Source organism: Prionailurus bengalensis, chromosome D2 (assembly GCF_016509475.1).
Source record: "Prionailurus bengalensis isolate Pbe53 chromosome D2, Fcat_Pben_1.1_paternal_pri, whole genome shotgun sequence".
Lineage (NCBI taxonomy): Eukaryota > Metazoa > Chordata > Mammalia > Carnivora > Felidae > Prionailurus > Prionailurus bengalensis.
This window is the reverse complement of record NC_057351.1, coordinates 85,521,930-85,806,706: the sequence shown is the minus strand read 5'-3', so window position 1 is coordinate 85,806,706 and position 284,777 is coordinate 85,521,930. Positions and strand designations below refer to the sequence as shown.

The following is a 284,777-nucleotide window of genomic DNA, read 5'->3' as shown; positions in this document are numbered from 1 at the left end:
GCCGCATCGACGGTGAGCTTTCTTCACCAAGCGTAGGTGACACGGATTCCTAAGCGCGGGTCAGGCCGGTACGAGACGCATGTGACGAGACACCCGGGGGCATCCTCGTTGGCGGGAGAGCGCGGAAGGCTCTGGTCACAGTGTTCACGGAGGAGAGGAAGGTAGGCGTCGGGGTTTTGGGGAGCACAGACACGGACTGCTGCGCTGGAATGTGTTTCAGCCCGTCCTGGGCACAGATGATGTGGCCCCCTCGGGGGAGCAGATCCCTCAAAGCAGCGACCAGGACGGTCGATGGCGTGAGGTTCTATTTACCAGCTTGAAGAGCCACGCGGAGCCACAGATAGAGAAACCGATGCCTCGTCGGTCAAGCCTGCAAAGGCTCCCGGCTCATTCAGGGTGCCTGGGCTAATCAGCCGTCAGGAGCGGCCGGCGCAGCTCGGGAACAGGCCTGCCCGCCCCCCAGCGTCGCCTGGCCCCCCTCCACGTGCTCCTTACTGGGTCCCGCGTGCACGCTGCCCCTACTTGGGGAGGAAGCAGCGTGGCTGCAGCCACAGAGGCCGGGCCGGCAGAGGGGCCGAGGGCTCCCCCAGGACAGCGGGGCGGGAATCTCTTCCTCCGCGGTCACAGCACCGGCAGGGAAGGGCCATTCCGTGGGCAGAGGGAAGCCTCCGGAGCCGTTTCGGTAAAATCTATCTGAAGGCACAGAGCCTCTTCTCCGTGAATGAGAGTATGAAAAATTCTGTCACCAGAAAAAAGTGGCTTAATTAAAGTATCGCACAGCTATTTTCAGAGGCTCGAGAAACGAGGACATGCCGTGTCCACCGATAGTGATAAACAGTCCAGTTTAGACGTTCAGGGTCCTAAAGGCGTTTAGACGAAAGGCCGTCATTCCAGGCTCTTGTTGTGAAAGTAAGTTCCGGTCTGGCCTTTCTGAGTCCATGAAACTTACTCCTGACAGGTGGTCGGGGCGTCTCCTGCCGTGGTGGCAGGAGTGACCCCAGACGTCTGGCTGCTGGGGCTGTGTTCCCCCCACAGCATGGCCGCCGGGCTCTGGGGTGCACACCCCTCAGGGAAGACAGCCCTGGCTTCAGGGACCACGGTCCAGGAGGGAGACAGGCACAAGTCCTGTCATTGCACAACTGACTATGAAGGTTTCCGTGTTATATATAAGCGTCACAAGACGAGAAGTTTCAAAAGAAGTGTCGAAAGACGGGAAGCTAGGCTTGGGGTGACAGGGGTCAGGAAGTCTCTGTGAAGTGGTATCTGGGGTGAGGGCCCTCGGACGAGCAGGGGATGGTAGAAAGGATGTTCTGATGGGGGAGCAGAAAGGCTGCCAGAGCAGCACATGCAAAGGGCCTGTGGCAGGAAGGCAGGTGGGGTAGAGCCTAAAGAACAAACCACAGCAGGTGTGAGAGGAGACTGGGGTGGGGTCTTTCCAGACAATTACAACATGATGACAAGAGCTCTCTGCCTAGGTTTTTGAATAAATAAATAGTGTTTAAAGTCAGGCCATTGATAGAAATGTGGAAGTCAACTATAGTTTTAGAAGTAATTTCATTTTGCCATTCATTTATGGTAATCTTGGTTAAGGGTTTAATCAAAATGTAGAAGAATTCAATTATTTTTTGTAAAAAAACCCTGCATTTTGGGCTGCTCAAGGGGATAGAAAATCTCATTTAAAATATCCAACTTTAATAATATAAAATAAGAGTATTCCAATAATTATAAAAATCATATTTAGCAACTGGTTTAGAGTATTTTTAAATTTTATTGTGATGAGACATTTTCTGCATTTATTATGCGTTGGGGAGAGGCTTGTCAGAGGCTACAAAAAAGACACTTGTTTTCACCTCCAGGCTCTCGGAAGGGCCCGGATTTTCCAGACCGAGGCTCATTGGAAGAAACCAGTCTGTGAGACGGTCACCTTTTCAGAGACGGGCCTCCCTGCGTGTGTGTGGGAGGGGGGGGGGTGCTCTCCAGGACGGGAGGTGAGCGGAGTCTGATGTCCAGAGAGCTCCACACAGAAGAGAAAATCTCTCTCAATCTTTAGCACCGCGTGAATAAAATGGTCAAGAAAGCATAAGGTTTAAAATTGGCATTTCTTTGCACTTAACGGTTTTAGAGATTTGGGTTCTAAACCTCATCTAAAGGGGACGACCTCAGCCCGGGACCGAGAAAGCCCCCTGGCATTTCCCAGACACTGGTGCCCACACTCGAGTGACAGCGGCTGCGAGGCCTGTGGGGGGGCCGACCCCCACATCGTCAAGGCTGGTGAGTCGGTGCCATCACCTCGGCACACACGGGCCGCAGGGCCTCCCGGGCGGCAGGAAGATTTCCCGAAGGACAGAGGCCTGGGCCCTGGCCACACAACGGCGTCACCCGGGAAGCTTGGAAAGACCCGAGTCTGGGCACATTCGGAACAACCGGGTCAGAACTCGGGGGAGGGACCCAGGTGTCAGCATTCGGGGATCGTGCAGCTCACGCTGAACCGGCTCACGGAGGCGATGCTGGAGCTGAGGTCCGAAGGGGGACAAGGCGGTGGATGTGGGTGGTGCAGAGCATTCGGGGGGATCACAGCCCTGTCCCCGGGGTCCCGCTCCCTAATCTCCTTTCAGACCCTTCTTCCTTCCTCGAAAGTGGTTCCCACAGTCGGGAAGTGAGATCTGCTTGCGGGAAGCTGACGACGGGGAGGGGGTGCTCTCGCCAACAGCACCCGTGGGGAGGAGGGGCAGGCTGGGAGGCAAGGCGAGCTGTGGCCCCTCTGAAGGGTCCCAGCCCGCGGCTCGGGGCTGAGCCGATGCACGGACCAGGCGTCCCCTGTGGAGAAGCAGGACGGTGGGCCAAGCGGCTCTGATGTTCCCGCGAGGGACGAGGCTGGGAGCCCCGGCCAGACTCCCGGGGGCTGGGGCAGCCGTATCTTTGTCCTGAAAGGTGGGGGTTGGGGAGGTGTGTTAGGGCGTCATCCCCCCCCCCCCCCGACTGGGCAGGGCACCTGTGTGCTTCTGACAGACAGAAATTCAGACTCGGGAAAGATTCGATACGACACCCCAGCATCGACAGCGTAAGAGCCACATTTCCCCGGAGCCTCAGACACGAAAATGCTGAATTACAATCACCACACTTAAAGACTCCGTGGCATATTCTCAGTTTATCACTTGGCATCTTGGAATACAAATTTTTATTTTTAACAATGACTATTTAAAATTTAATATTGTTGGGGCGCCTGGGTGGCGCAGTCGGTTGAGCGTCCGACTTCAGCCAGGTCACGATCTCGCGGTCCGTGAGTTCGAGCCCCGCGTCGGGCTCTGGGCTGATGGCTCGGAGCCTGGAGCCTGTTTCCGATTCTGTGTCTCCCTCTCTCTCTGCCCCTCCCCCGTTCATGCTCTGTCTCTCTCTGTCCCAAAAATAAATAAACATTGAAAAAAAAATTAAAAAAAAAAAAGATTCTTTAAAAAAATAAAATAAAATAAAATAAAATTTAATATTGTAAAGATGTCAACTCTCCCTTAATCACTCTCAAATGCGATTCCCGTCAAAATCGTCCAGCACTTCCTTTTGCTTTTTCAAGAAACGCACCAACTGATCCTAAAACGCGTGGAAAGTTAGGAAGAGAGAAGTCACTCTTCGGGACATCAGAAAGCGCCTTCCAGCCGTCCCTGGGATGAAAGCTACAACTCGCGCAGGACAAACGAACCAAACAACAACGCGGATGCCCCAGTGGGAGGCGGACGTCGAAAACACGGAGGTAGCTCGGTGCTCGGCAGAGTCTCAGACCTGATTTCCGTTCGAGGGGAAGCAGAAATAAAGCCTGGACCCCATGTCCCACTCGCCGCGTGGACTGCGCGTGTTGTCCGTGGACAGAACGGTACGTGTAGGGACGAGAAACGGCGCCAGAAGGAGGTAAAAGGCAAAAGGCTCTTTTACGTCCCGTGGCTCGAGGGCAGCCTCCGGGAGGCCGAGTGCCTCCTCGAGCCACGAAGGAGACTCAGGCGTCCTGCTGCGGCACCTGGGTCTCTGGGAGGCGGGAGGGCGGGTGGGACACCGTGTTTCCTACAGAGAAACAGAGGAGAGCGGAGGAAGAGGCCACCTGCTGGACCGCGGCAGGAGAGGGGCCCTTGAGGCACCGCTCTGGGCGTGGGCAGGGGACCAAGGGGACCGAGGGGACGCTTGAGCAGGGAGCAGCCTCAGGGCAGGGCGGGGCTCCCCCTCCACAAAGCTGGAAACCAAAAGCCGTCTCAGAAAGCCCCTAAGAACCGTGGGAGCTCCGGTCACGGTCATGAGCCGAAAGCTAGACTTCCTGACCCACAGAGGGGCCTGCTGCGGAGAAGACACGGGTGGCCTGTAGGAACCTGGGGGCTTCGGGTGGGCCAGCCGAGACCCAGCGTTAGGGGCACAGCTCCGGGCTGGGACCAGGTGACCTCTGGAAGGAGTAACGTCATGAGACGCTACGACATTTTATGGACATTCATGTCTCCTGCTCCAGAAGACGGTGTCTCCAGAAGATGGTGTCACCGGACTCAGACCCAGGGGGGGAAAGGAAACCCCAGAACAGGTTGTTACTGACGCAGACCCTGAGGCTGGGGGCAAGGACCTCGCGGTGACCATGTGACTGTGTTAAAGATAGTAGATGCAAATGTGGTGAATTCATGAAAAAACGGAGGCTGTTACAAGGATCGGACGTTCATGAAATTGAATCGATTGGAGATTCTGGAATCAAGGAGCTACGCACAGGCAGGAGGCCCTGACCACAGATTTCCAGCGGCCGCAGAAGGTGCCGGCAGACCCCGCCCCCAAACAGAAGCACCGTGAGGGAGGGTGCGTGGAATCGGGGTCTCAAAAGAAACATTAGGCATGCTGGAAAGTTCCCAAATACCAGCAGCAGGAACCCCCAAGGGAGAATGTGGAATAAAAGGAAAGAAGCGAAATTCAGTGAGAAATCAACAAGAACTTTCTGGAACAGGGTGCATTGCTGGTGGGTGGGGACGGGGGTGGGTGGGTGGCACCTGCAGGGCCGAGGGGCTTGGGCATGGAGGGTTTCTCAGAGGAGCAGCCCCAGGGATGTGTCGCAGGCCTGTGAGGGCGGGGGGCACATCCTGAGCCCACAGGGTTGCCCGTGCTCCTGTAACAGGACACCGCAGACGGGTTAACCAATGTTTATTTCACACAGCCCTGGAGGCTGTAAGACAGTGATGGGGCCTTGGGGTCTGGCCTTGGGGACGTCCCCTTCCGAGCACACTGACTGCTGTCCCCTTCTGTGCTCACGTGGTGGAGAGACATCTCTGCTCTCCTCATCCCCTTATGAGGGCACTGATTCTGTCCACGGGGGCTCCCCCCTCACGACTTAATCCAAAAGCCATCACTGGGGATTTAGGGTTCATCGTGTAAATCTGGGGACAGGGAGACACAAACGCCCCATCCACAGCAACCTAATTAAAAATAGGCAGAACGGACGCTTCTCAGGAACAAGATATTTGAATGATTGATCAACACATCGAAAGATCCACACCATGAGTCCTCAGGGGAATGAGAAGGAGAACCACAGAGAGCACTTTCCGGTCAACGTCGACATGAACCCCAAACTGCTCAAGCGTCTACTAAAAACAAAACCACAGGGAGCTGCCGCTATCCATCCACCGGAAAGGCTAACGAATTCTTCTCACGACAATCCAAGTAGAGCGAGATCGTGGGACAACCGGAAACCCGCACCTGTAGGCTGGGGCCCCAGACCCTGCAACCGGCTGGATGGCTGGGCGATTTCTTACAGGGTCAGGCACCCTTGCCACCTGGCCCCGAATCCCTGTCCTCGGCACTAACCCAGGGGAAGGGACACCTGAAGGTCGAAGACAGGCTTGTTCATGTTTGTCCGTATCTGCTTCACTCACGACCTTAACGTGTTTCAGTGAGAGGCTTGAATACACAAGTTGCTTGGATCACATTCAGCAACAGACATGAATAAAATGCCGGTTCACATGACCACGCACACAAACCACAAAACCGTGATTCTCGCGAGACCCGGGACAGAACATACCTCATGCCCCCGCGTGCGTTTATTCGGAATTCTGGAAGAGTGAAACCAACCCACAGAGATGGGGATGGGCCAGTGGCTGCCTGAGCACGGGGGCGGGGAGCCTGGCCAGAAGGGACATCAGGGCCTATCTAAGATGATGGAAATGTATATAGTTGTCAAAACTCATCAAACTGGTCCGTTAAAATAAGTGCATTTCATAATACGCAAATGGTCCTTCTGTAAATTCGATTTACGGCCATGTCGTATTGATTTATGGCCACGCTACGAAATGGTTAAAATTACCACAGTGGATAATGCTGGGTGTTTGCGGAAACCCAGAGTGACTGGAGCCCTTACGGACACCCTCTAGAGTGTTCGCTGCGGCCTTACTGGCCGCAACTCAAACCCGGAGCAGCCCAGCTGCCCATCGACGGCGGGGAGGGTCACAGCAGAATCCCGTACGGCAGTTACTGACGGGCAGTTGAACAGCAGCTACACCTGACGACGCGGGTAAATATCGCAAACCTAGTTCTGGCCGTAAGCGGACAAACTCAAACGTGCGCCCCGTGTGACTCTAGTGACGCACACAGTGGGGACCCGGCGCAGCCACCGGGGAGGACGGGGGCCCCGGGTGCAGGCGTGGGTGACCGCGTGTGGGGAGGGCTTCTGTGAAGGCCTCTGTTTCCTCATCTGGCTGCAGCCACCCCGGCACTGCCCTGTGAAGGCTCGTCCCATGTTATCCTCGTGGTCTGGGTCGTGTTCTAAAAGCTTCACATGCTTAATAAAGGTTTTACTTGACACCGGGTGTCAAAAACGAGGAAAAATATAAATGTCTCAGGAGAAGGGTGGACGAACTATTTGGCTGGAATCAAGGAACACAGGGGGGCTGACTGTATATCAGCCAGCGGGCGGTGGTGAGTGCTGGGGGTCGAGCGAGGGCGACGGCAGGCTCCCGGATGTGGCGGGACCCTTGGGCCCGGCCCCCTCGCCCCGGATGGACACGTAACGGATCCATCGGTGGCATTTGCTAGACACTTGGCAGATGTGCTTGGTGTGTGCTCTCGTGTGTGTGCAACCGGTTCATGAGCGACCCTGGGAACGTCACGCTCTCGGACAGCACGGCTGGCCGCAGGGGCGACACCCACCCAACGGTCCTGCATTGGCACGGGAAGCGTTTTACTGATCTGTTTCTAATAAACTGAACACATTCAGCAAAAGGAATGAATGGACACAGCATCATCATCGGAAATCAATAGCTCCCCTTCACGTCAATGAGAGAGTGAGCTGGAAAGACAGAGCCTGCGGGCAGTCGGGATAAGTCTAAACGGCCCGCACTCAGCAGCAGCGCAGGGAGACCGCGGGCGGGAGTGGACACACACCCCCGAGAGGCGAGGCGAGGCGAGGCGGCTGCCCCGGCCGCCCGGACGCACCTGTGTCCGAGACAGCGATGCCCCTAACTTGGCTCTTCTGGCTCTGCGGTCTCCTGAGTTATTTTTAGAATGTGCTCTCAAAGCTTGGTCTGTGCTTTGGGAAGGGATGATTTATTTGTCAGAAAAATAATTCGAAAGTAGACAGCCCATGAAGAAAGCAGATGTCAATCGGGCACGTCACCTTTTTCTCCAGAAGCACGCGCCGATTCAAACCCAGCGAGGCTGAATGGGGTTCAGTACCAACGCATCGAGCTCTCAACGTGTGGGACAAAACCGGCTGGGAGGACTGGCCCACCCCTGCTGTCTTGGCAGAGGGAGAGCTCTGGAGGGGGCGGCGCGCGCACGTCCGTTATTTCTGTACGTCAAGCTGAGGTGTGCGGGCAAAAGAGTGAAGACCGAGGGAGGCGCGTTTGGACTCCACGGGCTCTGCCTCATGCTTAGACTTTGTTCCCAGCAATTACACAGCGACTTACAAAAGAGAAGACAGGGAACCACCTTCACTGGTTCCAGGAATGTCACATCAGCAACCTGGAGATCCTGCGGCAATTTGTAAACGAAGGACTCGGGGCACAGAGAAGTGCGGCCTCTCGGCGGAGCCGGGCCGTGGATTTGGACGCCAGGAAACCTGAATCCCAAATTTCAGACTCCACATCGCTGCGTCTATTCCGTGCTATTTTGTTTTGTTTTTAAGGACTTTTGGTTGTTATGTTTCAAATATCACAATGACCCACCCAGCCAAGCAGAAGACCTGATTCATGCCCGTAATTAGGCATTTTGCTTTTTTCAGAGTTGCTGGAAGCCCGGTGGTGGGCTAAGCACCCCGCCCTCCCCTCCCATCTCACACCGAGGACGGACTCCAGACACGCCCACCCCACATGCAAGCGTGGCCCCCACACTCGGGGTCTCCCCACACACCCTCCCCCGCCGCACAGGGACAAAGTGCTCTCCACACCCCTTTCTAAGGGACATCATCCTAACACACAGCTACTCGCCCAGGTGGGGGGTGGAGGGACACTATTTGGAGAGGAGGCAGCTTCCTTTGAAACAATTATGTTTCTGATAATGAAGAAGTAAAGTGTTTCAGACGTTTAATTTTTTTTTAATTTTTTTTTAACTTTTATTTGTTTTTGAGACAGAGAGAGCATGAACAGGGGAGGGTCAGAGAAAGAGGGAGACACAGAATCCAAAGCAGGCTCCAGGCTCCCAGCTGTCCGCACAGAGCCCGATGCGGGGCTCGAACTCACGGACCGTGAGATCATGACCCGAGCCGAAGTCAGACGCTTACCGGACTGAGCCACCCAGGCGCCCCACGGAGTAAAATGTTTCAGACGTTTAAAATCCTTGCATGGCACTAACTTTCACACAGCACTTGCTTTGCGAACCAGAAGGGAAAAAAAAAATAGCGGGGGCAGAAATGATGATTTAATTTACATGTCAGAAAAGCAGCCAAGACAACATAGAACAGCTTGAGAATGCAGTCCTGCCACGATTTAAAAATTCATCTCAACTTTGTAAAGAAAATATTTCTCCTCCCACCTCTGCAGAGCACAGAAGGAGAAGCCCCGGGAAGCCTGCTGGCTGGGTCACAGTGGTGACAGTCACCATGAGGTGCCCATCTCCCCTGGAAAGAGCAGGTGCGGTGCAGGTGGGCGCTGTCCAGGCACCTTGCCCGGAGGACGGGACGGGCTCAGAGCCGTGCTCCGTGGTTGAGTGTCCTGAGCTGCAGGACGCTCTGCCTCGTCAACCAGCAGGACAGAAGAATGACCACGACGTTGGGCTTCAGAGACCAGGTTCTGGTCCCCAGGCTCAGGGTCTAGAACGGTGAGATCTGACAACACCGACTGTCACCACATGACCCTGCAGTGAATTCTCGGGAGCAGAGCCACGTCTGATTTGCCTTCCTGTCTCCCAGTGTGGCATGGCACTTGGAACTTAATAGGTGCTCAACAGATTAGTCTCTTCACTAAATGGATCCGGTAATGATGCTGATCGCAGCAGAGGGAAGCGTTCACGCGCAAGGCTTCGGATACCCCTGTGTCCCAGGCACCGTGTTAGGACTCGTGGGTCCTCACAGCAGATGACGAGTCCGGGGTTCCTAGTGGCCACGAAAGCTGGTGTGGGTTTCACTCCCAGGTGGAGGCAGAGCCGTGGCAGGAAGTAGGATCTGCTCGTCCCGTGGACTCGAAGTCTCTCGTCACTCGGGTGTCCGGTGCCCGTAAGGGAACAGCTGGATGTGAGAGACTGCACGCTGCTTTCCGTGATCCACGCGGCTTCGAGACAGAGAGGGAGGGAGCTGTGGACAGATGGACACGGTGCACGAAACAGAAGTTTGGGTGTATTTTTCTCCCTTACAGACGCCCTCGGTGCCCTGTGCACGCCTTGTGCACGAATGCAAAGTACAGCTGGGCAGCGGGGGCAGCCCCTCGAAGACGCGTGCCCTGCCCCAACAGAGTCCCAGTGTCGTGAGGGCAGCTGGCCCTAGGGAAGCACGCAGCACGGCGTGACACGTGCCTGTTATTTCCAGAAGCATCGAGGAGGATTGGCCACCCGCGCTGGGGTGTTCAGGCAGACATCAGCAGCAAGGTGCATCCGACCTGGATCCCGCAGGAGGAGCCAGACCCGTGGACGGTGCCTCAAGGACTGGGCTTTTGCGGAGAGAGACACGGGGTACAGAGCACGCGGTGGGAGAGGACCAGTGGGCGGGCGAGTGCGGCGAAGGCGCCCGTGGGCCATGTTGGCGGTGACGAGGGGCTGTGATGACCCGCGTCGGGTGTCGGCGGTGGAGGTCAGTCTAGCCAGAAGCCGTGTGGATGATACACACGCAAAGGGAAGGTGCTCCAGAGCGGGGAAGCCTGGGAGAACGGAGTCGTCGCCTGTCGCTCGGACTCCGAGGCAGGAGGAGGGGTTGGACGGAAGACAGGTGGGTGGACGGGGCAGATTCAGGGCCGAGAACGGGTGGGCGGCGAGAGGCACGTGTGCCCCGAAGATGGCAGAAAATGTCTGGAGTGGGCGTTTGAGAGGCTGGGGCATCCCTGTCCGATAGCAATTCGGCAGAGGCAGGTGTTTAGGAAAACGATAGTGAGCTTTGGGCTTTATCCCGAGGTGCCTGCTGTGCAGGTGGGACTCGGCAGAGCCTGGAGTCTGGGAGCTGGAGGGCAGGATGCTGGATGCTCTGTGGGGGTTCAGCGGCAGGGGGCTGAGGTCCCTCAGGGCGGGTGCATCAAGAGAGGGCAGGGGGCAGAGGAATTTGAGAAGGACCAAAGGGTAGAGGTCAGGCTGTGAGAGACCGTGTGGGGTGTCCCGTGCGGGGTGTCCCAGAGAAGGGTCTGGGTCCCGGGCCCCAAGAGAGGAGAAGGTCAAGGAGGCGGCTCCGAGAGGCAGAAGTGGAGGCAGAGGGAGCGGCGACGGCCATCGCCCGTCATCGTGCTGGGGACGAAGCTCGGGCCGGGACCCGTCAGACGGTGCTCCGCCACGTCCTCCCGTCCGGAGTCCCAGTCCTGGTGCTCGATAGAGGGTGTTGAATGAACGAGTTCAGGAATGGCTCCCTCTTGCACGTAAGATCGAGAAGCCGTCAATGCGCCTAAAATGATGCCGGTTACAGATCTGCACCCGTTGAGTCCTCAGGTGGAATGAGACTCGTTGGTTCACTGGGCGAAAGATGAACTGAGAGCAACTGTTGCCGCTAAAGCTCTCAAGATCACTGCCCCGGGGCATTTACGACGTGGGAGGAGCTAGCAATGCCGAGGGTCCCCTGCCCGAGGGCGCCCCACCAGCGAGCATCGAGGGGCCAGCTGAGCCGGAGTCCCCGCCCCTTTAGCGTCGCTGCCATCGTTGCCTTCCAGGTCCCAAGGGTGCTCCCCGCGGATGGCACCCCCCCTCCATCCACAAAGACGCTGGGCTCCCCCCCTGGGAAGTAGGGACTCGGCAACAACCGCGGCCCGAGATCCCAAGTGCATGGCTCCAGGTATAGCACCGCCTCCCGGTGGACTCCCGGGTTGCCGGATGTCTCCATCGGGAGCGGAGGCGGCGCCGAGGAACACCTGTGCTCCTCCCTCCACCTGCAGGAGGCTCGAGGCGACCTTGTGAGAAAGAAGCCGCTGATCTCCGAAGTCTCCCCCGATGTGTGATTGCTACCTGGCGACAGGACCCTCCTCCGGGTGTCCCTTTCTCGCCCACAGGAACTCCTCTGATCTGTCCATGAGTCACGTCTTGTTCAAACGTTACTGCACAGATAACATCACGAGGGAAGGAGCCACAATGTCTTCCGCATAAAGTCATGTTTTTCCCCCCCTTCGAGTGCTGGCCAGCCTTACGTTTTGGAAGAGATGTCCCCTCCTGTCCCCAGAGCTGAGTCCTGGCCTGGTCTCCCTGGGCACCGTGCACCGTTCGGGTGGTCCCGCACCAGGAGTGGGATGGGGTCCTTGGCCCGGCAGGCTGGGTCACCCCGAAAGTGCTGAGTCCCCTTCAGCCTCACGGGCAGCCGCGGGTCGCCACGCGAGGCTCTCCGATGACCCTCTGCGCTCACCCTTCGGGGGTCTGCACGTCTCCTGACGCCGGTGGGCTTTCCTGCACTTCAGCAGTTCCGGCCCTTTCCTCCTTCCCGACTAGCGGAAGGGGCACCTTCCCGTGACCGCTCAGGGTGAGGCAGGCCACACGGCCGGCGGGGACAGGATCACCGTGCGTCACCACCAGGCCAAGTTTTTCATCATCGACGCGAGACCCTCCAGCAGACAGAGGAAGCCGAGCGCCCAGATCATGTAGCCTCTGGGTCTGGCCTTTGTGTCTGGTTCCTGAGTCACCACCCGAAGGGGCGTTACCCTAAAGCATTCCCAGGAGCGCAGCAGATCTCACGCGAGCAGGAAATTCAACTTTGTTTGCCAAGGCCGAGGTGTGGAGATGTTGGTGACTGTGCGACCTCACCCGCGCTGACAGATACACCCGCCTCGAGCGCGAGTATCTCCCTCTTCTGAGCGCCACCCGAGCGTGGTCCCCGCACCCAGTAATCGTTCCCTCCCCCCCCCGACCCCCTGCACCACGCGGGGCTTCTGCCGGCTCCTGGGGCGCCTGCTGTCGCTCGAACACAGCTCTCATTAGGCTCTTTGTCACGCTCTGTTCCAGCTGCCCCTTTGCACGTGTGCCTCCCGTCTGCAGCACGAGCTCCTTAGGGACAAGCATGTGACTGTCTCATTGATGGCTATAGCCCCAGTGTGTGTTCAGGAATGTTTGTCCAACGAATGAATGAACGAAAGCTTTGCAAAGGGAAGAAGGACAGTATTAATGGAAATGACCGCTTGCTCATTTATCGTTCATGTGAATTAGGGATATTTTATGTTGGGTTTGCTTTAAATGGGACACGTGTTATACCGCTGCCAGAATTCAATTTTAATTAAGCAGATACTTCAGCCGAAGTTGTTCTTGGTTTAATCTTTTAACGTCTCACGTTGCTCGTGAACGCTTCTGCGTGTTACCTTCCCTTCCGCAGCCCGACTTTCACAAACAGACCTCTGTGTTTGCCTCGCCGTGTAGGCGACTCGGATGTGGGTGCTGGGGGTGCTGGGGGTGGCTCAGAGCGCCTTTCTCCGGAGCCGTCCACCTGCAACCCTTCTCCGCTAGAACACTTATGCACACATGCCTGTGCACACGCGTGCATACACACATGCACAGAAACATGCACACGCGTATACACACGTGCGAACGTGCACACGTGTGCACGCTCATATGGACACCCATGCACGTGCAGCCCCACAGACACATGTGTGCACACACACAGAGACACGTACACACGCACGGAGCCACACGTGCACACACGTACACACGTGCGCACCTTCAGACTCTGAAGACTGCCCGGCAGGGGCAGGCTGTCCCGCCCCGGGTGCCTGAGCAGTGGGAGCGCCACGGGGGCAGGGCGAGACTCGTGGCAGCGCGGCCCGAAAGCTTGTCCACAGTGCCTTCAAGGGAGCCATGGATCACCAGGAACTTTTCACGGGGGCACGGTGGCACTCCTGTCTCCGTGCTGCGTGGACAAGGACAAGTTCCCCAAACCATCGCTCGACCAGAGGGGCGTGATCTGCTCTGGGGGATTTCGCCAAGTTCTCAATCCTCCTCACCTTCAAAAGGAAGCCCCTGCTGGCCTGCAGACCGTGTGAAGAGACACGTGACAGACAGCTGACGGGGAGAGGGACGGGGGTCCCCTGAGCTGAGGTCTCCGCCGGCCGCCATGCAGCCCGCGAGCAGAGTTAATTCAGAGACAGGTACAAATTGGGTGGGGGCCTATTTGGGTGACTCACGTAGCCCTCCTTTTGAAATCAAGGGCTGGCACCTGCCATTTTGTTTCCTTGAGATGTTCCAACGGGGACTGACTCAAACACGTCTATTATGAGTCATCGGGTCAGAAGCTCCGCGGGAGGCACCACGGGGAGGGAAGAGAGCCCTCGCGTGTGGAGCCTCCTCGCAACTCACCCGGGTGTCTACCAGGCGTAGGCTCTGCGTTGAGGCAGGCGCTCCTGGCCTTGGCGGGGGGCCACGCACACCCCTGGCAGGGCCCCCCGCGGAGGTGAGCGCCACGAGGCCGGCTCGTGAGGGGTTCCCTTCCCACGGGTGACACTGGCCCCCTCCTCTCCCACGGCCACAAATGCTCGATGACAAGGGAGGGAAACCGCACGCACGAGGGGCCCCGGGCAGCGAACTACATTGTCCTCCCGGCTCTCCACCCGTCATCCCTCGTTGACGTCCGCGGCCTCCATCACTTCATGCTGTGGACGCCACGCGATGGGCCGGCCGGAGAGCCCGTGGGCCCCAGAAGTGCACGGCGGGCTCTAGAAACCAGGGGAGATAGCGGCGCCCTCTCCCTCTCGGGGCAAACAGGAGATCCCTCGGCACCGGGGCCACGCGGGATGGTGAGCCAGGAAATCAGCAGAATATTTCTTGTTAATGTGGGAGATGAAAACAGTTTTGCTGAGCAGACATATTTCTCCACTGGAAATCTGCAGTAATTGATTTTTAAAGCTCCCGTAGAAAATGCTATCTTTCCCGTTCGTTTCTTTGTTGTTAAAATACTGCTGTGTGCGAACACATTTCTGATCCCATCCCCTTCTATCTCCATGCAATAACTAATAATTTTGTCAGATTCTCTTGCCAGGATGCACCCTCATATTTCTGCACCTAAACCTTCATTTGCAAGCGGCGGGCCCCCCGAGCAGAGCTGGAGGGAGAAAGTCGGAGACCGTCTCTGCGAAATGACGGGGAAGCCATGGGAACGGCTGACTGATTTTTCTGGGGCCTGACAAATAATTAGCAGAGGAAGGCTCTGCTTACCCAGTAGCTCTTACAAAATAAAATATGTTACATCTTCTGAGCGTGTCAAAGGCTCTTGGGAGCCCAAATCTGGAATGATGTGGTTGGTCTCAAAGCGTCGGGCTTGTGGTTATAATGAGCTATGCGTGTGATGCATGGTCACTGCGGGCGTCCCCTTGCCGGGGCGTGAGCATCTCTAGGAGAGTGCACGCGACAGTGGGGTGAGGGCGCGTCATCTGTGGTCATCGTCATCCGTTCTGGTCCTAGCGTCCAGCTGAGGGCGAGGGAAGTGCCTGGGGTAACTGAGGCCCGTGGGGTCCGTGGTGGGGGCCCTGCATCCCTCACACAGAGCTCCAACTGGGATGAAAATCAGTGACGGTCCGGGTGCAAACTACCAATTTTGTGAGCACAGAAATGAAACCCAGAGAGTAGCATGTTGGCTGGTGGGAGACGTTAGCCATGCGTTACAGCTGAACTCGCCCGTTGATAGAAGCATCCCTACTGAAGGCCCATACACCTGTGTCGTGTTAACTCATTCTTGGTGTAGTGTTTTAATGACACCAGGTAGTTGGAACACCAGCAGGATTTGTGGGGTGGGCTTCTAGACGTGGGGGGCTGCTGGGCCGGTCCTCCTGGGACCCTCGTGCCCTGGGGCACCTCCTCTGGGGAAGTCTATCAAATTCCCACTCACCACAGCCATGGCGTCAGGCACTCGGGACCACTCTCCCTCCCCAGCCAGCCGTTTCGAGGGGAGGCCACAGCACCGTGGAGCGACAGGGCTGGACGGCGGTCCCAGGAGCACTGAAGGGGGTGCGTCGTGTGGAAGCCGGAGTTCAGGGTGGAAACGAAGATTGAGGATAGGGTCTGTGTCCCTGTGGCATGGTGTCCCCCCCACCCCCGCAGAGCCGACCGTGACGGAGGTGGGAACGGGCACGTCGGAGCGTCGGTGGCATCTTGCTGGAGACGGCGTCCCATGTTGGCCGCGGATCCTCAACTGATGCTGACACGCTCCCAAGGGAGGGCTTCTTTCCCTGACACTGAGCTATAAGCTGCCGTGGACGGAGATAAACCAATTTGGAAGGAGGGCTATTATCCCGCCACGTGGCCGAGGGGAGAAGAGGGGCTCTCGGCTCACGCGGGGAAAAGCCTCAGTGAACGGGAAGCTACTGCATCTGGCACGGCTTCAAAGCATTTTCAGCTTCTGGTTTAATAAGGTGACATTGAAAATAACCTCACATTTCTTTTTAGACTCGGAAAAAGAAAAACCTCTTCAGATATTCTCTACCATAAAAATAAGTCCAAATGTTAGGTGAAGAGGTTCTAAATTATAAACTGGATGCTTCGTGGGCTTCCCTGCGACCCCAGGCCCCACACCTCGGTCACCGTCCCCATGCCAGGGCAGTGCACGTGGTCATTACCTTCTCCCAAGCATGGAGAGGCGAGCAGGGGAGACAGTCCTGAGCGCTGGAGATTGCTTTCGTCTCTGTATCATTGAGTGGAGAGACGGCAAAAAGGAGCAGCGGGTCCAAACTTCCGGGGTGCCCCAGAATGGGGCTGCCCAGACTTCAGGGGTGCCCAGGATGGGGCTGCCCAGACTTCAGGGGTGCCCCGGAATAGAGCGGTCCAGACTTCAGGGGTGCCCCGGATGGGGCTGCCCAGACTTCAGGGGTGCCCCAGAATAGAGCGGTCCAGACTTCAGGGGTGCCCCGGATGGGGCTGCCCAGACTTCAGGGGTGCCCCAGAATAGAGCGGTCCAGACTTCAGGGGTGCCCTGGATGGGGCTGCCCAGACTTCAGGGGTGCCCTGGATGGGGTTGCCCAGACTTCAGGGGTGCCCCGGATGGGGTTGCCCAGACTTCAGGTGTGCCCAGGATGGGGCTGCCCAGACTTCAGGGGTGCCCCAGAATAGAGTGGTCCAGACTTCAGGGGTGCCCCGCATGGGGCTGCCCAGACTTCAGGGATGCCCCAGATGGGGTTGCCCAGACTTCACGGGTGCCCCGGAATAGAGCAGTCCAGACTTCAGGGGTGCCCCGGATGGGGCTGCCCAGACTTCAGGGGTGCCCCAGAATGGGGTTGCATAGCGAGAACTGGCCCAGACTGAGAGAGGGCAGGCACCTGGGGAGGTGACATTGCCCTGAGCCTGGTCCCAGGATCTCTCTCCTCCCCCCCTTGCCCTTCCTTCTGCCTCCGTTGTGTGCCCGATGGGGGTCTCTTCTCTTCCAGCTCTGACCGGAGAGATCCCAGAACCCCCTGCCTGCTTGAGGCTCTGCAGTCAGGGCTCCCATGTGATCGAACAGCACCCCTGCTCCGGGACAAGCCTGGCACATGGTGGGGAGAGTTTTCAACCTTTGTTCCTAAGAAAACAGGAGGTATGTCTGTTCTCAGATGGAGCCCTGACAGCTTTGAGGAGGGTGATCCAGTCTTACCTGTAACCTGGCCAGGCTGTAGTGCTATTGAGTGAACCAGACAGCAGTCTGGGTGTGGTGTTAGGGACGACACACAGTTGGTCCCCCTCCATGATGTGGGTGGGCCTCATCCAATCAGGCGAGGGCCTTAAGCGCAAAAACTCAGGTGTCTCAGAGCAGGAATCCTGCCTCAAGACTGCAGCCCTGGATCCCGCCCGAGCCTCCAGCCTGCCCTATGGATTAGGACCTGACACTACAGCCTTCTAATTCCCTACACCCCTCTCTCCACAGAAGGATAGACAGATGGTCAATACAGGTACAGGTCAGGTGTAGGTATACACACACACACACAAGCACACACTTCTGGTGGTGTTTCTCTAGAACACCCTCCCTGATGACGCACTTCGGCATAACAAAGCACGTAAGCACAAATTAGCCTTCTCTTAATTTGTCTTGGCCCATATTCAGGGAAAACTTTACCGTCCATCTGCCCGGATGTCACACGGAGTGAACCTAACTGGGGACTGGGCACAAAGGGAGCCTGAGACCTCTGTCACCTGCCCCACAACGGGCCACATAACTCGGCCACTTCCTTATGTGGGAGAATTATTTTAAGTGAAATTGTTAATTTGGAAAGCCAAATTATAAATAAAAAGTTTGGGGGCGCCTGGGTGGCTCAGTCGATTTAGTGACCGACTTCGGCTCAGGTCACGATCTCGCGATTCATGAGTTCAAGCCCCACGTCGGGCTCTGTGCTCACAGCTCAGAGCCCGGAGCCTGCTTTGGATTCTGTGTCTCCCTCTCTCTCTGCCCCTCCCCTCCACTCACTCTCTCTCTCTCAAAAATAAATAAACATTAAAATTAAAAAAAATAAAAATAAAAAAATAGATTGTTTGAATGTCGTTGAGTCCAATTCGCTCACTACTTAATTTATTTCCCAGAAGCTGCCTCTGGGGGATTTTATTGAGATGGGACTCAAATCATTTAATTTTTTTCCCAGGCTATTTTTGCAGTTGAAAATTCAAATTTCACAATAAAGTAAACATTTATTTAATTTTTATCGGTGGCCCCACAACTAATTTACTTACAGATTTTCTTTTTTCAGAGAGAAGAAAAAAACCCTTTCTCCTGTGAGCAGCTGCCCAGGTCAGGGATCCCGCATCGAGTAAGTTCCAGAAATTTAAGACTAAGTATGTAGTGCCTTGATGCATCCTGCTTCTTTTAAAAATTTTTTACTGTTTATTTATTTTTGAGAGAGACAGAGACAGAGAAAGACAGAGTGTGAGCAGCGGAGGGGCAGGGAGTGAGGGAGACACAGAATCCGAAGCAGGCTCCAGGCTCCGAACCTTCAGCACAGAGCCCGACATGGGGCTCGAACTCACAAACCACGAGATCATGATCTGATCTGAAGTCAAATCCTTAATAGACTGAGCCTCTCAGGTGCCCCTTGATGCATCCTGTTTCTGACAAAACAGCCAAAGAGTCAGGAAAGACAAAACAGCAACTAGAATCATTGAATTCTTGTGCTATTTGTCACACGAGATTATTTGTTATTATTATTATTATCATTATTCTATTCAGGAGTGGATCCATGCCAATAAGGCCAGTGAAACACGGTTTATGGGGCTTTGCTCTGGTCGCTTTGGGACTCTGTCCCACGTCCCCACGTCAGGCCCTCCGGCGCCCCCAGGCCGCTCCCTGGAGCCCAGCACCGTGCTCCCCACGGCCTCCAGGTCCCGATGCAGGGAGCCTACGGGGTCCAACGCCAGCTGGACTGCAAGTCCCAAGCACAACCTGTCCCCAGGGGATCTTCCTCAAGGCACAGGGAAGTGGCCTGGAACCAGACTGTCCTCTTCTGCCACCGAACTTTCCCTCTGCTCAGCGAGGAGGACCCCATGGGTCTGGATAAGCCTGCCCCTCTGGGTGCAGCTTGTACGGGAATGACTTTTGACGGTCCTCGGTCGAGTGCTCTCACAGAGCACCACCTAGATGTGCCTCCCTCCCTGCTCCGTGGATCCTGAGCACGGCTGAGCCCAGACCCGCGGTATTGACTTCATGTGTTTTTTTTATTTATTTATTTATTTTTTAATGTTTTTATTTATTTTTGAAGGAGAGAGAGAGAGACAGCATGAGCGGGGGAGGGGCAGAGAGAGAGGGAGAGAATCCCAAGCAAGCTCTGCACTGTCAGCACAGAGCCCAACCTGGGGCTCGAACCCACGAACCATGAGATCATGACCTGAACCGAAACCAAGAGTCGGGTGCTTAGCCGACTGAGCCCCTCCCCCTCCGGGGCCCCAGGGGTTATGTGTGTAAAGGAGTGAGCACAGTGCCCCGCACAACTGAGCACAGATGGGTGCTTGCCCTGAGTGCTTGAGACCCATCATCACAGCACAGGTTCCGATTAGATTTGTTCTGTGCAGCAGCTTTTTAAGTCTTTGCAAATTAGAGTGAAATGTTCCGCGGCTCAGGTCTCAGGCGGCGGTCTGAACCCCAGGTAGAGCTGGGAGCCCCGTCGCAGGCTGTGATAAACTATCCGCCTGCCTGCCTCCCCCAGGTGACCCAAAAAAGCCACAGGGCTCCGCGTGGCCCACTCTCAATAACCACACAAACAGGAGCGAAATAGGTCAAAGTAACAACAGAAAGAAATCCTCATGTTTAGGAAGCTCCCCTCCCAGGAAGCCAGGAGGGTGGTGCTGAGATCACATTCGGGCTCCTCACGTGCTGAGGACCCGGTGGCCTCTGTCCCCCTGCCTCGCACCTGCAAACACCCCGTGTGCCCACCTGTGACCCCGTTCTCGTCCGCGTGTGGGTCCTCGGCTGCTCTCATCGGGCTCTGAGAGGAGAAACAAGTTTCGATTAGGAAGGGCCTCGAATGTAGGCCAATTTCGGTCTGGGGGGCTCCCCACCGAGGGATCGGGCTGGCTGCTCCCCCTCCCGGAGATCCCGCTCCCCCGCCAGATGAAGGCTGATGGAGCCTCTCCCCACCTCGCCTCTGCGAGCACCGGGCCTTCCTGACAGCAGGTGCATGGGCTCCCGCGTGCTCCCCTGTGATGCACAGGGGTGTCAGAGGGTCACCGGCCAGGGGAAGGCCGCCCCCACGCCCCACAGCCCCCAGGCGCACCCCCGTCCCGCCCGGAGTTCGGTCTCCAGCTTCAGGGACTAGGTACGTCCTCGGAGACCACGAGGTGCTACCAGGAGATCATTCCCTTCCTGCAAGGACAAGGACGCGTTGGCTCTTCAAGATTTATGGGCAATAAAATCCCTCACGCACACACAGAGATGCTCGGCACGGCCACGTGACGTGTCCGGCAGCGGAGACGCGGTTCTGCTTCCCGCTACCTTTGCACCTCGGGGCGGACTGTCTGCGCTGACGCTGAGGGATGTAAACGCATCATCATCCAGCGGAGCGCGCCCGCTGGAGGGCAAGCAGGGGGCCCCGGAGGGAAACGGGCTTCACGCAACGATGGCCCGAGTCCGGGGATAGATGGTGACCAAACAGCAGGCCTCCGGAGGGCCATTGATCCCCGGGGGGTGAAGACTGAGCACAAAGTCCCCCTCGGACGTGACCTGCGTAACTTACCCTGGAATTTAGACTGACCCCCCCCCCTCCCCCGCACGGCTACCGCCGAATGAGGGTCCGCGTGTGCGGCTGCGCGGGCGCCACCTGGCGGACGCGGCAGGGCATGGGGGGAGGCGTGCCAGGGGCGGGGGGGCTGCACGGCGGCGCGTGCACTGCCCCCCTCCACCGTGGCAGCGAGGGACACTTGAGGGGGACGCGGGGACTCAGCGCGCTCACCCTCAGTCGTGACGTAGTGGCGGCCACGCAGGTTCAAGGGCAGTCCCGAACGCCGGGGTGGGGCCTAGTGAACACGCCGGTGGGTGGATCTGATGCAGGAGGCCTGGACACTCGGTGAGAGAGGCGTGAACGAAGGACGGACCCCCGTCTACGTGCTGCCTCCTCTAACGAGTCAGGCTGGAGGGGGCTGAGGTCAAGAACTGGGGGTGGGGGTGGGGGGTGGTGGCTGCCACCAGCTGGAGGGGACAGGGAGGCCAGCATGAAGGCGGTTCGTGGGTGGCTGTGTCATGGGGGCAGGGGGTGGGGATCTGACAGGCACTGGCTTTGGGAAACCCCACTCCCCGCAAAGGCCCCTGTGGGAGCCGTGCGGACAGATCGCTGGTCGGGCCGTGGAGGGGGGTTTGGGATTTTGCTGAGGGTCAGCTGCAGAGCCCTGTGAGGGGAGGGTCCCGGGCTGCAGCAGGTGCCCAGGACAAGCCGCGCAGTGAGCCGGATGGTAGCAGGCCCCCGCGGAGGTGTGCTCAGTCTGGAGTCACAGCTAAGGCCAGTGAGGGCAGCGACCAGGTGGCTCGCCCCCTGCAGGTTGGCCAGACGGGTTCTGCTTCCAACTGCTGCTTGCTTTTCCTGCAAACTCCAGGGCCTTGGGGAGCGGAGGCTGCCACACGAGAGCCTGCCGGGCCCTTCGTGGTGTCCTGCAGTGACCGGTCCGATCTGACATTAACGTGACGACCCCTCATCATTTACCGAGACCTGGTGGGGCTTTGCCAGTGTCCTCGCTGGAAGCACTCCCTCGGGAGGAGGCTGGCGGGGGGGCGGGGGGGGGCCTGCCTGGACCACGGTGCCTCCCTGTGACCATCGTGTGAGCATCTCCCTGGAGATGAGCCGGCCCCGTGTGTGCACAGCGCACGGCCAGGGTCGCACCCCCCGCCAGTGGGGGGCCCTGGGGAAGCATCCCGCAGGGGCACGCTCAGTGATTTCCTAAAGCCCCCGCTGGAAGACAAGCCGAGGGCTTGGTCTCCTCTCTGCCCCAGCAGCCTGGCGTCGCGGGCGCTGGGGCACCCCCCAAAGTCCGGCTGCTGCTTTTAAATCCTGCCCTGTCCCTTTCCGAGCCTCGTGAGCCAGGTCAGGCTAGTCGGTGCTTCTGTCCAGTGTCTCCATGTGCCAAGTAAGCGGCCGCCCCGCCATCTCCAAGTGCTGCTGGAGGTTTACATGCGCGTGTGCACGTCCGGGCGGAGAGTGATGCCTGGCTCAGTAAACACGCACAATTATCTCCAAACAGTTTTACCGCCAGCCCCTGAGAATTGAACCGCAGATTCCCTGTGTGATATGGTTTTCTCTCGGTGGAATGGGACAATTATTTTTGGTGAAGCCTCACCCCCCCGGCGGTGCGAAAGTTCTCACTGGCCTGTCTGCACATTAACTAGCTTGCTTGTTCTCCTGCGGGGTCCCTTAGACCCGGGGAAGGGGGCACTGTTTCTGTGCAGGCGGGCGGCACCGCTCCTGTCCCCACCTGGAACTGGGGACGACAGAGGTGGTTGATCTTCACACCAGCTTCCTGTGGCAACTCCCAGTCCGTGCCCCTGTGGGATCCACAGATTCCGCACGATGCCTGGGAGGAAGGATTTCCACTAGCAAATCTCAGGACCGCAGGAAACCCATCAAGCAATAAAATGCCCTGTGTCCTCAGGGTCCGGCGTCTGAGGCAGACTTCATGCTCCAGATCCCTCGGTGGTGACCTGACGTCAGGGACAATGGGTGTCAGACCTCGGGTGCCTCAGAACACCCTGAAGGGACGCAGCCTGGAGTGTTGGAGCCGGTGGTCTGGGGCGTGACCTGAGAATCTGCATTTCTATCAAACCCCCGGGTGAAGCTGGTGCTGCCTTGCCAGGAGCGCACTTGGAGAACCACCGTCCCAGATTGCTGTCCTTCTGGAAAAGCAGGATGTTCGCTGGAGGAGGACAGAGAGGGAGGAACAGGGGTGGAGGAACGAGGTTCGCCCGGGCCCTGGGGTGTGGGCCCCCCAGCTCTGCAGACACTGATGTTTTGAAGACGCTGTGCTCGGGGCGCCTGGGTGGCGCAGTCGGTTGGGCGTCCGACTTCAGCCAGGTCACGATCTCGCGGTCCGTGAGTTCGAGCCCCGCGTCGGGCTCTGGGCTGATGGCTCAGAGCCTGGAGCCTGCTTCCGATTCTGTGTCTCCCTCGCTCTCTGCCCCTCCCCCGTTCATGCTCTGTCTCTCTCTGTCCCAAAAATAAATAAACGTTGAAGACGCTGTGCTCGCCTGCTGCTGGCAACTCCTCCTGGCGCCCCTGGGCTAGAGTTGCAGGAAGATCGCACTACATACCGAGCCAGCCCCCCGGGTTCAGCCCCTGCCCGTTTGATCCCGCGCGTTCCCCACGTTTCAGTGAGCTCTGCAGGGTGGTCTTGTGTCCGTGCTTGAAGAACCTAGGCCACGCCCACCACTGGGCCCTGTGACGTTATGTATTTACCAACAGTTCAACACACGGCTGTGGTTAAGTGGAAAAGTCGAACTGTTCAGCAAATGGTTATGAACTGATTGTATTTATTTCGGTGCCTGTTGCCACGTGTGACACCAAGCTGTTGGCATCACCCCAGGGGGTGTTGATGGGCCCGGCGCCCCCGCCATCCGCCCCAGGCTCCCTTTAACACAAGAAACTCCCGCTTTGTGCGCAGGCTTTTGTCACCTCCTCCAGATGCTCCTGGAGCCCTGGTGACGCTCCCTCAGGAGCCCCGGGGTCCGACTGGCTGAGTTTGGGAAGAACCAGCATCCTGCAGGGCTGAGTGGGGGACAGCAGGTGTCCCGTGGGGCTGAGGGGGGAGAGCAGGCCTCCCCCAGGACGATGCTCTGAGCAAGTTGCTCCCTGGGAACATCTCTGGACCCCACCTTGTTTTAAACAATAACAAAGCAAAACCACAGAGACAACCCCAAATTTAGGCCACACGTTCCCCCTGTGTGCCTTGAGGACACTGTGATTTTGAAAGTCAGGACATGTCAGTGATAAGTTTATGTGCTACGTGCCAAAACCATATATGCACGTTTCTGTGTAGACACACATGTGAGTAGGTGTGCAAAATCTCTATTTCTCAAGATGATCCTAAAGAGCAGGACTCGGAACTGCCGTCTGGGAGGTGGGGTCCAAGAAGGCCCCAGATCTCGCATAAGGAACCCAAGACCACGTAACTGGCCTCGAAAGGGCAGAATTGAAAGCGAGCCGCTGTTGAATCTCAAGGGATCGTCTGCCCGTGATGAAAGAGGTCACGCCCCGGGTGACGACGCTGGGGAAAGCCGGGTGAGCGTCCGGGGTGGGGGTCAAGTTTGCGAACAAACGCAGGGGCCTCCTCACAGAGACCCGCCGGCTCTGCCTCTGCCTTCCGGTCAGAACAAGGTGTGCCCGTGCGGCCCGGGAGGAGGGTCCCGCCCAGGCTTCTGTCTCACCGCGTGGAGTCAGCCTCAGCCGCGGCGGGGGCATCGAAGGCTTGGCTTCCCCATCCAGACCCCTTTCCTCAGTCATGGACCATCCATCCCATTCCACGTCCTGTCTTCTTATCCTCTCCCTAACCCTGCCCCCAAGGGTCAGCCCCGCCCACGGCCCCTGCAGGTGATAACTGAGGTGGGGTGACGTCGTGCCAAGGCCGGGCCCTTGTTGGGGCCCATGGACGGGCCCACAGAGGCCAAGGGGCAGCTAGTCTGGGCCACGGAAGCGTTTGGTGCCCCTGAGACCCTGCTGCAGAGGCGGACCCCCTCTCCCAAGCGCAGACCGAGCTCACTTTGTCAGGGGGAAGGGCACCGACAGGGCGAAGCCCCCGTGCGCTGGCCAGAAAGGAATCCCGCTGTGGAAGATTCCCAACCCTGTGACGACTCACGGTCCCCCCACGCTAATCCCCGGCCTCCGCCAGGGACGTGCTGCGTAAGGGGCTGTGAGCAAACACGGCACGGGCAGAAGCCTGGACGGCCCTTGCTGGGCTGGGCTTTTCGTCTGTCCTTCTGCCTTTGTACCACGTTCCCACCGCATGCTGGGGGAGGGGACGCACCGAAGAAAGCCATCGTAGGCCTGTGGAAGCCACCCCACCTCCAGACGAGTGAGCGAGTCCAGCTGAAACCGAAAGACCCGCCAGAGACCCATGACTCACGAGCCGGATAAACGTTTGTGTTTCGGGCCATTGCGCGTGGGCCTCATTTGTCACGCAGCGGACGCTGTGCTGAAGCGTCACCGGTGCACCTGCCCTATCTGAGCTGAGAGCTGCAAACACAGGCCCGGGGGCCGCTCCCGCTGAGGCCAGGGTGCTCCCCGAGGCCAGAAGAGCTGCACGAGAGACTTGCCCGTGGGCGCCGTGGAGCCATCGACCCCGCCAACCCCTGCCTTAGACAGAGCTCGTCGCAGGAAGGGACAGAAAGCCGCCTGCCAGCCCTTTCTGCCTCGCGCTCCCCTGGGTGCTTGGGGAACTACTGTTCTCCTGTTTTGTGGCTTGAATGATCACCCTACATACTTCACGGGGAAAGAGTAAGCAAAGGAGTGGACGTGTTCCCTTTTCAGAAATGAGAGTGGCACCTTCCTGGGAGCAAACTGTACGTCCGGGGGAAGAATGAGTCATAGTCATGAATCTCAGAGAGCCAAAGCCTGATTTTTCTTTCTGAAATGGACTGTCTCGTCTCACCATAAATGCAGCTGCCTGACGACATGCTTTTACAACACAGGGATGTAATAATCAATACTAAAAAGATAAAATGATGCATTTGGACAGGGATGAACCGAAGGAGAAGAGCATTGGTGGAATTAAATTAAACAAAAATCCGAAACAGAAGCGGACACTGACTTCCCATTATTTGAACTAAAGAAAAATTCATTTCTGTAAACATTTTTTAAAAAGGTTTCATCCAAGTTATTTCGGGATCTCAATTACTCTTGAAAATGAGACAAGCTGGCAATTTAAAACATCTTTCTTTTAACTATTCAGTGCCAGAGGAAAACATAAAAATGACTTTATTTTAATGAGTAAAATTTACATATACTATTGACCTTGCGTGAAACCTCGCATTATGGGACATATACCGCACAGCGTATCGACTGAAGTGCATTTTTCCTTTCAGACGGTTGACATTTAAATGTACTTCTTAGAATCAAGGAAAAAAAAATCACATTAATCTGGCTTTTCCATGATCCAAAGAAAGGATGGACATTTTTCATTGGCGAGGGGGGCACGCAGCCAGCGTTCCCATAGCACCGGAGCCCAGGGGGCGGGCGCCTCAGCAAGTGAGGCAGGGGAGGGGGGCCCCCCACGGAGACCCGACGGATTCCTCCGGAGACGTGTGCCCTCGTTCCCTCCAACGCTTTTGGGCGTGCCCGTGAACAAGGTCCGTCGGCCCGCGGCTGCACTGGGTTGCCTCAAAGACACGGCTTCTGCAAGGAGGAAGGCTGGCAGTGGGGGGACCTCTCACTTGTGTCCCCAAGCCTCGCCCTGACCCACGGACCGCGGCTTTGCGCAGAAGGCGGCGGAGTCTGACCGGCAGGCTGCCTGCTCCGGCCGGGCCCGCCAAACAGCCATGTCAGCTTTCCAACCACACTCTTCATCAGAGGACGCGTTTTGTCCTTATCTCTGCCTCTGTCCTCGCCAAAGGCCGGGTTCCTTGTTTTGCCTCACATTTGCCACTCAAGAACACTGGCCAGTTTCCTCAGCTCCTCCTCGGACGAAGAACCAAGTGTCCCTGCTACTGTCCGTTCCTCACACCCGTGAACACGGAGGCAGGGGCCTCAGCATCATCAGAGCACGAATCGTTCGTTCGTTCATTCATTCATTCATTCATGCAGGTGAGGGCTTGCTGTACGTGGACAGCTGGGAAAGAATTCCTGTCCCCAACAAAATCCTATAAAAGGACACAGTCGTGCAATCGAGACATAGGATGAGCTCTGGGAGTAGAGCAGGCTGTGGGATTAGACCTGTCACAGAGGTAATAAGATGCTTTTCATAGGCGAAGATAATTGATTCAAGCCTTGAAGTATGAGGAGGGGAAAAAACGGTGGGCCACTTTCTTGGCGGAGTTTGCATCAGGAGGAGACATTCGTACCACGGAATAAGGAGCAGGGAACGTGAGCCGATCATTCACAACAGAAGGCATACGCGTGGACATTAGTTAATGAGCGTGTTTTTAAAAACGATTCAACCTCAGTAGGAATCCAATATATATAAATTGAAACCCCAAGAAAGGGTTAGTTGTTGCCTGCCAGGCTTGAACGATTTCAAAAACGATTAATGCTCTGTAACGACACGAGATGGACGGACTACACTCCCACACCAGCGACTTCACAATGTGTATCAGGAATGTTAAAAGGGCCCCTACCTTTTGGCCTTCTGTAATGTGAAGACAAAGATTTATACTCAGAGACAGTCATACGGTATTGTGCAGATTAGCAAGACTGGGAGGTCCTAAATATTCATCACGGGGACGTGGGACACTCACATACAGACTATTCTGTGGCTGTTTAAAATCACGTTTGTCAGAAATGTTTTGCAACATGGAAAAATAAAGACAGTGTAAGTAAAATTTGTCACAAAATTGCATAACGAATGCTATCATAGCATATAAAAGGCAAGAACATATAAATAAAACCTCGTAAAAGAGAGTGTGTAAAAAAACCCTCAGGGCTATAGTTTTTAAAGCTGAAATATATAATGGTTAGAGACAATAATTATTTTATTTTTTTACACAAAAATAATTTTAAACAAAAAGTATTTAAATAAAGCTAGAATGTGGGAAAGAAAAGTGTAAGATAATGTTATGTGATTCTCATTCCACCTCCGTTTATGACAAATTAGTTTATAAAAACTAACTTATCTTTACTCCATCAATTAGAAAACTGGACAAAATATATAAATATGATTTTGGAGTCTTTCGTTAACTGGCGACTCAGGAGCGTAGTCCCTGAGATCCTATGATCACTTCACCTTTCTCCCTGGAGGTATTTCCCAGACGGTGGCACAAGGAGTGGAGGCCTGTGTGCATGACATACATATAGATGGTGTATGACAGTCTTTCTGAGTTGAGGACAAAAGTCAGAGTTCAGCAAGGCTGATGTGTCTGGAATTTGCAGAGCAGGTCACTGGACAGGAAGAAGCTATGTAACGAAGGGGCTCCACGAATTTTCATAGGCCTCCCGTTGGCCAGTCCTATGAAAATTTGGCTGAATGTTAAGCTGCACATGCACGATCCGGAAATCTATATAAAAAGTGAGAACAACTGAAAGAAAACTGCCTGTGGATGTAAAGCGAGCGATTCCCGTGGCTCACAGGAGCTGGAAGATGTTTGTGTTCTGACTGGCCAAACAAAGGAAGGTGGTCTTGTTTAACGCCAGATCATCTGTCAGAGACATGAGGGAAAACAACAATAAAGACAGGGATGTATTGTGGAGTTCGCAGCACATACTGGAGTCCAGTGAGTGCAGGTAACATACGGCGGTGGGGGGGGGGGGGGAAGCGAAAAATGAAGTATATGGTTGTAAGTTTATGGGACTAAATGTGAAGTTGTGTATTTGTTGAAGGCTGACTGTGATATTTTAATGATGCTCAGTCTCTATAGCCTCTACTAAAAAGACAAACAAGACGATTTAGCTAATAAGCCTGTGGGAAAGAGAAAATGTATACTAAAATTTCTCAATTAATCTAAACAATTAGTAAAAAAGAGGAAAAGCAGGGGAACAAGCTGAAGAAGAACAAATGGGACAAACAGAAAGAAAATGGCAAAATTATGCACTTAAGCCCAACCCTGTCAATAGTTGCACTAAATGTAAATGGTCTAAATTACAATAAAAAAGCAGATGATCACACTGGGTAACAATACAACACAAACCTATGCAGTCTTCAGAAAATGTGCTTTAGATATATAAAAAAAAAAGAAACGCTTGGAAATGGAAAGATGATGAAATATGCCATTAATGATATTATTGATAAAATATTAATGATAAATATTAATGATAAATATTAATATTAATGATAATGTAAATATTAATGATAAAAGGGCTGCAGGTGCTTTATTGTTGCTACACAAAACATGTTTGAGAGAGATTATCGTAAGAGGTAAATAGCAAACTTCTGCAACAAGAAATGGATCCATTCGTCAAGAAGGCATAACGTCCTAAATGTGTGTGTGTGTGCCCAGAATGAGACTTCCAATACTTAAAGACCAAAGCTCAGGATTCAAAAGTAAAGAATAGAAATCAACAATTATAGACTTGGTATGGAAACAGTGGACTCGAACAGTGCCATCAGTCGCCCTGATCTAGTGCTCACTGAATACGCCACCCAACAGCAAGACACATGTTCTTTTCAAGTACACAGGAAACTTCACCAAGATAGATAATACGTTTCCTTGAAACAAATCCACATAAATTTACAAGAATTGAAATCACATAAGCTACCTTCTGTGAACCAGTTGCAATTAAATTAGAAATAAGGAAGAAAAATATCTGGGAAATCTCTAAATATTTGAAAATTAAGCAAAAATGTTTTGAATCCAGTGATACAAAGCACAATGTATCAAAGCTTACGGTATAGAGATAAAGCTGATGTAGAAAGGAATTTAGAGCTTGGAAAACTATGTCAGAAAAGAAGAAAGTTTTAAAATTAATCATGTAAACTTGGACATGAAGAAGCAAGCAGAAAAAGGAACAATATAAACTCAAGAATGTAGAAGAAAGGGAACAATAAATATGAGAAGAACTCAATGAAGTAAAAAAGTGAACAAAAAACAGTGGAAATAAATGTAAAGTGATATTTGAAAAATCAATAAAATCCATGAGTCTCTAGCTAGACTTATTTTTAAAAACAGAAAAAATACAATCTACTAATATCATCAGTAAAAGAGGTGATATCACTATAGATCCTACAGAAATTAATAGGACAATAGGATAGTAGCATGAGCGACTATATTCCAATTAATATAAAAATATAAACAAAGTTGGAAAATTCCTTGAGAAACAGTAATGTAACACAAATGACACAAAAATAAATATCTCTTATCTAGTAGCATAATTGAATTTATGCTGAAAACTCATTCACAAAAGGAACTGCAGACCCAGATGGCTTTCATGGTGAATCTTATCCAAATGTTTAGGAAAGATGTAATGCTAACGTTACGTAAGATCCCTCACAATATAGAGGAGGGGGAACTCTTCCCAGCTCATTTATGAAAAGAAAATTACAAGAAAAGGAAGCTACAGACCAATTTTCCTCATGAATATAGATGTAAAAATCCTTAGCTGAGTATTAGCAATTCAAATCAAGCAATATATAAAAGAATAATATATTATTATCAAGTGGTGATTATTCTCAGAATGCAAGAGTGATTTCGCATTAAAAAATCAACCAATGTCGCTTACCATATTAAAAGAGTAAAAAATAAATGCCCTCAATATATGTGGAAAATGCATTTGATGGAACCCAACATCCATCCCTGAGGAATGATATCAGCAAACTATGAATAGAAGGGCATTTCCGCACCCTGCTTAAGGGTATCTAAAATAAACTATTGACCTTGTATTCTTTGCCCTTGCAAAATTCATGTATAACTTCCCTGATTTTGTTCTCTTCTGACATTGTTTTGGCTCTGCTGGTTATTTTTAATTTTCATAATGGTCATACTATCTGATTTCAAGACTTACGATAAAGCTACCTTAATGGAGAACATGTGCGATTTGCTTTCAGCGTAGATTGATAGGTCAAATTAACAGAATATGATGTCAAAGTAAGTCAGTGGGGCCCGTCTTTTTAGAAGCCACTTCCATAATGGCTAGGACCTCTGAAAATCCATAAAAGTGATGAAAACAATGTAAAGAATTACCAACATCTATTTTTAATACTAACACCTATAAATTAACCATAGGCTTTCCACAATCCGAGGAGCATTTCTTCCAGAAAAATGCCTGAATCTTGGAATCATATCCAAAACAATAACTGACTCATACAAGCCAATAACACGATAAACATTCTGAGAGAAAATAGGACAAGTATTTGGACAGGCGCTTCAACAAAGAAGGTCTTACGTTATACACATTGAATTACACACTTTAAGTCAGCACATTTTATTCTACATAAATTAAACCTCGGTGGAATTAATTTAAAATTTTAATATTATAAGCTTGGCAAAATATTTGAGGACAGCTTGATAAAGCAATATATAAAAGTGACCAATAAGCATATGAAAAGATGTTCAGTATCATCAGGAATCATCAAAAGGCCCATTAAAGCCCCAGTGAGACAGGCTCACAGGTGCAGTAGCAAGGAGAAAATCTTAAACACATTTAGGTGAATATGAAAAAAAAAAACTGGAACCCTTCTGCATTTCTGGGGAGATTAAATGTGGTACAACCACTTCGGAAAATTGTTTGGCAATTGATTATAAAGTTAAACACACACTGTCACATAAGCCAGAAATTCCATTCATATATTTACCGAAAGGAAATAAAAACATATGTCCGCATAATGACTGTATGCAAATGTCTATAGTAGTGTTGCTCATGACGCCCTAAGTTAGAAACAACCAAAAACCCCATCAGCAGACGAACTGATAAGCAGGTCTGGGTATACTTAGACACGGAACGCTACTTATTAATAAACAGGAGTGTGCAGCTCGTCCTCACAAAAACACACGTGAGTCCCACAGACATCACGCTGAGCCCAAGAAATGACATAAATTGGTGAAAATTGCAAAAATGCTTTTATGTGAAATTCTGGGGCAGACAAAACTAATTAACAGGACGCAAAGCAGGTCAGGGGTTGCCCGGAGCCTGTGGTGGGGGATGGCTTGTGGGACGATATTCACAGGGCACTGTTTGAGGGTCGTGGACATGTCCTACATCTTGATTGTGGAGGTGGTTACATCGGTGTTTATATTTGTCAAGCCATTGGAAATGGATGCATTTTATTGCATACATATAACATACATCCCAGGAAAGATAATTTAAGAAGTAACAAAACAAAACAAAAAAACCCCAAAAACAAAACTTATAAAAGGCAAAAATCTAAATGATTAGTGTTTCCCTATAGCAAATTCACATATCCAAAAATAACAGGAGAAATACCGTGCATTTCTCCAAATTCTAGGAGAACCTGCCAGTCTTGAGAATGATGCGTGCCCTATGGGGTAAATGCCTGGCGGCCTCTGGGAACCTTTGTGAAGAAATCGCAGCACACTATGTGTGTGACTGGAAAGGGGGCGATGTGGGGACGGCTGACCAGCCAAAACACCTGGTGCCTGAGCCTGTGCAGGTGGCTTCTCTCTCCTGGCCCCCCAGCCCCAAGCTGGCTGTTCGCTCGGTGCATGTGCGTGACCAGGGAATGCTTTCATTCCGTGTGCAAGATAAAAATGATACCCCGGCTACGAGTTGCGCGGATTTAATGTGGATGCCTGCAACGTGCCAGGCACAGAGGGCTCGAGGTCAGAGAGTAATGACCATGGGAGTCAGGGTGCCCACAGGCACTTAACCACTCAGTGTGGGATGCAGCATCTCCCAAAAGGGCATTCTCGTATCTCGTGTCATCGAAAATGTCGGTGAGGTTGTCCCCAAGTCTGCTCTGAAAGCACCGACACAGCTTACTTGGAAGTCTGAACTTTTCTCAAAGCGTAAATTCTCATGAGAGATTCTCCGTGGTTGAGATTGCTGGTTGTCACCTAACAGCCTTTTTCCTTCCTACAGAGTGATAGACTTTCTCAGCTGAGACACCTGCATCTCATGAATCTAAACATTGCACTTCCCGGAATCTCTGGCAGACAGGTGTGGCCACAGGACGAAAGACAGGTCAGGGGGCCCTCAGGCACGTGGCAGTCTTTGGAAACCTTCTTAAACATCAGCTGGCACGCCCCTATTGGCGTTTCTTCTCCCTCCACCTGCGACCGTCTGGAACACGCCAGTAAGGCTCAGAGTCGTCTGGGAGCAGACCCTTTGTCCTGGGTGGCTGTCCCCAGCACTTCTACGTGCGAGAGAGAAAACCCGAAACATTAGTGCTTAAACAAGATACACACACAAAGCAAACGTATTTACTTGTGCTACTTTTTAGCTGGACCTGATTTCAATGATGGGTAAAAAGCACATACAATTTTATTTCTGAGGATAAGCTTACCTACGGGGCATTTATATCAGGTGCACTTACAGAGAAATCCATCTATCCTATGTGCAAATGGAGGAGAGCAGAGGAGAAAAGAAAGGGAAGCCTGAGTCACCAGATGTGAAATGGGATGGGGGACGGGGTTCTCTGTTTACCCGATGTTCAGGGAATATGTAACATGTCCACAGGGCTTCCCTGACCGTGAAGACCCAGCCCACGTGCTCCTGAAAGCGGGGTGCAAGGACCTTTACAGAGACTGAATATTTAGCGCGGCTTTGCCTGTGTCATTACAACACAGTAAGGTAAACGTTAGGGGGCCTGTCCTATTTCCCAGAGCAGGCTGAGTGGCAGGTGTAAAATGCCTTGCTTTCTGTCACTCAGAAAGTGGTTGAACGGGGATTCGAACTCCAGTAGCCAGACTCCAATGCCCATGTTTCCCAAAAAGTGCAGTGCCTCTGGAGCTCGGCAGCTCACGGAGGACGGGAGACGATGACACAGCTGGGAGCCGACAAGGATGCAGAAAGGAACAGGCCAGCAGCAAAAGACGTGGATAAGTGGGACCTCATCAAGACTGGTAACATGTGCATCAGGGTGAAGAGGGCACCCACAGACTAGGAGACAAGACCTTAAAACCATGTATCCGATAAGGGGCGCATATCCAGAATATATAAAGAACTTCTACGTTCAACAACAAAAAATCAACAACCTGATTAAAAAATGGGTAGAGCGCTTGAATAGACAGTTTTCTCGGGGCATAAAAAATGGCCCGTAAGCTCATGAAAAGATGCTGAACTTCCTGAATCATTAGGGAAATTCAAGTTAAAACCACAAGGAGATACATTACCACGTGCACTACTATTTAAAAAGAAAAAGAAAGTAAAAAGTGTCAGAGTTTATGAAGAAAAATTGGAGCCCTGGGCACTATTGGTGGGCATGCAAAATGGGGCAGCTTCTGTGGGAACCATTAGGGTGGTTCTTCACAAAACTAGAAATGAAATTACTGTATCGTCCAACGATTCTATTTCTGGGTGTGCCCCCGAAAGCATTGAAAGCAAGGTCTTTGAAGGTATTTGTACACCCATGGTCACAGCAGGATTATTCACAATTAGCCAAAAAGCAGCAACAATGGAAATGCCACCAGGGATGAACGGATGAACAAAATGTGGTCTATCCAAACAACGGAACGTTATTCAGCCGAAAAGAGGCCAGAAACCCTGACACCCGCTACAACACCGATGATCCCCGGGGACACGACGCTCAGTGAAATAAGCCAGGCACCAAAGGGCAAATGCTGTATGACGTCCCTCGAGTTGTCCCTCGAGAGACAGAGAATAGATGGTGGGGACTGCGGCTGGGAGACAGAAACAACGGGGGGCTAGTGTTTAATGGGCCAATCGACCACGTTCTGGAGATGGATGGTGGGGACACCTGTATCACAACGACACTTGTCACGCAGTGCCACCGAACTGTGTACTTCCCAGTGTGTGGAGGAGAACTGTTATGTGTTGTGTATTTTTCCAGCGTTTTCAAATTTCAAATTTAAATAAAAAAGAAAACAGACACTAGGTAAATGGAGGCATCAGGACCGGGCATCTTCCTCGTGGAGAGATTCACAAATCCGAGAACACCTGAGGACTGACGTCACGTGCTGTGGGAGTTTTGGAACCCAAACGCGCTTTGCCAAGGTGGAGAGGGTCACTGAGGGGACAGAAGTAACTAACACTGCTATGGAAGATAGGCACACATAACATTTTTCCCCGTCTTTGCATCCCACCATCCGCCCCCATAAAATATTCTAAATAACTTCTAGCGATCCGCGCGCCAACTGTCCTCCGATGCCGAGGCTTCACACGGCAACCCCTTCTTGGCAATTTGTGAAAAAGGATGAAATAGTGTGTGGGTTGATGGTAATTAACGCATCAGGAAAATCTGTCCTTGGCATGGAATACGGTTCTCTCCCCATCAACGGAACGAGTGTAGGCTTGCTCGATGCCGGCGGGGTAGCCGGGTGAGGGGCCTTCCGTCCCCTGAACCGCCACGCCCGGCACCGGGAGCAGTCCTGGGGCACTTCTTGGTCTTAGAATCGCCTGCCCGGGCTCTCTCTACTGTCATTGCTGCTCCCACGCCAGCTCTCGTCTGCTGGGAAGGATTTCGCGCAGGGACTGACAGATGACGACACCAACAGCACCCTTTCTTTATTTGTTGAAAATATTTTTTTTTACATATTTGCATCTTCGTGTTTGTTTTTATGCAATCATATTTGGGGGGGGTGAGGGTGTGCATTTAACAAGCTGATTGCATCACCAGCCATGGACTACAGCCGTGTGTGACAGCATAAACCTTTCTTCCTTCCTTCCCTCCTTCCTTCCCTCCTTCCTTCCCTCCTTCCCTCCTTCCTTCCCTCCTTCCTTCCCTCCTTCCCCCCTTCCTTCCTTCCTTCCTTCCTTCCTTCCTTCATTTCTTGCTTGCTTGCTTGCTTTCTTCTTTTCCTTCCTTCCCTCCTGTTTCTTTCTTTTTTTTCTTTCTTTCTTGCTTTCTTCTTTCTTGTCCTTCCTTCCTTCTTTTTTCCTTCCTTCCTTTCTTTCTCTCTCTCTTTCCTTTCTTTTCTTTCTTCTTTCTTTCTTTCTTTCTTTCTTTCTTTCTTTCTTTTTCCCATCCATCCATTACTATGTCACACACTGATGCCTGCTGTATGCCAGGCACTGCACTGGGTCCTGAATAAATCCGAGGCCTACAGTTTTGGGAGGAATGGCCCACGTGGATGTTTCATGGCCACCAGTGCCAATGCTATGTGAATGTGGAAAAGGCAGTGACCACCTGGGCTGGAAGTGCCAGGTCCCCACAAAAGTGACCTGGAGGTGGACACTGGAGAGACAGTAGCATGTGCATAGATGGATGAGAACACTCTAGGAGAGGACAGCAAAGGCCAAAACCAGAGCAAACTTTCTTGCATGCTGGGAGTGGCCAGTGCCCAGGCCAGCTGGATGGAGAAGTCGCCCCTAACATGTCCCTGGTGACCCTGCCCAGGCCCCATCCTGCTCCCCCTGCAATGGGCAATGCTGTACTTCTTTTCCTCCACTGCCTTCTCACCCTTGAGGCTGGACACCTGCCCCCCACCCCACCCCGGGAGACTCATCCTCTGTGGCCTCGATGTGGCCCCTGTCCTTCCTCAGCCGGTCCCATTGGCTGGCAGTGTTTGCTGGTGAAGAGTCTTGTCCCATGGAGGAGGCTTCGGAGGGAACAGAGGACGAAACTCCAGCCCCACAAAACTAAGTGGTTTGAAACCCACGTGAAACCCTGCTTGTTTAGAACCCATTCTTCTCCGTGACTTCCAAGGCGGGTTTGCACGTGTGACCGCGCGGTGTGCTCGTCCTTAGCGGGAATTTCACCTCCTAAGGAGTCTGTGCTTGGTCTTAGGAGGGGCCCGGGACCACACCCCATCCACATCAGGGTGACTTGGCCCTGACACAGCCTCACCGCACAGCAAGGGCCTCTGGGCCTCAGCCTCTGCTGAGGTTTCTTCTGTGTCTTTTATTCATGGGCTCTTCGTGAAGCGGGCTCCCAGGGGACATCCACAACAGCGTGAGTGATGTTATTTAAAAGCATCTTGCCACTTGATGGTAAAAGTGGAATTATTCTTGTGGTGCAACCCATCAATCTCGAGATACGGCTTTTTAGCACTTCTTCCTACGGAAGGTCCAGTTTGAATGGAATAGCAGGAGGGGCATCTCTGGTGGCTGGTTGCTGCGTTGCTTCGTGTTCCTCCTTAAGGAATATGAGCAAGGAATTCTCCCTTTCGGGTGTCATTCGGAGGGATTGATGCCGTGGTAGGAGCTCAGCCCGGCGTTCCCCGAGAGCGGAGACACTCTGTGGCATCCACTAAAGTCACTCCTGCACAAAGTGGAGGTGTAAGAGGACCGAAGCCAGACCCTCCTTCGGGGCATGATGCTTTCGTCAGCCGTGGGGAGGGGGTCTTCACCAGGGAGCTTGAACCATCTTGGTCAAAATGAATTGGAAAAGAGGGACGCCCACTGGAGTAGCGCAGGCGTCTGTCTTTGTGCAAAGTCATGCCCACCTTTTCACTGAACTAGCGGTGGGGAGATTTAGGGCCCTGTTTCCCAGCCTCTGCGTGGATCCTGGTCAAGCACAGGACACAGAGACAGAACCCCAGGAGTGAGGAAGCCATCTTTTAAGGAGAAGACTCCCAAAGTGGTCCACATTGCTGTCAGTCACGTGAGTGCTGGGTGGGTGTGTGGGTGCGCATAATAACCACCGGCCTTTACTCCAGGGTGGCTCTGCTTTGGCTGTCTTCACAGTGGGTCTCTTGACGTGGCTTCAACGTTTGCTTTTTTTTTTTTTTTTTTTTTTTTTGCTATTTTCTGACTCAATGGCATTGGGTCTCAATGTTGAGGGGGTTCCTTGTAAGGGACATTTGCCAATGTTTGCAGACGTTCTTTCATCATCGTGACTCAGAGCACTGTTACTGGAACCCATGGCGAAGGGCTAGAGACACTGCCAAAGGTCTGGTAACAGCAGGACAGCCCCCACCACACAGGGCGACCCGGCCCGAAGGACTTCTTCATGCCCCAGACAGCGTCGCTGGGGACACATTGCCCACGAAGAGTGCACACTTCCGTGGTTTTTAGTGCAACTATCCCTTCAGTAAATTTCAGAACATTCTCATCACCTTAAAAAGACCCTCCCCCAAAATTTAGCTATCATTTATTTCCCTATCCTGCCTCCTCTCCAACCTTAAGAAACTACCTGTTTAGACAAATATCACATGACTTCACTCATATCTGGAATATAAAATACAAAACAGAGGAACACAGGGAAGGGAAGCAAAAATAATATAAAAACAGGGAGGGGGACAAAACAGAAGAGATTCTTTTTTTAATTTTTTTTTAACATTTATTCATTTTAGAGAGACAGAGTATGAGAAGGGGAGGGCAGAGAGAGAGAGGGAGACACAGAATCCGAAGCGGGCTCCGGGCTCTGAGCTGTCAGCACAGAGCCCGACGCGGGGCTTGAACCCACGAACCGTGAGATCATGACCTGAGCCAAAGTCCGACGCTTAACCTACCAAGCCACCCAGGCGCCCCCATGAGAGACTCTTTTTTGTTTTAATTTTTTTAAATGTTTATTTATTTTTGAGAGAGAGAGAGAGAGAGAGAGAGAGAGAGAGATTGAGTCAGAGCATAAGCAGCAGAGGGGCAGAGAGAGAGAGAGGGAGACACAGAATCCAAAGCAGGCTCCAGGCTCCAAGTTGTCGGCACAGAGCCTGATGTAGGGCTTGAACTCATGAGCTGTGAAATCATGACCTGAGCCGAAGTCAGACACTTAATTGACTGAGCCACCCAGGTGCCCCATAGAGACTCTTAAATACAGAGAACAAACTGAGGGTTGCTGGAGGGGAGGTGGGTGGGGGGATGGGCTAGATGGGTGATGGTCATGAAGAGCACTTGTTGGGATGAGCACTGGGTGTTACATGTAGGGGATGAATCACTGGGTTCTACTCCTGAAATCATTATTGCTCTATATCCTAACGAACTTGGATGTAAATTAAAAAAAAAAGAAAAAAAGAAATACAACAAATATGGAGTCAAGGATTAAAAAAAAAGAAACTACCAATCTATTTTCTGTTTCTACGTGTTTGCCTATTCTGGACACGTCATAAGAACTGAATCGTATAATGCGTGATCTCTCGTGTCTGACTTCTTTCACTCGGCATCACGGTTTCACGGCCCACCTGTGTTGGAGCACGTCCGCGCTTTCTCCCTGCTGATCGCTAACATTCCGTTGTAGGGACCTACCACGCTTCCTGTGCACATTGTCAGCTGCTGCGCATTCGGGTTGGTTTTTCCTGCCTAACTAACTTTTGACAGAGAAGTAAAAACAATTCCAGAGAGGAAAGAGGGCCTCTCAGCAAGTGCTTCCAACTGGAATCTACAGGCAAAACAAACAAATAAAAACAAAACAACCTAATTCTCATGCGTTGTTCAAAAATTAATTCAAAATGAATTGTGGGCTTAATGTAAAACACAAACCATGAAGCGTTTAGGAAGGACTAAAAGAACACAGGAGGTAACGTCGATATCTAGGGCCAGCCAAAGAGTTTCTAGACTTGATACCAAAACTATGACTCATAAAACAGAAAAAAATGAAAAAAAGACAGACATAAAAATTAAAATATTTTGCTCTGCAAAAGACCTTGCTAATGAGATGACAAGAACTGTAAACACTGCAAGAAGGTGTTTGCAAATCAGCGGTCCAACAAAGGATTATCTCAAATATATAAAGAATACTCAAAACTCAATGTTAAAAAACAATCCCACTAGAAAATGGCCCCAGGTATCGAGAGGATTTGACCAAAGAGGATATACAGATGGCAAAAACGCAGGAAGAGAGGTTCGATGTTACCACCAATTAGGGAAAAGCAAATTAAACCCACCAACTCCACATCTGTCAGAATGGCTGCTGAGTTTTTCTAAGCGACAACACCAAGTGCTGGTGAGGATGAGGAGAAACTTGATTTTTCATACGGGAACATGAAATGGTAAAGCCATTCCGGGAAACAATTTGACAGTTTCTTTGAACACCAAACTGTCAAATGACCCAGAAATGGCATTTCTCAGAGACATGCAAATGTGTTTCCACAAGAACCTGTGCATGAATGTTTACAGATGCTTTGTTCATCATAGCCCAAAACGCAAACCAATCCAGACGGCCATGAAATACCTCTGAACAAACAGCTAAAGGGAATGCAGTGTCAACGCATATGACAAGCTGGGTAAGTCCTCAGAGCATTACTCGGAATGACAACACCACCCCAGAGCTTACGTGCCCTGTGACTCTCTGCTCGCACCGCAATCCCGAAGGAACCCACTTGGAATTCTGGAGAATAGATTAGCGTCCACCTGGAGGTAAGGAGATGGCGGGAAGGGCGTGGGGGTGGGCTTGGCTGGAAGGGCAGTGTGTGGGTCCTGGGGACGATGACAGTGCTCTGTTTCCTGACCGTGTCCACGCCGGTACCCTGGTTGTGACATCGTACCCCAGTTCTGCAAGATGTTACCAAACTGGCCAAAGGTTCACAGAATGTCTCTGTATGATTTCCTACAACTGCCTGCGAATCAGCAACGAGCTCAAACGAAAAGTTTAATTTGTAAAGGCGTAAAACAAGTATTTCTTGCTTAGGAGTCCTTTATCTGTGTTTTTTTAAATTTTTTTTTAATGTTTATTTATTTTTGAGACAGAGAGAGACAGAGCATGAATGGGGGAGGGGCAGAGACAGAGGGAGACACAGAATCGGAAACAGGCTCCAGGCTCTGAGCCATCAGCCCAGAGCCCGACACGGGGCTCGAACTCAGGGACCGCGAGATCGTGACCTGGCTGAAGTCGGACGCTCAACCGACTGAGCCACCCAGGCGCCCCTGTTTTGATGAGATAAATGTACAGAGAGTAAAGCACACGTATCTCGAGGTAACGATTGATGAATTCTGATAAATGTTTGCACCCACGTAACCCCATCCACGGAAGATCCACAACATGTCCGTCCTCCAAGACAATTTCTTTCGGTCCCTTTCAGGTCAATCCCCACCCGCACCACAACCTGCATTCTAATTTCCATCACTGCAGATCAGTTTTTGCCTGTTCTTGGATTTTGCAAAAAAAATGGAACTAAGTACGTATTCTCTTACGTCTGGCTTCTTTCAGTCAACATAATGTTTTCAATGCTGATCAATGTTGCAGTTTTCAGGAACTTTCATTACTTTATTGCCGAGTAATAATTCAGTGTCTGAATGTGCCAAAATCCGTTGTCCGCTGTTGATGGACATTTGGGAGGTCTCCGGTCTGGGGCTGTCATGACTAAATCTGCTCAGACATTTTGTACAAGTCTTACTGCTGGCATGTTTATCGTATTTCAGAATGAAATTGTAGGTCACACGACCAAGGTTAACATTGAAAGAAACTGGCCAACAGAATTCCACGCTGTCGGGACCATCGGCATTCTCTGCAGTGCGTGAGTTCTGGTTACACCACAGCCTCAGAATATTTGCAATGCTCAGTTTTGTTCGTTTGTTAGTTAATTTTAGTCATCCTGGGGGTATGTGCAGTGCATCTCCCATGGGTTTTAATTTGCATTTTCCCGGTAATTAATGATGTTTTGTGACTTTTCAGAGCTTGGTGACATTCATGGGCATCAGCCATGAATTTTATAAAATGTCCCATCAACTTTTCTTATTGAACTGCTATTAATGCATAGAAGTTCTCTGTGTAGGCTGGATATTCTTTATATTTTCTGGATCTTTTGTCAGATATATGTGCTATGAATTTTGTTTCTCCCAGTGTGTGGGTTGTTTTTAAAAATTCTCCTAATTGTTGGGGGGGGCACCTGGGTGGCTCAGTCGGTTGAGCATCTGACTTCAGCTCAGGTCATGATCTCACAGTCCGTGAGTTTCGAGCCCCGCGTCGGGCTCTGTGCTGACAGCTTGGACCCTGGAGCCTGCTTCAGATTCTTTGTCTCCCCTCTCTCTCTGCTCCTCCCCTGTTCAACTCTGTCTCTCTCTGTCTCAAAAATAAATAAACATTAAATTTTTTTTTTTAATTCTGCTAATGGTCTCTTTTGAAGAACAAAAGTTCAAATTTTGTTTTGTTGCGTTTCATACTTTTATCCAGGAATTCCACGCCATTTGTTGAAAAGACCTTTGAGTAGTTTTCCTTATTGAATGGCTCATTACGTCTGGCTATTCTTTTTTTTTTATGTTTATTTATTTTGAGAGGGGGGAGGGGCAGGGAGAGAGGGAGAGAGAGAATCCCAAGCAGGCCCAGCACTGTCAGCACAGAGCCGGATGCGGGGCTCAAACTCACAACCCATGAGATCATGACCTGAGCCGAAATCAAGAGTTGGATGCATAACAGACTGAGCCACTCAGGTGCCTCACATCTGGTTATTCTTGACCCTGTGCTTGTAGATGTATTTGAGGATTCGTATCTCAAGTTCTATTAAGAAACAGCTTTTGATTATCCTGATTGCATTAAAATGATACATCAAGTTGGGAAGGACTGACAGCTTTAAAATATGAGTCTTCGTATCTGTATATATGTTTTATTCACTTTTTAAGACTTTTCTCAATATCTCAACAATGTTACACGATTTTATCCATAAAGAAGCTACACATTTTCTGGTAGATTACTCTCAGGAACCTCATCATTTTTATTACTATTTTAAATATTACATATTTTTAAGTTTTATGTTCCACTTGCATGTATTATGGAAATGCAAATAATTTCTTTATATATTGGTTTTTAAAAGCTTGCCAAACTCTATTTTTATTCTTTTAGTATTCGCTCTAGAAATTCTAACATGCATATTTAATTTAACAAGGTTAAAATTCAGCGTCTTTATTTCTCTCCAGATTTATGTGCTATTTTTTTTGGTCCAGTATGTTATTCCTAACTTAATTTTTTCCTCCACCAAGGATTGTCAGGTGGGTGCAGGTGCATATTTTATGCACATGTCTACCGCTTTCTCTACTCACTGTTCTTGCTGGCATCTCTGACCTTCCTCCTGGGACCCTGCTTTCTCTACCCAGAGCCTCTCTGGAACTCCCGATAGCGAGGGTCCATTGGAGTAAATGCTCTCAGTCTTTGTCGGTTTGCACAAAGCTTTATTTTGCCCTTGCCGGTGTCTTCCACAGATGTTGGGCCCCGTGTTCCGTATTTACCGAAAAGGCGGACGTTGTTATCTTATGTTCATTTCTTATGCACCTTGCTGATTTCCATACTCTCCTGGCTGTTCTACCAGTTGCTAAGAGAGATGCGTTAGACTTCCCCAGGATGATTACTAAGTTGTCTATTTAAAAAATCTGCTAATACTTATTTTATGTATTCTGAGTTTCCGTTGCTAGGTACGTACACATTTGGAAATGTTCTGTCTTGTTACTCATTATTTGCTGCACATTTTGATCATAGTTCTTGTCTCCAAGTATTCGTTGATATCAGTGTGCCTACACCAGCTTTCTTTCTTTCTGCTTGGACGCAGCACTGCCCCTCGTGATTGTGGGGCCTTGGGCAAATACTTCACGTGGGGTTTTGTCTATGCGAGTACCTTGATTCTAAAATGTCTTAGAAAATCCGTGGGACCCATTCGAGGTATTCGGGTTTATCCGAGAAGATTTACAACAGCGGATAGACCAGAAGGCCCGCGTGTTGGTTTATTCTCCGACAGGCGCCCGTGAAGATCCTTGGTCATTTCGAGACAGCATGTCTTCCTGGTCGGGTCCAGGAGCGCTCCCTGCATGTTATTCATTGCCAGAAGCATCATGCCCGGCCATCTCGTAACTCCGGACTTGGGAAGAAGGGCGGCAGAGCTGTTGTGACTCGCGGAGCGCGGCTGCTTCGAGTGCGTGGCTGGTGCCGTGTGCACATTCCCTCCCACCTGGGCCGCTGCGTGAACTGTAGCTGCATCCTTACTCCGGAAGCTGTCCGTCGGTCCTGCTACCCCACCCCCGATCAGGGCTTGTCCTGGGGCCTCCTCGGTGATGGCCACACGCGTAGAAAATGTGTCTGGATCCGTCGCACCTCCAGAAGCAGGGACCTGTGATTCCTGTAAGCTCTGGAAAGTGATCATTATCTCTCAAAGATTGCCTCCCCCCTTCTTTCCTTCGGTCACTTTCCAGAACTCTTACTAAACACACACGAGCCCTTTTCCCGTATCCTCTGAACCTCCCGGCCCGCGCTCACGCCCCCAGGCTCCTCCTCTCTCAGGCCATTTCTCTGCTTTTTAATCCACATGCCAAGGACACTGAGCTCTTCTCTATGAGGGTCATTAAATCACTTTACAAATTCACCTAGTTGTTTTTCATAATCTCGTTCTTTAGCTGCAACTTTAGGAAATTACTTTTTAAAAAAAAATTTTTTTTAATGTGTATTTATTTTTGAGAGACAGAGAGAGAGACAGAGCGTGAGCAGGGGAGGGGAGAGAGAGAGGGAGACACAGAATCCGCAGCAGGCTCCAGGCTCCGAGCTGTCAGCACAGAGCCCGACGCGGGGCTCGAACCCACGAACCTGAGCCGAAGTCAGACGCTTAGCCGACTGAGCCACCTGGGTGCCCCAGGACATTACTTTAAACTATTTTAAAAACAGTTTCTACAGAGTGAGCTAAAATATTTCGATTTTATTTAAATGTGTCAAGGACACAGATTTTATATCCCAGGCCCAGTAATTCTGACATTTTCGTCTTGGGGTCTGATCCTTCCGTTTTAATTTATTCTCTTCGAGCCTGAGTGCGGATGACTTCTTTCCCGGGGGGTTCCCGGCCAGACAGGTGCCTTTGATCTCCTTCTGAGGCTTACCTCCAGGGCCTGGATCTAACTGTTTCCTTCCAGAGGTTGTTACTCCTCACTGCCAGGTGCCTGGGGCCTCCTTCCTTCACGGGCCACTTCAAATGGTTTTCTGTGCGGGGGCGGTGTGAATTCTGACTCCACGTGAGGACAGTCTGTGGTTATGAATTTCCAGAGGACACGTTTCCTTTGACAGCCGGCGGCAGGTGCACAGTGGGCAGGCTCCTGTCTCGCCTCGCGGGACGCTCTTCCTGGCTCACACGGTGGCCGTCACAACTCCTGGGTTCCCAGCACGACGTGGGGCAGCTGCCATCCCCAGTGCGGTCTCCGTAGCGACAGTACAAAGGGGCGCAGGCGTCCCCATGGGCAGCGAATGCCACGCGGTCAGATGACAGCCGCTGCCTTGTCACGGCTCCGTTTTGGGTTTGCTTGTCATTTTTGGCCCCTGACCCTTTCCTTCACTTGTTTGTTTTTAACCAATTCAGCCTTGGATTTTTCAAGAGTTTCATTCATACTTTCTTTCCACGTTTCATACTAGAAACTCTGTTCACGATGTAGAGTTTGTAAGAGCCTCGTTCAGCAAGTGCGTATACCCGCCGGCCGACTGTGCTTTGGTTCCGAGAACGTGATGCGTACAAGCTGAGAGTCTAGAGATCTGGCTGCAGAAGGAAGGGACAGTGCCCTGTCCCCCGCCCACCCCGCAGTGAGGGCCCCACACAGGCTGTTCCGTGCGGACAGTGAGCAGGGAGCCAGTGATGAGGAGGACAGTGTCTCCATCCATCGCAGGAAGAAGGACAAGGGGCGACAGGTGGCCCCTGGGCAGAGCCTGTAGGCGGGGGGCGTGGCTGTGCCAAAGTGCTCATCGGTGGCCGGCAAATGGAACCCCGACAGAGAAGGGAGGACTGTCCTTGGAGCCTGTGGGGGTGGAGGGGCGGGAAGGAAAGGCTCTCCGCTGTCCCAAAGAATCAGGAGCGGGGGACTTGCACAGTTAGGGGGGTGCAGGGCCACACTGGAGTTCAGACCGGCTCACTGACCCGGCACGTCCCCGGCAGGAGGTCGAGGGACAGGAGGTGAGCTAAGCAGGACACCAGGTGTGGTGTTGGCACTCAGGCGGCTCACGGTTTTATTAGGAAAAGGAGGAAAAGCCACGTGGCGTCACTGTGCTGTGGGCCCCGCCCTCGCCCGCCCCGTCTGTCAGATCGGAACGTTTGCTCGGGCGGCACAGGGCTGAGGTCGGACAGGAACCTTTGACCTCGGGCCCTCGCGGCCCGGTGCTGCTGGTGCAGTGGGCTGGCACTTGGGTGGACGCTTAACTTCTGCAAATCCAAGCAGTCGCCCTGGTCAGAGAGAGAGCAAGCAGGGGCAGAGGCGGAGGGAGGGGAGCTCCTCGAAAGAAACGCCTGGGGCCCGGGGGCTGCCCCACTGAGGCTCTGGCCGCTCCGGCGGGGCTGGGACGTTCATGCGTCACAGCCCTCTCCTTCCCCAAGCCAGTCTGTCCATCTGGCATGGGTCCTCACCTTGCTGACGGTAGAAAGAGCAACGGCCGTGGAACCAGGACCCTGGCCCCGGCTCGGCTGCCGGAGGGGCCTCATGTGCCCCCCGGGGCGGCCGCGGGGCTTGGTGGGATGTGGGGTTCGTGGAACTCTGCCATCTGTGGGTGGGCCCGGGAGCCCAGTGTGCGTGGCCTCCTGCCCCCCAAAACCCCCAGTGCCAAGGCTGCAGCAGCATCTAGAAGCGTTCTGCATCCCAGCCTGGGCTTGGCTCTGGAATGCGCGGACCGTGTCTGGTCCCGTGAACAGAGCTCTCCCCTCGAAACGAAGGGCTGAGGGGCCCAGTACGCGTCGCTCTTTTCTCCCTTTCAGGGATCTTTTATTTTATTGTTATTATTTTGCTTTTTTCTCTGACTGCGGTGGAAGGTGTCCCTTCCGAGGCCCCAGAGGCGTGTTGGGGCAGGCCCTTCCCGCACCTGGCCCAGGGTGCGGGGCGTCCCGAGTCCGGGGGCTCGGGGTGGGTGAATCTCTCAGCCAGCTTTGCTGCTGGGAGTCCAGAGAGGCTCTGGACAGAGTCCCTCTGACAATACCGGCCCCCACCCCCACCCCCCTGGGCTCCCGGCAGGTCTTGTTTATTGTGGAATGGAGTTTAGGGGGTTTTCTGTATGCATGCTGTTAAGGTCTGAATGTCTGTCCCCGCCCCTCCCAAATTCATGTGCTGAAATCCTACCCCGCAGTGTGGTGGTATTCGGGGATCAGGCATTCGGGAGGGCTTTGGTTTGCTGAGGTCACGAGCCCCTGAGGGGCTTGGTGTCCTTGTAAGAGTTCCAGGAGAACTCGCTTCCTTCTGCTGTCTGCCATGTGAGGTCACAGCTGTCTGTGAGCCAGGAAGCAGGACGTCCCGGCACCAGACCTGCCTCCCGCAGCCTTGAGGAGAGAGTTTTCCTGCACAAGCCCCCGTCCGCGGTATTCTGGGACGGACGAAGATGTGGATGTTTTCTCCCTGAGCCACCGTGGTCCAGGCATCGTTCCGGGCAGTGGGGACACGGCGTCGCCAAAGGAGCTGAGGAGCCGTGCCTGTGCCGTTGCACAGAGAACAACAGTGAAACCCGGGGACTTTGTCAACTCCCGGCAAACATCCCCGTGAGCATTTGCTCGCTGTGCCTCCATGGGAGCCTTGCCAAGTTGTGCGACCTGCTTCTGGCTTCTGTCTGGGGAACCTGAGTCTGGGCAGGTGGCAGAACTTGTCCCAAGTCACAGGGCCCCCCAGACACACGCCCAAACACTGCTGGAGACTGCTGACTCCATCCAAACCAGTCTCCCACGTGGACACCTGAGGTCCAGCTCTGTCAGGGCCTTGGCCAGGGGGACACTGGGAGCCACAGGATCTTTATGACCTGCTGAGGGGACTTGAAGGGGGGAGCCATGGGCCGCCTGCCCCCAGCCCCTTGTGGATGTCTCACGTGAAGGCTGGCACGGTGGCAGCCCCAGGAGCTCACGGGGCAGCTTTTTAGCAGCACGGTGGCCCTGCTGTCCCTCCACCAGCACCCCTGTGAAAACTTCACTCTCGGGGCCCGGGACTTTCATGTTTGTGCCTCTACTTTACCACTTAGCTCTTTAAATACTCCAAACTTCTGCCCTGTCCAACTCTGAACGTGGAAGAAGGTCAGAAGTCGGGTGCCCCAGAGATTAGTCCCAAAGCAAGTATATTTCAATATATTTATTAATGAGTTGGAGGAGTCAGAGAAAAGGTTAAGTGGCAGAATTTGCTGAATGCAGAGAATTACTTAAGTTAATGGTTCAGGGAAGAAAAAACAGACGATCTTCTACGAACTTCTATTTTTTTTTCTTGCCCTAAGAATATTTTATCAAGGTGAAAAATATTAAGACAATCAATGGTGCAGAGAGCACGTTTAGTCGTATCCTCGATTTTTTTTCGGTTGAAATGTGATTTATTATCGAGAAGGGAGAATTTGGATTTGGAGGATTATGGTCGCTGAGTTCAGACCTGCCATTTCTCGGGAGTGGGAGGTGCTGGATAAAACCAAACATTTGTGCAGAGAGGCTGCGGGGTCCGGATGCTTCCGAAGAGAAGGGAAGAGTGGAATCAGGCACAGAGGCTGAGGACGGACAGACACCTCAGCCTGACCTAACGACACCCACTTCCGCCCTTAGGTTTTGTGCCCGGAGCTCGGCGTGCACCTTGACCGCGGGCTGGACCCCCACGTTCACAGTCAGGGCACAGAGAAGCCTGCGTGACGGCCAGCATGGTGGCCCCTGCATCCGGGCTGCTTGGACGCTGCTGGGGGGAGCGAGGGCTGTGGATCTTCAGAATTCCGGTCAGCTCGGGCCCGTGTTGGCAGACAGGTGCTGAGCCACCAGGAGCGGTGCAGACCATCCGCTCCCCGGGAATCTTGTCCCGTGCCTCTAAAGAAATGTGCTCTGGGTTATGCTGTGAATCCAGATCCTGTGCTGGGGGTTTGTGCCCATCAACTGATGAATGGATAAAGAAGATGGGTTTATAGACACAATGGACTACTACTTGGCAATGAGAAAGAATGAAATATGGCTTTTTGTAGCAACGTGGATGCAACTGGAGAGTGTTATGCTAAGTGGGATAAGTCAGGCAGAGAAAGACAGATACCATATGTTTTCACTCCTATGTGGATCCTGAGAAACTTGACAGAAGACCATTGGTGGGGGGGGGGGGAAGTTACAGAGGGAGGGAGGCAAACCATGTGAGACTATTAAAAACTGAGAACGAACTGAGGGTTGATGGGGGGCCGGAGGGAGGGGAAAGGGGGTGATGGGCTTTGAGGAGGGCAGCTGTTGGGATGAGCCCTGGGTGTTGGGTGGAAACCAATTCGACAATAAATTTCATACTAAAAAAAATAATTTGAGCCTGGCTGGAATCTGCAAAGTGAGCCCCGTGTACAGAAGCTGATTAGCCTGCAAAGAGGAACGACACACCTTTGGTGCGTAATCGCCAAAGCCTCTCACCTGCTTGGAGGTGGCGTGGCAGGCTTCCCCTTGACCTCCCGTGACCTCGTCCTACTGGTTATGCCCCGAAACAGTCAGATTGTGTGAAAAACGCACTCGACACTCTACGTTCTTCCCAGTTCAGACCAGACCGCTTCTCCTCCTGAGTTATTTCCAATCAGCAGAAATGTTCCAACAGGTTTTCGAATTGTGGCCCCTCTTACAAGTCAGCATGTGGCAAGGCCACAGGGCAATTAAGCGGAGTGGTGGTCAAATGTGCCTCTCCACAGGGACGTGGATGCTGGGAGTCCCCACCCCCTTCTCCGACCTAGTTAAGAAATCTGGGGAAAGAGCACTTCATGCCGGGCAGATCGGAACCGGGTTAACACGGAGGCTTCGTCTGGCATGAGGTCAACGTGTTTTGACAGAACAAAATAAAAGCATACCTACGTGTAAATGTTTGCGTCGGAATGGGAAATTTGGGTCTGCTTAGCATGCACCACGGCGCTCTCTCGTTGTCTGGTCGGGCTTCGTAGTGAGAGTGCAAACCATTTCGAGTCTCCAAAACCCACAAATCATGCCGCCAGATGTGTGCCAACAACGAGGCAGATGAATCGTCTGGCTGGTGCGAATTCATTGCACTGTGTGTCTCCTCCCTCCTCATCGTAAGGGCCGGGTAACCCAGGCTCTGAGACTGTAGACCCCCAGCCCCCCGCCCAGCAGCTGGGCCTGCCGGGCAGTGGTGGGACAGTAAAAGGCACAGGGAGGGGCCGGGAGCTGCGAGGGCATTAAGACAGACCCCCCCCCCCAGCACTGCCGGAGCCTGTCTTGGGGGTGCCCCCCGTCCCCCTGTCCCTGCCCTCCCTGCCTTCTCAGGTCATCCTTGTCTGAAGAGCAGAAAGCAAGGAATGAGTGTACTCAGAGGAGCACGTAGGACCTCCTGTGCCCCCTGCCCAGGGCCTTCTGCCTTTTACGAGCGAGTGTTTGGCGCTGTCACTTCATGAGGCACAGCTGTCTCTCTCTGTCATTCTCTGGAGCCCAGCACCCAGGCTGCCCTGCTGTGGATCTCAGGAAGCCGCCCCTCTGGGTGGACACACCTGGCACGTGGCTTGGCAGATGGCCTGGCTGGGTCCCAGCCCCTCTCCTTGGAAACAACCCGCAAAGCCCCGGCTGTGTCACTGTCTGTTGGCTGGGACTCGGTCAGGTAACAGATCTGTCTCCTGGTCCGGCGGGGGCTCAGTGGAGCTTCCCGCACAGACCTTCCGTTCGCTGGGTGCTGGGGGACAGAAAAGAGAAACGCATTTGGTCTCTGCCATCCCTGGACTTTCAGCTGAGCTGACCCAAGAGGTGCACGTGGTGACCCAAGAGGTGCCATGAGCCAATATCAGTGTGGACCTGGGGACGTGCCTCCGGGCAGGGTGGAGGCTGGGGGCACGGGGAGAGGAGCATGGTTCCCAAGTTGTCCTGAGAATCCAGGGAGAAACCGCCTAGGGCTCTGGTTTCACAGCGGCGTCGCTCTGTTCCACACGCCTCTACACCGTCCATTATTTGGAACACTTTACATGTGTCATGGGTGAATGGATAGATGGACGGATAGACAGGTAGATAGGTAGATTAGATAGGTAGGTAGGTAGGTAGATAGATAGACAGATTAGATAGATAGACACATAGATACATAGATACATAGACAGATTAGATAGATAGATAGATAGATAGATAGACACATAGACAGATACATAGACAGATACATAGATACATAGATTAGATAGATGACAGACAGATTAGATAGATAGATTAGATAGACAGATTAGATAGATAGATAGACACATAGACAGATACATAAATACATAGACAGATTAGATAGATGACAGATAGATAGACAGACAGATAGACAGAGTTTTGTAACTACAAAATGAAACACAGGCAGAGTTGTGTCGGCTACCAAATTCCCATTAGGGCACCTTAACTCCAAATCATCCGCTATTGATAAGTGGGCTCTTCTGAGAATTTTTAATAATGTGGAGGAATGCTCACGCTATGAAGTTGGGTGAAAAATAAGATTTAAATTATATACAGCACAAGGTGAATCAAAACTATTTTGTTAGAAAATGCAACTCAGTATGAAATGCGATATTATAGGATGCATTCCATGTGATGTATACCCAAGACACGTCATCAGCTGGGGTGAGCCCGCCCCCGTCCCTGCCCCCAGGGACGCCGACAGCTGTCACCCTCAGCTCCCGGGCTGACCCAAGCCCCGCACCCCGTCCACGACTTTGCCCCCGAACTCCCGAGTGCGTTTCCAGTTGTGACACGGTGCATCTTCCCCGATTTCCCACCGGGGCTTCTGAGTCGTCCTGCTTGGGGCCGCCTTCTCCTCGCTGCTGGTCACCCCCGAAGTCCTCACCTCCAGGAGAGATGCTCAGCTGCACAGGCTCCCACGTCCACCAGCGCTTTCCCCGGAAGCTTCTTCTTCTGACCCGGCACTGAGTCAGGCACCACGTTGTCAGCTGTTGCCCCTGCTGTGGCGGCCTCCCTGGCTCTTGTCCAGCACCTCATCATGCCACAGTTGGTGAGTGTTCGGCAGGGGAGGAAGAGGTGGCATCTGTGTTTGCTTTGTGACCACGCTCCGGCCGTGTGGGCGGGTGGGCGGGGCGCTGCAGGGGGGACGCCTCCCGCTCCACCTTCCTCCCCTTCTCCGGGGGCTTGTTTTAACTCTGAAGGTCTGGAAGGGAGCATCTGTATCTTTCCCATTCTTCAGATTCTATTACTTTTTATTTAGGAAAACAGAACCAAATAACTTGGAATAAAAAGAAAAGCCTTTTAGAGCCTGCAAAATCTTATTTCATTGATCTCTCCCTAACCCCCAACATTATTTTTTCCTGAAAGGTGAGAAACAATCCAGAACTCGTTAGCATATGTCAATAACTGACATGTTTTCTCATGGTGTGGATCTCCTCTTCCCTGTCGGTCTCAGCTAGAAATTTCTGCTGGTTTTCCCTGAATCCCACAGGTGGACTTAGGGCTGTTTTTATTGGTTAGGAGACCTTGACACTAGTTGTGTATAAAAGTCTTTATAAAGAAAATGTCTCACTGAGACAACCGACCTGAATTTGTGGGGTGCCAGCCATGTGCCCCGCCCAGGGCGACCCCCCCCCCACCCCAGGGGCACTGCTTACCAGTAGTACAGTATCTACCTGGCACAGAGCCTCCACCTGCGGATGGGCGGGTCCTTGATTTCTGGTCCTCAAGGAGAACAGGGCTTCCTGCTGGAAGAGAGTCCTTTAAATCCCGCTGGGATTAGAGTGTCTATGAGGAGAGCTTCTACTATCTCGGAGGGTTTAGGGTTGTTCCCGGGCTGAGTGGGGTGTAGGGGGGAGACCCTGGGATGAGGCTGAGTGGGACAAGACCCAGAAGTGGGAGATAAGCCCGTCTCCCGGGTCCCCCATCATGTCCGTTAACGCATTAGTGGAAACCACTCTGCATCTGTGCTGTCGCCAGAATGGAGCACGGTACAGGAAAGAATTCAAAGCGTTGTAATAACCGGGTACAGTTAAGCCCATGGCAGGAAACGACAAAAGAGTTTGGACTACTCTGAGCTTATGTGAGTGAACAGTTACTTGGGACTTTCTAGCTGTCATTCAGAGCCAAGTGGTTGCCCAAGGCACCTGCACTCAGGGCACTGGAATCCCCCGGGAGGGAATAAATGTCAGCAGGTGACAAAAGCTGCCTTCAGTAGAACCGCTCCAAGGACAGTGCTGTGTAGGAGTGGGGCGAGAGTCCTCCCCAAGTGCTTGCCGAAGCGCCTGGGATGCTGGCTCGACCCTGCCTTCCCAGGGGCAGGGGGTCAGTGCGCGTAGCCCTGTGTTCACGCAGAAGCAAACGAGCTGGACATTGCCACGAGTGGTCCCCGGTCTCCAGCCCCCCGGTGAGGAAGAAGGGACGAAGACTCCTGTTCAAGCAGGACCCTTAAGAGGTCCACGTTAGCCTGCCTAAAGACGCCCGCCCCGAAAAGCCTAGTCTGGCTGTGGCCGTCAAGATCACGTGTGTATGCACAGACAAATAGATGCACATGAATTAAGGGCTTAAGCTGAATAGTAACAGACTCTAATCTGCAGAGCTTTCTGATTTTAGGTGAGAAAAAACCCAAAATCTTGCCAGTACTTTTGCATCAAAGAGAAAGCTAAACTTGCTAATTGAAAGCTGGTTTGCATGGAGGGAAGTAGGGGGATGCCAGCTATGTAAATTAGCATATGCCCGCATCTACCAGAAATCATGCCAGGCCAGGAGGAAATTAGGCAAATTAGGACGAGCACACAAGGCCAGAAGCAAGTTGAAGGCGCCCTGGTGGTCTACCTTCCCTGGGGGGCATGTGGCCACCAGTTCAGAGGTGATGAGATAATGCGGTCCGAGGGGGTCTCAACTGTGTCGGTGGGTGTGGGTGGGTGGGTGGGCGCATGCTGTCCCTCTAGGTCAGGGTGAGCTTTCCAGACAAGCTCTTGGATGCGTGCATCCCAAGCCCGCCCCCCTTTCCGCTTTAGGCGGCCCGAAGCCCCTTCATCAAATGCTGCACAGAAGCCCGGGCTCTGCTCGCTGCTGGTGGGCTTTGCTGGCTTAGCGACCTAAGCAATTTATCAGCACACGAGTCGCCCAGGGCTGGGCTAGGTGTCCCAGCCGCTGTTTGGGGCCAGGAGCACACGGAGGTGATGCTGATGGCGCTCCCAGGGACCAGGGTCTGCAGCAGGAGGTGGGCCCGAGCGGCTGCGACGCGCCGCCTGGCGGTGACTGCGTGTGACCGGCGCTGGACCTGCCGGCTGTGCTGGCTCAGGCTGTGCTCCGGGCTGAGCGAGGGTCCTGGGAGGAGGGACCCGTCCTCAGCCCCCAGGCAGCTCAGGGTGCTCGGCAGAAGCCGCCTGCGGTGGGTGAAGGCACAGTCCTGTGCCTGGGGGAATCCAGGACCAGTTCACGGTCCGACCGCGGGGCCAACCTGTGCAAAGGCCCGGAGGCGACCTGCCTGCTGCGTCGCAAGGGAGCTAGTGGGGCGTGGGGCACAGGCCGCCGGGGCAGAGGACCTGCTGGGGACTCAGGGAGATGTTGGGAAGATTCTCCCGAGAGATAAATCTACTCGCCCCCAGTGGCGATGGATGCCTGCGGGGCGTCGGGTCCGCGGCCGGCACCCCCTCGGGGCCCTGAGACCCGAGACGCCGGCCCCGCTTAATCCGGGCAGAGGGCGGCTGGCGCGGTGCCTGCTCGCGCCCCCAGCCCCGCCCGGCTCCACCGCCGCCGCCTTGGCCTCCGCTGGCCGCCGCGCGTGGATTCCGCTCCCGGGCCCGGCCGAGCTCGGGGCCCCTCCGTGCGCACCGTCCGCGCCACTCGGCGGCCTCCAGCGCCGCACGGGAGCCGGGGGCGCGATCCGCGGGACCCGGGTCCGCGCGCCCGCGCCACCCCCCACACCCCGCCCCGCCGCCTCCGCCCGCGCCGCCGCTGGGGGTCCAGGGGCGCGGGCGGCCGCAGCCTCGAGTAGGGGCGGGGGACTGGGGGGAGGGGGCGCACGGGCCCGGCCGGGGCCCCGGGGGCGGCGGCGGCGGCGGCGGCGAGGGCGGCCGCGCTCGGAGGGGGCGGGCGGCGGGCGGGAGGAGGGGCTCCCCGCGCGGGGCAGGGGCGGAGCGAGCGGCCGCGCCGCGGAACCAAGTGAGTTGGCTCCGGAGCCCGCGCCGCCGCCGGCCCGCACCTCGGGCGCCCGCCGCCCCCGCCGCCCCCGCCGCCGCCGCCCGCGCGGGGATGCAGGATGCTGGTGGGCGCCAGGCTCCCGCGGCGGCGGCGGCAGCAGCAGCAGCAGCAGCAGCAGCCCCGGCGGCGGCAGCCTCTCCTCTGGCCGATGAACGCAGACCCGCCGCCGCCGCCGCCGCCGCCCTGGGTATGGATGGTGCCCGGCGCGGCCGGGCTGCTTCGGCTGGGCGCCGGGGTCGCGCCCCCGCCCGTGCTGCTGGCCGCGGCGCAGCCCCCCGCCGCCCCGCTGCTCCCGGGGCCGCCCGGCTGGCCGGCCCCCGGCGAGCCCCTGCTGCCGCCGCTGCTGCCGCTGCCCTCTGCGCCAGACCACGCCGCCGCCGCCGCGCTCCACTACCCCTTGCTGCACGGGCAGGTAACGTGTCCGCAGCCCCCGGCCCCGGCCCCGGCCCCGGGGTCGCCGGCTGGGCCCCACCCCCGCCCCACCTCGCCCCCCCAACCCCCGCCCCACCTCGCCCCCCCCACCCCTGGGCGCGGCCCGCGTCTGCGTCTGGCCCCGGGGGGCGGCCCCTGGCCCAGCGGCCCGCGCGCCCTTTCCCCGCCCCCGGTGGTCCTCGGCTTCCCGAGCCATCAGGGCGCAGCCCGGCAGCCATGCCTCGGCGACAAAGTTCATGCTTCGACGGCCCGCGCTGCCTCCCGGCAGGTCCTGCGGCCGGTGGCGCCGGGCTGCGTGGGCCGCGCGCTCCGGACCCCGCACCCCAAGGCCAAGTTGGGACCGCCCTGGCCGCAACTTTCGCCCGGGCCGGGGTCGCTGTCCAGAGCGCGGTGCGGAAGTCTCCGCCGCTGCGGCCGCGAGCCGGGGCTGACTTATCGCAGAGAAGTTAATACTTTTACAGTCTCTGCCAGACTTGAAAAGCAGGCTGGGAATCAATAGCTATTTCTGATTCTGATCTGGGTGGGTTTTTTTTTTTTTTTTTTTTTTTTTGAAAATAGACTCAGGACAATGCTTGAGAGAATTCAAACCAATGGAAGCCGGCAAGGAAATCCTGCCTTTAATATTGGGAAATATTACGGGCGATTTCCCCTCCCACCTTGGTCAGCCTGAGTCCACCAGATTAGCTAATGCCGTAATGCACTTTAGAAGAGTTTGGGGTCGAAAGCCTGGAATTAAAAAGAAAAAGTGACTGTGCCTTTGATTAATGGTGCAACGGAGCAAGGCAGCCTGCTTTTGGCAAGACCCATTGTTTGCTATCTAACTATGCAGATGCATTTAAATCAGGGAATAACATGTATTTTATTCCAAAGATTGCCTTCATTAGCATATTCAAATGAGTGGTGTGTTAGAATACATCATTTAATTAATTTAATTCCAATATTATCTTGTGGGCTTTTCTAAAAGATATTATTAAACTCCTCCTAATTTGCTCTTTAGACTTAATGATACATCACATATGCGGTGCTGGATATCACATTTTGATGTGTGATGCAGTTCATATTGGGTTTTATTGAATAAAACGTTGGTAGCTTTTTCCATGTTTTGAAGGGGTTGTTATATCAGAGTGCTACCACTAGAGGTGTATAATGTCAAGGAACTACGGTTTTTTTTTCCTGTATAGAACACTGCATTTGTGTGTGTGTGTGTGTGTGTGTGTGTGTGTGTGTGTGTGTAAATTTAAAAAGAAAAATCCAAAACTCTTATCTTCTAAATATTTTCGTGCTACATGTTTTCTGTTAAATAACAGTATTCAGAACCAGAAGAATATTTTCCCATAACAGGAAAATTAAAAAACGCTTTTATGATCTTAAAACAAATAGATATCGAAACGTTCCATACCATTGAGCAGTGATCTTCCTGGTTCTCGACTGATGAAGATTCAGTTATTTGGATTAGGGAGACCGTCTCCTAAATTGTCTGCCCCCTTTCAGTGTTTGCTGTTTTATTCTGTGCACTGGGATCTTCGGTTATGTGATAACCTCACTTACCTTTTCTTTGGCTTGGAATGTATTTGCATTTGTGAACCTTGGGAAACTTTGAATCTTAACCCCTTAGCTGATTTTATTTTGAAAATATTAGTTGTGTTGGCTTTTTAAATGATAAACATAATTAATACAACACGTTGTGTTGAACAGATTATCATAAAATACAACTCCCTGCTTGCTTATGAAAAGAATTCAAGAATTGTAAGAGGAATGCCCAGCATTTCGTCTTTCCACTGTGGTTTCTCATTATCTCAAGGCGGAAACCCACTTCTTACCACATTCTTACGGTTTTGTGCTTGGAGATTCTTTCTCGGTATGGAAGAATGCAATGTTGGTGATGCGTTGTGATGATTCAAATAGGAAAACTTTTAAATTTTTAAAATTTTGTGAACATTTACAGTTTTCCTCCACTGTTGAAGGAGGGAATCTCTCTCCTAATCAAATGCATACATTTTAAAATTCTTTTTCAAAAGCTTTTCCCCCGGTATCTTGTGGTATGACCTAGCTGATCTATTTAGGCTAATGAGCACTCCCTTCTCTTCTCTTGGCTTTCAGTGGCTGTTTGGTGGCCATTCTCCGTCCATAGGACTGACCCCTTCTTCCACTGTGGAGCTGCTGCCCATTTTCCCACATGTCTGCCCGGCCGCTCTTCCTCCTCCTGTTGGGAAAAGTTGGATAGACAAAAGGATACCTAATTGTAAGGTAAAATGCAAGCAGTTTAATTAGATAAGGGGACCTTTAACTATTAATTTGTTGGGTCTCACCACAACAGCAGAAAACACTGTGCATTTTCTGATTGTAATCTGTAGGTCTAGAGAGAAACCTTTTTCAGAGTAAAATCAGTCTGTTCGAAAGCACCAGCAGAGGTGGGGGGGGGGTTCCTTTTGTTTTAACTTAAAAATGTGGATTCCATAGAACAATATGAGATTTCTACTTCCAATCAGAATCTACTTCTAAAAGTTTTCAGTTTTTGAATCTATAACCGTTGATCGGAATCTAGCCTGAAACATTATATAATTTAAGTATGAATTCTGAAAGCGGGGTTTTCTTGCCGTTATTGCTTTGAGTGTCCACCTTTCTGATGCTTCATCTTGGCTTTTGAATCCAAACCTAATGGCCACACTTTGTTTGCTCGGAAAACTGAATGCAACTAATATGGTGGCTTGCTCTACGGCAGACTGTTGACCTCAGTGGGCTGATTCTTCAATCTGTAAGCTGGCTGCTAGGTTGAAGTGACCAAGCCAATAGTTGAAGACCAGCCCAGAAGACTTTATCCAGAAGGTGACTGGTATCAGAGCAGACTGGTATCTTTAAATTTTAGCATGATGCTTTTGCAGAGCGCCCACTTACAGAATCTCCAATATTTGATCAAGGTTAGGGAAGAGAAATATTTTATAGCAGTGTTTAGCTTTTATCATGTGTCTTGTCTTAAATGTTATGCTTGCTTTATTTTTGGACAGATCTTTTTTAACAATTCCTTTGCTCTGGACTCAACATGGATATATCCTGAGGAATCAAGGTTGTTCCACGGGCACGAGAAGCCTCACTTGTTGGCGAATCAAGTGGCGATGTCTCTGTCCAGACCAGCTCCTGCCTCCAGGCCTCTTCCCACACTGGTGCTGGCGCCTCAGCCGATACCAGGTTGGTGCCCGGTGCCCTATGTACACACACACACACACACATATGTGTGTGTGTGTGTGTGTGTGTGTGTGTGTGTGTGTATATATATAGTTTATACATATACACATATATATGTATATATATATACATACATATATATTTTTATACAGCAAATATATATACATATATATATTTGCTTTAGTCGTGTTAATTTTAGGTATGAAAACCATATTTGTCGTTTTAAACAAATGGTTACTTCAAGTTATAGAGTTTTTCACGAGCATGATTCCTTTTTATGAAGAAACTGAGTGTTAGGTATCCCATTTACTGCGTTTTTAGACTATGGAATCTGTTTTTAAGATGAAGATTTGGTAGAGGGGATTTATTTGCACAGAATCATATATTTCTGGCGCTCAAATTTTAGAACAGGACCACATCTTCTGCCGAGAGCTCTTGGTAGGAGCGCTAATCGAACCCGTTGAACACGTGTGGCCATGCAGACTCAGGTGCGTGTGGCACGCTCCTTGATCTAGGGGCAGGGGCACATGCAGGATGTTTATGAATTTTGCCTGCACGTTGGGGGTGATAGTGGGACTGGCCTGTAAAAATATACCGTTTGGAAGATGGATTTTGTTCTATCTTTGGAGTCTGGTGGCCTGAAAGAACATTTGTCCTGGAACAGACTTCCATGAAACAATTTCTGGATGAAGGATTGTATAATAACCCTATATAGCAACAGGGGAATAAAATCATCTTATGAATTTTTAAATTGATTTTTAAAATCACCTTAACGTAGATCATATTATAAAAGCAAATGTTGTCCATGCCAAGATTATCTTGCAACGCCTTCCATTATGGAATATTTTATGACTTCAGAATTACATTATCTCCCTGTAATTTCCTACCTACCAAGCTTTTCTCAATATGTGTCTCTAAAATTTAGTAATAAGGACATGTTCCTGTGGATAACGCAGTGCTGGTTTAGGAGACGTATTTATTTTCTTGTCTCTTTGCCTATCTTATGTATTCTAATTTGCTATAGATCTTGTTTAGTAATAAGTCAGGAAGAACAACTCAACTATTAGTGTTTTTCACAGGCTTTAATGATTCTTGACTGAATCTTCCCTTCTGTCCTTGTAATTATGCATTACTGAGTTATTAAAATCTGAATGAGTATCATACATACATTTATAAACACTTTACGCTGAGATGATCCTGTTTCCTATTTAATTTAATGACCATAAAAGATGATCAGATAGCATGTCGTCGTATATCAAGATTCTGTGACTTTAACTGGCTTGAGTGCTATCCTTGAATATCAGAGAGACGTTTTTCAGTAGACCTAGTCCTCTTAGGAGCCCCCTACTATGAATGTGTGAAACATCTAGTTGACGAAGCTTATGGCTACTTTTCTTTCCTATGGAGATCGTTTATCGTTTGGGAAACAGATCACACTTTCTTCCAAGCATATTTGTGTTAGTTTTACCTTTGCCTTCTGGCTAATCTATCTTAAAGAACAAAAGAGAGGAATATTTCTTACTAACTTGGTGGATAATAGAATGACCATTCTGACTTGGTCTACCGTGTGTCAAATCTCTGCTTTCATTTTTCCCCGTTTTTTTTTTCTTTTTACTTATAAACCATAATAATATAGCACTTACCGTTTTGCTGTCTTCTGGGGAAATATTTGTCTGCCTTCATAGATAATTTTATAACAGTTAAATGCATGTGTTTTGAGAGGGGAGTTTCTGAACTCTGTGAAAAACTTGATGTTTTGATACATTTCAGAATTGTTAGGGATCACTATTCTGGAAAGTATGTGTTAAATGTCTTGTGTTCCAAAGAGCACATTTAGGGGTTTGTTTATGTGTTACTAACTGCGTAACAGAGGAACTGGGAAGGGGTGCCAGTAACTGGGCGAGGCGGGGGAGGTCAGCTCCGGGTCAACTGAAAAAATGCATCGTGCCAGGAGCACCCTAGTTAATAAGAAAATAAAACTTTATGAAACCCTTTCCATGTCCAGTTGTGGATGTATCATTAAAAGTAATTATTAAAATTGCTATGAAATTTTATATCTTGTTATAAATGGATACATTTAAATATTATATTAATTTGTTATTATATAGTTACACGTTTCAGATATAAAACTATATGTTGTATATTAGTGTATCATCTATAAATATGTTATATAATTGATATTTTAAATTGATCGGTCTTGTTGCGAATCGTTGTATTCATAAGTAAATGGCCTTCCATCACAGATCCATTTTATCGATGTCTTTTCAATTAATCAAAGAGGCACTGTTAGAACTCCAAAAGAACCAGAAGAATGAGTCAGCCCCCCTCGTTTTGAACAGGGCTGCCGAGGGAAGCTCATTTTTCTTTCTTGGATGCATAGCAATTTCTGCATAATGGTTGGTTTCGAAGTAGTGATTTGTGCGCTGTGTTGTGCTGTGTGTGGGGCACGATCAGAGCAGACCGTGAGCTCATGTGAGGTGACTCTAGAATGCGGCTGTTTGAGTAAGCATGTTGTTTGCCGAACTGAATTAGAGGTTGAAACAGGTGGGGATGTTGGTCTGGGTAGGTGATCCCTGAGACTCATATTAATATCGCCCCCCCCCCCAGATATACTGTTGGTTAGGAATTGGGGTGCCTGGGGGGCTCAGTCAGTCTTAGCTCAGGTCATGATCTCACGGTTCGTGGGTTCAAGCCCCACATCTGGCTCTGTGCTGACAGCTGGGGGCCTGGAGCCTGCTGCGGACTCTGTGTCTCCCTCTCTCTTCCCCTCCCCGACTCGCATTCTGTCTCTGTCTCTCTCTCTCTCTCTCTCTCTCTCAAAAATAAACAAACATTAAAAAAAATTTTTTAGGGGCGCCTGGGTGGCGCAGTCGGTTAAGCGTCCGACTTCAGCCAGGTCACGATCTCACGGTCCGTGAGTTCGAGCCCCGCGTCGGGCTCTGGGCTGATGGCTCGGAGCCTGGAGCCTGCTTCCGATTCTGTGTCTCCCTCTCTCTCTGCCCCTCCCCCGTTCATGCTCTGTCTCTCTCTGTCCCCAAAATAAATAAATGTTGAAAAAAAAAATTAAAAAAAAAATTTTTTTTTAAAAGAATTAACTGCACAACAACAGGGTCTCATGTAATATTAGCACAACTTTGGATTTGGGTAAGTCTTCAGAAGTCTAGTAAATATTATAAAGGACTTAACTTTATTTTGATACATCCCGGTCTCCCTCATGTTGACCAGAATAGTGATGGTCCGCCATCATATGCAGGTCTGAAAAAAAGCCCACTGACCAGTTTTAATCGTGGAAGCGGATAGTTAATATCCTATTCCCGCCTTCTTTCATCAGGTAGGCTGTCACTGTGCACCCCTCCCCCCCCCCCCCCCCCCCCCCCGCAGGGGTGACGCCTGAGCCAGGGCCGTGCCAGGCGCCACGAGGGAGATCATGCTCCAGCGGGGCTTAGGCAAGTTGGCAGATAAAGTTACACCACACGGATCATGTATGCTGGCTGCAGGCCTTCGAGGAGATCTTAGGAGGGGGACTGTCAGGAAAGACCCCCAGGAGGGTGACGCCACCGGAAACACACGAGCAAGACGTACGTGGCAGAACTTTAACGGGGCAGGAAGAGGGGGATGGGATTCCAAAGAAGCGGAGTGGAATGTTCCAAGACGCAAACACATGGGAAATGTTGCATCCGGTCATTATAAGCAGCTGGGTGTGGCGACACCACAGAGGCAGGTAGGGGGGAAGGGATGGGCGGTAAGTGGGCTTGGATCTGGGATCAGCAGACGGGCCCCGTCATCCCTCCGGTTCTGTTGTGAGGAAGCCGCCGCTCTTCACAGAGTGCTGCGGAATTTTCCATCCTTCCTTGGCTGAGGACCCGTGGTCCCTTCAGCACAGTGAAGCAGAACAGACACAGAGAAGACAGGGAGTTTTCTCATTGAAAAGTAAATCCCAGCGTTTAAAAATATGCAAAGTTACAGCTGTACTAGAAACTTAAGTCTCTGATGAATAATTTAGCGGCTTTTTAAGGAATTATCCCTAATTAAAGTGTGAATGGGTTGCACTGAGAAACGAGCCAGGACTCACTCATTCCCAGACGTCAGAAAGTGATTCAGGGCAGGACTGCTGGGGAGGAGAGGCGGCTTGCCACCAGCATGGCCTCCCTCCCTTGGGAAAATCCCCCAACAACGCCTGGTCAGAGATGACCAGGGAGAGAGGGAGAGAAAATGGAAGCTGAAGTGCGGAACTCTGCTTCACGAAAGGCTTATTTACTCACCAGAGGAGGAAGAGAAACAAACCTAGGAAAAGGTTCTTGCACAGGAACGTGTAAATATGTTGGGTAAATCAACTTTTGGTTTACCTCAGTAGGAAAAAAAAAAGTTTTATGAAAAAAGCAGCGAACAATGAGATCGAAAGGGAGCTGGTCAAGGTGCAAAGTCGTGGGGAAGATAGTTTGAAGAGATGAGGAGATAATACAGGGAAATTTTGAACTCTGGCCATTAAAATCAATAAAGAGAAGAACCAATTCTGGACGTAATGACAGATGACAGCACAGGAAAAGTCTCGAGCGTATGTATCTGGGACGACAAAAAAGATGAGAATAGCTAGAGAGAGTGATGTGTAAAATAGAAAGCAAACGGCACGTCTATTTTTATTTGACCTCCATAGGAAACGGAGTGCGGCTCAAGTATTACCCGTGGCCAGGCCGGATATCTTTCTCGCTATTTCCTGGTAAATTTTATGCATGGTAGGGGCACCACTTAACACAGGGGACAGCTTCACATCATCCTACAGTATTAGATGCGATTGGTTGTTGGGGAAGCTTTAGAGAATCATGAGCAAAAAGTTCGTGATTGAAGAAACGTATGTCCAACGGGAAAGTCATATGCGTAAGCAGGGAAAAGACGTTCTCGAGTAAGCCACGATGAGCTTTGTCGCAGCAAGTTTTCACCTCAAGTTCGACTTTGTCGGAAGTGAATCCTGCCTCTGTCCTACCTGGACAACTATTCCACGGCACGGCTCCCTCTTTCCTGTCAGTGTTGCCTCGTCGTTTGTTTTAAGCTCAGGTTAATCATTTGAAGGCACAGCCTCTGCCTTTGCCTTTCAGAGATGTAGCTCGGCATATTTAGAGTTGATTTCCTGTTTTTATATTTCTTCTGCCATATTATTATATCCTGTTTCTAATGGTATTTTGTGATTCCTTTTTTAAAATAATTTTTTTAAGTTTTTGTTTTAATTTTAGTTAGTTAGCATACGGTGTTAACTGATGTTAGTTTCAGGGGTACAATGTAGTGGTCCAGCATTTCCGTACATCACCCGGTGCTCATCAGGACAAGTGCACTCCTTAATCCCCATCAGCCACTTCGCCCGTCTTCCTACCCTCTTCCTCTCTGGTAGCCATCAGTTTGTTCTCTGTAATTCCTTTCTTTCACTCTCTTTTTACTCTCTTGCTGTGCTATTTGTGTTTTGACTTTGTTCACATGTGTTTTATATGGTGATTCGGAATGTGTCAATACTGACCCTCTCTTCTCAAGCAATTACCAGTAAGGTTTTGAAAGGCAGACTTGATCCTCTGTTTCCTCTGATTTCCAAACCATGACAGCACTATCTACTTCAGAATTCTTCCATAGCATATGAGAAGTTTGGGAAAATTTTGTCATAAAGACGTATAGTCTCTCTTTAATATCTTCTACTAACTGAGAAATTAATCTAAGGCAAGAACCAAGAGTGGGATTAGTTAGGCTTCAAAATATCTATAACTATCAACCATCTGTCAATCGTACAGAATACTTGTTAATTTGGTTACAGGAACGAGTGAAAAAGTCCAAGCAATATTCTTCCTAGAGAAGGAATTACAATAATGATAGTGATTTGAATAGACTACCTCAAATTGTGTTGTGTGTAACTAGGGAGACGAGAAATGAGAGATGCGAGTACGAAGGTACAAACTCTTTTAAAATCCCTCAACTTTGTTAAAAGCAGCAGAAACACTAGAAAACTCTCATACTTGAAGCCCAGATAACGTTATCTGCATCTGAGACCGGACCAGGGCTCCTGCCCAGCCTAGCACAGATGAGTGAGGGTCACAGCCGTCTGCCACTTACCAGGGTAAGACCTGGAGAGGGACCCTTCTTCTGTGGGGCAGGAATATGAGGATGGCTGAAAATTGAGGGGGGGTGCTCAGATATTAGGAAAGTCTGTCAGATACCCCAGAGCTTATCCTCAGCAAAAGGCATCGTTAAAGGGCTTCGAAGCCTATGGGACACTGAAGGCAACTGCGGCAACAAAATCCAAATCCAGGTCAACCCCCGAATACGCTGACGTACCTCATTCGCTAGCAGCTTCACAGAAGAAAGGGCGTGCCCGCTTCTAGCAGTAAATCCTATTTGTCCCACTCTCGGTTTTCTATCCACGATGTGTGGCATTCAGTTAAAAAGTCACAACACACACAAACAAAGCAAGAGATGCTAAACTATCATCAAGAGATAAAGCAAGCCACAGAACCAGACCCTCAGATGCCGCAGATGTTGGCGCTTTCAGACGGGGACTTTGAATTGCTGCGATTCATATCGTCATGCGTTTGTGGAAAAGGAGGACATGAGCAGATGGAGAATTTCATCACAGATGTGGAAAATAAAAACAACAACCTGGGGGCGCCTGGGTGGCGCAGTCGGTTAAGCGTCCGACTTCAGCCAGGTCACGATCTTGCGGTCCGGGAGTTCGAGCCCCGCGTCAGGCTCTGGGCTGATGGCTCTGAGCCTGGCTCAGAGCCTGGAGCCTGTTTCCGATTCTGTGTCTCCCTCTCTCTCTGCCCCTCCCCCATTCATGCTCTGTCTCTCTCTGTCCCAAAAATAAATAAACGTTGAAAAAAAAAAATTAAAAAAAAAAAAAAAAAAAAAAAAAAAAAAAAAAAAAAAAAAACAACAACCTGAAATACTAGGGAACAAAAGCATATTATAAGAAATGAAGACTACTTTGGTGGGTTCATGAATAGGTATGATTGCGTCCGAGGAAAGAATGAGCCAATGTATAGACACATCGACGGAAATTACTGAAATGGTAGCGCAAAGAGAAAACGCGTGAAACGATAGAGGTTTGACATTATAACAAATGGTTTAACACATGTATTCACTGAACTCTGAGGAGGAGGAGAGAAACCATGGCAAAAAACAAAAAAAATTATTTGAAGAAATAATGACCAAACACGATTTTAAAAATTAGGGAAACTGCCAAAGCATGGCTGCAAGAGACTCAGCAAACTCCACCGCTGAAAACTAGACAAATCACTTTAAGACTTCTGATTCAAAGATTAAACTCAAATCTTGAAGACAAATAAAGAAAAAAGGCACATTACACAGAAACAAAGATTAAAATTGTAGTCTTACTGTCAGGACCTATATAAGCCAGAAGGCACAAAATGACATCGGAAAAGGACCAAGATAAAAAAATCTCTTCTCAAGGGGCACCTGGGTGGCTCAGTTGGCTAAGTGTCCAACTCCTGGCTTCAGCCCAGGTCATGATCTCACAGTTTGTGAGTTCAAACCGTGACTTGGGCTGTGTGCTGGCAGCACGGAGCCTGCTTGGGATTCTCTCTCTCTGCCCTTCCCGTGCTGGTGCTCTCTCTCTCTCTCTCAAAATAAATAAATAAAATGTAAAAAATCTCTCTTCAAGACCTTTTTACCAAGATAAAACAGTTCTCAAAAACAAGGTGAAATAAATATTTTCCCAAACAAACTAAAGCTGAAGAGAATTCATCGTCAGTAAACCTGTAGTTCAAGAAATATAAAGAAGCATATCAAGCAGAAGTAATATAATAGCAGGGAGAAGCTAGCATGTGCAAAAAGAAATAAGAATCCTAGAGATTAAATACAGTAAGGTAACATATATTTTCCTTCTTCTTAATTGCTAACTGTGTAAAGGATGAGCAGTAGTGATATAATGTATGTAGATGGAATATATAAAATCAACATATATGTCGGCGATCACAAAGAAGGGAAGGGAGAAATTGGAAGGGTAGAGCTGTACGTCTATTACACCACACATCAAGGGTTATGTTATTATTTGAAGGCAAACTCTGGTGAAGTAAATGCATATTATAAAGCATGAAGGGAGCACTCACAAATTATTTAAAAGGTTGCAACTAATGATGGGGCGCCTGGGTGGCGCAGTCAGTTAAGCGTCCGACTTCAGCCAGGTCACGATCACGCGGTCCGTGAGTTGGAGCCCCGCGTCAGGCTCTGGGCTGATGGCTCAGAGCCTGGAGCCTGTTTCCGATTCTGTGTCTCCCTCTCTCTCTGCCCCTCCCCCGTTCATGCTCTGTCTCTCTCTGTCCCAAAAATAAATAAATGTTGAAAAAAAAATTAAAAAAAAAAAAAGGTTGCAACTAATGAAACAATAGTGGAGATAAAATTAGAATCATAACAACACAAAAGCAGGCAGAAATAGGAAGAAAAGGATCAAAGTACAGATGGAACAAATGTTAAAAAAAAATAGTAACTACAACATGGTAGGTTTAAGTACAAAAGTATCAGCTCCCAAATTAAAAGGCAGTATTCATCCTCAAGTACGTGATGTCCATAAGGAAGTCATTTTAAAAATAAACATATAGAGTAGATAAAAGTGAGACTATAGGAAATACACAGCATGCAAGTACCAATCAGAAGGCTGGCGTGCCTGCATTAATATTAGGCAGATTGGAATTCAGAGCAGGAAGTATTACCAGGGATGAAAAAGGACATTACGTAACTAATAAAACATACTTAAAAACATACCAAGAAGGCATGACAATTCTAAACGTGTCTCCATGTGGGGCGCCTGGGGGGCTCGGTCGGTTGAACATCCGACTTTGGCTCAGGCCATGATCTCATGGTTTATGGGTTCGAGCCCCACGTTAGGCTCTGTGCTGACAGCCCGGAGCCTGCTTCAAATTCTGTGTCTCGCCCTCTCTCTGCCCCTTCCTTGCTCCCATTCTGTCTGTCCGTCTCTCTCCGAAAAATAAACAAATATTAAACGCGCCTGCATCCAGTGAGAGAACATCAGCATGCTTGAAACAAGGATGGACCGAACAAAGAAGTAGACCAATAGTAGCTGGAGACTGCGGCACTCATCTCTCAGGAGTTCACGGAGTGAGAAGGCGAAATATCAGTACAGACGTAGAGACCTTACACAGGACCATCCGCCAGTTTGATCAAGTCGACGTTTATGGAACACTCTGCCTAACGAGATTAGCGTGCATAGTTTTTGTGTGATTCACCAATATAAATCATATTCCTGACCAGAAAACAAGTCAGCAAATCTTAAATAGTTAAAGATGTATATCATGTGTTCTCTTGCCACAATATGATTAATTTAGAAATCAGTAGCAGGGGAAAAAAAAAAAAAGTCCAGAAAATTTCCAGGTATCTGGAAATTAAATGAAAAACTGTCAGGTGCTGTATAGCTGAAAGAGGAAGTGATGGAGAAAATGTAAAAATATTTAGAATTGGATGTAAATGAAAGTCAATTTTAAAAATTCTTGTGGGACATAGCTAAAGCAGAGTATGGACAGAAATTTGTTGCATTAAAATGCCTATATTCTCAAGAACATATTAGCAAATTGAATTCAACACATTAAAAGGAGCATACGCCATGATGAGGTGGGATCCATCCCGGGATGTGGGGATGGTTCAACACCTGCAAATCAATAAATGTGCATCACATTAAGAGACTGACAGATGAAAATCATATACTCCTCCTAATAGATGCAGAAAAAGCATTTGATAAAATACGATATCCTTTCATGATAAAAAAAAAAAACCCTCAACAAACTGAGTACAGAAGGAACATACCTCAACATAATAAAGGCCTATGTGACCAGCCCTCGGGTGTCATTGTACTCAACAGTGAAAGGTTGAAAGTTTTTTCTTTAAGATCAGAAACAGGACAAAGATGTCCATTGTCACCACTCTTATTCAACGTTGTACTGGAAGTCCTAGCTAGAGCAATCAGGCCAAGAAAGAAATAAATAGCATCCAAAACAGAAAGAAAGGTGTAAAATTATCTTTATATGCAGATGATATAATCTTATATGGAGAAAAATCCCAAAGAGTAAGCCAAAACTCTGTTGGAACTAATCAAATTCAGTAGAGTTGCAAGACACAAAATCAACATACAGAAAGCAGTTGCCTTTCTATTTCACTACTTCTATTTTCTATTTCACTAAAATATCTGAAAAAGAAATAAAACAATCCTATTCACAATAGCATTAAAACCCATAAAATACTTAGAAATAAATTTAACCAAAGAAGTGAAAGATCTGTGCTATGGAAACCATAGGACTTTGACAAAACAAATTGCAGAAGACACACACACACACACACACACACACACACACAAAGAAAAAAAAAACATTGTCTGTGTTCATGGATCAGAATAATTCATATTGTTAAAATGTCCATATTACCCGAAGCCACATATATAGATTCAATGCAATTCCTATTAAAATTCCAATGGCATTTTTCACAGAAATGGAAAAAAATCCTAAAATATTTATGGAACCACAAAAGACCCTGAACAGCCAAAGCAATCCTGAGAAAAAAGAATAAAGCCAGAGGCATCACATGCCCTGATGTCAAACTATAATGCAAAGCTACGGCGACCAAAACAGCATGGCATTGGCATAAAAATAGACACACAGACCAATGGAACAGACTAAAGAGCCCAGAAGTGAACCCCTACATATGTATGAAACTACTATTTGACAAGGGAGCCAAGAATATTCAATGAGGAAAGGATAGTCTCTTCTGTAAATGGTGCTGGGGAATTGGGTGACCACGAGCAGAAAAATGAAATTTCATAATATATAAATGTTGAATTACTATGTCATTCACCTGAAACTATTATAATGTGGTAGGTCAGCTATACTTCAATCAAAAAGGCAAATTTAGACCCCTATCCTACACACTCACAAAAATTAAAGACTTAAACGTAAGACCTGAAACTGTAAGACTCCTAGGAGAAAACAAAGAAAAAACTCCCTGATGTTGATCTTGGCAACAAGGTTTTGGATATGATGCCAAAAGCACAAACAACAAAAGCAAAAATGAAAAGGTGGGACGACATCAAACTTAAAAGCTTCTGCACAGCCAAAGAAACAATCGGGAAGATGAAAGAACAAGTTATGGAATGGGGGGAAGTATTTGCAAACCATGCATCTGTCAAGGGCTAATGTTCAAAATATATAAAGGACTCCTACAACTCAGTAACAACAGAGCACACGATCCAGTTAAAAAATGGGCAGAAGAACTAAATAGACGCTTCTCCACAGAAGACGTCCAGATGGCCAACAGGTACATGAGAAGATGCTCAACATCCCTCATCATCAGGGAAATGCAAATCAAAACCACAGTGAGACACCACCTCACACCTCTCAGAATGGCCGCTGTCGGAAAGACAAGAGATAAGTATTGGTGGCGGTATGGGAAAAGGAACCACTTTTGCACTGTTGCTGGGGATGTAAATTGGTGCAGCCACTGTGGAAAACAATATGGAGGTACCCCCCACCCCCAAATGAAAAATAGAACTTTCCTATGATCCAGCAATCCCACTTCTGGGTATATATTCAATGAATTGAAATCAGGATCTTGGGGAGACACCTGCACTCCCATGTTTATTGCAGAATTATTCACGGCAGCCAAGGTATGGAAGCGATCTCAGTGTCTGTCTGTGGATTAATTGATAAAGGATAAAAAAGATGTGGTACATATACTTAATGGAATGTTACTCAGCCACGAGGAAGAAAGAGGTTCTGCTGTTTGTGACACCACAGATGGACCTTGAGGCTGTCGTGCTACGTAAGTCAGGCAGAGAAAGACAAATACTACGTGATTTCACTTCCCAGCACAATCTAAAAAAGCCAAACTCACGGAAACAGAGAGGAGACGGGGGGGATCGCCAGGGCAGATGTCGGTCAAAATGCACGAACTTGCAGTTAGAAGACAAATACATTCAGGGGATCCGAGGCGCAGCTTGGCGTTGATACTCAACAACAGTGTATTATATACTTTGAAGTTGCTAGGAGACTAGATCTTAAATGTTCTTACCAAAAACAGAGAAACAAAGAAAACCAGAAGAAAGTTCTGAAATCAATGATCAAAGCTTCCGCCTTAAGAAACCAGAAAAGAGAGAGAGCTAATTAGCCAGAAACAAGCAGAAAGAAGGAAATACTATTGACAAGAGCAGAAATCAAAAAAACTAGAAACAGAAGAATATAAAGAAAATCAATGAAACCAATGGCTTTATTTATGTGTTTGTTTATAGAATGGTCAATACAACTGAAAACCCCCTGGCTATAGAGAATAAGAAAAAAAAAAAAAGAGAGACAACACAGATTGTTGACGTCAGGAATCAGAAGAGGGACATCACTATGGGTCTTAACATAAAAATGAAACAGAAAAGTATTATAAACTGCTTCATGATGATAAGCTCAACAGTTTACATCAAGGAGACAAATTTGTTGTGAGTCACAAGCTACCCGTGCTCACTCGAGAAATGAAAAACATGAATGGCACTGTGTCTATTAACAATATTGAATTCGTAAAGTCAATCCTTCCAACAGCGAACACTCCAGACCCAGACAGCTTCAGTATAGTTCTACCCAATATTTGAAGAAAATGATACTAAATTTAAGTAAACTTGTTTGGAACTAAAAGCGGGAATAACGTTTCTCAATTTTAATTAATTAGCTAATTAATTAAATGTACGTATGCATATGTTTCTTTTTGAGGTAAGCGTTCCTCTGATACAGAACTCGAATAGTGCAAAGAGAGACAGTTACACACCAATATACTTCATAAACAGAGATACAAATATCCTCAACATGATATTAGCTAATATGTAAAACTGCTGATACATCATGACCAAGCAGGGCTTCTTCTAGGAAATCAATGCCGGTTCAACATTAGCAAATCAATGTTATTTACTTTACCAAAAGGATAGAGAAAAAAAAGCAATATGACCATTTCAACGGATGCAGAAAATACATTTGTCAAATTCAGCATCTCTTCAGATTAAGAAAAATAAAAACAACAAACAAACCTTGAAGTCAACTAGGAATTAAAGGGAGCTTCCTCAGACGAAGAAAGGACATCTTTTAAAGAGTCACAGCTAATATTATATTTACAATATAATATTATATTAGTGAATTCCTGATGCTTTTTCTCAAGGCAAGGATTTATGCTCTCCGTACTCCCATGCAAAATTTTACTAGAAGTCCTAACCAATGCAATAATACAAAAAAAGAAAAGAAAAGAAAAGCATACAGTCAAAATGCAAAAATATATAGACAAAATGATTGCATATAGACCATCTCAAAGAGTTTACCAAATGCCACTAGTTCTCATAAGTGAAGTTAGCAAGTTGCAGGACACAAGGTTAGTGTGAAAATCCACTTGTGTTCCTGTATTACTATTGATGAACCATTGGAAATTAAAATAAAATAGCAGTAGCATTAAAACACCAAAAACAGGTTAACCTGCTAAAATATATGCCCTGAAAACTACAGAACATTGATGGGGGAAATCAAAGACATTAATAAGTGGAGAGATGTTTTTCATTAATGGGCTGCAAGACTTAATAATGGTAAGATATCAGTTGTCTCCAAATTGATCTATAAACTCCACATAATCCTGACAAAATGCCAGGTCCTTGAAATTGACAAGCTGAGTCTATCTGGAAAGCTGAAGAAAGCAGGACGGCCACAGCAGTTTGGAAAACATTGCGGAGGAATCGTACATAACTGATTTGAACGTTCACGATAAAGCTGCAGGAATGAAGAAGCATAGGAACAGAGATCGATAGAACGTAGCAAGAGACCTTCCAGAAACAGGCACACATGGGTAGGGTTAATTTATTTTTGACAAAGGTGCAAAGGCATTCAGTACAGAAAACTTACCTTTTGCAATGAACAGTTTAGGAACAATTGAACATTCATCTTTGCGATAAACAAACAAACCCTAACCAATACTTTGTATCACATACAAAAATTAACTCAAAATAGATTACGGACTTGATTATAAAAGCCAAACCCCTAGAACTTCTGAAAGGAAACATAAAAGTAAAAGTTTTAACCTTGAATTAGGCAAAGATGGCTTAGATAGAACACCAGAAGCCCGAACCATACAAGAAAATGTATCAACAAATTGTTCTTCGTCGACATCAAATGTTGTGCTTTGAAAGGACTTTTAATGGAATGAAAAGAAAAGCCACAGACTGGGAGAAGATATTTGCAAAACATATTATCTGATAAAGAATTGATATCCAGAATACACAAAGAACTCTTGTAAGTTAATAATAAGAAAGCAAACAACCCAACAAAAATAGGCAAAATATGTGACGAGCCACATCACCAACAAAGATACATGGATGGCAGTGGTACACATGAAAGTATGTTCATCGTCTTCTATCATTAGGGAAATGCCAATGAAAAACCATAACGAGGTGCCCCTTTGTATCAGGACGGCTGTGATTTAGACGATACACTGGCGGCGCCTCGCACCTGTGAAGGTGGGGACCAGCTGAAATTTCCCCAACTTGCTGGTGGGAGTTCGACACGGGAGGGTCACCTGGGAAATCAGTTTGGCAGGGTCTCATATTCCCCGTGACGTCATTGCTAGGTGTTCACCCAAGAAAAACAGAGAGGCGTGTCCACACAAAAACCTAGACACGAGTGTTTGTACTGGCTTTCTCGGTGAGCGACAAACTTGGGGGCAATCCAAATACCCGTTGACTGTTGAATGGACTGACAAACTTGGGCGCGTCCAAACAAGGGGCCCTGATGGGAACAGCGAGGAAGGGACCCCTGGTATGCTCAGTGATGTCACTGAGTCCCAAAGACATTATGCTAAGTGAGAGTCCAGAATCAAATGTGTGTTGCATACGATTACGTTTTTGTGACATGCCATGGACAGCAAAGCTGTAAGACCAAAACCAGATCAGTGGTTCCCCGGGACTGAGTGGGGTGGCAGGAAGGTGTTGACCGTAAAGGGGCAGAGGGCATGTTGTGGGGTGTGGACAGGTATCAGACTGTGAGGGTGGCTGCGTGACTGCAGTTGTGGACATTCAGAGAGCTCTACTCCTAGAAAGAGTGAATGCTGCTCCATGTAAATTATGTCTGAAGGCGCCCAACTTTTTTTTCCTTTTAAACAGAGTCATAAGAGACGTACCCAGTAAAATATGTAAACCTTGTCTGACCTTGGTTGGAATAAACCAAACAAAAAATTGTAAGACAGCTGGAGAAATCTGAACAATAAGTGTTTAATAATTCTAAGGAATTATCGTTAATGTTTTTATTTTTATTTATTTTTATTTTTGAGAGAGAGAGACAGAGTGTGAGCAGGGGAGGGGCAGAGAGAGAGAGAGGGAGACCCAGAATCCGAAGCAGGCTCCAGGCTCCGAGCTGTCAGCCCAGAGCCCAACTCGGGGCTCGAACTCACGAACGGCGAGATCGTGACCGGAGCCAAAGTCGGGGACGCTTAACGACTGAGCCACCCAGGCGCCCCTAGGGGATTATTGTTAATTTGGTAATTTGTAGGTGTGATAAGAGTTCCATGCTTATGCTTTTAAAAAGAACCTTCTAACTGAGAGATACCTGTTACGCCATGTGGGCGGAGCTGAAGCCAGTCACGGGTTTACCGGATCAGAATCCGGGTGTGGGGCTGGGGTGGCTGGGGTGTGAGCGTGGACAGGTCTAAAGCCTGCCGTGAGCTGACACTTGTGGGGCCCTGGGGCCCTGGGGTTCGTCACACTGTTCTCTATTGTATCACTGTTGAAAGTTTTCACAGTAAAAATTAAAGGAAAATGAGCAAGAAAATGACACCCCCGGGGCGCCTGGGTGGCGCAGTCGGTTAAGCGTCCGACTTCAGCCAGGTCACGATCTCGCGGTCCGTGAGTTCGAGCCCCTCGTCGGGCTCTGGGCTGATGGCTCAGAGCCTGGAGCCTGTTACTGATTCTGTGTTTCCCTCTCTCTCTGCCCCTCCCCCGTTCATGCTCTGTCTCTCTCTGTCCCAAAAACAAATAAACGTTGAAAAAAAAAAATTAAGAAAATGACACCCGGAAGCACACCTGAAGGAGTTACAAGAGGCATTGCGCAGATCTCCCGCCTGTCACTCTCATCGAACTTGAAAATCGAAGGTGAACTGTAAGGAGACCCCCAGCATCCGGGAAGTGAAAACACTACCCAAGAATAAATGAATAAAGCAGGAATCAGTTCTACAAAAATAAACGCTTTATGCGGTGACCACACACGATGTGTGCGCATGAGAAGTGGTAGGTGTGACGGCCGTGCCGCTCGGAGAGCCCAGCATCAGTTCGCCTTCGGTCAAGGCAGCAGGAAGGGAGACAGAAATAGGGAAAATGTGAGGAAGCAAATGATAAAAATAAAGGCATACGTTTGTAGTTTTAAAAACAAATAAATTGATTTTAAAAAGCACGCCCCACCCATGGTCAGAAAAAAAAACCAGATTAGGTGGAAACATTTCTGCTCAATACCGGTAGTTTTTTAAATAATTAGATGAACTGTTTTCTGGGACGCAATGAGCTATTCAACTCGGGCCAGGGTGGGGTAGCCTGGGTCACAGCCCCCAGGACAGGTGCTCAAACACTCGCCCTCACGGCTCCCTGCACCTGTCTCTCTCTGCAGCCTGGCACCCCCAGGTGTGACCTGTAAAGTCTCCCGGACTCCAGCCAGGGTCTTCTCATACAGAGTTTGTTTCAGAATGTAGAAAATGGTAAGATGCTGACAGATTATGAAGTCGGCCACCCATTTCACCAATGTTTTTCAAAAATAGGAAAAAAAAAGAGAGAGAGAAGGGAATAAATGATTTGGACAGATCTCAGTTGGAAAGGTGGCTGTAAAATCCTAAAAGCATTATTGAAAATGTAACAATATAGTAACAATAACATCTGCCAGGATTCAGTGGAACACATTTCATGGTTGTGGAAATTGTATAGTAATCAGGGGGTTGGCAACAACGTCATGTCTGTAGGTTTAATGAGAAAAAAATATTCTTTAACTGCATTTCAGGAAGATGTATTGTTTGATAGAACTCAACAACCGTTTAAAAAGTGAGAACACTAAAAACTGAAGTGTAATTTCTCAACACGATATGTGGTATTTATCTAAAAACTGCCATATCGCACGGCAAACATCACCGTTATTCCCATGGTAATCGATCCCTGTTTATCTTTTGACTATTTGCTGGAAGTCCCAGCCAATGCAATAAGAAATGAAACACAAATACGAAATACCGCTCGAAGTTTATACGCTTTAGTATTTTGAAAACTCACGACATTCAGCTTAAAAACTGAGAACTAGAAAGGCAGTTCAGCAAGACAGATGGATGAAATGCAAACACACAAAAGACATTTTTCTTACATATTAATAGTTGTTTAGAGGCTGCTGTGGGCAAGTGCACGTGGAAAATACATCAAGTAGCTGCACACAGCCATCGAGAGCCATCGACATGGGCAGATGACTCAGAATCCTCACCTGTGTGTGACTCTAAACAAAGAAAACTGAAAATGGCATCTTTCGCTGGAGAGACTCCTTATGTGTTTGGATGGGAAAATGGAACGTGGCCAAGTTACCAATTCTTCTCACATTAGCTTGTGGATGTAACACAATGCTAACGAAACTACTTTTTTTGGAATGTGAGAAAATCATTTTATAAGGGTTGATCATGGAATATGCACAGGAGATGGACAAATATGTATTTTTAAGAATCTGTAAGGTGGATTTCACTTCTTATTCTCAAGTTGCATCAGTTTTTAAAATGTGGTACTAACCTCCATACAGATCAATGCAATGGGTGTTAAAAGAATTGTTACATAGGACGGCATTCTAATACATAATAAAAAATGAACAGACATAAGCAGATGACTTAGAGAATAATTATAAATGATCGTTATGCGGTATGTGGATGACTCATAAGTAATTCAAGGAATGCAATTTTAAACCACCAAATATAATATTCCTGTTAAATTAGCACAGACTTTCAAAACCCTTGGCTCTGTTCCGTGTTTGCAATAGTGCAATGGGACGTACACTTATTCTTAATGCTACGAAATCTAGTATGTAATGGGTCATGCAGTCTGACTTTCAGATCTTTTAAAAAAGTTAATATAATTTCACCCAGTGATTCTACTTCTTCAAGAAAGAGCAAATATATATGTAAAGCGATTCAGCGCATCATTATTTATACCACTAAGAAGAAAAATCAAATCTCAAATGTCTATGACTAGACATTTGGTCCAGTGAGTTAGGATACATCAGTATTAAAAAGCAAATGGTCTTTAACCTTGAATAAAATTCTGTTTGGGAGATTATTTAGACAAAAGGGAATGTTCTTGTTTGTTTTAATTTAAGAAGCTTAGTTTAAAAGCTTTTTAGTTTAGTTTAGTTTAAAAGCTTAGTTCAGAAACGAAAAAAATTAGTTTAAAAGGTTTAAAAGCAGGTTCTGAAGTGCATGGGCAGGATAGTTCAGTTTGAGAGCACCGTTCACACACGCACACTCACTGGCACACACACTGATAAATGATGAGGAAACACTCCAAAACGGTAGTACTTATTTCTGGATGCTGGAATGGGGGGGAACCTTTGACGTCCAACTATAGAGTATCTTTTATTTTCCATTTTTAATGAGCAGCTATTACTTCATAATCAGAAAAGTGCCATAAAATACACAGGAATGCTTCTTTCTCCTTCATGGCATTGAACATGAGAATACGAGTTGCTTCTAGGGCCTCTCAGCAGAGCCCCGCAGAAGGAAGACAGTGGAGCTGTGCCCATCTGCGCCACCGAGAAAGGGCCTGGCTACGGCCGTGCCCCATTTTCTTTCAGCCCCTGCCCTACCGGGGAAGGAGCAGGGCTCTGTCTTGCCACGCAGCCTTGGACAGGTGGAGAACCCAAGGAGATGTCTTTCATTTCCTCCTTGGATACACAGCCCTGTGGATCCCGGGGGCCAGCACAGGCACTCCCTGGAGGTGGCGTCCCCGTGGTGTAACCTGCTCTGGGCGGCTTGATCCGTGCCCTGGCACTGGATGTCCAGGTGCCAGGGTCGGGCGAGGGGGTAGAGTAGGATGTGCACAGAGCTAATCACTGCCGGGCAGGACTCAGCCCAGCTCAGTGGGAAGCACAGCCGTGACGTCGCAGCCCCTGTGCCAACAGGGCCCGGCGATATCTGCGGCGAGAGGAAAGGCACGTAGATCTTCCAGGACCCCCAACTTTACTTGGAGGGTGGGGGGGACACGCCGCCTCTCTCTGACTGAGAAGCGGGCATTTTAGTAGGCGATGCAGATGTGTTTGACCCTCCAGAAAACAGGAAGCCCTCAAGGGACTCTGGGCTTGCGGTGGCCAGTTTAGAGTCTCTGCCCCGCATCCAGCGAGTAGGTTCATGCTTCCCTCCGGTTCCGGAGAAAACTATGTGTGGGGGGAGTGGGGGGGAGGGGAGAGCCAGGAATCCCTGTGAATTGTGCCAAAGGCAGAAAGTCAGAAAAATATTTACATTTGAAAGACATCTTCTAATAAGTGGCTTGAGAGTTTGCGTTAGAGACGAGGCATCACAGATGGCAGATGGCCTGAGTTCAGAGTGTGACCTGCCACCTGTTAGCTGCGTGGTCCTCAGTGTTCCTCATCTGTAAAGTGGGCTTCTTTCAAGACTTAGATACATTGTTACTGTGACATTAGTAATCGATGTAAGTGGTCATGTCCCCACCATCCTGGATGCTGGCGCTCTCTCAGCTGCTTGGGGGAGACATTCTTCTCCAGGCGGGGTGGGGACAGTGCCTTCTTGGAGACTGAGTCATCACTTTATATTTTCTCTGTGTCTAGACTGTACTTCAAGGCTCCATCTGTATGAACACTGTTGTGTCCCTAGAACCAGTGGTGAAGTATTCAGACATCAGCAACAATTGAGAGGTTGCCTAGATAATGAAATAATTAACCAACATAACTCGTTTCCTTCTATAGAACTAGGGGTTTGCATCCTGGGATCATTTACTCTTTGAATTTATGGGTGACATTCCCCAAAGTAATGGAACAGTTTGTCTAAAGATGAGAATTGTAAGTTACAGATTTGATCCTGAGTCATTGTATTAGTGCTGATCCCCATTCAGAAAATAACTAGGGGAGTGTCAGAATTCCATGATAACTGTGGACTTCAAGATCTAATTTAGACATGCTTATTCCCTACTTTCTTCTCAGGGGAAGTTTCAATAGGCTGGTACCTATTCTAAAGCACTATTCCCTGGGCACCTAGGTGGCTCAGTCAGTTAAGCGTCCTGCTTCAGCTCAGGTCATGATCTCTCGGTTCGTGGGTTCGAGTCCCGCGTCGGGCTCTGTGCTGACAGCTCAGAGCCTGGAGCTGCTTCAGATTCTGCCCCTCCCCCGGGTGCACTCTGTCTCTATCTCTCAAAAACGAATAAACATTAAAAAATTTTTAAAAATAAAAAATAAATTAAAAAAAGCACTATTCCCCTTGGGAAATGTAACGTGAACCTTATATAGAATTTTTAGTTTTCTGGTAGTCATATTTTAAAAAGCATAATGAAAGAGGTGAAATTAATTTTAGCAATTAATTTTATTTAGCTCAACATATCCAGAACATTGTCATTTCAACACGTCATCAGTACAAAAATATTAATGATGTATTTACCTCCTTTTTTTTTTTTTTATATTGTCTTTGAAGTCGAGTGTGTTTTACACGCACAGCATACCTCAGTGCAGACCAGCCGAAGCTTGATTGCCTCATGTGGCTAATGTCCCTGTGTGGGACAGGGCAGCACAAGAAGATAATAACCAAGTGTATCTGTGGAGACCTTAGAGATCTATTTGTCAGGATATTTTATAGAATGCCTGCTCAATAAGGTGTTGAGACAGCATTTCAAGGAAATTTACTCAATGCCCATTCTGCAAACAACTTGAATTTAAATGTGACCTTTCCATGTCTATGATCTTCTAAAAACAGTTAAGGCACCAATTTTATCCCACATCTAGAATATTTAGAAGGTAATAAGCGTGTGTGGTGTTTATATGCACAAATGGATTGCCTTTCATTTTAACATATTTCATTTTTGCCCACTTAAGAATTATCCACATTTGTTAGGTATGGAAAAATGTAGAAACTACCAAAATGTAGAAGGAAGGAAAAAAAGTCACCCAAGTCTCCAGGGAATGTTTTTGAGCAATGCTGCTGCTGTGTGGCTGCATTGCCAGATGTGATGCGATATTATAACCACAGTTTTGCATTCGACTCTGACTTAATATTTTAATATGTATTTCTCCGTGATGGAATAATTTAGTAAATTAGTAAATGTTACCTTTAATTTTTTTTTTCAAAATCCAGCTGATGAAGCAGAGTTTACTTGCCATAAATGCACCAGAAGAAACTATTTTCACATTTTCACTGTGCATATGTATTTTGTAGGCATTTAGCATAAACTTTCCCTAATTCCCCAGTCTTCTTAAAGACTTCTCCAGCCAAATTGTCACAGTCTTTGCCTTGCTTTATAGGACATGAGACTGCTTTGCAAGAACCACATCTTGCTCTGCAAGATGATTAGGAAAAGGATTTGTTTCTTCCTTTCCATTCTCATGCTTTTCAATTCTACTTTCAGAATTTTTATTTTTACCTTTGCTGTCCAGGACTGTCAGTGCAATAACTAATCTAGTCGTGATTGTAGGTGCTCTGTGCAGTTCCCATTTTGAAGGGATGCTTTTAATCCTTCCCATTAACAATGATGCATGTTGTAGATTTTATTAATTACCCTTTATTGAGCTTAGGAAAGTTCCTTCTGTTCCTCATTTGCTGGTGGTAACTGCTTGTTATCATGATTTAGAAGTAAATTTTTGTCAATTTTTTTCTCTTTCTATTAACATAAGCACATTTTTCTTCTTTTAATTTGTTATTGTAGTACATGCTATTAAAAAGATTTATAATGTTGGGGCGCCTGGGTGGCTCAGTTGGTTAAGCGTCTGATTCTCCATTTCGGCTCAGGTCATGATCTCACAGTTTGTGGCATCGATCCTGACGTCTGGCTCTGTGTGGAGCCTGCTTGGGATTCTCTCTTGCCCCTCTGTCTACCCCTCCCCTGCTGCACTCTTTCTCTCTCAGTCAATCAGTCAATCAATCAAGTTTAAAAAAAGATTTCTAATGTTAAATCACTTGCATTCTTGGGTAAATCCAAGTTCCTTTTTACAAATTGCCATTTTTACATAGAGCGCTGCATTGTTGTTATTCTTTTGTTCAGGGTGGTTGATCTGTCCTCCTGCACCTTCGTTTTTTTCTTACTCACCTGGTTTTAGTGTGGAAGTTGTATCGCTTGCATAGCATACATTGAGAAGAGGACCCTCTTTTTTAATTCTCTGGAAGTGTTTCACACTAGAAAGGGATGCTTCAAAAAAAAAAAAAACCCACAACAACTTGTAGGACTTTTCTGTCAAAATATAAAGTCCTGGTTTTTCCTTTGTGGAAAGATTTTAAACTCCTGATTTAATGTATTTAATTGTCTTAAGACTCTTCATGCTTTCTATTTTTTATTCTTGCCAGGGTCGGCAAGTTATATGTATATTTTCTAGAATTCATACTTGAACTTAAATTTTCAAACCGTTTTGGTATACGGTTATTTATGATATTTACTTTTTGTTTTAATATACTATATTAATAGTTATCTCCTTTTAAACATATAATATTGCTTATTTACAAACCTCTTTATATAATTTTTTTAATGTTTATTTATTTATTTTTGAGAGAGAGAGGGAGGGAGGGGCAGAGACAGAGGGAGACAGAGAACCCCACGCAGGTTCCTTATTGTCACCACAGAGCCCAATGCAGGGCTCAGATTCACAAACCGTGAGACTATGACCTGAGCCGAAATCAAGAGTCGGATGTTTAATGGACTGAGACACCCAGGCGCTCATACTAACCTCTTTACTTAAAAAAAGTTTACTTGCTCAACTTCACTAGAGATTTGTCCATTTTGTTAGAGCTTCAAAGAAATAACATTTGCGCTTTAAAGATATTTTCTAGAGATATTTTTCAATCTTATTTATTTCTGCCCTTCGTTCTAGTTTCCTCCATTTTCTTTGGATTTACTCAGATTTTTCTTTTCTTAACTCCTTAAGTTGTATATTTGCACAATAATTATGTCTTCTTTTCTAATAAAAGATTTAAAACTACCCCTTTCTCTCCACATACCATTTTCAGTGCTTTCCGTAAATCTGTAAATGTCTATTTGTCATTCAGTTTTATAGATTTTACATTTTTATTGCAATTTTATGTCTCGTGGATTTTTAGGATATATCTGTTTAATTAATTGTACAATTTGTAAGATTTACAATTTTCTTTTTGTTATTCATTTATAATTTAAATAAGTTGTGGTCAGACAGGTGGCTTATTTAACAACAGTTCTTTTGAAATTTGCTGAGATTTGCTTTATGGTCTGATACATTATTCGTTTTCATAAATGTCCCATTCATCATGGTCGATAAGATTGGGCATCTGTTAATGCTGGACAGATACAAACAAAGAAGATTAAGAGGTCTGCCTCCATAGGTCTTACATTCTAGCTTATTATTTTGTTAACATTTTAGTGTATCACGTTCATGAATAGATTAAAATACTCCTGGTGGAAAGTTTTCAGATAGGCACACCCAGTCTCTCTGGTGCGACACCCAAGGCTACTTTCACTGGTTTCTATAATGAGGAATCGGTTCTCTTCTGCTTACTAGGTATTACCAACACTATAAATGAAAACAAACGACATAAAACGGCACTAGATCTCCTAAAAAGCGATGCCCATTTCTAAGATGCCCTGCAGTCATGGTCATAGTTTTCGTAATTAAATTTGCTGAATTCATGTAAATGTGATTTCAGTTAGAATTCTGAGAAAATTGAAAGCTTAACACCTCAGTATCTGGCTCCTACGTGTGTTCCAGGAGAGGGGGATGGGATCAGTTCTTTCCAAGCAGCTTTGCAGAAACATGGGTTTTCAGCGGTACTAGGCAATATTTACTTTTAGATACTGAAGGAAGGTGGTAAGAAGTGGAGGACCAGGTGTTTCCGACCATAACGTTTATGCAAATTTTGTTTCCTTTTTAAGGAAGAGAAGACAAAATCACTAATAGGAATTCAGGATAGAGGCTTGGGAGAGTTTGTGTGCATGAACGCTCTGGAGGTTAAGCCTCATGAATGTCAAGTCAGATCTGCCTTTGGAAAGAATAAATATCTAAGTGTTTCCCAATGACCAACCCTTGTATTTCTTCTTGGGATAATGACCTGGTGGTCCCGAGTTTTACCTGTAACTTCCTTGTTCCTCCTTACATCAGTATGAATGCCTCTCATATAAACAATACATTAGTCACTCTTTTAAGGAAAATAAGTATTCACTTCAGGTAGTGTTATCTTCAATACAGAGGATTTTTTTAATTGGAAATGAACCTGGAATCTCTTCGGATCTAATTAGCCTATTTGCATTCATTCTCCAGGAAAGAGAGACAAGTCTGCCTCAACGTTTCATTATGCAGGGTGGGGGATGCACGGTGTCCTTTAGGCGTGTGTTTGCAAGACCTCGTACATAATGGACACTCAGAAAACATCTGCTGATTCATTAAAAGGAAGACCGAGTGTGGTTTGGACTATGCAGAGAATGGAGTGTTACAGTTTGCAAGGGAAGGAAGCAGGTTAGTGACTGTTGGCGGTAGATGATTGCCGTTGAGATCACAAGAAAGAGGCACAGAGACACTGATTCAGGCTTGACGAAGAGGGAAACGGTTCCTGCCGAGGACCACATGTTTTATGAATGAAACGTTGTGACTGAGTCTAAAGGTCTAGAGAGGAGAGGAAGGGCGGGGTCACGGGGTTGGCTTGGATTCCACGGTTATGTCGGAGGAAGGAAAAGACAGGGCCCAGGACAGCCTGCCACCGTCCGCCTCTGGCTGCAGAGTCTCTGGTGGCGAGGCCCACCGCTGCCCACCCTGAGCTTGTCACAAGGGCTTCTCCACGGCCCTCGGGTGAAGGTGCTGCTGACTCCATGCACCGCAGCCACAGAGGGGACGGGGGTGTGTGCACAGGTGTCTTCCTGTGCAGGTGCAGATGCCGTGCACAGCTTAATATTGAGGGATGCAGGCTCGGTCTGCTGGGCCCCGCCACATGGGGAGAAGCTTCCCCCAAGTGGACTCCCGGTGGGAATCTCCAGTGGGCTTAGGGTGCACGCCTGAGGGTGTGGCTTCACCACTATGTTGGAAGGCAGAAGGGGAGGTTGAACGTGGGTTGAGACAAGTTTGCCTTGGGTGTTATGGCCACTGGGGACCTGCTAAAGCTCTGAACTCACTCATCCACCTTCCATTACTTTGGATCATTTTGAGGACTCAGTACGTTGAGGTGGGTCTGTTGAAGGACACTGGGTGGCCTGTGTTCCTTCTGGGTCCATCTTGATCTCCCATCTCCTTTGTTGGGAATTTTCATGGACTCCAGACTGATGTGACCATGGTCTTCTCTGCTTCGGGTGCTGTCACATGCGTGGCACACATCTGTCTCGCCAAACGTCATCTCTTCCAGGGCTTGTGCGCTTTGCTCTTGCCAATGATGGTACTGAGTTTCTTTGGCCCCTCCTGGGAGTGCTTTGGTCATAAGAAGTCAAGGCATACCGCGATGCCTGGGATTTACACATAGGAATGGTGGTTATGACAATACAGTGCACCAAGCATCTCATGTTCCTGCTTACCTGCCTGCCTCTGCCTTCCTTTTGTCCCCTCTGACCCGTTGTGAAGGCAGCACATGTTTGCAACACCTGAAACTTGCAAGGACGATGACCTGTTTTTACTTGAGCATGAACTGTGTGCAGTTCATACCGCTTTATAAGGGGAACTGGTCACCGGCTCCTCACACAGGCTCTGTGGACTCCACAGTGTCTGGGGACACTTGGTGCTGCGGTGAGGCCAGACCAGGTTCTGGAAGGGCATTATTAAACCAGCCGGCCAAGGTCTCCTGGCCGTTATGCTTTGAGGCTGCAAGAGAGACAGGCTTTCAGGGGATGAACTCATAAGTGCGTGCGCAGCTGACAATGTCTGGTATGTGGGGGGGGGGTGGGAAGTGTGCGGGGACTAGAGGGGGTGGGTCATCATGAAGGGGGACATGGGAAACCATCGGGGTGACCAGGCAGAGCTCCTGTGGCAGGACAGAGCCTGAGCCTTCAGGGACCTGACGGCCTCTCTCGGGGCAGCCTGGAGGCAGGAGGGTGGTCAGCTGTGAGTGTTGAAAGACCCCAGGGGCTCAGGTGTGGAGATAATTTGGGGGTGGGGGTGGGACGCCCTGCCTGCACTGCACAGATGTGACCCTGCGGAGGTGTGTGTTACAGACAGGTGACCCATGCAGGCTCTGGGAGCTCAGATCCTTCCCAAGACCGCAGGCTTGGAGTTGTGGGGTCAGGGTCCCCAGTCGAAGCCCTTGGGGCCCTGTGGGGCGGGGTGCAGCCAGTGGCCACTGCACGTGGCCTCCTGAGCAGCCTGGTTCTCTCGGCTTCTCTCCGGGAGCGTCTGTGAAGCTTTCTAGCTTTTTCTTCAGCCTGAGCCTTGGCAAGTGAGCAAAGCCCCCATCCACATGGGGAATGAAACCCAAAGCACATGGTGGTCCCCCCTCACCCCCTGTCACTCCTCCCCACCTCCCAGGAAGCCCCTGCCCCTTTGGCTTCCTCCACTTTTCAAGCACCTGCCTCATGGCCTTTGCAATTGCTGTTCCCTCCTCCTGGATCGCCTTTCCTCCAGAAATCCTTGTAGCTCACCGCCTGCTGCTTCCTTAAGATCTGCTGAGATGTGACCTCTGGGACCAGCCTCCTTGCCCGGCCCTTTTACGGAAGAGTGCCCAGGCCTCTGTGTCCTTTCCTCACATCCTTGCCCAGCCCAGCCAGCGCCTGACTTTGCACCATAAACCCTGCCCTTGGCTGTTAGCCACTGCTCCCCGGATGAGGCAGGCCATCCCTGAGGTGCTCCGTATGGTCCGCTAAGGCAGTGCATGAACACAGCCACAGGGAACACCAACCTTCGTGGCAAGAAGCAGAGAGCGGCCCTTGTGTCACTGGCGCCTGGCCCAGCCACCACCTCACCTCCTGCAGGAGGTGCTTGCCGCCCATCCCTGTAGCTGCAGTGGCTCCGTGACAGGGGCTGTTGTTGGGGCTCTGGGGCGGGCACACACCTGCCACCGAGGGTCCTCGTGATTCAGGGGCCAGGGTTCAAAAGTGGACTAAAATCTCCGTATCTTTCACCATCTCTGTAATGAGCCTGCTGATTTCAAGTCCCTTTCGTCCTTGGCGGTCAGTGTGTGGGCTGCAGGAGTGGAAGTTCTGAGAATGGCCCCGCGAATCCTCCTGTTCCCTGCAGTCTCGGTGCGAGCAGCACTGTGATTACCCTTATTTCTACCTGCGCCTGGATTCTGAAAACTCAGACTCTCGTCTCACTTGGGGTATCAATTCTTCAAGGACAGACGTGGTTGTACCGTATTTTGCCATAACGGAAACATGAATTCCGTACAGCATCTTTCAGCAGCGGCAGCATATGATGAGAATGCTTTTCTGAAAGTTTCTGTCTTAAAATGTTCATTCTCAGGTACCGTGTGTCATCGGGGATGTGTACGGAACCCTGCTCCAGAGGCTGTGTTTAGGGACGGCACTTGGGTCGCGAGGAAGAAAGTAGTCAGTGTGGACACGGTCACCCTGGTGTGATCTGTGAATGCCCCACCTACCTTCCTGAGCCGTCTTGCAAGTGAACAGCCGCATGCATCTACCTGGGGAAGTTCAGGGGACAGAACCACCGTGGCAGGTGGTGAGGGGAAAGGCATATTTGGTGTCTCCATTATGAGGCGTTCAATCATCTTAATTTCATAATGAAGATAGACGCAGCAAAGCAGGAAGGTTCCTAAAACTCGTCAGCTGGTTGATGGCATCGCTGTCTAAATGTGTCTCTGAAGAGAGAGACACAGGCTGAGAATAATTTCCTGTGCTTTATGACTGCCAGGGGATATTATGAGTCAGGTAAGAGGTGAGTGTAAATCATGTGTGCGCTGAGCATAGTGAAGTGGGTTGAAACAGCTGCCTGATGATAAACAGCATAGTTTTGCTTAACGCATTAAAGAACCCTTCACACAACTTTTGTTGTCGTGCAAACAAATAAGATTTTGTCCGCTTCAAGGTCAGCAAAACCTCAGGCTTCCTGTCGGGAATGTAAATACATTTATTTTTAGGCAAAAGGTTAATCTTTCACCAAAGCCACTGCATTCCACAGGAAAACGCACTGCCTTTAGGGACAGCGTGCACCGTCGGCCCCCCAAAGGCGGGCTCCTCTCAGCAGTAGACTCACAAGTCCGTATGGACCCATGAAACCCGCTAAGCCACTTATGGAGTGAGTCCTTCAGGAGACAAATGCTGTCTCGGAGCCGCTTGATTGGCATGCATCCATTAAGCACCTACTGCGTGCACAGTACCTGGGCATGTCTAACAGGTACGGCCCCACCCCCAAGGAATTTGTGTGTGTGGTAGGGGTGCCTGGGTCCTGGGTGTTCTGATGGCAAGTGAGTCCAGAGCAGGCCAGGCGCTCTGCCAAGCCAGCCCTTGGGTTCAGCTTGGCCGGCCATCATCACCTCCTTCCTGTGATGGCACTGGGGTTCCAGAGAGCGGCTGCCGTGGGAGGTGCTGGCCCAGAGCGGAGGCCTGGGCTCACGGCGTTCAGTAGAAGCTACCATTAGACGGTCCGTTGTTTCTTAAGCAAATTGCCACCCTGATCTCTCTTCTCCTTTCCTTCCCTGACTCAGTTTATTACCACACTCAGGACATTTAGATTACCCAGTATTAGTGGCAATTTGTTCTTTGGGGTAGTATAATTAATCTCTGGTTTTAATAAAATGAATTTTCACGTTATTGTGTACCAAGTTACATGACATCATAAAAATAAAACAAGTTAGTATTTCTAAATTGATGCACAAAGCGAAGTGAATTTGCCACCCTGTTAGCTTTAAATAGCTCATCTGTCCTTGTCTTGTACCGTCTGCAGCACCCAGGCTAGGAGACCTAATTCCATGCTCCTGCTCCCGGGGGGTTAACTCAGTGATTAGGAATTCGGGCTTCTGTCCACTGGGGGATGGGGTGCTCATTCATATGGATGTGCTGGGATCCAGTGAACGTTCTGAACAACCATCGTCAGGTGTCCCTGGTAGAGACACACGTGTCAAAGCCACACCTTCTGCCCTTTAGCTCCTTGGGAGGAGACCCAGAGGGTCCCCGTGGCTGTGAGAAGGAGCCGAATTCATCTGGGCTGGTGGCCCCTTCAGTGCCAGGATCCAAGATCCATGGACAACTTTCATCATACGATCAGGGGGTGTGGGGCTCAGAGCACCACTGTGGATTTTCAAGTTCTGCACCCACAGCTGTGGGCTTGACTCCGAGATCCTGAGTCTGCCCAGCTTCACCCAAGATAACAAGGCAGAATGTTGGGGGGGAGACTGGAGATGTCGATGGGGTCTCTATAGGTCCACATTCACCATAGCACCCGAGTGTCGATACAAGGAGACAAAATGCCACCCAGCTCTGACTCCGCTCCTCAGAAAAAGCTGGCTTATCATGTGGATGCACAGAGCCCATCATCATCCTGCTAAGAGGATGTCCTCACTCCCGGGCGCTGAGTGTCCAGGCTCTCAGGGGCTAGGAAGGGCGATGGCAGCTGGAGCCTCGAGGCCGAGCCCTGCGTCCTTCCCCTCTGCCCGCCGCAGTCCCCGGACTTGCTTCCGTGAGCACCATGCACATGCGCCAGGAGCCTGAAGTCACCGCTCTCATCGAACAGTCGTTTTTGCAGAAATAATTACCAGTTGGTAGATATATCGCCTGAAGGATTTCCACCGGAGCTGAAATCATTTGCTAAATAGACATAATAAACTAATGATTGTTTATTTTTTGGAATGTGTGGCTCAGCACAGAGAAGGCAGCAGCTGGCATTTGTCAGGCAAGGTTTCCTCCTCCGAGGACTTGCCAGCCGCCCATTGTTTACTCTGCACCCTCTGTGTTCTGGACACCTAGGGGCCCTCGCCTCTGTGGGCGCTCTCACAGACACACGACGTGTGCGCTGCCTGCCTCCTGTTCCGAGAAGACACAGAAGCTAACCGGTTAGCCTTTATCTACTCCGCAACCCACCGGCGGTTCAAACCCCAACTTCGTGTTTGGTGACTCTGTGACGCGTCCCTCTGCAGGGTGGCTGGAGGCCCAGAGCAGGGGTGCGTCCCCTCCAGCACCGCCTGCCCCTGCTTCGGTCTGCAGGATGCAGCTGAGGCCCTGTGGGCCAAGAGCACGCCTGGAGCAGAGGTAAGACCCGGGGACCAGGACAGACAGCGCCATCTGAACCGAGTGCGTACCTAGAACGTGTACCTGCACTGGGAGGTTCTAGACTCCTTGACCACGTCAGGCTCCCACGTCCCGGCTCCCACGGCCACCAACCTTTCTCGTTTCCTTGTCCAGTCCTGAGAAAAGCAAAATGCAGCTGCTGGCTGACTTCCGGTTTGGGAGGAAGCTTCTGGAAGGGTGTCCACAGCCAGTCTGCCTGTGAGCACAGCTGATGACGAGAGCCCGCCTGCCCTCCAGGGTCCCGAGGCCGGTGTTGGGTTAAGTAAGCCAGCGCGTCAGCCATGACCAAGGGCTCCCTGTGCGTGTGGCCCCCGGTGGGCTCCGGCCAGCAAAGGAGGAAGGCGTCCAGCCACTGCTGTCCACCACGTGTCTCAGACTGCCCATGGCCAGCCAGGTGGGGCCCCGGCGCCAGCCCCGCAGGGGGATTCGGGTCAGACACACCCGCTCTGGGGTTCAGGTGCCCTTGTGAAGTTCCTTCAGCCTCGCCCACCCCGCTGTCTCTGGCCACAAACAAAGACAGGAGAATTTCTCATGCGGTACCAGAGGGACTATGGGGAATAAAACATGCAAACAGAGCTCTTTTGCAAGTTGGGAGTCAGAGAAGGAGGTAGACAGTGGGAACAGTGATGAAACAGCAGCCTGGGGCCGAGGGCCTGGCCCCCGGAGCTCCCCCAGCGGCGGGCCTGCACTCGCCTCAGCCCGTCCTCAAGCAGAGCTCACGGTTAATTACGGTTCTGCTTAAAACGTTGATTTTTTTATAAGTAATCCTTATGGGATAGCTTTCCTGGCTTATCTTTTAGCTGGCTTAGCAGTTTTCTTTTGGCTGGACTTCTTATCTCACTGTTTATTTACTCAACTAAGAGATTCTCTGCAGTCCTTTGGGGAAAGCAAGTTATGATAATTATTATCAGTCGACACAATTTATCCAGTGCCTGCTCATCTTCCAAGACGTGGCTCAAGGGGCATTCCTCGGGGGAGCAGCCGGCGTCCCGGGGCTCTCACTGGCTCCGCGCACCTGCCGGCCGGTGTCCATGGGCAGGAGGCACCTGCGGGCGCTTATCTGTTTGCATCCGGTCGTCTTCCCAGCCGCAAGCTGGGCGCAGTCTGGCAGGTAGAGATGCTTGGTAAATGCCCGGCCGAGGGGTGCGGGAAACGAAACCGAGAGGAAAAACACAAAGCGGCCAACTGCCTCCCGAAGCTGGGCTCGCGGGATTTTGTTACCGCGCGCTCACCTGTAACCGTTCTCCAGCACCCGCCCGCCTGGGCTCCTGCACGCAAGTCTCCACACACGCGCAGGCGCACACACGCTCCTCCACACAGGCGCATGCGCGGCCCGCTCGCGCGGGCTCCTCCACATACGTGCAGGCGCACACACGCTCCTTCACACACGCGCATGCGCGGCCCGCCGGCGCGGGCTCCTCCACACACGCGCATGCGTGCCGGGGCTCACGCGCGCTCCCGGCGTGCTGGAGGCGGGCTGCGCGTTCTGCTCCGTCACACCGGCCCCCTGGTTCGTGTGTCACACGGTGAGTTCGCACGTTACTCCGCCGCCTGGAGCCTGGCCAAACCCTTGCCGCGGGAAGACCAGGCCTCCTCTCCGTCCCACCCACCAATTATGACCATCATTTTGCCGATGTTGGTTATTAACGTCCTGACTTCACTGATATTAATCAGTCGATTTTGTGACCTGGAGAGGGCTGCGTTTTCATATGGAACCAAGTGAATTCGAAGCAGGTTAAAAAATATCTTTCCAAGCTGTTTTTGTGTTTTGAAGAGGCAGCTCAGGTTAACTTACCAGGGTTCCTTTGTGATGGACTCATTTTTTTTAGTTTTATGGAGAAGTAATTGACATACTGCATAGGCTTAAGGCGTACAGCACGTTGGCGTGATTTACATCTGTTGTAAAATGGTCGCCACGATAGCCTCCGCTAACACCCACCTGCTCATCTAGAGACAACACAAAGAAAAGAAAGAAAACGTTTTTTTTTTCCATATGATGAGAACTCAGGATTTACTCTTTTAACCACATTCCTATAAATCGTGCATCGGTGCAGCCACGGTCGCCACGCCGTCCGTGAGGTCGCCAGCACGTGTTTATAGTATAACTGGAACTTTTACATTTTGACACCTCCGTCCACTTCCCCCTCCCCCACCCCCTGCCTCTTTAGCCACAGGACTGATCTCTTTCTAGGAGTTTGGTTTTTTGTTTTTATTTTTGTAGTTTTTAAGATTCCACATATAGGTGAAATCGTGTGGCACGTGTCTTTCTCTGAACGATCTCACTTAGAATGATGCCGTCAGAGTCTATCCATGTTGTCACAAATGATAACATTTCCTCATTTTTTATGACTAACAGTCTATGATGTACGATTTTTTTCATCCATTCATCCATCGACGGACACTTGGGTGGCCTCCGTGTCTTAGCTGTTGTGAGTCGGGGTTTGAGTGCACGTAGATCCGTGAGTTAGCGTTTTCGCTACCTTTGGGGATAATTCCCCGAAGTGGGCTTGCTGGATCTCGGGGTAGTTCTATGTTTAAGTTTTTGGTGGGCCTTCCACACTGTTTTCCTCGGTGGCCGCACCAGCTTCCATGCCCACCAGCAGCGCAGGAAGGCTCCCTTTTCTCCACATCCTCGCTGGCACCTGCCATCTTATCTGGGGTTGATGGCCGTTCTAACAGGCGCTGGCGATGCCTCATTGTGGTTCAGGTTTGCATTTCCCTGGTGATGAGTGGTGTGGGGCACCTCACTACATACCTGTTGGCCTTTCATGTATCTTCTTTGGAGAAATTTCCATCGGGATCCTTTGCCATTTTTAAATTGCATCATTTGGGATTTTTATTCGTTTGCCGTTGAGCAGTAGGAGCTATATTTCTTTTGATATATATTTTGGATATAAGCCCCTTATCAGATATACGGTTTGCAAATGACTGTTTTTCCCATTCTGCAGGTTGTCTTTTCACCTTGTTGATGATTTGTCTTGCCGTTTGACATGGTCCCGCTTGCTGGTTTTGTTCACATTGATTGACCTTTAGGTACGATTGCCAAAACATATCTGCTTTCTTCTAGGTTCATATGGTTTCAGGCCTTATGTTTCTGTCTTTAATCCACTTGGAGTTAATTTCTGTGAGTCGTGTAAGATATGGGTCCAGTTCCGGGGCGCCTGGGTGGCTCAGTTGGTTAAGTTCAGGTCATGATCTCGTGGTTTGTGGGTTTAAGCCCCCCGTCGGGCTCTGTGCTGACAGCTCGGAGCCTGGAGCTGCTTCAGATTCTGTGTCTCCCTCTTTCTCTCTGCCCCTCCCCCCATTGAACTCTGTCTCTCTGTCTGTCTCTCTCTCTCTCAAAAATAAATATACATTAAAAACAATTTTGAGGTGCCTGGGTGGCTCAGTCAGTTGAGCATCTGATGTCGGCTCAGGTCATGATCTTGCAGTTTGTGGGTTCGAGCACCGCGTGGGGCTCTGTGCTGACAGCTCAGAGCCTGGAACCTGCTTCGGGTTCTGTGTCTCCCTCTCTCTGTCCCTTCCCTGCTCACTGTCTGTCTCTTTCTCTCTCAAAAATAAATAAACATCAAAAAATTTTTTTAAAGATAGGGGTCCAGGTTCATTTCTCCAGTTATACCAGCACCGCTTACTAAAGAGACCGTCTTTTCTCCACTGAGTGTTCTTGGCTCCCTTGTGAAATGTTAGTCGACCATTTATGTTTGGGTTTGTTTCTGGGCTCTTGGTTCTGTTCCGTTGGCCGATTTGTCTGCTTTTATGCCGGTACCATACTGTTTTTGTGAGTAGCGCTTCATAGTATAGCTTGAAATCAGGAAGCGACGTATTATTCCTGACAACAAAATCACACGATAATATAAACGTCCCCACACTTTCATCTACAAAACGCTCTTGCGTTTAGCCTCTGCTTCTTTGAGAACATCAGCAGTTGCTTTGCCATTTATTGCTAAGAGGTCATCCTCATTGTAAAGAACAGGTTGAGTTTATTAGACAGATTCGCCAGGCAACACGTCCCCGAGGCCATGGAACTTGGTGCCGAGTTACACCGGCAGGTCTGTCTCTGAGCAGCGCAAATAGGTGGTTAAACACCTCTGGTGAGAGCATCTCAACGTATAGATCCCGAGGGAGAGAAGCCACACTTAATAAAAAACATTTGCAGAGGCCTCCGCGGTGTGTCGACTTCCACAAAAGTCGACTACCTCATTAAAGTGATACATGCACCCAAAAATACACTGTTTTGACCCTGAACATCTGTCCTGGAACAATATATGCAGAAATGAACTTTTTTGGCAAACCGTCGTTTATGTCATGTTTCTTTACGGGAGGCAATGTCTGTTAGGACGGGGGATAGTAGTGAATACGGCAAATTGGAGTGTCAGGCCTAGTACCTGGAAGACAAGACCCCGATTACTAATTGGACGTGGGTGAGCCATTTGATGGTAGGGGAAGTGTTCATTTTGTAAAGCTCGCGACAAAGCTGTGCTTGCGCTGTGACGGTGGCCGGACCACGTGGCCAGGAAGCTGCTGATTCCTGCAAAACAGAAGACCAGCGGTGCTCAGCTGGGGAGGCCGCGGGGACATTTTGATACGCTTATTCACTCCATCTTATAAAGTTTCTATAATGGCTTTTATTATCAAGTAAGATCATATATTCAGGACAGTGGTTTTTTGGGTTTTTTCTGTAACTCCATACATGGCAATGAGGACATACCACGACACCCTTGTCAGAACGGCCAAGATCCAGAAGAACACGGACAGCAAAGGCCCGCGAGCATGAGCAGCGATAGGAGCTCTCGTTCGCTGCTGCTGGGGATGCAAAATGGTGCAGCCACTTTGAGAGACCGTCTGGCGGTTTCTTACAGAGCTACATGTTGTCGTACCGCACGGTCCAGCGGGCGCACTCCTTGGTGTTTGCCCAAATAGAGAACTCGCGTTCTCACACATGTTTATAGCTGTTTTATTCATAATTGTGAACACTTGGAAGCCACCAAGATGTCCTTCAGCAGGTGATGGATAAGTAACCTGTGGTCCTTCCAAACAGTGGAATGTGGTCCAGTGATAAGAGGAAAGGAGCTATCTTGGCCATGAAAAGACAGATGTCAAAGATACGTCGATACGTGGACAAAGCCAGTCTAAAAAGGCTACATAACGTGTGGTTCCAAATAGAAGACATTCTGGAAAAGGCAAACGTACACACAGTAAGATGATCTGTGGTCTTGAGGGGTGGGGTGGGAGGAGGAATGAGCAGGCAGAGCACAGGATTTTAGGGCAGTGAGACCCTTCTGTGCGACAGGGTGGAGGTGAGCACATGATGTTATGACTCGCACGTGTGCAGCACAAACAGTGCACCTGCTCTAAACCAGGGGCTTTCCTTCATAACAGTGTATCGGTGTTGGCTCCTCAGTGGCAGCAGCTAGCAGAAGACGGGGTGATAGGGAAGCTGGGTGCAGTGGGATATGTGTGAACTCCCCGTGCTTGCTGCTCAAGTTTTCCATAAACTTGAAACTGCTCTATAAAAATTAAATTTGTAAAACTTGTATATGCCCGTCAAAGGGAATGTGAAAAATACGGAAAGACAGAAACGAAGACAGACTCAGGAGGGTCTGGCAGAGGGCAGCCAGAACCCAGCTTGCCCTCTTCTGTCTGTTGCCAACAAAGCAGCCGGGACGATGCATTAAAATGGAAGTCAGAGCATGCCCCCCACTCCGCATCATACCCTCCCGTCATTGACGCTCCGACCCCCACACCCCACCCCCACTCACATTTTCTCATCTCTGCCCCTCCGCTGCACCTCCCTGATCACCTTGCGGCTTCTGGAACACAATGGCTAGGCGCCTGCCTCAGGGCCTTCGCACATCCTCGCCTCTCCCTGGCCTGCTTGTCCCCTCTTGCCTCCTGCAGGCTGTCACCTATGGGTTCCCGTCCCAGGGCAGACCTTCCTGACAACGCCGTGTGAAGATGAAACCCACCTACCAATTCCCAATCCTTTCTCCCTGCTTTACTTTTCGGCATTGTGCCCATCAACCTGTAACACAAAGCAAATAAACAAGGAAAGCGTATTCCGTGTATCGTCCCTACCTGGGAGGTGTGGTCCCTGAGGGCAGGTCTTCTATCTGTTTGGTTCACTGCTCCGTCCCTAAGAGCTAGAATATGCTTGGCATCTAGTCAACCAAATATAGATTTGTTGACTGAATGGTGTAGAAATAGAAATGATTTTGTAATTTGCTTTATTTACTGAGCATGTTGTGGGTCGTCCCCTGTGGCACTGAGTGTTTCTCCTTGTGTGATTCTACTGGCCGTTCAGTGTCTCACTGAGTGGATGCACCGTTGTTTATACAACCACCTGCCCTTTGCTGGTATTTCTAATGTCTCACTACAGACCTTTATCTGAAGACGTTGGACATGTGGGCGGATTATAGGAAGGGAAACATTAGATCAAAAGTTGTGATCTATATTAACATTTTAAAAACATGTTTCCAAACTGCTTTCCAGAACTGGAACCATCAACGTAAGCTGGTAGCTGCAGAATATTTCTTAGAAACCACAATTATTTTAGGGACTAAAAGACTTTACAGAAACAAAACAGATGAGCATAGGGGAAGGGAAGTGAAAATAACATAAAAACAGGGAGGGGGACAAAACAAAGAGAGTCTTAAATACAGAGAACAAACAGGGTCGCTGGAGGGTGGCGGGTGGGGGCATGGGCTACGTGGGGGAAGGGGCATCAGGGAGGACACTTGTTGTGATGAGCACTGGGTGTTGTGCGTAGGGGAGGAATCACTGGAATCTCCTCCTGAAACCATTATTGCACTAGATGCTAACTAACTTGGATGCAAATGTAAAAATAAAAATAAATAAATAAATGATAAATAAAACTTTACAGGAAAGGCACAGACAGAAGCAAACTGTCACAGTTTCCCAGTTACGTCAGGACAGACAACAGACGGCCTGAATTCCAGGTTTGGGGCCCGACCCCTCACGAGGAGCCATCCAGGCTGACGGGGGTATCGAGTTTCTCCGCCGCAGAGGCTGGGCAGGTGGCAGCCTCGGGGAGCAGCTGAGCCTCCCCACGCCGACCCACAGCTGCGTCCCGCTCCGGGCCCGCCGCCTGCCTTTCCGTGCCCCTCCCGGGCCCTCTCGCGGCTCCGAGTCACTGTGACCTTGTCGCCAGGAGCCCCGGTTGTGTGTGCCACGCGCGTGCACTGCAGCAAAGCCACTTCTCTCCAGGGCACGCACGTCCCCTGGTGACTGGGCTTTGTGCCTCCGAACGGCAGCGTGCATGTGCTCTGTGCCCAGTCGACATTGTGACAGGTCGGGAACCATCCCATGTGTTTCTTGGGTATCGGCTTCTGAGAATGGGGTGCGGGCTGCTCGTGTTCTCTGGGCGCTCGAGTGTGGCCCGATGAGGCGGTGCCAATCTCTGGCGGCCACCGGGCACCTCCGGGCTGACCTCTCTGTCCCTCTTCTGCAGGTGGTGGTCCCGACAGCCTCAAGCCCGTCGGCAGCAGCCCCGCCATTGCCATCGCCGCCGCCGCCGTGCTGTCTGTGGAGCCCGAGGGACTTGGGGGCCCGTCCCCCCCCAGCACGCAGCCCTGCCACTTCCTGACGTTGGCCCCCATCAAAATACCCCTGCGGACCGCCCCCTTCTCCGGTAAGCACAGAGCACGGGCGCTCGGCGCCTGGAGCCGGTCCAGAGCTCACGGTGTGGGGAGCCGGCAGGAGCCGCCTGCCTCCGGCCGCAGAGCCCTGGACTCCCGTGCCCGCGGCCCCCCAGGCAGGGACAGTCAGTAGGGTGCTGCTCGTCGTCAGATTGCACAGATGGACCCTGGTTCCTTCGAAGAAGCTCTTGCTAGGCCAAGCGGGGCTTTTTCTGCCGTAAAGCCTAGCTCGAAGTCTCCGTCTGGACGGACGAGGCTTCCCTTTACCAAGGGTCTCTGGGGAGTAGCGTAGTGACTCACAGTGTCAGGATCCCCGGAGGTTTTCAGTTTTGGCGCACGGGGCTCGGGAGGAAGCGAAGACGGCACGCCGGAAACTAGCTAAGCACCTGAGTCTGTGACACCCAGAGACGTGCAGTGCTGGCCGCGCCCTCCCCCGGGCCTGCCGGCTGGGCTCGTTCTGAGCACAGGGGTGGGGGGCTTGGGCGGTCCCCACGGCGCAGGGCTGACCGTGAGGCGTGCGTGGCCGCGAAGGGTCTTGGGTTCCTTAACCGTGGCTGCGCGCTTCTTCCGGAAGGTCTTCGAGGCGGATGTGGGGCTGGTAGGCACTCCACCGTCCCCGGTGGAACCCAGGTGCGTGTTGAGGGGCTCGGGAGGGAGACGGAGGGCTCCGGGTCCTGGGCTGGCTGCAGCTCCGTTGTCCGTGTGTGGTCACAGCTGTAGGTGTGTCCGTTAACGGTGACCAGCGGGCCGTGTGTCCAAGCCACCCGTGGACGCGGGCTCAGGTCCTTCCCTTAAATGTGGCAAGAACAACATTGATTCGGAAGGACTTTTAGGAAGGACTCAATCGTGAGAGCTGGTACTGCTACTCCAGTGTTGGGTTCGCATGTGATAAGACCTGGGTAAAAATGGTGGGGCGCGTGGGTGGCTCAGTCGGTTGAGCGTCTGACTCTTGATTTCGGCTCAGGTCATGATCTCACGGTTCATGGGTTTGAGCCCCGTGTCAGGCTCTGAGCTGACAGTGTGGAGCCTACTTGGGATTCTCTCTCTCTCTCTCTCTCTCTCTCTCTGTCTCTGCCCCTCCTCTGCTTCTGCTCTCCCTCTCTCTAAAAAAAATTAAGAAAATATTCTATGTGTTCTAATATTAATCCTCTGCTAGAATTCTAATTTTAGCATTAATATCATCAATTGCTAGGTTATTGCTAATAGGAAGCATCACTAGATTGTGAGACACACACACACGCATCCAAGTTCATGGTAGAAACAGGAAAACCTAGTTTCGTTCTTTTCCCGTTTTGGTTTGCTGACATTGGTTTTGATAAGTCTAATGTCGTCTTTTTACTAGACCTTTGGAGCCCGTATTTCCCTACTGGCTTGATAAATTAGTTGGTCGATGGGACATTGTACTCTCAAGAACAAAATCTTATTTTAGGCTGTTAGTGAACACGCATTGAGGGTGTGATGGGGAAAATAAATAAAACGCATAAATAATCTCTTGTGTGGAACATAATTTACAGTTGTGTCAAGATTTCAGTTAAAATCCATCAGTCCATTGGCATTCATTAAGGATGACTTCGTATTTTCTGAGAAAATTAATCTCAGAACCAAAACCCACGTGCCCCTGGGTGGCTTCACTTTCCCTGCCTCCTATGATTTATAAAGTGACATAATAATTAGGTGTCTTTCTGTGTTTGCATTTTATAAGGCCCCGTAATCAAATTTGCCGTAACGCGTATTCGGTCAGGAGACCAGCGGCGACATTGTCTTGTACGTAACTGCCAACATGTGCCGTCGGAAAGCGGGAGGGAGGGGCGGCACTCCAGAGATGGCTTCTCAAACGGCCCGTGGCATTGATCCCAAAACCTCACGCTGACGTAGAGGGGCCGGCGATGGGGAGGGGGGGGGAATGAAATACAGTCAGGGGCTGGTCCGGACGCATGACGCCCAGCTCTGTGCACCGCTGGGCGACTGCAGAGCTCTGTGCACCTCCCTGGAGCCAGTGTGGGCGTGGGCCTCCCTGGGCGCCCCGGAAAGCAGGGTGCTGGCGAGATAACACCACCTAGCAGTGTTGAGCTGGCGGTGTCCCCTTGATGTCAGTGAGCGACACTGGCCATAGCTGGGGTGAAGCCTTTCCAGAATTTCCCTGAACGCTTTCTGGGAAACGTAGCTTAGAGGCACCTGAGCGGTTCGTCCCTCAGAACTCGTCTTAACCACAGTCAGGAACTCCGTACGGTGAGGTTCAGTGAGGTTGAGGGACGTTCTTGGTGCAGGCTCAGGCGGCCAGCTGGGACATTCCCAACACCCCTGACACAGGGGACGGGGTGGGGGGCACGGGGACAGGGGGAGGAGGAGGAGGAGGTGTCCCGTCAGGGCTGGGTGGGGCCAGCGGGGCGGAGGCAGAGCAGCAACCCCAGCAAAGCAGATTTCACAGACGAAGACAGATGCACCTGTGTGTGAAGCGTGCTCCATATTGAAGCTGATTTCATAAAAGCGTGGGAATTTTCTTTCATCTGCAGATGAATAACCTCGTTTTTATTCACAGCATTCCCATCCGGTAAATGAGCTAGACTACTTTAGCTATGCTCTTGGCTCGGTCGTGAAAGCCAGAGAGCCTTAGGGGCCCTACAGGGGTTAGCTTTCTGTTCTCTCCTGGAGGTAGGTATGGGGTTTGACAGATTTTGGTCACTATAAGTCGGGGGGGGGGTGCTCCTGGGTCTGGGGGCAGAGGCCAGGGACACGCCCCACCCCACAACCCCCGGGGCAGCCCCATGATACGGAAGTATCCGGCCCAAGGTGGAAGTGCTTCTGCTGGGAAACCCTGGATTATATTCTAGAACCGCACTTGACGAAGCGTGAAAACCTGCACTAGCGTGTGACTAGGCTCCCCTGGGAGAGTCAGGGATCTAGTAACTGAAGGAGCCTGAAGGAAACAGGCTGCTGGCTGGAAAGACGATCAGCCGGAAGAGCCGCACTTGGTTAAGTGCCTTTTACGTGGTTTAACGTTTCGAGGGAGACACCGTATTTGAAAAGCCCACGCGCTGTTCCTCCCCAGTCACAAACGGCTGTTTCCTTCCAGACTGCTGCCTGCTCGCGCGGCTCAGTGGGTCCTGGCCGTGGCTCTTCGCAGGGCCCGCGCACTCCTCGGGAATCCCCCGGGCCGTGCGCTGGTGTCTGTCCCCCTCCCTGGCCTGTAAGTCCCCCTCTCCTGGCCCCACCTGCGTCTGCTGAACCCGTGGCTCTGGGCACCGCATCCTTTGGTGGCTTCCCGACGTGGGCGACCATCCTGCAGACCGCACGTGGGCACCTTGAATACCCACAGTTCCGTCAGCCACACAATCGGCTGCTTCTCACACAGGTGCTCCCAAGTCACGGGTGACTCACGGGGCGGGGAAGGCGGCCTGGAGACACGACTGTTCCGTCCCCGATGCTGGCAGCGCAGGGCCCCTGGATGAGGGCGTGTGGCAGCTGGAGGGCCAGCAGAGGCGGGCGTCCTCGGTCGCCTCTCTGTGGGCTTGCAGCTGAATGCTGCTTGCCTCCATTCGTACTGGCCTTTATGTGTTAGAGCGTAGGGGAAAGATGTACCTTGTGTTCCATTTATGGAGACCCTGGGGTTTCTGGGGAGGATGAGGCACCCAGTGGAGGGCTGCTGTCCCGGCCTCCGGGGGTCCACGCCCCCCCCCCCCCCAACCTGCCTGGAGCCTCTGTCCTCCGGCCGCGTGGGGCCACGGTGCAGCCGGGCTCCACTGGTGTCCCTATTTGAGGAAATAAATGAACTTATTTTTTTTTTTTTTTTTTTTTACGAATGACGGTAGTTATTTTTAAACCTTTGCCACCATTTTGCAAGCATTCGAGTGAGAAAGGTAAAATATGAGTGATAGTTACGGTCGCTAGCCGAGCGGATGACGATCGAACACAACGATTAAAAAGCACCATCTGCCTTGCAGACCATTTACCACCTGTTCTTTTGCTTCCAGAACTATTTAATGGTTTAAATTTCACATTTTGTCCTGCCACACAGCAGCTGGGAAGTGACTGTTCTTTCTTCTATCAGAAACGCTCCGCCCGAGCTCTGCGACAAGCCAGGAAAAGCCGCCACGCCGCCTTTCATGGGGCCGTGGCTCCCGTCGTTAGCGGCGTGTGCAGATGCTAAAATAGGTTCATGACAATGACCTGGCGAATGGGGAGGAAGCCTTTTCTTGTTTCATCCAGGCATCGTTTCCTCCTTCACTGTAATCAAAAACGTCATGACACCTATCAACATTTTAGAGACTTTCAGGGACAGAAATACCGTCACGACGAAATTGCTTACACCCCAAAGTGCCTGCGACTCATTGGCTTCTGTGAGAAAGACGTACGTCTTTGTGATACAGGGATCGAGATGCTTTTAGCAGAAAAGATACTGGATTTGAACAAACAAAAAGGCTTTGTGTGTAGTGTGCTATCCACGGTGAACTCAGGTCAAGGGTTCCAGCTACAAATGGCCAAGTTGGCAACATGAGCTTTGCACACATAAAGTGCAGATTTTCCTAAAAGGACGTCCCACGGCGGGGGCCCGGAGGGCCTGGGGTCTGGAGGACCTGGTTGCTGTGGCCACAAACCGTAGCACGGGCACGTCGCCTTTGCATCGGTTCCTTCTGGGCCTTTCCACTGCATCTGGGAGAATGGCACCGTTGAAGCAGCATCCGTGGCCAGTGGCCATCGGAGGCAGGGGGGCGGCACCTGCTCAAGGGCTCGGGAAGGGACCTAGAACCCTGAGGTGCCCTAGAGAGGGAGGCGGCCGGTCCAGGGACCCACCTGCAAGGGTCTCTGGGCTAAGCTGCTTCGGCCTTAACTCTCAAACAGCGACCTCCCGAGTGCGTGTGCTCTGGAGAAGGTCCTCCCCTGGCCTGTTTTCGCCCCGGGGCTGGTCCCCTCCTGCCACCCACCCTGAGAAATGCCTGACTCTTCAGCTCTGTTAGCTCAAGTTCGCTCTCGGTTTGAAAGGAAAAATTGGAGATCCGTCGCACATACAAAAGCACGTGTGTGTTTATGCCACGCGGAAAGAACGCCGACACAGTAGCACCCGCAAATACCTCCCTCTGAGCCTGAGAACGTAGATGTTTCCGTACCCCTGTGCCCCGGAGCCTCGACTCCTGACTGCCCCGGGGCGAGTACTCTGGACTGTGTGCCAGTCGTTGCTTTGATGTTTTTAGAAACGTGCTTCCTGTGTATGCGTTATCTCTAAACGTGTGTCGTGTAATTTAGGCTTTTTTGAATTTTACGTAAATATCGTAATTCACGCGTTCTTCTGTGATTGCCTTTTTTGCTCAAAATGACGGTTTTGTTGTTGTTTGTTTGTTTGTTTCAGTCATACCAGGATGCATGTGCTTGTAATGCAATCGCGTCCCTTAGGTAAAGCCTTCCGTCGTTGGTGGGAATCCGCGTAATGCGTCCGGTGTCCCGGTGCTGGTGGGCGTCCGGGCTGTTTTCTGAAATGCCAAGCACAGTGGCCTTCTGCCTTCTGGAAGCACTTTCCTCCCCTGCTGGTGTTCCTAGGGGGCGGGGCGCTGTGCACAGGGCTCTGCAGGGTGCCAGACGGCCTCTCTGGCGTCCCAAACCCTCTCGGGGATACTAACTCACTCAGCCTTGTCTCCAGGGCCCGTTCCTCCCTTGACCTCAGCGTTGACGGATCTGATTTCCTACTGGGCACCTGCACTTTCTGATGGATGTTCAAACTGCATTTTCCTATGAAGGAAGTATTGATTCCCGACCCACGGGCCTGCTCATAAAACAAAACCGAACTCGAGAGTGTGTTCCTCCTGCTGGGTTCTGGTTAAGCCTGCTTCTTCCAGGGGACCCGCCAGTCTGCCCGATTGAAGGGCCCCCTTGGCTCCTGCCTTTGCCTGACCCCTCACGTCCAGCCCATCCGCCGTTGCCCCTCCTGAAGTCCGCGCCCAAGTCCGCCTTCTGCGTTTGGGCCAGCGCCACCTTCAGACTGTGGCTGCTTCACACAGTCTCTGCTCCCAACGCGCCCTTTGGTATAAGCTGTTTTCCACGCGGGAGCCTCAGGTGGCTTCTCAGAAATATGTGCCTGATCAAGCCTCCCCTGCCTGAGACTCCCAGGAGCTTGCAGCAAACTCCAGACGGCTGTCCGGAGTCTCTGGAACCCACCCTTTGTGATCCTGGCCTGTGCTTTGGCTGCCACTTGTGCCAGTCCCCATTTTCCCGCCCTGCCTCAGGGCCTTTGCACTGGCCACTCCCTCTGCCTTCAGTGTCTTCTACACACGGCTGGTTGTTCCTCTGTCATTCAGGCCTCAGGTCTGAGACCCCCGGTACCCCATTCTGCAGTGTTTGTAGCATTTCTCATCATCCAGAATTATCTGTAATGTCTGTTTCTGGCTTGTTTTCTCTCCACCCTCCAACCCTGAGTGTCGGATCCAGAAGGGCAGGGGCTTTGCGTGAATTATTCACTGTGAGTCTAGAACCAAGGCCAGGGCTCAGGGCGGAGCTGTCTCCGTCTTTGCTGCACGCGGTACACCCAGTAACAGCGTGTTGTTCCGGAGAGGTGACAGTCCGCTCTGACGGGGTTCACCCCGTGCCCCACCCTGCCTGGCCCAGGCCTCACCCGCAGGGTCGTGACACGGGGAGACTTCTCCACGCCACGGGCTTTCTCAGCACCGTTTGGGCCAGAGAAGTGCTCCTGACATCGCTCATCAGCTCAGCATTAGTGGTGAAGGACTTCAAAGCAGAGGCCGTGCCTCAGTCGCTACATTCTTGTCAGATCTGAGTTTCCTGAAACCCCAGACTTTCACCCTGAAAAGGCTCCTGGACCCCATGCAGCCCATCCTGATCCTTACAGCCGGGAGGCAGCGTGGGGGGCTGGTAAAGGCCGCCTCACCTACGTCCCGGTGCTGGGAAGGGCAGGGCAGCAAGCTCCCAGCCCGTCCCGGAGCCGTCAGTCCCTCCTTCCCGGCAGCAACATTCACACTCCACGATCCATCGAGCCATTTTATGCTAAAAGTCGGTGACCAGGACTCCGGCGGTGGGGATGTCCACCGAATCCAGCCCTGTGGCCGGCCCCGTCTGCACAGGGGCCTTCACCGGGAGGCTGTGGCCAGCCCGGGCAGAGGACGGTGGCCAGGCCACACTCACACACAGTGGTGTACGTGGTACAGACCCTCTGGTGGGCCTGGTGATCTTCCAAAGTCTGTCTTAACAGGGGACCCTGGAGGGACTGTGGGAAAAATGGGCTGGTCTGAGCCAGAGGAGTGAGACGACAGCCACGTGTCGGCTGTTGCTTTAATGGAAAACCTCCTCCAAGGAGGCCTGGTGGCTGTGGCCACAAGCCAGCGTGTTGTCTTCGCGTCGGGTTCCTTCCAGGGCCTTCCATCGCATCTGGGAGAGCGGCACTGTGGAAGTAGCATCCGTGGCCGTGGCCAGTGGCCACCCGAGGCAGGGGGCGGTGCCCGCTCGGGGGCTCGGGAAGGGGCATCGTGCCCTGACGTGCCCTCGGAGGCGGCCGGTCCAGGGACCCACCCACAAGGGTCTCTGGGCTGAGCTGCTTTGGTCTCGACTCTCAAACAGACCCACTTGGTGAGGAAATAATACCAGGGCCACACAGACACTCTGCATGAAATGTATGGGCACCAAGTATAATTATTTCAGGGATTTGGAAAGTCCCAGGAGAACGGCATTGAGGAGGATGAGACGAAACGTCTCACTCTTATGACTTTCATTGTAAGTCACATTTGTGACCACATAGTATCCGCACGTCCCCTGATTAAACCCTGATAGTAGCCGTTCCAGCAGCCAGATTTCTGGCAACCTGAGCCATCTGGAACACAGTAGAAACTGAGGCGAAAGGAAGGAGGAAGGAAGCCCTCCGAGTGTGGGCAAACAGCTGTCGCAAGGTGCGTGCCTTCTCTTGGCCTGGGAGGCGGCCTGGCAGAGCTTGGGTGGGATCTGGAGAGAGCAGAGGGGTGGTGGAGACCCGGGCTGGCCTGAGTGGGACTGCGGTCACGGGAGCGGCAGAGGGAGGAAGGGCTGGGTCATCCTGGGGGGGGGGGGCAGGAAGGGCAGGTGTGGGGAGGGTGGGATAGAAGAGTCAAGGTTTGCCGTCAGTGTGGACAGGCTGACCCACGGCATTGGACTTGGGGGCCAGGGCGCAGGCTGTCTGTGTAGACGCTGGGAGAGCCCTGTGGTGGTGAAGCCGCTGTCTGTGTTGTGCTGGGATCCCCGGCCCTGAGGAATGTGCGATAGTGGTGAGCGGGGCTCCGGGACGTGCCCCTGGTGACTGTCAGCCCGCTGACGTAATGAACTGGAGAACTCTGGCTGGTCCTCCACCCTCCGCGGCAGGAGTAGCTGGGATGTGGTGCTCACGCTGTCCCCCAGCGCAGGGCCGGGCTCGCGTTGACCCCCAGCGCAGGGCCGGGCTCGCGTTGACCCCCAGCGCAGGGCCGGGCTCGCGTTGACCCCCAGAGCAGGGCCGGGCTCGCACTGACTCCTAGTGCAGGGCCAGCTCACGCTGTCCCCCAGCATAGGGCGGGCGGTCTGCAGGCTCAGCATGGTCCTAGGTCCTGAGAGAAGTGTGCTCCTGGGAAACTGCTAAGCCAGGAAGGACGCGTGCTGTCGAGACACCCCGACAGTACTTGAAGTTCTAGAAAGGCCGGCGATGGGGAGTGTGAGCTACTTACCCCCAGGAAGTCGGCCAGTGGACTTGCAGTCTCCCTCTCGGGGGGGGGGGGGGGGGGGCGGCGGGGGGGGGGGGGGAGGGCGGCGGGGGTCCCATCACCGAGCGATCGCGAGCGAGCCCTGCTTTGATTTCCTCCCGCCTCCCAAAGCAGTGGGAGGACAAGCAGTGCTCGGACTGGGTCATGACTGACCCAAGACCCCGTTCCCCGCCCAGTGTGGTCTCCCTGGTTCCCGGTTCCCAGGACTCGGCCGTCGGCCGTCCTGCCATCCGCGGGTGCGCCCATGGCGGCCAGTCACCCGCTGTGTGCTGAGCGTTCCTCGGGGGCCAGCGTGACGGTTTAAAGGTTCTTGCGGGCACATACCCGCCGCACAAACAGCCTGTCAGGAAGTGCCGGACCGCAGCCTCCTCCCCCGGTGCGGTCCCTCCCGACCCCAGTGGATTGTCACTGCACCGAACATCCGGCCGGGTGCTGCGGGCTTTGCAGCAGACCCATCCAGAGGGAGTAACGCGCTAGTCGACGTTGTCACCCAGTGAACTAGTTGATCGGGGACCCCCGTGGGCCATCGGTCACGAGATTGACACACAGAAGGCGGTGGCTCTCCCCGAGGCCATGTGGGCCGGCAGGGTGCCCCGGGGAGCAAAGTGCAGCTTGGTGCTCAATCCTTAGCCCGTCTCGCCTGAACCCAGAGGGGAGACAGAGGGGGAAGAGAGCAGACTGACACCCTGAGCCGTGCGCCACGCTCTGCTGGGACCCTATCTGCTGAGACCGTCACTCTAGCTGCTGGGGGCTCACCCCTCCCCTCGGGCGGACGCCCACAGGCAGGACCCTCGTCCTTTCCCTGATGTCTGTCACTCCAGCTGGCGGCGGGGAAGGGCTGGCAGCCATGTGGGTCCCAGGCCCTTCTGACACCGTGTCCCCCCCCCCACCCCCGTGCAGTGGGGCCCATTTAGGGACGGGCTGCAGGACCACCTTTGTGGCAACGGGGGACCCTCGGAGAAGAGCAGGCACGCAGGGTTAGAACCGCAGCCTGACGTCTAAGTGCTGTGCTTCCCACCTGCTTTTCTGTGGCCTTTCCTCTCCCTCCATCCACACCCCAGCCCATTTCTGGAAGTCCAGGGGAGTGCTGACCTCATCCACGGCACCTGCCTTGAGCCCTGTCTGCTGCCAGACCGTTTCCAGGCCCCGTACTCTTATCCTGTGCCTGCCTCTCCCGTCCCTTACCTGGTAGCGAATGGCTCACAAGTCCAGACCTAGGCTCCCCCGGTGCTGCCTACACACCCGCTCGGGCTCAGACGGCTCATGTGCACACTCACGGCAGCGGCTCTGTGTCTTTTCCAGGCAGGAGACTCGGCAGCCGGAGGAGACGCAGCGACTTCCACTGGTCAAGTTAGGCGGCATTGTTAAGATTATACCGCTTCATAAAATAGCCCCTTCCCTGCTTGTGCAACACGCACAGACTGTGGTCCTTTCCCGTTATCCGTCCTGGGAATACAGTCTTGCCCCGAGAAGGAAACAGCTCGGTCATTATGTTGCATTTCCCCCTAAAGGCATCATCGACGTCTCTGGTCTGCTCAGATCCCTGAGCCCGTGGCACCCGCACGGCTTTACTCAGGGAACGTGCTCCTGATTCCTTCTCCAGCCACTCAGGGGTCTTCAGAAGCCATCTCGTTTGCTCTGTGCTGCACAGAAATTGGCACATCTCCTGTGCCATCCAACATAAGAAAGAGTTCCAGGCACGGAGCCTGAGAAGGACCGTGTAACCCACTCTCGGGGACTGACCTTTGTACTGGCCGGGAAGCTGCCCGGCGTCACCATTTGCTACCTGTGGTGGGGAGGCCCTCCCCCCTCAAGGGGGTGAAGGGAGGGTGTGGGTGTGGAGCCGGGAGGAGCAGCCCCTCATTTTGTAGAAGAGGCTGACAAAGGGTCTGGACCGTCAGCCAGCCCTCCCCACGCAGTCCAGCCCCAGAGAGCTTTCTGCTCTCTTCCCCGGTCAGGTCAGCTGGTGGCGCCCACAGGACACACGTCAGGTCCCTCCCTGGTCTGCTGCACCTGGGCGGCCCCGCCGTCCCCTTGGGCAGGAGGGGGCTCCTGCCGTCCCGGCCCCTGGCCTGGGAGCCCTGCTCCTTCGTGCTGGATTGAAGACCTCCGGGTCCTTGCTCAGAAACATCTCCCACGGACAACTTCCGAAGGTCTGTCTTCCTTTATGAGTGAGGCTGATGTGCAGTTTTATTGAGTTTTCACACGTGAAATTAACCATCAGCCACTTTGCAGTGTGTGCCTCGGTGTCCTTTATGGGTCGCGTGCTGGGTCCCCAACACCGCCGTCTGGTTCCAGAACGTCTGCACCCCCGGAAACCCCTGAGCTCGTTATCAGCCCCTTCCACTGCTGCCCCGCCCATCCCTGGGCGGCCTCTGAGCTGTGGTGATGGGTTCCATGTGATTGCAGTCAGCGTGTGACCCTTTGAGACCGGCTCGTCCTGGCCTCGGAGAGTAAGTAAGCTCTCTCTCTCTCTCTCTCTCTCTCTCTCTCTCTCCCTCCCTCCCTCTCTCTCTCTCTCTCTCTCTCTCTCTCTCCGTTCTGGAAGAATTTATGTAGGATGGAAGTAATTGGTTTCTTTCTTTCTTTTTTTTTTAATGTCTTTTATTTTTGAGAGAGACACAGAGACGGAGTGTAAGCGGGGAAGGGGCAGAGAGCAAGAGAGGGAGACACAGAATCCTAAGCAGCTCTAGTCTCTGAGCTGTCAGCACAGAGCCCGAAGTGGGGCTCGAACCCACAGACCGTGAGATCATGACCTGAGCCAAAGTGGGATGCTCAACCGACTGAGCCCCCAGGTGCCCCTGGAATGGTTGGTTTCTTGAAGGGTGACAGAATTCACCTATGAGTCTATTTCATCCTCTGATTTTTCTTTATTGGAAGAGTTTTAGGTAATAATTTGATATTTTTTTCTAACCGCATGACTAAGTTTTCTTTGTTTTCTGGAGTCAGTTTTGGAATATGTTTCTTTCCTGGAATTTGATCATTTCTTCTAAACTTTTAAATTTACTGATATAAGGCATTCCCAGGCTTTCTGTCTCTCTCTCCCTCTCTCCCTTCCTGTCTCTCTCGCTCGCTCTCTCTGTGTCTCTCATGATTTTTAAATTTCTGTTGTGCCTGCATAGAATTCACTTTAATAAGACAGGCTTTGCTGTAGAATGATCAGCCTCGCCTTTCTGGGAGCCCCAGCCAGTCTGCTGTCTGCCTCCGGGGTGGACGTGCCTGTGGCCACCACCCGCTGTCCCCAGCTGAGCCTGTGAAGACAGGGACACTTTCTCCTTTGCTTTCTCTCTCTCCTGCTTCACACAGACCCACCCAAAGTTTCCTCACACGATTTGGTGGGAGGATGGGGAGGAGAGAGAGGCAGGTTGTGTGCATGAGACTGTGGCGGTGGGGAGGGAACCGGGGGAGCAGAACAGCACCCCCCTCCCTTGCTGGGATGTTGGAAGGACCTACGGGCCACCAGAGGCCTGTTGTGAGCATTCAAAGGGGTGGAGCCCGGGCCCCTCAGAGACGGGGCGTGGGGAGTGGGGTCTCAATAGGACCTGGGAAAGTAGAAGAGATTCCAGGGCGCGAAATCCAGCCCCCCAGCAGGCCAAGTCCACGCCGAGTCCGTGACTGTGGGCTCATGCCACGAGGAGCCTCAGTGCCATGGTCCCTAAGCACCAGGCCTGGTCCTGGTGGGCTGCGGGGTGCGGTCACTTCCCACTGCCCAGAGGAGCCGTGGAACGAAAAGATTGCCACCTCCTGTGGGCAGACTGGGCCGGGGTTAATGCTGGGGGCCGACAACTTGTGGGAATCCTCTCTGTCAGTAGTCGTAAGGAGTATGTGGCACGTCACCGTGCGGTCCACGGACTCTCAAACCCTGGGTCAGAGGGGGGCTCTGAGGGCGTGTCCCTCTGTGTCTCCTGCACACAGCCCAGCGTTAGGGGCATGGGACTCAGCCCCCAGGGCGGCGGTGTGCAGGGCACGTCCCAATCACCCCGGGCAGGGGTCCCTCACATTTCAATTCTCCCCCCGCCCCGCCAAGCTCCTTCTCCCCTTTCCCTTGGCCCAACCACTCCCAGCCCCGCCTCTGACTCCAGTTACAGCAAGAAATGCGCCCACAGGGTCAGAACAGCTTGTCCATCACTTTATAGCTGTGACAGAGCCCTGGTGACAGTGGCCTCCGGTCTAGCTGCTGGAAAACCGAAGGCATCTTTTTGTGGCTGTTGTTGTCCTTTTCATTATATCCTTCATAGATTTCCCCAATTATTAAAGTGGTTAATGCTCACTTAGAACACTTAGAAAATAGTCAAGAAGCATAAATGAGAAAATTAAAATTGCCCATAATCCCTTGGCCTCTGAGAACCGTTGACACATCTGTTTTCCATGCAGGCAGTGCGGGACAAAGCGGGATTAGCCTGTGTGTGCAAAGGTGCACCCACTTCTCAGCACTCGCCGCTCCCCTCCACGTCCTCACGATCATGCTTGGTGCAGCCGCTGGAGGAAAGCCCGCGCAGCCGGCCGGGTCGGTGGCTTTAGCTGGACTGTCTCTAAGAGGGTCGTTCGGGGGCCACGCGGTCTCCACCGGCTTCCCGTCGGGCATGCAGGCAGGATGTGTCCTCAGTGGACTCAGCGGGGCCCCTGCTCTGGTCCGCTCGCCCTCATGGTTAAGCACATAGTAGAGCCGCTCTGCTCTGTCCTCTCCCGGAGGCTCTGCCGGCCCAGGAGCAGGTCTGGGTGCGGCGTTCACGTGGGCATTTGGGCAGGTGGACACCGCTTTCTGCAGGCACAGCCGTCTTCACGGGGTGAAGACCAGTGTCTGAACCATCCCGCAAGCGAGGGCGGAGTACCGCCTTCTGTCCCCAGGCGCTCATGTGCCGGGCACACAGCTGGTGTCCTGCGATGGTCTGGAAGGGCAGGAGGACGCGGCCTGTGCGGCCTTCTCTGAACCCACCCCCAGCATGCACCAGCCCCGCAGCCACAGTGGCCAGCGTGCCCACGTGAAGCAGTGCTCTGCGGTTTCCGGTGGAGACATAGACGGTTTGGTAATTTATACGGGGGGACCAAAAGTTCCGTCTGAGGCTTTTCAAGGACTGAAACTCGAGGGGTGCCCGGGGGGCGTCATTGAGCGTCCGAATCTTGAGTCCAGCTCAGGTCACGATCCATGGGTCATGGGATCGAGCCCTATGTCAGGCTCTGCACTGAGCACAGAGACTGCTTGGGGTTCTCTCTCTCTCCCTCTGCCCCACCCCTGCTCACACTTTCTGTCTCTAAAATCAAAATTAAAAAAGAACTGAAATTACAGTAGTACCCATGTTTCGTTGCTGCAAAGGACCCTGTGTGTGTGTGTGTGTGTGTGTGTGTGTTTCCCTTCCCTGGAAAGGACGATTCTTGTCCAGGAGCTCGCAGACACTAGACTGTAGCCAGCCAGGTGGAGGCCGTTGTCGGGGTCTCACAGGTTCAAGCACCGTGTGAGCAGGAGGCTCCGTTGGCCCCGTTTTCTTTAGAAGCTGGAAGTGGCACCTGCTGGGTCGGCAGGGACAGCCGGAGGAGGTGGTTCCTCAGCAGCACAGTGTAGACAGGAAATCTCCACTTTCTTGAATGAATTACCTGCTCTGTTCCCTGCTCAATAAACCACCAGTCCTGGGCACCCCCCCCCCAGTTCTGGGCACCAGCTGTATTCCCAGCGCGAGGCTAGGCTCCACGTGTGCAGTTGTGAGCAAAGAGAGGAGATGTCTTCCCCCAGGAGGACGCTAAGTCGGGTGCCCTAAGTCAGGGGAGTTGCCTCGCAGACCGGGACCCGGCCCCTCTCGGCACCAGCCAGTCCCGCTGAGGGCTGGCCCAGGGCAGACGGTGCTCCTGGAAGCAGACTCTGGATGCAGGTGTGGTGCGAGCACCGTAGGGGGAGGAGAGTATCAGGGTGCAGAGGCGTCTCCGTGGGGTATAATTCCTCTCGGCCGCGGGGGCTCAGGCTTGCTGGGGACTCGGGCGGACGTTCCAGCATCTTCTTCAGGGCGTTCCCCTCAAGGCTCCAAGGCGCTAGGCTCCCTTCCATTGACTCTCCCCTATGTTTGGTCAAAGGGCAGTTCTGGCGTCTCCAGTTTCATGGCATTCTTTCCAGGCCTGCACCTGGGCCGAGACCACCCTCAGCCTGACAGGCCCAGGGCCGAGAGAGACTTAGCGGGAGCAGGCAGCGGCCATCGGCCTGTGTGGGGGAGCTGCGCCCTCAGGGAATATGGTGGCACAGCAGGTGTGGCCGGTGGCCTAGGGGAATGTGTGTGCCCTGGGAACAAGGTAGGGCGGTGACATGAAGCTTGGATAAAGCCTGGTGTTTCTAGAGGTCATAATTAGTAAGGGTTCCAAGCTGGAGACAGAGACCTTTCTGCCATCTTGGAACTATGACCTTTCTGGCCAGGGTCAGGGCCCAGGCCTGGGCGGCGCCTGAAATGGTGGTTTTTGTAAAAGGAATCCCCTTAGTTTGCGAGGAGTTGAGATGTTGGTGGGGGCCCTCCAACTCTAGACCATTCTTCAGGGCTCTCCCCAGGCTTCTTTTGTCCTCGGGACCACTGTTCTTGAACGAGTGGGCAGTGACACTGGCCCAGACAACACAGGGCCAGAGTGGACTTGTAGATGATGGCTACACAGAGAAATGGGGTGCAGGGTGGAGGGTGTTACAACTTCACAACTGGCTCAGCCCATGGAACCATCCGGCCCATGATGGGTATTCGGTGAGTGTCCGTTGAATGACGGGGCAGCCTGTGGGCATAATCACCATGGAGAGCAGGGCTAGGTACTAGCCCACAGCGGGTCAGGAACCAGGCTCGGCCCCTGGCCCGAAGAGCTTAGTGATGCTAAGGCTAACAGCACAAAAGGGACTCGGGGGTCCGAGTCTCAAGGGCTCTGCGAGCTTGGTCACAGCACCCCTCTCCCTGACATTGCTTTGCTCAGTATCTATGGTATAAAACACGGAAGATAGGTTATGGGCAGTGGCTGAAGGGACAGGTGGCAGGAGGCTTACGGCGCCCTTGTGTTAGAGTTTCATGGCCGTTGAGGTTGTGCCCTCGCTCCTGGAGGGGATCTGGAGACTGTGCTAAGAAACCTGTGGTCTGACAGCATGTGCACAAACCATCCAGTCTGCATTGATTCTGCGTATGTAACTGTCCCTTTCCATGCGCTGTAGAATTATCAAGTTTGTTGAAGATTCACTTACTTGTGAAAGTATACATACAAGATGAAGAACCCAGTGACTAAATGAGCAGAGGATCTGAGTAGACGTTTCTCCGAAGAAAAAGACATATGGATGGCCAATGAGCACATGAGGAGATGCTCGGTACCATTAAGTCATCAGGAAATGCAAACCCAAACCACCGTGAAATCCAGTGACAGAAAGGAGAATATTACAGGTCCTGTAGGGTAGAGGGACGGTGGGGAGGGTGTGTGGAAGCGGGAGGTGATTGCGAATGGGTACGGGGGTGACAGCGTTCTGAAACTGATTGAAGCTGGTGGTTTAAACAACTCCATGAATCTAGTAAGGACCACCCACTTGTCCAACTCAAGTGGGTGAGTTTTATGGTACGTGAACCGTGTCTTGATGAACCCTTTATGGGAGAACAAACAGTGCAGGCGCCCGTTTACTCTGCAGCCCCCACGGGCAGCTCTGCTGGGGGGCGGTTCACGGCCCTGCGCGGCCCTGTGCCGGGATCTCTCTGGGGTGAAAACCGCTTCAGAGCCCAGCAGTTAAACACCCCTCCTGGGGAGAGTGCAGGAGCACTCTGTCAAAGCGACTAATTTCAGTAATTTTCTATTTGAATGTTTCCAAGTAATTTTCAGCTCTTTCCTGGTAGCTTTGCAAATTTGCATGACTGTGGCCGTCATCGTAGCAGAGGCCCAGGGTCCGCGGGTCCTGCAAGGGAAGGTCTCAGGTCTCAGTCCCTCCGCTGCCCTGCTGCATTGGCCTGGTCGTCTTGAGGTTCCAGCCTTTTCCCCAGGATCAGGCAGTTGGGATGGGGGATGGGACACAGGGGCGAGGGCCCGTGGGGGTGGGGGTGGGGGATGGGACACAGGAAAGGGCCCGTGGGCCTGGGGGGATGGGGAACGGAGGAGGGCAGGAGAGAGGACTCAAAGGCAGCGCATGCCCCTGCAGCCCTGAGCCTGGGGTCAGGAAGAGAAGGTGCTGAGTCTGGGTGAGGAGGCCAGGTTTTGAGGTGTGGGTTCTTGTGCAGTTAACCCGGGGAGGGGATCCTGGGCGGCCCTTCCTCTCCAGGCCCTCGGGGCACGAGTCATGGCCTGGTACAAAAGGTGAAGCCGAGATGGTCGTGGAGGGGGACCCGCGGAAAGTGAATCTGGTACCCGGTGTGATCACGCGCACGTCCTCAGTCACATTTTAGTAACTGGTACATCTGTGACTTTGAAAGCGATTTCATTAATTTCCCAAGCGCATATACAACTATTTGCGTTATTTGGCTCGTGTGTGTCGGATCATTTTGTAAATCTTTTTCTTGCGGTGATGACACAGGAAGGTGACGGGTGTTCTGGTTCTGTTTGCAGCGGGGCTGTCCCGGCGAAAACCTCCGGGAGGCCCTTTGATGTCTCCCGGAAGGAGTGGACGCCGGGAGCCCCTGCTTTGCCTTGAGAGCAGGGCCTGTGTTTGTCACGGTGGCTGTTTATGTCCCTCCAGCCCAAAGAGCTGCCCTGTGCTCTGTGTAGGGTCCTGTCCTGACTGCTGGGCCGGGCACTGCCTGAGTGGAGCTGAGGCCCTGGCGGGGACGCTTGTCAGCTCACGCTGCTCCCATGTAGCAAACTCCTCCGTCGGGAAAAGCTCGAGCCAGAATGAGGTCCCCACCCAGCGAGTCAGGGGTCCTCAGCCCAGAGCGAGGGCTCCCTGGCCCCCAGCCCTCACTGACACGCGAGCTCTGTCTCCCAGGCTCCTCCCACGGACGGTCCTCCCCACTCACGGCTGCAGGTGACACCCCAAAGTGCTTGCCAGGTCAGGATGACGTCTGCTTCCTGTGGCACTTTCTGGAGAGCGATCCGGCTGCTGGACCCCAGAGCAGGCATGCGGCTGAGGATGTGGACCCTGGATTCATGTGTGTGTGCAAACACGTGCCAGGATGTGGGTGCCAGTAAGTGTGAGCTGTAGGGTGCGTGTGCAGGCGTGAGGGTGTGTGCGTGTGGGTGTCACACAGGGGCCCGGGTGACCTTGGTGATGCTGGGCATGGGGTAGGGGTGGGGGGTGGGGGGAAATGGCTGTGAGAAGTGGATCTGAGGGTCTGGAAAACAGTAAGGGGACAGACCTGGGTGGACCAAGGATGCGCTGTGGGGAGAGGGTGTCACAGATGACCCGTGCTAACAGCCCTTTGTGACATGACGTTTTAGTCCTGCCTGTCCTCAGGTGACAGGCTTGGGTCTGTGCCCCGGGGGCTCGTCCAGGGGGGTCCTCTGGGCCCTTGAGGTCATTTAAGGGAGTGAGTCCCCAGGCAGGAGGAGAATGAGGTCAGATGACGCTGATTTATGTGCACGTGTTGCAAAATTTGACAACGGTGAGCAAGAGAGCACGGATGTGATTTGCTACAGCTCATGCATAATCATACTTAAGTATTAAATACTTAATTTACAGTAATTAATAGAAATGAATTTACACACAAGACACTTTGCGTCTGCCCGACACAAGGCAGGTTTGAGGACCGCCGTGTCGGCTGCTGCTGCTGATGGAAACGTGCCAATCGCTGCGTGTGCTGTGGGGGCACGGAACTGCCCATTTGCGTCTCGTCTGAGAGGTGCCGTGACTTTGTCTGCGCCCCGACATCCATCGGCTTGGGAATTCGCGAGCGGTGGGTGGAGACGGTGTCGGGAAAGGGCGTTAGGTGGTTATGTTTGAACACGGACTGCTGGTAACCACGTCCCTGGGCTGTGTCACTGGCCGCCAACCGCCTGCCCGCAGGGCCCTGAGAAGGACAGCGCGTGGAGGGTCTGCAGCGGTGAGGGCATCTGGCCGGGGGGTGGTCCCGCCTGAGGGCAGAAGGTGGTGCCCGGTCTCCCCTCTGGAAACACCCCGTAGCTCTCCCTGCCTGTTTCCAGGGCCACAAAAAGCACAGGGCGCCGTCCAGACCACGCGGCTCCCAGCCTACAGCCCCTCGGGCTCCAGCATCAGGTGCCGGCCTGCTGTGAGAATGCCTCCTGGCCCGGCCTCTGCGCCCTCACCAGCACGTCTCTCTCCGTCACTGCCCAAGCCCAGCACTCGCCGCGTCTCTCGGGAGCCCCACTCCCCTGTCCGCGGTGGTCCTGGCCAGCTCTTGCTTGCCTTCAAACCTCCAGCTGGTGTCACCTCCAGAGAGCCTTCCCCAGTGCACCTGCCCCAGCCTGGCCCCTGCGCTCAGCTTACGTGCTACTGGTGCCCCGGACAGCACTGCGCCCCCCTGCCATCGGCGAATCGTGCAGGGCTGCTCCCTGCCGGACTGGGAGCCCCGGAGGGCCCGGCTGAAGTGTAACCTCCCTCCTGCCGGGCGCGGCCCAGCACCGGGAGGTGCCCCGTCAGCATGGTGGCCAGGATGGAGATCCTGTTGGGGGCACCAGCATCTCCTCCCGGCAGTGGCTCTCGGGCTCAGGAGCGTCAGAGTCCAGACATCAGTGACGCTGACAGCCAGCCCCTCAGCCTGAACCCCTGCTGAATCCCAGTGCAACCTCACACAGCTCCCTTCTTAGATGACAACGGCCCGGGTGCATGTCCCAAATCTGTGCAACACCTGCTACATCCCTCCCACGCACGCGGACCGTGGACTGGCTCCTTGTGAAGACGTAATATTTAACGGGTAATCAAAATGGATCACGGTGGCTGCTTTGGGAAGCCCGTCTCTGGCCTGGGCTGTCACCACGAAGGGCCTGCTAATGTGCAAGCCTGCATCTCTCAGGACCCCCACTCCTCTGTCCCTGGTCGGGGAGGGCCAGGAGCTGCTGATGTGGTGGCGTTTCTGGCTCCCGCGTGCGGACAGCCGTGGCCTCGTGCAGAGGAAGCGAGTCAGGGGAACGAGGCCGATGTGTCTCGTGAAATTACTGTTGGCCTTCTGGAAGCTAAATCCCGTGCAAACGTCTCACGGTGTTTTTGAAATTTATTATTTTAAGCCTATTAACAAGCTATGATGCTGGCTGTTATTTCCAAAAATAATTAATCATAGACAAACTCTAAGAATTCCAAAGAGGTTAAGCTGGCGGCTCTGCCTAATGGATTAAATGCTGTAATTAATATGCTCCTGCCGCCTCCCTTCGCCGGTCTCTGTAATTAGTTCCTCCGAGCCGCTCTCCGCGTGACATGGGCCGAGGCGCCCGCTCCACAAGCGGGGCATGGGTGCCAGTGAGACCCTTGGGGAGTTCGCCACATCCTGCTGGCCCCTCGCTGGCCTGGCCGGGAGGGTGTGAGGGGATGCCCTGGGGACCCAGATGGGGCCTCTCCTCACCCTGGGCCGGAGCATTCCGCATTCGGGCCCTGCAGGACCTCCTGCTCCCTGCGTTGCTGCCCCGAGGCTGGGGTGTCTTGGGCAGGAAGACACCCGACCCCACCTGTGGTCACGAGACGCGAGATGTGCTGGTCTTTGATGACTGCCTCCCCTGCCTGGGGGAAATGCCGTGAGACTCCTCCTGGTGACCGAGCAGGACTGGGACCCTGGACCCTGCAGTCCGCAGTGTGTCGAAGCCACACTGACAGTTTGTCCACAGGGAAAGCACAGTCACCCTGTGCTCAAAGCACAATCACACCATGATTCCAGTGGCCATGAGCTGGAGGGGCCCAGCTGATGCTCTTGAGCCAAACCTACCAAGGACATGCTCCCACATCCCTGAGACCAAAGTCCGGGCTGTGGCTGGTCGGGGACACAGCTGGCCGCTGGCCGCTCTGGAGGCAGAGTTAATTGTACCCTGCCCTCCACCCCCCACCCCTTAGTGAATCTTGGTGACACTGCGCTCTGTGTGTCCCTCCACCCAGCAGATAATCTCTGCAGGCAGCAAGAACACCCTCCCTCACGTACCCCCAGCCCGCTCTCCCCCTTTGCACGGTTACCTCCCTGGAGGCTGCCGGGAGTCTGTCTCTTTGATGGTCCTGAAGCCCCAGACGGAGCACATGCCTGTCATAGGATGGGATGCGTCCGGCGCCTCTGACCTGTGGCATTCATTCCCCGTGGCTGTGATTTCACACCTATTCACATTTATTTTTATCTACACGCCTGTGCTCATGGGGACAGAGACCCAGGTGACGGGTGAGGGTGAGGGTCTCCTGCCCCCGGCACCTGGAACCCCCACCCCAGAGGGGGCGTCTCTCAATGCCTGCTACTTTTATGCTAGGTCGTGCATTTTTGCCGGTTAATGCTCCACTGTAACTGGACCGTTGGTGTCTTTGTTTCTTGATCCGCCACTCTCAGACAACGTCTTCTGGCCTCGTGTGGAAGATGAAGATTACTGTGTGGTGTCAGTGGCTGCAGAGCGGACTGGCTGGCAAAGCGCCCGATGTGCAGCGGGGTGCGGAGAGTGGCCACGTACTCGTCTCGTGACCTCCTGGGTCAGCAGGCTGGGCTGAGTTCAGGCAGGCGGTGCTTCTGCTGATACGACACTCTTAAAAACGTGCGGGTTTTCTGTATACGAGATTCGGCAGAAGCGACAGACAGGTTGCTGAGGCCTGTCTCCGTTCCAGTTGCAGCAACTGGAGGTTGGTCCCTGCCAGACTTTTACAAGACTCTTGTCCCGCTACCAGACAGGGCCCCAGACCCCCCGAGTCCTACGCGGTGTTTTACAGGAGCTCTGTGTTTGGTCTCCGACTTCGGCCTCACTGCACTTTGATCTGGGGGCGGTTACCAGTCACGTACCAGTCACTTACCGATCACTTACCAACTGGGGGGCGAGAGATAAGCAGTTTGCTCTCCCCGACCCTGCAAGTCTTGGCCCCTCGCAAGTCTTCTTGAAAACAGAACGCTCCTTTCTTCAGCTAGTTTCTTCTTCTTGGAGCTCATCCCAAGCAGACGGCGGGCTGACACGGTGTTTTTCTCAGAATCCTCCTCCGGGACCGTGGGTGACATCATCCCACAGGCGGTGGTGAGGGGTGTTCACGGTGAGGTTTTGGGGTGACGGTGGGGTCTGGAGCCCATGGCCAGGAAAGAATTTTTGAGACCTCTTCTGTGCAAAAAGGTTTCTTCCTTAGAGTGCGGGGACAGGACCTGGGGCCAGAAAGAGCAGCCCCCGCAGTTTTGCAGTGATTGGTTATGAGTTGGGGGAGGTGAAGTCAAAGGAGAGGCCTCCGGAAGGACTTTGATGTGCCAACGAGGACGCCTAAGATCCCTGAGGGGAGGGCTTGCTCTTGTGGAGCTGAGGCTGTTTTCCCTCTAGTGAGGAATGAACATTAGGGCAGCAGGGGGCCCTGGAGAAACTCCTGTTCTGTATTTGCTTCAAGTATTTGCCCAAGGGCTGCAGGTTAGAAGGAAACTTAACGTTACCTGCCATCTCCTTCTGGCCTTTGTTCCCACATCACTCTGGAGGGGAGCGCGACGTTGGGGCTCCAGGAAACTGAGTCTACAGGGGTCTGGAGGTTAGGCTGTTGACAAGATTGCCTTTTTCTTGTAATTTACCGAGACACGTACACTGAGGGAGACGCCTGTCCTGCGGGACTGTGACCTCTATCAGTTACCCTGGGTTTTTCCCTTTGCTTTGTTCTTGGGCAGCCGGAGAGCCCAGGAGAGTCCCGCAGATCCCACCTCGGGACGCAGGGCTGTGAGCTCGGGCTCTGCCCTCGGCCCGCCTTAATGCTCCCTCGTCACTCGCACCACATGACAGAGTGTGACGCCCGCTTTCTGACCAGTCCTTACGTAAATGCCACCTTTGTTAGGTTTTTGCTTTGGTAGCATCCTCTGTACCCGTGTCTGTGACCGTCCTCTACCGCGATGTAACAAAGTGCCCCAAAACTTGCGGCTTAAAACAGCCAGTATTTATTTGACTGGTGACGTGGTCAGTGCCGGAGGCCGGGCTCCGTGGCAGGTCTTCTGCTCCTGGCTGTGGCCCTCGGGGACCGCCGTCAGCTGTCACTCTGCCCCTGGCCGTGGTTGGCTGACCGAGGCTGGCGTTGATCATGTGCCCAGTGGGCAGCCAGGGAGAGAGGGGCGCTGGCCACGTGCCTCCCCTGAGCAAGACCACATTTTTCACATGGAGCTCGGGGGGCAGCAAGAGCGGGTGAGCCTCGAGGCGCGAGCCATGTTCAGATGTCCACGTCAAGTCTGCGGCTGCACCGCCGGCCAGTGCGGGGCTGGGGACGGTGGACTTCCAAAGGGCACGGACGCGGAGGTGGGAGAAAACTGGAGGCTCGTGGCTCCCACGGCCGGAACGTGGTTCCCCACACCACCCCCCGAGATGCTGTTTATAGCACTTTAGACAGTTCAAACCAAACAGTCTTAAATAAGTGGCAACGCAAATCGAATACTTAAATGTCTAATTCCTCTTCCGTAAAAAGGTGAGTTCCGTCCCTAAGATGGTGACTCTGTTCCTTTTTTTAATAACGTGAGGGTACTCACCTCCCCGTTTCCCCCTCAACTTTGAGTCCTAAGCTCTACGTCTCCATCGTCAAGGGTGGGAAGGGTTACACCTGTCCACAGCCACGCCCCTAGTTTCCTGCTTTGTTCTAACCTGGATCCATGTGTTAATGGATCCCCCACCCCCCGCCGCCCGGGGAAAACGCTGTGGCATCAAGTCAGACAGGCCCCTCCTGTCGCGTCAGGGGCTTCTCTCCACCGTGTCCGGGATGCCTTTCCCACCGGCTCCTGCCTGGCGCCCTGCCGTTCCTCGTTTCCCTGCTCCTCTTACCAGGGACGTTCTCCACTTGCTCACCGCCCTTTCTGTCTCCTTCCTGCCCTTCCCCAGGGCAGCTGCGGGCGGGCTCGGTGTGGAGCCTCTGCCCCTGAATCTGGCGCCGTCCCCTTCCTGGTCATACCTGCCCTCTCCCGGGGCGGACCCCAGCACCATGTCCTGCTCTGATGTTCACATTTTCTCACGTGCCCTCACGCTTGACTTGTAGGGTGTCAGGTGATGCTAATAGTTGCTTGAACTGATTTTCCCTCAAAATTTTAAAGAAATGACCGTGTCATCTTCTAAGATCTTCAGAGTCCCTTCTGAACTCACCAAGGGCCGCATTCCAGTCTGTGTGACTTCATAGGTGGCTTGTCTTGGTGTTTTCTTTGTTTTTGGAAAAGTGCTATGGTGACAGGATCTCGTTTATCTTTGATGTTCAGTGATTTTCTGATGATATCTACACATTTCTAAATATTAATTCAGTGGAACATTCTATGAGCATTTTCAACAGAGAGATTTCTGTCTTTCTGGGAAATTCTCTTCTGTTTACACATACACAGACATGCATTCACACAGTACTCTTAGTATATATTGCATATTACATTTTTATATTATGCTGCACATCATATTGCGTATTACGTATTGTACACGATGCGTGATATTTTATGTGTTGTATGTTGTACTGTGTATTAAGCACATTATAAACGTTATGTACGTTAGAACGTAAAATGCATACTACGTACAGTGTGGTAGGAACCTCACGCCCTCTGTAACTCCCCTCCCCCGCTGCTACATGCTTGGTTTGGGGGCTCCTGTCAGCGGACTGCCAGCTGTCACCGGTCATCCTTCCTTGTCTCTTTTCTCTTGTATTTTCTGCCTCTCTGACTTCTCCCCACATTCTGGAAGACCTCCTTATCTTTGTTTTCCAAATCTACTGAAGCTTTAAAACACCTGTTTGCACCTTCCAGAGCGTTTCTGCCTTCTCTGAGCAGGTGTCTCACCCCCACACTTTTCTGTTCTTCCTGTGGCACACGTGGCATCCGTGTGACTCACTCTGTCTCACTTGCTGCTCTGTTCCGTCCCCCTGCTGACTTTCTCTTGGATCGTCTCGCCTCAGTCTGTCTTTCCTGCTCCCTCTTCGCCTCTGCCTCGTCTGCACAGCTGTTCCTCCCGATTTGAGGAGAAATTCCAGACAGGCGTGGGTCCCATCTGTGTGGGAGCAGTGGCGTGGAGCGTCTTGGAGTCCAGCCGAGGGACCCGCCGCCTCTGTGCCCTCCCAGGGGACCGGCTCCTGTCTGCTTCTCCTTCCTAACACCTGGGAATGTCTCACCTGTTAGGGACCCCCTTTGCCTACCCTGACCCCATCTTGTCTTTCTGGCTGTTCCATATCTGTATCAGGAGGCCCTGAAGCACAGGTGTCTCCCTGAAGTTTTGAGGCCTCAAGCTGGGTATTGTGCTTTGAGAAGGTTTGACCAATGTCCCTCCTATGGGACTGAACTCCACCCAGATGGGATTGTGCTCACTGTCACATCTCTATTCCTTGTCCTGGGCCTGACTTCCTGGGTAGACGCTCACCCGTTCACCTATTCACCCATCCATTCACCCGTTCACACATTCACCCATTCACTTACCCATTCAGTCATCCATTCGCTCATTCACTCATTCAGTCATCCATTCATTCATTCACCCATTCACCTATTCACCCATTTATCCATTCATTCACCCATTCACCCATCCATTCACTCATTCACTTACCCATTCAGTCATCCATTTGCTCATTCATTCACCCATTCACCCATTTATCCATTCATTCACCCACTTATCCATTCACCCATTCATTCATCGATTCACCTGTCCATCCATTCATCCACCAGACATGTACTGAACACTCACTCTGTGCCAGGAACTGTGCCAGGTTCTGGAGATGGTCAATTTGAAGAAGAGGCAAGGGTCCCCGCTTTCCAGAAGCTTCTGGGTTAGCCACAGGAGACACGGTAAATAAGCCCATAAATGTATTCCATAAATGAATGGACGGGGAAAGTATAGGAGTAGGAGGAAACTTAATTCCTATGTGGATGACAGCGCCCGCTACCAGCAGCAGGACACAGGTGTCTGTCACATTGCAGGAACACTGCTGGCGGTCTGGTGCGTGCCTGCTCTGTGCACGGCCCCTGCCCAGAACTGGGTGTAACAAGGGACTGCGTCAGGCTGGGAATGCAGTCCTGAAATGAGGCCGTGCGTCTCTGCACAGAATTAAAGATGGGTCGATGTGGTGTTGCTGGGTCCTCAGGGTCAGAAATTCTAAGGTCTACAGTCATGTCCATTCACAGGGGCAGGGCAGGAAGGATATTCTGGGGAGGGACCCTTTCCCCAACCCCAGGTACCCCATTTTCTGGCACCACCTGACTTGTGTCTGTCTGGATGGGGTTGCTCTACTCCATGTCCTGGGAGGTTTTTTGAAGACCTTGCATGCTAGGGGGTCATGAGGAGCCCTGAGGGGGATCCTCACTCCGACCCGAGTTGGTGCAGGGTCTCTGCAGACTGGGAAGGAACCACAGTCCGTTGTGCAGGAAGCTGGGCATGAAGCCAAGCGGTGAGATTTCCACAGCGCTGAAGGCGATTTCTCCCCAGTGTGCCCGGCCTTGAGGTCTTCAAGGTCAGTCCTGTAAGGACCCTCTGCCCATGCTGCCCTGCGGACCTCTGGCTACTTTTCCTCTGGGCACGTGGGGCTCGGAAGCCCCTGCAGATACAAATCGTCGAGTGTGGTGTTGGTGAGAGATGTCTGATTATTACCAAACTTGTTTCCTTTATTTGACCACTTGTCAAATCTGCAAAAAGCTTTCTTTCGGAGTAATAAATAAATAAACAGATAACAAGGGAATGTATTCTTTGTTTGACATGCCTTTATTTTTAGGAGATAAGATGTACGCTGACATTTAATTCTCATTTTTAATCTGGGTGTTACATAAACGTCTTTTATGGCAGGTCCTTTCTATCTGCATATCTTTGGTTCCCATGCAGCAAACAGGTTTTGGACTGTTACTTCTTTTTTTATGTCTGATAAAGGCTGCATTCAAGCGAAGGCGTTGAATTAGACCTTCGAAAGGCAGCTGCAGATCTGACTTCTGTTTCTGGGTGGAGGTAACCGCTCAGCTCTGCGTTTCGTTATATCTCAGCTTCCTGGCGTTTGGCAGCCCTTAATACAGTGTCCTTTGGGGAAGGCGCTCTGTTTGGTTAACAGCATATGAAAAAGCACACAGGCTAGTTGGGGCTTTTGTTTTCGTGTTCTCAGAGTTCGAGTATATGGCAGGAAGGAGACTCCGGGACCAGCAGGCACATGTGCCTGGTGTGTGGTTTGTGCCGGGGACGTGCCGGTGACCAGTGCTGCCAGGCAGAGGGGCTCCGGGCACAGCTGTGTGGAGCTGAGGCAGCAGCCGGGCCCTGTCCTGTCTTGACCCCGCCTTCCCGATGAGGACAGGGTGGCCCGTCTCTCCAGCACAGCCCCCAGGACTTCGGAGCAGTCTTCACAGGCCTCCCCCAAGTGTGCTTCTAACCGAGGTCCTTACTCGCCCTGCTGGGGCTCGTGCTGCAGGGTTGCAAATATAAGTGTGATTTCTATTTCGCAGAATCTTGGAAGGAACACCAGAGATAATGAATGTACCAGGAAAAGCTCCCAATAGGAGCCCACATAACTTGCAGAAAGCCTCTGTCTCTCTCTCTCTCTCTCTCTGAGATGAGACTTCTTCCCATTGTTTCACGGTGGCCATGCAGGACACAGAGCCCTACTCACTGCCCTTGCTCCTCAGAAGGATCCATCGGGGTCAAGGGGGAAGCAGGTGTCCACGTGATGGAATTTATAAGAACCGTGGGTCCTCGATTCATATCAAACCAACATGTCAGTCGACCCTGTTACTTGCACCAGCCTATAGGAGCGGGTAGATGTTCCTGCTTCCCTGACGTGGTCCTTTTCTTCTCGGGGCCTCAGCTCCTGGCAGGCTCTTTTCATGGACTCAGTTGTCTCTATTCAGTGTCTCCACCCCTGGGTAGTCCACAGCTGTGCTCCAAGGGGGACCGCGGATAAAAAGACCTCCAGTCCTCCCACCCCGTGGGGATGGCTGTGATGGAACACATGTCATGTTTACTGACAAATGAGCTGGATGCTGTGACACACGTGGGACAGCACCTTCAAAGGCTCTTCTCTGAGCAGTGGTGACCTCCTGGTGCCATGACAGCTCGTACCCCGTTCTCTCTGTGAGCCTGGCTTCCATGGCCCGTTACCAAATGGCTGTTTTCATTACATTGCTTGAATAAATCACAGTAATGACTTACTTTCTGAGAACCTTGTTTTAATGGTCTTTATGGTTGAATCCGTTGGATTGTAGATCACAGACTGAGGTGTATGACCTTGTACATACATTTAGACACTGAGGACCACCAACCACAGCAGGGCTAACAAGGTTCAAAAGCTGAGGTTTGCACGTAAGCAAGACACAATACACAATATCTTGGGAGATGGAGAGGGCAAGAATCACCCTGGCATTTGGGGTTTAATTAGGTATTGCCGGTATATTCACTGCCTGGCACAGGCGTCTAGGTGAACCTCCATGTGATGAAATCTCTCTCGTTTGTTCACATGGAAAGACACCATTTGCATTCTCATTTTACTATACCTTCTGTAGATTTCTTTAATTCAGAAACTGTTTCCTAGAGATCATGTTATTTTAAAGTAACAGACAAATGCATTTTCTTTTCTTTTTTTAACGTTTGTTCATTTTTGAGAGACAGAGAGAACGTGCAAGTTAGGGAGGGGAAGAGAGAGAGGGAGACACAGAATCCGAAGCAGGCTCCAGGCTCTGAGCTGTCAGCACAGAGCCCGACGCGGGACTCGAACTCACCGACCGCGAGATCATGACCTGAGCCGAAGCAGTCGCTTAACCCACTGAGCCACCCAGGGGCCCCTGCATTTTCACGTTATAAGATTCATACAGAACAAAGGTACACAGAGCAAGACATCACCACTTTGGCCCCGCTGTCTGCCTTTGGTGGCCTCTCCAGAACTTCCCAGACTATTTCTGTGCTACAAGCAGACACAGGCCTGTTCAGAAGGCTTGCAAGAACAGGGCATTATAAACGTTGTTCTACAAGTAGTTCTTTTTAAAATTGCGGGTTAGAACACTAGCATGAGACCTACCCACTTACCGTGCTCTTACATGCACAAGGCAGTGATGTTAACGGCAGGCATCGCGTCGTTCAGGAGCTCGGAGTGTGTTCATCCTCCATCACTGAAACTCTGTGTCCCAGAACCCTGGACAGCTCCCTTCTCCCTGCAGCTGTGACTTTGCCTCTCAGGTGCATCCTGGAAGTGGAATCATGCAGTATTTGTCTTCTGTGCCTAGCCTATGTCGTGTAGCGTAAAGTCCTCCAAGTTCATCCGTGCTGTCACGTGTAACGTTCCACTGCGTGCACGTACCACGTTGCCGATCCGTTCATCTGTGACCGCACGTTTAGCTTGTGTCTGTGTCTTGGCTCTTGTAAATTGTGCCGAGTGAGCGTAGGGATGCAGATGTCTCTGCAAGATCCTGGTGTCGAATCCTGATGTCGGTAGATAGATACGCTTTCGGCAGGACTGCTGGATACTGTGGTAATTTCCATGTTTCATTTTTTGAGAAACCTCCATAAACTTTCCCCCCTTTGGTCACTGCATCATTTCACATTCCCGCCAACCGTGCACAAGGGTTTCAATGTTTCTACATCCTCACCAGCACCTATTATTTTTGCTTTTCTGGGAACAGCCACCTGAACAGGTGTGACGACTTTGTCTTCCCTGATGACCAGGGACGTTGCACACAGTGTCAGATGCCTGTGGGCTGTTTGTATAGCTTCTTTGGAGAAATGTCTTTTCAAGTCCTTTGCCCACATTTAATTAAGTCGGTGATTTGTTCATTTGTTTGTTTGGCTATTGAGTTGTAGGACTTCCTTATATATTAAAAAAAATTTTTTTTTTCAACGTTTATTTATTTTTGGGACAGAGAGAGACAGAGCATGAACGGGGGAGGGGCAGAGAGAGAGGGAGACACAGAATCAGAAACAGGCTCCAGGCTCTGAGCCATCAGCCCAGAGCCCGACACGGGGCTCGAACTCCCGGACCGCGAGATCGTGACCTGGCTGAAGTCGGACGCTTAACCGACTGCGCCACCCAGGCGCCCCAATATATTTTGAGTATCAATCTGTTATGACATGTATAGTTTACAAATATTTTCTCTCTGTAGATTGCCTTTTCAGTTAATTCAATCAATTAATTGAAATTAATTCGATCAATTCATTATGCTTTACTGCTTGTGCTTTTAGTGTCAGACCCAAAAAATCATTGCCAAACCAAAGCCAGGAAGCTGTTTCTCTGTTCACTTAGTTTTATGTTTCAGGTCTCACATGTAAATCTTTCATTCATGCATCTTCAGTTGACTTTTGTGTATGGTGTGTGATGAGGAGCCAATCTCATTCTTTCCCGTGTGCCTGGGCAGTTTTCCCGACTCTCTGTTGAAGGCACCACACTGGAAACTATAAAAGTTGAATGGGAGTGATTAAAGACACAAATGAATGGAAAGACATCCATGTCCACAGGCTGAAAGACTTTTATTTTTGAAATCTGAGCTGTCTATAGATTCAGTGCTGTACGTATCAAAATCCCAATGATGTTGTTTAGAGAAGTAGAAGCAATCCCTAAAATTTACATGGAGCCACAGAAAGACCCTGACTGGCCCAAAAAATCTTGAGAGAGAGCCAAGTTGGAGGCATCAACCTCCTGGTTTCAAAACACACCACAAAGGGATAGTAATCGAAACAGTGTGGTTCTGGTGTGAGGACAGACCTGGAGACGGATGGAAGAGGGTAGGGGGAGTAAACCACCACTACCGTCAACCGATCAGCAACAAGGTGCCGGGAACACACAGGGGGAAGGGTAGTCTCTTCTGCAGTGTTTATGGGAAAACTGATAGTTTCCCATAATCATTTCTATTGGAATGGCTTCCCTATCAGCACACGTGGATCCCCTTATTCTGTGAAAGTGCATGTGAACACTCCCCACTTGGGAGCTTCTGTGACTCACCGGCCTATAAATATTGCTTTTAGCTTTTGATCAAAGAGACAGTGAGCGAGTGCAGGGGATGGGCAGAGAGAGAGAGAGAGAGAGAGAGAGAGAGAGAGAAAGAGCATCCTAAGCAGGCTCCCAGCTGTCAGCACAGAGCCTGAGGTGGAACTTGATCTCACGTGAGATCATGACCTGAGCCGAAATCAAGTGTCCGACTCTTAACCAACCGAACCCCCCAGGTGCCCCTTCTGCACCTCCTTTGGAACAGACTCCCAAGAATGGAATTGTTGGGCCAAAAGTTAAGCACTTTTTAATTTTTAATTAAAAACAAAATGGTGCCCAGTGGCTTCCCAGAAGGCCCCACCAGCCTGTCTCCCTGTCAAGGGGCCATCACTGAAATTCGTGTGGAAAACGCGCTGGATTGCCTGCCACTCTCGGTTCTCCACTCGCGGGAAGTGGCCACCTTACAGGGCAGCCAGCCACCTCCTTACACCGCTGTCCCCGCGCCTCTGAACCTGCAGGGGCTCCTCAGGGGCGTTCTGCAAGGGGGCGCTCACTGCTTGCAACATCGGAGCAAGAAGGAGGGAGTGTGCGCTTCCTGCACACGTACAGTCCCTTGAGCTCATCTCCAGTCCGCTCTCCTGACCCCTGGAGCCTCTCCAGTTTTCTCAGAACTTTCCCATAAAAGACTTTAATAATTTTCTCCATAGCCCTTCATATCCCATTCACCATTTTACCCTTTCGTGTGCCTAACCGCTGGTGATAGACGACAACAACAAAAAAATTATTTGTCATTATTTGTCATAGCAACCATTCCTGAAACGACGTTTGTGAAATCAGCTTGTCTTACTGTGGCATATTTTTCTGAGAGCGTACCTAAAAGGTGCACTGAGTCTCAGGAGCGGCGGACTGGGGTTGATGGAGCAGGAAGGAATCACAGCAAAAACACCTGATGGTCTGCCTTCAAGAGTTTTTAAGGAGTTAAGGGCGTTCCTAAATGTTTAATGAAAATTAAAATGACAGCTCCTCTTTCCCCTGCAATCTGTATTCCATAGTTTCAAAATTTATGCTTTAATGTAGCATTAAAAATGGATTATAAAGTCGCACATGAAAACCAGCACTAACGAGAGAAAATATGGGGACCAAAAAAAGACTAGTAAACTGTACAGTGGAAGAAAAAAGTTATAAAAAGACAGAAATGTGAATGCATAATCTAAATTTCCTAAGTCTCTCTCTCTATATATACGTATATCATACACACAGGTATATTAACATTAGCTCTTATAAAAACATAACGCATAGAAACATAAAGGGATCAAGAAAGTAGAAATACACGAGTTAACGAAAATACAGAGTCAGTGTAACTTTGTTAATAATCAGAAACTACAAATTGTAACAGTGAGCTCTCACTGCCCGGGAGGCCTCGCATCGCAACAGGCTCAGACATAGCTTCTAGCGGCACGAAGTGTCTTTGTGCCAGAATTTTGGGGCCTCGAGTCGTCTTTCTTGGCACGCTGACAGCCTCTGACCCACGACCTTCCTCAGGGGAATTCGGTCTCAGGAGCTGGGAGATTGGCCCCAGGCAGAGCTATGTGTGACATTCGGATGGCCAGCGTCTCCCGTAGCTGTGTAGCCCGTCCTAACGCGTATAAATACGTCGTCCTCTGAAGTAACTCTGCTGTGTAGCCTGTTGCAAAAGCCGTTTACAAAGACTACAGGCTGGTCACACCTGGCGCTTTCAGGCGCAGAGGTGAGAAGTGCGAGCTCGCTCCCTGGCCTCGGTCCCACGAGCCGGAGGGAGGGGGGCTTTGCAGGCGCCCCCCACCCCCACAAGCAGCTCCTGGCAAAGGGCTTTCTGTGCACACAGTCACTTCACTCCTGGAAATCTTTCTATCCAATGAGATCTTGAAGAGAAGGAACAAATACTATTTTTAAACTTACTTCAGGATTCATCAACTCCCGTGACTCAGTTTTTTGTGAACAAAGATGGGCTGTGGACCAGAGCACATGCAGTCAGTCGAGTGTGCAGGCTTCGCCCTGGCCGGTCCTGCGGGGTTCAGCTGTGTGTGTGCAAGGGCCGGGGGTGCGGGGAACATTAGTGATCTGTTCTGTGTGTGTGTGACGGACAAAACCTTGGTGGCAGGAGGCAACAGGCACCCCTGGCGGTCCTCCCCAGTCATCTGGGTAGCGGTTCACCTTGACTGGGCTCCTGGCGGGTCAAGGTCTTGGCAGGTGGTTGTGGGACCTGGGTGGTCCCAGGCAGAGGGATGGGAGATTTACTGGGCTCCACACGCCCTCCTCCTCCTCAGGCCGCCTGCCAGCCGGGACGCTGGGGATGATGGCAGGGGTGTGGACGGACTGCCTCCCCTCTGCAGTGTGGCCGTGGTGGTGTGGGACCAGCATTCTGCAGCCGGTGGTCCAAGCAGTCTGGGTCCCGGGGTGCACACTCTCTGAGCCCCAGCTGTCTACCACTGGAGCAAGGCCAATGACATTTGTGTCCAGATGTGACATTGTGCAGGCCTGTCACACAGTAGGCGTTCACCGAACTGTCTCCACTGACTGAATTCTCTTTGCTCTCTGAGACCCGGTGCTGATATCGGCCTGGGAGCCACCTTGAGGACAGCTGGACGGACTGGTGGCTCGTGACTGTCAGAAGCCCCCGGCGTCAACCGTGCAAACATCCCAGCCTCCCACGAGCCTGCCCGGACCCACACGTGACCCCAGCCAAGGGCCTCTCGCTTCCCACTTACTGAGCACCTGTCGGCTGATTCGCCCTGGCCGGGCAGACCGACAAGGCCACAGTCCCCCTCCTGCTCTGACTGTCACGCTGCCTGCAGTCCCCTGGGCTGGACCGTCTACTGACAACACCTTTTTAAGTGGTTTTCAGGCCAAGTCCCAATCTCGTGTGGTTTCAGGGGGCTTCCCCACACGGAGGGAGGTGCCCTGTGCGGGCCCTGCACCCGGCTCCCGGCAGAGGCCCCCCCCTGCACAGGCGGGGGCACCTCCTCCCCTCGGGAGCCACCTTCCCCAGCCTGATGGACGCCCGCGCCTCTCCCTGCGGCCTGCGGAGCTCTGTGCTGCCGCTGCTCCTGGGTCCTCTGGCCACGAGAAGCCTTGAGCAGGCCCTGGAGACGGCCGATCGCCTCAGGGATAATCCCAGGCCAGTGTCCGAACAGAGCTCAGGCGGCCAGCCCACCGGTGGGATCCGGGTGGGTGACCCCACCTCAGACCCCAGAGGTGTGAACGGGGGTGAGAACACAGCCCAGCTGGGACGCTGTGCTAACTGTCGGTGTGTTTGGTGTCCTCTTGTCTGTGAGCAGGCGTCCAGCACAAATACTCTTCTCATTTGTATATACTGAGTGGCCACTGCTGAACTCACTGCCACTCACACCCGGTGGTTCAGAGTCATGGGCACGAGCTGTCGGGCTCAAGTGGGAAGCTGTCCCGTGGCCTCGGCCTCAGAGGCAGGACAGGTGCGGGCAGGCCGAGCGAGGTGATGCTCACACAGGTAGGATGAGGCGCTTGGGAGCTGGACGGCCGGAGAGCGGCATCCAGGCCCTGCCGGCCAGTGTGGGGAGGGGGCGGCTCCCTCTGGCCGGGGCCCTGAGGTGGGCGTACGGGCCGGCGGGAGGCTTCTGAAGCAGGAGCCCGTGGGGGCGGACTTTTCTCCGGCTCAGAGGTGCTCTAGGCCAGTGCCCCTCACACTTCCATCCCTGGGAATCCTCTGGGGACCTGGTCAAAATGCAGCTTCCGATTCAGCAGGTGTGGGTGCGGCATCCCTGACACATAGCCACAGAGCCCCGTGTTTGCCCTGGGTTTCATGCGGCCGAAACAGGAAGCAGGGCCAGTGAGACGCCCCATGAGAAATGGTGAGGTTTTCCTCCAGCGTGTATTTGCATATTAACAAGTAGAATTTCGAGCCTGTCTGTGAAACTGAAGGTGAGACTTTAAAGGTGCACATGTATTTCGTTGTACGGATACATGTTTGTGTATGTCCCACACGTACATGTGCCCGTGCACACACATCACACGTGTCCGTCTGTGTATTAAGGTTCTCCGGGGAAAGAGAACCAACAGGGCGACACGTACGTCTATGTATCTGCGTAACTGTATAGATACATCCTGGGAATCATAGTGGGATATAATGCGATTTATTAGCCGGGACTGGCTCATGCGTTTGTGGGGGCTACAAGCTAAGACTCAGGAGAGCCAGAGGTATGGTCTGAAGGCTGGAGAACCTGGAACACGGGGTGCAGGGGATAGATTCCTGGCTCAGTCGTCCGGCAGAGCTAAGTCATACTTCCCCCACTGTTTTGTTCAATCCGGGCCCTCAACCGATCAGACGGTGTCCACCCACACCTGGGAGGGGACAGCGTCTTCACTCAGTCCACGGACGCAAACGCTAACCGCATCCAGAAACGTGCCGGCAGACACACCCGGGACAGCATGCGATCAAACATCTGGGTACTTCTCGGCCCCATCACGTTGACACATAAAATGAACTATTGTGTGTACACATAAACTGGTAAAGTAGAAACTTAATTATGTAAGCCAGGTCTTAACTCTCTTTATAGAATGTTTCACGAAAGTGCCTTTAAATAGCAAAACCCCAGGTGCTTTGAATAGGCTGTGTCACAGTCTCTAAAGGTACGTTCCGGAACACGTGCTCTGACCAAGCAGGTGTGTGGCCTGGCCTACGTGACACATCGAAGGTGTGAGCCTTGGCACCACCTGCAGCACCAGGCTCTGAGAGCAGCCAGCACTTGTCGAGGGTGAGGACTGGGGCCAGCGGCAGTCCACAGAGCATGCACCTGTGTGGCCCGGGGTGAAAGGGTGTTAGCTCCGCTGCCTGGGGCGTGTCTCCATTGGCTCTGCTCTCCTGGGCTGTGGAACGGCTGGCTGCGGTTGGGGCGAGGACTCTCCAGGATGACTGGAGCCTCCCTGCTACACCACACTCACCCAGGAATTGTGCTGAGAAGCTGAGTGTGGGTTTCGTGGGTGACCCAGGACAGTCCTCCCTCTGCTCCAGAGATGCTTCAGGGCTCAGGACCGGGTCTGTGTAGGGAGGATAGAGATGAACTACCCTGTCCTCATAAAATGCAGCGACAGGAAGTGTGGAAAGTGCAGCCAAGTGCAGTCGGGACCTTCCGCAGCCAGGCTGCTACGAGAGCTAGGAGGCCACGCATACCGGGCTGCGATTCTTAGTCATTAGCTTTCTCACGGTAGAAGAGCCCTATATATCTCGGGTTATCCTGGGGTCTCGTTCACCTCCCAGAATCAGAAGCTGATGAGTAGTCGGCATTTGTACCTGTTTCTTAACCTTCCCTGTTACTTTGACCTTCATTCGTGAGTAGTGAGGTTGGACTGCCTTATCGCTGTGGGATGAACGTTTGAGTAGGCATTTTGGCGATGGGCATCGAGGGTGGGAAGCATAAAACGTGTTATTGACCACCACGACTTGCCCTTCTTAAAGATCTTGGTATGATATGTGAAGGCATTTAACTTCCCCAACCCATCCATTAGGAAGGGAATTAAAAATAAAAAAAGGGAATTCTGAAGGAAGCATTAGCCCTGTGGGCTCTGTCATTCAATGGAGACCATCCTAGAGAAGCAGGGCCCTGGCTGGACCCTGTAGTGATGATGACCCAGAGGCTAGACCAGGAATAGAGACCCACAAAGGGGTGGAGAGTCCCTTTCCTCTGCTCTGAGGCACGTGGAGGCAGTCCAGGTAATGCTACTCGGATGTCCCTGAGAAGCACCAGGTGGCTGAGGGCTGGGCAGGACAGGTGTAGCCTCATCAGGGAGCAGAGAATGTAAGTCAGGGTGCGGGAACCCAGGGAGGACCAGGAGGGGGAGGAGGGCGATGGTAGGAGCCGGCGGGACCATCCGCGAATGAGAAGGGTCCCAGCCCGTCCCGTCTGAACCACTGGTGAGCCCTGGCTTTAAATATAGCGGTGCTCAAATGGAAATAAAAATGCTACGCAGATACCAGGAGAAGAGGTTCCCCTTCTGCTTAGAAAGTGTGAAATAAAGAATATCACTTCTAAGTGATTAATATTTTAATGAATATGACTGTCCTCTTTTTTGAAAAACCACAGTGTGTGTCTTAGATGTGTGATCATGTCTGCTCATCCGTTCGGCCCCAAACGGCCAATCCAGCGAGACAGCCAGCTTGTCTGCTGCAGACTCTTGGTCTGGTCTGGTTGTGTGGCTGAGCTGAGCGGTCACTTCGATGCAGAGCACAGAGGTTTGCGGCTGCAGATGGTTCGAGCTTCTCCATCCTTCCTCCCCCCAGCCTGAGCCAGGTGGTCCGTGGAGATGCTGGCCACGTCGGGTTTGCATCCGGCGTGTGCGTGCGCGTGCGTGCACGTGTGCGCGTGCACGCGCGGGGTCGGGGAGGGGCTGTGCTCTCCTGCCCAAGCCCAGACGGCAGGGAGACTGAGGACCAGTGTGTGGGGCGACCCGTCCACTTCTGCCCACACCTCCTGGCCCAGCTGAGTGCATTCTGCTCCTCCTGATTGCCAGCTCTGAGCCCCGCCCAGGAGAATGAGAGGTGAGGGGGCGTCTTTCCCGAGACCACCGTGGACGGGCATCGAGGGGGCGGCCCTCCACAGGGTCACGTGCTGGGTTGAGCTCAGACCAGCCATTGCATTTCCAAGCCCGGTGGCCAGCTCCACGTGAAAGGAGACCCCCTTCCCGTGACCACACCCACAGAAAGTTCTGGAGAGCCGGCCTCTGAATGGAGAGTCGCTCTCTCCTATGGCCTATGAGGGCCGAGGGCCAAGCCAGTTTTCAACATTGCTGTTGTGAGGAGGCCAGAGGCAGGGGACACACCTGGGGCAGGAGGTGAGCACCGGGGAGAGGGGAGGGGTGCCTCCTTCCTGCCCAGAGCCTGCCTGGCCTGGTGCAGTGGCCGCCAGCCGCAGGAGTGACGGAGGCCAGCAGTGTAAGAATCCCCACGTTTGGGTCTTCTGTTTGGCTTTGGTGCTTTTACTTTGAAGCCGGAAACCTGAGCCCCCCCCCCCCCCAAGTTTCACCCCCACATTAAAATAGAGCATTTTGTCTGTCCATCCACCCTTAGGCAGAAGGACAGGATTCCTCTGTGCTCAAGGTCAACCCAGTTTTTGTTGCCTCGGCTTTAAAACTTCCAAACCATAATGATTTTTGATCACGTGTATTTACTATGCGACTAATTTACCTTGAGTGCCTTGAAATTGAATCTGTGGGATGTGTCTCTCCCTCTGCCACCAGCTGTCCCAGCCGTGATGGCCCACTTCCTTCGGTTGTCTGCTTAATAAGAACTTCGGTTCCCCGGCCGCCAAGCAGAAAGCCCGCTCCTCCTGAATGCTGATTTTCACGGTGTAATCCTAACTCTAAAGGGTCCAAAGGAAATGTTGAAAACCTAATCATTTTCTGGGTTCCCCATTATTCTGGAAAGGTAGTCACCTGTTTCTGGGACCGAGTGGGGTTCTTTGGAGTGAGGAAGCACCAGGCCAGGTAGAGGTTGAAGAACAGGTAATATCTGGGGTCCAGTGTGGGTTCTGTGGGGTGCGTGTTGCTTAAGTCAGTTCATCTCATAGGGAGATTTAAAACAAGTTGCTAACTTTGAGTCTGCCTGCTTTCGGGGCCTAACGCTGACTTCGGGCATCCTGCTGTGCAGAGATCAGAGCATCACTCCTGTGAGGGGCTGGTCGGCGTCCAGGGGTGTGGCATCCTGACGTGGGCATTTTCTCCGTCTGCCCCTCAGGGAGTCCTTGCCCTCATGCTTGGATTGACCACTTCCATTCCAGCTGTGGGATTTGGGGTTTCCCTTCACGTGTCCTGCTTTGGCCATCAGCATTAAAGTGCATCCTTGCTCGGAAATCAAAGCCAGCCGGGTGTCCCGAAGGCAGCTCGAAAGGCAGAAGCGATGCTCTGGGCTGGCGTCCCTGAGGTCATGACACTAAAAACGTGAGGGACGCCTCTGATTTTCGCCTCTCTGTGTGTGGGGAGAGCACTGTGCTGGCGTGAACAGACTGAACTCCCGCTCTGAGCCCGTCCTGGGGGGCCCTCCCCAGGACGCTGCTTGTAGTGCATTTCCAGCCTGCGTGGCCCGGCCGGGTGTCTGTTCTCTGGGCTTTGCTGCCGGACGTTGGTGTCTGGGGCGCAGGGCCCGTCACAGAGGGAGCTTCGTGGGGCTGCAGTGGCCCTGCTCCCCACAAAGCCGCCTCCCTCCCATACGCCGGCCCCCTGCTGATGCAGAAGGAAGTGTGAGCTCCAGCGTCCGGGGGGCTCTGCACGGCCAGCGGCGCCCTGCGCGGGGGCTGCGGGTTCCAGGGCCTCGTTGTGCCCGGCTGCGAGATGGGATGATACACACATTTCTCCAGGGTGACACGTGGACAACGTGAACGAGTCAAAGTGCAGGATGGTGTTCGCTGCCCCTGCGAGCTGCCCACCGAGCACGTCTGCTCACTGCGGAGCGCAGAGGGCCTGAGGTCCACACGCTCTGCTCCGAGCAGAGATACACTGCGCCAGGCTTTGCATGTGAGACCTTGTTACTGCCAGACTGTCCTGCCTTTGGTGTTCCCTCTGGAGACTTGGGGGACGGGCCTCAGGGACGGGGAGACCACCAGGCCCTGGGGAGACACCGGCTGCCATCGGGTGTGTCCCCCGTCACCCTCCCGTGGGTCCCTGGAGGGGGGCACCGTCCGTGTCCCAGAGAGAAGCCTGAAGTTGGAAGGCTATCGGATAACTGGGCCAGAGGTGCTCAGCCGCGCCCAGGAGGGTGGACGGAAGGGCCTCCACTGGGGCTTGGAGACCAGCTTCGGGGGAGCCCTGGGGCGGCATTGTCAGGGGCTGGGGACGTTGCGGGACCCGCAGACAGCGGGAAGGATCTCTGAGATGCCAAGTGTCCTCTGTAGAGCCCTGGTGGGCTGGGGCTGCCCTCGCCACCACCCAGGGGACAGAGCAAGGGGAGGGGGGCCTGGAAGGACGGCCAGGACTTGGCCAGCACGGTGCCGCGGGGGGATCTGGGGTGGGCATGTGGAGTGTGCATCCTCAGGGTGCCGGTTACAGCGGGTCCCCAGGAACAGTGGGCCCGGGGAGCGGAGGACTCGGAGATGACCCTGGAGGCTGCAAGGGGCTGGCCGGAACTCAGGCCACACCTGCAGGCCAGTCGTCCCAGAGGACGCTTTCCAGGGCAGGCTGGTCCCCGCATCCCAGTGTGCAGACAGCCACGTGGACAGAGCCCAAGAGAGCCTGGGAAGGCGTCCAAAAAATCACCCTGGGGAGAGCAAAGTTTATCCCGTTAGCAGACTCCTGGAGGGAGCCAGAGGGGGCAGGACACAGACTCCGCCGAGCACAGGGTCTGATGTTCCAGGAGATTTTGCTGGGAAAAAGTTAATCGAGTGATAACTAGACTTCACCTGGCTCAAAACCACGTGTGTGAGTGTGTGTATGTGTCCATGTGAGTGCGCGTGTGTGCATGAGTGTACGTCTGTGTGTGAGTGCATGTGTATATGGGTGTGAGCACATACACTCTGGTTTTTTCATTTTTGTAGCTGTTGGTTTTTAAGGTAAAAAACACGGGATATGTTTATATTCTAAGAAAAAAGGGCCAACAGCAAGAACTTTCGAAGAAGTCATTCTGGGCGGTGGCTCTGCCCTCCCGGGAGCCGAGCTCAGCCCCGCGGTGGTGTTGATGTGGGGGTGGCCGTCGGGGTGAGATGGCCCACGCCTGGCACGCCTCGCCAGGGTCTCCCCTGTGCTGGACACGGCTCAGCTTGTCCTCTGCCTCAGTGCCCCCTGGGGGACCCTACCCGCCAGGCCAGCGGCCTGGAACCTGCCCTGGAGAAACGGTGAACCCCGCGGAGCATCTGCAGGGCGTCTCCCGGGACCTGCCCGGAGGCTGAGTCGGGAAGGACCTGGTCCAGCCTCTAATCCACGTGGGGGAGGGGGCAGGCCAGGTGACAGGCTGTGGGCACAGTGGCACGAGGGTCTCGCTCCCCGAGGGGGATGGTCCCACACAGCCGGGAGCTGTTTCAGTGGACACCCACTTGGACTCGTGCGGAAGCCTTTGCAAAGGTCCCTTGTGCTGAATGAGCCACCTGAAAACCTGGAACTTCCCTTCTGTCCTCAGGGAGTCTCAGGACTGGCGTCCACACCCTCGCTGGGGGGCAGGGGCTTCTGATGTAGGTGGAGAATTCTAGTGGGTTTGCTATCTGCCGGTAGAGATACGTGCCTTTCTCAGAATGCTGGATCCTGCGGGAAGAAGCCAACACATTTTTCAGGCTCATGGCCCGTTAGAACAGCACGGATTCGTACGTGAATGGTAAGTGGGTCATGGTCCAAAGGCGGCCACCGCTGCCCAAACAAGGACACCATTTGTGGTGATTCTGAAGCATTTGTCAGATTTGGACACCCCGGATGACTGAGTGGGCATCAATCATTCTTTCATTTGATGAATCGGCACATTCGCCAGACTAACACCAGCAACGGCCGTCTTAATGGGCTGGAACCTGTAAGGCCGTTTCATATTTACTGCGTAATGGGCTACACGGTCGCGGTCCAGACTGAGTGAGGCCGTTTTCTTGCGGATTTGGGGTTGTTGAGGAATGAGGGATGGGACTCCGTCCTCCGCATGCCACAGGCCCTGGGTAAAAGCGGGAACACCCCCAACCACAGTCAGCCACGTGCGTTGGCTGCAGGATGGCTCTCGGTGGGGAGGCCACATGGAGCCCCGTGTGCTGTGGCAACGGGCCGGGCCGAGCAGCCCGTGGAGACGCCTCCTCTGCCTTCGGGAGAGCAGGACGGCGAGGGCGACGGACTCCCTGTCTGGGTGTGACGTGCTCTGGTGTCTGACCCGCGTCTCAGCTCGGGGACCCGGCCAGCTGTAAAAAATGGCACGTTACTTCCGAAGGCTGCCTCCCTGCTGTGTGTCTGTGGGAAATTTCCCGTTCGCTTCTACTTACCCGGCGGAAGTGGGTTCTGGGGGAACGCCGTCACCTGGACGGGGTCTTTCTTTCCTGTGTTTCCTGTCTCCTCCCCGGAGCACGACTCAGGGCACCTCCTGGAACTGTCAGTGTGCCTCCTGCTGTCACCCGGAAAATGTGAGCTGTCAGGTCAGCTGCCTTGGGTGTTACAGGCAACTTTCTCATCAGCGTGTCCCTAATGCCTGACTCAGGGTGTTGTTGAAGTTGGGCCCCTAATAAATGTCTGTGGTTAATGCATGGGCACGATCGGCCATCAAAGGGTACTGACTGGAGCGTGTTTTGGCCGGGGCTGGTGCAAGGGGGGGAGGCTGAGGGGCCCTGTCCTTCAGAAGGGGTCCCGCTGGTTGGGACACCCGTGTGTCCCAGCCACGGGGCCCTCCCGGTCCCAGGCTGCTCTTACTCCCACAGCTTTCCTGCCCAGAGGCTCCCTGGCCAGGAGGATGCTACACCTGTCCTCGGGTGGGAGATAGTTCCCAGCTGCTCTGTGGTTGCAGGGAAACGGAGACAGGCAGACGCTGGCCGGGGGTGGGAGGGACGCAGGACCACCCGATGGAGCAGTGCTGTATGTCCCCTAGACGGGTGGTGGCCCTGACTCCAGGACAGAAGCCACGATGTTAGACACACGCGCTTGTCCAGAAGAGCGGTTGGCAAAGTGTGGGGTCTGCCCCCCGGGACCCTGCCTCCACCACCCACCCTCCTCCCTTACCCTGGCCTTCAAGCACTGCCAAGGGGACAGACAGTTTATCAAGGTTGGAGTTGCTGCGGGAGCTCAGGCCAGCCCCTTCCCCACAGCCGAGGAAGGGCCCCAGGGGCACGGGGCAGTGTCCCCAACCCCCAGGGTCTCTGCACTCCCCCTCTGTCTGGAGCCTGTCCCCAGCTCACAGAGGGGGCTCAGGAAGCCCAGCTCGTCTCTCTTTATCTCGAGTCCAAACCAGAAACAGGAGAAGAACTCCACTGGGCCGACGTGGGTCTCACGGTCCTTAATGATTCGCCAGTCTGTGTGCAAAGGGCAGGAAGTGGCTGCTGGCTACCCCCGGAGGGCAGGGCCTCCCTCCACCCGGGCCCTGACTCAGGCCGGGCTCCAACATCACCCCCCAGCTGGCAGGCACCTGTGCTGGTGCGTGATTTCTCGTCTGAGCCCCCCCAGCCTCGGCCAGCAGCAGGCTGTGTGGATGTCAGACTGTGTCCACACTTCACCGTCTCCCGTGTGATCCCGTGTCGATGAGGGGCCTGGCGTGTAGTAGGTGTTCAGCAAGTATTTGTTGGTGAGCTGAGTGATGCGTGGCCCTCCCTGCAGCCTGTGGCCTGGATCCAAAGCTCTGTGGGGGCTGTGTGTGCTCAGGTCCCTGGGCTGCCTTCCTCACTGCCCCCTTGTTCCCAAGTCCCCCTGGAAAGCTTTCCTGGGGGGCCCCCAGGAGTCTCCCAGTGGTGTCTGGGGCACAAAGCCCACTGAACGGGGGTGTCCTGATGAGTTAAGACTAGTGACCGGAATCTCCCTCCGTTGAGGGGAAGCTACTTACACCAGCTGGTCAGGGTGGAGCACCCTGGGGGAGTAGGTGGGTTAGAGGGCACCGTCGGCACGCACTGCCCTGCTGGCCCGGGGCCTGCGCTGGGGGGCTGGGATCGACTGCCTGCGGGGCCAGGCCCAGAGCTCAAGATGGAAGGGCCCTTTTCTGAGGGCCTGTTTCTGAGAATCCAGCGGAGCAAGGAACGGACCGTGGTTGCAACAGGGCTCCGGGTGTGAGGGCCGCCCAGCTCTGCACACGGGACACGGTGATGCTTGTGGGTTCCTGATTTCAGACTTCTTCGTCTTTAAGCAACTTAATTTACACCTGATAACTTGTTTTTACCACACCTAAATATCTTTCTATATTTACACAATTGATTGTTTTTAACACTGGACTCATTTATCTGGTCGCTCTGTCAGTTTTCAATACAGCTGGAATACATCAGGGCCACAGGGGATGGGCTGGTGTCCCCGCAAAGGACAGCACAAGCGCATTTACAAGTTATTTGGGGGCCGCCTGGGGGGCTCAGTCGGTTAAGCGGCTAACTCTTGATTTCGAGCCCCACGTGGGGCTCTGCGCTGACAGCATGGAGCTTGCTTGGGATTCTCTCTCTCCCTCTCTCTGACCCTCCCCTGATTGCTCGCTCTCTCTCTGTCTCTCAAAATAAATAAATAAACTTAAAAAAAAAGTGACTTGGGTGAATCTGGCTTTGCCCCCGCATCCCCTGATCTGGGATTCCAGGGGGACGTCCACGTACTCCTGATGCTGTGCCTTCTCCCGTTTATGAGTGGGGCAGTTAGAATGTCCATCCACGAGAGCCATTGGGAGGAATCGTCATCGCACGGTGTGTGTCTGCAGCGTGCTTCGCAGGTGGGCACGTGCCCGACGGTGGAGTCCAGGGTCCAGGTCTTACAGGATTCATATTTGGAAGTTTTATAAAAGGAGAGCCCCACAGAAATGTGAATGATGATAAAAAGGGGAATATTCTCAGAACCTACCCTAGAAAATTAATTGCCGTTTATAAACCGATGAAAACCAACAGAATCAACTATAATGGAAGATAGGCCAATGTTGATTAACTAGATGGAGTTGGGTAGTGTTTCCCCAGGAATCAGAATTCATAGAAATTGTCATAGGGCTCTGTCTGATCGGGGAGGGAGTGCGTCTCCCCACATCTTGTGCTTATGAAGAATTCAAGAAGGGGGAGCTTTCCTATGAAGGGGGCTCTTGTTTCCTGGCCATGGACCCTCCTTAGCGGAGCCCTCCAGGGCAGGTGCCGCGGCCGGTCACTGACTCAGGCGTGTCTCCAGAGGCTGCGTGGGTGCAGCTCTCGGCACCAGGGGCCCACAGAATCCCATGCAGTCTCCTCTCCACACCCACGACTGCCTCCTTGTTTGACAGCAGCTTGCCTTCCTTGTGCTTTGATGGTCGGCTTCTGGATGAGAAGTGGGTTCTAGGTGATGCATTGGCCTGTGTCAACCACTGATGCCTTGACCTTCCACACCCGGTGCCTGAAATCCACAGGTTGAGAAAGGGGTGGTGTCTCCACGGAAAGCAACTACAGAGGCGAATTAAAGTGTTGCTAGATCTGAGCACGCTCAGAGTTTTCCTGCATCAGCTGCAACTGACGCGCAATGGCAATGCCGTGGCTCCTTGCAGGTCAGAAAGGGTGCGGGGTCTTTGCAGGGAAGGAGCCCCTGGGCTCCCCTCTCTCTGGGGTGAGGGAGGACAGCTAATAGGGCTATGGTGTTTCCATGGGGCTTTGTCTTGTTACGTGCTTTATTTTATTTCATTTTAGTTTTTAAAGTCTGAAGATTTATTTTTATTTTTAATGTTTGTTTATTTTTGAGAGAGAGACAGAGTGCAGGCGAGGGAAGGGGCAGAGAGAGAGGGAGACACAGAATCCGAAGCAGGCTCCAGGCTCCGAGCTGTCAGCGCAGAGCCCGACCTGGGGCTCGAACTCACGGACCGTGAGATCATGACCTGAGCCGAAGTCGGACGCTTAACGACTGAACCACCGGGCACCCCTGTTATGTGTTTTAATAACCGGCTCTCTGGGGCGCCTGGGTGGCTCAGTCGGTGGAGCATCCGACTTTGGCTCAGGTCATGATCTTACGGTCTGTGAGTTCGAGCCCCACGTCGGGCTCTGCGCTGACAGCTCGGAGCCTGGAGCCTGCTTCGGCTTCTGTGTCTCCCTCTCTCTCTGCCTCTCCTCCACTCGTGCTCTGTCTCTCTCTGTCTCAGAAATAAACATTAAAAAAATTAAAAAAAAAACCCAAAACACGGCTCTCTAGCAGTTTCATGTATCTGTCAGATGATTGGTACTTCCCAGTACTGCACTCCCAGAACTTTAGAGAGAAGTATAAGCGAGACTCCTGTGCTGTCAAAACAATGAAAGTGGACGCACTGGGGACGCCCTGGGGGCATGGGAAGGGGGGCAGGTGTCTGCAAGAAGGGATGGCCTTGGGGAAGAGGCGGACCGCTGACCCCACAAGCAACAGGGACCCTGACTGTGCCTGACGCTCCTACTTGTAGGGGTTCACACTCTTTCAACCTTCAGTTAAGAAGCCAGTTGTCACCTGGGGCCAGACGAGAGCCACACTCGGCCTGCGGGTGCCTCCCACTTTTCCCCTGGCTTTGCAGTGTGGCCACCGCCCTGGTGTCCCGACACAATAGTGCCAGGTGGGAAGATGGGGTTCCCTGCGAGGTGCCACAGCCCCAGCGGCGTCTGGGAGCCAGACTGCAGCAGACCACAGCCCTGCCTCCCGTCCCCTTCTCTGCAGCCGCGGTCCCTGAGCAGCAACGTCTTCCTCCTGCAGCCCGGCGGGGGCACCCGGCTGTGGGGACCGCTGGAAATTCATGTGGCCGGCCTCCCGTGGCTGGCCCGTGGTCCGCCCAACATACGTCGCTTCATAAGTGCCATCAGTGTCTGTCCACCCACCTTGGTCGGCGCAGGTGAAATCCCATGTCCTCCTCCGAGTGTGGGGCTGCTTCCTGAGGTCCGTTTCCCGTTCGTCTTCCTGCTGCCCTTGTTAGAGTCCCAGTAAAGTGGAAGAGAAAGCTGTTGGAAAAATTGGTTCCCGTCCTGACTCTGGCGGGAGGAGACTCCGTTTCCTGCTCTGTAACCCAGGATAACGTGATAAAACCCGCTGGAGTCCACAAGGCCGGGGCAAGCCTGTTTTATCCAAGATTCTCAGAACCACTCCGGGAAGAGGTCGAATCGTGTCCAAGCTGAAGGCCTCGCTGATGCGAAACAGCGACGGTGGTGGGGTCTGTGGTGGGCTTGATGCTCCCAAAGCCGTGCCCACCGTCTCTGCAGGCACCTGCGGTCCCCGTGTCACCCCCTATTGCGTGCACTTGACCCGCTTTGACTTCACACATCTTGCACACGCTCTCTGTTTGCTCAGGACTCTTGTCCTGTTTCTCTGACTTAAACAGGGCGGAGTTTCGCTCAGGTCGCTGCTTGTGTGCAAGAGGCCTGGCCTCCCTTGAGCTCCAGTTGGTCACTCTTTCTCTCGGTCGTGCGGTTTTACCGTTGAAGACATTTTTGTGTTTGTTTGCGACATACTGGCTTTGTCCTTCTCTATGTCTAGTTTCTGGGTCTCTGACCTATGAGCGTGAACCCCGGGCCCACGACCATGTTCTCCCCTCGTTCTTGCCTCCATCCAATAGCAGCCAGCTCTCTTGGGGGACCGGCACCCCTGGAGCCCGCATGCCCCACCACGTTCCTTCCAGCGGCCCTCCACCCAGCGCGGTCCAGTTCAGGCCAGGGTCCCTACTGGTCAGACCCCCCAGGTCTCACGTACACACGAGGACCTCCCCAGACTGAAAGGCTGCTGCTTTCACCAATTTTGTTTGTTCCATTTTAATCAAGCTGCATTGGAGTGACAATTTCCATTTATGTTTAAATATACATCTAGGGAAATTTTCTCTCAGCAGTTATGTTTGTCTAGCGGTGAGTTCCCAACTCGAAACACTAGCATGACTTAGAAAGAGTCTTAGGTGATTGGTGTGCATCCTGCCTCCCCGTGGGGTGTGGTGGCTTCTGCAGGGGAGTCACTGGTGTGCGGGTGACATGAGAGCCTGGCTGACCCACGGCCTGGAGTTTCCATAGGATCAGAAATCATTAGTGATGGGGTTTTTGGGGTGATAGTGGGGCTTGCGGGGCCCGGAGCCGACGGGCAAGAAAGAATTCTCAAACACATCTTTGGTGCAAAGAGGTGATTTTATCGAAGCACGGGGACAGGTCCTGTGGGCAGGAAGAGCTGCCCCAGGGCCAGGAGGAGAGACTAGTGATATACTGTGGAGTTGGGGGGGAGGTAAAGTCCAGGGGGCGTTTCCAGTGAGACTTTCATCTGCTAAAGAAGATTCCCAGGATACCGAAGTCCTAGCCATCATCAAGCTGAGGTTGTTTGCCCTCCAGCAAAGCATTAGCATCAAGTCATAGGGAGTTCCTGGAGAGATGTTCTACTCTACAATTATCTGTCACTGGGCTGCAGGTTATAAGGACGTTTCTTTTATCTGCCGTTTCCTTCTGCCTTTGTGTCCCACATCAGTTAGTGGGTCAGGACCACTAAATAAAGTGGCACTGACTGGGACACATCTGTATGGGGACGTGTCCCACTTGTGACCTGAGTGCGGCAGGCAGGCATCCAGAGAGGTGCCGGAGGGGGCCGCCAGCCTGGCTGAGCCCACGCTCCACTGGCCCTGTGCCATCCTGGGCGAGCTGCTCAGCCCGGCTCAGAGCGCCAGCTGCCCGTCCGTGAGCGGGGCCACCACCAGGGCTGCCGTGACAGCTCCTGAGGCATTTGGGGGGCGCTGGAGGCGTGTGGGGCAGAGTGGACACCCACGCCCTCCCCCGACCATCTCGAGGATTCTAAATCCTCCTTTAGGCTGAACTGAAGCCTAAACCCCCAGTGGATTCCTCACTTCCCAAGAGCCGAGGGCCTGATGAGCCTTGCAGCAAACAATCCCTGGAGGGAGGCAGTCCCTTTCCCTCCTGATGCTCACTGTTCAGTGGAAATCAAAGTGTCGAGGATGGTAAATCCTTTCTTAAATAGCAAATGTAAAGATTGCTTTTCCAGGAGGAGGGCCTTACTCTGGGAGGAGGGACACTTCCAAACCACGAGGCAGAGAGGCCAAGCGGGGCAGGGTGCCGGCGGGCCTCTGGCCGTGAGAGGAGTGGAGACGTCTCCAGAACCCGCCACACCGGCCTAGGGCTCGGAAGTGAGCCCCCACCCCTGCCGGGACACTGGGAGCCTGCGGGTTTCTCAAGGAGCTGGAAATTCACCAGCGAGTGCCAGTTCTGTCGACAGACCGTGTTGTGTTTTGTTTTGCTGGTGTTACGTTAAAGGTGTGTCCTCATCTTGAACGGAAACCCCTGCTGTGTTATCGATTCACTTCCACGCTCACTGGAGCCGTCCTCACTGCAGGACAGGCTGGCGCTGTGAGCCCTTCTCGGGACCTGGGACCACAGTCCTCGCGCCGCACCTGCCTGGGGCAGCGGTTCTGTTTTCTCCGTGTGTTGTGCCCGGTGCAGCCCGTCGGTAGCCCCGAGCTCAGGCTCCACTGACTTCTCATGTTTCTGTGTAAATTGTTATTTCAGTTAGGCCTTTGTTCAGCAAACACAGCAGAGAGCAGGATACACGGTCGCATTTGCTCAGGGCTTACCTGGGCCAGGTGCAGTTCTAAGTGCTTTGCATAAATTAGCTCATTGAACCTTCTCGGCAGGGAGCTTCGGCACCTCTGCTTCTTGTCCCCCTTCCATGGACGGGACACAGCCCAGCCAGCCAGGCAGAGGGTGGCCCAGCTGAGCGGGGATCAGAGCTGAGGCTCCGGGGCTGAGCCCCTGCCTGCTGCCTGATAGTCACTAGGACTTTGCAGAACAGAATCATGTTTAAACACCTGTGGGGGGGCGCCTGGGTGGCGCAGTCGGTTAAGCGTCCGACTTCAGCCAGGTCACGATCTCGCGGTCCGGGAGTTCGAGCCCCGCGTCAGGCTCTGGGCTGATGGCTCAGAGCCTGGAGCCTGTTTCCGATTCTGTGTCTCCCTCTCTCTCTGCCCCTCCCCCGTTCATGCTCTGTCTCTCTCTGTCCCAAAAATAAATAAACGTTGAAAAAAAAAAAATTTTTTAAAAAATAAAAAAAAAAAAAATAAACACCTGTGGGCATTTACAAATATCTAGTTCCAGTGAAGAAATTTTGTAATGTGAACTATTGTTCCAATTATATCTATTTTCAACATTTGCATTTCTCTGGGAATTCTGAACAAGTGGGCCGCCTGGATATCAAGCCCCACCAAGGTCACGGGAGGGTCAACGCGCAGGTGGTGAGCCTGAAATGCGCCCTCTTTCCGGGCGCCAGGGCCATGCTGATCCCGGGAGGGGACCCGTCCTAGACTCCGGGGGCTGCAGCCGGTCCTCAGTCCCACAGACACCCCTCACTGCCCGTGCAGCCGCTGATTGGGGCTGATTAAGGAATGGCTTTCTGGGCCTCCTGCCTCCCAGGGGCAGACGGGAGCATTTTCAAGCTGATTAGTAATTAAAGTCTTCAGCTCCAACTTGCAGCCGAAGGTCAAGTGGCTGAGAGGAGAGTGGGTTTGGAGCCCTTCTGTGGAGAGTGCTCTAGGGGTGTGGCCCCACACAGGGCGCCTTCGTCACCTGCCCCGGCACATGCCGTCCAACTGTCCGAACTGCCGATGCGTCGGCTCTCTTCATCTGATTGTAAAGTGAGCTCTTACATGCATCTGTGGTTGCTCACAGCATTCACAAGTTAATTAGCTGTTTTATTAGCCACCAGTTAATAGGCCTGACTTGGTAGTTCCAGGTGTCATTAAGAATCTTGGCATAGCAGCCATGTGTGTGTACAAACTAGCGGGTGTCTGAGACCCTTCGAATTGTCTATGTGGATTTGATGTGTCACCTGGAACTTCACCCTCTCCATTTGTCATTCCACTTTGGAGGTTAATTTAATGATGAGCTCATTAGCTGGGGGCTTGTGATTTTGGTCTTGGATATGCCAAGATGAATGAGTCAACTTCCCCGTCATGCGTTCGGAGTGCTCTTAACTCTGGGTCATGTGCTGTGGACACCGTGGGGAAGGAGACATTCTTCCCTACCCTTCAGAATTCCTCTAGCTGGACTAAGAATTAAATTTACGTGAGACAGATTAACGGGAGGAAAAAACCCAAAGTTTTATTGTGTGCACGCGGAGGCCCAATGGTGAAATTGAGACCTAGAGAAATAGCCAAGACAGGCAGTTTTTATACTTTTTAGACAAAGAGATAATAAATCTGTGGGGGATCGACAGGACAGAGGACACTTCTCTCCAGTAGCTTCGGTCAGGAAGAGTGCTGAACAGAATGCGGCTGGAGTAGTAAATGAGTAAGAAGTAACAACGCCCTCTGAGCCCTGCGTTTCCCACCTCTGGTGGTAAGGAAGTCTTCCCCTCCTGGTACAGGGAGGGCACCTTCTGTGTGGGAGGTTTATTCCCTGCTTTCAGGGGACAGAGGGAAGTCTGAGTGTCCTTCTTGTACAAGCCTATCTCCTAGGTAACTTTCATTTAAAACAGTCAATATGCTGGGGCGCCTGGGTGGCTCAGTCAGTTAAGCATCTGACACCAGCTCAGGTCATGATCTCGCGGTGCGTGAGTTCGAGCCCCGCGTCGGGCTCCGTGCTGACAGCCCAGAGCCTGGAGCCTGCTTTGGATTCTGTGTCTCCCTCTCTCTCTGCCCCTCCCCTGCTCACATCTGTCTCTCTCTCTCAAAAATAAGTAAACATTAAAAATGTTTTAAAAAATAAATAAAATAACCACTGTGCCAAGGTGGCACATTTGGGGGCAACCTGCCCTTGGGCCCTACAACGCTGAGAAAGACCTTTGAGATCTTTTCCTTAAGACCCTGCAAAATAAACCGTGTTGTGGGTCTGGGAGCACTGGGGGGGGGGTGGGAGGGGGAGGGGACAGCCTTCTAGCCCAGTCCCTGAGTCTGTGTCAACATGGTGTCAGCAGGTGGAGAGAGGGGACAAGGAGGCAGACACGCACTCAGCCGGCCTGACCGCGGGTTCGCGCCTCACACAAGGGGTGAGACCGACATCCTCTTATCCAGCCTGGAAATGAGGGTGATGTGATCCGGTGCACACCTGAGTCACAGACTCTTCGTGCTTTGTGTCTGTGAGTTTTGCTGGAGCCAAGACAACACAGAGAATTGAACTCAGCTGGCAGATTTTAGCGGCGGGAGCAACTGTACCCTTCTAGTCTGGAAATAGAATTCTTCGCTCTCAGCCAACTCAGTGCAAAGCTGTTCCCCTAAACTTCTCGGTCATCCCACCCCAGAGTAACGGCAACTGTAGCAGCCATCACTAACCCCACCTTAGGGCAGGCAGGGCTCTAAATACTCACCCGTCTTGTTCTCCTTGCAGGCTCAGGGAGAAGGCACTGGGAGGTGTTGTTAGGATTCCCTCCCCAGATGAGGGAGCTGAGGCACGGCGAGGCTGTGCCTGTCTCCCGTGTCCACACAGCCAGAGGGGCGAAGCGGTTTCTCTCTGCGGGCCCCCCTCCCCATGCTTCTGCACGTGGCAGCAGCTCTCGCAGAGAGAACACCTGTCCGTGACCCTGTTTGGGTGCTTCTGTGCACAAAATCCTTAGAGCTGCTGTGTTTTATCATCTGTCGTTGCTTCCTGACCCGGGAAGGAAACAAGAAGGACTTACGGTGGTCATGTAGCTTCCCAGCAAAGGCAAAAAGACAGTTTCACTTAGGATTAATGCTGTGGAAATTTCTGCTAATTGGATTACTTTGCTGTTTCACAATCCTCGCGTAATCCTTTTCAGCCTCCTTGTCCCCTCTCTCCACCTGCTGACACCATCTTGACACAGACTCAGGGCCTGGGCTAGAAGGCTGTCCCCTCCCCCCCCCCCCCCCCAGTGCTCCCAGACCCACAACACGGTTTATTTTGCAGGGTCTTAAGGAAAAGATCTCAAAGGTCCTTCTCAGCGTTGTGGGGCCCAAGGGCAGGTTGCCCCCAAATGTGCCACCTTGGCACAGTGGTTATTTCACTTTGTTTATTTTTAAAAATTTTTTAATGTTTACTTATTTTTGAGAGAGAGAGACAGACAGATGCGAGACAGAAACCTTTTCGGACAATCCTTTGCCACCAGTCACTGTGCATTCGAGAGGCTACCGGGGGTGGGCAGCCAGTTCTCTGGCTTGTCGGGGTGTGCCCCATTGCCAGGCCTGAGGCCACGTCCTAGTGATGCCCTTTCTCTGGCTGTGCAATTTGAAGCCCTACATGTTAATAACGTACATCACATGCATGAGAGAGGCCATTCATGATCTTTCTGGCAAATGTCTTCCTGTGGCTGAAACACAGGACCTGGCTTCCGTTCACCGTCTGGGAGGCGAGTGAAGACGTCACCACGTGGCAGGGCGTTCCTGTCGTGCCGTTCGTCAGACGTGAGAGCTTGCGCCAGATCTGGCGTGAGTTCTGGCCCCTCTGGCTTTTACCACCCAAGGCCCCATCGGTCTACACCACTCACACCACGGATCCTTCTTTTAAAGGTTTTGTGGCGGAATAAATTGCATCCACGTCCTAATTCTGTTCCCAAGCTGAGCCAGGCACTCCCTGGTCAGATCTGAACCCGAGCATCACTGTCACCACACTGAGCCCTTCCATTTCGGTGGCGAGGTGGCACCTGTGGGTGAGGCCTGGGCTCTGAGACACGGGAGACCGTCCATGAACTTCTCACTGCCCCAAGGCCTTGGCGCTCCGCTTCCTCCGTTTGAGAGCCTCTACTCTTCGGTGTCTGACTTCAGAGTGCTTGAGGGTTTCACTGAGCACTGAGCAGGAAGGCAAAGGGACGCCCCCCGCACACCTGATGATGTCAGAGGAGGCCGGCTTGTCACCAGGGATGCATCTGAACTTGTGCAAATGCAAATAATTACTGTGGCTCTCTGTCCCTTTGCATGTTAGTTAATTTTATTCTGAAAATGTCTCCTTTTGCTGATGGTTCCTGGTGGGTTATGGTGGGGAAACTGCCTCCCGGCCTTCTGCTTTTCTCCACCACGGGCGGTGTCTGTAGGTGAGCGGGTGCCATGGGGAGACGCACACACACAGACCCGCACAGTGGGGGGGAGAGACAGAAAGGGGCAGGGACAGGGACACATACACACACACAGACACACAGTGCAAGGAGAGAGAGGAAGGAGGGAGACAGAGAGAAAGACATACGGTGGGGGGAAAGACACAGGGAGAGACTCAGAGAGAGAGACAGGGAGAGAAACAGAGAGGAACAGAGACAGACAGGGAGAGACACAGGGAGAGATAGAAACAGAGACTCAGAGAGAGACATACAGAGAGAGGGAGGAGAGAGACACAGAAAGACAGAGACAGACAGAGACAGAGACATGGGGGGCGGGGGAGAGAGCAGGCTGAGCACAGGGGACACTCTGTGGGAACCTGTCCTTCGTGCTGTGCGTTTTGGCTCTGCGTCCTGGAGCGCCGCCCCCTGCAGGGCCTTGAGTGCGGAGGGTGGGCTCTTGCCTCTTGGCCCTTAAGTCCTAGGCTGGGGCCCTGCCTGTGTGTGCTTCCAGTCACATTCCCTTCCCTGGATCTTGAGTCCTCCCTGACCCTGTGGCTCCAACGCTCAGTCCCTGGCGCTGGGTTGCCTCCAGGGGACTGCACGTGAGTGTGACGGTCCAGTGTGCGCGACCCGGCCCAGCTTTGGGGAGGCTCAGAGGAGAAGCCACATGAGGTGAGGTAGGCTTCTAGAACTGGCTCTATTTCCTTTATTCCCTCCAGGAGAGCCAGCTGCTGTCTAGTGGACCGTGACACCTCCAGCTTGGTTAGGACCCAGCAAGAGCAAGGGTTGGGGGGTGGGGGGCACGAATGGGACCTGGATGGGGGCCCAGGGTGTAGGCTAAGTGAGGTTGGGGATGGCAGCCTCAGCCTCCCCCAATCGGGGCCGGTACCGGAGAAGCGATGTGCGGCCCAGAGGTGAGGAGGATGGCACTGGTCAGCGTAGGTCCCTAAGTGGTTTAGGGCTTGGAATCCATGGACTTGAAGTCACATATCTGGGGTTTAAAATTTGGCTTTATCTAATCTTAGAGAAGCTCCTTCATTTCTCTGAGCCTCAGTTTCTTCAGTTCAGGGTATGAATTGTGAAGGGCAGAGGTATATGGAAGAATTAAGCAAAGCTCCGTATCTAAGGATGCTTAACGTGGGGCCTCGTACGGAGTCAGACTCCACGAGCGTTAGCAGCTGTACTGAGGACGGTGATGGTGGTGGGGACGGCGGGGATGATGGTGGCGATGGCAGTGGTGACGACGGTGACCACGGTGAAGGTGACGATGGTGGTGATGGTGGCGACGGTGACTCATGTCAGCGGTAGTGGGAGTGTTCTAGTGAGGGGCGGGGACACAGCACAGCATGGGTCCACAACGCCAGGAAGGGACTCGCAGTAGGAATCCCGCCCCCACCCCAGGCACAGGGGTCAGTAAGATAGAGCTGTGATTGGCTGCATGTTCAAGGGCCCAGTCAGATTCTCCAGGCTCATCGGACTCTGTCCTGATTTGGGGAGTCTAGTCTAAGTAGAGTCCTACCTGTGGAAACCTTGAAGGCCCAGGGTGGCCCCTGTCCCTCCAGGCTGGCCTGATCCCTGCATTTGTGGCCCTGACCGCTCCAGCACCCAGACGGCATCCTCCTGGCTCCCCGTCAACCCCACGACCCTCCACGGCCGTTCCCAGAGCACACGTGTCTACACGGCGGGCAACGTCTGCAAACCGGCATTTAGAGTGTCCCCAGGTGGGTGTGAGTCAGAGGGGCAGATTGAACGAAATGTCTTAGGCATTTTATTTTGATTAAAACATTAAAGTGCATGGCAGCTCCTTGTGGAAATTGTAAATCTTCACTGGAGGAAAATGAGAAAATGGGAAGGACATGATATAATGACTTGGGGTTTCAGTGGCTTGCAATGCCTGCTTGATTTTACATGGGGAACTGTGTACTGTAGCTCCTAAATTAATTTTTGGAAAATGAGTTATTGACTGCAGATATAATTTATTATTAATAAGCAAAATGTGTCTGCAACCTGGGCCTGATGGGGTAGTTAGCATAGCTGGAAGAAAGAATAATAAGAAGTGGGGGAGGGGAGGGAGTCCCCGTAGGCGGAGGGAGGGGACGGTGTGCCCCCAGGACAGACCTGACAGGCAATCGAATCCTGCAAGGCTCTGCTCTAGTTTTCTTAGTATCTGTTGGGCCAAGTGGCACTCGTGAGTGGCACAGCTCGACACCCCCCCCCCCCCCCCCCGGAGACGATCACACTTCTCCTGTCTTCTCCTGGATGTTGCCCATGGAGTCCCCATCATTTGGGAGTCCCCTGCTGGAGAGGGCTCTGCGGGGCTGTGGTCCCCTCAGGGAGTGAGGTGAGAGCTGGGCAGGTTCTCAGCTCTGCCCTAGGTGGTGGCGGGCTGGGGGTCCGCGAGGGACTGGGAGGTGTCCATCTGTGAGCGGACACCTGCCTCAGAGCCGGAGGCTGGGAGCACCGCATACGTCCGGCGTCCGTGTCCCCGTCTGCGCAATGGGCTCCCGCAGCTCCCAGTTCGGGTCAGGCCGGGTTTTCTCTGGCCAGTCTTATCTCACTGATGTTCCTTGCTTAACCAGAAACACGTTTTTGAAAACTAGTAAAAGGATAACATTCTCTAGATTTTTTTAACGTTTATTTATTTATTTTGAGAGAGGGAGGGAGGGGAGGGGCAGAGAGAGAGGGAGAGAGAGAGAATCTCAAGCAGGGTCTTCTCAGCACAGAGCCTGACGTAGGGCTCGATCTCCTGAACCGGGAGATCATGACCTGAGCCGAAACCAAGGGTGGGACACCCAACCGACTGAGCCGCCCAAGCGCCCCAACATCCTCTAGGTTTTTAATTGTCACTTTTGTCGGTGTGGCCGGCCCGGTAAAATAGCGATAGCTTCCCAATAAGCTCTGATCGATGACAGCTGCATTTGTAGGTGGGAATATGTTTGGGATCTTGCTACCGCGGGAGCTGCCTTGTCGAGATTCTGATTTATTAGACAATAACGCTGAGAAAGCATTTACCTCTGAAAATTAATATTAAAACCGTAAAGTCTTCCTTCAGCTTAAAAGTATTTGCTGATATTTATTTAGATAATTATAAAATGGCTTATTTAATAACGTATTGTCGTAAGTATTTAAATGATTCTAAAACGTAATGATTCCTGGGTCGCTGCTCCGGGGTGTTGGTCAGCACAGGGGGAAGACAGATGGGCCTTCAGCTGCCGGGACGTGCGGGGCAGGGACGATCCTGGAGAAGGCTGGCTCCCGCACAGGCAGCGAGGATGGTACATTTTATATTTATGAGGACATTTATCCAGAACATTCACATTTGTGATAATAGAATTATTTTACAAGTCAAGCCGTGTGCGTAGAAAAATGTCTGTTCCTCAAAGTTCTAATAATGATCCCCTAATGCTTTTTAAACAAATCTCCAATTTTTTTTTAATCATAATTACGGTAGGCGAGTATCCACTTTGTGTTTCATTCTCGTTTCTACTGAAAAGGCTCATGGTTTTGCAGGGGTGTGAAGGCTGGGCCGAGAGCCCTCCTGGAGGTGGACGTTGGCCTTTGCTCCTCCCTGGCGGTGGCTGGGCGCGGACGGATCACACAGGGTTTGTGCATCCCCGCTGTGTGTGCTTGACTCCTACGGTGAAAATCTGTCCGCTAAAACACAGACCGTGGAGATGGTGCTGCGGCAACAGAGGCCCTGTGTGAACCGGGGTCTCTCGGTGGCCGGGGGGCTCACGCCGCCATTCCTGCCTGGCCAGAGCACATGCCCGTGGAGCTTGTGGTCCTGGACTGGGTCGTGTCCCTGCTGGCACCGGGGAGCTAGAGCCCAGGGGGAGCAGAGGAAGGAAGGCCAGCAGCCCCTCCCGGGCATGGCGGCCAGGGCGACCGGACGACAGAGCCCTCAGAGCTTTCCAATGGAAGTAGTCTGGGGATCCCCCAGGGGAGGTCCAGGATCAGGGGCATCCCTGAGGGAAGGGTCGAGGATGTAGGGGATCCCTCAGAGGAGGGTGCAGGATTGGACCTTCAAGAAGATCAGAGGTCGCTTAGGAAGGTCAATCTGTTTTCTCCCAGCCTCCGGGTCCTGTGCCCTGTTGTCCCTGGGGGGCTAGGTGGGGCCGGCTCTGTGGTTGGGGTTGGTCCCAAGGGTCCCTGTGTTAAAATTATGCCCATAATTTGATTCATAGCGATGACTGCAGGACCACATGCAGAGGCCAGGCACCCCCTCCCTCACCCCCACGTGCAGACCCCCCAGGCTGTGTCCCGCCCCCTTCCAGCCCGCACTGTGTCCACCTGTCTCCCCCAGCTCTGAGAGCCACGATGGTCCGGCCCTCGGTCACTGATGGGGACACAAGGCCCGGTTGCCTCACCCCCTCCCCCTGCTGCAGGCCGTGAGCTCAGCGATGGGGGTCCCTGTCTTCATGGACTCTCATCCGTTGCCTGGGCTCCCGATCGGCCTCCCAGGTGCTGGCCGCATCCGCGTGCACCGAAGGTCCACCGCTCTGTCCCTCCTGGTGGCCGCCCGGATCAGCAGCTGCCCTTCGCGCTGATGGCTGGTTGCTGCCCAGGTGCCTGTCCAGGAGGGCTGGTGTCCCGTCCTGAGTTCTGTCCTTCCTGGATGTTGGGGGGCTTTGGAGGCAGTGACAAGCCCCCCAGCTCATCCCTAACCCCCGTGCCCCGTGCTTGAGCGCACCGCCTCTGCGTCCGCCCAGAGGACCCTCCGCTGCGCCCCGCTGCGTTCAGTCTACCCCCGGGTCGACAGCTGTCTGTGGGGCCATCATGCCCATCGCCAGATCTGGTCCTTCTGAGGGGGGCCCCTCAGCCTTCTTGTGAGGGTTCTCTCCCTGACCTCGGCTGGACACCCAGCAGGGCAGGGCAGTTGATGCTGGATGTGTGCTGGCGACCTTGTCTGTACTGGTTATTCTAGAACGCAGGGCTACCCACCAGTTGCCCAGATGGGAACGGTGGGGGCCGTGAGTGTCTGCAGGATCAGATCTGCAGCCCCTGGGGGTCGGGTGGGTGGGGCGGGGGCCATCACCTCGGCCCCACGACACCAGCCACATCCTCGGCTCTGCGTCTCGGGCTCCTGTGCCTCTGGTGACTTGAGCACGGCTTGTAAGGCAGTCGGGTCTGTGCAAAACTGGGCCTGCAGGCCCCGGGGGCGTCGTCGTGGAGGCTCCGGGGAAAGGTCCACCGTTCCAGGCTGTGGCCCTCGTTAGGTCCACACAGGAGGCCACGGAAAGAGGTGCCCTCTGCAGCTGGAGCTGCGGAGGAGGAAGTTTCTATTCTTTTTCCAAATACACGTTCTGCCCACTGACGAGTGTCCGTGTGGGAGCCACGTGGGAACGAGGCTGCTCCGCGGGATCATCGTGGGAAAGATTCGCATCTGATGTGGTTTCGTGGCCGGTGCCGCTCTCAGAGCCTACCTCCCTTTTCCTTTCCCTCACTTTTTGATTTTATTGCCATTGTTTTTCGACGTCAGGAGGAATTGAAAGCCTGTTTAGGTTTTATAGCTTCACATTTTAGAGGTAAGTGACTCCGCCAGGTCGCCAGGACGCATCTGATTCGTGCCTCGCGACCAGGCCTTGCGTCCCTGTTTAATTATGCAGCGCTCCTCCAGAGAGGTCTGCGGGGATGAAAGCACCAAGTGCTAAGAGGAACATTTTCTCTCTCTCTTTAAGGGAGCCACTTATCAAGCACAAAAGGCAATGAAATCAGGTCTGATGAGACTGGATTGAGGGAGGATGGGTCTGGTTATGAAATGAGCCGTTTGATGTGACGCGGCTGGCTTCCCACGGCGGCCCCAGAGAGAACACGGGGCCAGTGTGGAGACAGATCCCGGCCCCGGGCCAGACCCTGGACGTGGACCGGCCGAGCCCTGGGTCCACGGACGTGATGCTGGGCTCGGGGTCTGGAGGGTCTCCAGCCTGCCTCCAAACCTCTCCCTCCATCCACTGATGAAGCCAGGAGGTGGGTGACATTATTCCCCGGACTTTCTCTTGGTATAAAGGACTAAATGACATTTAAGCTTTAGAGTATCTCAGTTTATACATTTGTGACTCATCTGCGCAAACCCCTTGGTGGCTTCGATTTGTAATAACTTGGAAGCAGAGCCATACTTTGTAGCATCCTCTAAAAAGAAACCCACTTCAGAAGGACGCTGGGCTGGATTTAGGCTGGCCCTAAATCCAATGATTGGTGTCCTTTCAAGAAAAGGAGAAGGACGCAGAAATGGGGAACAGAGCCACATGGCCAGAGTAAGGGATCCGCACTGGGGGAGGGGTGATACAGCCACAAGCCTAGGGATGCCTGGAGCCTCCCGGAACGGGAAGAGGCAGGAGGGACCCTCCCCTGGAGCCTCCGAGGGAGCACAGCCCTGCTGACACTCGATTTAGGATTTCTGGGCTCGGGAACCATGAGGGAACACATTTCTGCCGTTTTAAGTCAATTAGTGCCCCAGGACACTAGTACAATGAGCAAAGTGAAATTTGTTAGAAGTACTGGGAGAGTGTGTGATGTACATGACGCAGCCCAGGACGTCCTGCCCCCCTCCCCGACCCCCGGTTCCCCCACCGTCCTGCCGCGGCTTTCCTCTCTGCTCCCGCGGGGACTCTTCACCGGCTGGGCGGTCACAGGTCTGGCCTGTGGCCCCCCACTGACTGGGGGCCTGGGAAGCACAAGGCTGATGGACAAAGTCCCCTACCAAGGGGGCTTCTCCCTTACGGGAAGCCTTCTGCTCTGAAAACAAATTTCCCCTTATCACATCGCGGCTTCCATGGTTCATTTTAGCCACCAGAGGAAGAACGTTGGACAGATGGCTCCCGTGGAAGGACACGGGCATGCGCTTTACCTGAGACCCGCATCCCATCAGAGCTGATGGGCGGTGAGCCAGCAGTGGGGGTCAGCTGACATTCGAGAAAACTCCTCCCTTTGGAAAGTGTGCAACAGGTGCTTCCTGGCACCTGGCGGTGGGGGGGGGGGGGAAGAATCTAACCGTGATCCCCCCGCCCTGTTGCTCCGCCACGTGTATGGAGGTTATGAGGACAAGTATGTCGCTAGTTTTTGGCGCCTGCCAGTGGTGGGTCTGGGTGGAGATCCATGTTCTTTCCTGGAACCCCCAGGTGCCCCTTTATTTCCTTCCAGTTTGCACAGGCCATGGAGGGGAAGGGCTTGTCCTGGGATCTAGGAAGGCTGATCCTCCCAGCCAGGGCCCCCCAGGACCCTTCCCACTGCAGGGTCGGCTTCTTATTGCTGAGGCGTGGCAGCAGCATCGGCAGCCCGTGAGGGCGCAGAAGTGTTCAAAACTGGTGGACTCCACCGGAGGATTTCAAACATCCTACTGATCTCTGGGATGTCCTGGAGGCCACACGTGGTGGTGGCAGCACACCCAGGGCCAGATGACCCGATTACAATGGCTGTAATTAAGAGCAAACGTTATAATTAATCCTCTCCTCCGAAAGCATTCACTTTGTCCCCAGGCAAGCCAGCTTTCCGTGGCAGTGAAACTGTGTCCCCCTTCAAGGAACGGTGTGAGAAAGGGGGTGCCAGGTCGGTGCCCAGGACCCTCGTCCTGGACTCTAGGAGACCCCCACCAGGATCCTGATGAGGGATTCCCGAAGGTCCCTGGTGGAACTGAGATCGGGGAGCCTGATGACCTGTGGCCACCTGGCAGGTAGGGTGGTCACACCAGCCCACGTGTTGGTTTGTGGCCTAATGTGCCGCCCGCCGGCGGCCATCTCAGCCGTGCTGTAGTGGAGACACCAGCTGTCCCTTCTGGCTGTGTGGTTGTAGCTGGGAAGCGGCTCCTGGGACCAGACTGAGGTGCCCTGGACACCCAGAGCCAGGACGGCTCAGGCGGCCAGGCCACCCAGCGGGGCGTACGCAGAAGTGATGAGCGTCAGGTCCCTGGCACGGCAGCCGGGAAAGGGATGTGTGTCCCCCACCTCGAATCCCCTGCCTTCCTTCCGATCCCGGCCACGCTGAGGCTCTGGGGATGGCGGGCTCCCGAAAAGGAAGGAGTCGTCGTCGCTGACGCTGATTGGTTCCGACACGGTGATGAATCATCTCCAAACTCGAGCGGTTTCGCACGGCAGGGAGAGCCGGTGAGTCCCGTACACGTGTTTCCTTAAAGTAGAAACGTGTTCGTGTGGGTGGGGCCAATTTAGAGAACCTACCAGGAACGGTTTGGCCGATGACAAGAGGGCAATTGGCACTTCTCTGCCATCAACCTCCTTTAACGCCCGGTCCCTCGTCCTTCACCAGAATGAGGCTCGTCGAGTGCTGTGCGGTGCGCTGCAGTGACGCACCGGCCACCTTGAAGGGGCCTCTCGCCGCAGACGCACTCGGGGAATCACAGGGTCTGGGGGCCCTTGATGTAGCGTGAGCACCACTCACTCCCACTGCGGCTCCTTGACGAGTCCTGCCCCAGCTCTTCCAGATTCTTCCGGGGCTGTTGTCACGATGGTTCTTGAATTCCTGAGTGGCATAGGCGTGCCGCGTCACACGTGTGCCTGCCAGTGTGGCCGTCGCCACTCTCCCATCATCTGAGGACCAGAGAAACCTCTCGGCCCAAACCTCCGCTTAGGATGGCAGTTGATCGTCTGCTCCGTCAGGCAGAGTCTCAAACGAGGGGTGGGTCTCCTGGGCTAGAGACTTGATTGGTTAAATGTTTGCTTCTTTCCAATTAAAGTATAAAATGTGAATATATTCTGTTTAAGAAAGGGGAACGATTTAGAAGCATATGGAACTCTACCTGCTCTCAGCCCTGTTCTTCTCACAGAAGAGACGTCTGTTAGAAGGTTCGTGTGATAGTCAGAATGTTTTGAATGCGTTATGTGCACACACATTCATTCACGATTGTGTGGAGCATGCTTGTTTTAACTTGCATGGGGTTCTGTGGTGCAGGTATTTCTAATTTTTTACTTAGCCACGTACCTTGAAGACCAAAATGCAGTCACACAGAAAGAACTTCCAATCTTAACTGCTCTAGGAGTATTCCGTGGTATGGGCGTAAACATATGTTGTTGTTGTTGGACAAAGTGTTCCTAATGTGGACCCATCGCAAACAGTCCTTGGTGAGTTTTTTCTACATGCTTCTTCAAGCAGGTGGCAAAGTATCATGTAGCTGTCGATAATGTAACTTGGTACAATGCTTCTAGAAAGAAATGGGTTCATATCAACCAAGATGCTTAATGTTACAAATAATTGAGCCCAGCAGCTGCAATCCTGGGACCCGGTCCTAAGAAGCCCTGTCGTCAGCAATCCAGGACAGGGCTGCAGCCCCCTGGACGGGTCGAGCCGGCTACTCCTGCATAGCCTTGGGGTTTGACACCTTCTTGTTCGATCCCTTCTTTCCTCCCCTCTAAAAAGCAGCCGATCGAGTGGACCACTCGCACGGGGCTCACCTGGACACAGGGTGAGGTAGGGATCAGGCTCCTTAGCAGAGTGACCTGTCCAGCTCAAGCTTGAAATAGCAGCTGAAAGTTTAGAACATGATGACAGGTGCGCAGCCACAGAATATGGTGTAAAATAGGGCAATCAGAAATAATAAAAGTCTAAGTGTCCAACAGCAGGGACTGAGCAAATTGTAGTCTACGTTTCTGTTGAGAGATTAGGCAGCTATTAAAATCATGCTCGTGTCGTGAAGGGCTTTGGAAGCATGGACGTGGTCTGTTAAAATAGCAGATAAGGCAAACAGTCCTGCTGCTTCAGCCACGGGTTTGCAGAGACCTGAATGAAGCCCAAGCTCCCGGGCCCCCTCCTCAGGCTCCTCCCAGACCCCCGGGGAGCTCCTGGCACTGTGTGCACTTGACCCTGTGCTCACTTCAACTCTGCAAAGATGGAGGCGCTCTGTGCCGTCTCTCCCCACCACCCCTCCTCGGCTTCTTCTGCAGGGCGGGGGTGGGGTGCTCCTGCGCGCTCAGGACGCGGTGTGGGGAAGTGAGCGGGGAGTTTGCTTAGTGTGGCAGGTGCGGTGGGGGCACCTTTCTGCTTCCGGCAGGGCAGGGCCAGCCATGCCAGGGGGGCACGGCTCCCAGGGGAGCCTCCTCTGCTCTCACCTGCCCGGGGGGAAGCGTGTGGGTGCCCAGTCCCTCGGGACCAGGTGGGAAGCAGGTGGGTGAAAGCGTCCTTCAGTCCTCAGATGTGTACAATGGTAAGGTGAGGATTCATTCCTTTTTTTTTTTCTTTTTTAATGTTTAATTATTTTTGAGAGAGTGAACAGGGGAAAGATCGAGAGAGAGGGAGACACAGAATCTGAAGCAGCTCCAGGCTCTGAGCTGTCAGCACAGACCCTGATGCGGGGCTCAAACCCATGAACCCTGAGATCGTGACCTGAGCTGAAGTCGGATGCTTAACCGACTGAGCCACCCAGGCACCCCGGTGAGGATTTATTTATAACAAGCAGCCTGTCTGAATATACTCCATCAGGAAGCATGTACATGGTAAGCACACCGTGACTTCCCATGGTAATCCCACAAAACCCCAAGGCAGAACTTTCCGGAATGCCTGTGCCGTTGGGCAGAGCCCTCAGCATCACTGCACCCAGCAGGCGTGTCTGCCTGTGTGGCAGCCTCAGGCGTCACGGGTGGGACCACAGCCCCTCTGACGGGCGCTCCGGACCAGGCAGGGGGTTCCTTCTTGGTCCTGTGCTGCCCCCACCCCACCCCTACCATGGAAGCCATGGGAGGAGCAGAGCTGCAAGACCATCCGGGAGAACATCCCTAGGAATAAGCTCGCATTCCTGGTGCCCATTTCAGGAAGGGATTCCCAACTCTAATCAACCTTGAAAATCAGGGATTTCCTTTTTTCAATTTGAGCTTGATTTCATAAGCCGGGTTCTGGCTGTACTCACAGGGGCCTAAGCCTTTCGGATGATAGGCCTTGCTGTGGGCGTCCAGCTGTGGTTTCTGAGCGGAGATGTGCAGCTCACGTGAGGAGGACGGCCACACCGCTTGCCCCATGAGGACGGACAGGCTGTGGTCCTGGCTTACCGTTCAGGGGTCCAGGCTCCTGGGAGGTTTGCCAATGTGACAAGAGGACTCACTTGCTCCCCGTCTCACCACCGTCCCCGTGCTTGCTGGGGCAGGTCCCCAGCCGCTTGACCCCGAAACTCGCCTGGGCCAGCGGGAACGTAGGCAGCATCTGCGGACACCAGAGGCCCTGGCTCTGGGGGGTCTCTGCTGCTGGCAGGGACCCCAGGAAGAGGGGCAGCAAAAATGTCGGGGGGGTCGGATTTAGCAACATGGGTGTGTCGTCTGCCAGGTTCCACCATCAGCTCTCTTTGCCCTTTGATCTTAAAACAGCGCGCGTGTGTGTGTGTGTGTGTGTGTGTGTGTGTGCGCGCGCGCGCGCGCGCACGGGCCTGTGTCTGTGTGTGCGGGGCCGCTGGCTGCAGGAAGGGCTGGAACGGCAAACTTTAGCTGTGGAAGGTGCTGCCCACAGAATGGATGTCCGGGGGCCATGCTGTCCACAGTCATAATGATGCCAGGTCTGTCTGCATCAGAACAGACGTCCGGGGGGCAGGGGATCTCATGTGGTTTGCTCCCCGTGCACTCCCCGGCAGCATCAGAACTGTGGCCGGCACTCGGCACTCGGGGAGGTTCTCCACAAATATTTGTTCAATGGAGGAAACAAAGTAAAGTGATCTCTCTTAAGACAAGCATCACGTCTCCCACTGGCCCCAGGTGGCACCTGATGCCCCATCGTGTGGCCAGGAAGCCAGGCAGCCAGGCACTCCCCTCGGTGGGAGGTGTGGTCACTGATTAACATGAGAAATGGGGGGTGCCTGGGTGGCTCCGTTGGTTAATCATCTGACTTTGGCTCAGGTCATGATCTCAGGGTTTGTGTGTTCGAGCCCCACGTAGGGCTCTGTGCTGACGGGCTAAGAGCCTGGAGCCTGCTTCAGATTCTGTGTTTCCCTCTCTCTGCCCCTCCCCTGCTCACACTCTGTCTCTCTCTCTTTCTCACTCTCTCAAAAATAACATAAGCATTTAAAATTTTTTAAAAATGAGAAATGGGATGGTCAATTCGGCAAAGGTCAAAATCACAGAGACCGTGGCCTCTGACCCAGCCACTGGCCTCTGGGGCTTTACCTGCGGGGGCAATAATAGCAGTGATAGCAAAAGACTAGAAAAATCTTCATGCCCAAAACAATAGAGCACAATAAAAATCAGCACGTTCCGCTGATTTTCATGCCGAGCACCTAGAAATGGGGAGGGAGGGAGTGCTATGCAAACTTCAGTCATCCATACAGTGACTATTTAGAGCTGTTCCCAAGGGTAACGCAGACTTTCTTTACCTGGATCTCAAAGATACATACATTATTAGATTTGAGGGAAAAGGCACAACGCAAGTATGTGTGACTGTATGTTTGTGTACAGAAACAAAAAGAAAGCAGGTGCACTCGTATTCGTGTGTAAATGCACGGAACGCCCAAGGAAGCTCACAGAAGCCAGGGCTGACACCCGCTGGTTCCAAAGACGGTTGTGTGTCTGGGGTGAGGAGTGAAGGGAGCTATTTCCCATTATATTCTTCTGTATTGTTTGGAATTTGAGTAGTTAGGCGTTGGGTAATTATCTATTAACACTTAAGTTGATTTAAAAAAGAAAGGTAGAGAATCAGGTCCCGCATACGCGTGCACATGTAACTGTCACATGCAAAACACTCGAAGTCGAAACTATGTAAGCATTTATGTGAAACGTCTTTTGAGTTTTCTGCAATAATTGTCCTGAATTAATGTGAACCATGTGCCCGTTACTGAATGTAGGAGTCACCGAAATACAGAAATTCAGATTTGTTTTTGTGATACTTAGATGCGGGGCTGGCTACAAGTGGAATCTGCCTTGTGTTTCGGGGGCTCGTCGCCCTCTGGCTGTGGTCTGTACGTCTCCAGTGTGGATACAGTAGTTGAGCCAGAGGCATCTTTTATCTTCCCGTAAAACTTTGAAGCCCGTTGGCTCGATGTTCTGCGTGGAAACTGGCAGCGCGTGCCCATATTTTATCGTGTCCTGTTGTATCAGGCGACACTTAGATTTCCACCATTTCAACTCATAAACCTTGCCATCAGCGAAGCTAATTGCATCAGGAACGGCCAGGGAACTTCAGGAGCATTCAACGCCCATAAATAACACCGCCAATTAACCGCCAGGACTGCCGAGTCCTCCTTCTTGTCAAAAGCCGCGAGCTCAGGGCTCTAATTGCACCAGAGGTGGGCGGTGAAGGTGTGTGCTGGGGACGGAGCGGAGACGAAGCGGAGACGATGCCTCCCAGGAGGAGAGCGTACGCTGACTCACTCCCAGACCGATTCCCCTCCAGGCCGGAGACCAGCCAGGAAGGGGCAGTGGCTGTGCGGGCCGCGTGGGGCGCTGCCCTCTGCCGGGGACCTTGTGGCTCTCCCCCTTCTTTTGACGGGCTCACCCCAAGTGCCCCCAAGTGGCAGCGGGACCCAGCGCTTCGTAGAGGTGCTGCATGGGCCCTCAGGGGCGCTCACGTGGCCCAGACATCCCACGCAGGGCTGTTTCGTCGCTGGCAGATGGGTGATGGGGGAGGGGGGCGGAAGGAAGTTGGGAAATTCGAGGGAGAACCGAGGAGACCCGCAAGGGGCAGATTATCTCGGCCTTTAATTTTTCCTTGTGGAATGGACAGAATGCAGGGCACACACACCTCCTCCTAGCAAACACCCTGCACTGAGCAGGGGTGGGGGGGTAGGGATGAGGGCCAGTCCTTAACAAGGCCATGGGGTTGAATATCAGCAGAGCGGAGCGCCAGACCAAGTGCTCACGGCCGGGCCCCCTGGACATCAGACGACCCTGGATGAGCCCTAGCAAATACCTGCCACTCCCGTCCTCGCCCCTCCGTGCGTCACACCCTCCTGCACGGGCGGCTGGGTGGGGGCGATGGCGTCCTTGACCGGCACGCCCTGCCGTCACTGAAGTCACTGTCGTCTGTATTAAGGGACACGGGTCCTCCATCCAAAGTGCTTTTGGCCCGTCCTTCCGGTTACCCGTGGTGCTGTGGTGTGTGTCTGGTGGGCGTGCGTGATTCTGGGGGGCCAGAGCGCGTGTCAGGGTGCAGGGAGGCTGCGGGCTGCAAGGGAAGGGTGCCTGCGGGGCTCTCAGTGCCGAGAGGCGGGCGGGTCTGGGGCCTTCTGAGCAAATCACGTTTGAATTGGGTTGTCTTCTTGTTAAGTTGTAACGGTTCTTTGTATATTCTGATGCTCAACCCTTTTCAGAGAAGTGATTTGGAAATATCTTCTGCCATCCCGTGGCTCTTGTCACGTCCTTGACACTGTCCTTTGATGCATACAAGTTTTTCATTTTGGAGAAGGTACAATTTATCAGTTTTTTTCTTTTGTGGCTCGTGCTGTTGGTGTCCTAGCCAGTAACCCACTGCCAAACCCAAGGTCACATTTCTGTCTTTTTTAAAAGTCTCGATCATATTCTTCTCTATTTGGAGATAGTTGATATGGTCTTTCTTATGTATATACACATATATTAATATAGTCATATCTGTATTACACATATAGGTGTAAGCTGAAATAGAAATATATGTAAATATACTAGGAAAGATACATACATATATATGTGTGTGTGTGTGTGTGTATCTATATGTAATAGAATATAACGTGTATTACCGCCTGTATATATTTGTTCCCAGGGATTAGTTATGTTTTCTGAGAGTTATTTTTGGCAGCATTTTGTTCTTGTTTCGTGGATACAGCAGTTTCTTAACCCCCTTTGAGGGCGCCATGCAAAGCATGAGCAGACCCTAATAACACTCACGTTTTCCTCCGTTACGTGAGGTCCGCTGCCCCCCGACCTGCGTCCCACGGGTGGCCTCGTTCTTTCGTGCCGCAGACGTGCTCAGGTGTCTGGCAGCCCCGGGCTGCCCGTTCGGCCTTCAGAGTCAGCCGGTACAAAGTTGACTACGACTTCGGTCTCCTCAGGGAGCGTCCAGAGGCAGATCTTGCTGGAGTTTGGGTGTGCTGGGAGGTAGCCATTCTGTGGTGGGACCCGTAAACGACCGGTGTTTCTCTGGAATGGAGAATCCCCACACTTGCTGCCTTGGCTTCTGCAGAATTTTGTGTCCAGTTTCTTGTTTATTTGCTGATTTGTTTCTCTTTTGTTTGACTGCTCTGCACACGGGAGGGGGCAGATGGATAAGCCTGCTTCTCTCTTCCAGAGGGTGGTTGTTCATTCATTTGAGTACAAATGTAATCAGCCATCCAGCATTCATTAAGCGTCTATTTTGCATCCATCACACAGTTGATTTAAAGTAGATTTAAAGATTAAAAGACATGGCTTCTGTTTTCGGAGAGCTCACAGACATGAAATGAGTCATTTAAATGTGATATGCTAGAATAGAAATATATATATTTGAAAATACAGAAGGACAATAAGGTCTTTACTCTGTGTAGCCATCTATGGGAAGGCTTTGCAGAGGACAGGAGCATTGGCGTTCTCTACTGCACAGAGGACAAGGGCTGTCAGGCAGAAAGGGAGACAAATTCTAGGAAACAGTAACATCCAGGACAGATACAGGGACAGACAGAGGCCCAGGCACAGACACAGGCACAAGCACAGGGACAGGGATAGACACAGACACAGGGAGAGACACAGACAAAGACACAGGAACAGACACAAGGATAGGGACAGACACAGAGACAGAAACAGACACAAGGACAGACACAGACAAAGACAAGGAACAGACACAGGGACCGGGACAGGGATAGATGCAGACACAGGGACAGGGACACAGACACAGACACAGACACAGGCACAGATAGCGGGTGAGATGGAAAAGCCCACAACCCGGCCTGGCCAGATGCAGAGAGAAGGAATGGTCACCGAGGTAGAAAAGTCACTTTGGCTAATGGAGCTGGGTGATCCCCGTGAAACCCCCAGTTCCCGTGCAGGTGCATGATGGACAAAAATGCTAAGACATGGTTTCTGCCGTGGGAGTTTATCTCCCAAGAAGGAGAGATTCATTAGCCAACAATTTTAGTACAATCTGTAAAGACGTGAGAAATAGAGCGGAGGGCAGAGCGAGGAAGTCGGCTCACCGTGGAGAGTCCCGGACAGTCGCAGGGAGGAGGAGAGCTGAGCTGTGTGCGGGGGAGGGGTGGGGAAGGCATTCTGCACGGAGCAGGTGTGGAAAGCACTGGAACCCTTGTTCTGGGGAGGGGGTTCAGGCAGCGGGGGCTCCTAGGGAACAAGATGCTGAAGGGGAAGGGAGGGGATTCGAGTCCGTCTTGAGAGGAGGGGGTGCCACTGAAAGGGTCCACGGTCAGACGTGCAGTAGATGTGCTGGTCGATGATTCTAGTCCACGAAGAGCTGCCCGCTGTGGTACCAGCCCCGGGGAGCCGGCGGCAGGTCGACTCAAGACTTCATTTGAGTATTTCTGAGATGAAGGTTTCCTTTTACCACGTGTTCCATGGCAAGAGTAGGATTAACTGGTTTTCATTTTTAATACCTTTACAAGAAAGTCATTAAAAATGCAGGTTCCTTAGAAGGCATCTACCATTCTCCAAGGCAGCGCAAGTCTGATTTTCAGGCCACCAGAGTGCGCGGAACACAGACGCGCTGGGGGTCCTGCTCCCGGCGCCCCGTGTTGTAAAACCGGGTTTGTGTGCGTGAGCAGATGGGCTGGCTTCCCGTGGCCTCCGCGGGGGTGGGGGGATCGTTCTTTTCGGGAGACGGGGGCTTCCTCTGACGCCACCGAATCGGATCACACGGGCTCACATCGCAAATCACTGTGCGCGCAAGCACTGTTTTTTATCCCTCAGCACACGACGAGCGATCCCCAGCCTGTATTTGTTAAAGGTTATGTTTGCCTTCAAACTAATTAAAGCCATTTGTATCAAATGACTGGAATAACTTCCCTTCTGAAAATAAAGAAAATACTTGAAGGAAGTTGGGTTTTTTAGAAAGCCTGAGTTAGTTTCATCAACTGAAACGAGAACTGCTCTACTCATTTTACTGCATCTACGCGTGAGCAGAGATCAGCTAGGCGAGGGCTGCGTTTTCACATAGATGCGACCGCAGAGTCCGAGCGGACTCCGAAGCAGCTCCTCAGAGAAGCTGACTGCCAGTGCTGGGGCGGCAGGCACGTGAGCTGGGCCACCACGATCGGATGCGCGGTGGCCCCCGACCGTCCTTGACTGTCTCCTGCTGTTTCAGGCACTTAGAGTTACGAGAAACACAACTTTTGTGCACAGGGCATACGCCCTGGTAAGTATGTGTTCATTGAAACCATGCAAATGAGTTCGGTCAGGACGAACGTATCACAAATCATGATTTATAGCTAAGACATTTTTCTTAAATAAACGCTAATCCTTTCAATTTATGTACGCGATGGGGTCCAGCCGGTGCCTGCCCCACCCCCACCCCCACCCCCAGGCAGGCGCGGGGACCAGAAAGACGCCGGGTGAGGAGGGCACCCTCCCACGGTCTTGTGATGTCCCCTTGATACGTGTTTCATCTCTGCCGTACGATGCCAGTGCCGGACGCAGCTCTTAGGACCCGTGAGAAAATCCTTCAGGACTTGTTTCTTATGTCTGCTCACAAGGAGCCCCGGGGCCAGGGGAAGGGTCTAGGACATTCAACAGGGGGCTTGGTTCAAAGCCCGGGAGAGCTGGCACCTGCGCACGGTCAGACTCACTGCTACGTCAGAGGACCACTGGTGTCTGCGCCCCGATATCCGGCCGCATTTTAGTACAGCCAGGATGCTTTGGGAGGATTGGGTGCTCTTTCCCAATATATTTGAAAGGAACTGTCAGCATTTCCCTTAAACCCTTTGTGGCGGAATAGTTGCAACAAGTTTTTGAAAGACCCTGCTGGACATACAGGCTGCGTTTGTCAAAGGGCCCAAGGGGCCCGAGTTTACCATGGGGGGAGCCGGGGCCCAGAGAGCCCCTCTGCTGCGGACCCACGGGGGTCCTTTGTGCCCGCCCAACCCCAGATGAAGCTGCTTTAGGATGACTTTGCCGCCATAATTGCTAGAATCCCATTGCGTGCATGCCGGCCGTGGCCGAGGACTGCCTGTCACCGGGATCTTCCCTGTGGTTGTGTATGGACTGGATGCCCGTGTTCCCCAAACTCGCATGTTGAACCCCAGCCTCCAGGGTGATGGTTTTGAAGGTGGAGCCCTTGGGAGCTCATTAGCTTTAGATGTGGTTTTGGGGGGGGGGTGCGCTCACAACGGCATCAGTGCCCTCGTAAGGAGAGTCGCCAGAAAGCGCTCTTCCTCTGCCGTGTGAGGGCACACCAAGAGGTGGCACCTGCCGGCCGGGCCCAGGCTCCCCCGGGATCCCACAGCGCCGGCACCTAGATCTGGAACTCCCAGCCTCTGGAACTGTTGCAGTCCCCTCGACGTGTGGTATTCTGATATGAGAGCTCGGACAGTGTTTGTCCCGTTCTGTTGGGAACACTGAAACTCAGGGAAGGGACGTGATTCTCCCTGGAGAGTAGGAAGACCTTCCCTTCTGTGTTCTTGGCTCGTCCAACAGTTACATTGGCGTAAAATACATTAACAGGAGAAACACAGATTTGATCCTGTGCGGACCGGAGCCCCACGAGGACGGGAGAGGCCCCTCCAGCGTCAGGCAGCAGAGGCTTACACGCCCCCTTGAGCTAAGGACAAGGGGTGGGGTCCGGCTTCCAAGGGAGGTCATGGGGAGTGGGAATCCTAAGTGTTTGCAGGGCCATGTGAGGAGAAGTCTTTCTTATGTAAAAACCTTTGGGAAGAGCTGTCTTCCTGGTACAGACCCCTGTTTAAACTCCCCAGGGCAGTGAAGGGGGAGATCAACGGCCTTTCTTGTTCCTTGGGCCTTAATGGTCTTTGGCTCGAAATAATCCACACGCCAAAGGGGCACATTCCTTGGCGGCCTGCCCTCCGCCCCTCGTCCCCATACTCCGGGATAGGAAGTGGCTGAGCTGAGCCTTGATTCCCAGGCCCAGCCTGGGTGCTGAGCCCCCGTCCAGTCTGGTCCTTGAGGATGCGTCAGACACTGCCCTATCCTCCCTGATTCCTGGGCCTCCTCAACCAGGTGAAGGGGGAGGGGGTTCCTCGCTGAGCCCCAGCGCAGTTCCGTCCTCCCAGGCCGGGCTCCGTCTGTGGTGGGGCTGGAGGACTGGGGAGTCCCAGCTGGGCCGACCCGGAGCAGTGGGGGGCGGGGGGGCAGACCGGTCAGTTTCACGGGGCAGTGACTTCGGGGGGCGCCGTGCCCTTCCTGGCCTGAGCGCGGAAGGGCCTTTCAGGAGATACAGCCAGCAGGCGCTCTTGAACCCAGACACCCAGCCCCACACCCACTTTGAGCCTGCAGCCACAGCCCGGCCGTGACCGGACACACTCAGCGATCAAGATTCCTGTTCCAGAAGTACGGAGCGCAAACCTCCCCTATCATGTTACAATCGCTTTAATGTCGGATCCCGTGGTTCTACAGAAGTGTTCCCGTTTGGTAAAACTTAATGATGTAATTTAAAGTATGCGTATGTTGAATCACGCTTTCTCTTCCATTTGTAACTAAAGGTTACAAAAAGGCGCTTTGGAGACGTTTGAACATCTGAAGCCTCAGATACCCGCGCCTGCATCACCACGGCGTTAAGGCGATATTTGAACCATACGGCTGCGAGACTCGGTTCCCGCATTGTGAGAACGCGGCCGCGGATGTTGTAGGCCCCCCTCGAGGTTCCTTTTATCTGGGAAGTAATAGGAACAGTAATTAGGGGGCTTGAAAAATAATTTTCGGTGTGAAAATAAAGCTGAGTCACTTTTGTTACGTGCAGAAACAGGAACATTCTACGCGTGATGGGCCCCAGTCACTATCCTCACATTTTCCATCTCTTGATGCTCGTGGACGTGCAGATGTGGGGAGGGGACTGCTCCGCTGGGCGGCGGGGGGCCTGGCTCCCCGCTGGCCCCACCCCTCCAACCGCCCTGCCCCAGGATCGGAGCTGACACAGGGGACTTTGGCTCCGGGACCTTGCGTCTGCTCTTCCTTGTCTCCATGTGGCGCTCCTGCCCCCTTGTCCTCACGCCTTCCCATCTTGGGGTCTCCGTGGAACGTCCTGGGGACTCTCTCCGTGCTCACTGTGTGTGCAAGTTGCCCGCCCCACTGGCCTGGCCTCCCCCAGGCGCCCTGGCGACACGTCGGTTGGCCACTCACCGCTGACCGCCGAAGGTCACGCTGGCCTCAGACGTGCCCTTCCTGTCGCTCGCTCCCCCTCACGCCTCATGCGGTGCTTAGAGCAGGGCAGTGCCGGGCACCAGCTTCGGGGCAAGAGAGGAAGAAACAGCAGTAAACCCTTTGTCTTTGGGGAGGACCACTGTCCGGGGGCACAGAGATGAAAGTGGTGGTCACCCCTCTGTGGCGGGACCCCCAGGGGTGTGTGGGCTGTGACCTCACGGAGAGACCATCCCATAAACTGTCGCCAACTCATGGTGCTGTATTGTTTAGGGTTCTGTTCCCTTGCTGTAGATCATAGACTGGCAAAGTTGTCATGAACCTCAAAACCCAGATCGAGTATGTTGTGTGGTCCTTGCTCAGTAACCTGGGATTGGAAGAGGTTGCTTGCTGGGAACCCCCGACCCCAGCTGTCTGTGGTGGCCCCATTGGTGGGCGGGGCCTTGCCTGAACTTTCAGGGTCATGAGGCTGGAGATGCCACCACCAGGGTGGACCCCAGGCTGCCTGTGGCCTTTGGGGGAGGGAGGGGCCACGCTCTCCAGGACACAGGGCGCTCTGAGGGACTCATTCTTCATACCCCTGTTTAGCGATTCTCAAATTGAAAGAAAAGTCTGAAAACCGACTGAAACGATCCATGTTTTGATGCTTCTTTGTTTATAACTTAAGCCAGTCCTGCCCGTAGTCATGGCACGGATTGTCTCCACAACCCAGAGAAGGAAACAGAGCGTCCTGGCCACGGGCCACCCGCAGGTGCGGCTCAGAGCCCAGGGGGCCGCAGGGTCGTGGCGGCCAGCCTGCTGTGCGGGGTGGGCCTGGCTCACCCCGCACAGACCTGCTTTGTTCCTACCGTGGGCAGAGCCAGGGGCCGTGTGATCCTGGGGGCCCCGAGCCCCCACGCGTGACACTTACTGGCTGCCATAGGGCTGGACTCCTGTCCCTCGAGGGGAGCACGTCCCTGCGGGACACAAACACGCATTCACGAGCACATCTGAGCTATTAAACACTGGAGTCCGACGCGGAGCTTTGCGCGGCTCTATCAGAACGGCTTTGTTTTCTCATTAAACAATTAATTTGTGGCTCTTTGGAGTGTGCAGCAGAGTCCCATCTGTTGATTCTGTTATTTAACTTGATAAAAGAGAGCCATCGAGTGTGGAAAACCGGATCGTCAACCTGGGAGCATTTATGCCGAGGCGGGTGCGTAGCAGCGGGTCTGCGGGACTGGGGGCTTCCGCACCGCGTGCCCCGGTGTCTCCACGGCCAGTTTCCGAATCCGGGCGAGAGCCTGTGAGAGCAGGGTGTCCTGTGCACGAGGTCAGGGAGCCCCGCCTTCTCGGCGAGGCCCCGGGAAGCACACTCAGCCCCGGCCTTTCAAGCAGCACTCCAGAGCCACAAGAGGCTCATTTTCACATTGATCGCGGCTCGGCTGACGGGAAGAGGTGTGCACGCTGCGAGCCGGCCTTTTCCAAAGCCGCTTCGAGGGCCTCGCGCCAGCTTTCTCCTTCCTGCGTTAGCCCGGGAAACCTCCACCGGGGTGAGGCGAGGGTCTGCCAGCCCAGGGGCGGACCCGAGGCCCTGGGTTTGTGAAAGCTCCGAGGAGACCGCCAGGAGGCCTGAGAAGGGCTCAGGGCGGAGGGCCGGGGGCGGCTGTCCCAGACGGACAGGCTGGTCAGGTTAGAGATGGCCACAGGCCGAGGTCTGTCAGCAGAGGAGACAAGGGGAACTGCTTGACCCCAGGGGCCGGAGGGGCTGGCTGGCTACCGTTTGGGGTGCGGGCCTCGTGAAAGACTGAAGAACACAGACGGTGGGTCTCGAACGCTTCGACGGAGGTGCAGAAGGGCCTTTTGGCCCCGCCGCCTTGTGGGGTCACGTCCCCAGGCCCCTTGCCTGCTCACCCGCTCGGCGCCCCAGAAGCAGGTGTTGGCTGGGGCCTTGGAAGGCATGCGGACGTGAGCGGGACCGCGCACCCTGCCCCCGACCCACCGAGGAAGCAAGAACGCAAGAGAACGTGGCGCTGTGCCCTCGGGGTCAGAGGAGGGGCTCCCGCTAAAGACGCGCTTTGGGGCAGCGTTCACAGATGTCGTCTGTGTTTCGGAAGCAGCGCGTGGCATGCGTGGTTTTCCTAACAGAGACGACTTTTCTTCCATTCCTTTCCGGCCATGTGGGCCTGAGAGTTACTAACTGAGCAGGCGACCGTGGCCAGCGAATTTCTCCTCTGGGACGGCTAGGAAGCCATCCCCAAACCAGCCTTGTCTCCACGCACGCGTGTGCGCGGAGGGGGGCAGCGTCCGTCTCAGGGGACACCCAAGCAGCTCACGTCCCCGGAGCAACCGCCGTGACCAGCGCTGCCGTGACCTCGCGGGGCCAGTCTGGCGGAACGGCCCGCGTGCGCGTGGAGGGAGCGAGGCGGTGACCTCGGCCTTCCGAGGCCGTCACTCTGCGCGGCCCGGACGGTCGGTGCTGCGAGGGTCATGCAGCCGGACTGTGAAACGGGTGCGCTTTTTGGGAAAGCTCGGACGCTGGGCTTTTGCGGCACGTTCTCCCGGAGCCCAAGGGGACGTAAACGATGGTTTGCGGGTGACAGGAGTCCCTCTCCCTCTCTTCCCCCCACGCTGCCTGTCTCCGCGTCACCCCTGTGCCACTCACAGGCCCCTCCGCACCCCCGTCTCCACCTGCTCCGTTCCTGTCCTCTTCCTGGTCCGAGTTGGTGGCACAGTCCACCGCATAGCGGACAGGGGGCTTGCAGCTTCCTTTCTCATGGAAATTCTCCTTCGCTGTGTCCCTCTTGCCTTTAATATCCTTGCTTTTGGATAATAATTATAGCTTCGGACATAGGTTTTGAAGTTGTGTGGGACTCACCTGTGGGTCACTCGGTCACTCACCGAACACACGTTCATTGGGGTCAGCGAGGTGGCTCGGGCACTCGCCCTCCCGGTCCCTCCCCACACAGATGCTCCCGGGTGCCGACCTGCTCTGCTCGGGGCCCCGCTGACTTTGGAGTAGGTCTCCGGCCGTGGCACAGCATTGGAGCCATTCCTCTGGAAGACCCCGACCTCCCCTTGGGCCAGAATACCACGTCCAGGCGAGAGGGGCACTGCCCACTCCTCTCTGCCTCCTGCCGGACACAGGGGAGCCGCGCTGTCCCCACCAGCATTCCACAGCCTGGCCTCTTCCACGTAATCCCGTTGTAAGGTGGGCGTGCCCCATCACAAGCCTGCCTTCATCAGAGAGCTGCAGGGGCTCGGATTCTAGAATCATCTGGTGAGGATGACCCGTCATGTCCACAGGGGTGACATCAACATCTTGTTCGCCCACACAGACCAGCAGCAGAATCTGCACGTGCAGGTGTGGGAGCTTGGCGGGGGACGGAGGGGACAGAAACCCGTCACCGGGGTGAAAACATGTCACAGCCAAGCTCACGGCCTCTAAACTGAGTGTTTTAAAACCCTTTGTTCCTGCAAAGTGAGATCCAGGATGTTACAAACAGGTAGAAAATGAGTTTTCTCTGCAGCTTGTCAACTCTGGGAATCACTGTCCATGAAAAATTTAGAAGGACTCAGAAGTGATTTGCCATTTATAGGAAAATAGTCTCCAGTTGCAGCAGAGCTCCAGAAGGTGCCCTTAGACCTCATGTGGCAGCCTCTGCTGGGGGAACAGGAAGGCGGGCCAGGACACGGCAGGTTTCTGACACCCCTGGCCCCTTCGAGTGACCCTTTGCACCCTAGGCCCTCCCTGCACGTGCTGTCCCGGCCTCCCGACGCTGTACCCGCTGAGCAGGCTCCAGGTCACGGTCTCCGAGGCTCCGCTGCCCGGCACTTACCAGGTCTTTCCGTCCCCATGAGACTCTCTGAGCAAACGGCCCAAACTTGGCTAACCTCAGGATTTCTGCCTTTGCTGCCGGGGCGTGGGCTTGCTGGGAGTGGACATTCGCAGCCTCGTCTTCACACCCAGGCAGCCACACTCCCAGGTGTCCGGGGACATTGACTCGTGGCCTCCTGATCCCAGCCGTGGCGGCCACTCTGTATGGTAACGCGGCTTGAGAGGGTGGGAGACCCGGCCTGGGTGTCCCTGGTGAGAGGAGGGGACAGGAGAACGGGATCCCCGTCACCGCCCACCTTTGCCTCCTCTGTGCACGGCCACGCTGACTGCCCAGCTTGCCGGCACGGCGGGGAGGTTCCCAGGAACTTGGGTCTCCGTCTCCGCCTTCCGGCCGCTGAGCTGGGGGTTGAGAACCCGAGGGCAGCCGCTCAGCCTTGCCCTTTCCGCACGGTCCTCCCAGCAGGGCTCGTCCTTCCGTGGTGACCTTGTTAAGGCCCGTAGGGACGGGGTGAGGGGCTCCTCGGGGCGGGCGGCACGACGAAGGGCAGAGGGACGGAAGGAGTGACCTCCTGTTCCAGGCCGTCACAGCCGCTCCCCCGTCACTCTGCCGAGGCTGGGACCCCACCTGTTGTCAGCCTCTGGAGCCTGTGCCTCTCCTGCTTGCATCCGTCTGTCCGTCGGCACCCCGGACCGGCGGCCCCTGCTGACTCACCACGGGGCAGCAGTCAAGGGGAAGCCCCACTTTCCCGGGGAGGGGCGGGGTCTCCCTTCGAGGCGTTAGTTCCCCGGAAGCAGACTCTGAAAACCAGCGTGCTCTCCCAGCCTCATTTAGAACCGCGTACGACAGGCCGGAGTCTGTCATTTTTATTATCTTAACCGTCAGTTGCACTTTTCTCCTTATTTTATTGTCAGATATTTGGGGGAGCCCGATGCCACTTAAATTGACAAACCAAGTCTGCCCTCCCTGATGGGTTATTTTGTAACCTGGGAAACGGCTCACCTGGTCTGTTTTCCTTGCGTGTAAAGCGAGATGATCGCCCCTGCTTTGCTCGAGCGTCGGGGAGATAATTTCAAGGTGGTGCTTGTGGGGAGACCGTGTGCAAGGTGGAAATAACACCCATTGCTCTCCATAAGACACTGCTGTTTGCACGTGATGAACTGTCTGCTCTCGGAGGTGGGAACATTCAAACGCGGAAATGAGGTCGCCAGACTGTGGCAAACGCAGACAGCGGAGCTGCCCTGACTGCAGGGGTGTCTGTCCCCTGACACCCACATGTACAGGCTTCTCGGGAGCGGAGGCCACTGGGGGGAGACACCTGTGTGTAGGCACGGCTCCCCCGCCGTGGGCCTCTGTCGAACCCGTCTCACGGCTGACGTCCAGCACGCTGCAGGCTGAGGCCGGCGTGCGTGCTGGGTCGGTGATGTGGATCTTCTTCCTGTACGGCCAGTGGTCTGCAACAGCCAGAGGACTCAGGATGTCTCGCGGTCCCCTTCAACCTCGTGGCACCCTGGGGGAGACGTGGGTGAGTTAGGGGTCCCTCGGCCTACGAGGAGACTTCCCACTTAATTCCAAATCCATCGGAGAGGGTGGGTTCCAAAGGAACCGTCCATCAGAGGTCATTACTGGCCTTCAGAATAGAAACGGTTAGTTATCTCTCCTGCCCTCTTCCTTGGGGTTAATCCGTTTTCCAGAGTTGGCCCTTCTCCCCAGCAGGAACCCCAAAGACTGTTCTCACCATCCCCCCCCAAGGTCACTTCTCTTTCCTTGAGATATACCCCCAAGAGTTCCCAGCATGGAGATGACTCTTCGAGTCCCCAGACCGGAAGACACTCAGGAGGTTAGTTTATTTTGTAGATGGAGAGCCTCAGAGCAAGAGAGGTCAATACTTACTGAGTTGGAACTAGACTGAATGTAGAATTTTCCTGTGGATGAGGAGATACTGATACGTTTCTCGTATCTTTTTGATAAGTTAGGCACTTTTGACTTGTCTGCAGTTCATTTTAATAATTTAAAAAAAAAACAGTTTTTTGAATGTTTTTAAAAAAACCTAGTGCTTTATCTAATATGTGTAGCATCTGCTGAATGGAGGGCAGAGCTCCCAGCAGGCCTGCTGCCCCATCCTGTGCCCTGAAAGCTGCCTTTGATCTGGGGCCGGAAACCTCGGTTTTTTCCAAGGGGTTAAATGACCGCCACTGCTCGCCTTCCGAGCGTCCTCCTCCGTGGTCTCCTCGGGTCACCCTGACGGACGTATAATTGCTCACCTCACTTGCCCCGCACCTCCCCCACCAGCACCAGGGCTGTGCGGACTCCACACAAGCAGCAAATAACTACGTTTCAGTTGACGGACGTGGCGATTTTCAGCAGACACCTTTCCTCCGTCCGTCCTTCCAGGCCCACTCGCCTCTCAGCCCGGCCGGGAGGAAAATCGAACCGCAGGCCATTTGAGAGCACTCCAAATCGCGGAGCTGGGCATGATTAATAGGCAGATAGCCCTGAAAGTTCTGAGCACCCGCCTCCCTCCGTGGGCGAAACACAGCACAGGCCCGGGGGCCTCGGTGCCTCTGCTATCACGGCTGGTACATTTCCCTCCATAAACTCGTTCTCTCTGACACCCCGGGGAGTGTTTTATGACATCAGCGGAGTCTGTGGAGAGGCCCAGGGCAGGGAGTCCGTGAACCTGTCAGAGCAGACCCCACAAGCGGCCCCCGGGGAGCCGCAGAGCAGGCATTTCCACGGCGGAACGGCCCAGACGCCGACCCGATCACGCGTGAGAGCCCACGGTGCCGCGGGCGGCTGTAAACCCAGGACTGTTAGAAGATGCAGACTCTGTGGGAGCACGTGTCCCACAGAGTCTGGGGTCTGGGGCTGTGATGCGGGGCTTTGAAATGATCTCCCCGGCCTCAGAGAGCCAGTCACAGGGAGCCGTGCAAATCCATTACCTCCAAAGCCAGATTCCGGAAGCTGATTTTCACCAAGATCAACTATTTTCAACTATTTTCATGTTGTGTTGAGATAATGAGGGAGTAAACCTCAGTAAGGCAACTTGCATTTGAGATTAGCTGGGCGAACCCCAGCCCACGGTCAGGTCTCCTGGCACACTTTCCACGGTGTGTGTGTTATTCTCACGCGGAGAAGTCAGCGATGCGCATCCTGGTTCACGAGTGCTGTGACCTTCTGCGGAGACACCACGGGGAGGCGTGGAGTCCGTCGATCTCGTCTCCCCGCACGGCCCCTTCAGGCCTGGCTCCGTCCCCTCATCTCTAGCCGCAAAGCCAGGCTCAGTGCCGTAACTAAACAGGTAGAGTCCCGGGCCATCACCGAAGAGCGGGACTCTGCTCCAAGTCAGAGTCTTTCTGCCCCTCAGGCCTGCTTTGGGCTGGGTCTCTACGGGGACACAGGAGGGTGGGCTCAGCTCACTCTGTGGCCTCCCTCGCACAACAAGGAGCATGGGTCTGGGGCCCCGCCTGGCGGCTCTGGGAGCCCCTTTAACGCTGTTCCCTGAGGGCTCAGAAGCAGTGTAGGTGGGCGACCTGCTTCCGTCTCCTGGCTCCTCGGGACACCCGCCGTCCGTGGGTCCTCCTGTCCTCCACGGTCCCCCCTGACACAGGCCCACTCGTGTCTCTGGCCCATCTAGACATCCCCCCACCCACACCCAGACTTGGCCGCACGCTCTCTCCCAACCCTGTTTCCTCCTCTGCTGGTGGGAGAGGAGTTGGGGGCTCCAGACCCGCTTCTCAGAGGCCTCCTGGACGAGCCCTCTCCCGTCTCGAGCACAGTTGGTGGGTGGCCGGATCGAGGGGCCGTGGGCTGCAGCCCAGATGGGGATCCCTGGGGTCTGGGGTCTTGTTACAGGCAGGGGCCCCTGGGATGGGTGCGGGAGACAGGGTATCCGGAAAGTGTGCCCGTGATCTAGCTGAATCGCCCACACTTGCTTCTCGGCCGGTTCCAGCAGAGGAAGACAACATGGCTGAGGTAGCCGGATGTTGAGATCATGAGTCTTTGCGCACAGATGGTCTCCACGGAGTAGAGCGGGGAGTGCGCGGCCGCGGGAGGAAGTGTGGATGGAAGGGGCTTGGACGTTGACGCTGGTGAATCAGGCATCATTAACGTGAGGACGCGTCATCCCCGCGTACGACATAAAACACTGGCGGAAGTGGTCCTGTGATTTCAGGGTGAGAAACCCACCCTCCTGAGACATTCGGTAGACTGAGTCCTGCTTGTCTCCCCTTCGCTTTCCCGGGCAGCGCCTCACTTTCTGCTGCGTTTTGCTGCCGCGTCGGTCATTTCCCCCACTTAGCCACTCCCTCTGCGTGGACGTGAGGCCCCGCCGCCTTCCGTGCCATGGGGCTGGGGGTGCGGTGGCGGCACAGGCCTGCGTGGACCCGCAGGGACCTGGGTGCCCAGGCTCCCCACTGCTCCTCACACCTGGACGAGAAACGGGCCTTGGGCGGCAGTCCCTACGGGTTCTGGAGATGTCGGCGCGGCCCTGGGCTCTGCTTATCTCCGTGAGCGACAATAAAATGTGTCCGCTGCCCGTGAGCTTGGAATGTTCTTGACTCAGGTTCGGTTTCCCAGTTCAATGAAGGCTGGATGGTTCCTCCCCAGGGCCGATCCGGAGGTGGACCCATATTGGGGGTTGCCGGTGGTGTCGGGGGTTGCTGGTGGTCACGGCTACCCCGGGGCCCGGTGGTCAGAGCTGACCGCCTCTGGGCTCTGGGACAGATTGCCCTGCAGGACCCGGGTCTGTGGCCCCAAGGGTTCCAGGTGTAGACGCCCGCCGCGGACAGATGCAGGGCCCCACGAGGGGTCCCCGCCCGTGTGGCCCCTTCCCGTGGCCTCCTTGCCGGGATCGGCGGCAGAGGAAGCCAGAGTCTGCAGCAGGGTAAGGAAGGTGGGGTGGAGGTAGGTGGCCCCACCTGGCCTCCCAGCTCTGCCCTTCCCTGCCCCGCCCTGCGAGCACAGGGACCTTCCCTGCCCCTGCTCTGTGCGTGTGTGTGCACATATGCGTGCACACACACACACGTGTGAAGTGGTGCTGTTTCTACGCCTTCCTCCCTTCCCCAGGGAACCATCAGCCAGGGCCTTCCTAACTTCGGGACGGACAGCAGCCCCGGGGTCCTGACCTTCAAGCCCCTTCCAGGATGAATCTGTTAGGTTGGCGTGTGGTTAGATGGCTTGGGATTTTTAAAATTCTTAGTATTAAAACAGCGGTTAGTCTTGCTGTGTTTCACTGCACCTGTTTCCCGCTTGCAAATGTCTGAGGGTTGAGTGGACATTTTAGAAGAAGGTGAAATCTAATCTCTGTTCAAAGTGCTGTGTGGGTGGTGTACTGTGGTGACTTGGGGTGTGACCGTCGTGGGCCCCGCCCGTCCCCTGGTCAGGATGGGGGCCAAGGGTGGCCCATCGTGGCCACCAGCCCCCAAAGCCTAAGAAAGCCTGGCTCTTCGGCCCCATGTTGACCCTTTTCCTCGTCAAGGAGGAAAAGTCTGTCAGGTTATGGCCGTCAACCCACACCCCCCGGGGCCTGGTCCATCAGCTGTGGCCAGTAGTGCTGTGGCCGGTGCACAGGCTCCGATGGAGTTGCCAGGGAGCTCAGTGTCGTCGGAGGGACTTGGTCACGAGGCCCCGTCAGGGCCTGTGCCAGCACGGCCTTTCTGCGGGAGGTCCACCGTGTGCAGCCAGTTTGAACGTCCGAGGCCACTTTTTGTCCCTGTTTTTCCAAATTGGTGTGACGGATGGGATGCTAATGCAATTGTTTTGGTCCAACAGATAAAAGCAGAGAGCGTGGCCGAGCGCCCTGTCCTCCCGGCCTGATGCTGCACGCGGACAGGAAGAGCCGGGCCGGGGACGGAGAAGACAAGGTTGGTCTCTGGACTCTGCTTGTGCTCTGCAGGCCTGAACCCCGGGGTTCAGGGGCACCGGGCCCAGAGCACCCCTCGGGTCCTACCCCTCACCCCTCCTGTCGTTCGCTGACGCTTTGGGGTCTGCTCTGTGAAGCGGAGTCAAATCCAGCGAGAACGTGGATTCCAGATCGCGGACGAGAGGGGTGGGTGCCCCGGGCTTTGGTAAAAGCCGCCAGGCCTTCCCCTCGGGTCCTGGCTCCAGGCCTCGCAAGGCCGGGGCTCCATGTGGTGACCTGGGCTTCCCGGGTGTGCCGCGCCCGCTTTCGGGAGAGGGCCACAGACGCCACGGGGCTGCAGGGCCACAGACACCACAGGGCAAAGCCAGAGCCTGTTTCCGGATGTTTAAAATTCGTGTGCGTCAAGCCCCACACACATCGGTTTTTTCTCCACACTTTCCAGTCTCAGGCCCTTCTCTCTGCCTCTCTGCCAAGTGGCATTTTAAGGATTGACCGTGGATGTGCTCGGCACATTTACCTTCCCACGAAAGACCCGAGGGATGAGCTTTTATCGCTGTCTTTGAAAATCACAAATTTCATTTGCTCCAAGCTGTCAGGTATCTCGGAGGCCTGTGGTCGCCCCAGGGTCTTGTGAACGTTCTGACTTCACCTCCACGGGTGCGTCTCTGCTCCCGCCGGCCCCGCGAACCCTCCTGTACCCACCGGCTGTCCTGCCGGTTCCCCCCTTAGGGACGGTCGGGGGCACCATCATGGACACGGGCGCCTCTTCTCATCCTTAGGGCCGGCGCTAAATGGTGTCAGTGCGTCACGAATGTTAGTGCAGATGACACCTTTGCTCCCTGGTGCAGGATTTCTCTGGAAGAGATCAGCATCCGTGCCAGTATTACATGTTTATTAAACAAACACCCTTTCTAGTGCCTTAACCACTTCATCACTGGGGTCCACACCTCCAATTCAGTTTCATTACCGTAGCATGGAAAGGGAGTTTTATGCCACGATGAGCCATTTTTATCACCAACAGGAAATCATAACTGGCGCGTGCAACAAGAAGCAGACCCTGGTAATTAGCAGTAGAGAATCCCAGCATTGCCAAATCCGAACGTTAGTCGCCGTCACCAATCTCGCCGCGCCAGAGCTGTGTGAGTGATTAGCTGGGGAGACCTAGTACTCAGAGGCTCTCATTGGGTCTCTACCGTTCAGTTAGCTCCATGATGAAAATCTCCCCTTGTTTCTCTAATTGGATCAGTAATGGAAACTGTGGTCTCAATAGACATATATTTTTAACACCACTGTCTGAGTCCTTCCTGTTAGGCTCATTATTCATCCTGACCTTTTTTTCCCCCCCTCACAGGAAGGAAAGGCATCTTCTGCTCCCCAAAAAGTCTAAAAGATATTATTCTTCAACTGTAGAACTTAAGGATAATTATATAAATTAAGCCTCACGTATTCAGTGAAATTTTCTGTGTGGGTGAGCAGAGGGTCACAGGGGGCCCCCAGCAGGGAAGCACACGTGCGAAAGAGGCGTCCTGACCCCTTCGCTCCTGGGCGTTAGGTCTGTTGGAGACGTGCCTTGCCCTCTGCCCTCACCCGGAGGCCACGCAGGGACTCTTCCGGGGGAACATTTTCATCCCACGACTTGTGTCCTTCCTCTTGGCCGGCTCTGCTCGACCAGCCACTCACCCCCGACCACGTGGGCCATTCTGTCCCCAGCTCGTGGGTGGGCAGATGGCAACAGGGTCAGCCACGCAGATGCCACGTTTCTGTGCGTGGGACTTACTGCGGCCCGGGCTTTGGAGACACTGGGATTCTCTCGGCTTTTTGTCTGGATCTCGTGTTCCCGTGCCCCCAGGATCTAGCGTTTGCCTTTCCAGCTCCTGTGTGTGAAGGGAGGCTGACGCGACGTACAGGGGGTGCAGCCCTCAGGGCCCCGGATCAGCGCGTGGACTTCTGTGCCCGCGCCCTCCCCGCTGGCCGGCTCTGCCGTGTGCAGCGCTGACCTCCCGGCCCCGTCACCCACACGGGCCGCTGATCACCTCACCTACAGTGTCTCATCCCATAAGGTCCTGGCACGAACAGTGGTGGGAATAGAGATCCCGGAATTTTAGGATGGCCTTCTTCCATTCAATTCAATTCAATTCAATTCAATTCAATTCAACTCAACTCAACTCAATGAATCCAGAGCTTTTTTTTTTTGTTTTTTTAAATTTTTTTTTCAACGTTTATTTATTTTTGGGACAGAGAGAGACAGAGCATGAACGGGGGAGGGGCAGAGAGAGAGGGAGACACAGAATCGGAAACAGGCTCCAGGCTCTGAGCCATCAGCCCAGAGCCTGACGCGGGGCTCGAACTCACGGACCGCGAGATCGTGACCTGGCTGAAGTCGGACGCTTAACCGACTGCGCCACCCAGGCGCCCCTGAATCCAGAGCTTTAATTGCAAATGACAGTCTCCTCTGAGAGCCTGGTTGTTGCTTTGAGTACATTCTGGTGTTTTTTAATCTCATCTGATTTTTTCAGAGAAGGAGAACACAGTGTTATTATTCTAAGTTTGAGATTAAAACTGTAGAGACAGCCGGGAGAGGAAAAACATGTCCTTACCACACCGCTAAAGTTTTGTTGTTTTTTTTTTCCTTTTTAATATTAGAGAATACATCTTCATTTTCTTCTAGGTGGTGTAATGTTCAAACATTCTTTGTTTTCTAAATAGAGCCACAGATACAGAGTGATTTTCAAACCCAACTCTGCCCCAGAATCCCTTGCACCACCCCCCATCTCCGCCCCCAGCTAGGTGCTCGGGAAGGAGAGAACATCACCAGATGCTACAAGGACGTGGGCTCGTGCCCCCCGCCCCCCGTCCTCAGGGGCCCAGATGAGGAAGTCCGGGTGGACCCAGGCCTCCTTGCAGCTTCTAGATTCCCTCCCAGAGCGCACAGTCTTGGAAGCACTGGACCCCAGCCTCTGGGTCGGCCCATTTCTGGAGATGAATCCTGTGTGATGTTTTGCCCCTGAGATGTTAAGGCATCCACAGGCCATCTCTTGGTGGTGGCTGCCTTTCTGTGTATCTGCAAAAGCAGATAGTCTAGCCAATCTGGGGTGATCAGGGAGATGCCTTGGTCTGAATTCCTCAGCACGGCCTGTTGTGCCTTAAATTCCGTATTCTCAGCATAATTGCTCAGTCCCATTGGCTTAGCTGTACTGAGCGGGTCATTATCCAGCGGGTGTCTGCATGAACCGTGTTGCCCTTCACTTGGTTGCCTAATTGAAGACGAGTGTTTAAATTTAAAAAAAAAAGTGCTCTCCTTCTCTTTCTGTTAAAAGGAGCCTCCGTCGATACTAGTCACAAGAGAGGACAGCGCAGCAAAGGGCAACAGACCCGTGGCCTCTACCCCGGTGCCCGGATCCCCCTGGTAAGATGCCTCGAGCCATGGGAGCGATGGTTGGTTGGCACTAAAGAGAACGTGCACGTTCCTTAGATAATGCCGTGCTTTAAGAAATTAATTTGTGGCTCACGGCAGGTATCAGCACCATACTGTTGTCAAATGCTGCAGAAAGAAAAGTAGCATTTAAGTGATAAGTTATCCTGCTCCCGTGCATTTGCAAATCTGTGTTAAAATAATAAGTTGTTGCGTATGTATCAGCGAAAGACGGTGTCTGAAGAAAAGGCAGCACGCATTACGCTTCAAAGAGCTGTTTTCCCTCCAAGAAGCTAGTAACTGAATGGCTGTTAATTAAAGATGTGTCTGGCTTTCTCCAGCTGCCCTGTGAGGATTCCTGATCTTTGAGTATGCTGTGCTCAAACTAGCCTCCACGAGGGAGCCACTGTCTTTGGTTTTTTAAAATGTCCTTTTATAATGGAGTAATTTGGAAGCAGAAGAAAAAGGTTATTATGATAAAAATGAGTTTTAAAACCTGAAGATTAGAAGGTAGGACAGAGCTGGCAGGAGCAGCTAATTCGGACAGCACACGCAGCGCCCTGGGTCGGCTTCACGTGCCTCCTGGGTAGGAAAGCCACCCGCTACTGGTCCCCGTCTGACGTGACCACCGATGCCCCCATCACCTGCTTGTTGTGGTAAATAATGCTCTTAACTGGAGCCACTGGACCATTCCTCCCTTCTCTGCACGGTCGGCGGTCAGTGTCGGCCAGCACCTGGCGGCCTCCCGCCCTCTGTCTTCGGCCGCAGCCACTGTGCACCCTGAAAACGCCTCTTGGGGAAGAGCCTCCTTCTGCTAACACAGAGTTCACACCCGCGTCTCCAGGGGCCCCAACACTTAGGGAGCGTCCTGCAATTCAATTCAGTTCCGACTCCAACTCAGAGTTGCCCAGGCCCCACAGGCTAAGGGCTCAGTCCCCCAGTGCTACCCTCGCAGCAGATCTGGATGCAAATGGGGTCCCGGGCCACCCGCACTTTGGTCTGGCTGATTGCAGATTCGGGGGTTCCCACGACCTCCCCTCAGGTCTGGTAATTTGCCAGCATGACTCACAGAGCCCAGGAAAAAGGTTTGCTCACGGTTGCAGTTTGATCAGGAAGCATGGACTGGCAGACGGAAGAGACCCGGTGGCTGAGCTGTGTGGGGAGGGGGGTCCAGGAACATCCGTGCCCCGGAGAGCGCCACCGCCAGGGCAGGAGTGTCCACGAGCAGGAAGCTCCCCGGACCCCGCTCTTCCGGGGGCTTTCTGGAAGGTTCCTTACGAAGGCATGACTGATTGCATCACCGGCGTCACCGGCCGGGGGACTGGACTCCCATCTGCGGCCCCTCCCTGGCGGCTGGGGGTGGAACAGAAGGACCGACCTTCGAATCACCTGCTTGGTCTTTCTGGTGACCTGCCCTGCCCTCCAGGAGTCACCTCGTCGGCGTGGACCCAGCGGTGGTCAGAGGGGCTCCCGGCGAATAAAAAAAGGTGTTCCGATCACTCAGCCAATCCCAAGGGCTTTGGGAGGTCGGTGCCAGGGGTGCAGTGAAGGACGAAGACCAAACATTTCTTTCTTATTATGCCACACGTGCTGCTCGGGGCCTTTTGGGGCCTTCTGCATGCAGACTGTGTCCGGTGTGTGTCTAAGACAGGTGCGCTTTACAAGTCGTGTGTAGGGGGTTGGGGTAAATTCAGCACAGGGGAGCGGCCCTGTCACGCCGAGCTGGGGATGCTGCCCTTGTCTTGCAGGGTTATAATTAGGTGGAATGTGTGACCTTGAGCACTGGGCGTTTCTCACTGTGAAGCCGTGGTCTGTCTGCCCCGTAGGTCATACCGTGTTGGACGCACAGTGCTAAGCGGGGTCGGGGAAATCGCTCGCTGCAGGGTGGGTCCTCGGCCCGCAAATTACACGTCGGCGCGTGCCCTTCCCCGGCCGAGCGGCCGGCAGCGGGGCCCAGGCTCCGGCGTCTTCTCGCCGCCTCGCCGGCAGGATGGGGCGGGCAGGCCTTGAGGACGCCGGCTGGATGGAGGCGCTGTCACCTGTGCACGTGCAGGTGCACGTGCAGGTCCCCGCCCCCACAGGGACGCACTTTCTGAGTCAGAATGACACTCGCTGGCTGGAACCTGTGTTACTGCTCCGATGTGTCGGGAGCTGCCGCCTCGTCTGTGTCTTCCGACCCTGTTCCGCCTGGAGCGGAGCTGCTGGGCTTCGTGGCGCCGCCGTTGGGTGAAGGGTGTGAGTGTTGACGGAACCCCCTCCACGCCCTGGGGGCCGGGTTCGCACGTCCCCTGCAAATGGGGACGGACCCCCGACCTTGCTGGGTGAAAGGGCCCCCACTCTCTCACTCTCCAGCTGGGAGGGGGCTTTGCGAGCGGAGTGGTCTGCTAATCGTGGTGTCGCGCGTGTGGGACCCTCTGTAACCGCACTCTTTGCCGACACCGCCATCTGTCACCGGCGGCGACGCTCTCCCGCCCGGAGGAGCCGTGTCTCCTTCACTAGCTTAACCCGAGCCGCCCGCTGTCGGCCTCGTGCTGGGGTTTGCTGGTAGTCGGCCCTTCTGGAGGGTCAGCCAGCTTCTCAGGCAGTCAGGGGCAGAGGGACCCACGGCGGGTGAGGGATTCGGGCTCTATCACCCGTCGTGCTCTCCGGCCACTTGTGTGTCTGGACATCTGAACCTGCCCCTGGTGCTTTAAGGACACCCTCACCCAGATGGAGTATTCCAGGAGGGGTTAATGTGAGGTGGAGGTCGGGGAGGGTGGGGGGGTGTGACTGGGTCCCTTGGAGGTGAGTGGGGGTGTTGGCGTGTCCGGCAGCTGCTGTCAGGTGACCCAGGAGCGGGGCGGGACCCCCAAGAAGCTCTGTGCTTTCGTAAGTGGGTCCCCTGTCACAGTCCAATGCCCGGGGCTCCCTGCTCAGGTCTTGAGAAATCTCATTCCGGAAGGCACGCCCTCTGCGTGGCGGTCCCCTGGGTCAAAAGGCCCCCTTCCTGCCTTGGGGAGCAGACCCTCCTCTGGAGGGAAGGGTGAGGGGTCAGCCTGCCAGCCCTGGTCAGATCTGAGAATGACACATCACCTATGGAACCTGAGCCTTAATCTCGGACCAACATTCTCCAGAGAAAATGCAGGATTTCTAGAAGATTCTTGAGGATCCAGGGTAAGTGGTGCAGCCCAAATGGGCTCGGAAAGGATCCTCTTGACCGTTGCAGAGCTGGGGGTGAGGGGGAAGCTGGAATCACAGTAAAGAAGTCAAAGTTTTGGAATCTACTCAAAACACGTCAAGTGGAAATCAAACTACTCTTACTCTGTTGCCTTGTTCACTGTGGTCACATTTTTAGCCAGTTGGAGCTGAGAAATTGAACGTGTGGGAGGAAGAAGCAGGGTCAGCAAAGACCCTGACGGTGCGAACGCTGGTCTGGAAGTGAGAGCAGAGAAGGCACTGCTTCCTCCCGGGCAGGGGGGCTCATCGGTGTGCGTTACGCCCCGAGCCGACAGCCTCCTTAACTGTCCTCACCCGGCTAAGATTCTGTCTGCTCTTCTCGCTGCCAGGAGACACGGCCAGATGTACAGCCTTCTTAAAAATATTGGCATCGTGCTAAGCCCTTCAAACATGCCAGGTCAGTGCCCTGACACCGAGTGGACACAGGGGACAAGAGTGTGTGCCCGCTTAACCACTGGGCGTGGTTTCAGAGCCCAGAAAAATTTCTTCGGCCAACTCTGCCATTGAGAGGCTCATTTAGCTTAATGCCCTTGGGAGGTTTTAAGGATGGCATAATTGGGGGCATGGTATTTTAAGGAGAAAGAAGAAAATGAAGACAGTGTGTGAACTTTCATAAAAAGGGACACCCCATCCACCTCGAAGTGGGAGTCAGAGCCAGAGGGAGAGACGCGGCGTCATCTGAGCTGTCCTTCCCAATCTGCTCCTGCTTCCTGGTGTGTTAATTCTAGAACAGTCTTTAGTGTCTTCCAGATTTCTGTTTCTCCGTTTCTCCTTTCCATCCTCCCCTTCCTTTTTTATAACTTGGCTTTCGACCCACATAGCAATTACTGTTTATTGGAAAATAATGCAAACATATTCCTTGGAATTATTGAAGACACGGAAAAAAGTCAAAAGTAACTATCACACAAAGTGTAAAATTCATGAGGTTTTCACTTACATGACAATAAATGCCGAAGCCGGCGATCAACGTTTTAAAATTCTTGAGAAGACTGTGGGTTTACAAGTAATTCACAATTTTTGTACAATTAAAAAAAAAACGAACATCGGGTTTGAAATAGTACCATTTTCCAAAACGCCAGGGTGGACGTAGTACAAGTTTTCCGTCTGCAATGCCGTCATAGCAAAATGGGAAGTCCTTTCCCAGCGGCGTGGGACGAGACCACGGTGTGCTCAAAGACGAGGGGACGCTCACGGTCAGGAGGCCGGCACCGACAGCAGGTGCCACCGCGGCCGGGCTTCCGTGCGGTTACCGTGAGGACGGAGGTGGTCTCGCGAGAGGTGCGTGTTCGTGGCCGTGGTGCGGCCACGGGGAAGCCGCTGGCTGGTTGTGGCCTTCTGCCCTGGAGCGAGAGGTCAGGCAGTAGCGACAGGCCCCGGAGGCAGTGAGAGACGTGCTTGGTGGAGCCACTGTGCGCGTCAGGCTCCGGCGGCCCCCCTTGGAACAGGTGACTGGAGGTGCGGCATCCCGGGGGGCGCTCCCTGCTCCTCCCGACTTGGTGTTAACGCCACGCTTCTTATTCTGACTTTATTGGATATTTTAGCACCTATCGGTGGTGTCTCTTTATTCACTCAAAACTCCTAACTTACCGAGTGTGATGTTTTAAAAGTAGGTTCTCCAGATTTTTCTAAATCCGGGTAGTGGACGCTTTTGGCTTTAAACAAATTAATATAAAAGACAAGTTCTTGGAGGAAGTTGGTAGCGCTTTTCCAGAAAGAAAGGAACGTTCCCCAAAGCACAACATGCATGGATGGTGTTTGGCAAGAGGAGAGTCGTGGAAAACGCAGCCCCGAGGGCGCTGGGCTGGTCGCGTCGCAGGGCGTGCGCACGGGTCCCGCGCGGTCACGGCAGCTGAGCCCGGAGCCCGGGCACCGTCGCTGCCTCGCGTACGTCCCACTGAAGAGACGCCAAGTGTCGCTCCGTCCCCTTAGCACAGTCGAGCCTTTCGTTATGTCGAAGAGGGGACAGGTGGGACATTACTTGTCGGGGAGGGGACTCTAATGTTCAGCGAAATGTCAAAGTGGTTCGTTAAGGCAGACGGAGGAGACGCATGAGGAGGCTGCCATTTAGATCCGCACTTAAGAGGCCTCCCGGTAGCGGCTCCCGGAATGGAGCGCGAGACGTGCCGCTTCTGCTCTGCTCTTGGCTTAGTTTTATTAGTCTTCAGGGGGCCTCGCTTTGATGCCGAGGCGGGGGTGGAGTGTCGTGTCAGGAGCTGCCGTGGCCCCTCACCTGCGCGGGGCAGGCTGCCGGTTCTGTGCATCTCTGGCCGGACAGGGGACCGAGTGGCCAGCACTCACAGCCGTGAAAAGGTCCTGCGCCCGCAACAGTGAGGGAGGCGGCGCTTTGGATCTCCGTGAAGGCAGACTCGTCGGGAAGCCTCGGCCACGGTCAGGATGGGGGTTCCCGGGGCCTTTGTTGTGTGAAGACGGTCTGGGGGTCCTGGGCCTTGTTCCGAAGCTGAGAGCCAGCCTCCTGGGGCTCCTCGTCTCCTCTCCGAGAGGCCGGACGGACAGCAGGCCGGGTCCCCGGAGCAGGAGCCCAGCTCTGCCGATGACTTCCTGGCGCTTCTGTGCTGCTCATCTGAAAACGGGAGGAGAGGTGTCGTGCAGTAACCAAAGAAGGACAGACAGATGCTCTCAGGAGTTCTGCAAAGACGTGGCAGTGACTGTGGTCGGGAGCGCAGGCCGGCACGCACCAGTTCCGTGGACCCTCGTCGTCGAAAACGCCCTGTGTGGGGGCTGCGGAGAGGACGGAGCCTGGGAGCGGCCACTCCTGCCCTCCCCACCCCCACCCCCCGCTGTTCCTGTCTTTTCACGCACACGCTCAGCCTCCCGCACAGGGCGGGGGCAGGAGCCTCGTTCCTCCCTCAGGAACACGGCAGGACGAAGGGCACTGAGCGTCGCGGTGGGTGAACTGTGTGCCCTCGGCGTCTTGGGCGGCACCCCTTCCCAGCAGCGGGACGACCTGTCTGGTGTCAACACTGGGGTCTCACCAGTCTGACCGGCCTCCGCAGGAGAGATGGCCCGGCCTCCACGTCCCGGAGCTGAGTGCACACGAGCCGTCATCAGCGGTTCCCCACGATGATAGGTCCTGCGGGGCGTGGCCGGGCCCTCGTCTAGAGTAGCAGCGGTCCACCTGGTTACCTGTGTGCTCTTCCCTGAGTAAGCGCCGTGGGGTGGAGAGCAGGCCGAGGAGGTGCAGACAGAAGCACGCGCCCGGGTCTGCTGGGGTCACGAGACCCCAGAGCACGACGCCTGCCGTGGTGGACTGTCCCACGCCCAGCATTCGGTGACACCAGCTGTGAGGCCTGCAGGTTAACTCAATGGGACACTGTCCACCTGAAGGCCACTCAGATCCCACAGGTCAAGGGCTCGGTCCCCCGAGACTGCCCCTCCTCAACTTGAGACCCCAATCGCAAGTCCAGGCTGTCCCCTGTGCTTCTAGCTGTAGATCAGAGGTCCCAAGACCCCCTCCTGTGTCTTGATTAATTTGCTAGAGCGGCTCATGGAAGTCAGGAAACATTTTACTTTCTGGATTATTGGTTTATTACAAAAGGATACAACTTGGGAGCAGCCAGGTGGAAGAAATGCAGGGGCGAGGTGTGGGGAGAGGGTGAGGAGCGTCCGTGCCCTTTCCCGGGGCCACTCTCCCCCAGGCTCCACGTGTTCACCAGTATCTGGAAGATCTCCGACCCTCTCCCTTTTGGGTTTTTATGGAGGCTTCGTCATGTAGGCACGATTGACTGAATCATTGGCCGTCGGTGATGGATTCAACCCCCAGCCCCTCTCCACTCCCTCGAGGAGGGGGTGGGCGGGGTTGAAAGTTCCAACCCTCTGGTCACATGGTTAGTTCCCTGGCCACCTGCCCCCATCCTTGAGGGCTGCCCCAAAGTCACCTCATTAGCACAAAGGGCTTGTCATTCAAGTAGCAAGAAGGCCATCTCGCCTTTTGTCTCTGCTCTCACCTCGTAGGAAACGCCTAGGGTTTTAGGAACCCTGTGCCAGAAACAAGACCAAATGTGCATGTCTTGGTCCACATCACACTATCACAAGAGGGAAGGTTTTACTCCTCCCTGAACCTGTCACCCCATCCAAGCCGCCTGTGCACCAGCCAGAGGGCCCTTCCTGGACGTGATGGGGGCGGTGAGGACAGAGAGGGAAGAGTGAAGGGCACCCACACCCTGCCTTTCAGTCCAGAGCCCTCGGCCCTGGGGGTGAGTTGCAAGGGACATCAGGCTCTGTCCCCTCAGGACAGTCCTCCTGGGACAGGCAGGGACCCGAAGTGAGTCTTTGCCTGTATGTGGGGAGGAGGGCGGGCATGCTTGGAGAGAGAAGCAGAAACACCCCTCACCCCTGGAGCTTGCAGCCCTGGGGGTTCGCCATCCAAAAGGCGACCGTGGGAACCCTTTAGCACACCACAACTGCAAGCCCAGATTCCACTCGATGGGATCCGGATCCGTCTGTTAGGGCTGCTAAGTGTGGATGTTCTGTACCAGACTTAAATAGCTGTGATGTGCTAATTACATCCTCTGGGATACTGGGACAGTTAAGGAGAAGAGGGACTATGGCAGCTATCCAAAAATTATGCAGCATGATTAAAGAAGGCGAACGTATACATATTACTTAAAATGTGCATAAAATGGTACATAAAATTAATTTTGCATGTTACAGCTGGCTCCATCTAGTTGAAACCAACCGTAACAAGTGGATGGGCAGATTTCTCTTGGGGATTCACGTTTGTTTACCCTGCCACCAGCTCTTTGGTTCAATTCCACACGTGTCCCTACGGCACAGGAACTGGGTTCTTTGCAGCCTGGATGGGAAGTGGGTGCCATGTTCATTGTTGTCCCTCGGCTCTCTTCCTGGTAATAATCTCCTAGTAAGGGTCTGATTAGCCCCCGTCTTTCCCTGTTCTGGACGCTCGGTGATGGAAGTCGGGGGGCAGTGGCTGCTTCTACACTTTGGGGCAGTCAGGGTGCTGGCCTTTCCCAGGATTCGGATGCCAGCTGGGTGTCTCTGGACCCGGCACCGGGAGCTTACGGAGTCAGCGTGTCCCCGGAACAGGGGACTGACCCAGGAGCTGGGGAGGATGGTACCAATTAAGTCCCCGGGTGTGAAGTCTCTTCCTGGCGGTAACAGCGGTGCCTGGAGCCTGGTTGCAAGCCCCTCGGGACAAAACGAGCCACGTCCACCTCAGGGAGAACATCGGGGGTCCTGCCATCGTGCGGCTCTTTGGAGCACCATGTTTTCTAGCGTCTCTGCACACGGGCTTCACTGGGGAAAGGAGAGGCAGCAGAGGGAGGACCCCGGACGTCAGACTGTCAGCCCTCAGCAGCGGCTCTCGAGAGAACCAGATTTCCCGTCTTGCCCTGATCCCTGCTGGAGTGTTATTTGGTTTTCTTTGGAAACCGACACACTGGGAGGAATTCAGGGCAGGGTCCCACAGGCTCTGCTGGAGGGCAGTCCAACCCGGGCAGCCCCCACCTTGCTGTCTGCACTAGGGGAGGTTGGGTACCCAGGGGTCCCTCTGACACCATTTAGCCTATCTGGGGTAGGCTTCAGCGGAGTCCCTAATTCTCTGAACACAGCTGCCCAGAGCCCCCTGCTGGCCCAGGCCTCCTGTCCAGACCCCTCCGTGGACCCAGCTGCCCAGGCCTCCTGTCCAGACCCCTTCGTGGACCCAGCCACCCAGGCCTCCTGTCCAGACCCCTCCGTGGACCCAGCTGCCCAGGCCTCCTGTCCAGACCCCTCTGTGGACCCAGCCGCCCAGGCCTCCTGTCCAGACTCATGCGCCCAAGCCCATCTGCCTAGACCCACCTGACCATAAGCCACCTGTCTGAACCTACTGTCCAAACTCACCTGCTAGACACACCTGCTCGGACCCCTGCCTGGACCCTGCCTGGACCCACGGGCCTCCCTTCAGCCTAATGTCAGGACAACACGATATGGGCAAGTGGCAGCCTAGGGCCCAGAGTTGAAACCCCATCTCTCTTAAACCCCATGGCACCACATGACAGCTGTGGGCTTGCCCAAGCCAGGAGTGGTGGGTATCTTCCCTCATCTGTCTTCAGCGTCTTCTTGTTCTCAAGTCTCCTCCCTGCTGTTGACCAGAACATTTTTAGGACCCAGCACGCTGCCCGGGCCTTTGGGAAACCAGTGACTTACAGTCAACAACCTAGGAGGCCATCCGCTCCGTGAGTGGGACAGCCTCCCAGAGCCAGGTGAGAGAGCCTGGGGGTGATCTGAGGTTGGTCCCCGTGATGGACCTTGGGGGGCTGGCCTGGAGCCAATGCCGTCCCCTCTCTGCTCCAAGCCACTGGGCACCTGCCTTTCCGAGGCTACCTGCTCCTCAGTAGTTCTCATGTGAAATGGCCCAGCCACTTGTGGGACAAACTGATGTGCCCCAGGACCGTGTCACATCCACAGGCCCTAGTTAACCATTTCTCCGTGAACATCTCACGCCTGAGTCCTTGAGCCACCGTAACGATGACAGTGCTGTGTTTGGTGGGATCAGGTCTTCGTTCTGAAAACCCACAGTGCAGGTTTTCTAGGGCAGAGGGGGGCAACCGTGTCCCCGGCACGGGCACCACCTGCTGTTTCGCCTGTTGGGACATCTCCTGGAACACAGTCCTTCCTCCCCTTTGGGCTTTGTCCGGATCAGACGTCCCAGAGGGAGCGGCAGGCAGGGATCTGGATGTCTGTGTTGCCAAGGAGTGATTTCCAGGCAGAGGGGAGAGGGAAAGCGGCAGGGCAGCTGAGGCCGCACCCGCCCCTTGACCCCAGCTGAAGTGGGGGGCTGCAGACTGCCCCGGGTGAGGTTGCGACTCGCTGAGCAGAGCTACCTCGGACGTGCGGCCGTGACCCAAGGCCGCCGGGCTCAGGGAGCCAGGCGAGGGCGCACCTGCCCGGAACGTCGGTCTGAGGGGAGGGACACCAGCTTGACCGTGACTGGGGTCCTGGCACCGACCTGGAAAGTTGCGAGAGAAGTCTAGAAACTGGAATCGAAGCCTGGACGGACTTACGCGACCGTCTGGGACTAGATCCCAGTCCGCCAACCTTCTTTCAGAAATGAGGACGCTGAGGCATGAAGCCACAGGCTCGGGTGGTACAGACGCAGAGGCACAGCCGCCCCGGAGGGCAGGTCTCCGGGCCCCTGGACTCCCAGCTGAGTGCCGTCTCCCTCCATGGCTCTAGGGGAGGGAACAGGTCAGTCAGCGTGGGGGCGGGGCCCCCGGGGCTGGTGGGGGTGGTGGGGACGGGACGCCTGGCTGCCGGGCGCCGAGGGACCCGTTAGGTGTGCCAGCCACAGCCAAGCTGACAGAGGTTATTCTCTGTCAGGTGAGGTCAGGGCTCCGGGGAGACGCTGTGGGTCCACATGGCCCCTCTTTTATGTCAAGTGAGCAGACGAATGCAGGGGCCAGGGATGCTTTAGAACATTCCACTGAGGCCCCGTGCTGTCGAACAGCATGCACGACGCTGCGGCCTGCAGCTCCCTTTCCAGCCACAGCCCAGCCCGAGGAGGCTCCCGAACCACGTGTGGGGCCGTGTGCGCCCCGAGCCCGAAGGCACACAGGGCAGCACGCAGGAAGAGGCCGGGGTCCGCCGTCGCCTCCCGCACGGAGCTGGCCTCCGACGTGGCTTGACCCACAGCCTTTTTCCAGGTGAAGCTGCCATGACGACAGGAAAAACCAGCCCCCTCTAGTCCCCGGAGGTCACAGGCCCAGGGCATGGGGGTGCCCAGACCAGGGCTGCGTGTGGTGAGGAGCAAGGCCCCCTGACGGGCGGGGAGCCTTCTGTCCCCGGAGCTGCATCCGAGGAGGAAGGAGGCTCGCAGCCCTGACAGGGTTTATGGTCCCTGTTGGCCCAGAAGCCCGTCTGGGGAGCTCACATGGTGGCTGAACTGTGCATCACTTACGGCCAGCGTGATTACCTTCGGCTTCATGCTCCATAAAAGCTCTATGCCGCCGGGTTGCACACTGTAAAGCCATGCACCCCCCTCCCGGCCTGCAGGGGTTAGGCAAGGCCCGCCCAGGCTGCCTGGGGCAGGGGAGGGATGGGAACACTGTGTTCCTGGCTGCCAGCCCTCCCCCTGGACCTCCAGCTCCAGCGCGGGCAGCACCCCTGTGGCCCGGGAGCCCTCCCGCCTCTAACAAAGGCAGGGGCCCCGACGTCTTGCTTTCACGTCCCCGTAGCGGGGGGGGGGGGGGGTGTTGGAATAATGCAGACTTCCGTTCCAACCCTCTCCTACACGGATGATGGAACAGAGGCCGCCAGGGTGAGGGAAGCTCTCAAGGTCACCTGAAGGTTAGTTAAGGACAGGTCTCGAGCTGAAGATGTCAGCCAGAGGGCAGGCTGCTGTCTTCTTCCTCCTGGGATGCCTGGGCCAGTGGTGGCCAGTGCCTGTGGGCCCGGTGCCGGGCGCCTGGGTCACTGCTGGCTGGAGGCGGGTCCCGATGCTGGTGGCCAGGACGGAGAGGGGCCACAGGCGAGTCCCGCTGACTGGTCTCCCACAAACCCAGGTGCTTCGACTCCACAAATGTATCACCTCACCATTCTGGAGGTCAGAAGTCCCACCCAGGTCTCACTGGACTGAAGTGCAGGTGTGGGTGGGGCCACATTCCTTCTGGAGGCTCCAGGGGGCAGTCTGTTCCTTGCCTTTTCCAGCTTCTGGAGCGTCTTGCCTTCTGGAGCCCCTTCCTCCACCTGAGAGCCGCAGGGGGTCTTTATGTCTCTCAGGTTCCCCGTGCGGCTGACCTCTGGTTCCATGAAGTCTCCCCCTCTGATTCGGACCCTCCTGCCTCGCTCTTCTACCAAACAATCCAGGATCCTCCCTCATCCGAAGATATTAACTGAATCACATCTGCAAAGCACCCCCCCCCCCCCCCGCTTGCTGTGTTAGGTCACCCGCTGGCAGGCTTGAAGGATTAAGATGTGGACGTTTTAGGAGCCATCATTCTGCCGACCATGCCCTTGAACCTGGCCTGGCTGGGGTAGTAAATCCAGCAGACCATCTCAGTGTCACCTTCGGGAAGGAGACTGATTTGTTAAGAGTTCCTAGAACATGGGTTCAGCGCCCAAGCCCTCTGTGCAGCCCGTGGGAAACGTCTTCCTGGGTCAGCTGGGCTGTACATTCAGGGCCGGAGGGGTTTCCTCTGTGCAGAGCGGAGCGGCTGGTGACGGCTGGCTCTATCCTGATGGCAGACGGCTCCGTGCCACTGGCTGGGCAGGGGAGGAGCTGGTTATCGGAGACGAAGGCTGTGCCTGGCAGACAGTTCCCGTTGGGCAGAGGCCCCCACCTCAGGGGACAGTCAATAGCCAGAGGGTTTCAGCACACGTGGGCTCTCCTGCTCAGCCCCCAGCACCAGGAGTCCGAGATGCCTGGGGCTGCAGGGCGCTGAGAGATCACTGTGGGCAACTGAGGCCCAGGGAGGGGAGAGGCCTTGTCCGAGAGGAAGCTTCTGGGAGCCCAGGCTAGCACACCGCTGCTTCCCTGCCCCGTCCCCGGACGAGTCTCGGGACAGAGCCGGAAGCTGGGCTGGTGGCCTTGAGCGGCTGCGTTCTTTGGGACCCCAGATCCAAGTCCTTACGGATCCACACACACTCCTTCGGGACAGGTGAAATAAATTCTTTTGTTTTCTTCCCTTCTTTTTAATCTTTCTCCTGCCTGATAACCTTCCCCAGATACGGGGTCCTAAAATTGCATATTATTCCTTCTGGAGGTTTTAGATTCCTACATATGAAAACACAAAGCTTCACCCTTTGATCTTTTAGAAACAAGCCAGGAAACGAGGGCCGGAGTTGCTAATCAAAGCAGCCCCTTTCATATCCCTGATGCCGGAGCGTATGGACTCCCCTGGGCCACGACGGCCCGTGAATCCGCCCGCGTGTACGGTACTTAGGAATGTCTACCGGGAAGCCCCCTGCAAAGTATGCAGTCCTTGGGGCAGAGCGCAGGGTCCGAGCTATGTCAAAGCCGAGACTGTTGGCACGCCAGGAGGAGCCTGGACCTCCAAGGACCTTGTCGGGCTGCTTGCTTTGCTCCGCTTCGGTGTCCGTCAAAGGATGGTTAGGATAGTACCGACCTGTGAATCAAATGGGGACGTACGGGAATCTCTGTGAAGGACCCCTAAGAAGCCAGACACGGTCATCATTATTTGTACAGGGTTTATAATTGGGTGAGGGTGCAGGCCAATGATTTCTTAACTAAATGTCTCCGAGGGTAACTGAGGTGAGTTTTCCATTCAAACAGGTGTGTGGTGTGGACGGGAGATGACCGGGTTTTCTTCTTCAACCCGACGATGCAGCTGTCTGTGTGGGAGAAGCCCATGGACCTGAAGAACCGTGGGGACCTCAACAGGATCATCGAGGACCCGCCCCACAAGCGCAAGCTGGAGGCCCCGACAGGTGACTAACAGCGGGGCCGTTTGCGTCCTCTTTCCTAGTGTTTGAACTGCGTGCTCCTGATGGTCGTGATGGGAAGCGGGGTTTTCCCGGTTATGCAGGAAATTTATCTTTAAAGAATTGTCTTGGCTACTCTAGAATTTAGGATTTAAATTTTTATGGCACTTTCTGCTGAGGGCACGTCCTTCCCGGGGGCTGGCTGGGGCTTCCTTGCCGCATTATGGAAAGTTGTGAACTCAGAGAGGCCTTCTGTCCGCCTCTGGAAGCTTCTAGCACCGTCGTCAGCCAACATTGAATTTTTATTCCAAATGTTTCGTGAGCTCCACTTGAGAGACCAGACGCTCACAAACCAGAGCAAATTTCCTTCTACCTTCGTTTTAGAGCCTTGAACAAAATCCATCCATCGTTTATTTGAGGGGTGCTTGAATTCCAGGGAGAGGCGGGCATGTGGGGGACGTTCCTGCGTTCCTGCTGTAGGGGACGGGCTACTTGGCTGGGAGGTGGTGGTGTCTGAAGACACCCGTGTAAATCTCATTTCCCCAGAGTCTGAGAAGAACGTTCAGCATTTTCGGCAAGGATACTTTCTGATTAGATGCCATATATTTTTTTATTAGCTGCGGTGTTGGGAAAGCCCCATTCCCTGAGCACGTGGTTTAAAATAGCATTGGCTATGCTGGAGAACCTTGAAATCGGCAGCTCTCTCCCGACCTGAGATGCACGCGCTTGGCTGAGAGGCCAGGAAACCGGATCTTGACCCCTGGAAAAAGGGTCTTTATTTTTATGGGGTGCTTTATTGAGCTTATCGATGGTTTTTAGTCCATCATATAGGGCCAACACAAGCCAGCACCTGCCCACAGTTCTTAGTCAAAGGTAGAGGCAGAGGCGTTAACTACAACTTGAGAAAGCGGTATTATAAAAGCTTTCTTAGCACTTTTAACAGCGCTGAGAGCCTGGAAAGTGTTGCCCTTCCGGAGCTGCTGGTGGTCCTCAGGATTGAGAGGTGACAGTGTGATATGCTTGTTTCACAGAAGACGGCCCTCCCTTCTCCAGAGAGCCTGGGGCAACCCACATTGGGAAAAGACAAGTGCTTTAGGCGCCTCGTGAACTGAATCTGTAAAAACTTGGCTGCATTCAGGGACACTACGAATTGGCTTTGTGATTTTGTTTCCTCCTTTGACTGAGCGGTGTCCGCTTTTACAGGGAATATTTCGTTGACAGAAGGTCTGAAAACAAATCCTCATAGAAAACCATCCCCTGACTCACGGACCACAAAACACTGCACACCTTGGGGCTCACAGGACTCCCCAGTCCCATTAGAAACACGGGGTGCAGTTGCGATAGCTGGGATTTAATTTGATTCGTAAAAGACGGATAATGCAGGCAGTGTCCTGAGCTTACGTACTTCTAGGTAATTGGGTGCTATTTCTCCTTTCCTCCCTTCCTCCCTCCTTCCCTTCCTTCCTCCCTCCCTCCTCCCTCCCTCCCTCCCTCCCTCCTTCCTTCCTTCCTTCCTTTCTTCCTCCCTCCCTCCCTCTCTCCCTCCCTGCCTCCCTTCCTTCCTCCCTCCCTTCTTCCCTTCCTTCCTTCTTTCTTTCCTCCCTCCCTCCCTTCCTCCCTCCCTTCCTCCCTCCCTCCCTTCCTTCCTTCCTTCCTCCCTCTCTCCCTCTCTCCCTCCCTCCCTCTCTTCCTCCCTCCCTCCCTTCCTTCTTCCTTTCCTCCCTCCCTCCCTCCCTCCCTCCCTCCCTGTCTCCCTCCCTTCCCTCCCTTTTCTCTTTTTCCCACCCCCCGAAGTATTGGTAGGCATGAGGAAGGAGCTCATTAACAGTCAACACATGGTTGCCCTGTGGCTTCTGTCCTTTGGGTCTAATGAAGCCAGGTCTAGGAGAAACAGAGGCATGCACAGAGCTCCCCGCTGAGTCACCTGCCATTTCAAGGCTTGTGGGGATTGTAGGTGGAGGACGGGGTTGAGGATTAGCTGAGGGATATTAAACATTTGAAGAACTCATTTGAGCAGAAGCCGGTTCCAGCTGGGGAGTACCAAAGCAGAAGCAGTTCAGGGCAGCTGATGGGAGCCGGCGGGGGCGGGGCGGCGAGGGGGACACAAGGTGGGGAAGGGAAGAAGGGAAACCGTTTGATTGGCGGCAGCTTCAGACACAGGTGCCTGTTTGTGATTGGTCATCCTTAGCACTTTTTTTCACTGTTTATTTATTTTTGACAGAGAGAGTATGAGCAGAGGAGGAGTAGAGAGAGGGAGACACAGAGTCCGAAGCAGGCTCCGGGCTCTGAGCTGTCAGCACAGAGCCCGACTCAGGGCTCGAACCCACAAACTGCGAGATCATGATCTGAGCCAAAGTGGGGCACTTCGCAGGCTGAGCCACCCAGGCGCCCCGGTCATCCTTAGTGTTTTGATTGGTGTTGCAACCTGAGATATTTACTGGCTTAGATTTCGGTTTGCTTAAGTAGACCTCCAAGGAATCAGAGCCACGTCAGCCTGGTGGCCTCCTTGTTTAATTAACTTAACGGCAGGGATCTGAGTTGCGTGGGTCATAGATCAGTGCTCCACTTGAGTCTCCTAACAAGAATCTCATTTTAGACCTAAAAAAGGTAGAGAGTTGAGTCTTAAGTCTGACAAACACAAGCAGAAATATCTGATGAATTTAGATTTATTGTATCAGGATATTTTGTCATCCAGTAACCTGCTACCATGACCCAAACTACTCTACCTAGATAGATATGTGATTACTAAGATTACGTGTAGTTACAAAACAAAAACCAGTATTTTTTTAACCTGAATCTTCAAGATATGCAAATGACCTCAGTGCAACTTCCTGTCACAGGGTAGGATTGACATTTACGTGCATAATTTCTAATTTCCTAAGACCCACCCGCCCAAATTGTTGTGTTTGCCGCAAAACAATTAGGACAGAGGGTGTTTCTGGAGGATTCATTAGCAATTAGTGGGCAGAGTTGATGACCTCCAGCCTTCAGCAAGTGACATTTTTCCCTGGCTGTTCATCCATCATGACTCATCAGTGATCTGACCCTAATTATTATAAGAATCAGCTCCAGGGGAGATTGTTCTTGGTGGAGGATTTTGTTTTTCACATTTTGTTCGACCGTGAGTCATTATGGATTTGAATATATGAATACCTGTTTCTGGTCTGGAATGGAACAATTAAGCCTTCCAGTGGATACCAATTATCTTTCAAGAGGCAAATGAAATACACGAGTTTTATAAAAGAGCTGCCGCATCTAGCTGCGATGGTTCGAGAAGCGCGCGTGCCTGCCGGGGACGTGAGGCAAACAAGCAGGGGCTGATGGTGCCAGACGGCTTCGGGGTCCAGGACACAGCACCGCCAAAAGTGCCGAGCCGCTCATCAGTCAGCGACGAGCAGCAGAGCCCCTTCATTCTGGTAGTGTCGCTGAGAGAGTCAGACAGAGCCCGGGACCGTCTCCTGACCGTCTGGCAGCGTGTCCTGATTGGGTTCGGCTCTCGAAGTCCACGGCTCGTTGAGAGTAGACACCTGCGGAACTGGAGTGAACGGAGAGGCGCCAGCCTCAGCCTGCACCTGCGACCCCGCCGGCCGCGCAGGGGCCTTGGCCGGGGCCTCGGTTCAGAGGATGCTCGTGCTCGTCCGCGGGCTTCGGTGTCCACGGCCCCATCAGACGCTCGGCTCTTGGGCCGCATTCCCCTGCGGCACCAAAGCCCCCCTTTCTCGTGCCGGGTGGAGGGCTCCCGGCCGTCCGGGCCTCGCACCTGGGCTGCGGGTGGCACGGGTGGGGGAGGGCAGGGACGTGCGCCCGGAAAACAGGGGTGCGTTGCCCGGCGGGCCCAGCCCACCCCAGCCTCACCGGGCGGGCGCCGTCTGTGTGAACTACCCGTCGCTGCTGGGACACACCATCACATGCTTAGCAGCTTGCCACAACGCCAGTTTGTCACGGTACTTAAGTCCCAGGGTGTCGGCAGACGTGTTTCTGGCCGCCTGGTTTCGGGGGCTCCGGGCTCCTTGCTCTACCACAGAGGCGGCAGCACAGCACCTCAGATCCTTCTGGACACTCTTCTGCCTTCCTCCTCCGCTTGGCAGGGTCCTTCTGATGAGACTGGACTCACCTGGACGACCCGGGATGCTCTCCCATCTCAAGGAAGGATGCTTTGCAAATCTCCCTTTGCAGCCTAAGCTGATACAGTCACAGGCTCCAGGGACCGGGCACGGCCGTCTTTGGGGTCGTCATCTGCAACCCACTGGCTTTATACCCATTTTACAGAAGAGGGGACAAAAAAGAGATGGCCCGAGGTCACGCTTCTGTCAGGCGGGGGGCCCGGATTTGCACCCTGGTGGGTCCGGCCCCACCAGGCTTCTCGTGAGCTGCGAGCCTGTGAGGGGAGCGCACCTCCCCCTGTGCCCGACACACCCACAGTCAGGTGCAGGCAGCTTTGTTCTCTAATGCCGCTTTGTCCCCAACCTGCAGCAGAGGGGGCACGGACGTCACTTGGCTTCAATTACTTTGTAAACATTTTAGTCATTTATATTCAAGACAGATGTACAATGCTAATGACGTTCATTTCGCCAAGTAGGACATAGAACCATCCCCGTGAGTCAACACAGCTGTGACTTCCCCGGCTTTGTTTGCCCAGGGACAGCACGAGGATCTCCGAGCCACAGGGGGACCAGGTGGCCGGGCTCAGCGACTCGTCCTCCACACTCCAGTGTGGGCATCACCTGTCCCCAGGGATCAGGTTGCAGAGCCCCCGCCCCAAGCAGAGTTCAGCCGTCCCGGCTATTTGGGAGGGACGCTGCCCTTCACATGTGACATGTGTCCCACGCCCGACAACACGTGGGGGCCCCTCCCGTGGCTCCTCTTTGCGGGACGAATGACCCAGACCCTAGATGGGGCAGGTGAGTGGGGACAGGTCATGCCTCCAGAAAGCAGGGTCAGGGGGCCTGAACTCCTAGCAGAATGTGCCAGGCAGCCGGGACAGGCATCATAGCAGGGGTCTTCATGAGGCTCCGTAACAGTCACCTCCCTGTTTCCTGCAGCTGGGTGGCCAGGACGGCAGGGCAGAGGCTCAACCGGGGTCAGCAACACTGCTGAGTTAGCGCTGATGCAGGGGCTGGGTCCCGTCTGTGCAGCTGTTAACCCCGAGAGGCGGGAAGAGCATTTTTTCAAAGTGGTTTTCCCCAGAACCTAATGCTTCAAGCTGTCACCCCCTGACTGCGGACCCAGGAATGAAGGAGGAAGGGAAGGAAGGGGAAGGAGGAGGACATTAGTTCCTTTCCAGACCAGTCATTTGTGCACTTGGGGACGGGGCTGACACCCGACCCCAGCAGTGAGCCGGGGGCCCAGGGGCAGTGGGGGAGGAGCAAAGTGAGTCCCAGACCAGCGGCCAGGCCGTAAACTAAACACCACCTGCAGACAAACAAGAAACACAGAGACCAATTTTGGTGTCAGGAGGCCCCCAGCTGGTGGAGGTGATGGAGCCACGGTGCAGGGCCCTGGATTCCCTCGTGTCCCTCAGTGCTGACACCCCCACCCACCTCTGCCAGCTGCCCTGACCCAGCCTGGGGGACAGGTTTCGGGGCTCGCGGCCAAGCAGGAAAGTGCACCCACCTTGCCCCTCTGTTCGCCCCGGGCAGCTACGGTCTTGGGGGCTGCTTCTCCTCTGTGTCTCGGAGGGAACAGGGGTGCCCGTTCTTCCCGTTGGCTCACAAACAGCAGTCCTAAAGAGCACAGGACAGCAACTTTTATGTGTTTTTTATTATTATTATTATTTTTAATGTTTTATTTATTTTTGAGAGAGAGAGAGAGAGAGTACGAGCAAGGAAGGGGCAGAGAGAAGGAGACACAGAATCGGAAGCACTGAGCTGTCAGCACAGAGCCCGACGCAGGGCTCGAACTCAGAAACCACGTGGTCATGACCTGAGCTGAAGTCGGATGCTTAACCAACTGAGCCACCCAGGCGCCCCTGGGACAATGATTTTAAATGAATGACTCATCTGTTGCAAATTTCATGGATTTTAGGAAATGCAGACAGAGCTGTCGCAGGGCGATTGGCAGAGAACTCAGGTCAGGGGTGCAGCTGTCCCGTCAAAGCTTGGCCCCCATCGAGCGGAAGGACAGGCCTGCTGAGCCTCGTATTCTGGGCGTGCCCGTGGGGCAGTCCTGTAGGCGGGACTTGGACATCTGGCCAGCCCTGACCCTGGCTCCCGGGGCCCAGGCTTCTCCCGCAGAGTGCTCAGGTCCTCTGTGCAAGGTTCCCTCCTCTCTCCCGCTCCCTCTCCCTCAGCTGGACGTGCTGATAAGAATGTCTTTGTGCACATGTATTTATCTTAGGAGCATCTTTACAAGCGTTTGTATTGTACAGATTCGTATTATCCGAACTGCCAGGTCAAAAGGTACATGCCTTTTAAATTTTCCTCCACAATAGCCCAGCTCCCAGACCCACTAATAGATTCTGCACACTTCTGCAAGCACCAGAGATCATCCACATTTGAATTTTAAAACCATTCTTTGTTTCGACTGGCGTTTTTTAAGTTTTGAGTGAAATTGAACCTTTTCACAGGTTTATTGGCCATTTGTTTTGTTTTGTATTCCGTGACATGCTTAAGTCTTTGTCTCTTTTATTGAAATATATGGAGTGTTGTAGATATCAGCATTTGGGCTACAGCACGATTACAGTATTTTTTTCCTCATCTTTTGATTTTTTTTCCATAAAAAATCGGTCCCGAATTTCTTCTGATTGTACTAAAGTATACGTAACTTGGCGTCTGTCTTTGTAACCATTTTCAAGTGTGCAATCTGGTGGCATTAACTTCCTTAATATTGTTGTACAACCATCACCACATCCTCCAAAGCTCTGTCTTCACCCCAGACAGAGACTCCGTAACCATTATCAGCAAGTCCCCGTGACTTTCTTCCCGCAGCCCCGGGAGCCTCCCTTCCCCATCCCCCAAGGCTATGGACTCGCCGGCTCATAGGCCTCCTGCGGGGGGCACCAGGCGGTCCTGCCCCCTTAGTGTCTGACTGGCTTCACCGAGCTTAGTGTCTTCTCGGCTTATCCGCATAGGCTGTAGCCTCTGTCGGACGTTCGTTCCTGTTTCCCGCCGAATGATATCCCATCGTGTGGATGGACCCATTCATTTCCTGTCCGTCCGTCGGTTGATGGGCGCTTGGCTGTTGCCTCCGTTTGGCTACCATGAATTGTGTTAGTATGAACATCGGCGCACAGATATCTGTTTGCGTCCCTGTTTTCAGTTCTTCTGCGTCTGTTCCGAGGAGTTGAATTTCTGGCTCAAGGGGCAGTTCTACATTTGGCCTCTTGAGGAGCGGCCAAGACTTCTTCTGTCACAGCAGTGACGCTGTTTTACGTTCCCAACACGGGGGTCTTCCCATCCTTCTCTATCCCCGCCAGAACCCGCTGATCTTGTTTTTATCGTTAGTATTATCATCACTGCTGTTGTGATCACCACCATAGAGCATGTAAAGTGGCGCATCATTCTGGTTTTGACTGGCGTTTCCCTAATGGTTAAGGGTGTGTGACATCTTGTCCCGTGCTTCTTGGCCACGTGTATGGTTTCTTTAGAGAAGCGTGCCTTCACGTCATTTGTCCTTTTTGTAATTGGGTTGTTTTTGTCTTAGTTTGTGGTGTTGTTGTGGAGCGGTAGGAGTTTACCCATGGTCCGGGTGCTAATCCCTTGGCAGATATGTGATTTGCAAACATTTGCTCCCGTTGTGTGGTCATAGTGTCCTTTGATGTACAAAAGTTTTTAATTTTATGAAGTCCCATTTCTCGGGTTTTCTTCCTTTTATCGCCTGTGGTTTGGTGTCATGGGTAAGAAACCATTACCAAATCTGTCAGGATGTCTCCCTGTGTTTTCCCCTAAGAGTTTTATGGTTTTAGCTCCCACATTTATCTCTCTCATCCGTTCGGAGGTCATTTTCCTGGGGAAGGGTTTCTGTCCAATTCTTGTTTCTCGTGAATGGGCCACGCTTTCCTATTTCTTTGTATGGGTTGTAATTTTTTGTTGAGAACTGGACTTTCTGGGTTTATTACACGGAAATCCTGGAAAACGGGAGTCTCCTATCCTCAGGGGTTTCCGGTTCCTGCTTGTGGAGGACTGGAGGCATCCATTTGTGAGTTTTCCAAACGATTTTCTTAAACGTGTGATCCTTGCGTGTGGCCTCTGGAGTTTCTGCTCCGTTATTATCTCTGTGGCTATTGAAGGCTGGCAGCTCATCCGGGCGGCTATGCGGTCTCGTCCGAATCCAGAGCTCAGTGGGCATCCGGAGGAACTGCCGACCCCAGCGCCCCCCGCTCTGCCGAACGCGTGATCTTCCTTCTGGTCTTGTGCTGTTAAAGGCAGTCGCAGTTATGAATATTTTCCTTTACGGCTTCTGGATTCTGTGTCTTGATTACTTTCCTCACGACGAGACTATCCGCAACAAACCAACAAAAGATCTTTTAAAAAATAATCAATAGCTTTATAATTGTATGACCTCATTCTTCCTGAAAAAACTTCTGAGTTTTCACGTCTACCCTTTGCCCTCCCTCAAGTACGTACTGGAGTGGAACGAGGGGCGTGGTCTGCCTCTGCTCCACTTGGTTTCTTATTGTGGCCACACCTTGCCTGCTCCCCGTCACCCCGTCCCCTCTGCCTGAAAGGCCAGCAGATGGCAAAACACAGTCCCTCTCTTTCTGCGAAACCTGGCTGCAGCGTCCCCTCCCCCCAAGCGCTCTGGGAAGGAGGTGCACCTTCAGACACCCTGAGATGCAGACGGGCAGGCTCGCGGCTGCTCTGGGGTCACTGAGGCGGAGCCCCTGGGGGACCCCTGTCCCCCCCGGGGCAGAGGGGCCGGGATCCAGTCCTGGCGTCTCAGGTGCAGGGGTCTGGCAGGCATGGAGGCAGGGACGGGGCAGAGTGGGTACAGGGGTGGACAGATTGAGTGTGCAGGGCTGGGGTGCCCGTGGGCCACTGAAGCAGAGAGGCCGGGTGGGGAGGACAGGGTAGGGGCAGGGAGGTGCGTGTGCCTCTTGGGGCAGCGGCCTAGAAGGGCTGACTGTTGGCGCCCTGGACGGGCCATGTGGGAAGAGAGTGTGGAAGCGTGAAGACGGTGAGTCCTCCCCATATCAGCTGGTGTCACAAATGCTCTCGTCTCTAGACCTGGTTCTCAACCAGGAGGGGGCTTCTCTTCCCTAGGGGGTGTTTGGCAGTTTCTAGAGACATTTCTGGCTGTCGCACCTGGGACCTGTCCCCCCCGCGACAGGCATGTGCTAAGCAACCTGCAGCACGTCCAGCCCCAAGCGTCACCAGCGCAGGAGGCTCCCTGCGCGAGGGCTCCCCAGGTGCCGCTGAGGCTGCCAGGGCTGAGGTCCCGGACCACCCCTCCCCACTGTCCCACAGGGAGCCCCGCTCCCCATCTTCATTTGGACAATGTCTGTGTCTGTAACGTCTCCTTCCTGGGCGAACCTCTTCCAGAAGGTGCTTCCAGAAGGTTCTTGGCAAGCGCCCACTGGTCCCGTGATGGCCTAGTGTAGTGCATGCAGCTTGGCGTGGGTGGCTGTGCGTGGGAGGAACCCCAACCAGGACGACGGCTGGGCTGGGGCAGCCGGGAGCTTCCAGAACCTGACTCTCTCCTCCTGCAGGCAGCCCCACACTGAACATAGAAAGAAGCCTATGAAAAGGTGGGGGGCGGAGGCTTCGCTGGGATTCCAAACAGCGCATCCTTCGTGGCCCCGCTCTCGTGGCAGAGCCTCCCCAGGAAGGGCGGAGTTCAGGCAGCCAGGTGGGCTGGGGGACGCGGAGACCGGGGATGCTCCACGGAGCCCAGCCCCCTGCACCTCTGCCCACACGGGACGCGGACACGAGAAAGTGGTCTCCTGTGCATGATGGACACAGAATGAGAAGCAGGGCAGAAATCAGTTGTAACGCCAGGGAGCGTTTGGAAATCATTCATCTGTCAGGACTGAAATAATAATGCTCTGGAAGCATCCTGATACTCATTTTTCCTCTTTCCCTTTTGGAGACAAATAAGAAATGCCGAAGCACCTTTTTACTTTTTCATTCCAAAAGCTCATCAAATATTTACAAGGCCAGCCTCCTCAGGATGGAAATAGGGGGCCTGTCTTCAAAATCAATTTGGGTTTTTGGAGAAGCTGCATGGCCAGTAGTGAGGTACATGCCGTGTGCAGAAGTGGGGTGATTCACGGAGCGCCTGGGTGGCTCAGTCGGTTAAGCGTCTGACTTCGGCTCAGGTCACGATCTCGCAGTTTGTGAGTTCGTGCCCCGCGTCGTGCTCTAGGCTGACAGCTCGGAGCCTGGAGCCTGCTTCGGATTCTGTGTCTCCTTCTCTCTCTGCCCCTCCCCTGCTCACGCTCTGTCTCTCTCTCTCTCTATCTCAAAAATAAAGAGGGGCACCTGGCTGGCTCAGTCGGTTAAGCCTGGAGCCTGCTTCACATTCTGTGTCTCCTTCTCTCTCTGCCCCTCCCCCACTTGTGCTCTGTCTCTCTCTATCAAAAATAAATAAAATATTAAAAAAAAAAGTGGGGTGATTCACTGCAGTGGACAGAGGGGGGACCAGGTCTCTCGGGTCACTTGTGAGAACCTGCAGGGGCACGTGACACAGAAGGGCTTATCCAGGGCCTGAGTCCCAAGGTGCCGGCGGGGCAGGGGGGTGGGGGTTGGGTGATGCCCACCTCCCAGTCTCCAGCCTCTGGCTTCTCTGGACGATCTAGCAGCCTCTACACACGGGCGGCAGCTAGAGATGCCTTCTCCGCACGAAAGAGAATCAGATCTCTATTCTGCTGGAACATAGAGCGAGTACCAAGGGAAGGTTGGTTCCAGGATTTGATATCAGTCTTTGTGGGAAATATGTTTCCTGACCCTCCAGCTGACTCCGCTTGGAAGTGGGGGCTGCCCGGGCTTTGCCAGGGTGATGGGCGCTGACCGGCAATCTTGTTAACTTGGTTTTCTTCCAGCCGACCACAGCGATGGGTCGAGGCCTGAGGATGGCAGGGAAGACCGAAACATGAGAACCAAGAGGAACCGGTAGGTGACGATGCCTTTTGCTTCTGCGTCTCTCCTTAGTGGGTAATTGGGGGGTGTAGAAAGAAAAGGGATCATTCTGGCCCTGCCGTGTGAGCAATGAAGAGGTGTAACCAGTGGACAGGCAACAGGAGGTCCCAGGTTCCTCCTCAGTGACTGCTCCGGGTGCCCTGTGCCTCGGCGGGCAGGTGCCCGGGAGGGCTCCAGGCACCTTGGACACTGGCCAGCGTCGGGCCCGCACTGGCCCTCCCTGGTGCCCACGTGCTCAGCCCTGGCCTGGCACCCGGAGCCCTGAAGGTGTGGATGGAAGGCGCCAGGTGTGGGGGGAGGAGAGAACACCGTTTTGCGGGTCAGGCAGGTCTGGGGCTGGAGTTGGGCGCCTCTTGCTTTGTGACTTGGGCAAAATAATTCCACCCTGACCTCAGATTTCCCACCTGGCGCGAGATTGCAGAAGCTCCCGATGACAGCATAAGGTGACAGAGGATGGGGGCGGGGGGGCGTGTGACTGTGGTCACACTAGCGAATACACAGCTCTCTGTGCTCGTCACCCTGTGGCTGTGGTGCGGGCAGCACACGCAGGTGCGGGACCCTCCTCTGACTGCTACCCCTGCAGCCCCTCCTGCTGGGCCGGTTCCGTGGCTCCTTTCCTTCTGACCCCCACGTCAGGGGTGAAGCCCGGGTCCGTGTGTCTAAGCCCCTAGGAAGCGGGCAGAAGGCGTGGCCGTGTTGTCCGGCACCCGCCTCTGGCAGAGAAGGAGGGGGATATAAAAGGCCACCCGTGAAGCGTGAGTCACGGGCCGCTTCCTGAGCTCAGGGGGTGCCCACGTCCTGCCAGAGCCCGGCCCTCATCGTGGCCCAGTGGGTGCTCCCGGCCACGCACCAGCCGCCCCCTTGTCCCGCCTCTCACGGGATGGCCTCGGCCGGCGGCAGGGATCAGCGTGCCCCCGGAGGGTGAGCACCGTGGGTACGTTCTCCTTACACAGTGTGCCTTGGAACCCGAGCACGGAGGAGGCAGGTGCTGCAGACAGAGCCCAGCCCCCACCCTGCTCACGCAGAAAAGAGCCTCACGTTTGAAGTCATTCTGAAAGGAAAGCGTTTCAGACGAGTCTCTGGACGCAGAAACAGTGCAAAGAAGAGCTTCGTCGTGTGGACAAGGGAGGCAGATGGCCGGGTGGGCGGGCTCCAGCCTGCCATCGGGGCTGTGAGGGCGAGGGAGACAAGGGGAAGGTGCTGGCTAAGACTCCAAAGCCAACTTGTGAAAACTGGTGGTTTTTTAATAGCATCACAACGGAAAGTGTGATCACTATAGTGGCAAAGAAAAAATCATCGTCTGTATATCTGAGGAAGATAGACCTCACATCACTGATCTGTGTGTTTTGGTGAAAACCATTATCTGTCACCATTTTCATGCCACCCAATTCTTCGTCTTCTTTTTTTTTTTTAACATTTTAAAGATCTTCTTTTATAAGTGATCTCTGCACCTAACATGGGGCCTGAGATCAAAAGTCACATGTTCCACTGACAGTCAGCCAGGTGCCCTTCTTTCACCTGATTCTTCTTTAGCCTTATGTTGTACAGTCTTAAAAATACCCTCTCAATATTATTTCTACCAAAAAACAAAAAGTGCCTTAGAAGTAAGACTCCCGCAGTGACACCTGTTTACGGTGATGAAGGAAAATGCCATCTTGTCTCAGCCTGTGCCCATCCCAGCCTCTTCAGCCCTTAGGGGTGGCTTCCTGGCAAAAGAAGGTGGGAGAGAGGGAGGGAAGGAGGGGGAGGGAGGGAGGGAGAGCGAGCGCTGGGCACCGGGCGCCTGACACCCGACCCCCAGTCGGGATGGGACTCTTCTCTGGGACTGAGGACGGACCAGTGAGGTTGGAGACCCAGACCTGCAGAGTTAGCCCTATGTGGTCCCCATTCCTTTCATGTCGATGCCTTTGGGTCTCTCCCTATTATGCGCCCCTTAAAAAATCATTTCGCTGGCCAGGGCCCAGGTATGTTGTAATTTCAACTGATCACAAGCAGACAGCACAGAACTTTCTAGAAACACTGCAGGGGATGGTGAGCACTGTCCTCCCCAAGACAGGGGGCTGTCTGGGTGCAGGGATGGCTCCTCCCTGGGACGAAGGGGACCAGGGCTGCCGGTCGGCACGGCCAGAGGCTCCCTGTGGCCATGTGCCTTTCACGGGGCCAACGGCTCCAGGAAAGGGAGTAGAGTGTCGTGTCTTTGTTTTTGTGTTTAGACCATGGGGATCAGCCAAGCCGGTCTCTGTTGGTCTTTGCATACACGTATCCACGATCTGAAAAACAAAACGAGCTTCCCGAGGCACCCGAAATATGCACATGGAGCCACCATTTGATGATGTTGGAGTCGGGTTGGAGGAGACGCTGGATGGGGTCCAGAGTAGCTGGGACATCTGCCTACACGTGGCCCCATTTCACTCATGTTCCCATGGGACTGGCCTTGAATTCTGATCAGCTGGCATTCAAGTAACGTCAGAACATTAATTTTGGTCTTACTCATCTGAATGATTTCCGCAAATGAGCACCAGCTTTGGAACAGACCCAGAAGCTGTGGGCCTTGCTGCCCCGGTTTCCTCCTGCAGACTCCTTCCCCGGCTGGGGGTCCCTGTCCTGGCCACGCTTTTCTCCCGCTGAGCTCTGGCAGGAAGTGCTTCCTCTGTAGTGAATGCAGCTGGACTGGGCTTCTAGAATATTCCACCCGTCCTGGTCATTCATCTCTGAGCCATTTACACACACCACGTGTTCTGTTTGGAAGGCTCACTCCTGTGCGGTTTTTCCAAACTCCCCCCACAGCCTGACCCGCGTGTCATTTGCTCAGAGCTGATCGCCCTGGGCTGCCAGACCACCGGCATCTCCGTGCACCGTGTCTGGCTTTGGGAAGGTTATTGTCAGTGAGTCCGGGCTTTTCTCGAGCTCCTGACTGCGTTTGTGTATTTTTAATTGGCGGATTCTGGCATAGATATTAAGAGAACAAGCCTTCAGAGGACCTGCTGAAATCAGTCCCTTCTGACCTACCTTTATTGTATAACTAATGAAATTTTTCGTCATCAAGAAGCGTGTCAAATCCTCCTACGGCGTGTGACTCAGCAGCCGCCATGTTCAGGAAACATTGGACGTCGCTTTCTGCTCCTGCGTTTCTTCCAAACCCCGACACGACTCGTATACATCTTGCACACTCTTCCACAGATGGAATTAGCTCAATTGTTCCAATAATTCAGGTCTAGATGATACTTTTCCCAAAACTCCCTGGGAAGAGAAATACGTCCCAGTGACAAGCTTTCAAATTACTAAAATATTTTACATGACATGGTGAGCAGTTTCAAGTGCCTTGTTATTTACTACTTAACGGGATGCGCCCATGACATGTGACCCTGCATCTTCCCCGGGACTGGGAAGTGGGAAAGTTATTGTGTCTCCCTGTTTTGCCGTTTTGGGCAGTGTCTACAGGTTTTGCCGGTTTCTGGTTGAGTGGTCTTCTCTAAGTTCAGACTGCTTTTCACATGTGCGGTCTATTTTAAGAACTTAGGATTTATGTCAGGTAATTGAACGGTACTATCTCAAGGATCCAGCGAATGTGAGTCATATAGTTTAAACATCAGAATGAAATGATCCACAAGACGCATTAGAGAAGAAATTGTCAACGATAAGTGTGGCTTTTAGCGGTGCCTGATTTTACCAGTTGATGGGCTGGGGGTTCCTCCTCACTAACGGCTTCCTGGAGCACGAAAGGGTGGCCTTGCTCCTTCAGTTACCACTGGCCTCACAGCTGTGGCGCAGATTTTTTATCCTGTGGGTGACCAAAAGAAATCTCTTGGCTTGGAGTATTGCTTATTTCTTTTTTTTTTTTTTTTTTTTTAATTTATTTTCAACGTTTATTTATTTTTGGGACAGAGAGAGACAGAGCACGAACGGGGGAGGGGCAGAGAGGGAGGGAGACACAGAATCGGAAACAGGCTCCAGGCTCTGAGCCCTCAGCCCAGAGCCCGACGCGGGGCTCGAACTCTCGGACCGCGAGATCGTGACCTGGCTGAAGCCGGACGCTTAACTGACGGCGCCACCCAGGCGCCCCTGCTTATTTCTAAGTTTGTAACTTTTGTAGTTTGTAAGTTTGGGGATGCCCAGTTGATGGCTTTGGGTAGAAGGGGTAAAGTTGGCCTCATCCCATAAAAAAGTCGCATCAATAGGGCGCTTTCTTGGGGTCGTGAGCGGCGTGGGCTGGAGACCTAAGAGAACATTGAATCGGCAGGAAGTGCCCGGTCCTTTTTCTGTCTGCCCCAAGTACGTCCCGCATATTTTCTCTTGACAAACCAACGTGGCCAAGGCACGCCCCAAGCAGGGCCTCTGGACAAGGCTGGGTCTTGAAGGACCTTTGGGGTCACCTGAGGAGGTACCCCCATCCTCCGTGTCCACACATGATCCCGAGGTGCCCCGCACAGAGCCGTGAGGTTATGATCTGTCTTCCTGGAGTTCTACACCCCACCTGGGGGCAATCCAGGGCTGGGACAATCCATTTAGTACGAAAAAAACATTAGCATCCAAAAGACAAGCCTAATATAAAGTGTGGAGGTGTTGCAGACACTGCCCCTGACACTGTTCCCCAGTCAAGCCCGTATCCAGACAGAGCCAGCTGTGGAAGGTGGAAGGAAACCCTCCTACCGCAGTCAGAAAGCCCAGGCGCACAGGCAAACGATTATCAGTAAGTGTGGGCAGCGGCATCACGCCACAGAGACAACCAGGAGCCAAGCTCTTTCCTTTCTACGTACCGGGTTTCTCGAATCCCACGGAGGTTAGCTGTTGAGAAAGTGAGAGCATCGCCTCTTTGAAATGCCATCAGATAATGCTAGAAAATAGGTGGGCTTAAAAATAAACTTGCTATAAAACTGTATCTTTAATTGGCCCTGATAGAACGAGAATGATCCGCATTCCAGGGTCAGGGTGGGAGTCTCACGTTCTTCTCCAGGAGACTCCGTAAGATAGGACAGTGCATCGTCTTTCTGTGGTCTTTGATGAGCATGGAAAACAAACGATTAACGCCCACTGCCCTTCTGCTACTCTTGGTACATAATTCATGATCTCAGCTGATCAGTGGGGTCTGCATAGAAACCTGTGCCACAGGTCACTAGAGCGTCCCACACAGGTTACCTTGTGACAGCTGCCTTTGGGATGGAGTGATCAGTTGTGCTGGGATTTCACTGTCTTTTTGAACTGGAACACACATATTCCTGCCATTTATTTGCTCTTCAAAAAGAATTATAAACCTCTGTGTTTTTGAAGGGGTGACCAGATACCAGCATTGGTAAGGAGACCCGTGTTGCACGCCAGCTGCACACAGACGCGGTGGGCGCTGCCCCTTGCCTTGGGGTGAACAGGCAGACTTCTGCCGTCACCCGTCACGCAAGGGTCTCCCATGGAGAGATCTGAAATCCGGCCTGCAGGAGGCCAGGCCAAGTCGACCGGAGTCCTCACCCCCCCAAAGTTCCCTCGCTGGCTCTTCGTCAGAACTCTCAGCCTACCTTTCCTTCCTGGGACTCTGGTTTGCCATCACTTACCTTTGCGCGGGAGGGCTGGCCGGGGGTCTCCGGGGACCTCTAGTGCTGCAGCAGGTGCCTGAACTCTGAGATAAAACTGTGATGTCTATGATCAGTCTGTCTTCCCTCACATGGGGGAGGGACTGCTGGAGAATTTTCTTCCACGAGGGGTCCATTCATGCCGTCGAGAGCACACCCACATGCAGGGTGCACAGGAGACCCTGGGGACCTTCCCGGCCTGCCGTGACCTCCTAAGTCCAACGTGGCACCCGCCCACAGGCAGGCCAGCAGAGAGAAGCTAGGTTCTGGCCCATGCATCCGTCAAATGCTAAGCACCTGCTGTATGCGCTGCACTGTGTGCCCGGGCCCCCGGTGTCCTCCAGGTTGTCCCCATCTGGGAGCTTCCCATGGCCCCCATCTCTGTGGTGGGATGGACACTTCAGGGACAGGATGAGGCCCACGTCTGTCAAATGGTCATGCATAGGAGGCCTGGGGCCTCCCACGGGAGGCCATGGCTCCTGGAGAGACAGAGTGGATGGACGGACAAACAGGTGGCCACATTCCCAGATTATAACCAATCCTTGGCTCTCCCCCTTCTCCTTCGGGCGTGCGCCGAGCAGATGCCCACCGCACCTGCTGTGTGGGGCCCAGGGACACACAAACACTTGGGTGTCGTTTTCTGTCTCTGGCAGCTCTAGCCCAGGAAGACAGGAGTGTTAAGGCCATGCCAGACAGACCCAGCATCCCAGACGCTGCAGCGCGGCACTGCTGGACCAACCGTATTTCCTCCTTGGCTTGGGGCACCCCGGGGCCAGTTGGTTGCAGCAGAAATGTCTCCGTCCCTGGTGCCACCATGTCGGCGGCACTCCCCGCTCTAGCCCTTGATCCCGGAACTTGCCATCCTGTGTCTCTGTGCTGAAGCTGCCGGGTGTACGATAACCACGGCTGAGCTGCAGCCCCCTCCCCTCGGCACGGGGACCCCCTGCCGCCCCTGCACTGGGGCCGGGCACAGTCACCGATTCCGGTCTGTCCCTCCGTGGGCATCTGGCTTCTCCTCGGGCCTCTGCATGACAGAACCACAGCTGTTGTTTGATCTGAGTCCCTGCCCAGGAAGGGAGGGCCCAGCGCGGGCGTGACACGGGCCATCGACACCGGAGCTGTGCCCGTCTGCATTGCCTTCCCTGAGAAAGCATTCAGGGGGTCCCTGCAAGGCCACGCGGACATTGGGTGGTCAGGGAGGCAAGGCGTCAGCTGAGTCTCAAACAATCGGGACTTTGACAGGCTTACCCAGGACGGAGGAGCCCGAGGAGACGTGTGGGGTCTGGGTTCACGCTGGCCTTCTCTCCTTCCACCACGATGAGCCCCGGGGGCCTCCCCGGGACCCCTGCGCGGTGCCCTCTGCCGCCCGCTCCCAAGGGAGCTTAGGACGGGACCGCTCCTGGAGATGGTCTTTGATTTGAGAAGACAGTTTCAATTTCCACCTCTTCCTCAAAATTCCCACTTTCAAACTCTCCGTCTTAAACGGAATCCAGGGAGTTTCCTATCCCCAGACTCCTCTCCATCCCGCTGACCGTGGCGCACCCAGGGTGACTGTCCCTACCGAGAGGTCATCGCGGCTACAGCTGCTCCCCAGAAGCCGCTCAAACGAGCGACCGACCAAGCATCAGCAACCTGCATGCGTTGCCTCGATTGCAGTTAGGATGTCCGAAATCACTGCAGCCCTTCGAAGGGGAAATGGGAAATGCGTTTTCTGCCTCAGCAGACGTCGTTGTGGGGGCGCGCCCGACGGCCAGTGAGGGGAAGGGGGTGCGGCCTGGAGCCGGGCGCCTGCTGCGACAGTGAGCCTGTCTCCTGCAGCCCTTCCGTCCAATCGACTTGACCCTTACGGCGGCGTGATGGCGGTGTCACGGCGGGGACACAGAGGGACGTCGCCACGTGCTGGCCCACGTCTCACCTCCCTCTTCTCCAGACTGGCTGTCAACAATTTGGGCTCCCTCCCTAACCCCGGGAGGTGTACACGTGTGACAGCCCGAGGCAGCTTTTTCTCTTGTGTCCCGTGAGCAAGAATGTACGTGCTGCAGACCTGGGACAAGTAATGGGTCAGCTCTGCGCCCTCTGACGACCGCGTCTACCGCGAAGAACGCTCAGCTGGCGGGAGGCAGGGGGAGGTGGCTGGAGCAGCGGCAGGGCGGCGTTTGCCTCTATGGTGACAGACACAGAGCAGGTGCGGCCTCAAGAGGATGGTCCGCCATGAGAGCAGGACTGTGTGCAGGGAAAACGCGGGTGAGGTCAACTCAGCAGACCCAGCCCTGAGTTCGTCCTTCAACTTTTCAACGGGGCAAAGTTCAGTATAGAAAGCAGAGCAGGACATCCGCCCTCCGGGGCCACGTTCCCGGCCTCAGTAACGTCACGGCCAGTGCAGCTCATGTCTGGTCTGTGCCCCCCACTCAGACTATTTGGGAACAAACCCAGGTCCCATACAAATTCCGTTTGGACGTATTTCAGGGCGCAGGACTAACATACCAGGTTTTTAGAAGTTATCCGTAGTCACGCCTGAAAACAAGCAGCAAACAACGATTCCTTAATGTGATCGAATCGCCGCCCGGACGTTGTTCAGATTCCCTTGATGGTTTTCTTTTCTCTTACTCTTCGTTTTCGCACCAGCGTCCGAGTCAGGTTTGCTTTCCACACCCTGCCGATCACCTTCCTGAGTCTGTTTTAGTCTGCGGTTTTCTCCTCTCCTGCCCCAGGTTGGTTGTCTTCATTTGCTTTGAAAGGAATCAGCATTTCCCCCGACCCAAGTCCCGCATCCGTGTCCTCGAGTCCAGGGGCTCCACCGCCCCTGAGCTTCTGTGCGTGCAGCCACACGCACAGGCCGCCCCAGCTCCGGTCTGGTCCACGTTTGGTAAGAAAACCTTACGGCAGCACTGAGCTCCCTCCGCCAGGAGCCTCAGCCTCTCTGGTCACCTGTCTTTTTGTGACGTGAGCGGGTGATTTGTGTAGGGCCGTCATTTCCGTAAGGGTTGTCAAACACCAGTGTGTGAGTCGTCCCACTTTATTTGCACCTGCTGGATTGAACACTTTACGAAGAGCAATGGCCTCATAAACTTTTTGGTTCCCTTAAGTTATAACCCATATAGAAAACAGGATAAAAGCTGGATTCTTCCCCTTCCAAGCTCATTGTCAAAGCCTTGTGCTGACTTGGTAGTGTCCTGCAAAGGCGATGAACTCACGATGAGTTCCCAGAGTTAAACAGTGGATGTGTTTCCCCCTGTTACGGGTCCTGTCCTTTAAAAAACAAGGAGCTTGTTGGGGCGCCCGGGTGGCTCAGTCGGTTAAGTGTCTGACTTCGGCTCAGGTCATGATCTCATGGTTCGTAAGTTCAAGCCTCACGTCGGGCTTTGTGCTGACGGCTCAGAGCCCGGAGCCTGCTTTGGATTCTGTGTCTCCTCCTTTCTCTGCCCCTCCCCTGCTCACGCTCTGTCTCTCTCTCTGTCTCAAAAATAAATAAAGAGGGGCATCTGGCTGGCTCAGTCGGTTAAGCGTCCGACTTCCGCTCAGGTCCTGATCTCTCCGTCTGTGAGTTTGAGCCCCGCGTGGGGCTCTGCGCTGACAGCTCGGAGCCCAGAGCCTGCTTCGGGTTCTGTGTCTCCCTCTCTCTCTGCCCCTCCCCTGCTCATGCTCTGTCTCTCTCTCTCTCTCTGTCTCAAAAATAAATGAAAATTAAAAACAACAACAACAACAACAAAGCGCTTGTCCCTGTCTTGGTGACTGTTGCTTGACTGCCCCGGGCATGAGATGTACCTTTTCAAAATGTAGGTGAACATCTTTTTAATACGAGGAGATTTTCTTGAATTTGTGGGGTTTTTTTTAGAATTTGTTCCATTTTATCCTTTGAGCCTCCTTACTGGCCACTCCAAGGACACAAGTAGGTCTTTGCCTTCCTATGTCACTTTCTTTCACACCCTCTTTGTACCTTTCCTGGTTTCTTTAGGTTTTTCCCTCTCGTTCTTATCTGTTAACCTTAAGGCGTGTTTGTGCGCCTTCTGGTTTATGCTTCATTTCTAATTTGTTTCCCTTTAATTTGTAATTTCCCGCGTCATCCAGCTGTCTTTTCAGATCTTTATTTGGGGCAACAACATGCCCTTTTCCCCCTGAATTATCTACTCTGATACAGGCTGTGATTTTATAACCTCCAGCACAGCCTTTGAAAAGTGAGCTCATTTTCGGGGCACCTGGGTGGCTCAGTTGGTCGAACATCCGACTCTTGGTTTCGGCTCAGGTCACAGTCTCACGGCTCGTGGTTCGAGCCCCGCGTGGGACTCTGCACTGGCAGCTTGGGAGCTGGTTGGGATTCTCTGTTTCCTCTCTCTCCGCCCCTCCCCGACACGTGCTGTCTGTGTCTCAAAATAAATAAATAAACTTAAAAAAAAAGAAAGGAAAGGAAAGGTAGCTCATTTTCAAGTGGTTGGTTACTATTTTCATCAGATTCTTGGCTGACTTCGGGCCTTGCTCCTTCTGTCTGCAGGGGCATCATCGTTCTCTTACTCCTGTACGTGGGGTTGCACGGTGACATTTTTCTGCAGCTCGAGTGAAACGAGAGGGTACTGGGGAGATGGCCCGAGGCGGCATTCCTGGTCACCGGGCTCTGGAACACTCCCTCTCATTGTTGTGACACGGGGATGTGCCCCTGTGTTTGGAGCCTGTCCACGGTGCCCCCCACTTTCACCCTCCTTTCCTTTTCCTTGGTGTCTCTGTGTAATCCCGATAAGTTCACGCCATTTTCTCTTTGTCCTTGTCCCGGGTTTTAACCTGAGGGACCCTTAGCTCGCAGGCCCGGCCACCATGCTGGCTTCTCTGAAGCCGGAGCCCCTCCAGGTCCGGCCCCACCCCTTCCGGGCAGCCGCTGCCCCGTGGCTGCCTCTCAGCCCCGGGGACACGTCAGGCTCCCTGGGCCTCCGCCACCTCCCTGCTTCCTGGGGCCGTCGCTGACACCCGAGGGCCCGCTGGTGCCTGGGGCCTGGCTGTGCCCGCCACAGTGAGAGTTCCCAGGGAAGCCTCCGCCCTACTCGTGAAGACGTCGTCTGCGGGCTGTCTTCCGCGGTCCTGACGGCCTGCTGTAGCGTGAGGATTTGGGGACACTGAGAACTTCTCTGCCTTTGCCTTGTTTCACATCAGGAGGTTTTCCTGTGGTTTAAAGCTTCAAATGTCCAGGAGTCTTGTGTCCCGAGGTGCGTGGGATTGGGCTGATGCGTTCCTTCCGGTGCTTCCCCAAAGTTCTGTCGTGACTGTTGCAATACAAGTGACACGGCAGCCTCCGTGGGCCCCGGCCCACGTCCCCCAAGCCGAGGACGCCCCCACCCCCCGCAAGCCTGGGCGTGCCCAGGATTCAGCACCGGGCCACCAGCCCCGTGCAAGGAGGAAACACCTGCTCGAGGAACAGCGGGGACCCATCCGCGGGCCCCCTGTGCTGCCATCGTGTGAGATCAGGTCCTGGGTGCTGAGGCCCTGTGCGTTCCCAGATGAGACCGCACAGGATCCGCCGAGGTGTTTGAGGACCCCCAGCTGCTGGGAATTTGTTCCGATTTCTCCAGGACAAGCACTGAAGCCAGGACAGCACGGCACCTCACGGAGCTGGGTCGTGAAGCGGGACTCCACTCAGAACCTGCCCTTTTGACAACCAGACCGACCCATTTCTGGAGACAGGGGTCCGAGCTCTATGCAGCCCAGAATGGGGCCGTCTGCCATGAGCCAGGAAACAGCCTTCAGCCGCTGCTTTCCACGGAGGGGACCTTGGCCTTCGAGCGCAGAGATGGCCTTTAGGCTGACAAGTAAGTCTGCAGCTGGCACCCCTCGGTCCCTCCGAAGGCCGTGGCCAGCAGAGCATCGTGTGGTAGGAGGTCCTGGCTGGTCACTGGCAAATCGTAACTGTGTGCACAGAAAGGGGACGGCTGAGTGGTCAGCCCGCCACGGAGGGGTTGGCCTCGGCAGAGCCGGGGTGCCTGTGCTGGTCCCCAGCCCACACCCCCCCTGAAGGTGTCATCAGGGCCCGAAGGTGGGGCCGGGCGAGGAGACACACAGAGGTTTGCCAGGGGGTCCGCGGTCAGTCAGGCAGAGCAGGGCAGCGCTGAGAACCCGAGGTCCCAGGCCCGGCCTGGAGCCTGAGTCCTGCTCCTCCGGGCGCACCTTGTGTCCCTATCAGCCTTGAGCCTCACCTCTGTGTGCAGGCAGGGACAGCCACATCCCTGTGCTCCCACGGCTCCTCACTCCATCCTGCCCGGGACCGGTGCTGAGGCCCCGCAGCCAGGATCCTGCCCATGGCTGCGTTTCATCCGGGAGAGGCGCCCTGCTCGAGGCCACTGCTGAATCCCGACCATCCGCATACGAAGGGCGTTGCTGGAAGAGCCGGCACCCCTGCACCCTCCCACCCCGTCAAGGGACCTGGAGCCCACCCTGATCGATGCGCCAGTCTTCTGACAGTGGCCAGGGGCACGCTACCGCACTCAGTGTCAGGGCTAAAGACCAGAGAATACGCATCTTTCAAAGTTCGCCTCATCTGAAGACTATTTGTTACAACCACACAACATAATGTTTGAGGCCCCACAAGGCAGAGGTTCACAGAGACTTTGATTCCTGCAGAATTTCATATTGTGTCTAACACCAGAGTTACAGGCTGGCAGTATTTTGATGATGAATTCCCAGCCTTCTTTGCCAGGAGAAAGAACAAGTTCTCCCCTTCTATTAAATCAAATAAAAGATGAGACTTCATCCAGCCACATAGAGGACTGGATCCCAGTCTTCGGAGGGTTGTGTGGGTGGTCAGAGGCTGCCAGAGACGATGAAAGTGAAGAATCATCATTACTGTTACCACCACTATCACGTGGCACCATCCTCATCATAGCCATCACCACATCACCACCACCACCGTCCTCATCATCACCACCACCATCGTCATCACCATCACCATCATCACCATCATCACCATCATCATCATCACCACCATCACCACCACCATCCTCATCATCACCATCATCACCATCACCACCATCCTCATCACCACCACCATCATCATCACTACCACCATCATCACCACCATCACCACCACCATCATCATCACCACCATCATCATCACCACCATCATCATCATCACCATCACCATCATCATCACCATCATCATCACCACCATCACCACCACCATCCTCATCATCACCACCACCATCATCACCACCATCACCGCCACCATCATCATCACCACCATCATCATCACCACCATCATCATCATCACCACCATCACCACCACCATCATCATCACCATCACCATCATCATCACCATCATCATCATCACCATCACCACCACCATCCTCATCATCACCACCACCATCATCACCACCATCATCATCACCACCACCATCATCACCACCACCATCATCATCACCACCATCATCACCACCATCATCATCACCACCATCACCACCATCATCATCATCACCATCAGCAGCAGCAGCAGCAGCACTATGTATAGAGCAGCCATTGTGCTAACTACTTTTCAGGCATCATCTCAGTTTTCCCATCTGTAGAGTCAGGATGATAACCATGTCGCCCTGTAGCACTGGGATTGAATGAAGTGATGTAGGCAAAGCAGGAGGATAAGGTTTTACACACAGAATGTCAACAAATATCAGGTATTCATATTACTGCATTTAATTCTTACAACAGATCTTAAGAGTCAAGTACTATTATAATTCCAATTTTACAGGTGAAAAAAAAGGAAAATGATGATGCTTGTCTGAAAATACACAGCATGTTTGGATGAAAGTCCAAGTTCAAAGACAAGTCTGTTGAGATCAAACCATTAATGCCCAACAAACGCTCTGCCTCCTGTGTCATCCCTACAGTGTAGATCTGCCCTCCTCCTCTTTCTCTTCCTGTCCTTCCCCTTCCCCTTCTTCTCTTTTGTCTCCTCTTCCCCTCACCCATTCCTCCCCTCCCCTCCCTCTCCCCTTCCTCCTCTTCCCCCTTGTCTTCTCCTTCTTCCTCTTCCCCTTCTTCTTCTTCTTCTCTGTTTTCTTCCCCTCCTCCTTCTCCTCCTCTTCCTCTGTGTTCCTCCCCTTTTGAGGACAAGGACTATGAAGCTTGAAGAGGCTAATGAATATCCAGAAGACAGTGACCGTGAGCCATGGAAGGGTTCTAGTCTTGCCTGGGTCCTGAAGCGTTGCTCTCAGCCACTTCACATGGCACAGAGCGGTGGATACCAAACCACAGGACGTTTACAAAACAACCTTGTTTTATGAATTCCTTTGACAACTCTTCTCAGAGAGAACAGCCATGCATTCAGAAGGCTTACACAAATGTGTTAATTACATCCAGACAAATTCGAGAGGAAACGCTCAGAAGGACACCATTCTGTGGCTGTAAGAAAGACATCTAAAGACCACAACACCTGTCCCCTTTAGGAAGTGAGACCTGAGGCTCTCCTGCATTTAACGTGTGTCCTAGGAAATCACAGGGAACAAACTCAACCACAGAATCTAAGTCAACAGTTTAGCCGCTGCTTTCTGGGCACCCAGCACGTGCCTAGGGCTGGAGAAGAAGACATGAACAAGCCCTCATGCTGCATGCAGGGACGTGCCTGGCAGCCAGAGAGGCAGATCCCCCGGTGGCTCCAACGAAAGCATCGTGTGTCCGGGCCACCTGCTGCAGGAACCCCACACCTGCGAGTGCAGAGGAGAGAGCGGCTCAGTCACTCAGGGTAAGGTATGGCGTGCAGGCCAGGTGACCAGATGGAAACCAAGCCAGGCCTGTGAGCGGACAAGGGACAGGAAGAGCAGGTGTCAGGATGAAGCGTCACGACGAAGGCACAGAGGTGAGACAGCCATGAAGACAGGAGGCGGGTGGACCGATTGGCAGCCTGAGGAGCTGAGAAAGCACGTGGCTCTTCTGTGGTGATGCCACCAAGAGGCTCACAGGGGACACCTGCGTGGGCTGTGGGCAAACAGAGGCATGTCCTGGAGAAGCTGAGACCTCTCTGCACAAACCAACGTGAATGTTTTAGAAAAAAAGCCATGACCCAGGCGGTCTCCATCCCTGGGAGAGTGAGGTTGGTGCGGTGCTTCCTGGGTTGGGGGGCATGTCGGCACCCCACTTCACACACGGAGACCTCGGGCCCCCGATTTCCAGCCCGTTGCTTCTTCGTTGACAAAACCTGGACCGTCCTGGAGGGTGTGGCACTTTCCTGCCCAGTGAGGATGGACCGGGTTATGGGTTTAATCGTGTCCCCCGCCCCATTCATACGTTGGAGTCCTAGCCCCAGAACCTCAGAATGGGGCCTTATTTGGAAATAGGGTCGTTGCAGATGTAATTAGTTAGGATGAGGTCATTAAAGTGGGCCCTAATCAAATGACTGGTGTCCTTAAAAAAGGGGGCCATTTGGACATGAATGCACATGGGGGAACGCCATGAGACCACGAGGGCAGAGACCTGGTGGATGCCTCTACGGGCCAGGGGACACCAGGTATAGCTGGTGAGCCACCAAGCCAGGAGGGACTGGGGACAGAATCTCTCGACCTCTGAAAGGCACCCATCGGTGATCCTGGCTGAGTGCTGCATGGTTGGGGGGGGGGGTGGTCTGCCATGAATGACCCAGGAGCCCAGGAGCCATGCGGCCTGCCCTGGCCACTGGGGGCGACACAGCAGGCCCTCAGGCACACCTGCTGACAGAATAAAAAAACCCAAAAACCTGTGCCTGCCTTCTGAGGGTGATTCTCTGAGAGTCACCTGGTGTCCCACACTCGAGTCTGATCGTAACTGCCCCCAGTCGGCACAGACCCCACGGGTGAAGTCCAAACAAAACTGCCTCCACTCCAGACACCAGCAGACGGGGGAGTCTCCAGCCTGTCCCCACTTCTCTCTGACTTGGCTGTAAATCCGGGGGTTCTCATAACCTCTCTTCAGGTTTGATGATTTGCTAGAATGATTCACAGAGCTCGGGAGAGCACTGTACTTCAGGTTGTGGTTTTATCATAAAGGGCACAACCCGGGAACAGCCAAACGGTAGAGATGCATAAGGTGAGTTCTGGAAGGGTCCTGGGCCTCTGTCCCTGTGGATTTTGGGTGCACCTCCTTCCTGGGACACCGGCCCACCAGCCAGGAGGCTCCTCCAAACCCACTGGTGTTGGTATATAGGCAGGACGGATTGAATCACTGGCCATGTGACCGAACTCGACTTCCAGCCCCCTCCCTTCCTGAGGGTTCCAGCCCTCTTTTCACGTGCTGGTGTTTCCAGTGGGCCTGGCCCTCCCTTGAACCTGTCTGAGGGCACACCCCGAGTCACCGTGTCTTGTAACCTCAGGGGTGGCCAAAACGGGCTCCTTAACAAGGACACCCCAGTCACTCAGGAAATTCACAAAGAAAGCAGGGACAAAGACCAGACACAGTCGCTATTACCTGATGGAACCACCCCTGTCAGCTCATCGCCCGGCCAGCCGGCCCTCGGCAGAGTGTGGCACCAAGTGGTCACCGGTTGCAGACGATGGTGGTAAAGCAGAAACGCCATCCAAGCTGCCCTCCCCCTGGGAAGCGGACCCAAGGACAAGGAGGGAGAGAGAGGTGGTTTAAATGAAACCAAGGTCACTTGAGACGGGCCACCGGCACCTCGGAGAGCACCGCAGGCTGGCCGTCTCCTGCAGGGACCCCAGTGGTGGCCGTGGCACGTGCAAACACAGTGCTGCCAGGACACTGCTCCCGCCATGGCCGCCCCCCTGCCCATCGCCCACCTGGGAGAATGCAGGGTCGCCGCGGGGCGGGGCTGGTGGGTCCCTCCAGAGGCCACTGCCCTGGGCACTTCCTGCTGCACGTTTTATGACCATCTGGATGAAGATGCGGGAGGCCTCTTACCAAGTTTATAGTCAAAACCAGGAGGCAGAGCTAATCTATGGAAGAATCCAGATGCTGGACTATTTCACCAGGACTAAGCGAGCAGGATCCCGTTTGCATCACAGGATGGAGGTGCTTTGAGGCGTGTCAAGATCGTCTTGTCCAAACCGCCTGGTTTTACCAAAACGAGGTCCAGAGAACTTCCATTATTCGCCCAAGAGTTTGCAACGAGCTGTCCCCACGGAGGCTCAGAAGCACGTTGAATTCTGCACGTCCACGTGTGGCTTCTTCTCCGGAACCGGGCGTCGGCCTTCACCTCCCTCCCGCTCCGGTGCTGCCGTCGGGGCAGCGTTACGGTGAATGCCGTCTATTTGTGCACGGCCTCTCGCGTGATGGTGTTAGAAGGGGGGGGGGGGGGAGGGGAGAGGGGAGGTGGGCGGGTGCTCGGAGGGGTTCGCAGGTTATCTCACGAATCCTCACAGCTCGGTGAGGTGAGCACTGTCATCGCCCCACACGAGGACTCTGGGGTGTGCGGACCTCAGTCCGTCGGTGCGGACCGAGGTTTGGCCTTTGATGTGTCCGGCCCCACGTGAGCTTCCCCGTGGGGTGGCAGGATGATGGCACACTGGCGACTGGACACTGGGGTCAACGGCGGGCGCCTCAGACGTGCGGAGCACCATGCCCCCCAGCGCGCACCTGCTGCGGCGACGGTGCCGCCTCTGGGCCCCTTCCCCTCCTCTCCCGGAGAGAGGCACGTCTGCGAGTCTGAGGCCTCTGGGCACACAGCAGATGTGCAAAGTCCCGCGGCCTGAGCTCCCTCAGCCTCAGATGAGCTCATTAGAGGTCGTCATCCACAAAAAGGAAACGGTGACCAGACGTGCCGCGTCTAGAATCTGGTTGCACGGAGCACGCGTCTGGCGAGTTTTACCAAATAGCCTGCTGCCCTGCGCACGTGGGCGAGGTCGGCAAACCCTGTCGCTACAGACTTGGCGGCCGGGTGGACGTCGCTCGTGCTCACGTACGCAGGCCATTAGCGGTTCGGCTGGACAAGCTCAGTAGCAGTCAGAGGGCAGAGGGAGCCAGGAGCCGGGGAGCTGCCCCTCAGAGTGAAGGGACCCCAGCACCGCGGCCCAGACTTGGGGACCCCTGCTCTGCGGGAAAGGCTGGGCAGGACCAGGCCCTTCTCAACCTATGCACTTGACCTGGAAGATTTCCCAAAGCAGGGTGTCGACCTGGCGAGGGGTCTGCCATGCGGCAAAACTCTTTCCGGATGAGAGGCCTTTCCCACCCACCCGGCCAGCAGGACCTGTGGGCACCGATTACCGTGTCCTTGGGGTTTCTGCCTCTCGTCCCTGGTGATTCGGCCTGAAGCTAGTTGTATCCCAAGTACTAGAATTTGCTTTTTGGTAAAGGTACGACCCTCATTCAGCCGTGAGACTATTAAAAATATATTTAGCAAGTTTGCATTACTTTTGACCAATTCCAATTGAACCGATAGCTTCACAATATGGAAGGCACCCAGCACCTCTGAACAGAGTATTGTGTTGAGTGAGCGGTAAAATGTGATCATTGCTGGGCTTGCAACGTTCCTATTAATCTCACTTCAAGTTACAACACGTGTCTTGTTTCCACACTTCTATTTTTAACTAATGAAAATTTATTACAAAGAACTCCTAATTATACCCTTTGGATTATGATACGATTGCAAATCCACTGGTAATTTTCTTTTCTTGAAATTCCACATAATCACATAAGCAGCAAAGAATGTAAGTTCTCCTGAAATAGTTGGTCTATAAATAAGATTCCCTAATGGGCCGAGCCAATGTTTTTTCTTTTTTTTCCCTTCGCACATTTTGTATTAGGTTGGATTAAGGCATAGCGCAACCCTGGTGAGTGTTAGACATAGAACGTTGTATATTCTCGGCACATCCTGGAGCCGGTCACTAACGGATTTCCGCGGTATCTTGGATAGACAGTGATGGAAAAAGCAGGTGTCAGGAGGCAGGGACCACCTTGGTCCCGGCCACTAAGTGATGGTATGACCTTCAGTGGGCCTGCCCCCTCCCTCCCCAAATGCGTGGATGGTGGAGGTTTGCCGGACAAGCCCTCGCGGGCATCTGTCCTGTGTGAGGCAGGGCATTTAGCAGCGCGTCCGGCCTCGACATCTCCAGGTGCCAGCAGCGCCTCCCCGGCGGTGATAACCACCAATGTCTCCAGGCACCGCTGGGTGTCCCCTTGGGGGGGGGCACCATGCCACACCTGTGTCAGGAAGCCCCTCCCTGTATCTGGCGTAAGTGACTCTCACTGACTAACTCCCAGGGTAAGGCTGGGTTTGCAAAGAAGCAGGGACGTGCCGTGCTCTTGAGGGGCACATCCTCTGCTCTGACGTCTCCACGTAGGTGCTGGCGGGCCCGCAGGAGGTGCTGAGTCCAGGCGCCTCCCAGGGGACTTCTCTTTACAGTTGCTGGTCTGACCCGACCAAAGCGCATCAGAAGTGAAGGTTCTCTGAACCAGGGGGTCTCGGGACACAATGGATTTGCACCGGTCCTTGCGGGAGTCACTGGCCGTGGGACCTGACCGTGGGGAAGCGTGGGGCAGGGTGGGCCAGAAGGAGGCCCAGCAGAGGGTTCCGGGGGGGTCAGAGCGCGTGGCTCTCCAGGCCGGGGCAGGGGGAGAACATGCCTCAGGGCAGAGCCCAGGCTGTGAGGCGGGGCAGGCGCGGCGGCTGGACGGGCTTGTTCCCGTCGGGGAGCAGAGGGTGAGAGGGGCATCGCGAGAGAGCCATGTCTGCTGTTCCCCGAACATCTTGCAGCAACGAATGCCCAGGTGTTTGGGAAGCAGGTTCCCAAATGCTGCTGGAATGAGTTGTGGACCCGAGAGCACCATCGAGCGGCCGGGCGTGCGACAGAAGGCGGGTGCCAGGTTGGTGCTTCGCGAGAGTGGGCTCTTCCCTTCCTCTCGGCCGCCAGCCTGGTAAAGGCGGCCTGTTGGATCCCCTGGTGCCCGCCGGGCCCTGGCTTGTGCCTGCTGCGTCTGGGCGGTGGCTGTGGGCCGGGGGGAACCGGAGGGAGGGAACGGCTCCAGGGCTTGCGGGTCCCACTCTGCACCGATCGCTGCGCAGACTGCCTGGGGTGGGGGTCGAGTTCCCCCTGTTGTCACTGAAACCTCCCTGCCGGGCTAGACCCCGGGACGGCGTTTTCTGTACGCAGGGTGACGACGGGTTGGTCTCCGGTAATTGTCTTCCTGCATTTGTCCAAAAGGAAGGTCTTCCCTGAAACGAAACAAACCCAAACACCAGGAAGAGAGCCGGGTGTGGGCTCCCGTGGTTTGTCAGATGGAAAGGCTTCTTCACCTCCTCTGACGGCCGGGTCTAGGCAGTGAAACGGTGACTCTGGGCTTCCTCCCACCTCGTGGGCCCTCGCACGCACCCACCGCCGCCTTCACTCCCTGCCGGCGCCCCTGGGGTCAGGGTCTCAGCCTCAGCTCTGCCCCAAACGCAACAAAGCAGTCTTCGCCCCAGAGCGAAAATCGCCACCTTTGCTGGGCTGCCTGCACCAGGCTTTGAAAGGTTCTCCGAGTGTCTGCTTCTTAAAGAGTTTCCTGGGGGACTTTTAGGGGTGGGCAGGTGGGTCTCCGAGGGCACGGCTGACTGTCTGTGTCTCGTGCCCTAAAGGACAGAAGGCCACGCGAGTCCTGGGCCAGAGGAGGCAGAAGGAGTGGACCAGGACACCAAGACGCCGCCTCCCCAGATCCTGCTGCCGCTGGAGGAGCGGGTGACCCACTTCCGAGATATGCTCCTGGAGCGAGGGGTAAGGAACCGCTTCGGAGACGTGCACCTGGAGCGAGGGGGAGGGTCCCGAACGCAGGTCACGGCTCCCCTCGGACGCCAGCCACCGAGCGACCACCCCCGCAGCCCCAGGGACGCTTTTCCTCCCGCACTGAGTGCAGGGCGTCGGGCTGAGGCTGAAGCGACACGAAGAGGGGCCCCTGCTTCTGGTCTGGAGGGCGCGGTGGCCGCCCGGCCCCCTCCCCCCCCCCCCCCCCCCCCGGCTCGTGCCGGCCCCGGAGAGGCGGATGGGGGACGGGCACTGGCTGGCGTCGTGTACGGACAGCACCCGTGTTGGGGAGCTTCCTGCTGGAGCCCGGCCAGGTCTCGGGGTCCGTGCCCCCCAGGGGGCGTCCCCTGTTCTAACTTGGACAAGCCGGGACTGTCACACCTGTGGATCCGTTCAACTATTTTCAGTGAAATGAGGATGTCTTCATTATAGTGGACTTGTGAACCTTGTTTTGAATTCAAGAGAGAAACAGTTTAGAACCAGATCTCCTTCCGGTGACTTTTATTTCCAGCTTTGGCTCTCAGGTATAAAATGAATCAGCTCTAATAGCCCACTTGGGCTTGTTCACAGAATGAGGCTGAACGCGGTACCGGGGGCCCTGTGTGGTGGTGACGGTCACGGACACTCTGGTGGCCTTGGGAGGCCTGGCACAGGGAGCAGATTCCCTCCCTGGCCGATCGCTGTGCCCAGGCCGCCTCCTGGGCCGGCCCCTCCCAACGGCAGGTGCCGCGGGCCCTTGAGGCCGGGTGTCGGGAGACCCCACCTCCCCCGGAGCAGGAGGTCGAGCAGGGCTCCCCAGAGTGAGGCTGGCATGAGGCCCTGGCGATGCAGGGCGACTGGGGTGTGTCAGCTTTAAGTGTTACAGGTAGGAGGGAGGCGGTCCACAGCGGGGGCCTCTCTTCCTTCCAACCATGGGTTTTAACATCTGCATCACTTCATCGGTCTTGTCATTCACTTACAAATGAAATACAGCCCTTGGCCGTGAGGGCCTGGAGGGAGAAGTCGCCTCATGAAGTCAAAACCGCGGTGGGGTGTGCGAAGCCCAAACTGGCACGGATGCGAGGTGACACGGCCGTGCCGGGAGGGGGGCCGGGGGCACAGGCCCGTGGGGGCCGGCCTGTGTGCGCTGATGACGATGGGTTACTTGAACAGACACGATGTTCGAACCTGCATGTGTTGGGCTGAAATTTTATCTTCAAAAGGACGTCAGTTCCTGCCTCCCCCCGCAAACAATTTTTTCAAGACGTTGAGACCCTTTGGGGAACAAATCCTGCCGTGTGCAATGGCCCGGGGAGCAGTGGGCCCCCTGCTCCCGGCCCGGGCGGCTGCGTATCTCCCGACGGGACAGGGAGAGACCCGCTGAGCCGGGACAGCCCTCACTGGGGCCTCGTGCTGCTCTCGGCCTCGTCCTGCACTCCGCTCAGCTGGGCCCGCTGGGGACGTGGGCCTGCGGGCTGCTTCCCCTTCTTCCCGGGGGGTCCCGGAAGCTGCCAACAGCGTGTTTATGCCGTCACCGCCACCCTTGGGGCTGCTCGGGTTGTGACGGTCCGGCTGGCCTCACGGCCCAGTGTCACCACCCTGCCCCGTCTCTCCCATGCCCTGCCTGCCTTCCACTCTCGCCTCAGGTCCCCTGCCCTGCCGCCCGTCCCCTGGCTAACACAGGATGCCACATGACTCCTGTGCCCCTTCCACATTGTCCAAGCTGCTGTGAGAGGCCTCAGCTCCTGCGGGGTCGGGACTGCCTGATGCTCCCTTGGGTCCCCAGGGCCTGGTGTGCAGCAGGCGCTCAACGACCTCTCGAGATTCCCCTCAGTGTCCATGTGGACGCTATCTGGGACTGGGCTGTGATGTCGCCACACGTGCCCCCTGACCCGCTGGTCCTGGAGCCCGCCCGCCGAGCCCGTGATGAAGGGGCTTATCTCCGAAGCACCTGTCATTCCCCGTTCTGTTCTCTCCACGCGCATGGCCACCAGGCGTCTGCAGGACAGGTCTCGGCATCACTCGGGAGAAGTGATAAAGCATACTCCTCCCCCGACAGAATCGCCAGAATGGGCTGCTTCTGCTCTGGAGAGCCATAGGCGTGGACACTCCTGAGGTTTGTCTCTAGTCTCATTAGGCATTGATCAACACGGGGGTGGCTGTCTGCCCTTGTCACGCACAGAAATATATGTAATTCTTAGTGTCTGGATCGACCTGGCCAGTCTGTTCCTGTTGACCCAGCCAGCAGGAGACGTGACCCCTCTTCCCTGAGACGTGATGGCATTAGGAGCCTTTGAGAAATGGAGGCAGGAACTTATTTTATCTCGTCTGCATGTCCCCCTCTTTGTTTGGGAAGCCAACCAGCCCGGCCTCACCAGCACAGCATCAGACCGACCCCCGGGAGAGCCCAGGGCTGCCTGAGACACCTACCTGTGTTTGCTAAGCCTGCCGGCAGGCCAGGGCTGTGCAGTTTCTTGAATTTATCCCAATGGCTGTGGTCGAGCAGCTTTACTAATGAGATTTTCACTACGCTCTTGCCTCACCGAGGTGGGTGATTCCTTTCGGCCTTTGATTCGTAGATTCTTCTGCGTGAGAACCTTGTGTAGGTCGGGTAGATGCGAATCAGCAAAACAACACAGAAATGCCGAGTACCCACCCGGAGTTCTGAGTTTTCCCTGGAAAGAAGAGACCTGGGCGAAGCCTGAACCCCTGTCTTAGGAGGATTTTGCAAGAATCCCACACGCAGCTCATGAATAGAAAAGATTAATCTGAATTTACTGCTGATGTCATAAAGCAATGCCACCATTTATGGCTTTTTGACTTTATAAAATATGCCAGCATATTTTATAAGTTACTCAGTGCTCAAGAGAATTTGATAGCTAAGCCCATAAGATTTCCTGTTGCTTGAAAATGAGGCACAGAAAGGTCACTTTTTTCATGGACTGAGTGATTAATAATGTTTTTTATTGCATTTGTACAATGCTTCAGTCCAGAAATTCATGTACTTATGGAACGATGGAGCTAGGTCCTGTGGGTTTCTCGTAGTTTAACAAGGGCATGTTTGGGGTTTTTCTGTGGGGATCACAGATTGGGGAAGGGCCTGTGGCTTTGCGTGTTTGTAGTATGTATCTGACGGCTCAAGGAAGGTTTTATTTTTGTTTTGCTTTACTGTATAAAGCACAGTAGAGCCTTAAAAAAAAAGAAAAAAAAAAACACTTCAGCCTGTGAAGGGGCAGGTCTCGTCGAATAGCAGATTATTAATGTGATCCCTCCTATTCAGGCAAATGTATTAGAAACATTTTATTGAGAACATCTTCCTCCTGCAAAGTATCCCTTAGAAGTGGGTACGGCTGGGGCACCTAGCCATTAGGACGCTGGGGTTAAGTATCCGACTTCGGCTCGGGTCATGATCTCACAGCTGGTGAGTTCGAGCCCTGCATCGGGCTCTGTGTCAACAGCTGGGAGCCTGGAGCCTGCTTCAGTTGAATTTGATGAATAAACATTAAAAAAAAAAAAAGTATGGCTTTCCAAGGGCCTTTGGAGAGTCCCAGATCCTACCTTAGGGACCCCACGGCCCTGACCTGCTGTGCTCTCTGGGGTCCCTCTGTGGGTGACCCTCGGCCAGCTTCCCAGCGGTGAGTGGCCTCAGGGAGACTGGCTGGCATGGTGGCTGACTGTGGAGCTGAGCTCCGTGGAGTTGGGATCCGAGTCTGTTAGAGAAACTCACAGACCACGCGTTCACACCCACGGGCCATGCCGGTCTCTCTCTGCACTGGGTCGGCCGTCCACCATGAGGCTGTCGTACAAGGTTGCTGTAAAGTAACAGTACCGGGTGCCTTCTGGCTAACAGGGCGGCGGGGGAGGCCTTCTCCCGGCAGCAGGAAGCGCCACCTTGCTTCCCTCCCCGTGAGCCGTGTCTGGCGGCCCTTCTCTCAGACACGCACATGGCGTTGCCTCCGGACGCACGCGGGAGGGCTCCGTCATCCTCATGACCAGCGGCCGACGTAGGCGAGACGGCCCTGGAGGCGACGCGTCTCAGGTACCTGTGTGAGTCCCAGCCCGGACACCTGCGGTGTCTGCTCCTCGTGGACCTGTGGCAAGTCCGCGGACCCCACAGGGCACACGTCACACCACTAATAACACACAGTCCTGCTGCACAGTGACATGTGCATGGAAAGAAAGTTTGCAAAAAAGAATATCTAATTCACCCCAAGTCCTGTCTGTCCTAAGAGATCATTATTTTCATTGAGATACATTTCTTTCCAGTCTTTTGTTTCTAAAACTAGATTTAAAAATATCAATAATAAGTATTTTTGTCTTAGAACATAACCAGGATTGGCCTGTAGTTGAACATGGTTCAACCAAACATTCTGATGTAGTTGATTTTATGAGGTTGAACCTACTTATAAATTTGTGTACTGTTTTTCCTTTTTAAGCATTAAAATTAAAAAAAAAAAATTTTTAACGTTTATTCATTTTTGAGAGAGCATGAGCGGGGAAGGGGCAGAGAGAGAGGGAGACACAGAATCCGAAGCAGGATCCAGGCTCTGAGCCGTCAGCACAGAGCCCAACGTGGGGCTCGAACTCCTGAAACGTGAGATCATGACCTGAGCCGAAGTCGGACACTCAACCGACTGAGCCACCCAGGTGCCCCAAGCATTAACAATTTTTTAAATGTTTATTCATTTTTGAGAGAGAGAGACAGGCAGACAGACAGAGCATGAGTAGGGGAGGGGCAGAGAGAGAGGGAGACACAGAATCCGAAGCAGCCTCCAGGCTCTGAGCCGTCCGCACAGAGCCCGACACGGGGCTTGAACTCACGGACCGTGCGTGTGATCATGACCTGAGCCGAAGTCAGATGCTTAACTGACGGAGCCCCCCAGGCACCCCTTTCCAGCATTTTTAAAAAGCATTCATATAATCCTTTGGAAAACACTTGGATGAGGTCATAATATTCAATTCGTTGTCAATTCAGAAATCCTGAATTTTCATTCATTTCTTATATTCTCCAAATCTGCTGTGTCAAATAATACTCTGATGATCATATGGACTTTGTGTGCGGAATTGTTTCCTACGGGCTGCGAACATGTGGTCGATAAACCGAATTGCTCTGGGAAGAGTAGTTTGGTGGCCACGTCTGAGAGTTCCTGACACGGCGTTTCCCAGCAGCCCCAGCAGCACTGAATAGTAAGAAACGTAAATACCGTTTTCTGAATACTATAGCTCTTTGCCTGGGGTTTATGTCTTGTCTCCCTCCTGTGCTGTGGCTCCTCTTTCCGGGACTGACGGCCGTGGCCTTTGGCAATCCGGATCTTCAGATACGTGTGGTTAGCGATGAGACCCTGTTCTAATCATGAAGATGCCCTTGGGGAGGGAGGCGGACCACCCCTCTCACTGCCGGAGCAGGATTCCGCCCGTCGCTAAGGTGAAAACAACCCGCAAACGTAAATCAAATCGGCGGAGGATGTTGTGCAACCATGGCACAAAATTCTGTTTATCTGTCAGAACAGAAGAAAGAAGCTGAAGTTGCTAAAGCCCCATGAGCACTGGGAGGTGAGGGCGGGAGTCGAAGTGCCCAGAGTTCAGGGGAAGCGGGCAGACCCCTTGCTCACCTCTGGACCCACCTGTAGCTCACCTGGCTCACCTGGGCTCGTGTGGACCGCTCCCATGTCTAGGTTTAGAGATCGGACATCTCCGTGGATGATTTTCAACCTGGACGTAACCCCCACGTCCCCGTCCTACGCGGGACAAATCCCAGGCAGCCGTGGGCCTGTTCCACGTGAGTCTTCCGAGGTTGCCGGTGGGACCGGCCCTGGAGCCCGCCGTGGTCACCTGCTCATTTGTGCGGCGTCCTTGGCTTTTCTCCTCCCAGCATGCCTGCGGCTGCCCCCCAAACACACCGCCTGTACCCAGGCCTCATCCCGGCGGCCTACAGGGGTGCCCGTGCCTCCCCACCAAGGACGAGCCGAGCCGGGAGCACGCCTGTCCTTCCGGCCTCTCACGCTGCCTTTAATTGTCAGGAGCTCCGGAAGACACAGCCATGCGTTCCAGGAAATTGGGTAAAGAGGGTAATGGTGTAAGTGCTAATTACAGAGAACACTGTATTCGGTATCAGCCTGAGCCTGTGGGACGCAGCGGGAGAGGAGGGAAGAGGGAGGACGGGAACAGGGGTGGAGGGCAGCTATGCAGATTCTCGGAACCAGAACTCATCCGCATAGACCTGGTGCCACCCGGGTTTGTGGGAGATGGCTGGCGGTGGGGGGGGGGGGGCACTGCGGTGCTCAGGAGGAACCAGTCCTGGGAGGGGAGCCGTGGGCGGACTGGGTGGGGAGCTGAGCTGGGGCTGGGGGCTCCTGAGTGGCATGGACAGACTGGCAGGCACACCCCACGCAGACACAGACTAAACAAGGGGTCGCGTCTCCAGCCTCTGGTCCTGGAGGCAGAGGTCAGTGGGCTCAGGCCGGAGGGAGGTTCTTGACCCTTCTCCGGGGGCCACTGGGCCTCCGGTGTGGCTAGGCAAACACTACATCCACCTGCACCCAGTGGTCTTGGGGTGCCTGGGAGACCCCTGCACCTGCTCCCCGCCTCCCTCCATCTGGTGACAGATACCTTCTGCTGCCCCCGATGGACACTTTGGGGAACTTGCCTGAGCTCAGGGGACCAGCGATGGGCCCTGCCAGGGGCCGGGGAGCACGGCCGGTCCCCGGGGCCCAGCCCAGCCCACTGCTTAGCAGCTGCGAGAACAGGCCATACGCCTGTGAGGGGTCTCGCTCTCCTGTTTCTCTTTTCTTTGGTTTTTCACGTGACATGAGAGGAGACGTTATACAGGAGCCTCACTCACCTCTCGGCACCAAGACACCGTGTGCAGGCAGAAGCCTAAGACAAGAGTCGACTGGCCAAGCAGGTGCGGCCCGTGTCTCAGAGGCCAGTGTCCTTGTCACAGAGCTGGGAGGTGCTTGTGACAGATGCCCTTCTGCGGGGCGTGGAGGCCGTGGAAACCAGAGGGAAAAGCCACCCTACGGATGGACCGTCCACTCTCCAGGCTCCATTATCACGTTTAGGAACGCAGAGGAAGGAAAGAGTAAACACGACGTGTTTGAGAATCAAATTTGGGCAAAACCGTTGGCTTCTGAAATAAGTGCGTTTTGTGTTTGAGATGGAAATTGCCCCCGAGACCCTGAGACCACCCAGCTCCGTGTTCCTGAGCCCAGCCAACAGCCAGGGCACCCCGACAGAGCCCTCAGGAGGTGACAGGACAGTGCAGGGGGGTGGTGCTATGGACGGACAGGCGACTCAGTCACATCACCTGTTCACAGGCTCATCGTCTGCCCCACAGGGCATGAGAGGGGAGCCCCGGTGGCCCTGCCACCCCCCAATGTGCCCCGGAGCCCGCCGTCCTGCCAACTGACCCTCAAGTTCGGGGCCGGGCACGAGCCCTCCGTTTCCAGCCTTCCTTCATTTTCTGTGGTCTTTAGGGTCCCTGGTCTTGTGTGTGATCCAGTGAGTGACAAGCTCGTGAAATGGCCTTTGGCTTTGAAGATAAAAGCAGCATCTGCCTGCTTCCTTCGCGGCGTCCTGCCTGCGGGGGCCTTTCCGGTTGTGACGGCCTCCCGGGAGGCTCTTGCTGGCATATCACTTGGTGTTCCTGCCGGAACGCAATGCGAGACCCTTTTCCTCCGGTTTCAGAGGCTTTAGTGACGCTGGGGCTGAGGTCAGAAACAATCTCATCGGCGATTTTTCTTCCTCGTGCACAAGACCTTGGTCACCTTCAGGGGGCTTCTGATAGAGGGTGGGTCTCTCCTGTGCCCAGCAGGTGGAGGGGGCCGAGGAGGTCCCTCGCTCAGGGAAGATGGGCCCTGCACGGGAGCAGCTCAGAGCTTGGCTGACCAAGAAGCCGCCACGGGGGCCCTGGCTGAACGAATGGCTGGCCAGTCGGATCTCAAGAAACGGAGCCCTCGGGAGGGTGGGTGCTGGGGTCCAGGGAAAAGAGCGCTGGAGGACGGGGAGCAGTTTGGGGACCAGACCACCGTCTCCAGGCACTGCAGTGACCAGCCTCCATTTGCAGCTGGTTCCTGCAAAACACTCGGGGGTTTTCCCAGCGAGGTTGTCTTCGCGGGGAGCACGCTGACAGCGGCTGGAAGAGGGCCCGGCTCCTGCGGCCATGGTGCCAGCGTCTCCCCTGCCTCTCATCGTCCTCCCCCTGCCGCTCCCAGCAGCGACGTCTGTTGGTGCAGACGTGCCACACAGGGACACCCCCCCCCCCCCAGCCAGCCATGTGGCACCTCTGGTCCCCGCCCGGAGGTCAAGGCCTGTCCGCAGGCCATCTTACAGCTGCGTCTGCCAGTAGTGTCCTCGGCAGCGTAGACGCCAGGGAACCAACAGCAAGTCAGGACCTAGAGACGACGGGGAGGGCGCATGCCCGAGGAACTCCAGGAGTTCCTGTGCGGAACTGTGCGGAAAGAAGGCAGGGCCGTGGCCCAGCAGTCAGTGACCCGTCCAGCACGTGCCCACGACGCTGGCCGGCGATGACACCCCAGCGTGGATGAAATGGAACGTGCGCGGGGCTCAGGAGAGGCTGGCGGCAGAGTCTCCCGGTGGCCGGCACACCCAGGCTCTCAGACGTGCCTGGATCACTGTTGCTGATGGTCAGGAGCTGATCGCGGATCACGGAACATGGCCCCGTGGGGGAGACCGAATCGGCACAGAACACCGCCCGGCTGCAGAGGGATGGCAGGACTCTGCACGCGAGGGTTTAAAACTGCTGAAAAATTCCACTGTTCAAAGACGAAATCTCGGGGAAGTGCCAAAGTGTCGGGAAGTATGGGCTGGACATAAGAGAGAAACAGTCGTGTGCTGGAGTCAGTCCTGGGCCCGCCGGGTGGGCAGGATCCTGAGGCAGCCCCAAGGTCCCCACCCCCGGGTGCACCCCCGGAGTAACCCCCTCGTTTGAGACTGGGCAGGCCCGTGAATAGGGCGGTGGGCCAACCCGGACGGACATTACATGATGTAACGTAAGCCTGGGGCTCGTACAGACTCTCCTGTGGGTGTTAGAGAAGCCAGCCACTTGGCATAGGGTGGGGTGGCCTTGGGGCTGAGAATGGCTCCTGCTGGCACCCAGCAAGAGTGGGGAGACCTCCTTCCCGGCCCCATAGAATGAACTTACCTAGACGTGACCTTGGGGACGTGGGAGGCACAGGCCTAGTGAGATCAGGCTGTGTCTGCAGCGATTCTTGTATCGATCCTAACGGCAATGATCCGGGGTCCTCTGGGAACAGCTGGGTCTCACAGACAAGGCTGTGCCCCCGCAGGTGGCGAATGTTCCAACATGGCCATCCATCCGTCCCATCTGCTCTGATCCCCAGCCCTGGGTCCCACACCTGGTTGTCCCTCTCGCAACCACGGCCGCCATTCTCTGAACTTGGGCAGCACCTGTTAGCATGGCTCTCAGGTAATGTGACAACACCTGTTCTGTCACTGTGAATTACAGTCATTGTAGACGCGGCTTATCTCCTCTTAACAGATTGCAAATTCCTTTGGAGGCAACCATATACCATTAATTTTTTTTAATGATTTTATTATACGTCTAGGATCCCCCAAATTCTCATAATCCTGGTAGAGTTAGTTACATGACACCGATTCTGTGACATCCTCTGCCCTCCCTAGCGAGCTGAGAGACCGGTCCCTAGCAGGTGGACAGGAGCCTGTGTGCCTGGGCTGAGCCGAGGCGGCCCACAGTTTCTCTCCACAGCTGCCCTAACGGTGCTGTGGTCGGGAGCCAAGGAATGATGGGATCGCTCTGCCTGGATGCTTCCCCGGGAACCCTGCCCCCAATCCCTGGGGCGTGTCCACACTTTACCATGTTCTCCTTGGAAGAAGTCCCCGGGTGGAGCCTGGGTCATCCCGCCCAGTAACGGAGCTCATGAATATTAACAAGGGGTTTTGACTTTTGTTAGTAAAGGTAGAAAGCGTCGATTAAAAAAAACCCCACACGTTGTGGTGTACCAAGTAAAGCACCTGTTTATTAAAATAGTGTCTCTACCATCAACACGTCAATGTGCTCAGAGGTGAGAGGGTGAATGGGTTTTGTTTTTGTAAAGCCACCGTTAGCTTGCTGTCTCCTCTGGGCCCAGGGTTCATTCCCCGCCCGTTGGGCCGGAGTAGCCTCCCTCAAATGCGCATCACGTGTGACTGCCCGCCGTAGCTCCCCAGGTCAAGTGCAGGTCCTGCGTTAGCCTGGGACTATCCCGCCTCTCCCCGACCCCTCCCTGCCCCCCAGCGTGCTCTGCCGTTGTCACATACCCCCAGCTCACGAACACGCCTTTGCACCCCAGACAGCCCCTCCTGGACCCCCCGGCCCTTCGGGAGCCTGAGGAGCGTCCATGTTCCAGAATAGTCAGTGTTCTGGAAACTGATCCCTGGGGATGGGGATGTCCCTTCGCCGTGGCCTCTCAGTGTCGGGGAGTGTCCCTCATACGACACAGATGCCTCGCAAGGGATCATTAGCTTACTTGTCTGCCTTGCCCCAGGCCATGGGCTCTCTGATGTCAGGACCTTGACTTTCTCTGAGTCCTCAGCACGCAGCGTGGGGCCTAGGGCGTAGTCAATCCCTAGTCCATGCTTTTAAGTGGATAAATTATTGTGTACATGACTTAAACGTTTCCTTGCTCTGTCAGCGGGGAGAAGCTAGAAGCTCCGTGTCCCACGGCGGAGAACCAGGTCACGGTTTCTGATTTGTTCTCCAGCAAAAGGAACCGTGATTCTTGGAGAATCGTCTGACTCTAGGGCTGGGGCAGGAGAGACACAAGATGAGGCCAGGGCACCTTGAAGTTCCAGAAGATAAGGAAGGGCCCCCCAAAACGCTGATGGGGTACGCCAAAGGGGGGCACGCTGGAGCCAGTCGGAAAACCTCTCAGCGGCCAAAGCTGGAAGAATGTGGGCAAAAACAAAGCGTCTGGATGATATTGGGTTATAACCCAGGTTAGAAATACCCATGAGCCTGTAATGGTACAAATAAATGATGCGATAAATAAGTAAATGTGGGGGAATCGGTAAATATCCCCTTGAGAGTTCCAAATAGCTCGTATTGGGATACCCCCCCGCCAAGAGGTGGAACATAACCCGAGGAGGGGCTGCACACAGTGACTTCCCCCCCAGAAAGCACAGCGGGAAGGGGACAGAGAGTGAGTGTGTGCAGGACAGAGCTGGTGAGCACAGCCTCAGCCCAGTGGTCTGGGTCCACACCGAGTGTCGTCAGTCACCGTGACAGGAAGTACTGTGATGTGATGGATGAAGACAGCACCTTGTTCTGTGCTTTTCCCCAAAACCCAGAACCCTGGTCTAATCATCTAATTATCTAAAAGATAATCCTAATAGAGGCCATCTTACAACACTCCTGACCAGCAAAACCGTCAAGGCCAGAATAACAAGGGAAGTCGGAGAAACTCACATGACACTGTCCCGTGCTGTCCTGGGTGGGATCCTAGGCAGAAAAAGAAAACTGGGTCAAAACTAAGGAAGTCTTTTTTTCTTTGTTATTTTTTTTTTTTAATATTTATTCATCTTTAAGAGAGAGAGAGAGAGAGTGTGTGAGCAGGGGAGGGGCAGAGAGAGAGGGAGACACAGAATCCGAAGCAGGCTCCAGGCTCCGAGCTGTCCGCACAGAGCCTGATGCGGGGCTCGAACCCACGAACCACGAGATCATGACCTGAGCCAGACTCGGATGCCTAACCGACTGAGCCACCCGGGTGCCCCCAAAACTAAAGAAGTCTTAAATGTGGACTTTTGTTAACAACCGTGTAGACCAATCTGGCATCCATACTGATGTAGGATGTTCACAGTATGGGAAGCTGAGTAAGATATGTGGTCACTCTGTAATATTCTTGTTAACTTTTCTGTAAATCTAAAACTATTGTAACATGGTTTGTTTCTAAAAACATGGCCTACCTAAAAAGATTTAAATGTTGACTACAAATCAACTAAAATTGTTGCAAAGTGCAGACTATAAGCAATCGCCCTCTGTCATGGTCTGCGGGGTTCTGAAAGTTTTTACCCTTATTTCTGATTTCAAGATGTGACGTTCCAGAATGGCGTTCCAGCTGCACAGATAGAATGGGCGCTTCAGGTCAGCGGCACGTGGCCTTGGAAGAAACCCAGGGAAGAAATAGCGACATGAGTATAGAATTTAATTTCCCAGAGCTCTAGGTGCTGATTTCCTGGAACGTTGGCGTGCCTAGCGCTCTCATGCGAGGCTGCGTCGCTGAGCCCACGGCACCCCGATGCTCTTTGCCCCCATCGATGATTTCAGCGTGACCTCGGGCTCTGTGCTGGATGCTAAAAACAACTCTGTTGAATATCTTTCTTCAGGTGTCAGCGTTTTCTACCTGGGAGAAAGAATTACACAAAATCGTGTTTGATCCGCGTTACCTCCTGCTAAACTCTGAGGAGCGGAAGCAGGTAACGTGGTGGCGGGCTGGCGGGCTCTGGAGACACAGCGCGAGCAGGACACTCCTCCTGACGCTCGTGACACGCAGGCGCCTGTCGCGTTCATTTTGTCAGAGGGGAAGGGGTAGACCCGGTGGTCTCGCGTGTGAGCTTGTGCACAGCAGTGGTTACCGGTGCGGAGGACGGTCATCCCCCCTCAGTGTCTTAGCAGACCATCCGGGGGTGACCCCACAGGACAGATGAAAATGCACGTGCTGGGAACACTGACCGCACCCCAGATAGCTGTGCTAAGACTCAATTAAGCTCTTACACGATGACATTGAACGAGAGGAGGGTCCCGGAAAAACAGTAAGAGGGTGTATGAGGGAAGGGGTGGCAGGTCCAGAGGGCAGGTCCCCAGAAAGGGCAGAGGTGGGCGAGAGGCAGCTCGCCTGGAGGACACGTTAGCCTGGCCGGTCTGCGCTGGCTGGTTGTCGATACGGCTTCCAAGACGAAGCGGACGGACAGAGGGACGGGTGGGGCTGACTGCCGGCTGAGGGACTGGGCCCTGATGCACAGCCCGGCCGGGGTCCGGGGTGCCCTGGAGGTCTCTGGGGTCTCTGGTTCCTGCTCCAGTCCTGCCTCTTCTGTCTGCGTTCTTCTGAGTGTGAAATGACGCACATGGAAAGTGGGTCATCGGATCGGCCGCTGGAAACAGAGAGGGCCGGAGAGCTGTTTCGGACGTGGCCTCTGTCACCACGGCCCGCGTGCTGTCAGACAGCAGAGCCCGGGGCCCAGAGGACAGAAAGGGCAACCCCATTTCCAGCTCTGTCGTGGGTCCTGAAGTTTCCTCAAGCACACGCCGGCACGATCAGTGAAACACCGAGCGGGCGGAGCCTCGGGCTTGCGGACCCCTGCCCGTCCCGCCGATGGCAGGGCCCCGCTGGCACACGCCGGGGCTTGGGATGGTGCTGGGTCGGCCACACTGGAACACGGAACTTAGACCTTTGAGGAATTTAGAATTAATGACCTTTCTGTTGCATTGCAGCTGGCTTGTATTTTCCAGAAGGAAACATCTGAAAACGTGTGAAACGTGTTAGCTAAATGGCTCAAAAAAAAAAAAAAAAGTTACAATAGAGTCAGAGGAGTTTAGATTACGCACGCACACACACGTGTGCACACAGCCGAAGAAAACTGTAGACTGTAATCATCAGTAATATTTCGCTCTTCTGTGCGATGTTAAAGAGCGAACGGTCAGACTACTCGGCTGTGAGCACTCGTAGTCCGCTTATTTTTGTGAAGAATGCCTTACTTGGTGAAGACCCGCACGCTGGCCATCTGCGGACCGTGCTTTCGCTGATGGCGTGGTCAGCACCATCGTTGCCAGTTCAGGGGTGTTTTTAGAGACCGTTAGCCCCTTTGAAGGAAGCTGAGGAAGCCCGCCGCCCACCCCCCCCCCCCAGGATCTTACGCTTACCCCCCGCCCCCCCGCACGTGATGGGAGCACGCGACGCTCGGTGTGCTGCTGAACTGCTCTGGGGGCGTCCTGCACGAGACGCGCGTGTGAGCACCACGGGGCTGCGCGTCCCCCCCCCACCCATGGTAGCAGGTGCAGCTGTGGCCACCTGGGCTGGGATGTCCGGGCCCCCACACCTGGATGTGCGCTGTGCAGACAGATCAGGCCGGAGTGCGCTGTTTGGGGGACGCCATCAGACAGAGGAAACTTCAGGGTCACCAGCCTGCAGCGTGGCCCCGGAGGCCCCGGGAGGAAGAGCGGGAACTGGGCCTCGCTGGCTGTCGACACAGAGCAGCACCAGAGAGCCCTGGGATCAGAAACCACCCGCGACACGGGGGAAGCCGCAGCTCCTATGAGTACTGGGGCTGGAGCCGTGCCGGAGAAGGAGGCAATATCTAGGCCACCCGAAACCCCAGTGCTCCTCACAGGACCCCCCACCCCCACCCCCACCGTTGATGGCAAGCAGCCGGCTAGAACCTGTACCGGCCCCGCTGTCACATGGTGTTTCTATGGGGAAACTAGAGATCACGGTGGGCAAACCGCCAATGGCCCGTCCTCCCCAGGGGGCTGCAAAGGAGAAGCGACTGAGCCCAAACAGAGACGAGGGGTCGGGCCACGCTCGTCAGACCTGTTTCCACGGTAACAGATAGTGTTTCCTTTTCGTTATGGGAGGACACGCCATAGCGGGACAATGGCCCGTGGTCTCTCTTTTAAAAAGTCGTGCCCCACTTTGAGTGGAGCTGGTGTAATTTGTCAAAGCGGGGAGAAAGACGCCGCTACGTTAAATCATAGCGGCGTAAAGAGAGCGACAGGGCGGAGGGAGAGGCGAGAACTCGGGTTCCATGGGTGGGCGCTCAGCGGTAGGAGAAACGGGTCTCCCGCGGCCAGGCAGGGTTCTGTCCAGACTTAAAATTAGTAGAGCGGAAGCTCTGATGACGGAGCCCCCCCCTTTTATGTGGACAATAACCCTTCCTTCACCTGTTTTATTAGTTTAAGTTCTAAGAGCCGGCGAGGTTGCACACCACTTGCCTTGAAGGTGAGATAAGCCGATATAGTCCTACTTCAATATATAACCTTCTCCATGCAAGTCCTGCTCCTGAATGTTTCCTTTCCGTGCAGAGTCTTCAGGACAGGGGAGCATTGGGTGTTTATAATCCCGTAAGGCGAGTGGCCACTGAAAGGCAGTGTGAAATCCCCGTCCAAGCCGAGAGAGCCTCCTGCATTGGCCGCGTCTTCCCCGCCTCCCCCTCGGGGGCAGGAGTGCGGGAGACCCCCAGAGCGCTCGGGTCAAAGTCTAATGTCGGCAGTGGCCTTGGGTCCGGTTGGGACAGAGTTGCTGTTTATAGGCCTTCCAGGGCCACACGTGAAAATTGTATTGATCTTTTTATTCATGTGTGCGGACACTCTCAAGTCATCTCCGGTATTTTCTTTTTAATGCTCTTGAGGCTCGGATAGCATTAGGAATGAAGCAGCTGTCCCTACCTCCTTCGGGCTCTGGTTTGCAAATGGCACCTCATGCCACAACGATGCGCTGCCCCCATCCATTGACGGACTGACGGCTGCAGAGAGGGTCCTCGGTGTCGCGTCACTGTGTGGACTGTCAGCTCGCAAGGGAGAGGGTCCCGGGGCCATGATGCACCTGCCCACCAGACGATACTCGTATCCTTCAGGCTAGGGGACGGGGTTTTCCTGCTTAAAACCCACTTCTTGTCCAACTGGGTATCACGCAATGTCTGAGGGTCAGGTCTTCGCTTTGGGTCTGACCACCCAGAGGCTCCGTGACGCCCCCAGGAGAGGCTTGCCGTGTCTGCGTGACGCCCCCGCCCTGATGCCCAGACCACAAGTGGTCTTCTTAGAGACTAGAGGCTGGGGGATCAGAGATGCTGGGTTGACTTTCTTTTCCCGAGTTAAAATCACATTTGGAGGCTCAGATACCAATTGTGTCAACTGTAGGAATTGACTAGAACAAATGACAAAACCTCATGTGTTCCTGGGACGACCGGCAGCAATGTGAAGGTCAGCCAGACAGCGCGTGACCCCAGAAGCTGCTCACGGAATTCTGAAACAAGAAACAGGACCCACCCCCGCCCCCAAGTGGGGCTGATTCAGCGTTTGACCCCGAGATTCTCTTGGGAATCCAGGCTTAATTATGTAGACGCTTGGTTCAGGAGAGCCCCTCCCGGAGGGGCTGTGCCTTCCATCTTATGGAAAAGAAAGGCTTAACCACAGATGCTCGCTGTTCTTTTGTGTTGTGTTTGAGGCACAAGATTTCATTTCTGATATGCAACCTGTAATACTTTTCTGTGTGTGTATGTGTGTGTTTCAAGATATTCGAACAGTTTGTCAAGACAAGGATAAAAGAAGAATATAAGGAGAAGAAAAACAAATTGCTGCTCGCCAAAGAAGAATTCAAGAAACTTCTGGAGGAATCTAAGGTGTCACCCAGGTATGGAGACAGAAATGCCGGGTGACTTCGGGGCGGGAGACTTACCAATGACTGTAAGAGGGCTTTTAAAGTCTGTTCTGGTTAAATCGTGTAACCTACCATCGCGGAGACCTCACAAGCGTAATGGTGAAGTTGTCGGTGACTAAGCCACCAGCGCCGCCTGCCTGCGCGGCTCACGGTTCTCTCTGCTCCCCACACCCTTCCATTTTGCTGCCCTGCCTGGTTTTCCAGCGTGGCCACCCTGACTCCATGACGTAAATAACTAGTCAGTAGGTCAGCACTCAAGATGAGGGCTAACCTCGAATCTAGGGATCAGAAAGTAAGCGCACGGAACACGAACTCGGAGACTAGGCATACAGAGCCCGAACAGCGGCAGTAAAATAAACCTCACCGTTGGTTGTGGACGTCTTCCCAGTCGGCCAGGGTGGAAAGAGAGGGGACACACACCAGGGCAAATGAGCCAAGTAAATTTGCTGCCAAAGTCACCTAAAATAACCTGGCACTGTTCCCGTGAAATAAACCAATAGGAAACTGGATGTTAGAACTTAGAAGAATGCATGAACGTAAGTCTTTTTTAAAATTGGCTTCTGTGTAAAAGTGTTTATTTATTTATGAGAGAGAGAGAGAGAGAGAGAGAGAATGCAAGCAGGGGGAGGGGCAGAGAGAGAGGAGACAGAGAATCCCAAGCAGGCTCCATGCTGTTAGTGCAAACTCATAAGCTGTGAGATCATGACCTGAGCCAAAATCAAGAGTCAGACGCTTTAACTGGCCACCCAGGCACCCCTAAAATTGGCTGATATTTAAGAAGTAATGAACATTGTACTACTTTTAGAAATATAGGACTATAACTTTTATAAGCCAAAAAAATTGACTTCAGTTTATTTTTATTTGGGGTTGAGATACATCTGAATGGACGTTTATGCGTTATTATTTTTAATAATGCGGGCACTTCGGCATTTTAGTAATAATGCATAAATACAACATTATTTTTTTAAAAAAAAAAAAACATTGATGTTTGCTTTCTGTGAAGACATAGGCTCCCATGTTTTGATTGATAATTATTTAGTTCACCTGGTCAATAATTGGATGTTGGTTGTATGGTCCTTATAAAGCCTCTCCAAGTATTTAAAGGACGGATGTTTGCCGAATGGGGAAAAATGCAGCGTGAATTACCCCCATCACAAAAGGCTAATCTAGAAGAGCAAATGTTCATCTAAACGTTTGTAAATTGTGATTTCCTGTGGTTAGAGATGAGAACACTGGCATCTCTGTGTCCCCACGTGGTGACCCTAGGAGAGAGGAGTTGGTGTGCAGCCCCTGCCTCGGGGCACAGCCCCCCCACCCCTCCTCAGCCCTGCAGTGGAGTGAGGCACTGCACCTTTCTGAGCTTCCGGCATCATCTGTGGGCAGTACGGCTACAGCAGACTCCCTGGGTGGTGCAGACGCGGAAGCGAACATAGCACCTGGCAGGTAGAAGAAGCTTGGTGACAGAGATGCCTCTCATCACCATCATCACCATCATCACCATCATCACCATCATCACCAAATATTCTCAATCTGTCCATTGGTAAAATGTTAACAGGAAGTCAACACATTCCCCTTCCTGTCCTGAAGACAAAGGAGAAAATACTCACAACGCATCTGGCAATTAGGAGAAAGATCTCTCTCTCTCTCTCTCTCTCTCACACACGCACACACACACACACACACACACACAGAAGGAAAACCACTGATAGAAATCAGAAAGTTAAACTTACTTCTTCTTTAAAGGTAAATTAAACTGCCTGCTATGTTAAAAATGTGCACCGTGCTTACGTACTTTTATGATTATTAAGCCATTTTTATGTCAAAATGGCTGATTCTGCAACATCGTCAAGACTTTACGGACCACTTCACCTTCTCCCCTCACTGTTCCATAGGTTTCCTAAGAGAATACATGCAGTTCAAGTCGCTGCACACGGGTGGCCGGGTGAGCTAAGCACAGGCCATCTGAGCACCCTAGAAGCAGCCTCTCGGGGTTCAGCAGCTCCGCCAGTTACACTGTGCTCTGGCCCTGTCACCACAGCCACGGGGACGGCCAGAGCCAGCTCCCAGTCCTGCCCGGCTCTGGGGGTCCTGAGATGGGGCGAGGGGCCACGGGGGTCCTCCCCTCGGTCTGCCGCTCAGGCTGTGGGGTCTGCACTCTGTGCTTCTTCCCAAGGCCACACTGTCTGCCTCCTTTAGGTGCAGGTGGGCTGTGTCCCCAGCTGCCAGAGGGCAAAGGGGGTGCTGTGCCCGTGACTCAGGGGCTCCCCCCGGCCCACTGGAAGGCCCAGCAGAAGCCAGGATGCCCCACGGCATGGCTGGGGGGCCACAGATTTGTAATTCTCCCTCTCTTCTCAGGGACACTTCTTTTCAGAAGTGCCCCGAGCAGGACCTTGTAGACAAGATCTGTGCTCAGCCTCTGAATGGAAGATATGCAGGCTGCTATCCAGACAAGGGAAGAGAGTAGCAAGTCCCTGTGATTCTCGTCTTGGAAGGAAGGAAGGATGAGACAAGGGCCTTAGTCCTTTAGTCCATTTGGGCTCCTGTTCCCAGGAACACAAACCAGGGGCCTCAAGCAACGGATATTCCTCACAGTTCTAGAGGCTGGAAGTCCGAGATCAGTGCTCTGGCTCAGCGTCTGGTGAGCCCTTTGTGACCTAGTCACCTCCCAAAGGCCTTGACCCCCCCCCCCAACACTAGCACTGGGGGGATGCCGGGAGGTCCACCTAGGATCCTGGGGGATGTACACTTTCAGTCCAGAGAAGGAGGAAGAGGGAAGAAGGAAGGAGGGCAGCAGAGAGAAGCGCTTTCTTTCTGAGACGCGCATGAGCAGGCACAACCCCGGAGCGTGACCCAGGAGGCTGTGGGGCTGGACCAGGAAGAGGGACGCTGGTGGCGGGTGGGGATGTGTCCGGGCGCCTGACAGCCATGTCAGTGCAGCCCTCCTGTTACATTATAATCCTTTGATACAAGAGTGAAATGTCTGCAGCGGAGTATGAAGTCCTCCACAAGGAGAAGCGGGAGGACTTTGGATCCCCGGACCGAGCTCCCGTAGCCCCGCGGGCCTGTTCCCGGCTGCCAGCTCGGGCCTGGGAGGGGGAGGCTGTGGGGACCGGTGCTCGCGAAGGTGCCATTTGTCCCTGCAAGGGGCTTACCCACTTGCCCTTTGAGCCGCCCAGACCCTGCGTCGGACTCCCCGGCCCATTCAGTTGACCTTGGGTTCTTCCACACGCCGGCCACTGCCGCCAGGCGTCCGGGACCTTTGGCGGGAAACAACACGGATCGCAGAACCTCCGGTGGAGCGGGGGGCGGGGAGGAGTAGATGGCACAGTTGGGCTTACCACGGTTGTGGCTGTTGTTGACAAGGGCTGCGAGGGACCCCGTCTGTAGGGTGAGTTTCCTCAAAAAAGACACGCGGAGCCCGGCTGCCAGTGACGAGAGCAGACGTAAGGGACAGCGTGCCAGGCAGAGGGGCTGCCTGAGTGGCCTGTGGCAGCCAGGACATCCTAAGAGGGGACAGGAGGGGACCCGTGTGGCCAAAGCAGTGGTGGACGTAGGTGGCAGTTGAGAGCTCCGAGTGAGGGAGGCTGAAGAAGCCGGAGAGTCTGGGCTCATCTCCAGAGGCTGGGGAGAGGTAGCCATGCGGGTATTCAGTGGGGTCAGGATCCCAAGGGCCCCCGCGGGGAGTGGCACCCAGCACGGGAGTAGCTGGGGCAGGTGTGGGATGCCCATTTCCTGCCCCAAACCCTGCTCCTGTCCCCTGACCTGCCCCAGATCCCACCCCTGTCCCCCGACCTGCCCCAAGTGCCGCCCCTGTCCCCGACCTTCCCCATGTCCTCTCCCTGTGGCCCGAGGACAGCTAGATCGGGCGGTAGCGGCTGTCCACCTCTGGAGGTGATGCCAGCCTGCGGGGGTCAGGAGGTGCGGAAACCGCTCCCGGGCAGACAGGTCTCAGGAAAGTTCCTGTTTTTCAGAACCACGTTTAAGGAGTTTGCGGAGAAGTACGGCCGGGACCAGAGGTTTCGTCTTGTTCAAAGAAAGAAGGACCAGGAGCATTTTTTCAACCAATTCATACTTATTCTTAAGAAACGGGACAAGGAAAACCGACTCCGGCTGCGGAAGATGAGATGAACGTGTGAGAGGCGCAGTGGGACAGGTGCGGAGCGGAGGGTGCCGCGCGGGGCTGCGCGCACTTCTCGGAGGATTACTGTTTCATATTGAAGCTCTCTTTTGTACGGCGTTCCGAGTCTGATGCGTTTCTAATTGCCATGGTAGGTCGCTCCCTTAATTGTTTAATTACGCAGAGTACTTGTAATATATACAAATCATAAACCCACCGCAGGTTTGTAGCTCAGCAGAAATATCTATATCCCTCTCAAGGTGTTTTCATGAGTTGATCTGAGTACCTGAAACTTTTCTCCAAACCTTTGTGTGTTCCCTGGGTTCTGAGCCCCGTGGCACGGGGGCTCCTTCCGAGTGCTGGGTGTCCGTCCGGTGTCCCGAGTAGTAGCAATAGCATCATCATCACCAGTCATAGCGACGACCCTGAGCGCCTCCACACGTGGACCCCGGACCCCCGCAGCAGTCCGAGGGGGCGCCGGGCCCCAGACAGGGCGGCCGCGACGTCTGTCGGGGGTCCTACTCAAAATGGGATTATTTTGTACAAAATCATCATACGAATAGTTGAGTTATTTTTATTGTATGCCCAGTTTGCATGAGATTTTTCTCATCATCTTTGTATAAAAAGAATTTTAAATTTTTTTTAATTAATAAATATTTTAAACCAGTGTGTTTTGGTGGTAAGATTTCCACTGCGATCTCCAGCGGCAAAACAGTGTTTCAACTGAAGACAGTCTGTTTTGAAAGATTCCTAACAGTGTTTGTGAACGCACACAAGGGCTGAGTGAGCACAAACAAAAATCCTGCCTTTCAACCTGCCCGCTCTGGGTGGAGCGATGGTGGCTAAAACCCAGCCAGCTAATTAACCGCGTTCTCTAAATTGTTGCCTGTTTATTTCGCGGCTTACGGGGCCTCTCTTCAGATACGCTGCCACTGCCCCAGGGCACAGCGACACCTCCTCCTCGCCTCCCCGGTCCCTCTTCAGTGCAGTGAACACGGCTCTCTGCCACGCGTATTAGGACGTAATTGGGCGGGTTTCTCTCTTCTTTGGGGTAAGCCCTGGTCTCAGCACCAGTGTTGTGAGGCTAGCTTCTGGGTTAGATCTGGGTTCTGGGGCCATCACTTGGGTTCAGGCAGCAGCCAGTGGGGTTGGGCATCGGGGCAGGGGCCAGGAGGCAGACCTTCCGGTAAGGGTCCAATCTGGAGTAGAAACCACTTTGTAAACTGAACAGAGAAATTTAATGGAAAGAGTTATCACATATAAAGGCATTCGGGTAATGAGGCTGGTGGGTCCGGGTGACCGCCAAAGAACGCACAGACGACAGCCACAGGAGCAGACGTGACCCCCAGGGCTCAGAGAAGCCCCCACGGAAGGAGCCCCCTGACCCGTGCAGAGATGGGGACCTCCCTGGAGAAGGCGCGGCCGTGGCTCTGGGAGCGCCGGGACCCCGCCGTCTAAGATGCCGGGAAAGTGGCTCGTGTGGCGGGTCTGGTGGCATACCCTCGCCCAACAGCACCCGGAGAGACGGCGGGCTGGGGGAGGCGGCCGGCGGTGCGGGCCTCGGGACGCGGAGCCGGGACAGAGACGGAACCCCCGGCAACCCCTGAGGTTCGCACAAGCCAGCGGCCCTCCTGCCATCTGTCCCGTCCACTGGAAAGCCAGCTGACTGGCTGCTTGCCCCGAGAGAGGCCGGCTGCCTGGCCACAAGATCCCACGTGACTGCACCCGCGTTGTCAGCGTGAAGTGTGACCTGACCCCTTCGGCGTGCAGCCGGACGTACGGGGCAGCGTTTAACCTCAGATGGAGAGGCCAGCGGCAGGGCTGAGCCTGAGTGGTTCTGGAAGACCTCGGTGGACCCCTGCTCCCCTGGCTGCTGCCTCCCCCCCGGTCAGGTCCTTGCCGTCCGTCAGCTGAGGAGGAAGGGGCAGGCCCAGAGTAGGGGTCACACGTCCTGCTGTGCTGGCCTCAGCCCCCACCCCCAGGTCAGGAGTGGCCCCGAGGGCAGGTGAAGGAAGTCCCCACGGGGGAGCATCAGGCTAGACCGAACGGCAGTTCTGTAAACTTGCCTGGGAGACGAGAGAGGGCCCGGGGCATGCGTCTACACTGATTTGGGGGCTGGCTGAACCGCCGGCTGGTTGGGGGTCTACAAGGCGCAAGGCTGGGATGGGGGCGATGAGGTGAGGGGAGCGCGGTGGGCGCAGCACCGGGAGTTCGCACGTCCCGCGCTCTTTGTACGAAGCTCCGAGACCGGGTCACCAGGTGGGCGGTCCTGGGCGTGTGGGCCCGTCGGCCAGTGTCTCCCTCCCCACTGTTCCTGGTCTGTGTCCACCGACCCAGACCCCTGTTCCGGGTTGGTCCCATGAATCCGCCCATTTGGTTTTGGTTTTGTTTTTTTAACGTTTATTCATTTTTTGAGAGACAGAGACAGAGCGTGAGTGGGGGAGGGGCGGAGACACAGGGAGACACAGAATCCGAATCGGGCTCCAGGCTCTAAGCGGTCAGCACGGAGCCCGACGCGGGGCTCGAACCCACGAACTGTGAGATCGTGACCTGACCCGAAGTCGGATGCTTAACCCACTGAGCCACCCAGGCGCCCCCAGATCCCCCCATTGTTCCGGGGAGCAACTCCCCCTCAAAAAAGCGAATCTCAGATGCTCCTCCCCTTCCCCTAGTTACCACCCACGCTCTTACAGAATGGCTGCTGGGCCACACGGCTTCCCACACAGTGTGGTCTTGACCAGGAAATGCATTTTAAGGGACAGTCATTGCAACAATAGGTTCACGCCCAGGACCCGCGGGCACCTCCCCCCCCCCCCCCGAACCCTCACGCCCAGGCCCCACGGGCACCCCCATGAACCCTCAGGCCCAGAAGCAGCTGGCTGGTCCCGTGCTGGGACGGCCTGCTGAAGGCACAGTACATCTACGGGGCGAGGTCGGGCGAGGTCGGGTAGGGTCCTGCGAGGGTCACCTGTTGGCCTTAAACCAGCAGCTGGCATATGTCGCCGTCTCCCTGGAATCACAGGGCAAGACACCGGCCCCCAAAAAGGGGAGATGGGAGCGACCCTTCTCTCATTATGCCGCCCGATAACCTTCATCCCTGCAACCCGGGCTTAGTGGATTTGGAGAACCCGTGGCCCAAGTGCAGCATCCACCATCTGGATGCGATTTGAAGCCGGGCCCCTGGCCCTTCTGACGCCTCGTGGCGCGGAAACATCGAGTGGAGAAGACGGTGGCTACGCTTGCTGGGCAGTTATCCCAGTTGCCGAGGGCAAGTTATGTCTCCCGTATCCCGTGGGACAGGGACAGTGTCCGGGGCCAGAGGGCTCAGCGGGCGCCGGGGGTACCAGTCAGCACACAGCTGGGCCTGCCAGACGCTGAGGGCCTGTGGGGAGCAGACTGGGGTCTGAGGTGCCGCGAGGGGCGAGGGGCACCGCAGGGTCGGCTGAAGGTGCGATCGCCATCTGGGCTCCGCGGCCGTCTGCAGAAGCAGAGGCTGGAGGGCCACGCTTTCCCATTAAGTTGTCTCTCCCTTCTTTGCCCCTACTGTTTCCTGGTCGGGGACTACTGTGGGTTTCGGACACGTGACTGATTTCATTCGCCTCGCCCCACCAACGTGTGGGAACTGGGTCGGTTGTCTGCCACGCTGAGGCCACAGCGTTGTCTACACCCACGGCAGCGAGCGCCTCGCGGGGCCCGGCGGCGGACTCGCTGCCTGAGCTCCTCCCCCCTGCCCGGTGGCCCCGGAGCCTCCCCACCACAACCTCTGGCCTTCGGTGCTTCCGCGTGGGCAGCAGCGGATTTGGAGTACTTGCTCGGCCCGGTTGGGGGCCTCCTGGGGCCCCGGCTCCGGTGAGGACCGCGTCCTGCTCCCTCAGGCCCACAGCAGGACAGTCCCTGCGAAGGCTGGTCCCGGGCACCCGGCCGCGCGTGCTGACCATAGCTGCTCCCGCGCCCCTAACGGCCCTTCTGTTAAGCCCTGCTCAGTCATTCCTGCTGCGGGCCATCTGTTTGCTGTCAGCACGACTTAATCACCACCATCATCACACTCCAAGGGTAGTTATCCGAGGCTCACGACGACACAGAACTACTCCAGAAACCATGTTAGTGGGAGGACATAGGAGATCACACAAGCCCAGACTTTGTGCTGGAAGGAGGTGGAAAACATCCATGACGTTAGCACCTAGAAACACACAGGCACCTCCTGGCCCCTATGGGAAGTTCCAGATGCTTCTGGTTTTCACCCAGACGTTTGGGAACTTTCACTTTCGTTCCTCTGACCGTGATTTTGAATCTCGGAAAATGAGATTATTGAAGGTCGTAGACAGATAGTCTATTGACATCCATGTTTATGCTCACGTCTGTCTAGCTGTCAGTCATCATGTGGTTGGAGATGAAAGGTCAACTCTGGCGCAATCAGGGAAACCCTCAGGGAGAAGAAGGGGAACCAGCTTGAGAAAAAGCTGCTCCCTAGGTGTCTGGGATCTGTATTTCAAACATTTGCCCACTTCGAGGGCTGTGGAATTAATCCATTTTTAAGCCATCGATCTGTAGTTAAGACATGATAGGAAGACAATAGACGAAGATTTCTTTTAAATGGCAGCTTTGCTTAATTTTTGCACCTTTTCCTTTCATTGGAAACACCACCGGGTAACGTGGGGCAACTCAGTCGTGCCCTCTGAGCTGCTAAAACCCAGCAGGAAACTGAGTGCCTGTCGATCAGGTAAAAATGCATCCAGTCAAAGGACGAACGCAGGAGTGGTGGGTCACTGTCATTGATCGTTGGATTAACCCTCCGTGTCCCAGAGGCAGGAGCTTCCCAATAGGGCCATGGGGTCTGAGTCCCGCCCGTCACCCCGACCTCCAGAGCACCCGCCTCTCACCCACCTGCCCCTTTGCTTGTCTCCCCAAGCGTCACCCAGCCAGTCACCGCCCCCTGGACCACAGCCTTCGCCCAGCTATCCTGCCATGCACTGGCGCGCTCACGTGGGTCCTGGTGTGCAGGCCCCTGGTTCCACGGGGCCCCGTCTTCCTCTCTTTGCCCAGTTTCCATTGCCTTCTCGGTGAAGCCACATCTGTCACGTGCTCCCCACATAGATCTTCTTGCTGTGGGCAGAAGCCCCTCGAAGAGCTCACCACCCCAACCCCCCCAGGCCCTGCAGGGAGGGGCCTCAGCAGGTGCCCTGGGCCCTGGGCAGCAGGGATCCCTATGGAGCTGGTGAATGAATAAAAAGCACATGGATGCGTTCTCACTGGTTTCTTTATCGATGACGGCAGTGACAGATTTCTTATCCTGGGTTTGCTTAAGGCTTATTTTTGTACGAAGCGTTTATTGTCTCTACTATTTATTTTCCTGTTGCTTCATTTGAATGATCTGTTTCAAATAATCCCCCAACAATAGCGGGAAAAAGTCGTTCATTTGTCTTTTGTCCCCAAATACTTAACCTTTGCTTGGTTGACATTTTCCCCATAAGGTATTTAAAGTGTGAACCAGGGGCACCTAGGTGACTCAGTTGGTAGACCCTCCGACTCTAGGTCTTGGCTCAGGTCACGATCTCGAGGTTCATGAGTTCAAGCCCCGTGCTGGGCTCTGTGCTGTGGAGCCTGCTTGGGATTCTCTCCCTCCATGTCTCTCTCTCTCTCTCTGTCCCTCAGCTTGCTTTCTCTCTCTCTTCTAATCTCAACATAAATAAACATTAAAAAATTAAAAAAAAATAATAAAGTGTGAACAGGTTAAAGCTTCCTGATCACTCAAGAAAGGTGGTTGAGATAATGGAGTCACGCCTCCTTGGGGTCAGTGGTGGGAGAAAATGGCTTGAGAGTCAGTGCCTATAAACACTGCCGTGTTGGACGGGACAACCCGTGAGACAGCCCGTGAGGAGGCGAGAGCGGTGGACGTGGAGGGGTGACGTGGGAGGACGGTGGTCGGCTGGCGGGCGCCCCAAGCCAGCGCAGGGTGGAGACGCCTGCTCGGGGGGAGGGAGAGGAATTTGAGGCAGAGAGTTGTTTGGATGGAATTTTAGAGATGTTTGCCATGTGGTATAAACCCTCTCTGTCTCCACTTTCTATTTTCCAAGAAACAGTCTTTAAACACTATATCACACTTTTTTAAACATTGCGATGTTTAGTGATCATCGAAGTGACACCTGCTTGTTGCAGGAAAGTGAGGGAGCCTGTGGACCGAGCCCCCCGTGGGCGTTGGCTGCCTCCCCCCCGCAGCGCTGGGCGGCGTCCACGCGTCTGGCGCAAGTTTGCGGTGGATCGAACGTCCCGAAAATGACCACGCACGCACACGATCGCACACGCACGATCGCACACGCACGCACCGCCACGCATGCCCTCCGGACCGCGTGCGGACAAGCCTGCCAGGGGCGGGGTGTGGGCGGGCCCCGTGGCAGAGGCGGGGCCGCGGGGGTTGCCGGGCCAGGCCCCAGAGCGGAGGCAGCCTCCCCTGGGAGCCACTGTGACCCGGGGAAGCCCAGGCTGGCGGGAGAGGGAGGGGAAGGTGCCGTGGCCCTCGTCTCTGGCTGGGGTCTCAGGTGACAAGCGGCGTCAGCTGCCAAGCGTGGACCTCCGGGCCTTCGAGGGGCGGCGCGGACCCCAAGGGGCACAGACACCAGCCGCCCTCCCCAAGCCCCACCCCCCCGGCAGGCCCACGAGCGAATCCAGACGTGGCCCTTGTTGGAGGCCCGCCGGTTTCAGCGACTTGCTGTGCAGGCTTCGAAACTCCAACAAGCTCCTCCTTGGGACTGACCGTGACGACCTATAAATCACAGAAATGGTCGCTCTCCGCCGGGCCTTGGTTCCTTGCCTCGTTTCGTGCCTCCAACAAAATCCCCCGAGGTGGGTTTTGTTAACTGTCCTCAGCTCACAGAGAACCCGAAGTCTGGAGGCATCGAGCAATCTGCTCAAAGTCTCCTGGAGAGAGATGCGGCCAGGACTTGCCCAAAAGTCCGTTTGACTCCAGAATCTGTGCTCCAGGCCGCACCCCCCCCCCAGGCCCCCAGGCCCCGAGACTCCCCAGGGCAGGGGGAGTCACCTCTTGGCCCAGGCGCCCCTGGAAGGAAGCCTCGCCAGCGGCTCACTGATGGGCGGGAGGTTCATTCCCGCGATCAAGCAGTAATGCAGGTGAGTGGAGCCTCGCGGGAGCTGCTCCGAAATCACATGCTTCTGGAAATGCCCAAGTTGCCGCTGGTGGGGAAGGAGCTGAGGAAAGGTCTCGGGGCGCACGGGCGCTCCTGCACTGGCAGCTTGGGCGTAACCCAGCGGGACGTCTCTCCACCTCGCGGCTGCCCTTACCAGCCCAGGGGGGTTCCCAGGCCGGCTGGCCCCAGAAGCCACGTTGCCCCGAAAGACGGCAGCCCAGCCCCCCCACAGGTGCTGCTCCCTGACAAACGGTGAGCCTCACGTGGCTCCTGCCAGGGCAGGGCGACCCAGCAGGTGCCCGGGTGTGGGGGTGCGGGTGAGGTCAGGCGGGGACACCGACGCTCTGGAGCTTGGAGGCCTGTCTGGCGGCGACATCTGTCCAGGGTGGCCGGTCAGAGGGCCCGCTTCCTGGCTCCTCCGGAGCCTGGATCTCTTTCACCTCCATCCAAACACCATCTCCTCCAAGGCCCTCCCTGCTCCCACCTGCTGGGGGAGGAGGGAACAGACAGCCCTGCCCTTTCCCAGTGCCAGCTTTTCCAGCTCCGGGGCTCCGACCTGGCGACACAGCCCTGCTGCTCGAACCCCAGGGGTGGGTGTTTCTCCCGTAGGTTTACTCCCATCACAGAAACGAGCACCTTCTTGCCACCGACTGTCCCTACTCGCCTCCCACGGGCCAGCCAGTGCAGTGGCCGCGGGAAAGGGACTCTGGTCCTTTCAGTTTGGGCTCTTGTCTTCTCTGCTTCTGCTGACCTGCTGTGTGTCCTGGGACGTAGCTATCTTTAGGAAGGGAGCTCGCCGGGCACAGCTCGGGCCAGCAGAGGACTTCATGCTGAGTCTGTCCCTCTGTCCTGGGACGTACGGGGCCGCCGCAGCCGGCCGGGACCGTCTCGGAGGAGGTCGAGCGAGGACCAGCTGCCTGGTCGCAGGGCAGAGACATTCCAAACGTTTTCTTTTCAGTGGCGTTGTGCCGAATTATCCGGGAAAATATCCCCTTGGCATTTGAGGGGGCTGGAGGCAGGGCTGGATGTAGCCGGCTGGGTGCCCGGTGCCCGATGGCGGAGTTGGGGACAGAACTGACACTCTGCAGAGGGGCGATGAGCCTGCCGGGCACGGCTGCTCCCTCCTCGCCCACCCAGGCCAGCGCTGCCCTGCGGGACTGCGTACAGGTGTGTGGGGTGTGTGCCTGTGTCTGTGTGCGCCTGGGTGTGCACACCTGTGCCTCCAGACTGTCCCCTCTGTCTACCTTCCGTCACCCACTCACCCATGCCCGGTCCTTCCCTCGGAGGCTCTGGGATGGCGAGTGTCTCCACAGACCCCTGGGGAACATCCAAATTTGTGGCTCTCCCTGTGCACCTACCCGGATGTGGGACCGTCATTGGAAAGTGGCCTCGACCCCAAGCGGACAGAGGGCAGGGACCTGAGAAGCATGGGATGCCGTCCCCAGGAGGGTCGGATCTCTTTCACATTCTCTGAAAGCCATGTCCTTCCGAGACGGAGCTCCGTTTCAGTCCTCTGATCGCATCCGGGAGTCTCCAGATGTGGGCGTCTCAGATGCTCCCTTCGACAAGTCGCCTGCCGGCGAGGTGTGCCAAGGAACGCGTCACTTCCCCTGCCCTTGGGACCTCCTCTACCTTCGCCGTGGGCATTTAATACGAGAGTCGGATCTACGCCATTTTTCGTAGCTCAGACTAACAGAACCGAAATGCCGTCTGGATCCAATGTATTTGCACACGGTCCTCACTGACTTTAGGACGCATGCCGTGCCCTGCTCTCAGGAAAGGGGTGTGTGCTGGGCCGTTGTTCTGGGTGCGGAGAGCGGCGTGTCCAACCGAGTGGCCTGTGTTCTGAGAAGCTCTTCCTCTGTGCCGTGTCCGACCGACCGCTTTCCGTCCGAGCGGGGCTTCCTTCTGGACGAAAGCGGCCGAGCCAGCCCGTGGCACCCCGTGCTGACACCTGCCGGGGTCGGGGGGGCTCCACATAGCTCATGTTCACTGCCACTAAATTTTGGCTAAATCCCAGGGCCAGGGCCATAATGGGAAGATATAAAAGAGGACCACAAAACACCCAGGATTTGGGGGTTTTATTTAGGATATAAAAGAAATATTTATCACGGTCCCACACGTAATAAATAGTTCTCGCCACGCGCACGATCACTTTGCCACTTATGCTGTATTTTAGAACTGGAAACGGCCCATAAAGGTCCCGACGATTCTGTATCAACATCGCCCGGTGCCGGGAAGCAGAATGAAGTCGCCGGCCCCCGCTTGGCAGCCTCCGGTGCAGCAGCTCGCCGTAAATTGTCCTCGGGCAGAGTCTCCTCGGGCAGAGTCGTTAAGCACCCCTCGTCCGTCCCCTCCCCTCCGCTGGCCTGAGCTCTGCTGGCCGAGAGGCTCTCCCATGAGGCCAGGACAGCAAGCCCTGGGCTACTGACTTGGGAGTCCCTTGTGCGGGTGGGGTCACGGGCTGCCCGAATGCCCCGTGTCTCTACCCGCGGACGGCAGAACGAGCAGGTCACAGCTGGCGAAGGTGCGTCCCTACTGAGGTAAGTTCTGGGGACTCAGGCGTGGGGCAGACAGAGGCCCCGCGCCCCCAGGAACTCACCGTGGAGCTCAGGCAGCAGCGGGGAAGTTAACCTTGCTGGCCCCGCACGCCGAGCCCTGGGGTGGAATGACACTCCAGACAACAATGCCGCTCGGATGTCCTCACCGCAGACCTTCGCCAGGGGTTTCGGTTCGAGGCACAACTCATGTAATCCCTACGTGGGCCCACCAGATAGTCGAGATTATTGCCCCATTTTACAGGTGAGCAAACTGACTCACAGAAGGGCAGTGAGCATTTGACCTGGGGCAGGGGCTCAGGCAGACTGTTTCAAGGGCCCCGTGTCCAGACGCTGCTCAGCGGGACCCCCAGCAGCACGGACGGCAGGCGACATCACCCGAGGCTCTGAGCTAAGTGCTCCGTCTAGACTCAGCGTCTCCTCAGGCAGAAGCCGCCTGCTCAGGGCCACAGATCTAGCACCCACCCGACCTCAGTTTCCCTCCAGGGTCGACGAATGGGCAGAGCTGTTTAAACCTGGAGTCTGTGGGGTCAGAGTCGGTGCTCAGTGGGTGAGCTCGGACTGGCCGGTGAAATTCTCAGAAGCTCAGTTTCTTGCGCCGAACAGCGGCTCCCGTCTTGCAGGAGCCCCTAAGGGAGAGGGGCCGTGTGTGAGGATGGCCGGCACACCACGGGCTCCGTCGATGCCACCCGCATGACGGCCTTGTCACCGGGAAAGGACTCTTGGGTCTGGGCCGCCCCAGGCATGGCCGCTGCCGGGCCCTGTGGAGGCAGAAGGGTGGGGATGTGGGAGGCAGGGAGACCCCCCCACCCACCCCCCAGGCAGCTCGAGCTGGGAGGAGACCAGCTCTGCACCGTGATTGCTGCATTTAATTGCCCTGCAGAGGTATTATTATAATCCCATTTTCCTATTATTCAGGCTGAGATAGGACAGAGAATATATAACCTGATTATGCACCATATAATGTATTAAGCCAGGAAGGTCTTAAAATTAAAACATTTAAAAAGAACTATCTGGGGAGGTAGTTAAAATCCATTTAAATCCTTATCAAATAATGAAAATATCTTCAGGAAAAAAAAAAAATCAGCCTCTTAGCTGTGTGTTCCCCTCTGACAGTATTGTGTTTTTAGCGTAAGTCTAAAGACAAATTTACATGAAAATATTTAGGATTTAAAAGTCCCTTTCGGCCACAGAAAGCAGACTGGCTACAATGTGGGCTCCGTGGAGGTCGCTGATCACGCGGGGGCTGGTGGCTGCGGGCAGCCCGGGCAGAGCCTGTCCCCGCCTCCCCATCCCCAGCACGCCAGCCGGCAGAACCCGCTTTCCCGGGCGGGGCGCGGCGGGGCACAGCGGGGTCAGCCGTCAACGCCTCCCCCTCTGCGGCCTCCGACTCCCCATCCGCCTGTGCCCGAGATTCAGATTCCATCATTGCTAAGCCTCTGCTCTGAATTCCAGGACGGTCTGCCGAGGTCAAAGCCGGTGATGGGGGGTGCACTGTGCCAACAGCTGAGCCGGACTGCCTTCCTGGGTCCCCTCCCAGCACAGCTCCTGGCAGCTTGGGGATCACGCACCTTGGAGCCACTGACCCGCTGGCTCGCCTGGTGGGCTCGGCGGCTCGCCTGGCCCTGCCTTCCTCTTCCTCCTGCCCTGGGCTCACTTGTCCAGGATGGGGGCTCGGAGGTGGGGAGCTGGCCCCGCCCCGGTGGTCCCGCTGACCCCTTTCCTTCCCTGCTGCCCAGCCTCCGCACCTGTGGGGCCAGCCGCCTGTGATAAATGCTCCCACCTGCCGGTTCCAGACGCGCTGCCTCGCCTGAGCCTGACTCACACCCATTCCCGGGGCCGGTCTCCCTGTGTCACAGGGGACAGCAGTGGGACGGTTGTCCCCTCTGCTCAGAAAGCTCGGGGCTGGCTGACCCCGCAGCCAGCCAGGGCTGACCATCTGTGGTGCCAACCCGCGTCCCTCCAGCCCCAGCAGAGGGCCGTCCAGAGCCCCCCCACCCCCCAGGCCGAGGAGGGGCGGGCAGAGGTGACCCGCTGGCTGCCACCACCGTCGTCCACGCCTCGCCTTAAAGGTCGGATCCCTGGATGGCGACTTAGCTCTCGGCCCCACACAGAGGCTGCCCGCCCCACCTGTCTCTGAGAGGCCTTCATCAGATTTGTGTTGTTTTCATTCAGTCCGTACCCTGGTCTGCAGCGGCGGAGGCCCAGAGAGGCAAGGTGACCGTCCCGGGCAGGACTGGGGCATGGCCCGGGCTCCACAGCTGGCCAATCCCGTGTCCTCGTGGGTGCCGTGCTGTGCCACGTGTGTCCCCGTGGCCCTGGGCAGCACAGCTGGGGGAGCAGATGAGGCCCCCAGCCCGCAGCAGTCCCGGCGCTTGATGAAGCCTCTGTGCGAATTTCATGAATGAACCACCTTCCCCGAAGTCCTGCCACCACACAGAGACGGGGGGGAAGGGGCGCTGCCTGCCGGCGCTGTGACCGATGGGAGACCCTGCAGCTCCTACAGGCTCGGGCCACCTCTGGGGGGCTTCATGCAGAAGCCGGACAGGGTGGAGGGATACGGGGCGGCCTTCATGCTTTGTGGCTCCGAACAACACTGCACGTACCGAGATGGGGCCTCTGGGTGCTGACCCAGGTGCAGCCGGGCCATTGGGGGGGTGTTCATGCACGTGGAAGAGCGGGCAGAGAACGATCGCCCCCCAGACGCCCACGCCTCCATCAGGAGCCACCAGACCCCGAAGCTGGGTCCCTCGGGTGCCCCCCTCCCTGTGCGGTCCCGACATCAGACCCCTGCCCGTTGGGCTCTGGGGTCAGTGCTAACAGAGGAGGGTCCGGAGCTCACTCGAGGCACCGCGGTCACGCCCTGGGGCATTATCCGTGTCCTGCTGCCGGTGCCCTCGTGCCCGTCCGGGGACTCGGAGTGGAGAAGCCCGCCCCCACGGGCCCGACGTAAAGGGAGGAGGGTCCCTCTGTCTCGCACGGCCGCACCGGCCACGAGCAGCGGCAGGACCCGGGCGCCCCTCTGGGAACTGGCGCAGGTGTGGGCACCAGAGACCAGACTTCGCCTTTGCTCGGCAGGGTCTCGGTGCTGACGGGCTCTCAGCGAGGCCGTGGCGCGCTCACCGGCCCCCAGTCCGCGTCCCCCGAGCTGGCCTCCCCCGCGGCGCAGCCTCACCCCGAGCAGGTGGAACTGGCTGCTTCGCTGCGCTTGGGTCTTATTTGCCTGTGTCCCTCGTGCTGTCCCGTGCGGTGTAGACGGCTTTCGCCGAGGTGAGATCCGGGTGGGAACGGTCTGCTGCCCTGGGAAGGCCGGGTTCGGCGCCTGCAGACCTGGCCCGTCGGTGTGGCCCTGCGGACGTAGGTGGGGTCCTGGGCCCCTCAAGGTTGGCCGCCTTCCTGCTGCGTTCCTCGTTCTAGAATCAGCTACTCAAAATATACATTTGTCAGCAAAGTCCAATAATGAAATGGCAAAATTCGCATCTTTAGAAACATTTATTGACAGCCTCAGCAGAGTCGTGGTACAAAACATCAATTAATTGATAGATGCTTTTGTTCCCTGACAGAAATGCATCGGGGGCTCCGTCGGTCAGGCTGAAGTTAGGGACGCGGGCAAAGGATGTTGTCCGAAGCCCCTGGACCCAGAGCTCCCGTCTGCAGCGGGGGCGGGGGGTTGGGGCGGCAGATTATCCTGCAGTCGGGGTGTGCTGAGCCCCTGGAACGTCCAGGCCCTTCCGAGCCCACGGAGCGGCCACTGCGACTCCCACGCCCGGACGTGAGGGAGGCTGCCCCCCAGGGCCGCGTCGGGGCCACGAGCACCTGCCCTGCGGTCGGGGAGGTGTCTGCGGGTTGTCGAGGTCGGGGGAGGGCACCGTGGGAGGGTGCCCAGCCCCAGCCTCGAGGGGCCTTCGCATCTGCGATAGTGCCAGCAGGCGCTCTCCCGGTGACGAGGGTCTCTTGTTGGGAAGTGCTCAGAGACGCCTCCCGTCAGGATGGAATGGGCCGTGGGATTCTGTAGAAAGGAGCTAGCAGTGCCTGGAGGCTGGAGTAAAGCCAGAGGCAGGGGTCAGGGGTCCCAAGCAGGACACTTGTGCCCTGGGGGGCTGCCCCGCCCACCCAGACCGAGCTGGGAGCTCGCACCGTGGAGCGGCCTGCTTCCGGGTGGAATCCTCGGTCCCGGTCCCTCCCTCGGTATGGACAGCCTGGGTGCCCGTCCTCGGGGCCACAGCGGTCCCTTTGGCTCGCCGGACACACACAGGGACAGCCTTCCCCTCCCCAGCCATCTTATTCTGCTTTTCTCAGTGAGCTAGACGGCAGGTGAGCAGCAGTGGACCTGGGCCAGGCTGGCAGAGGGGTGGGTTCAGGCTGGAGGCAGCAGGAACTGAGTGTGGGCCATCAGGCGGCAGGGACCGCTGCCCCACTGGAACCAAGGACCAGGGTCACGGTGCTTTGAGCTCTCGTGACCTGAACGCACAGAGGCTGCAGGAACACACTGCAGGGTCCCAGCTACACAGGCTAAACATGCACCTGTAACGGAGAACAGCCCGGGGCAAGGACCCACGTGTGTGCACGTGCGTGTGCGTGGAAGGAACACGGGGAGTGCTGCAGGAGGGCGGTGTGGCCAGGACTGGATTACAAGGTTGGACTGAAGGCCGTGGCGTGGCAGGGCCCGGGCGTGTGTTCGTGCACCAAGAGACCCCGTGCGCCTCGCTTCTACACACCCGCACACACGGGAAGACGCAAGTGTGAGATCATCTGGGGCACGGAAATCATGAAACGCATAATGTCCTTTTGAAATATCGATTTTATTTTGCTGTAAAATTTTTTGTAATGAGCACATAAACACGGAACATCATGTAGCTGTTGTATAAACGGGACCATGAGCGTGTAGATCCGAGCGGAACAATATTACAAGCATATTTTTCCAAGGGATGTGGCTTAGGAGGTGAATGCTTTTGAGGAATCGCCGACTGGGCCCTGAACACAGACCGCAGCCGGGGTCAGAGGGGCGAGCTGACCGCGGAGCCCGGGGCAGGGATGGAAGGACCTGGAGGCGTCCCCGTGACCGGCAGAGGACGCGGCCGTCCACGATGTGCCCGGAGAGCCTCCGGGTGCGAAAGACCCAGGGGCGGCCCCGGGCCCATGCGGTCGTGTCCTGAGGCACCTGCTATCTGAGGGTCCCTTGCTTCCCAACCAGAACCAGCTGTGACTCGACTCTCACAGCCGTGACTAAAGGAAATGGACAGTTTGTGTGTTTATAATCATTCTCTGTTACCCAACTTCTATTCTTAAATTGTTAAAAATCGTTAAAGAAACCCCGCCACACCTATCAGATTCGTAACTTTGCAACAATGTCATACGTGAGCTCTCTCTGTAGACACATACGTGCACACACACGTACACACGCAGCCAGAAACACACACACACACATCTTTTTCCCTAAGGTATTTGCAGGTGAATTTAAGACACTTTACCCCTGAGTACCACAGCATGTGTCCCCAGAGAGCAAGGAGTCCGTCCCCGCAGCCAAGACACCACCGTCTACCCAAGATTCTCCAACCGTAACTCGATCATCAGCTAATCGTCCACACTCAAATTGTGCTCGTTTTTACAAAGTATCTTTTATACTTTTTCTCACCCAGGATCCAACCAAATTTTACTCATTAGATTTGGGCGCCAGGTCACTCTGAACATTTTTAAATCCATGGGGCGCCTGGGTGGCTCAGTATGACTTCAGCTCTGGTCATGATCTCGCAGTTTGTGGGTTCGAGCCCTGCGTCGGGCTCCGTGCTGCCAGCTCGGAGCCCGGAGCCTGCTTCGGATTCTGTGTCTCCCTGTCTCGCTGCCCCTCCCCCACTCATGCTCTGTCTCTGTCTCTCTCAAAAATAAATAATAAACCTTAAAGAAAATAAAATCCGGACTTCCCAGCGTCCCGTCTGTTCTCCTGGCCTCGGATCCATGGAGGACCGGTGCCAGCGCTGGTGTGGGCAGATCACCTCTCCGTGAGTCGCCTCTGCTGCCCCATCTCTTCCCAGATGCCACACACGTCCTGTCACCGCCTCCTCCGGGGACACGCACAATGCCACGAGGCCGCTGCGCTTTGCTGGTCCTGCTGTCAGTGCGCCCGGAAATGGCCCCCCTTCCCCCTTCCTGCGTGGTGCTGTGTGCTCCGAGGAGGGGGGGCACACACTCAGTCCGCACGGACACCTTGTCCCTGGCACCCCGCCTCCATCGCTGTGGCCCATTCACCGGAGGGACCGGTGGCCAAGTCTGGAGAGTGCACTCCAGCGTTAGAACAAAGAACAGTCCCTTTCCGCCCCTTTTCTCTCTCACGGTCTTTGTAAAGTACGTGTTTCAGAATGTTACGGCCGCTGCTGCCAGTACTCCTTGTGACGCTCGAGTGTCCCGGGTCCGGCCAGGGGAAGGCTTTCCGGGGGCGGGCGTCTGTGTCCTCGTGCACACGCTCGTTCTCATTCGGGGGCAATGAGACGTGTGGGGTCACCAAGTGCTCTGTGGGGCTCGAGTCAGGAACCCTGATTCCTTTTGTTTATTTTTTATTTTTGTTAAGTGTTTATTTGTTTATTTTTTTTTAATTTAATGTTTTATTTTATTTTTGAGACAGAGCATGAACGGTGGAGGGTCAGAGGGAGGGAGACACGGAATCTGAAGCAGGCTCCAGGCTCGAGCTGTCAGCACGGAGCCCGACGCGGGGCTTGAACCCATGAACTGCGAGATCATGACCTGAGCCGAAGTCGGATGCTCCACCGACTGAGCCACCCAGGCGCCCCAGGAGCCCCGACTCCTTTTCACGTGCAGACATAGGAGATCATACACACAACCTGCGATTACACTAGCTAATTATGCAACTGTACACGTAGGTTTTTAATTTAAACACGTAACTTTAAAACCCGTGGTTCACACTGGTGCCTTCACTTCCAGGGCAGCATCGCGGGCTCATCTGATGGCTCCGCCACCTGTGCTTGGCCCCCGTCTCCCCCAAGAGCAGCCCCACACCCAGCGCCACCACAAGTGCCACATGCGCCGCGCGGCACATCTCGGAGCTGGCATCGCATTGCGTCAACGATAAACCTGTCAGCTGGAACTCAGACTCTGCTGTCACTGCTCCAGACTGGATGGCACTAAGGGCGAACAGAGTTCGCTATTTACCAGCTGTTTGTCACTTTCTGGCGTGACTTCTGTTGTGAATCTGATGATGCACACTCGGACCATGGACTTCCGTTTCAGTTCATGGCTTGCCTTTCCCCCCTTCCTTCCCTCCTCCCTCCCTCCGCCTTCCTTCCTTCCTTCCTTCCCTCCCTCCCTTCTTCCTCCTTTCCTTCCTCCTTTTCTTTTTTCTTCTTTCTCAGTTTACTTAATTATTTTGAGAGAGAGCACAAGAGCAAGCAAGTGAGCATGTGCAGGGAGAGGGGCAGACAGAGAGGGAGAGAGAGAATCCCAAGCAGGCTCTGTGCTGTCAGCATGGAGCCCAACTCCGGGCTTGATCCCATGAACCTCGAGATCGTGACCTGAGCCCAAATCAAGAGCCGGAAGCTCAACCCACAGAGCCACCCGGGTGCCTAATGCCCCCCCCCCCGCCCCGGTCATCCTTTCTCAGTTAGTTTTTTTGCATGTCTAAGGTATTTATGTCGTTGAAAATTAAAGCCATAACCCGATTAAGCAGAGAAGTCTCATCGTTCCTACCCCTCCACCTTATTTCCACACTTGATGCTCCCTGTGATTCCTTCCAAAAGAGTGAGTGATTGCACACTATGAACACCCTGTTGCACTTCGTTTTTCTCACTTAGAAGTAAAGCGGGTCCTCCCCGGGGTCGGCGGAGAGAAGCTCCCCGTCCCCGGGAGTCCTCGGGTGTCGCGGTCCCCGTGCGGGGCGTCTGCTCTGCCTCCGACGTTCCGAACCTTGTGCAGGCTTTACCGCGTTATCCTTCACGGTGAGCAAAGTTGTAGATATTTTCTCGCAGTTCGCGATGTATCTTGGATTCATTTGTGGTGATATTACCACACGACTAAAAAGGAGGCCATTGCATTTTATTGCTTCCAAATGTTGAGTTCCCCGTGGAAAATCTTCTCCCACCTCCGGGTTAAAAAGCAGTTCGCCCTGCCTTCTCCTCACTCTCGAATTATCCACTTTTACCGTGGGGCCCGTCCGGGGGCTGCGGCGAGTGCTGGGAGGACCCGTCCAGGCCCCCACGTGGCTCTCGGGTCTCTCGCACCTCTGAAAACACCTCTGTTTCCCCCAGGATTTGAGAGATGTTGCCGTGAACACATGCTCAATTTCCTCAGGTAATTGGGTCTCTTTATGGATTTCTATTTTCTCCTCTTGGTGTGTTGATTCATGTTCCAGTATTACACTGTTTTAATCACAGAGGCTTTATCATACTTTTCAGATCTAATAAGTCTCCCTTCATTGCCCTGCTTTCGATATTTTTTTTAAAGAGATCTTGCATTCGTTTCCATATGAAGTTTAGAATTTACCTGTTTGGCTTCAGGAAAAAAACTAATTAGCATTTTTATTGGTATCTCAGAAATTTATACGTTAGCCAGAGGAAACGGGCATCTTTATAATTTTGAATTGTCTTACCTGGGAACGAGGGTGACTCTATGTAGGTAAGTCTAATTCTACTGTTCAGGAGACATTTCAGTTTTTCTCCCATAGGTTCACGGTTCTGTTAAGTTTATTTTTTACGTATTTTTTTCTTTTTATTGCCGCGTGAACGGTGTTCTCTTATCCATTATCTTTCCTATTCAGTCATCGTGTGAAGGCTATTCGTTATTTTGATTTTATATCCTGACACTTCACACAACTATTTAATTTGTTTGCTTTTCTACGTTTTGGTTTTAGCTTCAGTTTCAGGGACTTAGTTTCATCCTCGATTCCGATGGGCTTCGCGGGGATTCTGTGCGCCATGGCAGACAGAGGGGCCCCTTCCTGGGCCTCTGCGGGCTTCTCCTGTCTGACTCGCTGCCCCGCAGGTGAGGGTGCGGGGCGCACCGGTCTCACCAGGCGCTCTCCGCAGGCCGCGCTCGGCTGTGGGACTGAAGGAGACTTTCTCATGTCAGGATATTGCTGTTTAACTGATTCCTGTTTAACTGAGCATTTTTGTTGTTGCTGTTTCGATCATGAACTGGTCGTGGGGACTTGGGTCCACCTGGCAGAAAGAGGAAACAATGGTAAGAATTGAGACAGCAGCCTGTCTGTGTCCCACACGCACCCGGGTCCCGCCGTGGCAGGTGGGCGTACTCGGGTGGAAGTGGTCCCCGAGGATGCTGAGTTTCCGTGGAAACTTCTGCCGGGAGAGCGTGCCGTGCCGTGCGCCCCTCCGCTGCGGGGCAGGTGTTAGGTGAACACCTGCTGTGCCCAGTGAGTCTAAGTGCCGTCTGAATTCAAGGATGGGTCAGGGGCAGTTCTGTACAAAGCTGCGCTGTTAATTCCCAGGTCGAGCGCTGCACGCTGGGCTTGTCTTACGGAGGGCTCTCCTTCCGTCTCGGACCCCACTGTTGTTGCAGCGGTGAATGTGGCAGGAAGGGGCAGGAGATGGCCCAGAGACTGTCCGCGGTGCTGCTCGCCCTGCACCTGCTGTTCTGGGTCTGGGAGCTTCCCGGGGAGCTCCGTGGCTGACCACCCCCACCCCCTGTCCGTCGAAACCTGGAGAGAGGGCACTGTCCCCGCTGTGCCAGCACAGCCTCAGCCACTGCGGCTTGGGGAGAAGGGGCGGGACCCACAGGCGGCCACCTGTCAGCACTTTGCCGTGGGGGGGCCTCACGCTTGGCCCAGAGGCTCTAAAGAGACTCAGAGGTGGGGTTCTCAACGCTGGGGACCCCACACAGCCCCTGGCTGGGTGTCATCGGGGGAGAGATTCCCCGCAACCCAGGACGCCTCTTCCTGGTGAGGACACCCGTGGAGCCCATCTGCTGCCAGAGGTGCTCCAGGTGGGGGCAGAGGCTGCCGAGCGGTCCTGGGGGTCCCGGGGGGCTCTCGTGGAGCGGAGGTTGGCTCCTCCATCACGAACGTCTGTGGAACAGCAACCCCCACCCCCGCTTCCGGGGACCCGGCGGATGACGCGCGAGGCTCGTCCATACACAGTGGAGATCTGAATTCTAGAATGACACCTGTCTTCTCCTTCACCCAGCATCCATCGAGCACGCGTCCCACCCCAGACCTGGAGATTACAGGGTCCACCTTGTGGAGTAACAGCGCGCGTGTCGTGCTCTGAGTTGCCGACATGGGAGCGCAGAGAATCGCCCTTACTCCTGCGTTTGCCCTCGGAATGTTTGCACGCAAAACTCTCGACATTTCTTCATGGAATCAGCACTGGTCAACCCCGAAGTCCCCTCTTGCGAACCAACTTAAGGACGCATGTGGCGTACACTATCTCTTTCCCGTTTTTTAAATCAACCACCGTTGGTCCTGAGCGTTGACGTCACCGTGTTAGCGCCGCGGCTGGAAGGCGGGATTTCCTACAAGGGTGTCCGGGTTTCCCGGTGGAAATCCACACTTCAGGGTTCCGTAGCCGCTCCTTCTGCGTGTGGGTGCTCAGTCTTACTGTTTCCTGCGTCAGGGCCCCCCCCTGCCCCTGTCCGGACTCACGCCGGGCACGGTTGGCGTGAAGAGAGGTGCTCTAAGTATGACTCGGGGCCTCGGGAGGCGCCCTCGGGGACCCGCAACCTAAGGTCCAAGGAGCGAGGGCACCGCCCAGCGGCCGAGGTCACATGCCCGGGGGGACCGTGTCCTGTGAACTGTGCTTCTTGAACCTGGTTCCCGCGCCTCTGATACCCTTGGGGAGGCGTCATCAATGCACTCGAGGGCTCACGTGCAGAGGGTGGGGGACCCCCAGGGGAGGAGAGCGGCCCCAGGTCCCCAGAAGAGCTTCCATGGGTGCGGTGCCTGCAGGGCCAGGGGCAGAGGGGGCCTGGCAGGCGGCCCTGAAGTGGGGAGTGTGTTAAGAGCTGGACAAGGAGGCCTTGGACATCCCCCTGTCCCCAGCACCTGCTCCCAGGCGGTCAGGTCGCCGTTAAGAGTGCGCTCCAGGCGAGGGGAGGGGCAACACTCATTTCTCGTTCCCCCTGGGACAGTTACCTAGAGCTGGCTACTGGAGACCATGGTCAGAATACAATCAGAAGGCGAGAACGGCCGGGCCTATTTAGACCTTAAGATGTCCTAACCCTGTAGTCCCCGGAGGGTTGCGATGCTTTGGGAAGAATTGGGAGGTCGGTGGGACAGGTAAGACCGGCCCCCGGGGCTTCAGACGCAGTGGGAACCACCCACCCGTCAGGAAGGGATGCGTTCCTCAACATGCTCTGTCAAGCGAGTTCTTATTTTGTAAAAAAAAAAAAAAAAAAAAGCCGGGGGGGGGGGGGCGGTTGGGGGGTTGGGTTCTTCCATCACGTGGTTGTGCCACATAAAAGCCACACCGGGCTAAATGTTGAAGCGCAGCCCAGAGGAAGGAAGAGAAGGAACGTTAGGAGGCTATTTGAGATCTGGATGGTAGGAAGGTTTTGTCAGATGTGTGTTGGGTTGTGAAGTATGTAAACAATAAAAAAAAAAACACAAGAGGATTATTTTCTTCTGGGTGTGATGAGATGAATATTTGAAACATTACTTGAAAAGCATATGAAATGATTTGCAATCCCAGGGGCAGGACTTAGGGAGGAGAACCTTCTACAAAAATGCCAAAGGGTCAGTTTTCTGAGAGTCAAAAACTAATGAGCCATTAGGGGCATCTCGGTGGTTCAGTCCGTGGAGCATCCAACCTCGGCTCAGGTCACGATCTCACGGTTTGTGAGTTCAAGTCCCGCATCGGGCTCCGGGCTGACGGCTCGGAGCCTGGAGCCTGCTTCCGATTCTGCGTCTCCCTCTCTCTGCCCCTTCCCCACTCATGCTCTGTCTCTCTCTGTCTCTCAAAAATTAATAAAAACGTTAAAAAAATTAAAAACTAATGAGCAATTAATAAATTAGAAGTGTTTCATTTTCCTTAACTGAAAAGTGTTGGAAGGAAGTGCGTCAATTATTTATGAGGGGGTTATTGATAAACAAACATAAAAATGACTTAAATGTGCTGGAGAATTAGGGAGACATGATTCAGCCCAGTAGTGAGATATTTGTTACTTACTAAATTAGAAAAGTTTACAAATAATGAGATAGTGATCGCCCCTCAGGGAAGAGTGCAGGCGCTTTGCTTCTGTTGCCTCGGGATTCATCGGCCCTGAGTCCTTGACCTACATAATTTGACTTGGTGACGCCTGGGCTTGATATCTGTTCTCAAGAAGCAGTTTTAGTGACCATCAAAGAGTTCCTCACAAAGGTGCTCATCGCGACATTATCCACAACAGTGAAAAAATGCAAAAATCATATGTCCCACAATAGGGGAATAATTAAAGTGTGCTAGATCCCGCAACAGATAATTACATAACCACTAAAATAATTCTTGAAAATTGTCAACGCCTCGTAAAACTTTTTACTGCAGAAAATTAAGTGAAAAAAATCAGGAGATAAACTTGCACATGCAGTATAATCTCAATCATGTAAATATATGTGCATAAGACTAGAAGAAAACGCGAGCGGAGGTAACCGCGCTTTACCCCTGGAGTACGGCCCGGGAGGCCTCGTCTTTGTCCTTTCTCACGAGGATATATCACGTTCCAAAAATAATACGACAGAGGAAGCCAACGCGAGCCTCCCATGAAGAGCAGGACGGGGCTCCACGGCTGAGCCAGCTAGCGCGCCGGAGTTTTCGAAACCCCAGATTCACCCTAAAATTCGCTCCTCCAGAGCTGCGGCCTTCATCAGCTGCCAAGACCAAATATTTCCGTTCTGCTCCCTACTGACTAAAGGAGCATCTCATTCTACATCATTACACATTTATAGATCTTAATTTTCTGGGCTGTTTTTCCCCTTTCTTGGTTCATTGTTATTCCGTTTATTTTATGTGTATGATTGAAACACAATTTTGGGTTTTTCATTTTTCTCCTGTGAAATTAAGTGTTTTCAGCCACTGGGCACTCACGGCTCCCGGAATCTCACAAGGGACAGTTCTGGAGGGACGGAGAGACGGGGTCCTGTCCCACCAGGGGGCTCCCACCCCTGATGCTCTGGGGTTCACGCTGTGCCTTCCAGAGAGCACCCCCCCACCCCCCACCCAGCGCCTGGGCACGTCGGGAGGAGGGAGAGCCCCACGCTCTGCGAGGAGAGTCGTCCCAGCCACGGCCAGTGCTGCCTGGATCCAGATCCGGGCTGCTGATTATGAGGCTGGGGCAGCGGCCGAGAGCCCCCCCCCCCCCAAGTCTCTGCCTGTGCGGTGGGTAGAATTACCAGGAAGATTAACTTGGGTCACGGATGGGAGGAGTTTTGCAACCCCTGAAGTGTGGGGCACCAGACTCCAGGAGAGTGGCTTGTGACTCCAGGAGAACAAAATGAGACCGCTCTGGCCTGTTCTGAGAACAAAACCGAAGCTGCCCGTTGACTCCTGCACCCAACACCCAAGTCGGGTCAAGGGATGCCCGAAGCTCCGCCCAGACTTACAAGGGAGGTGGGTCCACGGGTCTGGAGGCGCCTTCTTCTGGGACAGAGGTTCTGGGTGCTGGCTTCTGAAAGGGCACCCTTGTCGTAGCTGAAGCCGGCCCAGCAGGCTCCGCAGGAAGTCTGGGGCCTGGGGGAGCGAGGGGTGGGGGGTACTCATCCAGCTTTCTCTCCAGAAGGTCAGACGCTGACCCCCAGGGCCCCACCCCTGCTTCTGGACCCCTTCAGCACAGACTGCCATCTGTGCTCCCCATTCCCTCCCATCTCAGCCACCCCGGGGCCCTCCGTAGAGGGAGGGGACCAGCCACAGGTGGGGACTTTGCCCGGCTGTGACCCACACGATGGCTCTGAGAGGCGGGAAGTGGTTTGCATTCTCCACGGGATGTCTCCAGCTGCCAAAGCATCGGTCGTGTCCCCAGGCCGGGGGCCATCATCTGGGCTGGCTACAGCCACTCTGTGTTTGGCCCCAGGGATGTGAAAGTGGCCTCCAGCCACACTCCCTTCCTTCCTCCTTCCCTTGTAGAACACCCCAAGACCTTCCTTGTGGGGGCCAGACCCCAGCTGCTGGAGGCCCTCCCCTGGAGGCCCTCTGAATCCAGCGAAGGTCAGGTTGCTCACGGATATTCGTCTTTACGAACGCTCTTTGTGGCAGCGAGGGTGTGAGCCCAGTGCCCCGGACTTGGTGGAGACACAGGCAGGCACCGAGGAAATCTGGAAAAACTTTTAAAGTAAGACCAGGTTTGCGCTGGGTCTTGAGGTACACATAGGAGTTTTCCGGTGCACAGGAAGTAGGCAGGAGCTCCAGGTGGAGGAAGCAGTGTGGGCACAGAAGTGGACTGCTCCGGCTGTGCCTTGTGTGCGAGCAGAGAGCTCAGAAAGGGGAGGGGGAGGAGAGGCACTCCGAGTGCCTGGGGTCAGGGTGGGGGAAGGAGGGGCTCGGTGGCTGAAGTCAAGCCCCTGGGGCCTCCGCTCCCCTTCGGCCACCTTCCTTCAGCCCAGCCCGTGCCTCCTTGCTGGCTCCGTCTGGGCCCGAGGCTGACTCCCCCACCGAACCCCTGCCTGAGAGCAAGCTGTCCTGCAGCTCCGTGGCGGGTCCCTGACGGCACAGCTCCCGGTGCAGACGGGCAGGGCTCCCGAGGGGCTCCGGTGAAAGCATCCCAGAGACACGGAGGGGGCGGGGTACGGTCCTGGGCCCCCCACCCCGTGTTCTCCCCGCGAGAACACGACCCTCTGCCGCTGTTTGACGGAACACGTGGCCTTGCTGAACACGCTGAGCTGGTTTCTCCTGCTTTTTACAGTCCAGGCGCTCAGGAAGCGCATCTCCTACAGCCGAGCCCGACGTTGGCCCGGGGCGTCCTCGAGAGCCCGTCATCCACATGTGGCCACGCGGGTCTGCTCCCACAGCCAAGACGGGGTCCCGCCTGAGGAGCGGGGGGTGCTCCCCGCACATCCAGGAACGCGTGGTCTCAGCGCCTGAGCGCCTGGAGCCCGGGGTGATGGCTCCTTCCCCCCTCTTCTCACAGCCGAGGAAGCCAAGGGCCTCCTCGCTCACCCAGGGAGGAGGCTTTCCACCTCTGGTCTTTTGGTAGCCGGGCCGTTTAAACCGAGGCTGCTGCCCGCGTCCCGGAGAGCCGAGCGCGGGCCAGCACGCATGCTGGGGACGCAGGGCAGCGCCTGAGGGACGCTGTGAATGGGGACAGCTGGGCCTCTGTGCGCGAACGTGCCTCAAAGCCGACACGGAGCTCCTGCTCTCCGGGGACGGCGGCACCTTGCTGTCCTCTTCTGAAGCGCGTCGTACTCGGGCAGGCCTACCATGAATGCTCCACAGGGAAGTCCCTTTTGGAAGTTTGGGAATAGAAGTTGAAGGAGTCCCGGAGTTCAGCGGCTCTTTGCTGACGTCGTGCGGCCTGGGCCTCGGAGACCCTGACGAAAGCCTGATGGACCGCCTGGCGCCCAGAACAGCTCGCGTGCGTGTCCCCGTGCTTCGCCGCACCGGAGCCTGCCACCTTAAATGGAGACAGGGGACCCGGTGTCACAGGAAAGAGCCTGCAGCTGTCATTCGCTCGCGCACAATTTGGCTTCCGATCCTTGTCAAATAATCGACACAAATCTTAGCTGGGCCGGTAGCACCAGAAAGTGACGTCAGCCGTGCACAGCGGGAGGCGTGGATGGGCCCCCCTCCCCCGCCCCGGGCTGGGCTCCAGCGGGGGGGCGGGGGGGGCAGACAGCACGACGCCTGTCGTCTTTGGTGTCCTTGCCGCCTTGCGTCTTGCAGCAGTAAGTCCCGAAAACGCTGCTTTTCGAAAACCGCCATTTGCAATACACGTGGAGCTTCTAGAATTTAGTTTTCCAGGAGAGTCGGTTTTTGCCGAAGAGCCAGAGCGTTCCTGGAGTTCAGTGTGGGTCCGACGGGCGAGGTTGCCGCCGAGAACACTCCCCTCGCCAGCGCACGGCCGAGGACCAAAGTCTCCGAAACGCACAGAGGAGGTGCTGGGCAGAATCCCAGGCTCCCACAGACTCCCCTGTTCTCGGGTGAACTTTTTGTTTTGAGACAGTTGTAGATCCCACGCACAGAGGGCCTGTTTCTCCCGACAATTGTAACTGACGTCAGTATCGACAGAGCTGAGACAGAGAGCGGTCCCGGCATCACACAGCTCACGCGACACCCTCCTAACCACCGGCTCCCCCGCGTGCCCATTCCCCCCGAGCCCCTGCAAACCCCCCGTCCAGAATTCGAAGGGGACAGCGTGTGCCCTTTGAGGATTGGCTTTTTTTTTTTTTTTTTTCACTCAGCACGATTTTCTGGAGACTCATACAGGCCACTGTGTGTCACAGCAGCTCACTCCTGCTCACTGCCATCGGTGCCCCGTGGTACAGGCGGGAGGGGGGGGGACCACGGCCGTCCGCTCATTTGCCCACCCGGGCACATCCGGGCTGCTTCCAGTTTGGGCCCGTGATGAGCAAAACCCCCACGAATGTGCGGGTGCAGATCTTGGTGTGAACCGAAGTCCTCATTTCTCTGCGATAAACGTCCCCGAGGAAAATTGGTGGGTCACCTGGGAGCTACATATTTCGTTCTTTTTTTTTTTTTTAATAAAGAAACCAGCAAACAGTCTACTGTCTGTGCTGGTACTTTTCCCTGTCTGTTCCAGCTCCTTTCCCCACACTCCTCTCTTACTGCTCTCTTCAGACATTCTGTAGGGGTGACACCTTCTCCCCGTGTCCCATCCCCTGGGACGGACAAGACCTCATTCCCTTCACGTCCCAGGGAGATTTTTGCCAATAGCGGATTCTGGGTTGGCTGCTGTTTCCCGTCGGGACGGGAAAACTGAAGACCCACCTCCTGTGACCCCTGTGCCCCCCAAGGAAAAGCCCGTGCATCCCGGTCGTTACCCCCGCTCGTAAAATGTCCACTCACCCTCCTGCCTTTAAAATAACCGTCTTTGTCTCTTGTTTTGCAGGGTCTGACAATGACGCATCTCGGTGTGGATTTCTTGGAGCTTATCCCACTTGAGATCGCTTTCTAAATCTATGCTTTTGTCTTTTGACCAATTTGGGACATCTCAGCCCTGTTTCCTTTGAGCACCTTTCCAGCTCACCCCACTTTGTCACCTCGGAAGCTGTTGACACGGATGTTTAAGCTTCGTTATTGTCCTGCGGGTCCCTGAGCCTCCGCGCACTGTTTCCAGTCTATTTTCTCTCCATTGTTCACTTTAGATGACGCGCTGTGCCGCATTCACGCGGCACAGAACCTTCTAGGTACGATCTGATTCTTCCCTCCGCCCCCCTCCGTTCTGCTGCCGAGGGCGTCATTTTGTCATGGTATTTTTCAGTCCTAAACCTTCCCTTTGTTTCTTCTGAAAATCATCCGTTTCTTTGCTAAAACTTTCCACTTTCCCATTTGTTTGAGGAGTGTTCATAATCGCATCTGTTGATTCTGTTTTCATTCAGTTTGAGACGTTCTTGGTATGATGAGTGATCCTCTATTGGAACCTGGCCCTTGAGGTATTACGTTTTGAGATTCTAGAAACTATTTCAGTCTTCTTCTGTTTCAGCTGGTTTCCGCTGACATCACTAATAGGCGGGGACAGAAGTCCATTTTCCCACTGGGCTCCATCGATGCACAAGGCGGGGACCTTACCGCGGCCTGGGGGAGGGCGGAGGTTCTGGCTCCTACTGGGTCCCTCTGTGGCCAGGAGTGGTAGGAATCCCCGTTACTGCCAGGCAGGTGACCTCCATTGATGGCACCTGGTGGGGGCGGCTTTGTTACTTCTGGAGGGTGGTCAAAGCCCCCCCCCCCACCTCACCCCAGCGAGGAGGGGCTATGAAGGACATCTTGTTAGCACCCAGAGTGGTGCCTCTGCTGACCACATGGGGAGGGACAGACTTGGGGACAGCCTCGTGAAGTGCAAGTGTGGCTCCCAACTTGGCCTTCTGGGACACACCTGGGAGAGGGAGCCCAGGAGCCTCGCTGCAGCCAGGCGAGGGCGGGAGTCTAGGCTACCCACCTGGCTTCGGGTCCTGGGTGGGCTTTTTCAGTTCCCAGGTGGGGTGTGAGAGGCAAAGAGAAACCCAGAGACAACCCGGTAGTTGTCTCCTAGGTCCCCGGGTGCCTGGCCAGTCCAGTTTCCTGTCTTTCCTGGCAGAGATCTGTTGGGTCTGCATGTAAATAACTCCTGGGTGTTTAGCTGCATTGAGAGGGTACATAAGGGGAAAGAGTATGGCCCTTCCATCTTGCCAGAAGAGGCCTCAGATTCCTTTTTAAAGAGACATAGAAAGAACTTTCCACCTGATTTCTGCCTGCAGGAACACGTGAGAGGCAGCCCTGAAGTTTCTGAAGCAGGACGAGCCTCTCCTCCATGGAAGATTCGCAGCCGCAGTCAACACAGTGACGGGAGGGCTTTTGATCTCACGGCTCAAAATCCACCGACGGAGCCCAGCCACGAATCACAGCTTCTCAGAGCCGACTCTTCCTTTTGTCCCCCAGAGCCACGTGCACGAGGAAGAACGGATTCCCTAAGAAGCAAAGGATTTCTTTTTTTTTTTTAATTTTTTTTTAGCGTTTATTTATTTTTGAGACAGAGAGAGACAGAGCATGAACGGGGGAGGGTCAGAGAGAGGGAGGCACAGAATCGGAAACAGGCTCCAGGCTCTGAGCCATCAGCCCAGAGCCCGACGCGGGGCTCGAACTCACGCGAGATCACGCGAGATCTCGCGAGATCGTGAACTCACGGACCGCGAGATCGTGACCTGGCTGAAGTCGGAGGCTTAACCGACTGAGCCACCCAGGCGCCCCAGAAGCAAAGGATTTCTGATGAGAAAAATCGCATACCCTACGTCCGTGTCTTGACAGAAATGTTTTGAAAGGCAGTAACTCCAGACGATCGCTTATGAATTTGACAAATTGCACGGTCATACGTGAGACACTTTCCAGATTACTGACTGTGCTTGTGTATCATCAGGAATGGGAGGAAACACGATGGTTGGAGGAGTTTTTCCACCGAAAGCAGCAGAGCCAGATGCGGGGCCGGATGCAGGAGGCGTCCTCTCTGTGTGTTGAACTCTGAGATCTTCCTCCGGTCAAAGTGACTCTTTGAAAAGAAAGTTTTCACGATTTCAAAGACACGTACGTCCTTTCAAGTTTAAGAAAGAAGCAGAAGACACAGAGCACAAAAGCACACGGATTCTGTGGCGGCAGAAGCGGACATCACGAGGCGCAGGTGCAGCCAGCTGCCTGACACGACGCCAGAAGGTTCCGCCGGCCGCGTGACGAGGGGCAGCCTGCCTGGGTGCGTCCCGCCAAGTGGCCTTGCTTCTGGACACAGGGACGCAGCCTTTCCCTTCTTCGGCTCCCATCTGCAGAGCCCTTCTCTCCAGGACCCAGGGTCCACCATTGTTCCCAAGTTCACCTGACAGCTTCCCCTGGCCTGAGCTGGGCAGCCTCCCAGGGTGTTTCCAAGCCAGATTTTTGCCTTGGGGCCAACTTGAACTTTATTTAAATCACAGTCTTTTTGAAAAGAGCTACTGTCCTCTGAAAGGACGGTACCGTCCAGTGTATTTATGCAGGTGCCCAGACTGACAAGCTACTTCCTGCCTCAGTTGTCAACAGCCTTGACAAACAGCCCCCTGCCTTCGGATCCTGTCACACTCAGGGACAAAAGTAAATCCGACAGACACTCTGATTTTGTTGTGTTTGTGTGGTTTGTTTTTGTTGTTGTTATTGTCGCTTTCCTCAATTACATCCAAAGAAACGTAAGAGGGAAACACCAGTAACGGCAAAGTCGTTTTCTCAAATTCCTACCGCTGGTCATAAAGGCAAGGGGCTCCCGTTCTCCTCTTTCGAATGATGTTTGTACATCAGGACAAACTTCCTCTAAACTAGAACTCACGTCAACTGGAGCTTCAGGAAAAGGACTTATTTATTTTCTCCACAAGCAGAAGTTGTAAATAGAGGGGGCTGTGTCCCGGAAGCTGAAAACCCAGTGCTTCATCCTGGAGATGGTCTAGGAGAAGCCTAGGACAAAAATCAAGGAGGTTCTGGACCATTCCAGGCATTCTACACGTGAATCATAATCGTCAAGGGTCGTAAAGTTTGCAATTTATTTATTTATTCTGAGAGAGAGAGAGAGAGAGTGGGGGCGGCAGAGGAGAGAGTGAGCACATGTGTGTGAGCTAGGGAACGGCAGAGGGAGAGGGAGAGAATCCCAAGCAGGCTCCACACTCAGTGCAGAGCCTGATGTGGAGCTCGATCCCGCGACCCTGGGATCATGTCCTGAACCGAAATCAAGAGTCGGACGCTCAACCAACAGAGCCACGGAGGCGCCCATGGGTTTGAAATTTCCCACCTTGCCAGAGGAGCCTCCGTGTTATAGGATTTCTTCGAGCCAACTGTCCGTCCCAACAAAAGTCAGATTCTACCCTGCAGTAGTTCTGGGGGCAAATTGTGTACTTCCAGTACAAATTCTTCCCTCCTTTGCATTTCTCGTCACGTGGTCACATTGAGTGCAGACAGCGACAGCGGCCGCGGGACTCGCCATCCCGCCACTGATCCACGAGAACACAATCTCACTCCCCCGTGGTTGTGATGCTACGTCCCCACGTGCTGACTTAGACAATTTGGGGGAAATTACTATCTTTAGGCTGAAAAATACATGTTCAGAAACAGGATTTTCTGTATCGGATACACTGCATTTGTGTTTTACTCAAATGCGTCAATGTCTTTATTTTCATCTGCATGAAGAGGTGTGGTTTTCTCTCCTTTTACTGCTTTATGGGGTCTGTACTCTCCCAGCGACCGGGATTATCACTGTTAATACGTGGAGAATGCAGGTGCCGTGCAAAACGTATTTCATAGTTTTAGAGCGAATCAAGGGTATAATAATTCGTGATTCGCTAGAAATGACAGTGAACAAGAAATCAATGTCCACTGCCCTTGGAATAACTGTCCATAATAAATAATGTGTCTGCTCTTTATCTCTGAGCGTGGGGAGGAAGCTTCAAACGCTTCGGGTTTCCTGAGAGGTTAAGCGTGGACATCTTCGTTATTCACGGTAGGCCCTGGGACCACATCTGAGCTCGTGCTAGTCAGGTGACTCGCGGCCATGCTGGAAAGACCAATTGCGATTACAGGGCGGGGGCTACCAGCTACCCCCCGATGTGTGGTAAAGGTGGGGCGCCGGAGACGGGCTTCGGGTGTATGACCAAGGATTCAACCACACACGCCCGTGTGATGAAGCCCCAGTAAAACCTCTGGCTACCTGGGTCAGGTGCGTATCTTTGTGGGTGAACTCATCACAGGCAGGAAGCTGGTCTGTCCTGATTCCAGGGGGTGAGCTCCATGTGTGGGACCTTGCCAGACCTCTCTATTTAAAAAATTTTTTTTAACATTTATTCATTTTTGAGAGACAGAGGCAGAGCGTGAGTGGGTGAGGGGCAGGGAGAGAGAATCCGAAGCAGGCTCCAGGCCCGGAGCTGTCAGCATAGAGCCCGACGTGGGGCTTAAACTCACAGACCGTGAGACCACGACCCGAGCTGAAGTCGGACGTTTGACCGACGTAGCCACCCAGGCTCCCCTCTAGACCTCTTTTTGTGAGGCTTGTCCTGATTGGTGTCCTTTGTAACCAGACTGAATCAAAAGCACGGCACCTTCTTGAGTTCTGAGTCATTCTAGTGAATTACTGAGACAGAAGAGGTAAGGAAACACTTAGATTTGTAGCCAGTTTGGTTGGAGGTGCAGGTGGACTGGGGACCCCGGAACTTGCAGCTGGTCCCCGAAGTGCGGACAGTCTTGCTGAGGACAGTGTGGTGTCCACACTAACCCTAGACAGTTAGTGCCAGACCAGAGACAGATGTAGGAGGGGGAGAGAGAGAGAGAGAGAGAGAGAGAATCCCAAGTAGGCTCCACATCATAAGCCCAGAACTCGATGAGGGGCTCGAACTCACGAACCATGAGGTCATGACCTGAGCTGAAGTCAGATGCTTAACCAACAGAGCCACCCAGGCGCCCCTGTAGTCCTGCTAATTTGTGCCTATAGAATAGGAAGTTTGATAAATTAGATTTCATGTTATTTTAGTCCAAACTAATTATATATGCTTCTCTATACATGCATAGGTTTGTGTAGACCTACTGTATACATAATTATTTTACTGAATTATATGAAACAGAATATGTACAGAGTCAATAAGGCCGGCCTGTTGGTCTGTCTATCCACAGAGAATCTATACGGCAAATTTATATGCACACTCTTCTTGTACATACCCAGTCACTGAGTATAACCTGACCAGAGAGCACTTCCCTTTTCTCCAGGTCCCTGGAAGCAGATTCTCCTCCGGAGTTCTCCTCAGATGACGGTTGGGGATTCCCGCCACCCACACCCCCGCCCCCGGCCAGCTTCGGTCTCTGTACATTTCCACCCCTTCTTCTTCCTCCGCTATCCAGATGCTGCCAGTGCTGGGTGCCCTGAGCCACGTTCACGTCCAGAATGCCAGCACCTTGGTGTCCCCGTGCCTGTGCGGTCGTCACCCGGGAAGGTACGCTTCCACAAAGCCATCCCCGCACCAGGACAGATGCTAGCTGTAAACCCACAAATATGCCTCGTTAAGCTCATGATTTCCAGTTAACTCCTCCTTAGTTGCACCCTAAAAATACGCATCTGACCCCCTACCATCACGTGTGCAGGGGAGGGCCCCAGAACTTTTACGAATTCTGCAAAAGGGACCTGGGCACGTGAGCATATCGTGGGGGCCTCCCTGCCCCAGGCTCAGGGATGGCAAAAGCTGGCACGGGGCCCAGTGCTGAGGTGGTCTCACGGGGCTCCTTCTGGGGACCATCCGTGTCCAGGCAGCACGTGTGCAGGCCCTCCCACGGGGCCCTCTGCTCCCCCCGACCCGTCAGACTCCAGAGCCGCCCTCCTTCTGGGCAAACCTCATCCTTCCAGGGAGGAACCCGAAACAGGTGCCCTTCCCCAAGGCAGCCCCGCCCCCTCCTTCCCAGGAGCCCCTCCCCCCCCCTGCCCTGCAGCCGGGCCACCAAGGCCACACCAACCGCAGGGGAGCCTCACGTGGTTCCTCCTTCCCGCTGGCTGTGTTTTCCAGATATTTGAAATCACGCTGCACGCCTGGTTTTTTAAAAACCCTTTCTTGGGGCGCCTGGGTGGCGCAGTCGGTTAAGCGTCCGACTTCAGCCAGGTCACGATCTCGCGGTCCGGGAGTTTGAGCCCCGCATCAGGCTCTGGGCTGATGGCTCAGAGCCTGGAGCCTGTTTCCGATTCTGTGTCTCCCTCTCTCTCTGCCCCTCCCCCGTTCATGCTCTGTCTCTCTCTGTCCCAAAAATAAATAAACATTGAAAAAAAAAAATTTAAAAACCCTTTCTCGCCCACTGCAACAAACACGTTTCCCATTACTAGGAACTCTAACGCATATTTGCGGTGACTGTGGCCTTCCGCTCGGTGTGTGTGGAGCCAGGCACTTACCCATTTTCTCACCGTGGAGCATTTGGATTAACTTCCAATACCCCCGATTAAATATTGTCCGAGAGCTGGGCTGCTGGATCAAAGCCCCTGAACACTTTGAGGGTCCGGGACAAAGTATCGTCATGGGTGTTTCATGTGTTTTTCCTCACTGCTTTTCTTATTTTGTTGTTCAGTCGTGTTTATAGCCTTTCTCTGTATATTTCCCCTCAAAACAATCTTGGGGTGTAGATAAGGAGTAACTTATGCGTACACACACAGATCCCTGGTGTAGGGCGAGGTATCCCCTCGCCTAAAATTAAACCCTCCGGACTCTTCCTTCGGGGAGACTGTCCTCTCTTCTCCTCCCTCCCTCCCTTCCTTCCTCCCTCCCTTCCTTCCTTCCTCCTTCCTCCCTCCCTCTCCCTTCCCTTCTCTAATTACTCCCTCCCTCCCCCTTCCCTTCTCTCCCTCCCTCCCTCCCTCCCTCCTTTCCTTCCTCCCTTCCTTCCTTCTTCCTCCCTCCCTCCCCCTTCCCTTCTCTTCCTTCCTTCCTTCCTTCCCTCCTTCCTTCCTTCCATCTCAGCCCCTCCACAGTGACAGTGGACGCCCCCAGCCCAAGCAGCGGCTTCCTGCAGCTAGCATTCCCACACTCCTCTTCTGGAAGCTGCTTTTCTGGATGTCCGTCTTCCCCTATTCTCCCATTTCTCCTCCTTCTCGGGCAGGTGGTTCCCCTCAATCCGCCTCATACTTTCTGCCCCCAGCCTCCGGCTCAGCCAGGAGAGTGGTGGCTCCATGTGGACAAGGCTGCTGTGCCTGCACGAGGTCAGACCTGGTGTCCAGGACATGGTGACAGGGCTCACTGTGTGGCCTTCTGACCCTGGCCCGGGTGACAGAGGCACCAGGCACAGGGTGTCCATCCGTCAAGGGGACATCCTGGAAGCCTGTCTCGCCCACACTGTTCCCCTTCCAGTGTCGGCCCGGGGAAAGCGTGCTGTGGGGCCCCTAACTTCTCGGGTCCCCAGGGAACCCCAGAAGTCAGCGCAGAGCCGCCCGGACTATGGCGGACCGCACTCTTGAGCCACGTGTCTGTGGAGGTGGCCACGAGGGCTGGGGCGACAAGGAGGGTAGCGGTCTGGGGACATATTATTGAGAGGGACATATCCAGTGAGAGGGTGTGGGGGGCACCTGCCCAGATTGCTGGGGACGGTGCGGAGATTAATGACACAGAGGAGTGGGGGAAGATTTGCTATGTGATGAGCAGTTCAACTCCTCTTCATGCCCCGGAGGAGAGCCGCTCATGAATATTCATTCTATCCTTTGAGGCTTTTGGGGTCAAAGTGATTTCTTTCAGATGTGTGATCACGCTGAGGTGGGCCTTAAAGCAAGTAGGAGAGAGACAGATTTATTTGGGTTTCATAATAAGTTGGAACTAATCTGTGATTAACAGGAAAAAAATTAAATAAGCACAAAACTGAAGTCCTAGCCCACCTTTGGCCACTTGTGTGATTTTAAGCGATGACTAATGAGTTGGGCGTATATTTTAGGGTTACAGTCCCTCAGCTCTGCTGGGATTCAGACGAAGCTGGCGGAGGGGCGGGTGGAGCCCTATCTCGCTTGCTAACCCCTTGCCTCCAGAGGGAGTCTGCACGTGACCCGCGGGGAGCAGGACACAACCCCCACACTTGTTTTTATAAAATAGGATATTTGCTCCATTTTCCTAGTCACGTGTTCCGGTGTGAGTTTCTACTGTTTTCCTTACTTAGTGGTTGTTCTTGCAGAATCTCTCCAGCTCGCATTTAGAAGCTGCACCTCCAGGACGCTCGAAAAGGCCGAAAGTGGAAACTTGAAGCAAGAAACTGCTCCCATTCTTCCTCCTCCCCTCCCTCCCCCCTCCCTCCTCCCCTCCCTCCTCCTCTGCTCCTCCCTGTTGCCACCAACCCACTTGCTTGCTTTCTCTCTCTCTCTCAATCTAGGTCCCGAGGAGACGCCTAATGAAGGACATGGTGGCCTTCCCTACACTCCAGGCGCCTGTGGCTGAGACCGCCACAGTCTGATGGCACGACACGGACTGAAACAGGCCTTACAGGACGCAGGGACCCACCCGCCACCTCCGTGTGGGTGCCCTGGCCTGCTCTGGGCTCAGGCAGCCCCCACCCCCCTCCAGGCACAGGAGGGGCACACCCAGCCATCAGGGGTCAGCCGTGTCAGCGGCGGGCGGGGCTCACCGGGGACTCTCAGCAGGTGCTGGCTTTCTTCCTCCCGCCCTGTGATCCCTTTCTGTGACTATAATTAGCATCGTATTAAAGGTAAGTCATCAAAAAGGAGTTCGGCTTCACCCACTCAAGTGCTCCAGCAGGATGGCGAAGGGAGATGAACACATCTGTTCTCGTTGCCATGGCGACTATGAAAGCAGGGGCAACGTGGGTTTCCTGCTACTCCTTACGGGTCCCCATGACCTGGAACGGACTGTGGCCTCCTAGGGGTGGCAGCGAGGCCGGCAGAGGGGCGAGCAACCCGCCCCCCCCCCCCCTTCACCTGCGCTAACAGAACACCCGGGCTGTGCTGGACGAGCCGCTTCTGTGCCCCAGCGGAGGCTGGGCTCACTCCCCCGGGACCCGGGTCCCTTCTGTGTCACCATCTTTCTGCAGAAGCGTGACCCCAGCCCTGCCCAGGTCCTGGGGAAGGGCGCTGTAGGCTCCTGACGACCAGCTTTGTAACACTGCTCAAGGCAGGTGCACCAAACGGACGCGGTGACCAAGCTAACGGGCGGGGACGGTCCGGGAGCCACAGGGACCGCCTGCAGACACTGGGCGCCCCCGTGGCCTCCTGGCCCGACTCCCCCCCACCCAGTTCTCAGGGCAGCACAGCGCAGTGGGGACCGGAAGCTTCTGGTAAGTCTTGCAGCCCCAGCTTCTGAAAATGAGAAGCACGGAGGCGTCGGTCCTTCTAAAGGCCACGTGCGTTTTCTCAGCGGAGAAGAGACGCTTCCTCCACTCGGGGGGTCAGTGTGAGCTTCTCAGCAGCCAGAGCGGGGCGCCCTTGCACCCCTTCCTCCCGTGGCTACTAGCCACATGGCGGGTGGGGCAGGGGCACTGGTGAGAATCCCCTGCAGGCTCCCCTCCCGCCGTGAACCCACCCTCCCTCCTGCGCAGAAGCATCCGGAAGGGAGCGGTGGAGTCGCACAGGAGACTGGACTCAGCTGCTTCTGGGAGGGGTTCCTCAGCTTCCCGGTCCCTGATTCCATTCACCTGGCTGTGGGGAGGGCCGCAGGGGGTCCTAGGGGTGCCTCCCCCATCACGCACACTGGCATACAACCGCAGCCCCCCGCCCCCGCCACAGCACCCTTCCTCACCCCTCCGCCGCGCCCCTCCTCCCCCTCCACCGGGTTCTTCCTCTCCCGAAGCCGCCCGACCAGTGGACCCCACTTCAGTCCTCCCTGGCGGTGCTCCCTGCCTCTGCTTCCTTAATCTCAGACTGTTCTGAGATTAACAAGCCTCCGTAGCTTCTCGT

The 284,777-nt window shown here is 54.1% G+C and overlaps 1 protein-coding gene and 1 long non-coding RNA gene across 2 annotated transcripts; one reads left to right on the top strand and one right to left on the bottom strand.

The window, feature by feature from the left end:
• Positions 1-54,629: 54,629 nt before the first annotated feature.
• TCERG1L (transcription elongation regulator 1 like) lies at positions 54,630-248,753 on the top strand. Its single transcript, XM_043597899.1, has 12 exons — positions 54,630-54,998; positions 57,119-57,265; positions 58,024-58,204; positions 96,067-96,246; positions 179,160-179,251; positions 182,568-182,656; positions 196,128-196,282; positions 207,255-207,324; positions 227,419-227,554; positions 239,924-240,013; positions 243,824-243,942; positions 247,941-248,753. The coding sequence occupies exons 1-12, from the start codon at positions 54,645-54,647 to the stop codon at positions 248,095-248,097; spliced, it is 1,770 nt and encodes a 589-aa protein (XP_043453834.1). The 5' UTR covers positions 54,630-54,644; the 3' UTR covers positions 248,098-248,753.
• LOC122493392 lies at positions 92,487-116,777 on the bottom strand. The gene is made up of 2 exons (XR_006299883.1): positions 113,895-116,777; positions 92,487-93,126 (listed from the first exon to the last, which is right to left on the bottom strand). It is a non-coding gene; the product is annotated as an uncharacterized LOC122493392 (long non-coding RNA).
• Positions 248,754-284,777: the final 36,024 nt, after the last annotated feature.

Bases quoted from the DNA above. Each gene is read 5' to 3' on its own strand.
- TCERG1L (XM_043597899.1), top strand. From the start codon at position 54,645: ATGCTGGTGGGCGCCAGGCTCCCGCGGCGGCGGCGGCAGCAGCAGCAG. The intron at 57,266-58,023 runs GTAAAATGCAAG...ATTTTTGGACAG, and splicing joins AAAGGATACCTAATTGTAAG to ATCTTTTTTAACAATTCCTT. The intron at 196,283-207,254 runs GTGACTAACAGC...GTTTTCTTCCAG, and splicing joins CAAGCTGGAGGCCCCGACAG to CCGACCACAGCGATGGGTCG.